The 268,746-nt window shown below is 47.6% G+C and overlaps 94 protein-coding genes, 3 non-coding genes and 2 pseudogenes across 97 annotated transcripts, besides 157 other annotated features; 47 read left to right on the forward strand and 52 right to left on the reverse strand.

Moving 5' to 3' along the window:
• Positions 1-41,804: part of a sequence feature (sequence corresponds to BAC RPCI93-26J7) that runs on past the window's edge.
• On the forward strand, positions 432-512 carry Tb927.3.4393. Its single transcript has one exon. It is a non-coding gene; the product is annotated as a tRNA-Ser (tRNA).
• Tb927.3.4396 lies at positions 718-799 on the reverse strand. The gene has a single exon. It is a non-coding gene; the product is annotated as a tRNA-Leu (tRNA).
• Positions 859-939, reverse strand: Tb927.3.4399. The gene has a single exon. It is a non-coding gene; the product is annotated as a tRNA-Ser (tRNA).
• Positions 6,384-7,466, reverse strand: Tb927.3.4400 (hypothetical protein, conserved; the record flags this gene model as incomplete). The annotated part of the gene is made up of 1 exon (XM_838939.1): positions 6,384-7,466. One exon carries the CDS (start codon positions 7,464-7,466, stop codon positions 6,384-6,386), a length of 1,083 nt encoding a protein of 360 aa, XP_844032.1.
• Positions 7,675-7,697: a microsatellite.
• Positions 7,733-8,395, reverse strand: Tb927.3.4410 (hypothetical protein, conserved; the record flags this gene model as incomplete). Its single annotated transcript, XM_838940.1, has 1 exon — positions 7,733-8,395. One exon carries the CDS (start codon positions 8,393-8,395, stop codon positions 7,733-7,735), a length of 663 nt encoding a protein of 220 aa, XP_844033.1.
• On the reverse strand, positions 8,753-10,084 carry Tb927.3.4420 (hypothetical protein, conserved; the record flags this gene model as incomplete). The annotated part of the gene is made up of 1 exon (XM_838941.1): positions 8,753-10,084. One exon carries the CDS (start codon positions 10,082-10,084, stop codon positions 8,753-8,755), a length of 1,332 nt encoding a protein of 443 aa, XP_844034.1.
• On the reverse strand, positions 10,363-12,189 carry Tb927.3.4430 (hypothetical protein, conserved; the record flags this gene model as incomplete). The annotated part of the gene is made up of 1 exon (XM_838942.1): positions 10,363-12,189. The coding sequence occupies one exon, from the start codon at positions 12,187-12,189 to the stop codon at positions 10,363-10,365; it is 1,827 nt and encodes a 608-aa protein (XP_844035.1).
• Positions 12,737-13,777, reverse strand: Tb927.3.4440 (hypothetical protein, conserved; the record flags this gene model as incomplete). The annotated part of the gene is made up of 1 exon (XM_838943.1): positions 12,737-13,777. One exon carries the CDS (start codon positions 13,775-13,777, stop codon positions 12,737-12,739), a length of 1,041 nt encoding a protein of 346 aa, XP_844036.1.
• Positions 14,661-15,269, reverse strand: Tb927.3.4450 (hypothetical protein, conserved; the record flags this gene model as incomplete). The annotated part of the gene is made up of 1 exon (XM_838944.1): positions 14,661-15,269. The coding sequence occupies one exon, from the start codon at positions 15,267-15,269 to the stop codon at positions 14,661-14,663; it is 609 nt and encodes a 202-aa protein (XP_844037.1).
• Positions 15,348-15,400: a microsatellite.
• On the reverse strand, positions 15,739-16,905 carry Tb927.3.4460 (hypothetical protein, conserved; the record flags this gene model as incomplete). Its single annotated transcript, XM_838945.1, has 1 exon — positions 15,739-16,905. The coding sequence occupies one exon, from the start codon at positions 16,903-16,905 to the stop codon at positions 15,739-15,741; it is 1,167 nt and encodes a 388-aa protein (XP_844038.1).
• Positions 17,129-17,162: a microsatellite.
• Positions 18,061-19,539, reverse strand: Tb927.3.4470 (hypothetical protein, conserved; the record flags this gene model as incomplete). Its single annotated transcript, XM_838946.1, has 1 exon — positions 18,061-19,539. One exon carries the CDS (start codon positions 19,537-19,539, stop codon positions 18,061-18,063), a length of 1,479 nt encoding a protein of 492 aa, XP_844039.1.
• Positions 19,933-20,379, reverse strand: Tb927.3.4480 (hypothetical protein, conserved; the record flags this gene model as incomplete). The annotated part of the gene is made up of 1 exon (XM_838947.1): positions 19,933-20,379. The coding sequence occupies one exon, from the start codon at positions 20,377-20,379 to the stop codon at positions 19,933-19,935; it is 447 nt and encodes a 148-aa protein (XP_844040.1).
• Positions 21,302-23,140, reverse strand: Tb927.3.4490 (protein farnesyltransferase alpha subunit, putative; the record flags this gene model as incomplete). The annotated part of the gene is made up of 1 exon (XM_838948.1): positions 21,302-23,140. One exon carries the CDS (start codon positions 23,138-23,140, stop codon positions 21,302-21,304), a length of 1,839 nt encoding a protein of 612 aa, XP_844041.1.
• Tb927.3.4500 (fumarate hydratase, putative) lies at positions 24,907-26,604 on the reverse strand (the record flags this gene model as incomplete). The annotated part of the gene is made up of 1 exon (XM_838949.1): positions 24,907-26,604. The coding sequence occupies one exon, from the start codon at positions 26,602-26,604 to the stop codon at positions 24,907-24,909; it is 1,698 nt and encodes a 565-aa protein (XP_844042.1).
• Positions 27,365-31,360, reverse strand: Tb927.3.4510 (hypothetical protein, conserved; the record flags this gene model as incomplete). Its single annotated transcript, XM_838950.1, has 1 exon — positions 27,365-31,360. The coding sequence occupies one exon, from the start codon at positions 31,358-31,360 to the stop codon at positions 27,365-27,367; it is 3,996 nt and encodes a 1,331-aa protein (XP_844043.1).
• Positions 31,614-31,652: a microsatellite.
• Positions 32,072-32,926, reverse strand: Tb927.3.4520 (hypothetical protein, conserved; the record flags this gene model as incomplete). Its single annotated transcript, XM_838951.1, has 1 exon — positions 32,072-32,926. One exon carries the CDS (start codon positions 32,924-32,926, stop codon positions 32,072-32,074), a length of 855 nt encoding a protein of 284 aa, XP_844044.1.
• Tb927.3.4530 (hypothetical protein, conserved) lies at positions 33,185-33,952 on the reverse strand (the record flags this gene model as incomplete). Its single annotated transcript, XM_838952.1, has 1 exon — positions 33,185-33,952. One exon carries the CDS (start codon positions 33,950-33,952, stop codon positions 33,185-33,187), a length of 768 nt encoding a protein of 255 aa, XP_844045.1.
• Positions 34,166-35,656, reverse strand: Tb927.3.4540 (hypothetical protein, conserved; the record flags this gene model as incomplete). Its single annotated transcript, XM_838953.1, has 1 exon — positions 34,166-35,656. The coding sequence occupies one exon, from the start codon at positions 35,654-35,656 to the stop codon at positions 34,166-34,168; it is 1,491 nt and encodes a 496-aa protein (XP_844046.1).
• Tb927.3.4550 (hypothetical protein, conserved) lies at positions 35,981-38,008 on the reverse strand (the record flags this gene model as incomplete). The annotated part of the gene is made up of 1 exon (XM_838954.1): positions 35,981-38,008. The coding sequence occupies one exon, from the start codon at positions 38,006-38,008 to the stop codon at positions 35,981-35,983; it is 2,028 nt and encodes a 675-aa protein (XP_844047.1).
• Positions 38,029-38,056: a microsatellite.
• Positions 38,605-38,654: a sequence feature (CT-rich).
• Positions 38,739-38,771: a microsatellite.
• Positions 39,062-39,126: a sequence feature (A-rich).
• Positions 39,372-39,398: a microsatellite.
• Positions 39,440-39,590: a sequence feature (A-rich).
• Positions 39,814-39,846: a microsatellite.
• Positions 40,482-40,538: a sequence feature (GA-rich).
• Positions 40,768-42,663, reverse strand: Tb927.3.4560 (serine/threonine protein kinase, putative; the record flags this gene model as incomplete). Its single annotated transcript, XM_024642676.1, has 1 exon — positions 40,768-42,663. One exon carries the CDS (start codon positions 42,661-42,663, stop codon positions 40,768-40,770), a length of 1,896 nt encoding a protein of 631 aa, XP_024498418.1.
• Positions 41,805-196,586: a sequence feature (sequence corresponds to BAC RPCI93-48K5).
• Positions 43,020-43,043: a microsatellite.
• Tb927.3.4570 (N-acetylglucosaminyltransferase, putative) lies at positions 43,868-46,030 on the reverse strand (the record flags this gene model as incomplete). The annotated part of the gene is made up of 1 exon (XM_838956.1): positions 43,868-46,030. One exon carries the CDS (start codon positions 46,028-46,030, stop codon positions 43,868-43,870), a length of 2,163 nt encoding a protein of 720 aa, XP_844049.1.
• Positions 47,031-49,616, reverse strand: Tb927.3.4580 (hypothetical protein, conserved; the record flags this gene model as incomplete). Its single annotated transcript, XM_838957.1, has 1 exon — positions 47,031-49,616. The coding sequence occupies one exon, from the start codon at positions 49,614-49,616 to the stop codon at positions 47,031-47,033; it is 2,586 nt and encodes an 861-aa protein (XP_844050.1).
• Positions 47,047-47,229: a sequence feature (C-rich).
• Positions 49,663-49,684: a sequence feature (AT_rich).
• Positions 49,932-49,999: a microsatellite.
• Positions 50,779-50,807: a microsatellite.
• Positions 51,298-51,353: a microsatellite.
• Positions 51,508-51,547: a microsatellite.
• Positions 51,727-51,876: a sequence feature (T-rich).
• Positions 51,995-52,016: a microsatellite.
• Positions 52,042-52,079: a microsatellite.
• Positions 52,352-52,384: a microsatellite.
• Positions 52,532-52,556: a sequence feature (AT_rich).
• Positions 52,647-52,683: a microsatellite.
• Positions 52,713-52,734: a sequence feature (AT_rich).
• Positions 52,761-52,790: a microsatellite.
• Positions 52,983-53,014: a microsatellite.
• Positions 53,591-53,618: a microsatellite.
• Positions 53,630-53,690: a microsatellite.
• Positions 54,133-54,156: a microsatellite.
• Tb927.3.4590 (hypothetical protein, conserved) lies at positions 54,259-55,176 on the reverse strand (the record flags this gene model as incomplete). Its single annotated transcript, XM_838958.1, has 1 exon — positions 54,259-55,176. The coding sequence occupies one exon, from the start codon at positions 55,174-55,176 to the stop codon at positions 54,259-54,261; it is 918 nt and encodes a 305-aa protein (XP_844051.1).
• Positions 55,358-55,380: a microsatellite.
• Positions 55,540-55,582: a microsatellite.
• Tb927.3.4600 (hypothetical protein, conserved) lies at positions 56,684-59,923 on the reverse strand (the record flags this gene model as incomplete). Its single annotated transcript, XM_838959.1, has 1 exon — positions 56,684-59,923. The coding sequence occupies one exon, from the start codon at positions 59,921-59,923 to the stop codon at positions 56,684-56,686; it is 3,240 nt and encodes a 1,079-aa protein (XP_844052.1).
• Tb927.3.4610 (hypothetical protein, conserved) lies at positions 60,439-69,744 on the reverse strand (the record flags this gene model as incomplete). Its single annotated transcript, XM_838960.1, has 1 exon — positions 60,439-69,744. One exon carries the CDS (start codon positions 69,742-69,744, stop codon positions 60,439-60,441), a length of 9,306 nt encoding a protein of 3,101 aa, XP_844053.1.
• On the reverse strand, positions 70,303-74,547 carry Tb927.3.4620 (hypothetical protein, conserved; the record flags this gene model as incomplete). The annotated part of the gene is made up of 1 exon (XM_838961.1): positions 70,303-74,547. One exon carries the CDS (start codon positions 74,545-74,547, stop codon positions 70,303-70,305), a length of 4,245 nt encoding a protein of 1,414 aa, XP_844054.1.
• Positions 75,003-75,031: a microsatellite.
• Positions 75,211-75,252: a microsatellite.
• Positions 75,453-80,480, reverse strand: Tb927.3.4630 (UDP-glucose:glycoprotein glucosyltransferase, putative; the record flags this gene model as incomplete). Its single annotated transcript, XM_838962.1, has 1 exon — positions 75,453-80,480. The coding sequence occupies one exon, from the start codon at positions 80,478-80,480 to the stop codon at positions 75,453-75,455; it is 5,028 nt and encodes a 1,675-aa protein (XP_844055.1).
• Positions 80,855-80,992: a sequence feature (GA-rich).
• Positions 81,497-81,525: a microsatellite.
• Positions 81,597-81,633: a sequence feature (AT_rich).
• Positions 81,685-81,728: a sequence feature (T-rich).
• On the reverse strand, positions 82,184-83,020 carry Tb927.3.4640 (hypothetical protein, conserved; the record flags this gene model as incomplete). Its single annotated transcript, XM_838963.1, has 1 exon — positions 82,184-83,020. One exon carries the CDS (start codon positions 83,018-83,020, stop codon positions 82,184-82,186), a length of 837 nt encoding a protein of 278 aa, XP_844056.1.
• Positions 83,178-83,210: a microsatellite.
• Positions 83,701-83,721: a sequence feature (AT_rich).
• On the reverse strand, positions 84,147-84,812 carry Tb927.3.4650 (C-8 sterol isomerase, putative; the record flags this gene model as incomplete). The annotated part of the gene is made up of 1 exon (XM_838964.1): positions 84,147-84,812. The coding sequence occupies one exon, from the start codon at positions 84,810-84,812 to the stop codon at positions 84,147-84,149; it is 666 nt and encodes a 221-aa protein (XP_844057.1).
• Positions 85,374-85,416: a microsatellite.
• Positions 85,433-87,223, reverse strand: Tb927.3.4660 (hypothetical protein, conserved; the record flags this gene model as incomplete). The annotated part of the gene is made up of 1 exon (XM_838965.1): positions 85,433-87,223. The coding sequence occupies one exon, from the start codon at positions 87,221-87,223 to the stop codon at positions 85,433-85,435; it is 1,791 nt and encodes a 596-aa protein (XP_844058.1).
• Positions 88,239-88,288: a microsatellite.
• Positions 88,603-89,889, reverse strand: Tb927.3.4670 (cell division control protein, putative; the record flags this gene model as incomplete). The annotated part of the gene is made up of 1 exon (XM_838966.1): positions 88,603-89,889. The coding sequence occupies one exon, from the start codon at positions 89,887-89,889 to the stop codon at positions 88,603-88,605; it is 1,287 nt and encodes a 428-aa protein (XP_844059.1).
• Positions 90,795-90,828: a microsatellite.
• Tb927.3.4680 (RAB GDP dissociation inhibitor alpha, putative) lies at positions 90,884-92,221 on the reverse strand (the record flags this gene model as incomplete). Its single annotated transcript, XM_838967.1, has 1 exon — positions 90,884-92,221. The coding sequence occupies one exon, from the start codon at positions 92,219-92,221 to the stop codon at positions 90,884-90,886; it is 1,338 nt and encodes a 445-aa protein (XP_844060.1).
• Positions 92,854-94,347, reverse strand: Tb927.3.4690 (hypothetical protein, conserved; the record flags this gene model as incomplete). The annotated part of the gene is made up of 1 exon (XM_838968.1): positions 92,854-94,347. One exon carries the CDS (start codon positions 94,345-94,347, stop codon positions 92,854-92,856), a length of 1,494 nt encoding a protein of 497 aa, XP_844061.1.
• On the reverse strand, positions 94,494-95,681 carry Tb927.3.4700 (hypothetical protein, conserved; the record flags this gene model as incomplete). Its single annotated transcript, XM_838969.1, has 1 exon — positions 94,494-95,681. The coding sequence occupies one exon, from the start codon at positions 95,679-95,681 to the stop codon at positions 94,494-94,496; it is 1,188 nt and encodes a 395-aa protein (XP_844062.1).
• Positions 95,927-95,957: a microsatellite.
• Positions 96,707-96,737: a microsatellite.
• Positions 96,911-96,952: a microsatellite.
• Positions 96,961-97,018: a sequence feature (T-rich).
• Positions 97,062-97,082: a sequence feature (AT_rich).
• Positions 97,234-97,276: a microsatellite.
• Positions 97,524-97,547: a sequence feature (AT_rich).
• Positions 97,556-97,697: a sequence feature (A-rich).
• Positions 97,899-99,533, reverse strand: Tb927.3.4710 (hypothetical protein, conserved; the record flags this gene model as incomplete). Its single annotated transcript, XM_838970.1, has 1 exon — positions 97,899-99,533. One exon carries the CDS (start codon positions 99,531-99,533, stop codon positions 97,899-97,901), a length of 1,635 nt encoding a protein of 544 aa, XP_844063.1.
• Positions 101,394-103,376, reverse strand: Tb927.3.4720 (dynamin, putative; the record flags this gene model as incomplete). The annotated part of the gene is made up of 1 exon (XM_838971.1): positions 101,394-103,376. One exon carries the CDS (start codon positions 103,374-103,376, stop codon positions 101,394-101,396), a length of 1,983 nt encoding a protein of 660 aa, XP_844064.1.
• Tb927.3.4730 (hypothetical protein, conserved) lies at positions 103,645-104,796 on the reverse strand (the record flags this gene model as incomplete). The annotated part of the gene is made up of 1 exon (XM_838972.1): positions 103,645-104,796. One exon carries the CDS (start codon positions 104,794-104,796, stop codon positions 103,645-103,647), a length of 1,152 nt encoding a protein of 383 aa, XP_844065.1.
• Positions 105,004-106,278, reverse strand: Tb927.3.4740 (hypothetical protein, conserved; the record flags this gene model as incomplete). Its single annotated transcript, XM_838973.1, has 1 exon — positions 105,004-106,278. One exon carries the CDS (start codon positions 106,276-106,278, stop codon positions 105,004-105,006), a length of 1,275 nt encoding a protein of 424 aa, XP_844066.1.
• Tb927.3.4750 (aminopeptidase, putative) lies at positions 106,649-109,264 on the reverse strand (the record flags this gene model as incomplete). The annotated part of the gene is made up of 1 exon (XM_838974.1): positions 106,649-109,264. One exon carries the CDS (start codon positions 109,262-109,264, stop codon positions 106,649-106,651), a length of 2,616 nt encoding a protein of 871 aa, XP_844067.1.
• Positions 111,200-111,229: a sequence feature (AT_rich).
• Positions 111,418-113,400, reverse strand: Tb927.3.4760 (dynamin, putative; the record flags this gene model as incomplete). The annotated part of the gene is made up of 1 exon (XM_838975.1): positions 111,418-113,400. One exon carries the CDS (start codon positions 113,398-113,400, stop codon positions 111,418-111,420), a length of 1,983 nt encoding a protein of 660 aa, XP_844068.1.
• Positions 113,669-114,820, reverse strand: Tb927.3.4770 (hypothetical protein, conserved; the record flags this gene model as incomplete). Its single annotated transcript, XM_838976.1, has 1 exon — positions 113,669-114,820. One exon carries the CDS (start codon positions 114,818-114,820, stop codon positions 113,669-113,671), a length of 1,152 nt encoding a protein of 383 aa, XP_844069.1.
• Positions 115,028-116,302, reverse strand: Tb927.3.4780 (hypothetical protein, conserved; the record flags this gene model as incomplete). Its single annotated transcript, XM_838977.1, has 1 exon — positions 115,028-116,302. One exon carries the CDS (start codon positions 116,300-116,302, stop codon positions 115,028-115,030), a length of 1,275 nt encoding a protein of 424 aa, XP_844070.1.
• Positions 116,673-119,288, reverse strand: Tb927.3.4790 (aminopeptidase, putative; the record flags this gene model as incomplete). Its single annotated transcript, XM_838978.1, has 1 exon — positions 116,673-119,288. One exon carries the CDS (start codon positions 119,286-119,288, stop codon positions 116,673-116,675), a length of 2,616 nt encoding a protein of 871 aa, XP_844071.1.
• Tb927.3.4800 (hypothetical protein, conserved) lies at positions 119,547-121,406 on the reverse strand (the record flags this gene model as incomplete). The annotated part of the gene is made up of 1 exon (XM_838979.1): positions 119,547-121,406. The coding sequence occupies one exon, from the start codon at positions 121,404-121,406 to the stop codon at positions 119,547-119,549; it is 1,860 nt and encodes a 619-aa protein (XP_844072.1).
• Tb927.3.4810 (hypothetical protein, conserved) lies at positions 121,858-122,709 on the reverse strand (the record flags this gene model as incomplete). Its single annotated transcript, XM_838980.1, has 1 exon — positions 121,858-122,709. The coding sequence occupies one exon, from the start codon at positions 122,707-122,709 to the stop codon at positions 121,858-121,860; it is 852 nt and encodes a 283-aa protein (XP_844073.1).
• On the reverse strand, positions 124,291-125,208 carry Tb927.3.4820 (acyltransferase, putative; the record flags this gene model as incomplete). Its single annotated transcript, XM_838981.1, has 1 exon — positions 124,291-125,208. One exon carries the CDS (start codon positions 125,206-125,208, stop codon positions 124,291-124,293), a length of 918 nt encoding a protein of 305 aa, XP_844074.1.
• Positions 125,763-125,783: a sequence feature (GC_rich).
• Positions 126,940-127,001: a sequence feature (T-rich).
• Positions 127,481-128,155, reverse strand: Tb927.3.4830 (hypothetical protein; the record flags this gene model as incomplete). Its single annotated transcript, XM_838982.1, has 1 exon — positions 127,481-128,155. One exon carries the CDS (start codon positions 128,153-128,155, stop codon positions 127,481-127,483), a length of 675 nt encoding a protein of 224 aa, XP_844075.1.
• Tb927.3.4840 (ubiquitin hydrolase, putative) lies at positions 128,911-131,106 on the reverse strand (the record flags this gene model as incomplete). The annotated part of the gene is made up of 1 exon (XM_838983.1): positions 128,911-131,106. One exon carries the CDS (start codon positions 131,104-131,106, stop codon positions 128,911-128,913), a length of 2,196 nt encoding a protein of 731 aa, XP_844076.1.
• Positions 132,480-133,283, reverse strand: Tb927.3.4850 (enoyl-CoA hydratase, mitochondrial precursor, putative; the record flags this gene model as incomplete). The annotated part of the gene is made up of 1 exon (XM_838984.1): positions 132,480-133,283. One exon carries the CDS (start codon positions 133,281-133,283, stop codon positions 132,480-132,482), a length of 804 nt encoding a protein of 267 aa, XP_844077.1.
• Tb927.3.4860 (protein kinase, putative) lies at positions 135,197-136,315 on the reverse strand (the record flags this gene model as incomplete). The annotated part of the gene is made up of 1 exon (XM_838985.1): positions 135,197-136,315. The coding sequence occupies one exon, from the start codon at positions 136,313-136,315 to the stop codon at positions 135,197-135,199; it is 1,119 nt and encodes a 372-aa protein (XP_844078.1).
• Tb927.3.4870 (hypothetical protein, conserved) lies at positions 136,632-137,672 on the reverse strand (the record flags this gene model as incomplete). Its single annotated transcript, XM_838986.1, has 1 exon — positions 136,632-137,672. One exon carries the CDS (start codon positions 137,670-137,672, stop codon positions 136,632-136,634), a length of 1,041 nt encoding a protein of 346 aa, XP_844079.1.
• Tb927.3.4880 (hypothetical protein, conserved) lies at positions 139,099-139,647 on the reverse strand (the record flags this gene model as incomplete). The annotated part of the gene is made up of 1 exon (XM_838987.1): positions 139,099-139,647. One exon carries the CDS (start codon positions 139,645-139,647, stop codon positions 139,099-139,101), a length of 549 nt encoding a protein of 182 aa, XP_844080.1.
• Tb927.3.4890 (ubiquinone biosynthesis protein COQ7 homolog, putative) lies at positions 139,855-140,469 on the reverse strand (the record flags this gene model as incomplete). Its single annotated transcript, XM_838988.1, has 1 exon — positions 139,855-140,469. The coding sequence occupies one exon, from the start codon at positions 140,467-140,469 to the stop codon at positions 139,855-139,857; it is 615 nt and encodes a 204-aa protein (XP_844081.1).
• On the forward strand, positions 142,968-144,344 carry Tb927.3.4900 (tRNA isopentenyltransferase, putative; the record flags this gene model as incomplete). The annotated part of the gene is made up of 1 exon (XM_838989.1): positions 142,968-144,344. One exon carries the CDS (start codon positions 142,968-142,970, stop codon positions 144,342-144,344), a length of 1,377 nt encoding a protein of 458 aa, XP_844082.1.
• On the forward strand, positions 144,570-145,628 carry Tb927.3.4910 (signal peptide peptidase, putative; the record flags this gene model as incomplete). The annotated part of the gene is made up of 1 exon (XM_838990.1): positions 144,570-145,628. One exon carries the CDS (start codon positions 144,570-144,572, stop codon positions 145,626-145,628), a length of 1,059 nt encoding a protein of 352 aa, XP_844083.1.
• Positions 146,038-147,483, forward strand: Tb927.3.4920 (annotated as a pseudogene).
• Positions 148,625-148,647: a microsatellite.
• Positions 149,367-149,993, forward strand: Tb927.3.4930 (hypothetical protein, conserved; the record flags this gene model as incomplete). The annotated part of the gene is made up of 1 exon (XM_838991.1): positions 149,367-149,993. One exon carries the CDS (start codon positions 149,367-149,369, stop codon positions 149,991-149,993), a length of 627 nt encoding a protein of 208 aa, XP_844084.1.
• Tb927.3.4940 (hypothetical protein, conserved) lies at positions 150,220-152,469 on the forward strand (the record flags this gene model as incomplete). The annotated part of the gene is made up of 1 exon (XM_838992.1): positions 150,220-152,469. The coding sequence occupies one exon, from the start codon at positions 150,220-150,222 to the stop codon at positions 152,467-152,469; it is 2,250 nt and encodes a 749-aa protein (XP_844085.1).
• Positions 153,986-155,410, forward strand: Tb927.3.4950 (hypothetical protein, conserved; the record flags this gene model as incomplete). Its single annotated transcript, XM_838993.1, has 1 exon — positions 153,986-155,410. One exon carries the CDS (start codon positions 153,986-153,988, stop codon positions 155,408-155,410), a length of 1,425 nt encoding a protein of 474 aa, XP_844086.1.
• Tb927.3.4960 (kinesin, putative) lies at positions 155,980-160,764 on the forward strand (the record flags this gene model as incomplete). The annotated part of the gene is made up of 1 exon (XM_838994.1): positions 155,980-160,764. The coding sequence occupies one exon, from the start codon at positions 155,980-155,982 to the stop codon at positions 160,762-160,764; it is 4,785 nt and encodes a 1,594-aa protein (XP_844087.1).
• Positions 161,120-161,145: a microsatellite.
• Tb927.3.4970 (hypothetical protein, conserved) lies at positions 162,290-165,481 on the forward strand (the record flags this gene model as incomplete). Its single annotated transcript, XM_838995.1, has 1 exon — positions 162,290-165,481. One exon carries the CDS (start codon positions 162,290-162,292, stop codon positions 165,479-165,481), a length of 3,192 nt encoding a protein of 1,063 aa, XP_844088.1.
• On the forward strand, positions 166,218-167,870 carry Tb927.3.4980 (annotated as a pseudogene).
• Positions 169,164-170,183, forward strand: Tb927.3.4990 (oxidoreductase, putative; the record flags this gene model as incomplete). The annotated part of the gene is made up of 1 exon (XM_838996.1): positions 169,164-170,183. One exon carries the CDS (start codon positions 169,164-169,166, stop codon positions 170,181-170,183), a length of 1,020 nt encoding a protein of 339 aa, XP_844089.1.
• Tb927.3.5000 (hypothetical protein, conserved) lies at positions 170,930-172,630 on the forward strand (the record flags this gene model as incomplete). The annotated part of the gene is made up of 1 exon (XM_838997.1): positions 170,930-172,630. The coding sequence occupies one exon, from the start codon at positions 170,930-170,932 to the stop codon at positions 172,628-172,630; it is 1,701 nt and encodes a 566-aa protein (XP_844090.1).
• Tb927.3.5010 (hypothetical protein, conserved) lies at positions 173,200-173,781 on the forward strand (the record flags this gene model as incomplete). The annotated part of the gene is made up of 1 exon (XM_838998.1): positions 173,200-173,781. One exon carries the CDS (start codon positions 173,200-173,202, stop codon positions 173,779-173,781), a length of 582 nt encoding a protein of 193 aa, XP_844091.1.
• Positions 174,367-174,406: a microsatellite.
• Positions 174,452-174,485: a microsatellite.
• Positions 175,032-179,273, forward strand: Tb927.3.5020 (hypothetical protein, conserved; the record flags this gene model as incomplete). Its single annotated transcript, XM_838999.1, has 1 exon — positions 175,032-179,273. The coding sequence occupies one exon, from the start codon at positions 175,032-175,034 to the stop codon at positions 179,271-179,273; it is 4,242 nt and encodes a 1,413-aa protein (XP_844092.1).
• Positions 179,894-182,107, forward strand: Tb927.3.5030 (KU70 protein; the record flags this gene model as incomplete). The annotated part of the gene is made up of 1 exon (XM_839000.1): positions 179,894-182,107. The coding sequence occupies one exon, from the start codon at positions 179,894-179,896 to the stop codon at positions 182,105-182,107; it is 2,214 nt and encodes a 737-aa protein (XP_844093.1).
• Tb927.3.5040 (hypothetical protein, conserved) lies at positions 182,687-184,381 on the forward strand (the record flags this gene model as incomplete). The annotated part of the gene is made up of 1 exon (XM_839001.1): positions 182,687-184,381. The coding sequence occupies one exon, from the start codon at positions 182,687-182,689 to the stop codon at positions 184,379-184,381; it is 1,695 nt and encodes a 564-aa protein (XP_844094.1).
• Tb927.3.5050 (60S ribosomal protein L4) lies at positions 184,625-185,749 on the forward strand (the record flags this gene model as incomplete). The annotated part of the gene is made up of 1 exon (XM_839002.1): positions 184,625-185,749. One exon carries the CDS (start codon positions 184,625-184,627, stop codon positions 185,747-185,749), a length of 1,125 nt encoding a protein of 374 aa, XP_844095.1.
• Positions 186,053-187,096, forward strand: Tb927.3.5060 (hypothetical protein, conserved; the record flags this gene model as incomplete). Its single annotated transcript, XM_839003.1, has 1 exon — positions 186,053-187,096. One exon carries the CDS (start codon positions 186,053-186,055, stop codon positions 187,094-187,096), a length of 1,044 nt encoding a protein of 347 aa, XP_844096.1.
• Positions 187,955-187,977: a microsatellite.
• Positions 187,977-187,997: a microsatellite.
• Positions 188,258-190,084, forward strand: Tb927.3.5070 (hypothetical protein, conserved; the record flags this gene model as incomplete). The annotated part of the gene is made up of 1 exon (XM_839004.1): positions 188,258-190,084. The coding sequence occupies one exon, from the start codon at positions 188,258-188,260 to the stop codon at positions 190,082-190,084; it is 1,827 nt and encodes a 608-aa protein (XP_844097.1).
• Positions 191,278-192,873, forward strand: Tb927.3.5080 (hypothetical protein, conserved; the record flags this gene model as incomplete). The annotated part of the gene is made up of 1 exon (XM_839005.1): positions 191,278-192,873. One exon carries the CDS (start codon positions 191,278-191,280, stop codon positions 192,871-192,873), a length of 1,596 nt encoding a protein of 531 aa, XP_844098.1.
• Positions 193,376-193,419: a sequence feature (AT_rich).
• Positions 193,766-193,817: a microsatellite.
• Positions 194,250-194,280: a sequence feature (AT_rich).
• Positions 194,509-194,552: a sequence feature (AT_rich).
• Positions 194,883-194,918: a microsatellite.
• Positions 194,959-194,987: a sequence feature (AT_rich).
• Positions 195,090-195,112: a microsatellite.
• Positions 195,328-195,366: a microsatellite.
• Positions 195,478-195,511: a sequence feature (AT_rich).
• Positions 195,621-195,649: a sequence feature (AT_rich).
• Positions 195,698-195,721: a microsatellite.
• Positions 195,813-195,850: a microsatellite.
• Positions 195,952-196,548, forward strand: Tb927.3.5090 (tryparedoxin, putative; the record flags this gene model as incomplete). Its single annotated transcript, XM_839006.1, has 1 exon — positions 195,952-196,548. One exon carries the CDS (start codon positions 195,952-195,954, stop codon positions 196,546-196,548), a length of 597 nt encoding a protein of 198 aa, XP_844099.1.
• Positions 196,587-268,746: part of a sequence feature (sequence corresponds to BAC RPCI93-5L5) that runs on past the window's edge.
• Positions 197,413-197,444: a sequence feature (CT-rich).
• Positions 197,517-200,333, forward strand: Tb927.3.5100 (DNA repair helicase and transcription factor protein, putative; the record flags this gene model as incomplete). Its single annotated transcript, XM_839007.1, has 1 exon — positions 197,517-200,333. The coding sequence occupies one exon, from the start codon at positions 197,517-197,519 to the stop codon at positions 200,331-200,333; it is 2,817 nt and encodes a 938-aa protein (XP_844100.1).
• Positions 200,743-202,200, forward strand: Tb927.3.5110 (hypothetical protein, conserved; the record flags this gene model as incomplete). Its single annotated transcript, XM_839008.1, has 1 exon — positions 200,743-202,200. The coding sequence occupies one exon, from the start codon at positions 200,743-200,745 to the stop codon at positions 202,198-202,200; it is 1,458 nt and encodes a 485-aa protein (XP_844101.1).
• Positions 202,419-202,443: a microsatellite.
• On the forward strand, positions 202,592-204,712 carry Tb927.3.5120 (hypothetical protein, conserved; the record flags this gene model as incomplete). Its single annotated transcript, XM_839009.1, has 1 exon — positions 202,592-204,712. One exon carries the CDS (start codon positions 202,592-202,594, stop codon positions 204,710-204,712), a length of 2,121 nt encoding a protein of 706 aa, XP_844102.1.
• On the forward strand, positions 205,050-206,408 carry Tb927.3.5130 (hypothetical protein, conserved; the record flags this gene model as incomplete). The annotated part of the gene is made up of 1 exon (XM_839010.1): positions 205,050-206,408. The coding sequence occupies one exon, from the start codon at positions 205,050-205,052 to the stop codon at positions 206,406-206,408; it is 1,359 nt and encodes a 452-aa protein (XP_844103.1).
• Positions 205,212-205,245: a sequence feature (AT_rich).
• Positions 206,672-206,695: a sequence feature (AT_rich).
• Positions 207,658-207,689: a sequence feature (AT_rich).
• Positions 208,167-210,455, forward strand: Tb927.3.5140 (hypothetical protein, conserved; the record flags this gene model as incomplete). Its single annotated transcript, XM_839011.1, has 1 exon — positions 208,167-210,455. One exon carries the CDS (start codon positions 208,167-208,169, stop codon positions 210,453-210,455), a length of 2,289 nt encoding a protein of 762 aa, XP_844104.1.
• Positions 210,664-210,700: a microsatellite.
• Positions 211,204-211,258: a sequence feature (GA-rich).
• Positions 211,366-211,418: a microsatellite.
• Positions 211,396-211,450: a microsatellite.
• Positions 211,810-211,917: a sequence feature (CT-rich).
• Positions 211,967-212,024: a microsatellite.
• Positions 212,911-213,786, forward strand: Tb927.3.5150 (exonuclease, putative; the record flags this gene model as incomplete). The annotated part of the gene is made up of 1 exon (XM_839012.1): positions 212,911-213,786. The coding sequence occupies one exon, from the start codon at positions 212,911-212,913 to the stop codon at positions 213,784-213,786; it is 876 nt and encodes a 291-aa protein (XP_844105.1).
• On the forward strand, positions 214,760-218,458 carry Tb927.3.5160 (hypothetical protein, conserved; the record flags this gene model as incomplete). Its single annotated transcript, XM_839013.1, has 1 exon — positions 214,760-218,458. One exon carries the CDS (start codon positions 214,760-214,762, stop codon positions 218,456-218,458), a length of 3,699 nt encoding a protein of 1,232 aa, XP_844106.1.
• Positions 216,863-216,909: a microsatellite.
• Positions 218,487-218,507: a microsatellite.
• On the forward strand, positions 219,014-220,297 carry Tb927.3.5170 (hypothetical protein, conserved; the record flags this gene model as incomplete). Its single annotated transcript, XM_839014.1, has 1 exon — positions 219,014-220,297. One exon carries the CDS (start codon positions 219,014-219,016, stop codon positions 220,295-220,297), a length of 1,284 nt encoding a protein of 427 aa, XP_844107.1.
• On the forward strand, positions 220,814-221,224 carry Tb927.3.5180 (cofilin/actin depolymerizing factor, putative; the record flags this gene model as incomplete). Its single annotated transcript, XM_839015.1, has 1 exon — positions 220,814-221,224. The coding sequence occupies one exon, from the start codon at positions 220,814-220,816 to the stop codon at positions 221,222-221,224; it is 411 nt and encodes a 136-aa protein (XP_844108.1).
• Positions 221,322-221,457: a sequence feature (A-rich).
• Positions 221,521-221,565: a sequence feature (CT-rich).
• Positions 221,622-221,677: a sequence feature (T-rich).
• Positions 221,896-221,938: a microsatellite.
• Positions 221,970-222,023: a sequence feature (A-rich).
• Positions 222,091-222,134: a sequence feature (T-rich).
• Positions 222,590-222,616: a microsatellite.
• Positions 222,836-222,863: a microsatellite.
• Positions 223,023-223,047: a microsatellite.
• Positions 223,048-223,068: a sequence feature (AT_rich).
• Positions 223,223-223,250: a sequence feature (AT_rich).
• Positions 223,347-223,400: a microsatellite.
• Positions 223,575-223,604: a microsatellite.
• Positions 223,753-223,790: a microsatellite.
• Positions 223,808-223,843: a microsatellite.
• Tb927.3.5190 (hypothetical protein, conserved) lies at positions 223,885-224,961 on the forward strand (the record flags this gene model as incomplete). Its single annotated transcript, XM_839016.1, has 1 exon — positions 223,885-224,961. The coding sequence occupies one exon, from the start codon at positions 223,885-223,887 to the stop codon at positions 224,959-224,961; it is 1,077 nt and encodes a 358-aa protein (XP_844109.1).
• Positions 225,110-225,143: a microsatellite.
• Positions 225,355-225,413: a sequence feature (A-rich).
• Positions 225,417-225,455: a microsatellite.
• Positions 226,280-226,337: a sequence feature (GA-rich).
• On the forward strand, positions 226,397-227,107 carry Tb927.3.5200 (hypothetical protein, conserved; the record flags this gene model as incomplete). Its single annotated transcript, XM_839017.1, has 1 exon — positions 226,397-227,107. One exon carries the CDS (start codon positions 226,397-226,399, stop codon positions 227,105-227,107), a length of 711 nt encoding a protein of 236 aa, XP_844110.1.
• Positions 227,754-227,790: a sequence feature (T-rich).
• Positions 227,892-227,947: a microsatellite.
• On the forward strand, positions 228,002-228,958 carry Tb927.3.5210 (hypothetical protein, conserved; the record flags this gene model as incomplete). The annotated part of the gene is made up of 1 exon (XM_839018.1): positions 228,002-228,958. The coding sequence occupies one exon, from the start codon at positions 228,002-228,004 to the stop codon at positions 228,956-228,958; it is 957 nt and encodes a 318-aa protein (XP_844111.1).
• Positions 229,122-229,149: a microsatellite.
• Positions 229,515-229,562: a sequence feature (T-rich).
• Positions 229,945-229,964: a microsatellite.
• Positions 229,972-229,995: a sequence feature (AT_rich).
• Positions 230,346-230,380: a sequence feature (A-rich).
• Positions 230,466-230,493: a microsatellite.
• Positions 230,741-232,507, forward strand: Tb927.3.5220 (hypothetical protein, conserved; the record flags this gene model as incomplete). Its single annotated transcript, XM_839019.1, has 1 exon — positions 230,741-232,507. The coding sequence occupies one exon, from the start codon at positions 230,741-230,743 to the stop codon at positions 232,505-232,507; it is 1,767 nt and encodes a 588-aa protein (XP_844112.1).
• Positions 231,289-231,309: a microsatellite.
• Positions 232,596-232,633: a microsatellite.
• Positions 232,921-232,953: a sequence feature (T-rich).
• Positions 233,030-233,089: a microsatellite.
• Positions 233,130-233,162: a microsatellite.
• Positions 233,469-233,616: a sequence feature (T-rich).
• Positions 233,872-233,903: a microsatellite.
• Positions 233,971-233,999: a microsatellite.
• Positions 234,247-234,306: a sequence feature (T-rich).
• Positions 234,485-234,527: a microsatellite.
• Positions 234,546-234,574: a microsatellite.
• Positions 235,043-235,071: a microsatellite.
• Positions 235,410-235,441: a microsatellite.
• Tb927.3.5230 (DNA repair protein, putative) lies at positions 235,719-237,152 on the forward strand (the record flags this gene model as incomplete). The annotated part of the gene is made up of 1 exon (XM_839020.1): positions 235,719-237,152. The coding sequence occupies one exon, from the start codon at positions 235,719-235,721 to the stop codon at positions 237,150-237,152; it is 1,434 nt and encodes a 477-aa protein (XP_844113.1).
• Positions 237,625-237,671: a microsatellite.
• Tb927.3.5240 (hypothetical protein, conserved) lies at positions 237,856-239,601 on the forward strand (the record flags this gene model as incomplete). The annotated part of the gene is made up of 1 exon (XM_839021.1): positions 237,856-239,601. The coding sequence occupies one exon, from the start codon at positions 237,856-237,858 to the stop codon at positions 239,599-239,601; it is 1,746 nt and encodes a 581-aa protein (XP_844114.1).
• On the forward strand, positions 240,347-242,086 carry Tb927.3.5250 (hypothetical protein, conserved; the record flags this gene model as incomplete). The annotated part of the gene is made up of 1 exon (XM_839022.1): positions 240,347-242,086. One exon carries the CDS (start codon positions 240,347-240,349, stop codon positions 242,084-242,086), a length of 1,740 nt encoding a protein of 579 aa, XP_844115.1.
• Positions 241,007-241,079: a microsatellite.
• Positions 241,827-241,854: a microsatellite.
• Positions 242,102-242,163: a sequence feature (T-rich).
• Positions 242,652-242,715: a sequence feature (T-rich).
• Positions 243,019-243,065: a microsatellite.
• Positions 243,265-243,290: a sequence feature (AT_rich).
• Positions 243,413-243,508: a sequence feature (T-rich).
• Positions 243,509-243,529: a sequence feature (AT_rich).
• Positions 243,932-243,960: a microsatellite.
• Positions 244,088-244,115: a sequence feature (AT_rich).
• Positions 244,160-244,180: a sequence feature (AT_rich).
• Positions 244,464-244,534: a sequence feature (T-rich).
• Positions 244,720-244,782: a microsatellite.
• Positions 245,002-245,043: a sequence feature (A-rich).
• Positions 245,075-245,111: a microsatellite.
• Positions 245,160-245,339: a sequence feature (T-rich).
• Positions 245,430-245,501: a sequence feature (A-rich).
• Positions 245,511-245,549: a sequence feature (AT_rich).
• Positions 245,759-245,810: a sequence feature (GA-rich).
• Positions 245,873-245,912: a microsatellite.
• Positions 246,306-246,332: a microsatellite.
• Tb927.3.5260 (hypothetical protein, conserved) lies at positions 246,675-248,084 on the forward strand (the record flags this gene model as incomplete). Its single annotated transcript, XM_839023.1, has 1 exon — positions 246,675-248,084. The coding sequence occupies one exon, from the start codon at positions 246,675-246,677 to the stop codon at positions 248,082-248,084; it is 1,410 nt and encodes a 469-aa protein (XP_844116.1).
• Positions 248,269-248,358: a sequence feature (T-rich).
• Positions 248,620-248,650: a microsatellite.
• On the forward strand, positions 248,699-249,187 carry Tb927.3.5270 (hypothetical protein, conserved; the record flags this gene model as incomplete). Its single annotated transcript, XM_839024.1, has 1 exon — positions 248,699-249,187. One exon carries the CDS (start codon positions 248,699-248,701, stop codon positions 249,185-249,187), a length of 489 nt encoding a protein of 162 aa, XP_844117.1.
• Tb927.3.5280 (RNA-binding protein, putative) lies at positions 249,728-250,504 on the forward strand (the record flags this gene model as incomplete). Its single annotated transcript, XM_839025.1, has 1 exon — positions 249,728-250,504. The coding sequence occupies one exon, from the start codon at positions 249,728-249,730 to the stop codon at positions 250,502-250,504; it is 777 nt and encodes a 258-aa protein (XP_844118.1).
• On the forward strand, positions 251,094-253,928 carry Tb927.3.5290 (hypothetical protein, conserved; the record flags this gene model as incomplete). Its single annotated transcript, XM_839026.1, has 1 exon — positions 251,094-253,928. The coding sequence occupies one exon, from the start codon at positions 251,094-251,096 to the stop codon at positions 253,926-253,928; it is 2,835 nt and encodes a 944-aa protein (XP_844119.1).
• Positions 254,492-254,512: a microsatellite.
• On the forward strand, positions 254,591-255,109 carry Tb927.3.5300 (hypothetical protein, conserved; the record flags this gene model as incomplete). Its single annotated transcript, XM_839027.1, has 1 exon — positions 254,591-255,109. One exon carries the CDS (start codon positions 254,591-254,593, stop codon positions 255,107-255,109), a length of 519 nt encoding a protein of 172 aa, XP_844120.1.
• Positions 255,575-261,961, forward strand: Tb927.3.5310 (hypothetical protein, conserved; the record flags this gene model as incomplete). The annotated part of the gene is made up of 1 exon (XM_839028.1): positions 255,575-261,961. One exon carries the CDS (start codon positions 255,575-255,577, stop codon positions 261,959-261,961), a length of 6,387 nt encoding a protein of 2,128 aa, XP_844121.1.
• On the forward strand, positions 263,024-264,208 carry Tb927.3.5320 (hypothetical protein, conserved; the record flags this gene model as incomplete). The annotated part of the gene is made up of 1 exon (XM_839029.1): positions 263,024-264,208. One exon carries the CDS (start codon positions 263,024-263,026, stop codon positions 264,206-264,208), a length of 1,185 nt encoding a protein of 394 aa, XP_844122.1.
• Tb927.3.5330 (ADP-ribosylation factor GTPase activating protein, putative) lies at positions 264,711-265,538 on the forward strand (the record flags this gene model as incomplete). Its single annotated transcript, XM_839030.1, has 1 exon — positions 264,711-265,538. The coding sequence occupies one exon, from the start codon at positions 264,711-264,713 to the stop codon at positions 265,536-265,538; it is 828 nt and encodes a 275-aa protein (XP_844123.1).
• Positions 266,044-267,198, forward strand: Tb927.3.5340 (Hsc70-interacting protein (Hip), putative; the record flags this gene model as incomplete). The annotated part of the gene is made up of 1 exon (XM_839031.1): positions 266,044-267,198. The coding sequence occupies one exon, from the start codon at positions 266,044-266,046 to the stop codon at positions 267,196-267,198; it is 1,155 nt and encodes a 384-aa protein (XP_844124.1).
• Positions 267,488-267,514: a sequence feature (AT_rich).
• Positions 267,623-267,643: a sequence feature (AT_rich).
• Positions 267,723-268,040, forward strand: Tb927.3.5350 (hypothetical protein, conserved; the record flags this gene model as incomplete). Its single annotated transcript, XM_839032.1, has 1 exon — positions 267,723-268,040. One exon carries the CDS (start codon positions 267,723-267,725, stop codon positions 268,038-268,040), a length of 318 nt encoding a protein of 105 aa, XP_844125.1.
• Positions 268,327-268,368: a microsatellite.

The raw sequence follows: 268,746 nt of genomic DNA on the forward strand, positions 1-268,746 counted from the left end.
CCAGTGCGCCAAAAACGAAACTTACGCGGAAACGCCTCCACGCGCAAACCTCTTCTCGCGGCGCCAGCTGTTGGGGAGACGGCAACGTCAACTAAGTAAAGGCCTCAAACCCGACGGCAGCGGAACGAAAACAGGAACCGACGCCACGCATTCGGACGCCAGCCCCGGCGCTGCTGACCCGTCTCTTTTGAAGCAACACAAATCAAAAATTTAAATAACAAGAACTTTGTCACGAGGTTAATTTTTCTCTCCGGAGCGGTTGTTGATTTAGAGCAGTTGCCTGAAGTCATGGTTAAGGGGTTCGGTTCCCCGGTCATCTGTCGTTTTTTCCATAAAGCGCTTTTCTCAGAGCCTTCGGCCGGCGTCGTGTAGCATACATAAATATAAGTACGTCAAATTTTAGTAAATTTAGTAAAGAGGTCGGCGCACGTGTCACCATACCCAAGTGGTTACGGGGACTGACTAGAAATCAGTTGCGATCTCGCGCGCAGGTTCGAATCCTGCTGGTGACGTTTTTTCGTCAATTCCCCGTGTTCCGCTGCTTTTGTCCAGTCAACTTTTTTCCGTAACAACAGCGATTGGGAATTGGGAAACGGTACGCGCACCACAGGCCAGTTGTGACCACCAAGCAACACAGAGACGCCGCGGAGGACGGACAGCGTTGGGCAACACCGCTCCGAAGGGTGAAAACAATCAGCCGATTTGGGTGCGAAAAAGTGACAAGAGTGGGGTTTGAACCCACGCCTACGAATAGAAGAGAACTTGAGTCTCCCGCCTTAGACCACTCGGCCATCTTGCCATCGACGGCCACAACAGATTTGTTTTAGACACTTTTTTTATTTATGCAATGCCAAAAACCGTCACCAGCAGGATTCGAACCTGCGCGCGAGATCGCAACTGATTTCGAGTCAGTCCCCGTAACCACTTGGGTATGGTGACACCGCCTCGCCACCACCTCTCAAATGCGTTACCCTTGCACAAGCGATCGATGCCGTGATTTTTTTGTGCGTTTCTGTGCGATGCGGAGTGTGAAGCGGTTGGTGGTGGTTTGCCGTCCTCCAACGGACGGCCGCCAGTCACTTGTCGTATGAGCCGATAAAGCTGCGCCGGAGTTTTCCTGGAAGTCCTCTCTGAACAATATAACTGTGGGATGTGGACGCAGAAATTTGTAGGGCTTAAAGTCACGGCGTCAAGTTGCAGTGCCAGTCGTTGATGGGCGGGCCACCATCGGATAAGAAGGGTGGGGGACACTACGCGCCACAGAACAGCACTATGAGACTATAAAAATGAGGTAAAGCCGCACATGAGCTTGTTGTAGTCACTCAGTTATGTGGTGGAGCGTCTCACGAGTCGGCGCGGTGGCCATGGCAAATGGAAAGGACATTGGATCATCACAGTACCATTACAAGTGCACATCTTTCGGTGCTTTGTTTTGGAGTTAAAGAAGATGGAAGAGTCGGAAAATTTTCTTCAATTTAACACCACTAACTCAGTGCTCTTGAGCTTCACTATCAACAGTTTCCGTTTGTGGCTCGTGTGTCCCAAGTGTCCACAAGGTTTGTACGCCTCGGGCCTCTCGGAACAGTAACGTGCCTGCGGATTGTGGAGAAAAAGTGGATAGTAAAATTAATGAATGTAGGGAGAACACGCCCTATGTACTGATTTTTTGTGAGCTTTTTTCTCGTGTTAGAGACTCACCCGCTCAAGTTACTGCATTCTTCAGGCTATGGGGAAGGCCATATTCAAGAAAATTGGCTGTGTGAACAGCAGCTGCCTCTGAATAGAGCAGGTGAATCACCGATTGGGCCTCCATGACTTTCCCACGGTGGGGAACATAAGAATTCCACATATTAATGTCCACGGAGCCGTGCAGATAGGCGTTTTTATGTTCCTAAAAACCTACTAGCGTCAACCGTGTTGGCACAACAGCGTTGAAGCCGTCTCTAGAGTCTCCGCTGTGGGGAGTAATCGGCGTTTACTTTCCTGTGAGATGCCCGTTCACCTCCATTATTTCACGACATCAAAAAAAAAAACGTTCCAAACTTGGTTATGTGGATACTTAATGTTCAAGGGGTCAAGTACACGGGTCGAAAGTTTCATCGTTTCAAAAAATTTATTACCAGCAATGTTAGGTGTGTATTGAACTGTTTTTTCCGGGAAAAGTTGGTAAATGAATCTGTCATAGGGAAACTTGCCACCTTCACCAGCCCATTCTGAACAACAGCCCCCAGCATGTAGATTTTGAAATACGCATTGTTTTCCACGGGATTCGCACCGGTTTCTTCTGCGCGCCTTTGTGTTTTCGCTTATCGCTCTGAAAGTCACATTTTTTTGTGGAAACATCTGCATGGTTCCCCTCGATTATTTCTTCGGTCCGGGCGCCGCATGTGCGTGAATTTCTGTCGATGTGTGTCCCAACAGTTGGATTGCCTCTTCAGTCTTTACTGAACCTTGTTGACTTCTACGTGCGCTGCGTGGGTTGCCTGCAGCGTGCTTAGGGTCATTTTACCTTGGGATGCTCTCTGTTCCCGTGCCGAAGTGACGGCTGTAGTTGAACCGTTGTAATGAGCTTAAATGATCCTTTGCTGCGTGTCCAAAATGCTCAAGTACTATGGACGCCCCACCCCCTGGGATGAAGTTGCCACACCAAGAGCACCGGCCACGATTACTCGTGCGGATGAAGCCGCGGACTTCCCACCGATTTGAATGTCACCGTACTTATGGTCGTGTTGGGCGCCGTTGGCGTCTTACAAGCCACCAGCACTTTGACTCATGATGTTCCAGCGTCTTGTGTTTCATTTCCCGGAGTACTGGTTTTATCTGCTCTACTATACCAAATGTATGCGGTTGCTGCGATCCACGTGAGAAAATACGAACTGCGGTGCGCACTGCGTAAGTCTGTCTAGTCAAAGCTTTTATTTGGCCCTTTTCGCCGCATTTTCCGCTTGTAAAAAAAGTTGATCTCGGCACACTTTGTTTTACTTTCTCTAAATATTGCTCCAGTCAATATGTTTGGAGTCTTCTGCAGCCTCTTTCCCTATTTTTGGTGCCTTTGAATATTCTCGTCCAGCTAGTTTTTCTCTTTTTTTATTTTCTCTGGCTAGTCTCGCCTTTTCTCCTTCATAAATTAACTTATATAATTGGCGTTCTGCAGTTGCAAGTTTGTTGGTACTCTCGTTTATTCCGCTGCTTTTCTGGAGTATATCTTCCCTCCATCCTCATTTTTCCTACGTTCTCGTTTTTGCTGGACCACTGTAGTTGAACGCCGTTGTAATTTTCCTAACATCTGTTGAAACCCATTGAAACTTCATTGTGATCTCCACTCTCATATAGGTTGTGAAATTTGACAAGTCTTCTAAACATCGACTCACTGCCTTCGTTCGTGTCGGTTTCACGGGTATTGTGTCGCTTCAGTGGTGCAACCTGGCACTTGTGCGTGCGTGTCTGCTAAAAAATTTGTTTTCTCAACACAGAGAAGTGCTGGCATGGACTAGGTGCGTGGTGAAACTACTAACCTACGTTGTTTTATTTTTTTTTGTTAAGTTATAAAAGGAAATCTGGAAAATTTGAAAGGTTATAAGATTCTGGCACAGTTGCCTCCTTTGTGTCTCCGATGTGCTGGTCAAGTCCTCCATGACTGTGCTCAACTGAATCAAGTATCATCTCTAAGTTTAGAAACGTCGCTACGATTCAAGAAAATGGCTTTCCCCCAGTTTGATTGCTTTTGCCGCTTCGGAAATGAAGTTGGTGGTGGCCGTCCATGGTCGAAACCTTTACTGGCGTATGCGTTTCTGCCCTTCCAAGCAGTCAAGTCGCTGAGCTACCACTCACCCCCTATTACGTTGCACACTCCATAGTAATGTCAGGGCCCATATTCCAGATGAGAGGGAAAACCGAGCGTGTTCATCAATTCTGTTCCTTAGTGATTGGGGCCGGCAGATGATTGTCGGCCTCCGGGGGGAGCAGGCATCAAAGTCATCGGTTCTCGGGGATGAAAAGGAACATCACCTTACCCTTCTGCAATCGTGAGGGCACCTTTTCGGTGGTCTGTAGGCCAGCACAGTCATCAAGCACGCTCTACAAAAATAACCCGGACACAATCCCACATGGATCGCAATGGGGAGCTAGGGAGCTCCCACAGCCGAAAAGATTCGCTTTGGCAAAGCAACTTCACAGTTACGACGTCAATTTCTGAATTTTGCGAGGATTACGTGTGCCCAAAGAAGCGGAATACAAAAATGAAATATTAACAGAAGACCATAGAAATTGCACGGCCCTGAAAATGAAGACAGAACCAATACTTGAAACGGGTAGCGACGGTATGCTTTGGGCCCCGCGATGTACAGGGAGGTATGAAAGAGCATCGGCTAAATCGATGCCGGGCAGGGGCTATAAGTCACATTTCTGCCAACATATCCCTAAAAAGCGGAAGCGGCCACAAGGCGAGCGCCGGATTCGCTCCGCCCAACAGTTAGCGCATTGATGACCGGTGCCGATATGAACTGGAGCAGTCGGGAGTTAGCTCCATACACACAGCCAGGCGAAGCAGGCTGCCTCGTCCAGGGGCATTTGGAAGGGAAACTGAGGAGAGCCAACTCTGGGAAGGCCGCAATAAAGCCTCGAAGGCGTAACTGGTCCTCACAGCTGGGCGTGGCCACATACGGAGGGTGCTGGGTATTAAACTGGAACTCGAAATTGAACTGAATTAGCGACAGCAATAGAATCATATTCTAAGTAGGGATGTGCATGAATGCTGATAAAGTCATTTTTTTTGTACTTTCACCACACACTACTCGCAGAATAAGAACGATTGAATAGCTTGCCAACAAACACAGGTGCACGGGGTAAAGAATGGCTCGAGCGTGACCCAAAGAAAATAGGAATATAAAGGAGGTTACGCTATTGTCTCCGGTAAGAATGGAAACACAGACGACAACACCAAAAACAGATACACTGGCGCAACACTTCTTGAGCAAAGAGCTGAAAATCTTCTAAATGGAATGACGTTATGTGACAATGTAAGCGGAAAAGTAGCGGAGAAACATAAGGTGAAAAGTCTAATCAAAGGAAAGACACAGAGTGATGGAGAGGAAAAACATTTAAGGCAAGAAACACAGAAACAGCAGCCATCAACTCAACCAATCAGGAATTCCCACCGAGGTTACAAAACACGCAAGAAATAATTGTCACCAGGCCATTGCCGATAAAGGGACGGCTGCAGCTGTAATATCACCGGGGGCTGAGGAAGTAAGGACATATTATTTCCATGGAACAAGCAAACTAACGCGCAGTTGCTGAGCAAAAGGTGTGGCAACGGAAGGAGGACCCAGAGCATTTATTGGCATTTGGGGAAACGGTTAAAGAGCGGAAGGACATTGGCGGCACTCGCCAACTTACTGTCCCCACGATTAACTCTAAAAATAGGTCCTGCGAAAGTAAAGGAAGGGATGCTATGATGGACGTGGAAACACAGGGCGAAATTAACCAAAGGCGTAGAACCAACCATCAGGTCAACGTTTTCACACTGTCGGACAAAGAAAAATTATGAAATGGAGCGAAAACCCAACGAGGGCAACCTCACTTCAAAACAGTGCTCGGCGTGGTAGACGGGGATTGCCACCGCAGTGGCGGAAAAGTTGAAAAGGAATGGCGAAGGGAAGCGGTACCCAATGTCTATGGCCAAAAAAAATATGAGAGGTCCTTGCCAAAGCGTGCCTCCCTCCGGGTAGTTCCGGCGAACTCACTGGAAAGCCAACAGCACGGTCGCGAATAGGGGCGCCCCGCACGTAACCGGGGGCTGTGTAGTGGGACTGAGAATTTTGTGGCAACTCCTCCTCCTCCTCCTACCTTTTACTGAGGTTCAAGTAACTTTTCCCTTTCCCCAGGAAATTGCAGGTCGAATTTTTGGCATTTCAGATGATGCGAATTATCGCTGTGAGTCGCTTGTGGCATCAGCAGTAAGAGCCTGGAAACGCCTCCGGGTCGCGTTTAAACCGCCCGGCTTCGAACTAGCAGTGTGCGACGCACTGGGCCGGTGCCGTTGCGCACACAAAGAGGGCGGCTGCATTGTCAGCGGCTTATTCCAATATTGCGTGAGGGGCATTTCAGAAACTGCTGAACTTGTGGCGTTTGAGCATTTTTTCATTTAGAAAGGGAGAAAAGATGAGATATCTGCCATGCTACTTTTCGGATGAAGTAAGTTTGAGCGTTGCCGCAGCCCTGATAATGCGGCGGTGGGAGTGGTAGTGGCTAGATGATTTTAAATGTTACAGTGATTGGGTGGATGCTGTGGGTGAATTTTAAGTAGGAAAATGCGACCACTCAGAGGCTGCCTCTCCATTTGAGTTGCTGGTGTTTCGCGTTCGCGCAGGATATCCAATGGGTCATACGTCCTTCACTGCCCCTACCTCCGTCCTGAGTGATTGATGTCGCAAAGCGACATCCTCCACCTTGTAGAACTCCTTCTGCACAAGGTTGTCAAGCGCGTCGGCCACCAGGGCTTTCTGCGACAACTGGGACCTGAGTTTCTTGCATTCCATGTCCGCCTGGCAGCTTATACGACTGATGCGTGCGCTAAGGTCGGCCCGACCATTATGTAGTTGCTCGACATCTGAAGATATTACCTCCACGTGTTGTTTTACACGCTGAAGGTTTCGAGTAACCCACTGTCTTGTCGTTTCTATTTCTTCCATGAGCAATGCCCGCGCCTGCTTCGCCTCGTTACCTAAAGTCACCACGGTGCCCGCAGTCTTGTCAACCTTTTGCTCCAGCGAACTGAGCGACTGGGTAATACCGTCAATTTTTTCTTGAAGCGGTGGAACCCGTGAATAATCCCGTCCTACTGACATCTCCAAATCCCTTAAAGAGCTTTCCACGAGCCGTAATTTTTCACGAAGGGTATCTTGCGCCTCTTGCCTTGACAAGTCCTTCTGCTCCGCCTCGCCCCACAGGGATGCGATCCGCTCCTCCACATCTCTTCTCACGTCACTCACTGTGTTTTCTATGCGTTGTTTCGTTCGTGCCGCTTGCTCTTCTCCGTCGGCTCGGATCTTCGCCAGATCACTCAAAAATGCTTGGTGGGCATCTTCTAATGTTTCCTGTACCTTGGAAATGATGAATTGTTTGAATGTTTCCATATCCTCTAACCTTGCACAGGCCTGCTCTAACCGTTTTAACCGCGACAGCAGCTCCTGCTGCTGAAACCTGATGTCGGCCTCCTTTTCCTCTTGGATTCCTTGGGCTAGTTTCACCAACTTCGTAAGGTTCACCATTTTTTCATCGAACATACACACGCGGGCGGAGAGCTCCTCTACTCGATCAAGCAACTGCTGAACAGAGAAGGCGCCCTTCAACATCCACTCCACTCGTGACTCGGCGGCTGAGTCCACCTGTGCCGACCTTAAGGGCTCTTGAGGAGATACACTTTCCTTCTTTCGTGGCCGCAAATATATGTCAGTGTAGTCCATCGCTCGCACTGCGTCGGACAATCGTCTTGTTATGCTTTCCAAAAATAACAAAAGTAATGTAAAAGAGATGTGGGAGAGCATGAGGTGAAGAAAACACCAGCAAGTCGAGACGATATCAACTTTTTACACACCACCACTAGTAGAGTCACCATGGGAACTCTGCTTGTTGTCCGGTCCCTCCATCCTGCATCTATAATCCCGTCTATCCTTTTTATTTTTATTTTTATTTTTTCCACACCTCTCCCAGTGATAGAAATCATGTACACTCAAACCAGCCTATCGGAATCGTCCACGTAGAGACATGCTTCGAGTGTTTTGTTTTCCACATTCCACCTAACATATGCCTTGCCCGCAAACACCTTCTGTGGCAGTGCGGCGCGAAGAAAATACTTTGTAGAGGAAAGCCTAAATTCATATGGATCGACTTCAATAGCTACATCAGCAATACGGGCCTGTTTCGGCATCGTAACTTTCACAAGCAGGCCGGATGAACCCGTTCTGGTGAAATCCATGCCCAAATACAAGTCCTCCGCCGTGACCTTTTCTTGGTGAAGAATGGTGTATTCGGGTTCCTCAACACCATCCCTAGGTTTTGTTGTAGTATCCTTTCGGAACTGATGAACTTCGTTGAGTTCGTCATCTGTCCAGATTGCGTAACCCTTAGGCCTTCGAGCTTGATGCTGTTTTGCCTGAATTCTTTTTGCTTCCCGACTTTCTGAAGGGATTGGGAGGCATAACTGCTGATCGATTACCGTCGCGGGAAGGGGGATATTCGATGGGTTTGGAGCGGCGGCGCTGTCGCCATGGTTCACGACGGCCGTCGGCGCCGTTTCCTGCAAACTGTAGCCAACGGATTGGCCGTCAGGGCGTTTAAAACCGTGGTTTCTGTCTAGAAGCTGGGCGAGGCTCTGAATGTCACTATAAGACATTTCCGCTTCCCTTTCCTTTCTTTTCCACTAACCGACTGACTTCCACTCACTTTCTACCAACACTACATTATGGTGTCGTCATCCCCAAGGGGGGGGGGGAAAGCAAAAACGCAACACACAACACAGTGCCAATAAGGAGTGGGAGGTGATAGATAGTAACGGTCAACTTTTTTTTTCACCTCCTCGGCACGATAGGCGCTGCTGAGGAGGTTAGTGGAGGTGAGTGAGATGGAAAACACGTGAAGGGGGAGGTTTAGCTGTCAACTGTAACATAAGGCCCGCATGTACGTCTGTTGTTGCGTCCTGTGCCATTCGCACCGCCCCCTCCACCACCTCGCAAGGCTGAATCAATTCGTATCACATTTTGCTCGCATTTTCCAGGAGGGGATCCAAAAGCAGTCTGTCGAGTACTTGGCGGATCTCGGGCTTGAAAACAACAAGAGAAATATACTGTTTGGCCTGGAACGCAGTAAGAACGGAAGTGCGCATACAGCCGTCTTCTATGATTATGGTATTGAGCACCTTGTGATCCATCTCTGTAAATGGCATACGTGCCAGCTTTGAGGGGGATTCCCTCGACCACAATCGGAGCAACTTAAGTGCATCTTTGCTGAGATACCTTAGCGGCAGACTATTCTTCGGATGCTCCACTACAACGTACATGGTGCGGATCAACGACTCATACGCAGCTACGAGGTTTTGCTGCGTGTTCTCACGAACCTCCAAAACCTTTTTTGCGTTGTAAAACTCCATGAACTGCAGTGCGTTTTCTGGCCAACGCAGCACCGCGTACGCTAATGGTTCTTCATTCTCTTTAAAGTGCCTGAGGACTGAGCTCATGGAGTGCGCTTGCTGCGTGTGTTCCACCATCTCCCGTATGAGTGGTTCAATTTTTCCCAGATAGTGCTGAATGTCAGGTATTCCCGCTGCCCGTTGAAACAATCCACGTACAGCCTCCTGAGCATTAAATATGGCCGCCAAACGCGGTTTGGATGCCACCGCCGCTCCCGCCTGCGCCGCGACTGCATCGTCTTGAATGGGATGCAGTTGCACAATGTAGCCACAATGCGGCCGAAGCGTGTTGATCGGGTTTGGCTCCCGGAGGTAGGTTATGATGTCCCCGTCATCAGCCTTATGCTGGTACAGGGTATTTTCAATGAATAGTTTGCACCCCGGTGACTCAAACGTGATGGCAGGCGCTCGGTCTTCTACCGCACGACATGCGGCAAGTACGGCACCGAGGCTATGACCGGTATAACTAATGAACCACTCCCCTTCACCTTCCCCCTTTGTAGCACTCAAATGGATCCGCACCTGCTTGGAAAATTGTTGGGCCAGGCTAAACAAGATAGTCCTTTCGTTGAAGTAATACCAAACCCCCGAGCGCAAGCTCAACGCATCAGCCGTTCCACGGTGAGCGATGATACAGTGACGCAGTTCTTCATTTATATATGAAGCAGCGAAGTAGCCATCTTTGTCTAGCCCCAATTCCGCGGCCGTCAGGTGGAGGTTCCAGGGTTTAGGCAGCGGAGGCGCGTCAGCGATGCCGTAGACATGTAATGAAAGGAGCGCGTACACGTAATGCGAGACAAGCGGAAGCGAGGGAACTTCGTCTGGCGTCAGCTTCGATAGTGAACTTGGGGACGTCGTTTCTGGCTTAGCGGGGAGGAAGTTGTAAAAGATACTCATCTCGCCGCCTCAGCGAGTGATGACTGTAAACAAACGAGGGGGGAACGGAAAAAGCTATTTTCCTCACCCATGCCGTCGAAACAAACGAGCCAGGGAAAAAGAGAAACCAAATTAGATAAAAAGGACGGATAGAGTGACCCGTGGTGAAGGTGTGTGCCATTGGGTTTGCAGAGGGTGTGAAACTACAGATTAGAATGAAATGGATTGAGTATGCGTTGGCATGTGCTCCGGTGAGCAACACATTCCTTTCGGCTGACTGGAGGTGACGTGGTAACTAACTAGCGCTGAACACGTTCCCTCCATTCCCGTTGTGCGAGGGCCTCGAGGGTGCGCCTCACCTGCCAAAGTTCCCTTTGCCTCGGGGGTTTGACTGCCTCTATCCATGGCGGTTGGGACCGGGGAAGGCGGTGGCGCTGCCGTGTGAAGCGCATGATTGGCGCAACCACAGTAGCCTCATCCACGAGCCCACGGGGTGCTTCCTTCCCCTGCAACTGATGGATGGCAGCAAGACGGGAGGTAATCTTCGAGTTTAGCGAGTATCCGACTAGTGGCGGACCTGCACCAGTTGTTTTGCCATCGTTGAGGAGTGCGCGCGCCTCCATCATGAGAGTTTCGTAGTCGCTGTTTTTCAGTGTGGGTTGCGTCAGAACCCATTTAAGCGCAATAGATAACCACTGAGCTCTCGCGTAGTCGGACGCGTCGGCTTGAAGTTCCCTTTTCAACACCATGTAATATTTAAAGAAGCTGACGTGCTCCATTTCCTGCACGATACGAAGGAACAATGTCGCATTTCTTACGGAGAAACCGGCGCGGCTTAGACATCCGTCGACATGGGTAAGATGTTTTTCCACACGTTGGACAAGTTCTTCCCCAAGGAACAAATTGTGCCGGCTATACAACAAATCAAGATACAAATACTCCTCTCCTGTCTGTTTCACGTGACCAGACTCCTCTAGCGTGCGGAGCACCTTTTTGAAGTCCTTCACTCGACACTTTGCCAGGGCCACAAGACACGGGAAGATACTATGTGGTGATGGCGAAGAGGGCTGGCGTTCACTAAGAAGCGCTTGCAGGCACCACACGGCAAGTTCCCCATCCCCCGCGTCACCAGCAAGTCTTGCTGCACTGTGTATTACCATCGCCGAGGGAATATACCCCACCAACGCTTCGCGGATGCGCCCAAACCATACAACCCCCGCCTTACTAAACGACGATGAACTGAAGTACGTTAGACAATGCTGCAAAAGGGTGTCATCAGGATGGTTCGCTCTGGAAAGTAGGCAGTCACGGGAAACATTCACATAGCGGCCCGCCAAGTCCCAGCGTTCACCCTTCACACACGAGCGCAGCATCGCCACTAGGCAGGGTGGCTCTACCCACTTCAGAAATTCCTCGCCATGGTAATTCTCCCAACAGGAAAAGAACTGCTCGTAAACCGCAGCTTCCCCCTTGTCTTTCTGGTGGTACAACACGAGCCGTTTGACCCTTGCCCACCAATCGCTAAACAGAACGTCATCTGGGAGCTTAAGGAGGCGAAATGCTTCCTCCGAAACCGCACGGTAGCGCCCGAGAACTGTCTCGCGCTGCTTTGCCGCACCTCGTTCCCCCCTGTCCTCACTCCATTCCTTACGGCTACGTTCGATGCACACGAAACACCTTGTACTCTGCCAGAATATACGAAGAACGATGACTGCTTCATGGGATGCCAGGCCCCGAGTGAGAGATGTACCGTCACTATTAGATAGGCACTTTTGTAAGTACTCCGGATCCAACGTGCATGCGGCAGCATTAATAACAAGGTCATTTAGAGTGACAGGGCCCATCTTGCGGCAGCTAAAAAACATTTCCGCACACTCCGCATGCAACCCCGCAGCGTGGGCCATTCGACAGGCTTCTTTGCAAAGTCGTGCCTTGCGAGAGTCAGAGCACTGAATGAGTTTTCTCATCAACTTTCCCAACTGTTTAATGTCGATGAGGCCGCTGGATTTTGACAACGAGCGCAAGCTGGCTTCCAAAGTGTCGACTCCCTCCGTTGCTGTCGGCACAAGTGTTGTCACTGCTCGCCCTTGAATACACCGGGAGAGTGCACTAACTAACCGTTGCATTTTAAATAAGCATCGGCGGCGGAACTGCGTTACCCTTTCCCGAAAAACAGACAAACAGATATAGACGTGAAGCGGTGTGTGTGTGTGTGATCCCAGTCTAACGAAGGTTCATATGAATTTCCGTGCAACACTGCTCTGCAGATTGTAGCTCACTAAGCACCCATATTCCAGAATAACAAAAACGTCATTTTTTCTTTAAATAGTCTGATTTAATTTAAAAAATTTTCTATTAATGTGTTCGAGCCAGTCCACATGTAAAAACCATTGCGGACTATTTTCACCCGATGCATTACCTTCATACACAACAATTGTGTTATACTTTTGTTGCGATGTTGTCGTCGACGCCTTGGCATTGTCGCTGTGGAAACTGAAATGAGGCTGCAAATTAGAAAAATCAAAGTAAAGGGGGGAGGGGAAACAACCGTGGGTCAACAGCAACACCAACAACTCCAATAATAACGGATTCCGAAGTGACGGATATTGAAATGCGATAAGTGGTGCCACTGAACCTGCCAACTGCCGTGGCGTTTGTAACCGTGCGCGGACGTTACCGTTTGGCCCTTCCTCTTTTCTGCGGTCCAGTTTTCTTTGGAGATGTTTTTTTCTTAGATGTGCTATGGTGTTCCAAAATTGCCTTGACGCAATTCGTCCTGTTCAGCCCCTTCTTAAGACCCAACTCTCCCTTGGCGAACGCAACAAGTTCAGACGCGAGGTAGTGGTTTCGCAGTTCGAACTCGGTAATTTCCGGATCGTACAACTTCCGCCGTAATTCCCGCACGATCGCTTTGGGGATGACAGATGGATTTTCAAGCATAAACGTAGCGACGTTCTCGCTTGTTAGCAGTACCTCCTCGTTGTTTTCATTTTCTTGATCTCTCTCAGTATCCTCTTCTTCTTCAGCGTTGACTGCCTCGCAGCACTGCTCATATGAAGCTATGAGCCAATCCACCATGTCACTCTCTTTTGCTTCATTACCATATGAAGGTGGAAAAACAACATCGATGATGAAATCCTCTACTGCATTGGGGAGCTCAGCAGCCCTACCGCGTGCCGCCTCCAGCACCTCAGGTTTAACACCGCACGCCACCACGAGGGCGTCATTTTCTTTATGGCTTCTGCCATTCATCCATCCATCGATGGCGTCGATAAGAAACTGCTCGGATATTTTCACACTGCCGCTGCTAACCTTTTCGTTGCCATCCGTGTTGAGTGCGACGGCCTCCTGCAAACGCAACCGAGCCCACACCGGTAAAGCGCTGTCAACAACTTCGTCAAATTCCTGCAGTGACGGAGGCTTTAGAACCCCTTCACCAAATACGGTGGGAGTTTCATTGGGATCCCCCACCAATAGAAGCAACTGCTCCCGCTCCTTTTCATCAGCGAAGAGACGTGTGATGTTGGCGCGTAATGCGTGGAGGCCGCTGCGCAGGATGTTGTGCATCACAGTCCCGGCACCAACCGTCCGATCGGGGTTTATGAAGGTGCCGTCACTTTTTAAGTCATTTGCGTGGGAAAAACGCTGAAGGCCAACGACATCCAGAAAAGCAAGTAGTCGAAAGAGTGGGTTATCCTTCCATTTCTCTATCATTTACTTTTCCACCTCCACCTCCAGTTCAGAATCAATCCTACGAGTGTTTGAGTGTACAGCTCCAAAAAGGAAAGCGATATCAGGACAACAAATTGCTTCCTTTTACCTACTACTGGAGGGTTGGGTTTATGACGAACCCTCCCTCCCAATAGTTTTTTTAAAAAAAAGGTGGAGGCAAAAAAAAAAAAACCAGTAACAAAACCAACAAAAGTAATAAGGAGAAACAGAAGCACTTCGAAAGTCCCGGTTCTTTCTTTTCTTTTTCACACTACTTACACTATCAATGGGTGACGTTTACCAGTTGTGGTGCGTATGCGCAGAAGTTTCTCGGATAAAGGGGCGATGTTTCAAACTTTCTATTTGTTTTTTTTTACCTGTTTGTGTCGGAAAATGACCCTCACAAACACCTGTTCATTTAAACGCACTTAACGTGAACGGCAACGTCCTTGAATGGACACAAAACCAAAAACGAAAAGAAAGTAGAAGAGACCTTTAGCCATGTTTATAGAACACCAACAACTTTTGTCGTGGAACTCCCTTACTTCTCACTGAGGATACAGTATCATCCAAGGCTTCTTCTGTCTCACGGTCTTCTTTTATCTTTTTCTTTTATATTTGTTTCACCATAATAATGTGTATATTTCCTCAGTCCTCCTAACACAGCCTTTTCTTCACTCCACTTCACCTTTTTTTCATATATATATATATTTGTACGCATCTTTCCCCCCTTTTTCCAGTCACCACATGTGTTTAGTAATCTCACCCAAACGTATGTCTTGCCCATCCTGTGATTAGACAAAAACAAAAACAAAAAGAGAAGAGAAAAAAGACACCACCACCGCCAGCTGCTGCTACCATCCCAACAACAGCACGGAAGAAGATATTACGAATTGCGACTTATTTCTTCCGTTCTCAACGCAACCAATTGATAACGGTGCAGCGGATTGTGAAGCACAACTATTCGTCTAGACCGTGACGTCTCAGAACACATGTTAGCACTACCGTCGTTACAACCATCATTTGCTTTATCATTCCGAGAGACGCCTTCACGCTCTCGACATCGTTTCCGCTGCGTGACGAGCGGCTGGGTTGGGAACAACACCCCCGTCTTTTTGTCCCTCAGCATCGCGTTGCCTTGTGTGCATATCCTTGCCAAATCTACAAACCACTGCTTCGCTGCCACTTCCTTTCCATTGGGGCCCGTGTATATTCCACACACAGCGCCATAAAAGAGTGGAACCTCCATGTCATCACTTACACGTGTCTCCACCTTAATAGTTTTCCGAGGGCGTGAATGCAGGAGATCCGGAAGCAGAAGTGAATCGGGCGATACATTTGTCACCACACATTTCATGCGGAGCAGAACCGGTGACATGGGGATCGCCTGGCAGTTAACGATTGTTTCGGTAAGCTCAACCGGTGTATATTTTAAGCGGGTTAGCTGGGAAGTTGGTGGTGGGTTCGCTTCGTTATATTGGGGAGAGCACCGCATTCGTTAAACGTCTTCACATTAAATATGCGTTTCCCTAAAACGGACGAAACTAACAAACTTGGCGTCTTTAGTTTTATATTATTGTTGCTTTTGTTGTTGTTATTATTATTATTACTGTTGTTGCTGTGGTTCGACCCCCTCCCCCCGAAAAAAAAACAAAAAAGAGGTTAAAACACTTATTCAATTCCGTGAGTGGTACAACGGGCGTGCGTGAAGAAGGGGAGCGAAGGGAGATGGAGGGCGATGCGGTGATGAGTTCCACTGCAACACGGTACGGCTCTAAAGTGAGAAGAAGGAGAGAATTTGCATATTTAAAGTAACGCAAAAACACCAGCAACATATGTGAAGCAACAAGTTACAATGAGACATCCATGCGGAGATCAATACACTCAACAACAACACGTTATGAGGGGCTGGGAAGAGAAACTAAGCGGTACCAAACCACTTCCGACTGTAGGACTCACACATATTACCAAAAGGGAACACTTTCATATCCCTCCGCTCCTGCTAAGTGTTTCATGCTGAAGAGAGCTGCCAGGAACGTCTTGCGCTGCACCTTGCCATTCACATAACCAAAGAAGTAACTCACAATATCCCCAATTGTCACCTTATCCAAGTTACGTATTTGACGCAGCAGCGCATCGTCGGTTGCGCTCATGGGAATGACTGCTCCCACTTCGTCAAGGTCCCCCGACTCACTACAGCGCCGGCGCTTTTCAGCGTTAAGCATCGCCGTGGTTCCACAAAGTGCTGACCACACACTATCATACCGCTGTTGCGCGTTTGGATGATCGGCAACTTCCGATACCGCCAAAACCACGCGCAGCACTTCACGCAGTTGCATGTATTCACGAGCTACAGCAGCGGCTCTCTGCCAACACCGCTTCAAGAGTTTGTACTTTCCGTTGAGGGACTCGATATTGTCTGACTGCATGCGTGCCGTAAAGGAGGTTAAGAACCGCCTCGGGATTGTTCTGTTCGCTATTGTTTGCAGCACAACCCACCCTTGATCATGTTCCTCTTCCACGACAGTTGCCCGCAGTAAATCTCGCACGCTTTCAAGATCTGCGACCTCAGTGCACCACATGCGCTTCTTAACAGCCTGCAACGCCACTAAAAGACCCGTAAGTGCAAATCGTGAGTCCGCATTTTCTACGATGTCTGCGAACAAACGCAAATCCTGAATTACCTCTTCACATCGGTCTGTCACCCACTGGTATAGTTTTTCTTGTGAAATTACTTGGCTCGAGATGGCAGCTGTGTTCAACACATCATACTCATCCGAGACCCCAGCTCTCGCTGAAGAAAGAGGGACCGGTATGGAGTTTATGGCAGCGTACATTCGCAGTAGTGAGTCGTTGAAAAGGGTTTGCCTCAAAGTGTAAGGGTGCTGCAAATAAACACGCTCAGTGAAGTGTCTCCACAACACAATGTTTTCTGATGTGGTAAAGGCATGAAAGAAACAGTTGATTGTTCCTAGCGAGAGCACCTCGCGCACGGACATGAACTCCGCACAACGTAAAAGAACATCATACGGCAGGTCCTGAAAGCGGTGTCGCGTGGCCGAACTGCAAGACGACGATGGCCCCGGTTCATCAGGACATTCCTTTCCCTGGTTCTGTTGTTCAGCTATCATCGCATGCCCCTCCTCGTACGATAAGAACGGCACAACAACAATTAGAACAAATCTTTCAATAATAACAGGGAGAAACGGAGAAAGACAAAGGGAAGAAGGGATGCAATGGCGACCGCTGGCAAATGGACGATGCAACAGGCCTCTGTGAAGAAAATATTATAAGAAGTATATGCACACGTATGCGCACTTTCATTCGCTTGAAAAAGTACATACGCGACATAAGCACACACACACACACACACACACACACACACACATATTACGTATTCTCTTACTCGACAAACCTCTCATAACCCAAAGGAGGTGGCATAATAACGCAGCCTCTATCTCAGGCATTGTCAATGTGCTACGCGTATTAGTGTAACGCAAGAAAAGCACCAGAATCAAGGCCTTCCAACGTGTAATTCCCGTGTACCTTGTCCAGCTGTTCGCTCCGTATATAAGTTTTTATGAACTGCACATCCTTTTCCATCCAGATAGGTGTGGAAGGCGGTGAATTACAGCGCGGGAACACTTTTGCGGTATTCCCTCCGCACATGTTCCTTAACAATGCCTACACACACATACATGCACACACACGCTAAGACGTGAACCGAACTAAAGCAAGCAAACACATGGGGGAGAGGGAAAGACAAAAAAAGAAACGAATGTAAATGCGTACATGAAGTGCGGTTGAACAAGGTCGCATGTAGAAAGGGATACGTATACATACGCCGTCACGTATTTTAGGGCTTGTTACAAACACTTTGCCCCACCGCATTAACGCTGTCGGTAGCAGCACATTCACGAACGCCGTGTTAGTGTGTGTGTGTGTGTGTGGGAAGGGAAGCCTAAAAAGCAGTTGAGAGAGCATGCTGGTAGCAGATTTGATGTACCTTGTAATAATACGTACACATAAGCCAGCTGCGTATTCGTACAAGACAAAAAAAACGGAAGGGAAACCGCGTGCAAGGTGTTGATAACACATTCCTTCCTTTACCCGCCGTCACACCATGGACACATGGCAAGGCAAAGTGCTCGATCACAGCATATGAAGGATACTAATGTTGTTGTTGCTGTCGTTGGTGTTCGTGAACGAATGATGCCTAAACAGACAAATAAAGAAATATACAAACTCATTTATTAGAGGTTTCTACAACTACAAGGTGTTCTTGCCTACCGCTGCTCGCGATTTTCGTATGCCCAAAATGAAAGACAGTCAATCAAAAGAGCTACGAAAAGCCCCGCCTGTGGGGCCTTAACAAACTCTTCCCGCGTGATGCGTAGGGGCTCTGCGGTTGGAATGAGATCAAACACCTCCTGCACGACCGTCTCCCGCGATGGCATCTCCAGCCCGGCTTCAACCAGTTTGGAATGAGTTTCCCTAAAAAAAGAGTTGACGTGAACAGGTCTCAGGACGCCGCAACCCTCAATGTCTAGTATATTCCAGAAGAAAAGCGGTCGCTGACAGGCGGGGAGAAATTCCACGGCTATAACAAAGTCAACAAACTTCCTAAAATCTAACTCAGAACACGCCATCATTACGCTTGTTTCGAAGAATCTGTCAATGAAAAGAGAAGAAAGCGGGCCGACGCCGCGAGGGAGACCGTCATCTCTTACGGTGGGGAGGCCCTTTTTGTAAAGCTTCATGTTCGCAGCATTGAGAGTGCCTTGGTTGCGCGTGTCGAGGAGCAGAAACTTGTCATACAAGTGTGAGGTAATGGCTGCACTAAACCAATTGCGTGGCAGGTCTTCACGCATCAACTGTAAACTCACCCATTCATCCATTAGAGGGCTCTGCAAAAGTGCGTCAATGCGTATGGTGCCTCTCATACCAGGATCTAGAGCCCAAAATATGCGCCGACTCACTGCACAACAGTAAAAAGGTAAAATGTCGTTGCTGATGTCGCGGAGTGCATCAACTCGCGACACCAAATCCCGTACATAGCTCTCGAGCTCATCTTCCGTGAGGCGCCCATCATTGTTGGTATCCCACATGAGGAGCTCAGCCTCACATTTGACGAGTGACACCTGCTTTGCGAACCGTTGGTAAATATGTGCCACTTCCACGCCACCCGCATGAGAACGTGGACATGAAAGAAACAACTGCAACGACGGACGGGGCCTCTTTGCCACACCAACGTACATCACTTCATCCAACGGAGTGGTGTCGACGGGGCACTCCTGCTGGGCTGAGCGAACCGATATTTCCCGACACGGTGAAGTCTTGGGAGTTGGTTCGAAACGCTGCCCTTGCCAAACCTTAAGTTTGTTCATGATTTCTGTGAATTCCGAGATAGTAACCGTTTGCTTCGATTTATCTGCGGTGAGCAGTGACCACAGTTTTACCTGCATCTCGTCCAGTTGCTCAATATCTCTAAAGCGGAGATTGAGCTCAAACGCTTTGCTGGTGACTCTCAAGTGCTGCAACACATCCTCGGCGGAGGGATCACGTGTGCGGAGGTAAATTGCAGGGATGAATGATTTTTCTTCCGCCCTCCACGCCTTCTGCGCCTCCTTATTGATTCGTGCAACCTCCTGCCTCCGTGAATCGTCATCCACATCGCCAGACGTCGACGCATTGTTTGCCGCCCGCTTAAATGCCTTCACTAGCGCGGGATCCACCGTTGGTAACCCCTGTGATAGTGCCAACATCACCCACCTGCACTAATACAACTCAGCTACTTCACACGTCTCCACCCCGCTGATAAGGCAGGGGGGGGGGAAAGTAATATCGACACACCAAAACCAAAATGGCGTCAAGTGAACGCTGTCCGTCAAAAGGCTAACGGTAAGGATGAAGTGGTAGAGAAAGGGACCGGTTTTGTCATTGCCATTCACAGTGTTACTTTTAGAGATAGGTGAAAATGTTTCCTCCGAAAAAGAAAAAAAAAGAAGATCCCACACACTACCGCACAACCCTGGGAGAGGCGAATACCAAAACGCACCCGCCTTGTCATCCACATGAAATAACCAACATCACCCCTAGGAGGGGTTCCATTCACCCACATTTCAGCCCACGCTCCAGAGGTTATCGCACACATTCCATCAAATCGCGATCCACTTCAATGAGCATCGCTCTTCGGCGTGTTTCCTCAGAAACTCATGCGTTCGCTCAGCACAGATTCGATCCACGTATTCTCGTAGGAAGAATGGCGCCACCGCTGTAATGGGTATGAACAACAGTAACTGCCTTCGGAACAGATATTTCGTCCTCTCACGCTCCGCAGCAAGTCGTTGGAGTTGTTTTTGTGTTGCCACAACTGCTTCATCTGAGGCCCTACACCACGCCTGCAGTTCACTCACGTATTGATTAACATACGCGCCATACGGTGTGCCTACAACAGCGGTAGGAGCTATGCATCTAAGCGGTACGATGTTTGATGGCTGGTAGTACATTGTCTGTGCTGCAGCTGTTCTTTGAACCCGCAACAATTTGTTTGCTCTCGCCCATATATCTTTTCGCAACGCGAGGAGTGAACCCCCTAATGCCATCCTACAGTACGCAAACGATGAATGGATATCAAAGAGAGAGGGGAGAAAAAGGAGAGAGGAAAAAAACAACAACAACAGAAAATTCCCCTCTCCCCAAACAAAGCAAACCCACACTGCAGTGTTTACACGTAACTACATGTGTAATATGTTCGTCACAGAGGTGACATAAAGATCGCTCATCATAAAGTCGTAGAAGTTACAATGCATTTCCCATCAGTTGCACGAACTTGGGTGTGTACTAAGCCGATACCAAGAAAGGGGAAATGGACGGGTAGAGGAGGTGTGTGTGTGTGTGTGGAGGGAGGCAATCAGAGTTGTGTTAAGCTTTGATTCATCGTTTCACATCAGAAAAATAGATGCGTAAAATTTGGCATTTGGACATCATAGAAGCTTTGGAACTACTACGGAGCATATTTTTTCCTTTTTTTTTCTCGTGCAGGAAGTGAGCTTTGGTATTCAGCAGCTAAACTAACATGTGACAACCAATGAGCAGCCGAAAGGAGCAAGGTTCTCGTGCTACATTGTAAGATGTTACCGTGCCCCGCGTTCATTTCCCCATCGAGTTTCACGACGGCTTGCATATTCGCTTCGAACACATCAAAGAGTGAAGACCTCCCGCCCTAAAAACGATAAGAGGAAAGAGAGACCAAGCAATAGAAACAAAAAAAATAGGGCAAAGATAGCTTACGCACGCATGTGCCTCTAGGAACAGGAAATAACAGGTGGGGACGTGCTAAGACCGCGTAACATTTCGTTCCGCTTCTTACTTACAGTGAGTGCAGCTGTTCCCGGAATGGGGAGTCACGAGAAAAGGTAACAAAGCGACTACGGAGAACGCGTTTGGAGAAACAAACTTCGGGGTTGCGCAACCCCGCAAAACTGTAACCGAAACGCGCTTTTAGGTATCCGCACGGGTTCGCTTTCAAACATAGTCCCGGTTCATAACGATATTCATCTCATGCTTCCAATATTTCCTTCTTATGTCATCTTCAACGAATAGACGCCGTGCCAGCCGCAGTGCCTGGAGCTCAGCTTCCAGGAAGAACTTTACACAGTCGTCCGATTGCTGTTGCGCAAGTGCAGCGGCCTCCGCATCCCCCCCAGCGTAAACTTCTGGTGGAAGAGCGGCGGCCACATTCTCCCTATCACTCACTGTAAAGTAACAACGCCACATGTACTCAAGTATCGTAAACAAACAACGGTAACGTGCCGTGTACACTTGATGTGTATTGTCCAGCAAAAACTGAGAGCGACGTTTGCGAATAACGGAGATTGTCGCATCGTCGCGTCCCTCCCCGCCACTGCGGAACTCTTCTGCACGTGGCGTTATGACGTCGCTCAATACATTCACTTGACATAAGAGGAGGCGGAAGGTTTCAAGGAATGCTCCCCACCGGAGTTTGTCCCGTAAATTCATGTGACGAAGAGATGAGGAGCCCGCAACTTGGATGATCTCATCATCACGGAGGAAAACGTGTGGTGCATCTTCGTGTGAGGATAGACATAGATGAATTGCAACAGCTTGGTGCAAAACAGCAACGCAGCGTGCATGCACAAATGACGATTCGTTGCAGGGCTCGTAGGCACACCATTGAAGGGCGTAAAACATTTCACATTCGCACAGCCGTTTCAGTATCAACTTCGCCTCTTCCGTCTGTTGTGGCGGGATCACACGAATTAGTGGCACGATGAGGTCATGTTCAAATACGTAAAAACGATGGCACCATGCTGAGTTGTTCATGCAATCATGCAAAATGCGTTTCGCTGTACTCGTGAGCTCATCACTCAAGGGGCATTCCGGGATGATGGGCTGCAAGCACTTGTGTAGCCAATCTTCTTCTACCGTAAACGACCGAAAGGGTGCGGCGTGCAGTTCACTGTGTTTATCTTCAGTACCCTGATCTCCGCCTAATAATGAGTCCCACGAAGGTGGGTGGAGTAGGAAGGGAAACGAATGCACGAACCACGACCGGTACAACCATGCGTGATAGTTTTTGCTATCATCGTCCAATGCGGCGTCGCAAAATACCCGCTCATCGATGTCAGAAAACTGCATGTTATGACAAGTAAGAAGGTAACCGTCGAAAGCGCTTCGTGACCCCGTTACTGCGGAGTTTGCATGCATTAGAGCCTCTCGCAGCATTTCCCCCCGATGATGCCACGCTTGGAAGTTTTTGGGATTCATCAACGCAAAGCGCTCCATTGCCTTCAGCTCCCAACGTATCGCCCTCCACACGCTGTACTCCCCCGTTGGGCCCTGCACGTCGCATTGCGCCGGCAGCCACTCCTGAATGACCTTCGCAAGACTGTCACTCTTGTCGCCACAACATTGCTGGCCATTTTCCGCCATAAATGCATCTCGTGTGGATGTGAGAAGTCTCGAGGGCTGAAGAAAAACGTCGCGCCGGTCCTTCCATGCGGAATAGTGCGATGCGTTTTGCTGAATCACAAATGATGTCAGAAGCAGCCACTGCGGCGTGGAGGGACCAACGCGGGTACCCTTGAAGGTTACGCCAACGGCTCTATAAATTCCCATCACGTAATCGAACTTCTTCGAGAAGACGGCGGGAGTCATGTTGGGGTGTTTTATCAAAGGGGTCTCCTCTTTTGGGGTAACGCCTGGGAAGAGGGCCTGCAGCGCATTAATATCGGAAAGCAGCGCCAACCTCTCATCTTCTGAGTTCAATGATGACGACGAGTAAGTGGATGGTAGCGATGATGATTGGCGGCTTTCTTCACTACGCACCGCGCTCTTATTCATTTTGTGGCTGCACCTGTAGGTCCCAGAGGGAGTCCAGCGTCCCTCTTCTGCAAGTTTCTTTCCCTAAATAAATAAAGTACCAGCAACAAAAGAAAGGATTGGGGAGAGGGGGGGGGGGAGGAGGGTTAAAAAAAAAAAAAAGAGAAACGAACCAAAATGGTAACCCTCAGAAGTGAGGAGGGGAACAGCACAATAAGAATTCTAGATTTTCTTCGATATAAAAATAAAGACCGCAAACAACACACCAGCGGCAAAAAAAGAGGAAATCAAAAAAAAAAAAAGATCAAAAAAGTCAAATTACTCAAACCTGCACCGATTCCTTTCTTCGAGATATGAAAAAATGAGAAAGATAAAAGAAAGAAAAAATTGAATGCCGGGCAGTTGAGGGTGTGGGTCTCCCCAGCGCCCCTCAAGAAAAAAAAATAATGATCAAGCGAATACATTGACAGGGTCACTTTTCATAGTTCCACACAGGTCTTCTTTTTTTTCTTTTTTTCCTATTTTCCTCCCCGTTGAAAAGGAAGAAAAAAAAATGTACATGTATGTGTTGCATTCTTCTTCTTTTTTTTCCTCTCCATTTTTCTTTGGTTTCACTTCAAATTATTAATGTCGGTAGGTTTCGCGATCGAGCACCACGAGATGAGTGCAGACAGACAGGATCAAAGCCAGAAAAAAAAATGTTTAATCAAAGTTAAGGCTGTAATGAAAATGATAAAAATAGGAATAATAAAAAATGATCTTAATAAGTGGTAATGATTATCACCAACACAAATAGAAAATTAAAAATAAAAGAAAAGACACGGTGGCTCCGATATGTATCAAACGGAACTCCCGCTCGAAACGTGAGTTGTCTCCGGGAGGCAAAACAAAAAAAAAAAGAACACGGATGTCATTCCATGTGATATCAAATGAAAATAGGACTCCTTCTCTCATGCATATTTGTCTGAGACCTTTTATAATAACGTTTACACTGTAAAAAGCACATATACACACACATATATATATTTATATATTTGAAACGAAAGAAAAAAGCGGAAAGTAAACTAAACATAATTATACAAATATCACCCATGCTATTGCATCACATAAACCACACGTGGGAGTGACACGCCACCCATCTTCTCTTTTCTTCCTTCTTCAATCACATTCCTTCACTTTTTTTATTTTTTTTTCTCCCTAACAAGTGCTAATAGGCGGTTATTTCGCGTTCAGAAGAGTGCAATAACAAATAGTATTAAATATAGTTGTATTGGCAATTATCATCACTTTCTATTTATCTGCTTCCACTCCCCTCCTTATTTTACTTATTCCTTTACTTAATTTAATGTGGCTTCACACCGACTCACCGCTAATATCTATTTTAAACTATGCAGTACCCCCTTCTCCCCATTTCTTCTTCTTATTTTTGTTTTCTCGTTCCATACCTTTTGCAGCTGCCCCTTTCACCGCTTTCATATTACTTCAATTTTTCTTAAATTCATATTTGTGAAACCCATTGAGTTCTTAACTACACCTTCACAACCTTTCATCATTTTGTTTGTTTGTTTCACGCGGCACCCGCCAGCGTTCCCCCTGTTCATTTATATGATACGGTAAAGATAAAAATCCCTTGAATGAGGGTTTACGTTGTGCACATATATTTATATTTATATATGCCGTTGTGCCATTTCCCGACACCTGCGCGAAGGCACGGCTGTACATCTGCCAGCAGCAGTAATAATAATGCACAATGCGGGAAGGAATGATTAATGACGCTCCAACGGGCACTAGACGAGTTTAGCATAGAAGTCATTACCCTTGTCGTCCACAATAATGAATGCGGGGAAGTTCACAACCTCAATGCGCCATACGGCTTCCATACCCAGCTCTGGATATTCCACAACTTCAACCTTCTTGATGTTGTCCCTCGCAAGGATGGCCGCGGGGCCGCCAATACTTCCAAGGTAAAATCCACCGTACTTCTTGCAAGCGTCGGTAACGACTTTAGAGCGGTTCCCTTTTGCAAGGGTGACGAAACTGCCGCCCGCAGCCATGAATGGTGCCACGTAGGAATCCATTCGACCAGCGGTGGTAGGTCCAAAGGAACCGGACGCCATTCCCTTGGGAGTCTTTGCAGGCCCCGCGTAGTAAATCGGGTGATCCTTCATGTACTGCGGTAGTGGCTCATCGGCATTAAGTCGTTCCATGATCTTTGCGTGTGCGATGTCACGCGCCACGATAAGGGGACCAGTGAGGCTCAGCCGCGTTGTCACGGGGTATTGAGTAAGTAACTCACGAATCTTACTCATTGGCTGGTGGAGGTCCACTTCAACAGTGCCGTTCCCGAGGGACGTGAGTGGCACATCGGGAAGGTATTTGGCCGGGTCCCGCACGAGTTTCTCCAGGAACACACCTTCAGATGTTATCTTTCCTAGAATTTGACGGTCTGCACTGCAGGAGACGCCCAAACCAACAGGGCATGAAGCACCATGGCGCGGTAGTCGAATGACACGGATCTGATGGGCGAAGTATTTTCCACCAAACTGCGCACCAATACCAAGATTACGCGTCATCTCCAGTATGATTTCTTCCCATTCAATGTCGCGGAAGGCCCTGCCGCTTTTGTTTCCAGTTGTCGGCAGGGAGTCGTAGTAGCGACAGGAGGCAAGTTTTACCGTTTTCATCGTCATTTCCGCGCTGGTGCCCCCGATGACAAGTGCAATGTGATAAGGAGGGCAAGCTGAAGTGCCGAGAGTTTTCAGTTTTTCTTCAACAAAGGCGCGGAGAGACTTCGGGTTTAGGAGAGCTTTCGTTTGCTGGTAGAGAAACGCCTTGTTGGCACTGCCACCGCCCTTTGCGACGAAGAGGAAATGATACTCATTTCCGGGCACGGCCATCAGATCCATTTGCGCCGGCAGATTGTCGCCTGTATTTGCTTCCTTGAACATATCCAAGGCAGCAGTCTGGCTGTAGCGGAGGTTGCGACTCACGTAGCATTTCCAGATGCCATGGGACAGATATTTCTCGTCTTCACCCCCCGTCCAACACAGCTCACCGCGCTTCCCCAATACAATGGCAGTACCCGTATCTTGACAGGCGGGAAGGATGCGGCCAGCAGCGACGCAGGCATTTTGCAGTAGCGTTGTAGCGACGAAGCGGTCATTATCAGTTGCCTCAGGGTCGTCAAGAACACGGCGCCAGCCGGAGAGATGATCTTCGCGGAAGTAGTGATGCACGTCGGTGAAAGCGTGTTGCGCAAGTACGGTTAAGGCGGTGGGATCGACGCTCAACACTTTACGGCCCATTACCTCGATTTCCTTTACGTAATCTCCGGGAATATTGTAGTATTCTGTCTTGTCATGGTGTGGATCGGAGGGTTGAAAGATGGGTTCGTAATGGAACTCTGTGGTAATGGGAAGAGTTTCCTCGATATCGTCAACACCATGGCAGTTCTCGCCAAGCTCACAGTTTTCGCAGAGACTCATCACTTACTTAATCCTCACCCTATCTTGCACGTACACGTATGTACTCGCGATATGTTTATTCCTTTTTTTTAAAAAAAAACTCTTTCCTACCTTGTACCTATGGCTTTCGTTCGGGTGAATCTCAGCCCCCTTCTCTTACTTTTTCTCTAAGTCTTTGCCCCTTACCTCTTTTTTTGAAAAAGTTTTCTTTGTCAGGTGGCGGGTTGTAATATTACTTTCAATTTTTGTTTTTCTTGATAAATTAACTCCTTCCAACCCGTCGCACGTGGGGTGTGCCGTGGCCAAAACAGCGACAGCAGAAGTGTTGGAGGCGGGGTGATAAAAAGAAGTGAGAGAAGAGAAGGCAACAAAAATGAGGCAAAGCAAACGGAAAGAGTTGCAGCCACCACGCCGCAAGAGGGATTCTCTTGTCTTTTAGTTCTCAATATGTATTTCTCATTCTCGTGCAGTTGTTTTCTTTTTTTCTTTTTAAGCCACACAGATGCGGAGCTGATGGTTCAAGCGCTGTTCCTTTCACCTACATCGCACCTTACCGTCCGTTCCCCGGCAGTGGGGAAGCAACACCAAGCAAACCAATGGAAAAAAAGTAAAGGAAAAACGCACACTTTATTATCTAACATGACTCACATATCCTTTTCCATTAAAATACTAAACATGGTACAAAAAAAAAAAAGAAGAAAGACACGCATTCTCCACCAAGAACGGAGATCAGCTAATGTAAGCGTCAGCAACTTCCAATACGGGTTGGAATGGCGGTGCGTTAGTCAATGTACGGGACGCGGAGCAGCTCTGGCAGTCGCTCCACGATCTCGTGTCGCACCTCCTGCAAGTTTTGTAAATCCGCCAGGCAGGCCTCAGCCACTTGAAGGAAATCACGGCGCGCCGCCGGATGGGCGTTGCAAATGGCTTCCAGTGATACCGCCGTGCGGTTGTACAACTCCGCTGTGAGTTCTGCCACTTCCGCAATGGACCCCACCGAATCCTTTCCCGCGATTGCGTTGATGGTCTCGACCGCCAACCGCTTTGCGCTTGAAACCATCACTCTCTCGGCCCTTTCCTGATCGTGCCAGTGCGTGTTGGCCGCGACAACCGAGCGATGGTAGTCGTCTTTCTTGCCTTCGCCAATCGTTGTGCTGCTATCATTGTCTGTAAGTATGCAACTTAATTGGATATTCCTATTCTCACGCTCTAGCTTAATAATTCGTTCATCCCTAGTGGCAATTACTCGTTGCAACTCCAGCAACTCCTGGAGTAGTTTAGTATTATTCCTTTTGAGCTCCCTATTTTTGCGTGAAAGCGTCTCTGTGCCCAATACCTGATTCCTAAGGGCCTCATTGTTCATACTCCTCTGTTCATTTACGAAAGCAACTGCTGTGTGGATGCCATCTGACACCTCATGAAGAAGTCCCCCAAGTTGCGTCTTCCACGAGCCCGTCATCGCTTCTCTAAGCGACCACGCCTCCTCCTTTAACGCAGCCGCATCACGCAGAAGTTCCTTAAGAGACCGTCTCCACACTGCCACTGCGCCCAGCCTCCGTTGGACTAGCTCATCCAGGCAATCATGATTTTCAGTCCGAATGAGGTGAAGCAACAGAAGCTCAGTGACAGGTGCCTCGGATTCAAGGGAACTGGTGCTTGGCAGTGAATTGAGCACAACCGCCAGCATTCTAAGAATCAAATTCTGCTGATGCTGTTTTCTTGCTACTTGCAGCGAATTCGTTTCCTCAGCCTCTCTCGCATCGTACACTGCTTGTTTTCGGCGCTCACAGACGTACTTCATCCACAAAACGAGGCACCCCCCGAGGCGCACCCTGGGTACTACTCTTTCCAACAATCGCGCTATATGCACCGCGCGCCGTCTTGCAAGACGCTCCTCGATCCCCTTTTGCTCACTGAGTTTCTCTGTGCCGTCGAGGAGCTTCTGGTTGACCTGGTTTAGCCGATCCACCTCTTTCGTGAGTTTTTTAATCAGAGAGGAGTGCCGGTCGGTGCAGCGCGCCACCTCATCCCTAAGCGTTTCTTTTTCACTCTGCAGTAGCGCCACCTTCGCGGTTAACATCACCAACCGATCGCTGACGCTACCCTTCCAGCTGCTCTTATCGCTTGTTTCAGCTGCATGACGGTTGAGCACTTTCTTCAACTCCTTTGTGTGTCTTGCGAGCGATTGTATCATGTCCCTGTCGCACGGCGGTGTGTGTAAATGGGTGGGGCCAACATGTGTGCCGTCAAGGACGGTTAATAGTTCCGCACACGCGCCATGTAGCCCCAGAAATTCTTCGGCGGTCCGACGTACACCGCGCAGGAGAGTGCGTAAGATTTCGCTGCATCGCATGGCGTCATCATCATTACCTCCGACCGGTATGTTTTCGTGACGGGAAGCTACTACTTTCGATGTCTGCTCATCCACAACACCCACCTTCTGTTCCACCGTTGTTAGTTCCCACCGTCGCAACATAGCGGCCACGCTTGAGCGACCCTCGGTCTCCACGCCATTATCGTACAGTGTGCTAACGTGATTCAAGCCCTTCATGAGTGACACACACTCGGCTTCTACCATCTGCAATCCCTTAAGCTTATTTTGCAGCTGAACAACCATGTCATGCATACAAAACTTGCCGGTATCATTTGCTTTCATCGCCGTCTTTGCTTCCATAACGGCCCTGCCGAGCTCCTCACACATCGTCAAGAGGCGGGTTCCCTCAGGGAAGCGCGCCACAGACGAGTTAATGCCATTATTCTCGCCCAAAAATTCCTCACCATCGTAAGTGCCGCCGCTGAGTGCAACTACAGAGCGTCGGATAACGCTTCGAAGTTCCTTCAACTCAATGTCTTTGAGGTTGATACAATCACGTACCGCGTTTATAATCGGCTCAGCCCGTTTCATCGGGTAATGTAAGTAGTCGCTGGTGTTTCGCGATATTGACAGTTGCGGCCTCTCTAAGGAATTCAACCTGCTGTCATTACAACTTTCACTGCTTACGCTGGCACAGCTTTCCCTTCCACTGCCTATTGCAGACAAATCAAAAATTAGCTGCTGCAACTCGTTGTACACCGTCTCATAGGCGTCAACTGCCTCCTTTTGCTGCTCATGTAGACCCTGCACCATCTTCACGAGGCCACTGTACGACACAAATCGCGATGTTTCAGTAGATGCATCACCAGTGGAGGGTACTTTGCTTTGCACGTCCTGCGCTGACATTTTGGGTGGCGGCCTGGTGCTAAGGAGGATATGACGTATCTTCGAGAGGGCGTCAGAGGCTACCTCGCTCTCATACCGCAACAATGCTGCCAGTTCACACACCTTTACACCTGTCAGTTCCTCTTTGGCATCTATGGTGGTGGTGTCCCGCTGATGTTGGGCAGTCATTGAACACCAGCTCTGGATCAGCCCCACGGCTTGCTCCGCTGCTTCAGCGAGAACATGCACTTGCTCCCTTGTGCAGTTGGCAGTCTTCTGCTGGTTACTCATATATTCATCAGCCTCTTGCTGTCTCTCGTACAAACATTTTAGAGCATCATCCACGTTCTCGAGAACGGCGACAGTTGAGGGCACTCCGTTCATCAGTGTGTCCCCATGTGACAGCTGATCCTTTAGAAGTTCAAGTGTTTCCCAGTCCACAAAGGAGCCCCCCGTCACGTTATGGCGATGAGGTTCACGACTCTGCTCCGGTGTTGGCGTTTGGTTGAAATTGTTCACCCTCCCACGGAATAAGTTAGGTGGGGAACACTTTTGAGATATCGCTAAAATATTTTCCCCAGTGCTCTGCAGAACGTTTCGCATGTACTTTGTCAGGGTCGAGCTGCTGTGCAACTCATCCATCAACTCATCGAATGTACCATCCAATTTAGAGATGTGCTGACAGACGGACTGAACAACGTCACTTAAAGTTCCCGAACCTTCGTTTTCCATTGGAAGTACACTTCGCAATTCGCTCACGGCTTTGTGTACATCCGTGGCCGCGGCCCGCAACAACTGCAGCGATTCTTCATCCCCAACACTATCCGATAAAACATTTTGCCCCTTCTCTGCCTGTGGTGCCACTCCTTGAGAGTTGGTTTCTGCCCAGGATGATACATGTAGCAAACTAACAGCTTCTCTAACGGCCTGACGATAGTTCTCCAGCTCACGAAATTGGCGGTTGCGGTGCGCCTCCATATTCGTTAAGAGCGATTTAAAGGCCTCCTCACGCTCCTGTTGTCCTTCGCAATGCTGTTCCATCATTTCAATATCAGTGAGTAACTTCTCATTCTGTTGGGTAAGCTCGTACAACCTCCGTGCAAGTCTTTCCTCCCGTTGCTGATGGACGAAACATCGCCATTGGTGGAAGCTGCAGAGGAGTTGCCTTTCCCTCGTCTTATTCTTCAATAGTTCCGTGTTAGTGCAACGACGCTGGCGAATCCGCCTAAGCCACTCGCGCCACTGTTGGAAGTAGCGGACGCCCAAGTTAACGAAGTCTTGGTTAGTGGGAAATACAACAATGCGTGGTAGTCCTTCGAACCCTAACGAACCGGCTAAATGGCGCCGCGTATTGTAAAACCAACGCAAAAAATGCGTCACGACTAGCCTCCTAACAGCGTTGTGCTTTAACAAAGTGGCACATCGTCCTAGGTGTTTTTTTCGTTTACCCTTTTCCACATGCCGCTGAAGTTTGACGAAGTACCTGCTCATGAGGAGCAGGTCAGCCTGCTTGCGGACACCGCTCAGCACAATCATACTATCTTCTTGTTTTTCTCGCAAAATCATTACTTCACCCATTATATACAGCTTCTATATATCTATATATTCAGTCGCTCTCCTACAATTCCCTCTTTTGCTTGTTCCTCAACCGCCTAAAAAAAAAACGGATGCGCCTCCTAGTGCGAATACTTTGCACACGCATACAAACACTGTGACAGTACAGATACACCTTGGCGGCTGTTTCACCAGTTATGCACAAAACAAGGTGGACAAACCCTTTCTTGCGCCTGACCAGAGGGATTGGACATAGGTAAAAAGATAAGGAAAAAAGTATATATATATATATATATATATATATATATATATATATGAAAGTGGACAATGATGACACAAACATATTCGGGTGAAGTGAAGACGTAAGGGAAGTAATGGGCCAAATGCAACCCATTCCCCTTCCCTTGATGGACAGCTGCTCCTTCTTTCCTCTTTTCCCACTTGTACTTCAGGGTTAAAGCAGAGAGCTGCAGCATGTGGTCGGTTAAGACGCCCACGCACACATACATAAGTACGTATGAAAGCACAGAAGGAAACCTAGCCCCATGCACAAAGAAAAATAGAACAATACGGCAGCTGATCGTTAACGACAACAACAACAACCACTCCGTAATTAAATGTGAAGAGAAAATAAATGCCATGAAACAAAAGAAAAAAAAAACTGTGCCACCACCCACGCTAACAACGGTGCATGTCTTGCAAAACGAGTAACAATGATCCATCATACGGCATTACTCAAATAATGGCGGTGAGAGTTGTAGCGATATGTGTTGGTAATCCACCGGCCGTGTCGCACATGCGGTTCAAGTGCCGCAGCCGCTCTTCACTGTTTATCCATCCATCTGATGAAAACTTCTGGCAACGGCGGATGAGGAAACACATCGGAATGAGCAATAACTCGGGCTCCTCACCAACGATAAGTATTTTGTCCAACGCTGCCCGAAGGAAAAATGATGAGAAGTGCTCAAACGTCAGAAGTCCCGACTCCTGTAAATCATACACGGAACGTTGAAGCACCTCAGCAGCGCTCCAACCATCAGCAGTAAAAACACACACGTTACTCCTTTGACCCTTTTCTGAATCTGCTGCATGGCTGACTGTCTTTGCATTCAGCAACAGCTTAGCGACGCGCAGTAGAAACCCAGCAGCGACAGATGGGGTTAACTGGTGGGATCCGACCAAGTGAACCACAGCGGACGGAAGCAGGCACAATGGTGCGGGGGTTCCACCACTAAACCAATCCGCCACAATGCCTGCCCGCTCGTACCAATCTGTAATGTGCACAATTTTAGAATGAAGTACAAGCTGGAGGAGTGTACCGTGAATAGGACTTGAGTGAAGGTACTCTGTGACTGAATGGGCGGTGAGATCACCTTTCTTCAAGGCTCTGTATCTCCTTACAGCTTCCGCTTCCCAATCGCTGAGCGGAAAGTTCGCAGCTGCGTGTCCGCCGCACGTGCTTCCAGGAGAAGTGGCACCTCGCAACACTTCACCACCCTGCACGTTTCTCATAGCGTGAGTGCCATCTGATCGTGGGCCACCCTTCTCGGGCAGTAATTGGTTCCAACTCGGCACGGTTGCGATTTGCATCCTGCGGCCTTGCGTGGGCTGGCGACCGCAGAAAATAAAGAGAACTTTATGGTCCCCGGTGATATTATCTTTGGTTACCCCCCCTTTTCTACGAATGCGCCCTGAGAGGGAAAAGAGGAGTGATATTAGGGTTACAAAACCGAATTATTTTCGAAGACAGTCACAGCAAAGGAAACACCTTCGTGTGCGCCATATGACCAAGGATATGGAGAGCAAATGTGGCTTGAAGAGAGCAGTGAAGGAGGTACCTCCTCCATGTCAACCAGATATAACGACGGTAACGTCGATGGGAGGTGCCGGCCGCGCTGTCAAATTCTTTTGTGCTATGGAAGCGCTGCGAAGCGCAGATGCCTCACTTTGTGCATAGACAAACAAGTTTAAGGGTCCTACAACACCTTCTTCTCGTCGCATTACAGCCACAGACGATAAATTGCGCCAGCACTCTGCGCATGGGAACGCTACCCCACTGCAAGATGCATCAGCATCACTGACTTCACCACTGCCCTTGTGCACTTCACCGCTGCAGACGTGGCCGCATGCAGCAGACACGTCTCCTTCCGAAGGTGTGGAACAAGTCACAGCACACAAGTACACGTCGTTGATGGAGGTGTAGCAATGCCCGCTCGCGGCTGCCACCCCGAGCGCATTTTGCTCGGCACATCCTCTAAGAATCCCCTTCAGTGTCTTTCCAGCGTTAAACGAGCGATGAAGGGCGTAATTCACACCTGTAGCACAAAGTTCATTTCCTGAATTCAACCCCAGTGAGGGTGAACAACGGGTTTGGCTTCGACCCCCAACAACAGAACATGCGACAAACGTCCCCTTGCCACTGAGAGATTCCGTAACCCCTGTCACCAGCTGGCACAACCTCCATAAGTGATGCTGTTGATGGGGACGGAGTGAAGAAAGACGCCGTATGTGTATGTTATCAGTGGTTAAGGCGTGCGGCGCTGCGTGCCGCTGTTGCACAGAGGTACACGAATGTGGTGTCCATATCCTCGCCATGGCATCAACGACGCGACACATCAACAATAGCTAAACATGCAGCACAACATGTGGCGTTAAATGAAGAAGCACACATATTCACCAAGGTTGTTCATGAACACGGTATTTGTGAGAGAAGTGATTCAGCATGTGGTGATTATGTGTAGAGAAAGATATTGGCTCGTGACACGAATACACACGCAAGGAACAAAGCTCATTAACATTCCTCACCCTCGTTATTCCACATTATGTGGCTTATGTCAGTGGTTTCTTCCATACTTTACTTATGAACTGGAAACTGGTGCTGAAAATATGGGGCCAGAACCTAACTCCTACTTCTTCAGCACCTTCTCTCGCTAAACCGGTAGTTACTCCATATGGGTCACCCGCAGCCGCCAGCCGCTGCTTCAGCAGCCCTACCTGCGTGCCGCTAAGTATCACTATTGGAGACACCTGCGCTTCTAACCCCACCTCGTGCTCGTAACAAAATGGCGAGCATAAAACTGCCTCACCCCCGTATCGTTCCATTGTTTCTGCGTCTGCATTAACGGAGTGCATCATTTCCTGGACGATCCCTTCATTTTGTTGATAAGTGAAGGAACAAGTGCAATACACCAGGGTTCCACCGGGGTTTAGCTGAGCATAACCGTTTGTGAGGAGTTGAAGCTGAAGCTGTTGTAGGGGAGACACCTTCCTCACCTCTGCGTTCGCAAATTCGTTACCATCTGGGAGACTCAAGTTTAGTCGCTGCATGCGCTGTTCATTGTTGATTGCCTGAGACGCAACATCCGCATCGCCGTCATGTCCTGCAAATGGCCTCTTTGTGCCACCTCCCAGAAACATGTGGGCAAGTGAGCCGTCGTGAGAACACTCGGCATCAACAAGCACGCGGTCAAACCCATAGTGTTTCTGATTGGCACTTTCACCACTCTGAACAAGGCGCTTTCTGGCTTCGTCACATGTGAAAACAAGTGCTACCTGGTCGTCTTCGTCCCGCGTGACCGTGCCATCTGATGAGTCAGCAGCTCCACCGGCCCGCCGCTTCTTCATATACCGCAGCCGCCGCTCTTCTAAGGCCGTCAGTCCGTCGGTGTTGGATTTTCCACGATAAAGTTTAGCTGCCTGTGCCACTGCGACTGCAGTACGGAGCGCGAACGACGTTCCGTCCGCGACAAACAAGCACACGTTGTTGGCCCTGTGTTTCTTCATCACAGAGCGAGCAGCGAACAACCGGTCCAGGTTGATATCCGTACCGACAGCACTCCCTTCTTCCCCGATGGCGTCTGCTATGAAACTCAACTTCATTCCAGGCGAGCAACACACGTCCCAAACAGTTTCGCCTCGTCTTGGACGGAGCGCCACCACTGCTGCAATGGAGGCTGCATCCATCGCAGAAACGACTCCACTCCGGTAAAGCTCGAGTTGGCTCACCGCAGTGTCGCGTGGAAGGGCCAAACAATACGGCCGGGGGAGCCACTCCACCTCGTAGACACAACCCGTAGGACCACCGACAGCAGTTGAGAGCTCGTGTATAACATCGCTCGGCACCCGAGAGCCTTGATCACATGAACAAGGTAATATTCTCTGTTGTGCATCACTTGGTCGTATCCGTACATAGCGTGGCATGCGCGGCAGCAGTTCCCTTAGGTCATGAAATAGCTGCGGGGGCAACCGATGAGCACGACAGTAGTTGATGAACTCTTCCGTGAAGGAGCTGGGGTAGTTTTGAGACGCATCATCACTCATAAGCAATCCGTACTACGCACCCTGACTCTTGCAAAGAACAAAAGCGTGGAGGCGAAAGAGCATACGAAAGAAAGGATAAGCAGTAAAGTCGCATGAGCTGAACCAATGGACAGTGAGAAGGAGGCAACGCCTATGGTACCGCGCGCATGAGTGATATGGTTAACGGTTAGGCGCATCCCACGACCTTCCGTACGCTCAACTCCAATAAACTCACTTTGCAAACGCGTGGTTTTTTTTTCTTCCCGCCACACATCACATACACAGATAGCAACAGGCGAAACGATAATGCGAGCTAACTATTACCTGCGGCGGTCGATCCTATCATCAAGACGGTACAAAGAGTCGCTTCATGTGTAGACCCCCGGGTTGGCCGGGCTTTGGTCCGTCTGTCTCATGCCGCAACCCACTGGAAACGGCACCAGCGGGATGTTTTGGCTGCTTCCGCTGTTCCCCCGGCGCCTTCAGTTCCACTTCGTCAGGGTAGCGAACTGCTGTCAACCCGGTGAAGGGTCGTAACTTGTTCCAATTTTCCACCACCTGCAACTGCAAACTTGTCGTTGAGAGAACATGGACGCTTGTGTCCGGATTCAGCGATTTAAGCATCGCCGCTACGGCGAGCACCCGCTCGGGAGCTGTGATGCGGTCCGGATACTTCAAGAGACGCGGTTCATTGTTATGTAGTGCAACCTCGCCACGCATGGCGGCTACCTCCATTCCTTTTTTTGGAGAAAAATCCTGTAGGGTCTCCAAGGTGTTGGGGAAATCTCCCCTCTTGCGGATTACCAAAGGAAATGCCGCGCCGTGAGCCCCTTCCTTCGGCTCCGACACCGTCTTCCGAAGCAGCTCAACTGATTCTGGTGTGATGGGACCATCCACAATGTATGTATGCGCGTTCAGTTGGTGGGTCAGAGGCAGCACACGTACAGCCGGGTGATCTTCCAACAGCTTCTGCAAGCGCTTCAACATATGTTTTGTGTAGCTGCCCTTGACCGTTCCACTCTCCTCTTTCACCCGGCGCACAAGCAGCCGAATAGAGGAAAGGGGCACAAGAAGCGAGTCGTAGTGGCTGAGAAGCGACTCAAAGCGTGGGTTAAGGATGATGTTGTGATCCAATACTGCGACGCGACCTTGAACAATCCAACGCTGCGACCGCAAACCGACAGTCCCGAGGCCACGGGTGGAAACGCTAACAATGTTACCGAGTTGGGATTCAAACACGTTAAAGAAAAGCATCGCGTCTTTCGGGCGACTGTGAGCCAACAACATGTCAAGAATGGCCAATCCTAGGGCAAGTGTTGAGTTCACTGGATTTCCGGGATCCTCAGTACTTCTACTGTACTCCCGCGCGGCGAAGCGCACCGCTTCATGATCGAGCTTAAGTCTCGTCAGGTTTGTGAGGACAGCACGATACATACTGTCGGTTACAGGCATGCCCAAGAGGTGTGCCTCGGTAACACATCGGACAACGTGCGAGGTGTTGTTTGGGTTGAGAGATACCAACGTAGCGAGTGTGTCTTTGCTTGGTTGCACATTGTTCTCCTTCATTGCCTGAAACACCTCTACACCCTTTTCCCACAAAGCCCCTGCCATCGTCGATATTGTCGCGTTGTACAAACCGGCTGTTACGTCAACGGTCCCACCAAGTGACTGAAGAACGGAGAGACTCATTTCCCACCTATTGGGCGAACGTGTCTGCTGCATGCACCTCAGAAGTTCCAAGTACACCGTGCTATTAGGTGCCGCTTCGTTTTGTACTGCCTTAGAGAAGACTGCGAGCCCAACGTCGACAGCACCAGCCCTGCGACACGCGTTCATTACCGTGTGCAGTGCGTAAGGATCGCACCCCATTTTGTCATCTATCATTGCTGCATAATGTCGTACGGCATCTTTCCACAGCCCGGATGATCGGTAAGTCGCGAGTAATGCGCCGTGTAGCTTCGAGTTGGCCTTCTTTTCTCGGCATGCCCGTTCCCAATACCGCAGCGCATTTTTGCTGTCCCTGTTATCATTTGCGTGTGCCATGAGTGTGCAGTAGTGCGAGGAGGTCAGCTTCAGTTTGGCTTCGTCAACCGCTTCTACTACTATCTCTGACCGGTCAAATCGATTTAACGCGCGGCACTTCCGCAGTACCTCAGAGATAGCCTCGTTTGAGAGTTCATTCATCCCAGTCGCTCTCCGGGTGGCGCTATGCAACTCTGCAATCGGAACCTGCAGTAACATTCCCACGACAGTTGGTTTTGCTTTACTGGCCCCATGGAGGGCATTTTTGCGCTTTCCGTACAACAGTTTCGCGATGTTGGGACGCTCGTTACGTCGTGAGGGTGCGCGTGGTATGTAACAGCGGTTTAACATGATAACAGACACCTTAACTAATATATATATATATATATATATTTATATGTCCGTGTGTTTTCTGTGAGGATATGCGTTTCCCAATACGCTTTTGCGTGGCCGCTTCACGTTGCGCTCCCGTTAGAGATGTGTGTGAACCGCGCTGAGGCGAAAAATTGCCGAAGAAGAATGAGAAAGAAAAAAAAAAAGAGAAAGTTGTTGGATAGTCCAGGTGTTAATGGGTAGCATTTCTTAGCAGCCTTGAGCAGAGGTGGTGAACTGTTTTTTTTCTTGTATTTCCCTTTTTTCTTTTTTTTTCCCCAGTGACAACACCCTTATTTTCCTACGGGACCGGTAAACAAATATTGTGTTGAAGAAGCTACTTTCCCCCTTTTCTAGATTTGCATACATGGCGGCGGATGTGTGCGGTAAAAAATAAAAAAAGGTTTGAGTAAATCTTTAAGACATCTTCTCCCTCTTTTTCATTTTCATTTTCTTTTGCCCCAAGTTCAGTGTTTTCATCTGTACACGTTTTTTTTTTGTTCCTGCCTGTAACGCAAATACACAAATGGTGATATCAATATATAAGTATATAAATAGACAAATCCCTTTTGCTGTCTCTCTCTCTCTCTTTTTTTTTTCTTTCTTTCTTTCTTTTTTCTTTTTTAAACGCTCCGTTCCATATATGTGAAGGTAAAAGGGGAAGGCGTCTGTGTATGTGGTCAATCAGTCATGTTGGCATGGGGCTCTTTTCTCTTTTCTCTTTTTTCCTTTTCTTTTCTTTAATTATTCATCATATTCTCCCTTCAATGCATCTCTCCTTTTGCTTCCTTTATTGCTATATGATCCACTTTGCATTATCAGCCACTAACTCAGCGCTGATCCGTTACTTCTTTTTTTCCTTTTCCTTTTCCTTTTCTTCCTTCAAGGAGTTCTTCGTGTACATTTTATCACGATTTTGCGGTTGGGAACCGCTACACTCGTCTCCCGCCCTCATGCCTCATTTTTCCTCCTCCCCCAACCTTTAACTCATTCGCACTTTTCCTGCCATACACAAAAAAACAGACGGTGCCCAAAGAAAAAAAAGAGAAAAAAAAAGATGAAACAAAACAAAACATAAAAGATAACATAAAAGATAACACGACAACGAGTAGAGTGGAAAAGTGACGTGTAAGTCGGCATTAAAGCGGTGAAAAGTACCAACTGGTGGCTATCGTTACTAACGGTAAAGCAAAAATACACTACAGAGCTCATGAACGCACATTGAGGCTGCAATGTTGACCATACAAATTCCTTCTCTTAACCTTTTTTTTCTTTGCTCTTAACCCCCTTTGTGTTTCCCTTTCCTTGCTCTCCTCTTATTTCATCGTTTCAATTCATTCGATTATTTTATTTTATTTTTTTTTATTTTTCCGATTCCCTCTTCCCATCGTTCATATATTACTGAGTTGAAAAGGACAGGAAAAGGACAGGGGAAAATGAGACGTAAAAGAAGTTAAGGGGAACAGAAAGAACTAAAATGAAAAGAAAAGAAAGGTTCGAATAAATAAATACACGAAAAGGAAAATAAAAGGGGGGGGGGAGATGAAAAAAAAAAAAAGAAGCAAATGCACCCACATCTTTTATGCTCATTGTCCACTTCATTTCCTATCGAACAAACCACCACCATCAACAACAGCGAAGACGACAAACAAACTCCGACAAACGTAATAAAAAAAAGCGAAATAGGACACTTTATAGATTGACCGACACTTGTAAATCGAAATCCAACTAGCGTACACACGCCGCGCTTCGGTTAAAAAATTTTTTACTTTCTCTCTGACTGGAAAACAAAAAGAAAAAAAAAACAAAAAAAAAAAGGGCCCGCAAAAACCAGGAGTTCACACCGCAATGAGTCCGAGAAGGGGATAAGAGTAAACACCGGCTCAGCGACAAGTGCCAGTGGGGGAACAGTAACAATAACCGGCCATCCGCGCCCCATACCTTTCACTAAGGTATTTGCAACAAATGGGCGGGCTTTAACTTTTAAACCAACAATAATGGGGGAAATGAAAAACAAAAAACAAAAAAAAACAAAACAACAGTAAAAGCGGTAACAATAGAAGGCAAACCGAAGCAATAACGTATACAAATATATCAGATAGTAGTAGAAGCCACCGCCATCAGCATAAAGGTATAACAGAATGGAGGGGGAAATATAAAGATAAGAAAAACAAACTAACAACACTCTGATAGCCGTATAGCGGGAGCCAACAATACAAATAAAGAGGAAGAAAAGCAGGGGAAAACAATAATAATAACAACAACAAATGGAACCGTACCGTGTAGGAGAGGTGCTCAAAACGAGAGAGCCACTAGAGACAATACCACCCATTCGTCCATTCATACATCAATCCAAACACAAACATGCACATGTATGTACGTGTAAGCATATAGCTATTTACTCCACACCCCTTCACAACCAGTACACAAAACTCACGGATCCAAAACGTGTAAACAAAAAAAGAAAAAAAGAAAGAAAGAAAGAGGGAAGTGAAAGAAAAAGAGAGAGGGGAAAAAGAAGAGGGATGACCGTGCGGTGCTTTACTTTCATATCTACTGGTCCCGCCACCGCCCACAATTTTTCTTTCCCTCTTGTTCACACACTTTGTTATTTTTCTGCTGGTTCCTCCCCAAAAGAGGGTGTGAGCGCACTCGCACATAAAGAGCATGTGCACATACAAGCACTTATACTCTTTGGTCACGCGGCATTAAAACACAACTGCTAACACCGCCTGTGCTCACGCCAATTTCTGGACAAGAGTGCAAAACAAGCAGCGTACGATGTCCAGTGCAATCACTGAGCCTTTTAAAACACTAAAGTCCAATATATACCCGTCGTCATGGCTTTCACGAATGCGGAAGAGATGAATAAGTATAACAACCTGCAGCACTCTGTCCGCACGTTTCTGTTGTGTGTGTTGCAGTCCTTCATCCTCTGCTGAGTCCCAAGAGCTTGTCTCCCTCAAGGGGTTGTATATCCGTTCAAACGTCACCGCTGTTGGACGGACGAGCAGTTCAAACGAAGTGGGGCTCTTCCACTCCATAGCATACCGCTTAAGCACCTCGTATACGACGCGCATCACCCCAGAGGAAGTGAGGTCAGCCATGAGACCGATTCGCCAGCCCACATTATTCTTCACTATGAACTCGCGCTCTTCCCTTGTGTAGATCACGTCTGACTTTGCTACGGACCCCACACGCTGGCGCTCAGTGTTTCCACTACTTAGCCTGCTCTTGGAGTCTCTGGAGCATCCCGGCCGAGCCTCGTCAATTGGGTTAGTGCTTCCACAATCCTCACGGTAAGATGAGTCCAAGGTGCCGCTCGTCTCGGCGTAGGAGTCGGCGCGTTTCCCAATAAAAAACACACCACCCGGGTTAGGCGGTGTAGCCGCCGCCGTGGCAGCTCCGTGATGTGTCTCCCGCATGGATGCGGGAACGAAGTTACTCCCATTGTAGGCGTGTTTGTTGGATGAGACATCGCCGTTACCGAGCAGTGACTCCATCACAGGACTTTGCGTCAACAACAGACCGAGGTGCAGTTCCCGCTCCGTTGCCCTAGGCACATGCGTCAGCTCCGTCCCGTATGTCGTACACCCCATCTCGGTGGTCTCTTTGTTAAGAATTTCATCCGCCCCGTTTCTGAGTATTTTCCGCTGTTCTGCGTCGAATATGATGCTGTAAGCCACAAATGCCTCACCACGGCCCTCCCTGATGGCAGCGCGGACTTCACGGTCACTCCTGTTAAGGTATTTCGCAGTAGCCGCCGCAGCGGTTGTTGATATGCGTTTCTGCTCGTCCACGCGTCTGGGGTCGGCAGGCCAAAGCCGAGCAGGAAGATTTGTGACGAACCATTGGTGATTGTAGATCTGTGGGATTGTTAGCCGGTGAACTGGATCGACAACTAATATCTTTTCAATGAGATCCCGCGCACCACTGCTGACGTGTGCGGGGATTTTGTAACTACCGCTTTTGATCTTCCTGAAAAGCGATGGTGTGTCACTCTCGTCGAAGGGCAGGGACCCGCAGAGTAGGGCATAGAGTATAACGCCGCATGACCATATATCTGTATTGGATCCCACGTAGTATCGGCCATCAATTACCTCCGGCGCAGCATAATTTGGTGACCCGCATGAGGTTTGTAGGAACTCTCCATCCTTTGCTATGTTGGAGAGACCAAAGTCGATTAGTTTTACCTGCAGACCCGGACCCAGTAATATATTCTCCGGTTTAAGATCTCGGTGGGCAACCAAGAAGTTGTGACAGTAGTTCACCGCACATATAATCTGCTGAAATATGTAACGGGCTTCGTTTTCCCGAAGTTTTCCCTGATTCACAATGTGTTGAAACAACTCCCCACATTCGACATACTCCATGATGAGGAATATTTCTGTGGTGGTGTAGATGACTTCATACAGACGGCAGATATTAGGGTGGGAAAACAACTGCAGTATCTTAATCTCACGGGCCACCTTTTCATCCATTTTTGCATGTTCCAACCTATCCCGATTAATCATCTTCACTGCTACTGTATGCCCTGTGGGAATATGCGTTGCCTCCTTCACTTTACCAAAGCTTCCCTTTCCTATGGTTTTACCAATGACATAGTTGCCAATAGCCTGTTCACCTTCCGGCATCCTGTACGTATCTGACTTGCGGTGATTCCCTGTTTTCGCTTACTTTACCAACGACTTAACTCCACCCCGCTTTCGCGTCTGTACGCCGCCCCTTCAATGCGCTTCGCTATTTACACCGAATAGTGCGCTTATTTGTATTTGCAAGTGTGCTACCACGCGCCTCCTTGTGCCAAATTTCCCCTTTCCCTTTCCCCAGCTGCGTACGAGTGATTTACTGGAGTGGGAAAAAAAGGAGAGGAAAAGCCTCGAAGTGAGTGGCGTGTCACCAACCTATTCCGCTTCCTCCTTCCTTCCTCTGCTGTACGCTCAGCTTGAAGTGGGGGCGACCGCGTAACGTGAGGAGAAAAAAAAATCCAATATATATATATATAAATATATATCCTGTCCTTATTCAGATATATTGAAAAGTACCCCACCGCGTACCCCCCCCCAAAAAAAAATGAAAATGACAAAAACAGAAACGCAGCCTGATACCTGTCGTACCTGGCCTTTACTTCGCTCCTTGGTCACTTTCCAGTTGTTATTTTTTGTGCCTTTCGGGTTTTTTTTTCCTTAAACAAAAAACCAACCGGCCCTACCCCCTCCCACGTGTAGAGGGGCCTTCACCTCGCTTCCTCTCTCCTTATAATGATAACAACAACGATAATAAGCTATTGTTAATATCGTTTTTATGTTGCTTTGATTAAAGTACATCAGTCGGAGATGGAGAGCAGGCAGCGCGCGGGCGTGGGTGAGGGAGAGGGAAAAATGAGAACAAGAGATTGAAAAGGAAGGAATATTATTGCTGATGACGCAAAGGGCTAAAAACGCACTGTGCCGAAAACACTCCGTACACGTGGATGGATGTGTGCCAAATGGGTAATCCCCATGTAAATAATTTAAGCGAGTTAACCCGTCGCTCCGGGATAGGACCTGTCGACCCACAAACGGTATTAAGCAAAAAAAAAAAGAAGTGGTGAGGAATGGTGAAAATGATAAGCGAGCAGCACTGGCGACTTAAACACCATAAATCACAGCTGCAATCGCCGACAAGCATGGAGTCTATAATGCATGCTCCACACACTCTATGCTGTGCATGCATATTGTACCTAATCAGCAAATTAGCGACACCTGACACTTATTTGCAGCGCATACGTGTACTTGCCGTTGCTTTCCGTTCACCACTGCCACCGCTACGACCGCTTTTAACGTTAAAACCACTATGTTACGCAACGGCCGTCTTTGGTAGTGTCATTCCCGTCAAAGGCATAATGTCAGCTGGCAATGGTGGGACGAGGCACTTTCCCGGATTTGTGCGTTCCCAGCGCCTCACTTTGAAGACAGCAACTATCATATCAAATGGGTGAAGTCTTCCCACAACATGCGCAACCAGCAGGAAATCAGCCAGCAGCACCCTCAGCTCCAGCGGTTTCGATACAACACCAAACTCCACGGTCAACGAGCCCCGCGCAAACGGGTTCAACGCTCGTGAATGCTGCGGTGTGCTTAGCACCTTCGGTCCCGTTAATGCCACCCCACCAGGCCACTGCCGCCGGTACAGTGCCCAGTAGAAGAGAGGATAAAGTGGAAGGTAAAGTGTGAGGTGGGCAGCTACCAGCAATGCTCCCTGTAACAACCATACGGCAATACATATGAGAGCAAAATACACATGGTAAACAGCCAATGTGGGGAGGAGGAAGACAATAATGGTGAAGATCACGGTTGCCACGAGGGTCTGCTCAACGGGAAAGTCATATGTATCGGTGCGGTGTCGCAGGGGGTTATGCTTCTTGCCTTGGAACTGGAGGAACAGGTTCCGGAGCATGAAACGTGCAAACCGATACGGCAAGGAGACGCTGTGGAATACCAAATATAAGTGGAGGGAGGCAATTAAGCACAGGTCCGCAACGAAGGCGAATGCACAGCTAGCACCTAACGGCGCAACGAAAATCAGCAACTTGTAGAATAAGCCTACATTGCTAAGATCCTCAACGGAGGCCCAGCTCGCCTCAAGTACAGCCTTAGCGATGCAAGATAACGTCATACTGAGGTCTCCGTTCATCTTAAGACCTGCGGGCCATCCTTCAAACCAGTCCATGTATTCCATGTGAAGGTCGTACAGGAGCCACCGGCACCAAGACACAGCCTTTGTCACCAATAAGCCGCTCCCGTGTGATAACAGCAAACTCAGAAGCATCCCACATATTGTGTCCACCGCAAAACGAACAAGGAAATCAACGACGCAGAAACGCCGCAGTGCAGGATCGTTGTGTTGAATGTGAGGTAACACAGGATGAAGACAACAGACTCTTGTATCCCCTCTTAGTAACAAAAGCCAATGGATCACCATACGGAGGCGAAATTCTAACAGAGCTGCAGTGTACGAGACGTTCCCAGGCCACTTGAGCACGAGGTGGAACACCACAAGTATTTTTGTGAGAAAACCGGTAAATCTGTTGCCGCAGTTTTTCCAGTAAGCACACAGACGTGCCGTCGCAGCGGTGCCATCTGTGGCGTTGCTAACCTTATTCTCACACAATTCTCGCAGTATCTTGCCGTATGCACTGGCCCGTAGTAACGAGCTAAGCTCCCCATAGTCAGTACTTGTGGGGAAATCAAGCCGCGGATGCAACTCCCCCCCAAATCTAGGGGTTTCCGAACCTCTAACACTTTGTGACTCAGTGCTTCCTTCGCCCGAACCTGAGCTCCCCACAGACACGCGGTCGTCCTCTGTTCTTTGCTTTGCCCCTTCCTGTTTTTCCTCCTCGTCTTGTGTCAGTGGGTCGCTGCCCACCATCCGCCTCATTTTGGTACGCGGTCCTGCTGAATGGACCATGTGCGACGGCAACAACACACCTTCTAATGTGGAATTTGCACCTTCCACGCAAATAGGCTGCATTTTGCCTTCTACCAACTTCACTAAGTCGCCGCGATCGTGCCTGGCCACCGCACTGAAGGCAGTTGACGTAACGGCATAAGATACAGTGGGATCACTTCGCAAGACGTGAAGGTGGCATGGCTGCACGGGGGACCCGCAGCAGTACAGTTGATGTAGTAGTGGACCCTCATTCAGTTCCAGCCATAACTCTGCACGGCTATGCTGTGAACGAACCCACGCGTCTGCATATTCACTCTTGTCCAGTGTTGCTTGTTTGCTGTGCATCCAGCCCAGTATTAGCAGCGATGTTGCACTGGGGACGTCCTTGTGCTGCTTCCGATGGGCAGTAGCGCGAATGTCTCCTTCGCTTTCCTTTAACTTGTTGAGAGCCGCTGTCGCGTTCTCAACACGCGGATCGTGCACAACTGCGACCACAATGACGAGTAGTCCATGCGGGTTCCACCCAATCAACCACCCACCACGTTCCTGCTCCTTGCGAAACGGCCACATTATTATGCATGTGTTGGTTACCATCATCAGAAAGCCGCACCAGAGTCGGGATCGAATTTTATAGCAGCTTCCACTCGCGTCCTTTGCACTCCCGTGCCCACTGCAGCGCTTTCCCTCGGTTGTCCTTATCCAACAAACTCTCCTGCACGTCCTTTTACTGACGGCAGCCCCTCCACTGCGTTGGACTTAGGGCGAAGGCCTCGCGTTGTGCCCTTTCCCGCGGCTTTGGGGCTCAACGTTCTATTGGATAAACACCACTTCGGTTATCTAAACCTTCGGATGCAGAGAAAAAAGAAAATTAGGATCACTGAACAGAAACAGAAACACCAAAGCCGTTAAGAGTGAAAATTCCAAAAATGTTTCAGCTCTATAGCTTTCGTGTTCATTATATGCTGCACAAGAGGTACTCCCCTTCTCGTGCCTGGCGATTCGACGCAAACGAAATTTGCGACATGCTCTGGCAACAGCCAAAACATCTGTTACCGACATTCTGCTCGACGATCTCTCTCCTAAACCAGAGGGCTTGTCACGACATTCCCCTTCTTTGTTTCGTGATGTATTTCAATCGTATGACCTTCTCCGTAAGAGCGCCTAAGGAGGTTTGTGCGTGGGAGAGTGCAGTTCCATTGCTTGCTATTTCACGGCACTATACTTGACGCATTGAAAGGATATTGCATATCTGTCCACAGGCTGGTGCGAGCCACCTGACCGCTTGCTTACGGCCATCGACGCGCCATCGGTACCCCGCGAAGTTGTAATTTAGGATATTTAACTCACTTACAAGTACCCCCAACGGCTAAAGCGGCATACGCACCGAAGCGTACAAAAAGGTAAGAGAAATGCCGACCAGTGCGCCTGCGGAGAGGTGGCGACAAGATGTGGTCAACGGAGGCTTACCGCTCCGGAAAGGTGTGCCGGTTCACGACACCAGCTTCATCACCAAACGCAACGGCACACATTCCTTTCCCTCACCGTGCACTCCGCACATCCTAAATAACGCTTAGGGTACAACTTCATCTCCATCCCTTCCATCTCCTCCGTCCCCGTTACCTCTTTCTTCCATCTCCCCATGGTTCTCTTCCCGCTGCTCCCCCACTTCATATTCTTCTGCCAACCCTTGTCCTTCCTCCACCTCCTCTTCCTCCCCTTCCTCCACCTTCTCAGCCTCTTGCCCTTCCTCCACTTCCTCTTCCTCCGCTATTCCCCCGTTTTCTTCACAGACATCCTCCTGTGCGTCCACAACTTCGTCATCTTCGAGACACTGCAATTGGTGCTCGGCGAGGTCGACTTCCTCCTGCAACTTTTCTAATTGCTGCCGAAGTTGAGCAAGTTGTTCCCCTGCTTTTTGTGTCTCCAGCTCCAGAGGTGTGGGATCATGTCCCTGCTTTGTTATAGTTTCTAATGAAACCCTCAGCTTTTGAAGTTCTTTCCGCGCGACTACCAGCTGACCACCGGCCATCTCTGGACTCTGTTGTTTACACCATTCAAGATCTTCCAACAGCTGGGCACGAACCGCTTCGGCCGCTGTGTGCTCCTTCAGTAGCTGCTCTGCGTGACTTGCAGACTGTGATTGCAAAGACTCACAAAGAGTACGGAGTGAGGGAAGCTGCCGTACCGAGCGCTTTGTGTCCACCAGGCGCAGCCGCGCTTCTTCAAGCAGAATCGTAATGTCTTCCGCATACCCACTCATCAGGGGTACACCCACCTTTCCGTGAAGAAGGCGCTCGCCCGCCACCGTGAGGCGGACGAGAAATGCAACGTCCCTTTGCAGTTGCCTCTCATCCTTGTACAAGTTTGAGAGATCCCAGAGGCGTGTGTTGATTGATTTCACGAGTTCCTCTGTGCTCCTAGCGAAGACATCGACAAAGTGCCCCAATATATCCGGTTCTTCCACTTCGATATTGTTTGCAGCACTTTCGACCTCTTCCCCCTCTTCTCTGACTGCTTCTTCATTCACACGGACGTTCCCCTCTTGGTGGGTTGTATGTTTTCCCACAACACTTGTTGTTGTTGATCGCAATTTCCCAGCTATAGAAGCAAACTTTCCATTTCCAGAAGTGGCCAAGAGCTGCACCAGAGAAACACCTTTGATGCGCTGCTGGAGGCGCGCGTTTTCAGCAATGAGGGTCACGATTGAGGCATGTTGTGTAGCGGACTTCACTTCGTATTGCAGAAGTTTCTCTTCTTGCTCTGGTGACGGTGGGCAAGCCATGGAACCCCTTAGTACTTCTGTGACAAGATGTTTGTTGAGTTCGGCGGATCTCTGACAAAGCGCAGCGCAGGAGTGTTGCAGTAGGCATCTGCGCCCCTCCTCCGCGGCTCGCGCGCCAAGAAAGAAGCATTCGCCCCCCACCACAGAGTGCGTTGAGAGGAGCAACTTCTCCTTCAGTAGTTTTCGCAACGAGACCAACTCCCGGTACAAAGCACTTCTCAGTTTCTGCAAGTCCTCATAGCGTTGCATGGCACTCCGCAGGAAGCCTTGCGACACCTTCGGCACCTTAACATCCGAAGCGGACGCAAGTAAAGTTGCGACAGCGATCTCCGCTTGATGCAAACGTTTTTGCTGGCGTTGCTGTTGGGAAAGGAGTTGTTCCTCTGCTGCTGTAGGGTTTTGCGCGGCTAAGTGGTCAATCATCTGCTCCTCTGCGATGAGAAGAGAACGCTCCGCCCCCCAGAGGGAATATTGGTTCCATCTCGCCATGAGCTCCGGCACACACCTTTCGATTTCGTGTTGTCTACTGCACAATGCATCACTTGTTTCACACACTTGCTGCAACTTGTTACTCAGCGCTGACAGAGCCGGTGCCGCTGGGCCGATCAGCTCTGGGGGGACCTTTTGCAGTGCCTTCTCCATCTCTTCGAATCGGCGCCTCCCTTTATCTACAAATTGTTTGGTGGGTACTGTGCCGCCTGAGGTCTCGGTTGCCAGTGGTGGGGTCCAGCTACATCCTTCCGGATTCATCGCCCTTGTCCTCGCTCCTGCACACTTCAGCCAATGAGACCGGGTTCCGAGGCGTGCAAGACGTTCCGCGTTGCCGTACAGCTCCATCATTTGGGCACACTGACTTGGCTGCAGAGGGCAGTATGGAGGATTTGTTGCTGTTGTTGTTGGTGATGAGGATGGCGCAGCTGCAGCTGCAGCTGTTGTTGGTTTTGTTCGTTTCCCCTGAAGTCCCGCCAGAAGTGCACGGAGGTGACTCATGCAACCACGGAGGGCCTCCCGTTCTGCAGTCTTCAGAGTCATTTGGAACCGTTGTGCACAAGCGGAATTCCTTCGCCCGGACTCCAGTGCCGCCACACGGTTGAGAAGTTCTCCATATGTTTCATCCGCTTCATCCACATCATCGACCGCTTCCACGGAGTAGCCGATGAACGGTTCCCCTTCTGTGCATCCCTCCGCATCTTCCTCGAGGCGCGGTTGCTTTTCTGGTGGTTCATGAGTTGCTACTTCATGCTTAGAGTCTGGTTCCTGTAAGTTGTCTTCCCGCGGGCGCTTTTTCTGAGCATTTGTCACTTCGCTACTGAGGCCTTGCAACTCGCCCTCACGCTCCTCCACTAGCGGGTTGTCATCAAATTGAGAGAGCATGGTACTGAAGTGCTCCTTCTCTCAACTAAAAGTTCTGTACCTTTGGAAAAAAAATTAAAATAAAATAAGAAAAAGACATCACCACGACAACACCAGTAGCAAAAGGAAGGAAGGGGGAAAAAGGCAAAGATGAGGGGTTGTTCCACTCCATCCTTCTCCTCCCTTCTCCCCCCCCCCACACACACACAGGAGATATTTTTATGTGTATCTCTGTGCTGACGAGAGCAAGTGAGCAGCCGGTGGCAGCATCGGTCAAGGATCAAGGAAGAAGGATTGCGACTGGAAAAAGATGGCGGGTTTGGCTGATTGGTTGGTTGTGTGTGTGTGCGTGCGTGCGTGCGTGCGTGCGTTGTGCGTTGTGTGTTGTGTATGTATTTGTGTGTAGTTGCTGCACAAAAAGGAAGGAGGAGGGGAGGGGGAAAAGAGGTAGAAAAACACAAAACAAAACAATAAGGTAGAAGCAAGTTATGCTTCACAACACACACACCGACCCCTACCTCCCGGGAGGATTTTCTGTTTTCCTCCATTTCAACTTCCACACCCCATTGATTCAATGCTTGCAAATGCGACGACACGCACATGCACAAGTCTGCGGGTAACACAAGTGTGCGTGTGCATGTGCATGTGTGTGTATATATGGGGTTCAGATACAAACAAGGGGGGATCAAAGTAAAGTAAAGAAAATAATAATAACAATAATAACAAAAAGAAAGAAACCGAGCGTGGGCATGTATTTTTTTTTCCCTTTGCGGAGTGTGCGCGTGCATAGGGAAGAGGGGATGGAGGTGGTAATACATTGATGTGCTGGGTGGCACATTTACTGAATTATGCGGTTACAAATATTTTCTTCACATATATACATATTTATTTAATAGTCCACCTTCCTATTCCTTTTCTTTCTCCTCGTTTTCTTTTTTTCTTTTCTTAATTTTCGAGGAAAGAAGCCATTTGTTTCACGTTGTACACATTCTCGTCATTTAAAAACAAACACGCACGTCAATATATGTAAATATAAATGTATTTGAAGCTTGTGCGTGTGTGAGGAAGAGAGAGCAGTGGTGACACATACGTAATGGTAAAGGGCAATCACGCACTCCATTAACATATACATTGAAGAGTAACAAAACAAAAAAAAAAGGAAAAAATGGAGTGTGGGAAAATGTTTTATTTTTATTTTTAATTTATTTTTATGTTCCTCCCCCCTAATTCATTTCGATATTTCTCCCTCTTCTTTTTCACTGGCGCTGATGGTAGTCAGGCACCTTTATCACGTACCACCCCCATAAGAGCACACGCGCACACACAAAAAAAAAGGGAGAAGAAAAGAAGCCGCTTCCCCCAATAACACACAACAGGAAAAAAAGAGGGGATAATTAAAGAAGAAGAAGAAAAAAAAGGAGTTGTTGAAGCGGAAACAGTAACAACCGGCAGTCAATCGTACGGAATAAAACAAGAAGGGGGGAAAAAAAACTTCAGAAGAAGTGATGTTTGCCTTTGGGTCTAAGAGCGGTAGCTATAACCCCATTTTCTAAGAGAAAATACCAACTTGCTTCCGCGGATTCTTGCAGAAGTATATGAACAACATATCAACGCAAATACATGTAAACATATAAACAAACGTGTCTGAGATGTGAAGCAACCCATCAAAATAGAGGAACAAACAAGCAGAATACCTGGAGACAACAATAACAATAACATTAATAATAATAATAGTAGCGATGATGATGATGATGATAAAGGGGAATATAGCGTACAGCTCGAAGCATTTTTTTAAAAAAAAACCGCAAGCAAACGAAAAAGGGTACGCAATAAACCAAACGACGACCGCGGAAGTCACAGATCAGTCAACAAGAAAATGATTAAGAAATCGGAGGAAAAAAACAAGAAGACGAAAAACAAAAACAAAAACAAAAAACAACAAACAAAAACAAGTAAGAAGTTTGAGGAATACCGGGATTCCACAGAGCCGCACTACACACAAACACAAACACGAACACACAAAATATTGACCAAACGCCTGTTGGAGGGAGACGAAGAAAAATAATAGCGGGGAAAACAGATTTCGTCGCAGTCATGTTTAGCGGCGGGTCCGGGCCCTCCATCGACCGCATTTATCTTTTTTTAATTTTTATTTTTAACTTCACTTCATTTCATCTCCGTTTTGTTTTTATCGTCTCCTTCCCTATGTACTTTCCTTTTTCCCCAACTTATTATTATTATCATCCTTTTTTTTTACTTATTATTAATATTATTCTCTATTGGCACAATTTCACAAACACATACACCAAAAAGAAAGTGAAACATTACATTTTACATCACCAAATAAAACTCGGAAAAGGGAGACGAGATGATAATAAAACAGAGTAAAAAACATAAAAAACAACAACAACAACAACAACATGGGAAGGAGGAGGAAAGGCAATCAAACACAACACAAACACAACACAACACAACACACACACACACACGAAGAAAAAAACAAAAAAGTGACAAGGAAAAATTATGAGTTAGGCTCCAACACCAAATCAAATAAAGTCAAAAGTCAAGTCAAAAGCATGAAAGCAACAGCGATAACTGCAATAATGCTGTGCAAGAAAAGGAAGAGAACGAAAAGAAGGGGAGCACAATCAACATACTCATAAAGGCGAAATCGCTGGTTGCTGCTTTTTGTTATTATTGCCTTTGCTTGGATGAAAGAAAGTAAGAAAGAAAAACCAAAACAAAACCAACCACAGAAAAGAAAAAAGAAAAAAAAAAGGAAAAAAAAAGCGTACACGCAAGGGAAGGAGAAGGAAGAAAAACCCAATCCAAATTTCGAAAAAAAAAGATATCACCTGGAAAGATATAATATCGTGGCGACCACTTGCACTTACGGAACACAGGGGGAGGGTGAAGCAGATGTGATTCGATATACGTTAATATATATATATATATAAATATGCGTGTTTTCCCTCCGACCATTCTGTCTCCTCTCCCTTCGAAACCCCAATCGATGCCAGATGCATGCATACTTATTTAAGATGAATAGTCATAATAACAATAGTAATGACAACAACAACAACAATAAATATTTAAGTATACCCTAACTATATAGTGATTATATATATATATATATATTCAAACGTGCATACTCTCTCTCTCCCTCACACACAAACACACACACACGCACACGCATTTATAACCGTGAACAAATAGAAGATAGAAGGGAAGGAAAGTGCTGGAAGGAATACGTGATGCGGCTGAACATAAATACTTTACTTAACTTCCCTTTCCCTTTCACCTTCCGTGCAGCGTTACATTCCATGTGCGTGATAAAGTTGAAAAATAAACCGAAAGCAAACGCAAACACACACTACAGCCACTTGCATATATATATATATATATATATATATATATATGCAAGTGTGCGTATGGTTGCTTCCCATTTATTCACATTATTCATACGTATTCCCTCTTATTTTCACCTTCCCACATTGCACGGTTGGGGTTCCAACTGAGTAACGCATGTGAAGTGACAACAGCAGTGAGAACAAATGAATATAGAGAACGAAAACGGAACCAACAACAAGAAAAAAAAAAGAAGCGAGGAAAGTGTTCGGTGGAGGAGTCTCTCACCCCAACATCATTAGTAATAATAGTAATAAAAACAATAAATGGACTAAATCTGGGGAAAGTTACAAAAAAGGACAAGTTGCCACCTGACCAATGACCGACACCACCACAGCATTTAAGAAAAAAAAAAGAAAACAACTCTACACGAGGATGAAAAGAAACACAAAACACGAAAGCAACACGAAAATGACTGTCAAAGATACGGGCGCACGCCTGTACACAACATAGAGCAAGGTAACGGAACGTAATGCCACTTCCACAGGGTTCAAATGTGACGACCGTTGCAACGAAAAAAAAAGCGGAAAAAGACTAAAAAGAAACAACAACTATACATTGGAAACATAACACGAATAAACCGCAAAACACACACACACACACACACACACACACTTAAAAGGGAAATATCATCTCATCTTATTTCATTTCACTCACTTACCTTTCATTTAACTTTTCACTCCGTTTTGCGACTGTATTGACGATGATAACACGAGCCCTTCAAAGATACGGACGTAGGGGCTCACAGATAGTGTTTGAAATACATTCTTTTTATTTTAATAAGTGCCCTCTTCCCCCTTATCTCTTCGCTCCCCTTTCCCTTTTATCTTTTGTTGGTTTCCTCCATTTTATATAACGTTTCGTCCTATTTTCCCCTTTTCTAATCACTCACTCAACCACACACTCACCCTCTCCCTATCCTTCATTCTTTCATCCGCACCTTTCATCTTTCCACTCCCTTCTACCACCGGCGAGCGCCACATCATATATATATATATATAAAGTAAGAAAAGAAACAGCGGCCGCAACAGCGATTTAGACTGACCACCATTCGCTCGCTTGCTTTCAACATCAATATTTCGTTTTCCTCACTCCTCACTTATTATTGCATTGCCATTTCGGTTCATTGTATGCATATGTATATGTATATGTAAATATAAATATAAATTTCTTCTTTTTTTTGCTTTTAGTCTGTTAAGCATACGAAACACACAGAACACACGCACACAAACACACACCTAACGCAACTGCCGTATCAAAACTTTGGAAAGCGTGTGGAGGCAAAAATTGCGTTGTCTTCAAGCGCCTTCTTTGCTAATTGTTTCCGATGGGGAATCTTTCCTAAAAGGATGGGCCTATGACGCGGCCGCTCTGGCTTTTCCGCTGGTTTCGGCTCGTCTCCCTCCGTCGTACCGGCATCTGCTTCCGCCCCTACTTCCCCATCCGCATTGGCAGGTGCCACCGCCCTTGTAGCACCAGTTTCTGTCTCCCCCGTTTTATTATCCTCCTTGTCGCTTGCATCACTTATAGCAATTTCCTCTTCTTCATTCCAACTGATGCTCGGCGGCCGCTCCCGCCTCTTGACGAGCCCCCGGTTCCGGTTCGCGTTAAACCACGGGAGGCTGCGCATTCCGGGGAAGTCAATGCTATACGTGAAGGTTTCCGACCCGCTGCTCGCATCACTGGCATCCGCCGCTCCCGGTGAATCATCGCAAGATACCCATTGCCCATTTGCCATGGCCTTCGGTGAACTCTTCCGTATGGCGTCCTCACCATCTACAGCGCCGAGACGCTTTCCACTAAGCGACTCTGCCAGTTGACCGCTGTTCTTCCTCAGAGGTTTTATATCGTCGCAACCGACACCCGCCAGATCGGCTTTCTTAGGCAGCGCCTGTGGGATATATTTGGAGGGGAGGAGACAACCAGTCTTCGGCTGGGGCAAAGGTTTAAGCACCACTGGTGCCTTTCTAACAAACATCTCAAATCCAGTCTGAAGTGTCGCGTCGTTGCCGCCATTTGATGATGTTTGGGTATTGTCCTTTACTCCCGCAGAATTTTGGACCCGCCCCGGCGTATTACCTTTGCTCGAATTCGAACTTTTGCGGGAAGGCGTCCCTTGCGATCCTCTACTATGATCCTTTTTATCATAGTTTTTGACGACAGCCCCTCCCATTGTGCAGCACCCTGTAAAAGGGGATACAGTATCCTTTTACAAATTGCAGCAGGTGCGTAACGGTCTATATCAATGCCACTACGGCGAGGCAAATAGTAATACAGTACTTGTGCTAGAAGCCCGCTCACCTAAGGGCTTTTTCTCTTTTCCCCCCTTTCTTACAGTGTACTTTCACCCACAACTTCCTTCCTTCCTTCCTTCCTTTTTTATTTTTTATTTTCTCTTTTTGCTGCGTGTGCGCGTGCTAACTGTTTTGCTCTTCTTTCCTTATCTCCCCTTTCCACTATTCCGTCGCTTACTTTGCCCAAACACGGTTAGGCAGTTACCCACACTGGCGCAACGCCTTTTCCGTACGTGTACGCCTATGTATATATACGTATATATATATATTTATATATGTATATATGTGCGTGTGAGCCCTTCCTCAACCGAGTGAATAGTTCCCCAGGACGTTGAGGAAGGCTGGAGGTGCCACGGCGTTAACCAACCAAACAACCCCCCAAAAAAACAATAGCAAAAAGCGCCTCAAAACGCGGAAGGAAAGAAAGTCGGCACCCCAAACCAATCGGTATGCCTCCGTTCTTCTCACCGCACACACACACACACAAACACTATTCCTTTGTTATTTCCCTCCCTTTTGTTTTCCTTATATATATATATATATTTCTTTTTGTCTTTTACGGTTACTTTAGACTCGCGAGTGAACGCCAGCTGCTGTTGTTTTTGTTTGCTTGTGACTAGAGACTGTCGATGTGCACGTTTTAAAAAATTTACCACTGGTCCTATACGGAGGGGGTTTCAACAGTCCTTCCACAATGCTCTTTTCCTATTCCCTCCCGTCGTTGCTCTTGTTACAATGGCAACAATGCTAACCAGTACTCCACAGCTGGAGGGCGTCAAACAACTGAGGATTGTGACAGAAAAGAAGGAGAGGGGGAAAACAACAAAGAAGACATAGGAACAGAAAGGTAGAGGTTAATCAGGGAGACACATACACACACAGAGATTCATACAAACTTGCGTTGGAATAAAATTGGAAAGAGCACAGAGAGACATTCACTTAAAATGGGGCAACAACTTTAATCCCGTAGCAATGGGATGTGGATTTGCAGACGCGTAAGGGGGGGGGCACAACAGGGAGGTTACGTGTTCAATCGCCCCCTAATTTGCGTGGAGTTAGCCGTTTAATCGGGAAAGATACACCCTCTCTGACGCACAGGAACGAGGGGAAATCAAATTTAGAAAAACATTCAGCGTAAAACAAACAAACAGCATCTGCACATAACCTTCTTAAGTTCTTGCACCGTATTTAGACATGATCTCCGCTTACACCACCGCTATACGAGGATACTCCACCTTGACAGTTTAGTCCACACTTGAACTCCATCTACAGGGCATGTGCCCCCAGAAGTTGGTTGTCTCTGTTGCTTAAACGTGCCATACTCTTCAATCCTGATTCACTTCATTTCATTACATTACCTTCGTTCCTTCCGTCCCCAGATTCATGCTACTGAGTTTGCGCTGCAGCTGCCGAGCGAACTTTGTAGTCTTCCTCCATTGCACTATTCAGCTCACGCACAAGCTCACGGTAACGGCGGGCTGTTGCCTCAGCAGCGGTATATTCCTCCATCGTTTTCAGAGGAACGCTGCGCCCAAGCTGTTGCGTGAATTCATCTCCAAGAGCCTGCTGTGCATGAACCATCCACTGTATAAAGAGCGTAACCTCGCATACGTCGTCGATAGGACTCATATAGTTGTCACCTTCATCTACACCTCCCTCAACATCCTCATCTTCATCATCGCTATCAAGAGTGCAGTCATCAACATTCGAACCACCGTCACTGAAGTCATCTATTCCAAGCACATCTTCATCCTCCACATCGATTTCTTCCGCTTCCTCGGACTCAACTCCGAGGCGTATGTTTGTTATTTTCTCCTCGCTTATGCGACATCGAGGTACGAGTTGTGTGTGATTGGCGAAAATGCAGTGCTGAATCAACGCCACCGTTTGTCGAAGATATGGTTGGAACGAGGTTAAATTAATGCTACTCTGGAAGGTTACACAAGAGGTCGATGTAAGGTATTGTAGAAGGGAAATGAGCCCTAATGCAAGAACCTTGCGCGTGAGGAGCGATAGATTCTCAACAACTTCTTCATCCGCATTCTTTCCACCGCTCCCGCGTTTCTTCTTCCCCTTCGTTTTCTGAGGTGGATTTATCGCTGCGCGGAAGAAGTTGAACAAGGAGTCGAAGAACTGAGAGTAGGCACTATTCTCCATAATGATGTGAAGTGTGGCCGCGGCGTTATAGTAGAAGGCGTCCATCACTGCCACCACGATCCAAACGCGCAGTCGCACCTCCCCCTCGTGAGCGTTTTTGTCCGCCAGGGCACGAAGTAGCAGCAAAACAAAGCGAGGCAAGTAGGCATCAAACAAGCCGGGTACCGCCTCACAGTGTTTTGACTGATGGAGCAGCGCCTCAACAAGTTGTGGCACACCCACTTTGTCGCTCACACCACACACGGCTTGAAAAAGAATTTTTTCGCACGCCCCAAACGTTGCCTCCATCAGGGCAGTATTCTGAACGTACTCTGCTGCTTCGTTCGATATGTAGTTGTCCAATACTTCTTCAATTAATCCAAAAAAGTCTACCCCGATGCCTGAGTCGATGGACTTGAATAGCAACGGAAGCAAGTCCCAACACTCGCGTGTGATGGGCTTCGCATTGTTGACCACGATCAGCCATATTCCAAGTGTCTTCTCCATGAATTCATAGTTATCTGGTCTTTCCATTACTGCCCTTATCAACCGCACAACATCAGGCATTATACTCTTGAATACCTGTGAATCGTTGGCAGAAGCCTCCAACACATTTTGCAGCGCGTCGAGCAACGCGCAGGCGCTCATATCTGCGCTCCAATAGTCTTGTAGAGCATTTTCATCCATTGCTTCTTCTTGGTGCGCCATATCGAATGCAGTTGCTAGAAAAACATTCACAAGCGCTGCGCCGAGTTTGTGAAGCACCGGTTTCAGCTCTGGTGAGAAGTTTTCAACGAGGAACAACAACATCGTGGGCACAAGGGTTGTATGGACTCGGTTAAGGAAACCCAAGCACTCTTCAACGAGCGGGACAAGGACGTTCTTTATATACGGCCAGACCCGCTTCATTTCAACCAAGGAACACATGACGTCGATTACACCCAACCGAATACGGGCATCAGGATCCTGCAGAAGGGAGGAAAGAAGTTGGAAGAATGAATCAAAATCCTCGGTTCGCATTGGCGCCCTGACGTAGCGCTGATAAGTCGTTGTGGCCTTAAACCGCAAAGGAATGCAGAAGGCGGTGGGAAGCATACGCGGTGCAACAAACGAAACAAGAAACTGAGCAACTTGCGTGTTCCACACCTCACGGTCACTTCGAAGATACTTCCGAAGCGCCGAGAAGAGATGTAGAAACCCAAAGGTCTGAGCGAACGTCTCCGATGTGTCTCCTCTGGAAAGACCAACGGTAATCACGTTCAACATTTGTGGCAGCAGGTTCTCCTGGTAGTCCTTATTCCCCTTAATGAAAGCTACTATTGTATTAGATGCTGTGACGCGCGTGGACACCTCACCGTCCTCGAAGGTCCCCTCCAACATGTACTGAGCAAAGTCAGAGATATCGTCAGCGTTTGCGAAGACAGCCTCATCCTCTTCATTGCAGCAAAGATAAGGAAATAACGAGGATTCCACCACCTGCAATAGTCGGGGAAGGAGACACTTTCGATAGAGATTCTCATCAAATGTGCACAGCTTCAAATAACGCATGGCGGCGATGTCGGTGCTTTGGTGCTGACTTCGCGCCTTTGACGTCGCCGAGTACTCTAACCAGCGTGGCCAAACCTCGAGAAATGCCTGTGCATGTGTTTCTAGAAAGTGCTTGGCCACAGGTTGGGGGCTCTTCTTTTTCGTTGCATCATTCATTATGGAGTAGGATATCATGGCAATTCGCTTGACGCAACGAACATAGGATTCGTAAACCTTCTGCGAGCCCCCCGCTGCGGCGTCGTTAGCAGCCGCAAAATGACGTTCAGGGTAAGTGACCATGGTGCTGAACCAATCGTCAAAAACATTGGCCGGAATGTTATGATCACGCTTCACTTGTAACACTGCCTCGACGACGCATTCCATAATTTTTAATACCATATGGTCCACTTGAAAATCCCCGTAGGACAGGAAGGGGGTCAATGCAGTGATGAGGGCGCTGCAGACCTCCAACTTGTCCCCCATGGGCACAAGGTTGGGTGTCTTGTAGCGCTTCACAAACACATACAACAGTCTCAAGGAGGCAATTGAACGGTCTGCGGTAATCCCGTCTCTGCTGCATATAATTTCCGGCATCAGCTTATGTACGTAATTCCACTGAAATAGACTAATAAGCGTGCTGATGCACGTGCAAATAACCTTCTGGTGGGTTTGCGGTACTCGGAAGATGCCATCATACAACAACAGCTGTATGTCGGCAACAGCTTGAGCGACGTCACCGTCCGCTTTGTCATCAATTTTATTAACAATATAGTTCTTCGCGTAAATAAGGGCTGATAGACTTTGTTCCGCCGGTAATGCCGGGTCCGTCCCAGCGCGGATCAAAGTCACCAAATGGAACGGAGCTTGCGGGGACTCCAAGGCTTGCTCCAACTGGTCCGTGGCCGCCGTGCGCTCCTCCTTTGCACCACCGTATGCAACCGATAAGAGTTGTAGGATATTCATTTGGCGGACCTTTACAAACGCAAACACACCTACTGCTCGAAGTGGTGGGAAAAATAAATAGGAAGGAGGAGGTGAAAGGCATGTGAGGTCACGAAGCAAAAGACGAGGTAACTGCGGAGTTCTTTGGGGCGTCCGCTGCCTTACTTCTTACCATTTTTTGTTTGTTTTTGTGACTACATTACAGCCCCAGTGAAGGGTACAGATCGGTGCATTACGGCTCGTTGCCTCCTCACGCCTTTTATGTGCTAGGCAAATCAATTACGTTGCCTGTTCTTTTTTTTGTTCGTGTCTGAGACCGTGAAGACATCGCCAGTAACGAAGAGCTAAACAATCAAAAGGATAGTAATAGTAGTACAGGTAACAACAAAGAGGCGAAGGAATTGAGCGGCTGTATGCGCATACGACCTCAAACACCACCAGTGATGGGATGCAGCGAAAAAAAAAAAGGAAGCACATGCGCACCTGATAGGTAAAAAAAAAAATGACAAGAGTCTATTTTCTGTGTTGCTTCGTGCCTACAGGATAACGTTTGGTGTACCGGCAGTAATGAAAGTAGCTACTTTCCCAGCGTTGATGAACGGAGAAGTTCCTTTTGGATCGGCAGGGTTGAAAGGTACAAGTGTTCGGTTCGCGTCTTTCGGAATGGCCGCAGCAAATCGGCGCCTCCCAAAACCACTAGACGCAGTCACTTGTTGTTTGCTTGCCGTGTAAGCTGTTCGTGCTGATTTCACACCCTTTTCTTCCGATTCCACGTTGGGACGCCAGCCGAGGCAGCTGTGCGAACTCTCCAACGTGGCGAAATGCCCGACGCTCGCACCGGGGCTGTTGGGTGGGCTCTGACGCGGGTAGCCGGTAGAGAGTGACGACATATTCGCACTGACAGGGTGTGGGGGGCTGCTACCCCTGGGTGTTTCTTCGATTTTCTTCACTAAGGAAGGCAGTGCTACACAGGTATTAATCCTCACGACGTTGACTTTTTCTTCCTGCTTTGGTGATGCAACTGGTGATGGTTTTACCATGCATGGGGGTAAGATGTGGGTGTTCCTCACTACTTCGATTTCTATTTTCTGGTTAGGTTTCAGGAGTGGCACAACAACTACTTGATCGGCTGTCTTGGGAAGACGGACCATTACCGTTGGGCCTCCTGCAGCTGAATTCTCACAGAAAAAGAACGGCACCGCTGATGTTTCCTTCATGCAGTCCACTGCACGACTAAATCCTTCGCGAGTCATGAGCTTCCGTTGCCTCATGTCAGCCAGCCATCGAAGCAGTGCGATGACATCTTCAACACTTGCCTCTAGCTCACCCGCCTCACTGGAACTGCCGCACGGCTCTCCGGCTTGTGTCTCCGTGCGAGCCGTCGTTGGAGTCGCGAGAGAGAACACCTCAGTTTCTTTGGGTCCGGTTACATCTCCCCATGGGGGGTCGAAAACATTGGCTTCACCCGCGAACACCTCGTTTTGAAGTGCTCCAAGCATCGCCCTGCCATTTTCAGAAAGCTGACCCACAGGTTTCCAAAACGTTGCGCCGCTTTCCCACCCTTGACTTTCCCCAGATCGTGAGAGAATATCCCCTGGAGGGTACAGAGGGTAGCCTTTCCCCTCTCCACAAGTTTGGTTTCTTAACTTCCCCGCCTGCTTCAGCTTTAGCGGCTCAGCAGCATCATGCGGCACATGCTCGCGGTTGGCTTTTGGATACGTAGCCGATGGGGCGTCCGCTTCACGGCGGGAAGGCGTGCTGCGTTCCTTGTCCTTTAGTACCCCAATCGAGAGCTGCGGAACAGTAACATTCTTATTTCCACGAGCAAAGTCCTGTGACCTCTCATTCGGTGAAGCGAAGGATCCCTTCTCGCCACTGAATGGAATCGTTCGCGACTCCTTCACAAGGTGGTCTTTAGCTCTGTCAGCGGACGGTGACAGCCCACCCTTACCCTCGCCCTCTCGCGTAACTGCGCGACTTGACATTGCGTGGCCCATCCGATTCAGCAGTAATGAGCCATCAGCAGCCCCAGCACAAGTCGTATTTCCAACGGCACGCCCCGAAGCACCTGTGCGGAGTCCCTCGCGACTGCCCACCGACAGACCGCACGTATAACTCTCGGATGCGGCCGTGCTCGTCCAACCGCTAAGCCCATCATGCGGAACTTCCACGCCAGGCTCCGTTGGTCTCTTCGTGATTCCAAGCAACGAAACCTTGCTGGGCTGTCCGCTAGCATTGGCATGCAGTTGCTTCTCACCTAATGCTGGACGACTTGTCGACGCCCGTGTTGGTGGACCCTCGGCGATCGTCGTACTCCCGCCTTTGGGTGCTCCTCCATCACCCACAGTAGCTGAAATTTCCGCAGTTTTTTCGGATAGCATGCTTTCATTTTCTTTCCCACCCTCCCTGCGTGAAATTTTATTGAAGGTCTGTGTCTCCTCAGCGCTGTAGTTATTGTCTTTTCTACCCCGACGTGCCGTTCCGGATACGGGGTACACCTTCTTCTTGACGAACTTCTTCTCGGCTCGCCCCTTCTTTGAAATCCTCTTTGTTTGCTGTGCTGCTCCTGAATGCACCACAAACTGATCTACTGAGCACCTTGGAGCACCTTCGCGCCCGGTTCTGCCACTTGGCGCTGTACGAGCCCCCATTGCTTCCCCTGCTGAGTCTGCAGGAAGTAACTGACGCTTGGTTTCGCTCTCTCGCACCGCACGGGGCCTGGTTGAGTCAAGTTGTTTCTTCATATCCCCGCTCTGATCCATCATCATAGCCCTTAGCCCCACGTGTTCCTTGGGTCCCTTTTGGTAGCTGCCTGTTCCAAGGGCACCTTTGCTGTCGTTTTTCGCCAAATCAACTGGCGCGCTCCTGGCCACATTTTTGTTGGGCTTGCCGTCGAAGCGGTGATCATCTGCGCCAAGAAATTCACCACACGGCAACGGTGAAGGATTTCTGTTGGAGTTCCGGCTAAAGGACAGCTGTCCAAGAAGGCTAAAATTCAGGGTTACATTTTTCAGTAGGTCCCGATCCGGCCGCGATCCTGATGTTATACGCTCACCTTGGCTTTCACAGGATCCGTTGAATTCCGGCATCCCCCTTCTCGTAGACGCGCTCTCTACTCCAAATTCAGTCAGATATATATCGTTCCCCAGCGTGGTACCACTAAGTTCTTCTGCATCTCCATTATAGTGAGATAGATGTGACGGATCGAAAGAAGGCGCAGAACAGCTATCTCCTTCAATCCCCATGAATCCTCCTGAGGGTGTTGGGTATCTCGGGCGTTCGCTGCCAGCCGGCGTGGTGCCCTCTTCCTTTCCTTTCCCACCTGGCACCGGACTGCGTCCAACATTGATGGCTGCGAGACTTTTCCTACGTGTCCTCCGTCTCTTCTTTGATTGCATGGCAACACTACTTCTTCTCCTCAAATCCGCCTCTCGATTCCTCCTCGCTACTGTGCTCAAACCCATTGTGCGAACAAACGTTTCCGGTGGGCCGCGCCTTGGGGGCCCGCGCTGCTGCACTTCCACATTGGTACTGTATAGCGGTGGGGAAGGACGTCTAGGTGCCCTTTCCAAACCTTTTTCTACATGCCTCGCCGATAGTTGTGGGTCCTCGGTCACGGCTTCCAAGTGCTCCTCGAGAGGTATTTGGAGCATTGTCTCATCTTCGCTCTTGGAAGCGCCCAAGTCTGCACTGGGATCGGGGCCAGGTCCCCAACCACTAGCAGTGTCCTGATGCTTATCCAATGGATCACGAACTCTTTCTGAAGAACCCACCACGCTCGTAACGTGAGAATTACTCATCCATGTGCCTTGGTCCTCTTCGCGATCACTGGTTAGCTGATGGCTCTCTTTTTTGTCAGATTGCAGTTTCTTCATTTGAGATATACCCTCATCGACACCAAGCAACATGTTACTGTTATACGTTTGGCTAGCTGCGCTACCGGTGGTGGGACGATTCTCCTCTTCAACTATCAGCGTGATGTTGCTCCCCTCTAACCACGACTGTAGCTCATTCACAATATCTTCCGGGGCACGGGATATATCGTTGTCGGGGGTGAACTCATAAGGTGGTATCTTCCTTCTCCTTCCGGCCCCCCTCCCGACTACCGGGGCTCGTTTCTGCTTCACATCGGCCTGTGCCCCCTCACCTCCCGGCGTTTTTTCATCTGTACCCCTGTTGGCCCTTGACATCTGTGGCTGAACCCCGCCTTGTTCCCCGCCCTCGGCCTGATCTCCCTCTTTCTCATCGTCTTCCACTGTGTTCAAACTCTCTCGTATAACTGGGGGAAGGGTTGCTGCGCTTGGCATCCCCCTCAAATCATTTCTTGTCCAAGCCGGTGCTGCCCGCAACCACTTCGCGAGGGTGGTTAGAAACCTTTCCTCCACAGCGGCGTGATTCCCCACCCTCTTGCCCGACTTCTCCCCGATGGAAGTAGCCTCAATATGTTTGGAATTCTCTATAACCACATTATTTGCACCGGCAAGAATACCACCATTTTCGATTGGTTGCACAAAGGCATTTTCTCTCATAACGCCACCCGCGTGGCTCATAATTTTCACAGCCGCCTTATCATGCGAGTCAAAAGTGTTTCCATCCATCGTCGGTGCACATTCAGCGAGCAGTACGACCCCATAAATACCCCGTAGGAATTTGTTCCCACTAAGTTTTGTACTGCATTCGGAACCCAGTGACACGGAGGTATTCCCCGAACTAAATAGACACTCTTCTACAACGCCGTTCCCAACGGAGCACAACAGCGGAGATGAGCTCTTATCCGTACCAATGATTTCGCAGTGCGAGAAGACTGGTTCGGCGTGCTTGTTCAGCGTTACCATCCCCGGTTGAGCACTTGAACGGGCGAAGAAGAAGCAGTCGTGAAAGGCGGTTTTTGCGTGCTGGCACGCCTCTACTGCCCTGAGGCAGCGCAAGAAGATGCAGTTCACAATACGGCCTCCAGCACGCTCACCGGCAAAGAGGCCAAGGCTTAGCCCACTAAAATACGATTCACACACCATCGACTGGGACACGCCCTCCAAGGCCACCCCTCTTCCCTTAGATCCAATGAACAGCGACCTGTAAATAATGACAGCGGCTTGCTCACCCAACGTGACTGCGGTACCGGCTTCCGAGCAGAAGCAGTTATACGCCAATATGCATTGACCTCGGGCTATTTGTTGGGACGCGCAGACATCAGCAGTACCACTGTTAAGGAACAGACAGGTCACGACATGCGCCGTGGTCTCTTTCCCTATCTGCACACCAACATCGTTTCCGTCAAATGTATTCTTATTAACTATAACCACACTCCCCGTGGATTCTAGGAACACACCGCACACATTCTTGATAAACCGGTTGCTCGCGAAATGTCCTATTCCACCGTCGCACACAGACACTGCTCTGCTGTTACTGCTATCCTGTTGCTTGAAGATGTTTTCTACCACAACAGGATGTGCCCCCGTTGTTACCATTATGCCACATTTCTTGTTACCACTGAACTCATTTCGCCACACTTTGGTTTTGGCTTCAGTCTCACAGAGGCACCCACATGTATTCTCCTCGAGGATGTTACCCGCAACGACGCCACAACACCCTGGGCTACGCATCGTAACTGCCGTTCCACATTTGCGGAAGACGTTGTTGTAAACGTAGACTCTAGGCGACTCTTCCATGACAATCCCGCTTGTAGCCTGCTCAAAAATATTATTCTGCACACAAGTGAGCACATTCTCAGTGGATATGTGAACACTTTTTTTTGAACTATCCTTGAAGCAGTTGTCGCGTATTTGAACCTCACCCCTATCTCCCCCAACCGTGATTCCACAGTTTCCATCACGAAGAAAACGGGACCTATGCACCTCCACGTATTGCGGACTTGTTATAATCACTCCTTGCAGGTTGCCTATGAAAACGCAACCCTCGGCGTCCACCCTTCCATATTCCTCCACGCAAATCGCCTTTCTTGAGGTTTCAAATGTGGTCGCCACTATGTGCACCAGCGGGCCTTGTCCCACCTCCACACTCGCCTTAGTGCTATTGTCAAACATGCAGTTTTCTACAAGTATTCTGCTTTCATCAGATGCAGGTGCATTCCAGTGACACGAGAGACCTATTCCGTTGTCTTTAAGCACGCATCGTGAAAGATGGGAATCAATGAAGCCACTGTCACTAGGAGAAGATTCAGGATGCGTAAACATGGCAGCGACGCCCATATATCGTAGAATGCATTTCACCATACTGACAGCCGATTCCACACGCACACCAACGCCTGCACCCTCTAAAACGCAGCTGTGCAACTCAGGTATACAGCCTCCCGCAGCGATGACATTCGCCTCTTTGTTGTTTTCTAGCTGACAGAGCGAGATATGTGGACGGAGGTTCCCTTGGTAATCGTTCCCACTGCAGAGTATTCCGCTGCACTCGTTACCGCTGATGCAACAGCTTTCCAATGTTACACTGGATTGAAGCACAATTCCGCTGCCTTTATTATCGAATATTTCGCAGTTTTTAACTTTCACGAGCGCCACATCATCACTATCATCGCCCGCTTCGTCTGCAGTAATCTCCACACCGTGGCTCTCCGAGTTTTGTATGGTGATGAACGTGACTTCTGCTTCCTTTGAAAGTCTTGCGGGAAGAAGAACGCCACGGCCCCTCGATCCACTTACTTGTACCGCCTGCAGGATCGTTCGGCTGCCATGCTCTGCCACAATCCCTGTTGTGCACTCCTGAACGGTTGACTTCGTGATTTCACCAACACTCTGGGACATGTACCATACCCCTGCGTTCTCACAACGACTAATTGTGAGATCTCTAAAAGTCGCCCACCTGAGTATGCTGCCACCGAGTTCAACATCAATAATCCTATTGCTGCCTCCACTCGTGTGAGTTTCTGTTGGACACTCTTCAACTAACGCCTGCGCCTCACTGTCCAATTCCTGTATTGCCATTGTCTCTTCGTCAGCTGGTGACGCAAACAGCACTCCAATTGCGCACTTCTCCACGGTTACCCGTTCCGCCAAAAGCCGTGCAGCCGTAGAAGCGAGAAATCCAGCTCTCGAACATTTTGTGATGTCACACCTATTCATGCGCACCACAGCACCGCTTTTCACGACAACACCAACACCTTTCTCCGCAATGCCCGCACCGATCCTGCACTTTTCGAAGTACAGCGTGGTATCACAATCACCGGCCACAACGCCCTCCTCGCATTCGTCTCCTCCAATGGTACAGCTGAGGAACAGCGCACTCCCTTCTCTCACCGATCTGGAGAAAGAAGTTTCCCTGATGCGTTCACCCTCCCCGGGAATCGCCACAACACCCTGACGCTGCTGTGCAATAAAGCAGTCCTTGAAGCTAACATTGTCCGGCTGCCTGAGCAGCACGCCCTTTCCATTACGGTTAATGACACACTGCTCTAATGAACAAGCACCGTTTTCTAATATAGCGACTCCAGCCACGCCACACTTCTCAACAGTGGCCTGAACAACTGTAGCATTGGGAGAGGGGCCTGCAACAACAATACCGTACTTTTGGCAGGCATTAACTTTTACAGTGTCGAGTGACACCATTGTCCCCCGCGTAAATGTAATCCCTATGCTGCAATTCAACACCTGGATATCGTTGACTTTGTCGGAAGCCCCGAACTTGGCAAGCACTCCCGTCTTGCACCCACTGATAATGAGTCGACTCAAAGTACCCTCTGCACAAAGATTCAAACCGACTGCCGAATCAGATATCGTGTTCTTTCGTACTACTACGGGTGTATGCGACTCACAAGAAACGCCAAAATCTCTACATGAGTTAATGCTATTTTCTTCGACAACGCCCTTGGCCGCTCCTGTATACTGGATGCCGTGGCCAACCCGATTCATGTGGCACTTTACAACCCTGCAATGCGTTTCGGCTCCGTCAGCATTGACAACACCACTCCTACAATCCGTAAACGTGCACCCCTCGATGAGTGCCTCAGCGCCTGTCCCTGCCTGAATACAAGTAGCGGAACAGTCGCGCATATGGTTACTGCTTATGGTAGCGGTGCCCATTTCGAAGGCGTATACTCCTGGTCCCGTCAAGCCACGGAAGTTATTACCAACAACCGTACATTCGCTTCCCGGACCCGCCACGACAACGCCGTAGCGAGAAATTGCTACATCATTTCCCCGCACATGAGCTGTACTTTGTTTCTTCACGTAAATGACCTCCCGCATGGAACCTAAGTTGTTTTTTTCAATAGTTGCCCTCGAGCCTTCTTCTACAAGTACACCTTCCTTTTGGCTAATCAGCAGGGAGTTACCAACGAGATGGCAGTTGCTGCGGCCCGTTACCACAACGGAGGCGCCGCCGCTTCCTTTCAATGTATTTCTGCTAAGTGTTGCCTGACTTGACTCTTCAATAACAATGTGATGCACGGACACATCCTTAATGGAACTGTTCTCCAGGACGAGCCGGCTTCCTCCCGACATTGTAATCGCTGTCGCCATCCTCGACACTTTCACCCCTCGGATGACTACATTTGAGTTATCTTGTATAAAAATACCGTACATACTTTCATTGAACCCAGAGACAAGGTTGTCGTCGATAACCACCGAACCATGATTGCAGATAGAGAATCCGGTGACGCTATTTCTGGAGAGCACATTTTGTGTAACAACACTTCCCGTACAGTCTCCGACAAAAGCCATACCTGTTGATGACTCTGCTACATTACATTCGTTAACCTTAACCGCTGAACGATCAATGACAAACCCATAATAAGAGTTCCACTGCAAATTACATCTACATATTGAGACACATGGACCAATGGCATCCTCACCATCGCCACCGCTGCTCTCTTCACGTACATGGGTGGTGCGTGCGTAAATTCCAGCACCACAGCCCTGAACATCATTTCCATCGACTGTAACTGTAGAGTCCCCGCCCACAACAATACCCCAGGCACTACAGTTGCCTATGCGGTTGCCACAAAAGCACTCGGGGGAGAGTCTGCAGTCGTTAATACGGAACCCTGTTACACCATTAGACAACATATTGGACACCATAACAGGGTGGGCATTGTGAACCACACGCACCAGAGCCGCACCTTCGGGTGCGACCCTCTTCAGCAAAACTTGAAGTGAGTGCGTGGGTACTTGATCCACCTGAGAATTACTGGCCGCCTCCCCACCGCCAGTAATAATGTTGTCATGAAATAACACCTCCGTCGTCCCAGAGAGACGCCCACTCATGTGCACAACCACGCCGCTCCGCCCTTTGGTTTCACTAATACGATTGTGGCGTACGATCGGCTTTCCTGCCGTGTCGAAATAGAGGCTCTCACCCTCGTGGTCAAAGATGTGATTATGCTCATAAATCCCGCTGCCGTTTCCAATGACAGAAATTCCAACCCCATGGCGCGAGCTGTGAATACGGCAGTGCGATACATGCGGTTTGGAGTCATTTTTTACATACAGAGAAGTCATATCGCATTCTTCAATGCGCGGGTTGCCCCGTTTAACTACAACAGCTTGATTTTCCGAAGCACGATTTCCCTTCGCTGTGATATTCAGGCCGTGCAAAATGATCGGCCCATCCACGTCAACTACCAAGCAAGGGCCCACAGAAACAATGGTGGGAGGCTCCGCATCCTTTGCACCGCACAATTCTAGTGGATGCTTTATGGTGATGTTTTCGAAGTACGTGCCACTTTCCACCACAATGCGGTCATATGGGCGGGAAGCAAGAATTGCGTCAGTGATCTGGTGGAACGCCGCCGTGACGGTTTTACCCACACGAATTTGTCGTGTCTCAAGGCCGTGAAGCGCACTTATAACGCGTGGATAATCGGAATCTGCGACAAGAGTCATTGTGTGGTGAGCGAAGGAAGAAAAAACCAAAGCAAATTACGACCGCACAGTCTTTTCCCCCCTTTTCCTTCCCCTCCGTCGTCAGGGTTAGGGGGCGCACGTGGAGGTGGAGCTCTCTTTTTTTTTCTTTCCGTGCTTCCCTTCCCGCCTGCCACGGGGACTATCTGACAACTAGTTTAAGACTTTCCGTACTTTTAGTTAGTTGAATGAATTGAATAGCAAAAACGAAGACAAGAAACCAAATAACAAAAAAAAGGGGGGGAACACGGTAGAAACGAAGCTGCGAAGACACGAAAAGAGGGGAAGGGAGTCACATGTACACTTTTTCTTTGTCAAAGATGAGAAAACGAATCGCATGCGCCGATTCACGAGCCAACTGGGGACAACAACAACGGCAACTAAGATGACATAGCGGGTGGAGTTTTCGTTTGTATGAAAAGAGTGCGGAAGAAAAGAGGACGCGGCAGGGGTTCCCTTCCTGTGGTGTCACCGCGATATTTAAAGGAGTCACACCCACACGTTTTTGAGCAACGACTCCTCTCTTTCTTTTGGCTCCTACTAATCTGCGCTCATCATGACCTCTTCCCCAGGGGATAAAAAGCGTGTAACTGGAAGCTTATCACCAACACACTGGTCATCTCGCAGCGTGTCAAGCACCTGCTTCCAATGTGTGGACTGCTCAAGAAGGCCGTCATTTCCAATCATCACCATTGCGAAACGGGCTCTGCTGCAGCACACGATCATGCGGTTGCGCATTTTTAAGAACTCCGTCAACCGTTCTGTACGCACCAAAGAAAGTATCACAACATCGTTCTCATCACCCTGAAAAAGATCCACCGTGCTCACGCAGACATCACTGAAGGCGTGCAGTCGGAGGGTCGTACGTAGCAACCTCAATTGTGCTAAATAAGGCGTAATGACCGTAATGGATTTCTGGTGTACCCCCTCGGTGGTGAGGTGAGCGACAAGTTTCAGAACCATTTCAGCCTCCAACAAATTCACCTTGCTTCGGCTTCCTGGGGCCTCCGACTCCGGCTGACTGTGACGCCAGAAAAATACACGGCGTGCCAGACCGGGGACAGCGTCAGTATGCAATACACCTTTAGTACAAACAAACGGCCGTTTGTAGAGGTCTTTGTTATCCAACAGCATATTAGGACCGTAAAACGGCCGGACCAAGCGGGAGATGAGAGGATGCATGCGGCGTTGCTCTCTCAAACAGATCGGCCGCATACGCGAAGAAAGGCGCTCAAAGAGCGACATATTTAATCGATTAAATTTTTCGTATAAAAACGTCTCTACCTTTGGTCGAAGCTGGAAGTGGTCACCGATGAGCACCACCTGTTGGAGGGAGTCTGTCATGCACGCAAGTAACTGTGACTCAAGCACTTCTGCTGCTTCTTCAACTATCAAAATAGTCGGCCGGAGGGATCGGAGAAGGTTTTGATTGCTGGCGCAACCAGTTGTTGTGAGGCCAACTACATCCGCCCCCTGTAGAAGCTCAAGCTTCAGCTCACTCACAACGTGATCACGTATTGTCACGACGTTACTAATTGCATCCATAATTAATAGACAGTCCCTTGCCTTAACGGAAATACACTTCCGAATGAGGTAGGCATAGTACTCATGGCGTAGAACAGGATCAAGACTCCACAGTGACAGCAACTCCTCTGGGACACCTTCAGGACAGGTGGGAGGATTTTTCGCAAGCTCCATGGCCTCAGATGAAAGATATGTCGTATGTAGCGAGTCGTTGAACTTTCGGTTCTCCTCCTGGCGTCGCATTTCCTGAAACACACTTAGCTGTGCTGCACCGTCTTCCTCACCCTCCTTTTCGTCTTCAGGTTTACCCTCGGTCCTCTCACGTGGCGACCGCTGTGCTTCCTCCAAAGCTGATTCCACGCGAGTTTTGAGAAGCTGCAAGTACAGCGTTCTATTTGCTGTTCTTTCCGACTTCCCCACATATTGCTTTCCTTGCAACCATTCATCGCGATCCTCGTATTTAATGTGTTTCCGCTGTTCCTCCGTCAGCCAGCGCTCGAAAAGTGACTTGGGCACACGACCCGATTCCAAATAGTGAATCTCCTTGATTAGGCGCTCTAGTCTTTGATTCATTAGATATATGCGCTCCTTAAGGCTATTAAGCATTGCCTTGTCCGTTTTGGTTCGCAATAATGCGTTAAGGTTGTAAGCATCGAGTGCCGCCTCCTTGGATTGGCCACCAATGCGAACAACGCGCTTTCCACAGGGGAAGAGATCGGCCTTGGTGGCACCCATTTCGTTGACCAAATGCTGTGCAATACGAGGCCGCTCGTCATCCCATAGCCCACTCTGGAGTAGATCTATGAGAAACTCATCAAGTGCATGATTTTTATACGTGATGACAACAACAGGACCGACTATGCTTGGAAGCATGTGCTGTGGCGAAGTGGAGTGTAGCTGTTCCACGTCGATAGTACTAAGTATATCACCCGATGAAACAAGCTGTTTGTACCGGACATACACCTCAACCAGTCGGCAACCAATGAACGACTTGCCTGTTCCGGGTGGGCCTTGCACAAGAAGAATATCGGAGCTGGGGAACAGGCGAAGGGCTTCCTCCTGTCCCTTGTCCAACGTAAAGCGGTCGCAGACATCTGCAATCAAACTCTGGAACGCAAACTCACAGTGGGGTGGGATGTACGCGACGAGCTCGCCAGGTTTTTTTGCTTTACAAGTTATTCCATTCGCGGAGGCATGGGCGGCCGCCTCGGGACTCACCAGAGAGGACAGCATAGGCAGTGGCATGGCAAGTGGCCCAACAAACGCATGAAGAGCCTTCATGATGCTTTTATAACCCATCATGAACACCTCTGTTACCAACATTAATGAACAGTCCATCTTGTTCAGGGATTCGTTACGATGCAGTTTTTCAGCGAGAAGTTCAAAACTTGCACTGCTGTCACAAGGTGAGACGACGACCATGTTTCCGCTCAGTAGTGGTTTGTTGAGGGAGGTCACGGAACACCAAAAGATCTCGTCGTCTTCCATGACGGTACGGTTGAGCCCAGTTGTGATGCAAAGAGTGGTACCCACCGGAATGTTCACCGGCGCTTGGGCTTTAGGGCTCTTCGGCTGCACCTGGAGAATGTAACTGGTACAACAGGCAATGTCCCTGTCTTTGGTGACGACGCGGCCCATAAACCTTACACTGTGGTACAAACGTGCGTGTTGGACATCGGATACCGTTTCCTCTGTAGGTTTGTAATCAGGGAAATTGAAGCATGCTGCAGGAAGAATTCTGCTCACTGCTTCGAAAGTATCCGCTTGCAGCATTCTGCAGTGATCCGTGATGAACGACTCTGTGGTGTCGTAAACCTTGCTACCGTTCACGGGAAGATTGCATGGAGAGAACGGAGACAACTCGTGCGGTGGGGGAATGGAGAAGTCAGACGCTGATGGAATGAGGATGTCTGTGCTTCTGCTACCTTCCATGTTCTGCATGCGCCCTAACGTGGCATCCACCTTTCTTTTTCTTACTGCCAAAACTGAGCCCGGTAACTCTCCAGCAGATCCTCTTGTAGCCTTCACACCCTCGTTCAGCAATGAAATGAGAGTGGTTTGCACCGATGCAACCCCGTCTCCCGCTACCGGTGCATGCTGCCGCAAAAGCACAATAAGATTCGCCACCTCAAGCCAACGTTCAACTGCTGTCGCCATGTCACCCTCATTCAAAATTTCCCGACCAATCTCAAGTGCACTTTGCACCATTGATGGGAAGAACGCCGGAATAGTTCCATCCTTCGATTCACGTTGCAATAACACGAGAAACGACTGCAGAAGTGGAATGTGGATAGGTTCACGGTTCCCAACAAAAGTGGTCAACTCCACAAGGGTGTGCACACCATCAACGAATGCGGCGGGTGGCATATCTCTCAACAGACGCAGCATATCTGGCCATTCAAACGTATGAGTCATAACGGCCTTAATCACTGTAATTGGCTGCGTTGCGTTTTTGCATCGCCTAATAAACTTGTAAACATCCTCCGACGTTACATGTGGCGTCTCCAGCCGGATGTCTACGGCTATTGGGTAGTCCCTGCTAACGTCAATTTTAAGTGTAACAGCATCCCCAACAGCAACTTCCCTCACACCGTAATCGACGCGGTCTACAAAGAATTTAACTTCACCCATGTCGGGCACCCGAACGAAGCCAATGTTATGCTCTGTGTCCACACGTCCAATGGTACCGCGCCGTCGTTCCTCCACGAATGGTTCCAGATCCCTTCGCTCATTATTATTTTGCACCCACACGTGTGGTCCACCAACCTTCACATCACGCGTGCCCCCTCGCCCATCCCTCACTTGAGCGCCACCTTTTTTGATTGCGAGCAGAGTAACGGGATCATTTTCCCACTGCCTTTCTTGCATCAGTCGGTAGCGCTCAATCTCCGCACGGTGAGCCGCAAACTTTTCCAAAACACCTCCCCCTTTTGGTACCTTAGCTTCCGTGCATTGCCGTTTGGTGTGGCCCTCTTTCCTGCACTCCCTACACCACCGTTTCTCCCGAAGCGTCAGCAGGCCATTCTGCAACCAAAACTGTAGTGCCTCCTTCTGCTCATCTGTTCGCGCCGGATTCGTAAATATTGCCTTCCAGTGCTCTTTGTCTTCCAAGTGCGTGGTGGCGTACTGAGCCAATAGTGGATGGAAATCCACAATTCTCAGGAATGTCCAGTGGTTGCACAGAACATCATCCGGATCCTTCCAATCGATGCTCGCACTCTTTTCGTCATTCCACTGCCGCTCCACCTCCATGTCGCGCATAAGGACTGTCACTCCGCTAGCTCTGCGTATGTGTGCGTGTGTGCGTTTACACTCTAGGGAACTCTTATTATTTGATTTAGTCCGCACAGCCACAGCCAACTCCACAGAAGACCTGCAATCGTGGAGTGAGCGAGATGGTGGGGCAGGGGAAATGCGATAGATGTGTGCGCTGTGCCAGCGCCTACAGCCACTTTTGCGAAAAAAAAAGAAGAAAACATTCACCAGAAGCAACAACAGAACAACGATAAGAGATGAAGGTAATGGCTAGAAGAACAGTAGTAAATAATGTAAAACAGAAAATCCCCCATCAGCTTGGGCACATCAGGCTGGAGATTTGTCAGTTGCCTCTCGAACACGGTTCTTGTTGGTATTGCCGCAATACTTCCCCAGCTTTCCCCCCTCGGATTCACAACATTTGAATTAATACGTTAATAATTCCCCATACTTCTGTTGAAGTGTGTGTGTGTGTGTGTGTGTGTGTGTGGTTTATGTGTAGAAACTTCGTCTTAACTAGTCAAGTACGTCCAAGAAGCAAAAACTAAGCACGAATAGTGGTGCAGAATGCCCGGCAAGCATTGCTAATTTTAAAGAAAAATCATGCCCACCACCTTATACGCGCATGCCACTGTGAATCACTTGCATGGCAGATTACATTCATGATGGAAAAGAAAAAAGAAAAAAGAAAAAAGAAAAAAAAAAGAAAAACGCTAACGCCAACGCCAACGCCATAAAATAAACGGAGTAAGAAGGTTTATCAAGTCACATAGCCCGTTACTACCGCAAGTGGTTGTAAGACAGGAGAAGGTGGGGGAGGGAGGAACAAATCATCCCAAAACACTCATTTGGGGCCCCAAGTGACACATCTCAATATATTTCACTTGCCTGCAACATTCCCCAAGCTCGCATTACATCATCCCACTTGAATCCATCGGATCCATTAACTTTCCTTGTCCTTTTTTTTTTTCTGCACCATCTCTGAGCTCTGCATTACGTTTCTCAAGAAGCTGCTTAGAAAGGTCTTCCAACTCCCGATCCATCTCGTCCCAACCGTCAACGATACGCCGCACATTTTCTAGTTTGGGTATCTTTGTCAGAGGGTTGTTGCAGAGGTCTATGGTCTTGGCACGTGCCTTACTCTCTCCTGCGCACCAGGTCTCACACCAGAGCCATTCCTCCGGCAGTGAAAATATGGGCATCTCATCCTGCATGAAGTTTGGTAAATCCTGATCCAGATTGGCGAGGCTTCCGGGATCTTCGCTAAGCCTGGCGTACGTTGCGCGGTACTTGTCGCCGCCTAGCGCAGCCCGCAGTCGCTGCACGTTGACTAAATAAAGTGCACTGATATGATATGGTTTTCCTCGTAAGTGACTCAACCAAAACCCTTGGTCCCAGAACCGAAAGTTTGTTGTGGCATCGTTAGGGTACTCTCTGCAGAAGGGCGTGTAGGCCATTGCGGCAGCGCCAATATTCATATTGTACAGTTCATGCAAGTCCGCTTGCACGATCTGATCCGCATCAACAAATATGACGCGGTCTACGTTAAGTGGGAAAAGAACGTCAAGGAAGAGAATCTTGTAGGCCCAAATGGTGCGTTGCTTCTCCGTTTGCTTGTTTAGCCACCACGGCCAGCGGTAAGTAACGAATCCTACATCGAAACCGTAGTGCTCTGCCAACAGGGGCACGAGCTCCTTGAACTGCGGTGATAAGAAGTTCTCTATGAGCCAGAACTTAATCCGCGTTGTGTTAGCTCCGTGTACATCTGAGGAGGTGCGCATTACGGTGTGCATCATGATGCGGAGGAACCTCTCATACAAATGTCCAGAGGCAACTGTAAAAATATTAAGCGTTGGAAATTTGGGACGCTCACTCCGCGGCCCCTTTGGTGGCCACTCGGCATTACTCGCCTCGACAGCCGCGGCGGCGATGCTTTCGATGCTGGCTTCCTCAAAACCTGCCGTCCTCGATATACCGAGTCGAATGAAGGATCCCGTAAAGGAAGAAACAACAACAGGAATGCTTTGTCCAGCGGTGTAGTTGAAGTGACGCCCTACAGAACCGACTGCTACGTCAAGCACTGGGTCGTCGTTGTGATGAGAAATATAAAACGCTCGCGCGATGGCCCCCGGTTGCACGCCCAAGTACCAGAGACCTGGTGTGCTCTGAAGTTGGAAGTAGCCTTTGATCGTCATGACGATCGTGTCGCGCGTCGTATTGGTATAACTGCCGCTTGTATGGTTATACAGTGATGAGCGAATTTGCAACGGAAGTCCGCTGGAGGGACCTCCTGTGCTGTCGTCTTCGGCACTCCCGGAAATGAGGATGGAGTTAATACGGTACGTTGCATAGAGATACTTCGATGAAGGTGGGAGCCTCGACAGAATAATATTATCGAGATCATATTCTGCCTCCATGGGGAAAACTGTCCAATACTCTGCCTCTTCTATGCCTAGCGTCAACAGATGTTTATCCGGCAGATGACTGAACACGGCCTTAGGAGCTACCACACGTCCCTCAGCATCGAAACGCAGTTGTAGTTCGCCAACAAACTTGTAGTAATTACGTATCGTGTTCCCAACCGTTAACGAAGGGTTCAAATACACTGTGCAGACGGCTCCAATGGACAACTGAGAGATATAGTTGCATAAGGAGACAAGCTGCTGCGACGCGCGGGCCACGGGGTCTACCACAACCGTAAGCCGATGCCTTGGCACCCTCTTTTCGGTCGCGCCCACAACAAATGAGAGTGGGCCTGGGCTCACGGGAAGCCGAGTTTTTTGCTCCTCACGACGGTCATTGTTGGCCGCATCACGTCTCAACGCCGCTACAACAGCGGCAATTCTGGAGGCATAAAAATTTTGGTCACTACCGGGTATTTCCAGACCAGGGTCCATACCGACAAAAGTGGCTTCCTCAAGCACATTCCATACTTTCTTTGGGGTATGGCCACCTTCCAGGGTTGCTACTTCGAAGTCCTCTTCAGTAAAGTTGTCATACACAAAAAGGCGACCGTTTACGTAATAATGAACACTCCCCGGGGCTATTTCGTGCACCGCCGAAACACTACCAGTCATCTCCCTGCAGAACTCAGATGCGAGTAAAAACAACTGATTAAGCTTCCCTGCTTGGTCCCTGGTGCTGCCTTCAGCAGATGCTCTGAAAAGTGCTTGTAGTTGGTCGGAGAACTTAACACCTTTCAACACGTGCTCGTACTTTTTCGGATCGTCCAGTTGCCATCCTGGGTGGCTGTGCTCAAAGGTTGAGAGAAGAAACTCTTGCAACAAGTTTAAACACTCCGACTTGTCCGCCACCCCACAGTGCTGCAACAGCAGGTGCAAATCGTCGACAACGGTGCGGGAGTTTGTTTTCAGTGAAGTACCGCACACAGCAAACGTCAGTCGTGTTCGGCCACACGTCTCGTCAGCACCTTTGCAAAGAAGAAGGGACCGTACGGCATTGAGGGTTGCCTGTAAACTTTGTGCAGTTACGGGCACGTGTAGGGTTAACACACCACTGACCAATGATACTTCGTTCATGCCACTTGTTGACGGGTATATAAACGGGTACTTGTGGAGGAAGCTCAACACCGAGTTGTGGCTCCAGTCGGCAAACGTTTTGTTCTCAAAAAGAGCCGCAACATAGCGAGTCCTCGCACCGCTCAACTCCAGAACGGATTCATAGAGGTTATCATCGTCGTCGCTTAAGGCGCCCATCTCCACCAGTTTCTGTAAATGTGCAAACTCCTCCCAAATACCGTGTTGAAGAACGATCGAAATATCGGTATGGACTCGGCCATTGAGAAGCACTACTGGAAACTTACTAAACCCCAACGTACGCACCATCTTTTGCGTTTTCTCATAGTGAGTAATGAACGCAGGGTCAAGCACCACGTCGTCGACTGCACGCTTCCTTGCTTGCATCAGGACGGACTGCGTGATCATCTTTACGCTCAGTTCTGTGATGGTTTGCTTTGCCATCATCTCCCTGGTCATGGCCATAAGAAAATCGGAAACCGCAGCAGGGTCCGCCTCTCCTTGCATTAGCTCCCAAACCGTGGCCGCGACCAGTAGTGTAGCTTTCGATGAATCTGAGACGGCAACCTTGTCGAATTTCTTACCCACCAAGGTCACCTCCGGACTCCAATGTTTGTCAACGAATACAACGCCAAAGCGTATGGGCTGCTGAGCTCTCCGCGCCACCTCAAAGATGGTACCCATTCCTTCATACGTAGTAGGGTCCGCAATACATACAACATGGAGAACATTCCGCCTTGGCAGCGTCGGAGCTGCCGCACCATTCCTTAGCATCGAACGGAGCGTCGTGGGAAGACGGTACAAGTAGGCATTATTTTCTACGTCGTTGAACCAAGTTACGGCGTCTTGTGGTAGCCACACACGGGCGGTAGTATCTCCACTACCACCACTCAGCGATTCCCCTTGAAATTGGATGCGGGCCAACCCATTTACTACATCCGTCACGTCTGTATTACCGTTCCGAGTGGCGTCGTTGGAAGAATGAAGTTCGGAACGACTAACCAAGATCGTGCTGAGGGTATCAAGTAACCTCTCATACTCTTCTATTTTTTCCATCATGTAAAAGAGGTTAATGTTTTCGGTGGTCACCGCGCATCCGTTAAGGAAAACATGCGAGGAGCTGTGATACATGCTCCTTCCAATGGCATCCAATTCTCGAACAAATTTTGGGTCCTTTCTGGCAGCTGCAACAAAACTCATCCGAGAAAGAAGCGACGCATAATTAGGAAAATTCGTCAATACGTCCAAGAGCGCATGGAGCGGTTCTCTGCTCGGATCCATAACATATTGCGCAGCAGCAATACCGATATGAGCCTTTTCCCACGAATGAAGGTCTACCTTAACTCCTTGCTCGATATTCTTACCTACAGCATCCTCAAAGTGACTCAGTTGCAAACTTTGGTCGGGATATCGCTTCTGTAACAAAGATATGTTAAATCCACCTAGAAGATGTTCTTCTCCACTCCCCATGGCACCTAAAACATCCCTTCGTCCCAGTTTGTGCTGCAAGTTCGCGGTAGATTCCCCAGCTATTCGATCATCCACCGCTCTGTACTCAGTGCTCTTTATGTCAACGGAGACACCGTACCCCTGAACTGCCAGCATGTCGTTCCACTGATTTCCTGAGACGGGCAAGTGCCGAAACACCAACTTGGTTGTTTGCTTGTGACGTTTCACAGCCTGAAGGAGTCGCATGGTTTGCCCTTCCCCAACGATACCATACATGATGACAAGGTTGGGACCGTTTAAATGTGGATGAACGTGATCCAGATTGGCAATCACACCCATTGCGTTATCCGCGTTTAGTTCAGTCTCGCGGTCAGCATTACATCCAGTGGCATCGCTGCCACTAGGTCCCTTCAATTCGAGCTCCTTCGCAAGTTTATGCTCGTCGCAAAACGCCTTGTTTCCAATCAGCGCAAAAGGCCTTCCCTCAGCAGCACATCCACCCGTGCGATTTATTGCCCTCCCCGCCAGCTGCCGATGCGCCTCCACCGTGGGGGAATGCATCCTGACAGCTAGTTTGGTTGTTAAGAAGGCCACGTGGTGTGGCGGGTGTTTGTTGCTCTGCATTATATCCATCAGCACGTCGTACTGTTCCTTCTGAGTCATGGTACGGGCGCCACCACTCCTATTCGTTGCTTCTGCTCGGAGCCAAACATCTTCCAAGCATTTGTAAAACCCGGAGGGCGCATCATCATGTGTTTGAGTCCCTACCGGCACGGTAAGTGAAGCTACCGCCTCACATCCCTCCTGAAGTAACGGAGTTTCGGTCCATGGTGCCACCACCTTCACATATACGCCTTTGCCTTCCACTGTTAACACGTGACAATGTATGGATGCAACAAAAATGAAGACAATCAATTGCCTAATTTCATTGCTCCTGAGCGTGCAGCAGCTCATTGGTTCTTTGTGTAACTTACTTAGTTCAATTCCTTTTTATTTATTTTCCTTCTGCAGAAATGGGATTAATGGCGCCCGGCAGTGATACAGAAGAGAAGCCATACGTCAGCGCATCGTCACTCATGTGTGTACAACCCGTGTGGTACATTTATTTTGTATTTATTGGGATGGAATAGGGGGAGCAAAGCAGAATATACAACAAGCCAGTGTTCTAACGTGCGCAGTTGTGGTAAAAATAAAAGGAAAAGCAAAGAAAAAAAAACCAACTACAACACATACCCACAAATATACACACATGTAGAAGTACTTATTTGATGGTCGCGAGTGAAAGACAACCCACGCAATCGGACATGAAAGGTGTCGTCACCATCCACAAGAAAAGTAGTAAAGAGCAGGGAGAGAAACAACGAAAAGAAAAAAAAAAGAGAAAGAGAGAGATAAATAGATAGGTAGATAGAGAGCTTTGTACAACACGACGGGAGAAAAGAAAGAAAAAAGAAAGGTTGAAGGAATGGCTTATTCCGTGCTTATGTAGAGAGGAACACACTACGTTACGACATTTGAAGCAACTGTTGCAGAAGTAATGGAGGGAAAGGATGAATGGGATGAAGAAAAACAAAAACAAACAAGTGAAAGGAGTGGAAAAAGAAAGGGGAGATGCGTGGATGTGTGAGAGGGAAAATGTAAAATCAATAACAAAAAAAAACTTTTACGCACATTGAGAAGAGGAGGAGGAGAAGAGAGAGAGAGAGGGGGGATCCTCCAAATTCAAAAAGAAAAAAACAATGACGTAAAATTTTATTTTGTATTTTCTTTTTATTTTTTCCCTCTCACTGTCAAAAAATTTTTTTTTAGCTACAGAAGACGGAAGCAAAAAAAGAAAAAAAAAGAGAAAAAAGACCGATTCCTTCACTTTACCGCATTTCCTTTTTTTCTTACCCACTTCTGCCTTGGTGCTGCAATAGAGAAGATGGTTAGCATAACACATTAACCAGCAGGCCAACCGGAAGAGTAAAAAAACAAAACAAAACAAATCAAAAGAAAAGACAAAAAAGCGAGGGAAAAGGAAATCCACAACCGATCACCCACATGTCGTTTTATTTCATGTCATATAACATTTTAAAAGATAATAATAATAATAATATTTTTAATACCTATACCCATGCCTCGTTTCGTCTCGGCATTTAAGTTACGTCTTAAGTCATTTTTTCTTTTTTTTTTTTGGTCCTTTCTTTTTTCTTTTCTTTTAGTAGTGTATGTAAGCAATCCACTCTGCTTCCCCCGCTGATAATGATATCGTAATGCAAGTGAAAAAAGGATTGGGATTGACATAAGAGATACAGCGGTGGCTGAACGAACCCAAGTAATGAGAGGGTGACGACTGTGGAAACACACAGGTCCATAAAAAGGAATTCTCTACCCTCTTTTTGGTTCGCTTGTTTCAGCCACATTCTTCTTCCTTTCCCCTTTGCCCTCTCCGAAAAAGTAAAAAAAAAAATGAAAAAAAATTTCTGTTGTCCAGGCCAGCGTCACCACAAGTACTCAGCCTCTCACTTCTCCACACGATCGGTATCTTCTTTGTTACCACTCGTCTTTACTAACTTGAAAATGATTATTCCTCCTGACTTCTTTTTTATCATATTTATTGCCTCCTTCCCCTCAATAATTTTTTTTTTTGCCCCCACCTTCCCCCTCGTGTTTCTTCACACACCGCTACGACAAGCCATGAAACGCGTGGCACCGTATGTGAGACCCGCAGCTGATAAATTCCATACGGTCGCTCCCACCGCCTTCCACACGTTGGCATAACTCCCAAAGAAGACCTCCGACTGCCCGACGCTTACAACAAAAATCCCCGCCGCTAAAGTGCACAGGGCAACGAGTTCACTGCGCGCTGAACTAAGTTCAGAACCCATAAAAGGCAAAAGTGGAAGAACCCACCCCAACGTATATCCAATAGAGGAGGGAATAGCAGCATCCACTACCGCTTCCCACCCCGCTGGTGGCTCGAGGCGGGAATACCCAAGTTCTTCAACCATCATTAGATTTGCAAAGGCTTCTCGATGCTTCGCGAAAATGCGCGTGATCATATGCGCTTCCTCCTCCAGGAGCCCTTGCGCTCTGTAAATTGCAACCATCTCTTGTATTTCTCCAGCGATATGGTTGTCAATTTCCCAAAGTTCACGCTGAAGTTCCACTTCGTACACCGCTCTTTCAAATAGCAGGGAGCGGCATACCGTAAAGGCGATACCCACGCCGCCCGAAAAGGCATGTGCAATTAGCAGCGGAGCGAAACGCTTATCCTGTGAAGTGGATCCCAAACTTGAGCGGTACATGCCAGCCAAAGCACCGATGGCACCGGCCGCGCACGTGAATCCCGTAAGACAGCCACAAACAAGCGACCGATTCCTAAGGGCACTGTTCTTTCGTATATCAACGTTAAAATGTTCCATTCTATTATCGTGGGCATCTCGGGAACGTTTGGGGTCACCAAAGGAACATCGCGCCTCGTCTTTTTCCGTGAGGCGAAAGCTGTCCATCTCAAGACACCTGCTATAAACCAAAGCAACGGAGAGATAAAATGCCTAATGTTTTTGAATGCTTTCCGAAGCAAACAGAAGGCCAAGTTTCAACTCTTGAAATATGCTCCGTGTCCGTTCGAGTTCCAACTGGAGGATGGATGCAGCCGGTAAAACAATATATATATATATATATATATGTATGTGTATAACTTAATTAGAAACTAAATAGAACAGAAACAATCCAACAACCCACACAAATTCCGATAATCTAGGTCATGTGTGCAGGTTAGAGGGGCCAATAAAAAAGGAACAAGAAGAAAATTAATGATTTAAAGGGGAGTGCACAAACGTCCAACCATAAATAGAACAATGAGGGATACAATGAGAATACACATGCCGATGCATGCATAGTTAATGTCGTGCGCGGAAGATTACTGAACATAAACACATATTTATATATCAGTGCAGTTGGTTCTTTTGCACCACCATTATGCGCAGCAGGAGCGTGTTAGAACGATTAAGTCCGTTGGAGCGAAGACACCACCCTCCACAGGCAACACCAACGACAACTGCGCATAGTGACGGTGAATGGGGAAAGAGAAGTGTTATAAACATCTGAAACAAGTAAACATTCAGAAAGGTGAGGCGGCTGCCTTCCTGCATTCTCACTTCTCTACCACCAAAAGCGTGTGATCAACTAAAAAATTAAATAAATAAAAGACGTCCGTGAGGGTGTTGACATGTGTGCAGATAAGTTGGTGTATCTGAGCGCCGCAACTTTAACGCCTAAACGAGTCCGTAATTCACCTTCCCTTCCCTCACCCATCATCACACCATGTATAGGGAGTATTCTTCTTTTTGGCCCGCCATACGCACCTACAGAAAAGCTAAAAGTGCCAACCGCTGATGTTGCCCCACACCCTTTGAATTTTTGATTAAAACAAACTTATTTATTGGTCACGATAAGTACGTGTGTCTTTAAATGTTCATCGAAGCCACGGGATTTAACTGACTACACCTCATCCACACAACAAATACATACACGCACATATATGTATACGCATATTATTAAGTGAATGGGTAAGTTCGATTCATTGTAGTGTTGACACATTCACCCTCCAAACGCACTACCAATTTCTTGTGCTTATATCTTTCCTCGAAGGGCATTAGGTATCATTTGCTTTGTGGACTCCACAACCGTGTGATACAAGGTTACCATGTCCAACGTTGATGAAAACATGTCTGCGAAGCCAAAGAAGAACATGGAAGGAATGACACCGCGGGCGTACTCCAATGCAAAGCATGGACCAGGCATTTTATACTGCTTTGCCGTGTGCTTTGGAAGGTAATGCTGGTCGCCAGGTTTGTATACTTCCGGCACTGTGGAATTCGGTAGCGCCGCCCATTGTTCCCCATGAATAATAGTGAAGAAGTCTTCTGCCAAGTGGTAACGACCGGTGTGGCCTTCCGTCCCCACAGCAGTGCCAAATATAATGATGTACTCGGAAAAGGACGCGTGAAGAAGCTTCATGGAACCCATTGCCCCGCCTGCATTGTTCCACATCCATCGACTACTATTTGTTGTGTGTGCGGGGTACGTTGCAAGAACTCCTTCGATCACCTCGGCAATGACCGCGTCGGCGGAGGGATTATCCCCATATTTACTTCGAGCGTTTGAAATGCTCTGTTTGACGATGGTCTGAAGTTCCTTGGGATCAAACACCCAATTCTCTGGGCGGTTTACCAGGTGGACAAAACCCGCTAGGGTGACCGTGAGCAGGAAAACAAAAAGTGTTTTGCAGAGACCCATTGTTGTCCCGCTGACCGCTTTAAGTCAATTTTCTCTTATGAGCCTACCAATTTGGGGTTCCTAATGGAATAAAAAAGTTTCCGCTCTTCCTGTCACTTCCCTTTTCGACTATATATATATATATATAGGCTTATACACTATTTAAAATGAAGTAGGAACACACATGCCGAGGTGTCATACAGAGTTATGCATCAACCCCCGACAACGGAAAAGAGTCGAAACAACGTCGGTTCGACAAGGCAAAAAAAAAAAAAAACGCTCTGGAGTGTCGAGCGGACACCAAGCGGATAAAGAAGCAAAACATTACTCTCTCCACTTCCCATTGTTATTACATCCAGGCTCTCGCATCGATACAGTGGCAGCTACCCAGATGCAACGTTACGCAGCGTAGTGGCCAAAGTTAGGAGGAAGACAATGTTGGAAACAAGGCGTCTTTCACAGAATTAAGAGAAAGAGAAAAAAAAAGCAAGAAATACTACGGTTGTGTAAAGGCTATCTTGCGCAGCAAGGATACGTAGCGTACAGGTGTGTGGAAAGCCAAAAAAAAAAGCAAGAAACAGTTATACATATATATATATATATATATATAATATGTATGTATATACGTGCTTTCCCCCTCTCTAGTTGTTTGACTTCCATAACCGTATGCATCCATCGCTACCACCCGATATCAAAGTTCCATCCGCGGCGCCGAAGACGGCCGACACACCGCCTCGGTGGGCTGCATCCTCCATTCTCCGCGTTTTTGCCTCAAGATCCCACAAAATGAGCGAGGCATCCATGCTTCCAGAGAACAGACGGGTGTTACTGTTGTAAGCAAAGGACAGCGAAGTCACCCGGAGTGTATGGAAAACCAAGTCTTTGTGAAGTACGCTACCATCTGCCCACGACCACACAAATATATTCCTGTTTGCGTCACCTGAGGCAACCACTTGACCATCGTGAGAGAAGGCGAGGCACGCCACTGCACCCGTGTGGTGACCCGCGAACTGCACTTTCGCCTCCGGTGGAGCGCTCTCAGTTATTTGATAACCTTTTACCAGTTTTTCTCCACCCACAATAATCATTTGACCTCGGGCAGCGGCGCTGCAGCCGTCAAACCTATCGAGCTTTTCTTCAGCAATCTTAGAGCCTGCAGAGTTAATAACGATGAAGCTGTTCCGTAACAGCAGTACTGCAGTGCCATCCTCGGTTACAGTTAACGCCGTAACAGCAGTGACATCTTGCGAAACAACGGCCGGGGTACTGTCATTGGGGTCATAGCGGAGTAACTCACTCCCAGCTACAATGTACAACTTACCACCGCTAAATGCCGCTGCGGTAATGAGATCGGCTGACAGGGGCACCTCACTTGCCTCACCGGCTGCGGCTGCCGCCGTGTCACGCCAAATAAGTGCGCGGTCAACACTGACTGATACCATCAGCTCATCCGATTCCTTGTGTAGCAGGAAAATCCGTCCTTGATGCCCCAAGAAAGTTCGTGTCATTTCACCCTTCTCATTTATTAATGTGAGCTTACCACCGAATGAAACCGAAACCACACCCCGCGCTGTATATGCAACCCCCTGCTGCATATCTAGAACCCGATTCCCAGTAGAGCATGTTGCGATGTTCGACGCTGAGGTTACATCGAAAACCTTCACGGTCTTATCAGCGCTAGCTGTCGCAATTAGTTTACCGTCTGGGCTCCATGCAAGGGAGAAGATGCTACCCTTGTGGTCTACGCTAATGCTTCCCTTCTTATCGCCCGTCCTTCCATCAAGTAGAATGATATTACCTGTGCGGGCAACCGTTGCGATAGTTTCCATATCCGGACTGTAACGCACACACATAACCTTCTCGTTGTGTTCTTTTACGTTGCAGGTGAACTTAAAGGGAACACCCTCATAGAAACCCACCATATTATCCGCACTTCCGGTTACCGCGCGAAATGGTCGATCCCCCCGCACATCACACGAAAGGATACTCTGTGTGTGGCCATTAATGCTTCCGATTGTATTTCCTGACACGGTTACCGCGGCCGCGAAGTTGTTCCGTCCGTCACCCACCACCACAAGCCGTTCCTCATCTCGTGTCCACGCCACGTCCCGGACTGGTCCTTCCAGTAGCTGCCCGTTGTATTTCTCTTGTGTGCCGTTACGCCGCTCCCACAAGCGCACATTTCCCTTTTGATCTCCGGATGCCACGAATTTGCTGGAAGGACTTATGCGCACTGCAGTTACTGGCGACGTGTGGTGCCAACAACAGAGGATGGAATCCGCCCCTGTGGTTGAGATGTCACGCACCACCACATTGTTACCACTACCGTATGCCACAAGCGTGTCATGAGCCGAAATTGACGTCGGTGTTGCTCGTGTTGTGGAGGGCGCACTAGGAATAATACCCTCAAGTTGCAGTTGATGAACTGACATGAACAAAGGGTGCAACCCCTAAAGGTTTTTTTGTCTTCCCTTTAGTTGTTTCGGTTTGAGGTATCGTGCTTTCTCTCTAACGTTGTTATCCCTCCAGTTCCCTTCCAAATTCTTGTTTATTGTTTACAAATGGTACCCCCTTTCCGCTTTTCTTTTTTTTTTTAAACAAAAAATATGACTTCACTCCCCGTGTCCACGGCAGAAAACATGGAGGACAGATGATCGACACATCGATACTGCACGTACGCGTGTGAGTGTGAGTTCACATGCAAATGCAAGTGTAAGAGAAAGTACTGGGGGCGCCTCATTGGAATATATAACTGCGCTTTTCCTTTTTTTTTTTTGCAAACTATGAGTAGGAAAGTATTTTTTTATATTTGTCGCGAAAGCCCGCCAATAACATTTATTCTTTCCGTTTTCCCTCTCTTACGGTATCCCACCAGGATGTCCTTAAGGGGACATTTCGCCAAACAGTTCGGTAGTTGGTGCCGAGTAAAGAAAAAAAGGAAAGAGTTAGGGGTGATGCCAAAGCCGCGGGGATGAAAAAAGGCAGCAAAAATTAAAAAAAAACATCAAAATGTTCTAAACAAAACTGCCTGCAATGGAATAAAAAGAAAAGAAAGATGGAAAACTGTAAAGTAAAACGCAACGCAACTTCTGCTTAAAAGTTTTGAACCAATTCAACAATGTTTCCGGTTCCTTCCCTTAGTGGTTGAGGGAGAACAGGGAACAAAAATACAAAAATAACGAGGAAATAAAGAGACTGCACGAAAAATATATGGCAGAGTTAGTGTGTTCTTTTTCTTTTTGTGTTTTCCATGGGGCATCCCGAAAGTAGACGCGATAAAAAGAGGAATCGGAGTGCGAAGTAGCAATAGCGGAGGCTCGCTTCATAGGTGCCAGTAGTTCTCCTTGGTGAATATAAGTTAAATGAAAGCAATGTTATAAAATTAACCCCTCTTCCCTTCTTGGGCCCTTTCCACCAAACCTCTCTCTTGCCTGTTTGGTAATACGCATATATACATACTTATGTATACATTTAATAATATATATATATATATATATTCACGTTTTCATACCTCTGTGCAGAGATTTGGACATGTGTTCATGCCAATCTGTTTCTTTACATGAAGACGTGGGGGGGGGGGGAGGGGAGGAAAAGCATTCCCGGGCTCATGGTTAACCATCTCCCTTTTCCCCCCTATTCATTGCGATTGTCTTCCCTCTGTTAATTAACACGTAGGTGCTGCTCCCCCTTCCCTCCATAGCTAGCTAGCGTCAAAAACTCAATACAACCGTAGTGGTATACCATCAAACTTCAAGCTTTTTCATTACATTTAGAGATCCGTCGTCGCCCGCTCCGATAAGTTTTGCAGAAGCTACGAATCTTTTGTGTCTTTCTCAGCTTCTTCTGTGGTCCCTTCCGCGTCAATGCTGTTGGCATGCGGTACGTGTGAGGGGATGAATGTGAAAAATGGGTGCTGCAGCGCCTCCTCTGCTGTAAGCCGATGTTGCGGTTCGTAGGCCAGGAGACGGACAAGGAGATCTACGCCATTCTCACCAATGATATCCAACGCCTTATGCCTAATGAAGTACCTGGTTAAGTTTATCCTTGCCAAGTCGCTTGTATTGCCACATTGTACCCGACTATATTTCTTTTGCAGATCCTCAAGAAAACTACTCAGCGCAGGCGCGTGCTTTCCATAGTGTGCGTATAGATTCATGCTGGGAAAGGTAGAAGATGTGGGTGGGCCTAAGCGGCTAAATATGCACATCAGCTGTTCCACCTCACTACGCCCACGAAAGAGCGTGCTGCCGCTTGCAGCTTCAGCAACGATGCAAGCCACACTCCACATATCCGCAGTGAAGCGGTAATTTATGTTTCCCAGAATAACATCGGGGCTGCGATACCATAACGTAATAGCTTCATGTTGGTATTTTTTAACGGGAATTCCATCCATACGGCTAAGACCAAAGTCTGTTACCTTTAGGATGTACGATGGTGTTGGGGTTTCCTCTTTCCCATCGCTACTAGGCCCCTCATTACCTTGTTGTCTCGACCCTTTTCGTACACTCTTTAGTAGAATATTCTGCGGTTTCAGATCCCTATGAGAAATTTCTTTTCGGTGAAGATAGCACACACCCCGCAGTAAATCCCTCATCATTTGGCGATATATTTTTGGATCAGTGAAGTGGCGACCCGGTTGGCGCTTCAAATATGACGCTAAATCTCCCCCATCACAGAATTCGGTGATTATATATACACAATTCCTATCGACAACAACATCGTACAACTTGACGAGGTTACTTCCACCGACCAGAGCGACCTCATCATCACCAGGTGGATCCTCGAGTGACCGACTAATCTCTTTGAGAACCATCACCTCCCGGAGCGCAGATGCGGGCAACCCTTCCTTGTCATCACCACAACGTGTCCGCTTTAAAGCAACCACATCTCCACCACCGTCTTCCTCTTCCTTCTCATGCCGCGTTGAATCGTTCCCGTTGGGCTTTACTTCTCGATCCTTATTTGCTTGTGTGCTACGTGTTGCTTTAAACACGTCACCGTACATCCCACTACCAAGAAAGTCTGTTCCCGTATGGAACGTGTAGTCGTGAACTCTTCTGAGTTTGCCACCAGCTACCGAACGATCAGCGTCTGTCATTTTATGTATCAAGTGAAGCCACGAAACAAAGTGGGAATACCTGTGGTAAAAAACTGCAGTGAAGTGAAATGTTTAATAGATATATATTGTGCGTGTACGGAAGGAAGTGCCCGTTGTTGAAACCTGCTTGCACTACCTTTATATAGAGAAGATATGCATACGCATAAGAAGAGCAATAACACGAAGCCGTCTACCAATGCACAGATGTGAAGAAAAGAGGAAGAGCTGCAGAAGAGGGGGAAATGGATAAAGGCGATGGTCGGAGTAATGAGAACCACCGTCGTAGCCGTCCTGGTCCACCGTGGAAGGCGGTTGAGCCAACAGCAGGAATGCCATCCTTTGTTAACACTATTTTAGCGCCAATAACCACGCAAGGGGCGATATAAAAGCAAGGTAGTGGAAATGACTACTAAAGCACGACGAGAATAAATCGAAAAAAAATATTCCCGTACGGCTTCAAAAATAAAAAAAGATGCTACCACGACTCTTCAACACAGAAACCTTGCGTAAAACCCTTCCACTTCTCTCATACTCTTCATAAGCAGTTCAACTCTTTTGCACATTTCTTCAGTGTTTATCTCATTTTATTTATTTTTCCACAAATTCTTCTCCTTCCCTCACTTTTCCCCCTTTTTCTTCGGTTTATTTCCCACACACACACAGACTTCTACTTTTTGTTTACTCGCGGGTGTATTCTCCTCCCCTCCATTGCATTCCTTCACGGGCGCAAAATGCGCTGCATCATTAAACCACAACGACCAAGATGTGCAACGGATGGGGAAGCTAAGTGCAAGCGCAAGTAAACAAACGTATGCGGACTGACGAAGAGGATAGCAGGCAAGGAAGGCAAGTCCAAAACAAAAGAATTGCAATAGCAAAACAAACGTACAAAATGAAGCAGTTGCATATACATATATATATATATATATATACGTATATGAGTGTATACATAACCTTGTATATACGTACGCGTCTCCTCTTTGAAACCTTTCAACTACCTATCCTCGTTGGAAGCAGTGCTTTTCATACACTCAAAGTCAAACGGCTTCCCATGGATGCGTTTGAAGAGGTCGAGAATGTTACCGGCGGCGCTCTCAAAGTGTGTTGCAGGATCAAAACTGTTGCTGATGAAACACTTGCTCGCCGTACCGTCATCGAGGGGTTCATAGAGGTCTGACACTGAAACAAATGTCTCGATGGTGCTACCAATGACCTTTAAGCCAGGTTGAATGTCCATCATGGGGTCCGCCACATTCTCCACAGTTGTGCCGATGATGGCTATATAGTAACCTGGGGGGCACACCTTGTTGTTAGCACCAAGTTGCAGTATGTACACGTCATTCTTGCGCTTCAGCTCCTTTTGTGGAATGATAATTTGGCACGAAGCGCACTCTGGTTTCAGGTTTGGGATCGGGTGATTCATAATGGCTATGCACCGAACTACTTTGCCCGACACCTTCACTCGATCAGGGAAGTAGGAGGGATCACCAACCACAAGCTTGGCGAATGCCTTTTTCCCCTCGCTTTCAATGGACTCAAAGACGCCCGCCTCGTTAAAGTTCACCTTTGTGACGGGTGTTTGAAGCATGTAGGTCCCACCGTAAACAGCGCAAAGACGAGAGAATGCCTGAGGCAACTCACCGTTCCCATACAGGGGGTAAACATATGGCGACTGGTTATACATGTTGAAGGACTCTTCGTACAGCTTGCAGCGCATGACAGTTTCGATTGCTGGACGCTGAAGGTAGTCATCGTTCGTGTGCAGGGCAACGGCGTGGCCAACGAAGTCAATAGTATCGTTTCCAATACCGAATTCTTTGTATAGATCCGCCATGGTCATTGTGCGAAGGTTATGTCCCTTGTGTGTTTTTGGAACATTCGGGTCGTAGGCACCAATAAACTCAAACAACTTCGCCCCTCTCCGCTTTTCGAAGAACCCCATCAAAGGAGAGACTAGCGCCTCCGCCTCCGTTGCCGGAACCTTTGATATCTTCCCGTTTTTCATAACGAAGGAGTTGTCAATGAGCATAAACTCCATATTATACCTCTCAATTACGGTAGCCCGGAGGATCTTCACGAGTTCGCCAGCGCACATGAGCACCTTTGGAATGAGGTCCACACTGTACAGGTGACTGCGGCCTAATGCCTCAGGGGGCGTGCCCTTGCCAAACTTTTTATACAACTGCTCAAGGTTGAGGCTAGCAGCCTCGCCACCATAGTATGAGTTACGGTCGACGTGCAGCACCTTGTAGCCATTTACCGACAAGAGGCCGCTGAGAACACACTCCGTCAACCCTGTGCCGCACACAATTGCATCGTACGTTTCCTCCATATTTTTTTTCTCTGGATTCGCAGATTTCCCTCTTCACAACGCCAATACTAACAGAAATAATAATCACTGTGATTCCCCTTTCAACCCCGACACTCGCCTATTCTTTTTCTTTCTTTCTCTTCTTGGTGATGTAAACACAAGTTAGATGTGTTAAACTGCTTGTTTTGTTCATAAATTATAAAGATGAGTGAGGGAGGCATTTAGGTACCGAAAGGAAGACAGAGGGCCAACGGCATTCAGCCCATTATTTGGGGAAGATGGGTTCAAGTTATCAGAAGCCTGTGAAGATTAGTGAGCTGGTGCATGGCGACTTTTATCAGCCGCATGATGCAACACAACAGAAAACAAAAATACACGGTAACTGAAGAACAACCACATCCTCAACAGCCCAACTTGGATACAGGCACACAACTTTGTCATGCACACCAACCGCATGCACCCACCAATGAAATAAAGCAAACTGCGAAGTCGCTTGGAATGGATCCATCCGCTTGTATCAAATTCTCTGTAGTGCCACCAGCGCGCTCCGTGAGGGATCCACCGCAGCGACGACCTCAGCAAGTTAAAAAAAAAAAAGAGGATAATTCAGGAGGATACACGAGGAGGGGGGGGGCGGCGGACACCAGCACCCCCTAATGTTCCCCTGATTCCTTGTAGTGTCCACGCAAACTTCCTTTCACATTCCGCGAGGTTTCACTTGGAGTACAGAGCGGATTCATCCCTAACGCTTGCATATGAGCCCGCCCCATGACATGTTCCGTCATGCGAGACCACCCCACAAACACGTCGCAGGCATAGCAGTAGTTGAGCACGGGTGGGTTCAAAAGATCCTGTGCCTCGACATCATTCATGACTCTCTGCTTTACCAGTCGAAGGCGGTTAATTGCCTCGTCGCGGCGGTTGGCATTACGTCGTTCAATAATGTCTGCCACAACCTCCGATTCCTTGACGAAGCACGCGCCCCGATGGCTTAACAAACATTTAACGTCCACAAATTCCTTCATGGCCGATGTCATTATATCACCTGCGACCACAGGGTCGTCCCCACCCGGACAGAGGGCACCATAGCACTGTTGTAAAGCCATGGTGGTTGCCTCAAACGTCGAGACACCACTTTGCCTAGTCCTCTTACGCAGCGCTTTAAAGAGGGAAGCGTAGGATTCGTCGATACGCAGCGCTACGCGGGGGATATGACGTGGAATGTGGCGGTTGAGTGCGTTTGCCTGGCTCCACGTCGCGTCCATAAGTAATAAATGAACTCTGTGAGTGCTACCTATGTTCTTAACGAAATCTTCCAGAAGGAATGCATCCTTCTCGGGGTAGAGTGAAACAGTGTGGATGGCATCGTCGGAGGGGAAATCGTAGTTTCCTTCTTCCGTGCGTACGGCAGGCAAGTCATTCAGATAGGCATCATCCTCCGGAACACCCCAAATGCGTATCGGTGCACCTAAAATAAATGCGGCTATATGACCAGAGTTTGTCCCTCGCATAAACTCCTCCGGATGCAACACAATTGTGACTTCGACAGCGGAGTGCTGTCCGATTTCAAGCATCCGCTGTCTATATTGTTCCAGTCTGTTACAAAAACATAGACTCTTTGAGAACCAACACCATAGGCAAACGTCTTTCCTCATCGCAGCCAACATTTGAGTTGATAAACGTCGCTTCACGGAGGCCTCATGGCGTTTCTCCAGCGGGAGGGATGCCACATACGCCCGCCACTCAGGACTTTCAGTTTCGTGGAAGAAAAGAGCCCCCGTCCCACTTCTCGGCGGAGAAACCGTAGCTCCCTCGCTATCATCATCACTCTGAAGGCCAACGTACTCAACTAGCCGGAGTAAACTCTCCTTGTACGGGTTAACCGCAATTTTCATCCCTGTAGACTCGTCGGTAGCCAAATGACAGCGCAGCGTCCAGCTTTTACGTGCCCTTTTTTGTTCCTTAATCGTTGCCCCAGTTACCGCACCTGCACTGAAGCACACTCGCAATGCGGCGACAACACAGAGGCGAATCAAGAAGTAGTGGTAAGGAGATATAATGTATGGCACAAAAACTCTTTTGCCTTGATTGGTCTGGCAGATTTGACGTAGTAAACTGACCTCATGCGATGAATGCAAAACACCCATATTCACACTCTATGAGTCTTAAACCACCGAGAAAGTCGACAGCACAATGTAACCTAATCAACATTGTAACGAGTAGTGCAAATCTGTGAAGAGAAAGTAAAACTGCAAGCGAATAGCAGTAACCTTTACCGAAAACAAAAAATAACTCAGGACTTCCCTTTTCCGTGGCATACGGGGCAGTCCTTTCCTTTTGTCCGCCTAGACTTGCTTAGTCGCGCAGCAAGTGTTGCCTCCCATTCATGACCACATGCCATGCATAGCCACCACAACTTTGTTTGATCCGTTGGCTCCACCTGACCGGGTTGCAAGTCACCATTTTTAAGGGGATGCCACTCCTGCAACAGCCCATTCTCATACTTGCTAAAGTCAGCATCGAGGTTCAACATCGAGCATGACGGACACTTCGCCTTGTCGGAGACCATGTCCTTGATTCGTGCCTTAAAGCTTGTGTTGCAGTTGGAGCAGCGCCAATAGGCGGATTTGTTGCTGCTCGCCGCAACTGTCTTTGGGTCCACACACGGATCATTGAGGGATTGATCCCAGAGCTGAACAAAACGTGCGGTCAGACGAGGATTTCGGATCTGCTCGCACTGAGGACACTTCGTTCGAAGACATGTACGCACAAATACGCCACTCTTCCACTTGAACCCACATTCCACGCACTTCCACGACACCACTCGGGCGCTGTCTACTAAAACCTCACCAGCAGGCTCCTCATTCGTATCTTCATCGTATTCCGCCACCAAATCTGGAAAGCGGTCTTTTAAATATCTACTTTCCCCATCAGTGGGTGCAATCTCATCTACTCCGTCGGCGGCGGTTTCCCCTGCAGATGCGGCTACTTCATCATCTTCAGGTTCCTCAGCGGCATCATATTCATCTGCTACAACCGATTCAACCACCCGCCGGCGGCCTCGTGGTGAAATGCCATCCGCCCCGTTGAGGACATCGTCGGCTTCCACCAATGGGAAACCTTCCTCCTCCTCTTCTTCCCATGGTTTTGCGCTGTCCCCTCTAATATCATCTGCATCGAACCCATCCCCTTTGTTCTCATCATTTCCCACTGCTTTCGATGCCGCCCCGCCTCGGCGGGTTTTGCGCTTACCTTCGACGGAGGTATTCCTCGTGCTTTCAGATCCCACCGCATCGGATTTCTTCTTCCGACGCTGCTGCTTAACCTCAGCTGCTCCCGCACCTGTTGTAGCGAAGCGTACAGATGTGAAAAGAACTATAGTTGCATGGGGACGAGTAACTACGCCTACATTCATGACGCATCTTAGCGCTAAAGCGGGCCACATCACAAAACGCGGTTGGTGGAGGAGTTGTCTCAACATGTTGGGGGTAAACTAACTGCAATATGGCAGGCTTAACTGTTTAATGCAACCCCACTCATTTATTGAAACACCGGGGAACATCATGTGAGATCGCCACAAAACCCAGCCGTTGCACATATGTTACACAGTAAAAAGAAGGAAAAAAAAGGGTGAGGGAGGGAGAAAGTGGAGATATATGTGTCTTACTGTATGCAGAACCACGTGTGGAACTACTCGCCAACGCACAATAGCAGTTCCGAGACGGCATATGTATATATATATATATATATATATATAAGGTTCACAGGTAGTGAAATCGATCTATCCCTCGTATCCTTCAGTGTGTTTGCGCACCTGATTCAAGAAAGGGAAGACAACAAATGAATACAAAAAAAAAAACAACACTCACTGCAGCGCTCATTATTGATATCAGGGTTGCTGTTGTTGTTGTTGTGTGTGCGTGTGTGTTTGAGTTTGTTAGGTTTCAACTGTTTCGCAGAAATATCATGACCATCCCATTACCTCACTTCTTATCTTTGGCTTTTTATTTTCCTCCCTTCCCATTCGTTGAAAATAACCGCCATCCCTATTCTTTTTTCTTTTTTTTTTTTCCATTATGGTGTCACAACCCCCCTCCTCTTTTTTTCTCTCTACCATCCTCACGTACCTTTTTTACTCACCAAGACGCATAAACAAGAGCGGTAAAAGTAAGGTATTCACACATACGTTCCCCCCTTCTCTGTTCCCTCCTTCCTCATACACGCTAAGAAGTTTCTTGTGATAAATGTTATCACAACTTCAAAAGCAGAGCAATCAAAGATAATTAAAAAAAAAATGAGGATAAAGCCAAAAGAGGTAAAAAAAAAGTAATCACATCTCCAGGCTGTTCACGGTGGAAGCAGCCGAATCAACCACAACCACCATCCATATACATTTTTTTTTTTTACAGAAAAAAGAGGGGGAACTTGAAAATAGCAATAAACGTAGCGAAGTGAGACGAAATAAGAAAAAGGAAGAGTAACACGCAAAAAAGGCATTTAGAAAAAAACAACAACAACAACAACAACGAAACAACAAAAAAGGGGAGGGGTGACCGGGTACAAACAGAAGCACATCACACATCAACACACATTTAAATATATAAACATTTTTGAGACCGCACGCAGAAAGTTGGATAAAAAGAAGAAAAGGCTACAGTGGCAAGAAAAAGTAGGAAAATAATAAAGACGAAAATAGGGTGAGGGGGAGAAAACAATAATATAAACAATAATAACAATAATTATGATGATGATTGGTGCCATTTTTCTTTTTCACTGCTTTTTTCTTTTTTTTTTTTAAGTTTTTATTGTCTTTTCCTTGATCTACTGCCTCAAAATGCGCAACAAAAATTAAACTCTATGGATTTTTTTATATAATTTTATTCTCCTTTCTCCTTACGGAAAAATGCATCACTTCATAAATGACAAATAGCAAAAAACAGAAATGCGAAAAAACAAAAAAAAAAACATGTCCAGCACATTCCCCTCCAAGTATTGCTTCTTTTTTTTTTTTTGTCCATCTGTTTGTATCCAGCATAATAATAGTAATAGTGGTAATAACAAAAATAATAATAACAAAACAATGAAGAAAATTTCTTTTTCACGCCCCGTTATTTTTGGTAAGCATTCACCTCTTCTTTTTTTTTTTTGGTCCTCCTGCACCCTTCATTCTTCATTTCTATCCCAAAATTTCTCAACATATAATTAGAAGCGGTCATTAAACTACCCATTCGCTCATTCATTCATTAAGGAAAAGGAAAAAAAAAAACAACATCAAAAATACCAAAAAGAGAAGGAGACGCACACCCGCGGAAACGCGTATATGAATATATAAATATATATTTATATACGGAAGGTAAAACAAAAACGAAGAAAGAAAAAAAAGAAAAAAAGAGAGATGAAGCGTTAGAAGGGGTTCAAGGAATAAAATAAGGTAGCAAAAAAGAAAAAAAAAGAAATCAAAACATATATTGGAAAAAAAAACAAGCAGAAAAGAAAACTTAGCCGTATCAATCAAGTAACGCCCCCTAAGTGCACTTTGAAGAAAAAATTTCAGGAACATGGACAGGTACTTAGCTTTAAAGGAAGCAAAAAGAAAAAAAAAGGAAATATTGAAAGGTAAAATGCACATCACGACTTGTGTTGGTTCATGCGGGTGGAGTGGAACCTTGCAAACCGCGATAGATTTTCTTTTTTGTTTTTAGATCCTGGCGGTATCGCAGAGAGTAACCCTCACCTCGTTCCAGTGCCGGTCAAGACTCCTCCATGAATGCAGTACATTCAGGAATAGGTCAGGAGCTAAACTGGTCTTCCCCATCAGTTGTTTACAATCATTATGAATGCTTCTGTTCTTTCCATCAAACGCAGTGACCACATTCCGCACGGCATCCATGATCTCGTCCCTTTGCTTTACATCTTCCACATTAGATAAGTCATACGCTCCGCGTTGTTCCCTCAACTTCTCCACTTCTTCATGCTGAAGGTTGATACGGATCAAAAGCTCTTTGAGTGCTTGTCCATTCTCTGACGAACCTTTGCTCACTGGCGCCTCAGGCCGGAACCCTTTACAGTTTGCCATGCCGAAGCCACCACTTCTTGACGTGCAACCACTCTCAACGTTGGAGCTGTGGGACCGCTTCCTTGGAACCCGCGAATTATACAGTTCCGATGTTGTCCGCGCGGCATCCGGTTCTTCCGCAGAAACCGCAGCACTTGCCTTCCCGAATGTGCTGGTGTTGTTGTCATTGGCATCGGTAGCAACGACAGAATTATCGTTTCCAGACGTAAGCTCACTTTCTATGGTGTAGGTGATATCTCTTTCCTGTGAGATGGTGGGGGGACTGCGTGCTTGCGGCTCTGGGAGTCCGGTAGACGATTGTGTCAAGGGAACATCTGCGCTGGTTTGTATTTTTGGGGGTGTCACTGCGTCTGACTCAGGTTTCTTTTCACACAGTGTAGAATTGAGGGAAAGGCGACGAGATGCCGCCACGGAACTGCTTGATGTTTCTGACAGCCGAATTCTCCGTGGGGGGAGGTCCAGTGAGAACTGCTCGTCAGCCCTTTTATCGCCACTATTTTTTTCCAAGAACATGTTCATAACAACTGCCAGTACATGCGCGGGGTGCTCTTCCGGATAGTCAGGACCACTTGGTAGTGGTAGCGGGTTATGCTCCAGAGCCGTTTCCCTCACGTGGCGCGTAATGTCCCCACGGCGAAGTAGCTTCCCGCAAAGAAGGGGGCAGAACAATTTCTTTTCTTGACACATCCTCTTATGCTGCACGGGGTCATCAGGATCGGTGAGGTATCTTCTGCACAGTGAACACTGTCGTGGTCCTGATGAGGGGGCTGGAGTTGACTCCACTTCCAGACAACCGGTCATCGCCACGGATGTGTTCCAATCATTTGTTTTTTGTGCATTGTCGTTTTCAATTAGCAGCGGTTGTGCCGCACAGTGCTCTTTCGGGGTATCCTTGACAATTAGACGTTTACACACAGTGCTTCCGTTGGTGGCAACGGCACTGAGTTCCGCCACACTCAGAGAGGGTGCGGCACATCCCTCTTTGGTAGCATACGAGGGTCGTTGATTCTGATATCCAATTGCCCCATTTGAAAGAGTTGTTACTTCGTTGGAATTATCAGTCAGCAGACCTTGGGCTTGATTCACCATTGCTTGTCTTACACATACTGTAGTAAGCTGGCTGGCACTTAGCTGAACGGAGCGGCTTGACGACACGCCATAGCTTTGTTTGGAGGAAACACTAGACGAGTGCGTTTTGAGTGCTAATTCGTTTACACCACGCCGTTGGGGTTCACACTCCGAGAGGGTGTGTTGCATGCTCATTCAAAAAAAAAAAAATTGCGACAATAATAACAACTATTATTATTACTACCACTACTAAAACCTCGTTGACACTGCTTTCAGCGCGGCTCGCCAACTGACGAAATGCTCTTGTCCCAAGACTGCGGTTATGCGGCGACCAAACAACAAAAAAGGAAAAAGAAAAAAATTCTCTACTAATAACAAAGTAAGCCGCCGGTGTCTCTAATGGAAAAAGAAGGATATGAGGACCATGGGAAAGGGAGAGCGAATAGGCTTCTACAGAGCAAATACAAAGGCAGTAATGATCACACCAACCCGATAAATGCACACACACACACACATATATATATATATAATCGCAAAACGGATGACCAACAGCACGTCAAAATGACACTTGATCATTACCTCTTCCGAATCCGATTCCTGTGCGCACCGTCCAGCACCCGAACTAACGAAGACACCATTCATCTGCGTGTGTTCTTACAAGTGAATGGGGCCTTCGTTTGGAATTTCCGCATAAACGCGGCACATTTGGCGGTTTCTCACAAAAAACCACATCGTCCCCAAAATATCCCCGCTATCATGTTAACGGACAATCAAATTAACTTTTCCACATTGTCAACAATGGTGAAACAAAATCAAAGGAGTTCGACGGGGGGATACATGGTTCGTCCGGTACTCATTTCCTTCTTTGGGATTCCAACTTAATGCATAAAATATAATCACGACACAAGGTCGAAACAAATTCAGTCCTGCCTCACAAGATGTCTCTCTCATAGAGGTTTGGTTATGACATTGGATTGAGGTTACGAAATAGTGAATGGGGAAACGCAAAAGTAATGAGCAAACGGTCAACCACAAGATTTTATCACGTTCTGTTCATTTCGTAATAACCGACAGCAAATACGGTGGACATTATCCTAAACATTTTTTTCTTATCTGGCTGAAAATACTCACAAGACCAGAGACATTGAGACAAGGCAACAGAAAATATGGAAGAGAGGGAAAATACAAACACGAAGTGAGTAAACGGAAGAACGTCACCGCACCACAGATATGTGGTTATGGCAAAAGTACACACAGCGGCAGATTGCAACAGATACATTACTCACAATCAGGTAATTAAAAAAACATAAGGTTTGCACAGTAAAAGTAGTGAAGAAGAAGCAAAAGGCAAAAAGTATTTTTAAAAAAAAAGCATTGAGAAATGCGCGCTTGACACGCGGCCATTCGGAGTCGCACGAGGTAGAGCCAGAAAAAAAAAAGGACGAAAACGCCCGTCCACGTAAGGAGTAGTGTACCAGCACGCTCCTTCAACTTTGTTTTTTTTTTCCTCTCCAACCACACCAAGCCGCAAACAGATACAAAGACACAATAATTCCCGTCTCCGAGTTAACCCACATGCGACCTACCTGATCAAAGAGTGGAAGGTGAAGGCAAACAAAAAAAAGCAAAGACCAAAGCAAAACAGGTTACAACGAAGAGTTGTAAGGATATAAACACCCGAAAATCCCATTATTCAAAGATTCCGTTCTTACAAAGAAGGGTCAATACGAAAAACATGTCAGGATTCGTAGCAACAAAGTGATGTCAGAGAATAGACATCAAGGAAAATCATGTTTGAGTAACCAAACAAGGTACCTACATTTTTTAGAGTGTATTCCCATCTTTTCTTCATTACACACTTCGTTACATACAAGTACTTCCTTCATACACAAAAGATCTGTCCGCAAACATTCCCGCATATTCCATCACAATGTAAAGACCCATTCGTACAATCCAATTTTTTCGTGTTGCAGTCTCGCACGTCTCAGCAACACTGCATATCCCTTCAGCTCATAATCCCAACAGACACACGCATATAAACCGCAAAGCCTAAATAAGAGCAAACTCTCGAACACTGTCAAGGGCGGTACGCGCCTTCGTTAAAGCAGTCATCATCGCCGTGGTGGCGCTTCGTTGCTGAGCAATTTGTGGTGGCTCCGCAAGCAATTCCTCAACGGACCTTTCAGAATACAGTTTTCGCACCAACCTGGCATACACATCCTCACGCAACTTAGTTATCATGAGAAGAGTGATCGCTTTCGGTACCTGATCAGCAACATTACTCTTCACAACAGCAAAGTAGCCCTCCACCATCTCACGAACCGCATCGTTGATATACTGTTCATGCGTTGACATTTTTTCATTTAGTTTGATGGAAGATGGTACAGCACCCATGTTGGATTTCTCCCCTTGAGAGACAATTGATTCTATCAGTCCCTTTCCACTTTTATCCTTGCTCACCTTCGCCTTACCCTTATCTTTATCATTTTCATTACCACCTTCCTCCTTTGACTCTTGGGCATTGCCACCAAATATTTTGATGAACGATCGCTGCACAAGATCCTCCATCAGTGGATGTTTCACATTGATGAAACCACGTTCAGCAGCAATGATTGTTTTGACATGCTCTACCGTGGGCGCACGGAATTCATTCAGCGCCTCACGGCATATATCCACAACAGCCTGCTTCAGTTTGGGGAAGCGCTCCAACTTGATTGAGCAGGCGTCGACGATCTTTATGAGTTCCTCGTACGTAAACTGCACGCACTTGAGTGACGGATCCTCCAAGCGCCCGATCTGCTGTTTTGCAAGTGCAACAAACACGTGATCTGATGGAAACAGGGACGCGTGCATACCAGCCATGTTCCGCGCATTAATGCGAATATACTCGTCGGTAAGGTCATTCTTCGCACTGATGCCGTTAACATATGTAGAGAAACATTCATGGAATATATAGTCAAGGCGGGCGCCACCAAGCAGTTCCTTAGAAGCATCCGATGCACCGCCATCAATTGTGTGGTTGATTGCGTCGCAAAACACTTTGATTAATGCCAGCATGCTAGCACCAGGATCCACTCTGTCATGCTCACGCATACCAAGCCTTTCCATCTGTTTCCTTGTATCATCCAAGAGCTTGTCTACATGACTCTTTAACTCTGGAATAACCATCTTGATGTGCTCGAGCAAGAGACCATTTAACTTCTGTGTCAGGTACTCTGTGCCCTGTGTGTCAGCAATGGACGCATATGCCGGGTGGTTGCGAAAAAATTCCTTTTCATCGTCACGAGCCGCTTGCATCCCCTTTGATGTATTTATATCATGTTGGCTGCGGTTAACGACACCAACGAAGCCGTGTCGAAGAGACAAAACCTTCCCAGTAAGGATGTCGTACGCATCAGTGCCGCGATCCATAAGGTCCAGTTTCGTTAACACGGCAATTGTTCTCTCCCCCTCGGGATCCAACTGCTTGGCTATCTGGAGCGAAGAGCTCGTGGCCAAGTCAGCGTTTGCAGGAGATATCGCAAGAATAATTGTGTTTGAAGGAGAGATGTAACGCGTTACCATACTCTTGATCTGCCGATCGATATCTTTTGGTTGGTCACCAACGGCGTTCATCACGAGCCCGGGAAGATCGACAAGTGTCAGGTTAAGCACATGGGATGAGTAAATCTTGAGATTAATAGGCTTATCCGTAATAGCGGAGTGCCCAGCAACTTCCGTTGTACGGTTCTGAATCTCCTCATTGATCTCAGAAAAATCAAAAAACTTCTTATTGGGTCTGTGGAGAAACTCACCCCATTCATCCTTGTTTGACCTTGGTAACTGTACCAGCTGCAAAACCAGTGGGCACCGTGTCACAATGCCTGAACCACGAGGAAGGAAATCCTTACCGACAATAGCCTCCAGCACACTGCTTTTGCCGGCACTCTGACTTCCCACAACAGCAATCTGTGGGAGGTTAAGCTTGATGTTCATCTTGACATTTGCAAAGGCATCGTGTAGGTCATTGACGACCGAGATGAGTCGCTCCATAGGATCAAAAGTATCTAATAAAGGTGTAAGATATTAGTGTGCATGTGTGTGTGAAGAGGGGGAGATATAAACATCAACAAGGAAAGAACCACATGCAAGAACAATGATAACGAACATAAGGTGGGAATTCGGAAGACACTGTCACACATTTATCGTCACAGAGGTAGATTTTGCCTCATAGAAGAAGAGGGAAATATGATCTATTTTACAGGGTATGAGGTTGTGCGGCCCCCCTTACCTAGTCACAGCAGTATGGATCAGTAATCTTTCACCCGGTTCCATCCTCATTTTTATCGTCACTCAGAAGACCAAGCAACCGCTGTCGCCGCCGCCTCGCCTCAGAAACCTCCTGCAAAACGTGTGGTGCGTACGGTATCCTAATTCGCAGTTCACCATTCACCGAGCTGCGTTGTACATTAACACCCGAGGGAGCAACCTCTTGGCTTAACGGAACCTGGATGAGTTTCTCCTTAACAAACACTCGTATGTAGTTCACTTCCACTTGTACGTCAATTAGCGTTGTGGAGAGGAATCTCGGTACCTTCACTGTCAACACAACTGCTTCACCATCATCCGCTTCCTCGTCAAGAGTGAAGGGGAGTTTGGGTTCGTTTCTCAGCAGAAGCCGCCCGTGCTTCGCTATCTCCTCCTCCGCAGTGAGACGCTGCGGCTTCCTTTCCAACTCTTCACGTATCGCGCCGAACTGACTAGACCGCTCACGTTCCCGTTGCTCTTCCCTTTTGCGCCTCTCCTCCTCCTCCTTCTCGCGCAGCATCTGGAGCCGCTCCTCTGGAGTATGGCCATATAAACGCTCACCCTTCTCGTTGTATCGTGGCGGAAAGGGGTCAACGCCTCGTGCAACCATCTCTGACTTGATACGCTCCGCTTCCTGCAGTCGCAGTGCCTCCTCATTCACAGCGACTGAAATGTCGTCTTTGCTTTGACGCGCCTCCAGCCGCTCTGTCTTAATTACCTCTTCTCCATCGAGCTCACGCAGCTGCGGCAGCGCGTGCACAACGTAGGCACGGTACCCGGCCACCTTCGTGCATGGGTTTCCAGTAAGATGCAACTGGTCCAGGAAAGCGTTCGCCCGCAGGCGCTCCACGCATGTCACGTCCGCCACAAAGTTCAGCGTCAGATCCAGACGCTCCAGGGCCTCACATCCCTCGAGACCTTCGATGTAAGTAATATTGTTCACAGCAAGGTTCAAATATTTGAGATACTTGAGATGCTGTAGGCCCTCGATGCGGGAAATGTAGTTGTTGCACAAGTATAGGATCTCCAGCTCACGACACGCGTCCCCAATGAGCTCGATCCTTTCAATGTCCTGCTGATGCAGTGCCACCTCCTTCAGGTTGCTTAGGCAACCTTCATTGTGCTCCGCGCGACGCCGAAGAAGGTCGGTAGTGATGCGGCCCATTGCTTGTATGAACAATTAAAACAAAGGTCCGCTGCTTATGCCGCCCGCCCTATAAGCAACAGGATACTCTATACCTTGAAGAAGGAACGGAAAGAAGTGATGAAATAGGGAGAACGCGGCAATACCGGAATGCTGATGCACTAATGGGACCGCATAGCACCGCTACGGAATTCTCGATAGAAACTACACCCGAGACCATTACGTACCTCAGAGTGGCGGCATGGTGGGGGCTCCACAGCTACTATCCCCAAATGCCATCTGCAGTGCCCGCCGCGCGTCGTCAAAACGCTGGTGATCCCCAGACAACATCGCCTCGTCCACCACCTCAGTGTGGCGCAGCAGCACCGTGTCTTCGTCGCGCAGTTTGTGTCTGTACTCATAGTGTCCCAGCCGCACCAACTCACGCCCCGCAACGGACGCGCGCATAAGCGTCAGGAAGGTGTCCATCAACACCTCGTAGAACGGTGACGACATGGCATGCCGCCGCAGCAGCATGTGCAAGCCTGACACCGTTGAGTCCAGCGCCTCGTGCGAGCCTGCGGGAAAGACGGCGCGGATAGCATCACGGTGGCGGAAGTGGTAGTCAAGGCGGCGTCCGAACACGAACTCACGCGCCGCATGATTTGTGCATGCCATCGCTATGGTTGCTACAGCGCATGAGGGCAACGGAGATCCCAGTGGAAGTCCCAGCACACCATTCACCAGCTGCTCTGTTGCACTAGTCGCGTGCTGCAGATAAGACATCGTCGCTGACACGGACCCAGGGTACTCACTACTTACCAACCCGGCACCCATGCTACACAGTGGTACACACCCGTTCACGAGCGAAAGAATTTCCGCTGCCAATGGTCCATCTAACCACGTAACACTCTCTCGTCGCCAGAGCCGCTCCGTCAGCGACTGCAATGAACGGGAAAGCTCAACGTCAGCCTTACCACCCAAAGCGAACGAAAGCGTGACACCGCTATTCCTATTGGCATCACCTCCATCACACGCAGCCGCAGACGTCACGGCCCATTCCCTTGCAAAAAGAGGCCCGGACACAACAACTAACTTCGATGGCAGATCCTGAGACACCCGCCCAAGCTGCTCCAGTGGCGTCAAGCCTTCTCTAGTAAAACCACGTGTGAACAGGAGCATCGGCGCGTCAGCGTGATTCTGCGCGCACCTAACCATCGGGGGCGTATGAGCGCCGTCATTTTCCAGGCACGTCGCTGGGACGCATGAAAGTACAGCATCCACACCTACGTCATCCTTTATGGGCTCCGCATCTACAGCGCGCACTGTCAACCCCGATGGCGCTCGTATGCGTCGGTCAGCCAGGCGGAAAGTGCGTGAGCCATACTGCACATCATGAAGGTAGTCACGGTCACGCCCTACCATCGTCACCTCACAAGACGCGGCCGCCCCATTCGCTAGCAGAGAGAGGGCACATGCAGTCCCCAGCTCCCCACTACCAAGCACAAGTAGTCGGGTGCGCATGACAAATTCACAGATCTGCCCCGTACCTCACCGCTCCAAACATCAAACCTTGGAGAGGCAACATCAAAGGAGGATAGGGAACAACAAAGACATATGGAGGAGTAGCAACCGCAGGCTGCAACACTGTAGTGACGGGGAACCAACAAAAAATATGCAAACGCCATGTCCACCACTCACAAGCAAGCTGGTGGGAAGTCTCCCGATGAATGGTAAAATAAATGTTACCCACTCATGCGCTAGCAATAAACTTTACCAATACTACCTCCTTCATGTTTCTCATTTCTCCCTCCCCAACCCTAAAAATAAAATTCACCTGTGTTTCCTGCACACACAGTCATGCGTAGTGGAGCCATGCACAAAATATACTGGCTCACCGCGGAAAGAACAGGTAGGAGAGCTTTTGTCCACATCCCCACCGGCTCTGTAACCAGCCGCTCATCCTTATGCGCTCCACAGCTCGGTGCACGGCCAGTCGCGCATGAGGAAGCGGATTCAATCGGAAGAATTCGTCGAACTCCTTAGCATATGCTTCACCCGTGAGTGAAGAGCCAACAGCTTCCACGATGGCCTGAATCCGAAACGTTCCGCTTCCCCACTGCTTCTCGATTCCCTGGAAGTGCTTCTTGAACAGCGACCAGACATAGCCATTTGGAAGAGAGGGGCTTCCCGCCATCGCAGAAAATATCACACCACCATACTGTGACCGGATACCGTCGTTATAGATACAGCGCTTCGCAATACCCTCGACAAATTCGGCATCCTCGGCATAGCAGACGGCTCGCAGCAACGAGCGGCATAACTCTACGTTGTCATGAGCCTCCGCAAACCGATTCCACACAGTCTGCGCACGTGCCGAAGTTTCCCCGGGTCCTAAGCGTATATACGCTGCCAGGGACATGGTAAGCGTGTCGGCGGTATACGTTGACCCTCCCAGATAAGCATCTGCTTCCTTCAGTGCCCACTCAACTGCTGGCAGCGCGAGTGCCTCCTTTGCAGACAGGCAATGAAGTGCCGTGGAAATGCATGCGTTGATAAAGAAGGCACGCTGCAGGCGCTCCTCTGCCGTACACGGTTCTGTCGAAACAAGCTTCGTCGCCACAACCATAATCTGGTACATTAGATTGTGTCGCAGCTCCCGCCGCACGTTGCCATCTTCCACGAATCCAAGGAAGTCATTCATATCGTGGTAGTACTCCTGCCACACTCCCGCATTCAACTCTCGCTCTGTGAGGACGCACCGGAGGATAGACAAACGCTCCACGTCATTATTTCCCATGTACACGGACGCCAGTGTGTCTGCAATCAAACCACAACGGTCAGGGATGGTAAGAGACTTGTATGCCCCCAACAATGACGAGAAGCTTGCTTCATCGTATCTGCAACGAAAGAAGCCTCGCCTCCGCGGGTTTGCGTTAATCCAGGGCGACTGAGCGAGCTCTTTAGGGAGATCCACACGCTGTTCCCCGCTCCCCCGCAAGGCGACACGGTGGCTGGTCCCATTGGCGCCTTCCAACACCACAGGCACACACCATAGAGTACTCCTCCGCTCAGTCGCAGAGGCAAATTGACAAGGCTCTTGGCGCAGTATAACTACGCCAGACGATGGGCGGCTGACGTGGACAAGAGGGAAACCCATCTGTGTTGTGAAAGAATCCATCGCCTCCGTCAGTGGGACCCCAGAGGACTCTTCCAGTGCCTCCCACAGTTGTTTCGTCGTTGTTGCGCCATAGCGATGCTTTTTGATGTAATGGGCCACCGAAGATGCCCACTTCTCGCCTAGGAACGCCTCTAGCATGTGCACCAGACCCATCCCCTTGTCGTAGCTAATCGCGTCGAATATCTGAGTAATCTCCGCGGGATCGCGGATGGGAACTTCCACAGGATGACTGTGCTCGTACATGTCACTTATCAGTGCGCTCGCCACACTTGCGTTGGCGTCCTCGTTGGCCCTCCATGCCGGCTGTAATTGGTGGGCAGCGTCATAGCCACACCACGAGGCAAATCCCTCCTTCAGCCATAGTCCTTCCCACCAGTTGACGGTCACCAGGTTGCCAAACCAGTTGTGCGACACCTCGTGGCAGATCAACTCCGCGGCACCCTTCAGTGCTGCAACACTGGACGTTTCTTCATCCACCAAAATGGCCTCCACGCAGGCAATGCAACCCCAGTTTTCCATCCCCCCGATTGGAAAGTCCGGTACGGCGACGACATCTAACTTGGGTAGGGGGTACTTGCAATCAAAGAACTTCTCGAAGTACTCCAATGCAAAGGCGGTAGTGCGGAGTGCGAATGCTGCGCGCTGCAGCTTTCCAGGTACTGTGTAGACCCTTATCGGTATGCCACAGGTTGTGGTACCAATGTGTTCCAGTTCCCCCACGAAACACGCGGTGAGATATGGAGGCACTGCGGGCACCATCTCAAAATCATAGGTCACGACATTGGACTCCACCTTCTTCGCACGGAGCGGACCGTTCGACAGCACCGTGTAGTTTTCCATGTCGCACGGAAGGGACACACGGAGCTTGAAGTCTGCACGGGCTGCCGGCTCGTCCTGACAGATGTAAAAGCAGCGCGCTGCTGTCGGCTCAAAATGCGTAGCAGCCATGCGGTGCTCCGTGCCGTCACCAGTTTTGAAGCACACACGGTAAAAGCCCCTCATTTCCTCTCGAATTTCTTGCGTGTAGCTGAACGTCACCGTGTGCTCCTCCGCAGTTTCACCACTCAGCTGCAACTGCAAGGTGCTGGCCTCTTGGTTGTGCCCCACAATTGTCGCCCCACACACCTCGTGAATAGCCATCGTTGAGTTGTAATGCAACTGCAGCTCCTTTGATCCTTCCACATCAGCCGCCCTTCGCAGTACAATTGTTTCCTTCCCATCGTACTTCCAACCTGCGAGGTCTACGCTGACGTGCAAGTCGTAGGACACAGGGACGAAGGGGTTGCGTAACTTCACCGTATTCGCGGCATCTGAGGGGAGAGTTGGCATGTTAAACCCTTGATTGATAACTTGTTAACTTGTCTGAAAAGTGAGAAAGCGCAAGGTTGCAATCAGTGAGGACAACACGCGGCAGGAGGGGGGAGGGTTCGAGTTGCGAAAGAGGTGTGACAGGGCACAGAACGACCTCCTACAGCACGCAGTACAATCAAAGCGAAAAGGGATTTACACGGTGTAGAGCAATAGAGTTGAACTCGTTTTGGAGTGGTGCTTGGGTTTATTAATACTTTTTTTTTTTTTTGATTAACTGCCGATGTAAATAATTTTTTATTTGATGTTCATAGGTTGATTGTATTTCTTGACGGTTTGACTGCTCTGATTTGCACTTTAGTTATCTGTTGAAGCTGCATTATTGTTAACGCACGGTTTTGATTCCGTTGTTTTCCCACACCATGAAGGAGAAATATCTTTGAAGTTTGCTGTTGTGTTTTTGTCCTCATCATTTCTTTTCTGAGAAAATCTGAAAATAGATGGCCGTTCATTTATACCAGGTTGGTATATGGACCACTGTCATTTTTCTTCAAACCTTTGTTGCCATATCCCACAGATTTATCAAAACGGTATGCACACTGCAACAGAACAAACACTGTTCCCTTTTTTCCAGCACATTCGTCTGGCTGAGATGCCTGGTCACGTTGTTACCCTTTCAAACAGAGCGGTTAACTTTTCTTCGCCTAACAGAAAAAAATGCCTCACTCCATAGTTTAAAAGCTTCCGTTGGTCACATAATCGAATGTTTTGTCCCTCCGCAGGACAACGCTGTCTCTACCTTCAGTGTCAGCGTTAACCGTTCGTTTTCCCCCATTAAACATGAATTGCGAGTGGTCTGGCTTGGCTCCGTGCGAACACGCATACTTTAAAGAACACGTCCCCGTAACCTCACGTTTCTAACGGAGTGAAAAGGTCCGACAGTATTCGAAACACGTGCAATTCAACACAACGTGTGTGAAGGAAGAAAGAGCGGAAAAACAACACAAGTTATTGCGAAGGCAAGCAAGGAGTCAAACGCCACATACTCTTTCATTGCAAACTTTCACTTGCATAGCGGGGCAGCAGACTCTAAGGCGCGCGGCGGTTAATAACATTGCGCTCCTACGGCTCAAAACCGGCGCTAACTTTGTTCCGTGCAAGCAGGACTATGATGCAAGCAAAACCACACAGCAAAGAGACCTAGCCTACAATCGAGCCTTGACTCCAAGCAAACAGAAGGAGAAAGATTCGAATATATAAATCAGGAATAGAGAACAACAGCGCCGCCGGCTTGCAAACGAAAAACAGCAGATGACAAAAGGAATACAAATTTTCTCCGCTGCTCTCTCGGCGTATTTCTTTATGGGCAGAAGTTACAACACAACTCACTACAGTCAAAAATTGGAATTCTCTTCTGTATTTAGCACCTTTCTCAGTGATGGTGGCCTCTGATCTTGCTAACACCTCTCCGCACATCCCGGATACGGTGGCGACTTTCACAGGCCAGAGGAAAAGAAAAAAGAAACGGGGGAAAAACACTACCACCAATACTGAAAGAGAAGGTCCCTTTATATATTTTTGCTTCTTCGCACCATATTTCTTGCCCCTCTATCAGCAGCGACATGCAGGAGCAGCGTGACAAGAAGGCGATAGGAAACCAGAAGGCATGACATTTAGGTGCCACACCCGTCGCACCCCGTTAAGTGAGTAACAGCGATATAAATTAAAAACAAAAAAAGAAAAATAACGTCAGAACCAGAAGAAATACAAAACAACGCCAGCCAAAAACAGAAAATAAAAATGATGCAGAGCACAAACGTCGATATGGGGAGCAGGAGCCACACCTGCCACACTGCCCTAAACGGATAAACAATAAAAGGGCTCGCGTTACTAAACACAAGCAATATAGAACAATAACAAAACTTACCCAGCTCTTTATACTACCTCTACAACAACAAAATAATAAAGATATATATATATATATATCAGCGATACTACTGTTCCTTTGGACATATATCATCGATCGAAAAAACACGAAAAGAGGCCTTCCCCCAAATGTAAAGACCCATTCGTACAATCCAATTTTTTCGTGTTGCAGTCTCGCACGTCTCAGCAACACTGCATATCCCTTCAGCCCATAATCCCAACAGACACACGCATATAAACCGCAAAGCCTAAATAAGAGCAAACTCTCGAACACTGTCAAGGACGGTACGCGCCTTCGTTAAAGCAGTCATCATCGCCGTGGTGGCGCTTCGTTGCTGAGCAATTTGTGGTGGCTCCGCAAGCAACTCTCCAACGGTCCTTTCAGAATACAGTTTTCGCACCAACCTGGCATACACATCCTCACGCAACTTAGTTATCATGAGAAGAGTGATCGCTTTCGGTACCTGATCAGCAACATTACTCTTCACAACAGCAAAGTAGCCCTCCACCATCTCACGAATTGCATCGTTGATATACTGTTCATGCGTTGACATTTTACCGTTCAACTTAATGGAAGATGGTACAGCACCCATGTTGGATTTCTCCCCTTGAGAGACGGCAGATTCTATCAGTCCTTTGACACCTTTATCCTTGCTCACCTTCGCCTTACCCTTATCTTTATCATTTTCATTACCACCTTCCTCCTTTGACTCTTGGGCATTGCCACCAAATATTTTGATGAACGATCGCTGCACAAGATCCTCCATCAGTGGATGTTTCACATTGATGAAACCACGTTCAGCAGCAATGATTGTTTTAACATGCTCTACCGTGGGCGCACGGAATTCATTCAGCGCCTCACGGCATATATCCACAACAGCCTGCTTCAGTTTGGGGAAGCGCTCCAACTTGATTGAGCAGGCGTCGACGATCTTTATGAGTTCCTCGTACGTAAATTGCACGCACTTGAGTGACGGATCCTCCAAGCGCCCGATCTGCTGTTTTGCAAGTGCAACAAACACGTGATCTGATGGAAACAGGGACGCGTGCATACCAGCCATGTTCCGTGCATTAATGCGAATATACTCGTCGGTAAGGTCATTCTTCGCACTGATGCCGTTAACATATGTAGAGAAACATTCATGGAATATATAGTCAAGGCGGGCGCCACCAAGCAGTTCCTTAGAAGCATCCGATGCACCGCCATCAATTGTGTGGCTGAGTGTGTCGCAAAACACTTTGATTAATGCCAGCATGCTAGCACCAGGATCGATATTGTCTTGCTCACGCATACCAAGCCTTTCCATCTGTTTCCTTGTATCATCCAAGAGCTTGTCTACATGACTCTTTAACTCTGGAATAACCATCTTGATGTGCTCGAGCAAGAGACCATTTAACTTCTGTGTCAGGTACTCTGTGCCCTGTGTGTCAGCAATGGACGCATATGCCGGGTGGTTGCGAAAAAATTCCTTTTCATCGTCACGAGCCGCTTGCATCCCCTTTGATGTATTTATATCATGTTGGCTGCGGTTAACGACACCAACGAAGCCGTGTCGAAGAGGCAAAACCTTCCCAGTAAGGATGTCGTACGCATTAGTGCCGCGATCCATAAGGTCCAGTTTCGTTAACACCCCAAGGGTCCTCAGACCTTCGGGATCCAACTGCTTGGCTATCTGGAGCGAAGAGCTCGTGGCCAAGTCAGCGTTTGCAGGAGATATCGCAAGAATAATTGTGTTTGAAGGAGAGATGTAACGCGTTACCATACTCTTGATCTGCCGATCGATATCTTTTGGTTGGTCACCAACGGCGTTCATCACGAGCCCGGGAAGATCGACAAGTGTCAGGTTAAGCACATGGGATGAGTAAATCTTGAGATTAATAGGCTTATCCGTAATAGCGGAGTGCCCAGCAACTTCCGTTGTACGGTTCTGAATCTCCTCATTGATCTCAGAAAAATCAAAAAACTTCTTATTGGGTCTGTGGAGAAACTCACCCCATTCATCCTTGTTTGACCTTGGTAACTGTACCAGCTGCAAAACCAGTGGGCACCGTGTCACAATGCCTGAACCACGAGGAAGGAAATCCTTACCGACAATAGCCTCCAGCACACTGCTTTTGCCGGCACTCTGACTTCCCACAACAGCAATCTGTGGGAGGTTAAGCTTGATGTTCATCTTGACATTTGCAAAGGCATCGTGTAGGTCATTGACGACCGAGATGAGTCGCTCCATAGGATCAAAAGTATCTAATAAAGGTGTAAGATATTAGTGTGCATGTGTGTGTGAAGAGGGGGAGATATAAACATCAACAAGGAAAGAACCACATGCAAGAACAATGATAACGAACATAAGGTGGGAATTCGGAAGACACTGTCACACATTTATCGTCACAGAGGTAGATTTTGCCTCATAGAAGAAGAGGGAAATATGATCTATTTTACAGGGTATGAGGTTGTGCGGCCCCCCTTACCTAGTCACAGCAGTATGGATCAGTAATCTTTCACCCGGTTCCATCCTCATTTTTATCGTCACTCAGAAGACCAAGCAACCGCTGTCGCCGCCGCCTCGCCTCAGAAACCTCCTGCAAAACGTGTGGTGCGTACGGTATCCTAATTCGCAGTTCACCATTCACCGAGCTGCGTTGTACATTAACACCCGAGGGAGCAACCTCTTGGCTTAACGGAACCTGGATGAGTTTCTCCTTAACAAACACTCGTATGTAGTTCACTTCCACTTGTACGTCAATTAGCGTTGTGGAGAGGAATCTCGGTACCTTCACTGTCAACACAACTGCTTCACCATCATCCGCTTCCTCGTCAAGAGTGAAGGGGAGTTTGGGTTCGTTTCTCAGCAGAAGCCGCCCGTGCTTCGCTATCTCCTCCTCCGCAGTGAGACGCTGCGGCTTCCTTTCCAACTCTTCACGTATCGCGCCGAACTGACTAGACCGCTCACGTTCCCGTTGCTCTTCCCTTTTGCGCCTCTCCTCCTCCTCCTTCTCGCGCAGCATCTGGAGCCGCTCCTCTGGAGTATGGCCATATAAACGCTCACCCTTCTCGTTGTATCGTGGCGGAAAGGGGTCAACGCCTCGTGCAACCATCTCTGACTTGATACGCTCCGCTTCCTGCAGTCGCAGTGCCTCCTCATTCACAGCGACTGAAATGTCGTCTTTGCTTTGACGCGCCTCCAGCCGCTCTGTCTTAATTACCTCTTCTCCATCGAGCTCACGCAGCTGCGGCAGCGCGTGCACAACGTAGGCACGGTACCCGGCCACCTTCGTGCATGGGTTTCCAGTAAGATGCAACTGGTCCAGGAAAGCGTTCGCCCGCAGGCGCTCCACGCATGTCACGTCCGCCACAAAGTTCAGCGTCAGATCCAGACGCTCCAGGGCCTCACATCCCTCGAGACCTTCGATGTAAGTAATATTGTTCACAGCAAGGTTCAAATATTTGAGATACTTGAGATGCTGTAGGCCCTCGATGCGGGAAATGTAGTTGTTGCACAAGTATAGGATCTCCAGCTCACGACACGCGTCCCCAATGAGCTCGATCCTTTCAATGTCCTGCTGATGCAGTGCCACCTCCTTCAGGTTGCTTAGGCAACCTTCATTGTGCTCCGCGCGACGCCGAAGAAGGTCGGTAGTGATGCGGCCCATTGCTTGTATGAACAATTAAAACAAAGGTCCGCTGCTTATGCCGCCCGCCCTATAAGCAACAGGATACTCTATACCTTGAAGAAGGAACGGAAAGAAGTGATGAAATAGGGAGAACGCGGCAATACCGGAATGCTGATGCACTAATGGGACCGCATAGCACCGCTACGGAATTCTCGATAGAAACTACACCCGAGACCATTACGTACCTCAGAGTGGCGGCATGGTGGGGGCTCCACAGCTACTATCCCCAAATGCCATCTGCAGTGCCCGCCGCGCGTCGTCAAAACGCTGGTGATCCCCAGACAACATCGCCTCGTCCACCACCTCAGTGTGGCGCAGCAGCACCGTGTCTTCGTCGCGCAGTTTGTGTCTGTACTCATAGTGTCCCAGCCGCACCAACTCACGCCCCGCAACGGACGCGCGCATAAGCGTCAGGAAGGTGTCCATCAACACCTCGTAGAACGGTGACGACATGGCATGCCGCCGCAGCAGCATGTGCAAGCCTGACACCGTTGAGTCCAGCGCCTCGTGCGAGCCTGCGGGAAAGACGGCGCGGATAGCATCACGGTGGCGGAAGTGGTAGTCAAGGCGGCGTCCGAACACGAACTCACGCGCCGCATGATTTGTGCATGCCATCGCTATGGTTGCTACAGCGCATGAGGGCAACGGAGATCCCAGTGGAAGTCCCAGCACACCATTCACCAGCTGCTCTGTTGCACTAGTCGCGTGCTGCAGATAAGACATCGTCGCTGACACGGACCCAGGGTACTCACTACTTACCAACCCGGCACCCATGCTACACAGTGGTACACACCCGTTCACGAGCGAAAGAATTTCCGCTGCCAATGGTCCATCTAACCACGTAACACTCTCTCGTCGCCAGAGCCGCTCCGTCAGCGACTGCAATGAACGGGAAAGCTCAACGTCAGCCTTACCACCCAAAGCGAACGAAAGCGTGACACCGCTATTCCTATTGGCATCACCTCCATCACACGCAGCCGCAGACGTCACGGCCCATTCCCTTGCAAAAAGAGGCCCGGACACAACAACTAACTTCGATGGCAGATCCTGAGACACCCGCCCAAGCTGCTCCAGTGGCGTCAAGCCTTCTCTAGTAAAACCACGTGTGAACAGGAGCATCGGCGCGTCAGCGTGATTCTGCGCGCACCTAACCATCGGGGGCGTATGAGCGCCGTCATTTTCCAGGCACGTCGCTGGGACGCATGAAAGTACAGCATCCACACCTACGTCATCCTTTATGGGCTCCGCATCTACAGCGCGCACTGTCAACCCCGATGGCGCTCGTATGCGTCGGTCAGCCAGGCGGAAAGTGCGTGAGCCATACTGCACATCATGAAGGTAGTCACGGTCACGCCCTACCATCGTCACCTCACAAGACGCGGCCGCCCCATTCGCTAGCAGAGAGAGGGCACATGCAGTCCCCAGCTCCCCACTACCAAGCACAAGTAGTCGGGTGCGCATGACAAATTCACAGATCTGCCCCGTACCTCACCGCTCCAAACATCAAACCTTGGAGAGGCAACATCAAAGGAGGATAGGGAACAACAAAGACATATGGAGGAGTAGCAACCGCAGGCTGCAACACTGTAGTGACGGGGAACCAACAAAAAATATGCAAACGCCATGTCCACCACTCACAAGCAAGCTGGTGGGAAGTCTCCCGATGAATGGTAAAATAAATGTTACCCACTCATGCGCTAGCAATAAACTTTACCAATACTACCTCCTTCATGTTTCTCATTTCTCCCTCCCCAACCCTAAAAATAAAATTCACCTGTGTTTCCTGCACACACAGTCATGCGTAGTGGAGCCATGCACAAAATATACTGGCTCACCGCGGAAAGAACAGGTAGGAGAGCTTTTGTCCACATCCCCACCGGCTCTGTAACCAGCCGCTCATCCTTATGCGCTCCACAGCTCGGTGCACGGCCAGTCGCGCATGAGGAAGCGGATTCAATCGGAAGAATTCGTCGAACTCCTTAGCATATGCTTCACCCGTGAGTGAAGAGCCAACAGCTTCCACGATGGCCTGAATCCGAAACGTTCCGCTTCCCCACTGCTTCTCGATTCCCTGGAAGTGCTTCTTGAACAGCGACCAGACATAGCCATTTGGAAGAGAGGGGCTTCCCGCCATCGCAGAAAATATCACACCACCATACTGTGACCGGATACCGTCGTTATAGATACAGCGCTTCGCAATACCCTCGACAAATTCGGCATCCTCGGCATAGCAGACGGCTCGCAGCAACGAGCGGCATAACTCTACGTTGTCATGAGCCTCCGCAAACCGATTCCACACAGTCTGCGCACGTGCCGAAGTTTCCCCGGGTCCTAAGCGTATATACGCTGCCAGGGACATGGTAAGCGTGTCGGCGGTATACGTTGACCCTCCCAGATAAGCATCTGCTTCCTTCAGTGCCCACTCAACTGCTGGCAGCGCGAGTGCCTCCTTTGCAGACAGGCAATGAAGTGCCGTGGAAATGCATGCGTTGATAAAGAAGGCACGCTGCAGGCGCTCCTCTGCCGTACACGGTTCTGTCGAAACAAGCTTCGTCGCCACAACCATAATCTGGTACATTAGATTGTGTCGCAGCTCCCGCCGCACGTTGCCATCTTCCACGAATCCAAGGAAGTCATTCATATCGTGGTAGTACTCCTGCCACACTCCCGCATTCAACTCTCGCTCTGTGAGGACGCACCGGAGGATAGACAAACGCTCCACGTCATTATTTCCCATGTACACGGACGCCAGTGTGTCTGCAATCAAACCACAACGGTCAGGGATGGTAAGAGACTTGTATGCCCCCAACAATGACGAGAAGCTTGCTTCATCGTATCTGCAACGAAAGAAGCCTCGCCTCCGCGGGTTTGCGTTAATCCAGGGCGACTGAGCGAGCTCTTTAGGGAGATCCACACGCTGTTCCCCGCTCCCCCGCAAGGCGACACGGTGGCTGGTCCCATTGGCGCCTTCCAACACCACAGGCACACACCATAGAGTACTCCTCCGCTCAGTCGCAGAGGCAAATTGACAAGGCTCTTGGCGCAGTATAACTACGCCAGACGATGGGCGGCTGACGTGGACAAGAGGGAAACCCATCTGTGTTGTGAAAGAATCCATCGCCTCCGTCAGTGGGACCCCAGAGGACTCTTCCAGTGCCTCCCACAGTTGTTTCGTCGTTGTTGCGCCATAGCGATGCTTTTTGATGTAATGGGCCACCGAAGATGCCCACTTCTCGCCTAGGAACGCCTCTAGCATGTGCACCAGACCCATCCCCTTGTCGTAGCTAATCGCGTCGAATATCTGAGTAATCTCCGCGGGATCGCGGATGGGAACTTCCACAGGATGACTGTGCTCGTACATGTCACTTATCAGTGCGCTCGCCACACTTGCGTTGGCGTCCTCGTTGGCCCTCCATGCCGGCTGTAATTGGTGGGCAGCGTCATAGCCACACCACGAGGCAAATCCCTCCTTCAGCCATAGTCCTTCCCACCAGTTGACGGTCACCAGGTTGCCAAACCAGTTGTGCGACACCTCGTGGCAGATCAACTCCGCGGCACCCTTCAGTGCTGCAACACTGGACGTTTCTTCATCCACCAAAATGGCCTCCACGCAGGCAATGCAACCCCAGTTTTCCATCCCCCCGATTGGAAAGTCCGGTACGGCGACGACATCTAACTTGGGTAGGGGGTACTTGCAATCAAAGAACTTCTCGAAGTACTCCAATGCAAAGGCGGTAGTGCGGAGTGCGAATGCTGCGCGCTGCAGCTTTCCAGGTACTGTGTAGACCCTTATCGGTATGCCACAGGTTGTGGTACCAATGTGTTCCAGTTCCCCCACGAAACACGCGGTGAGATATGGAGGCACTGCGGGCACCATCTCAAAATCATAGGTCACGACATTGGACTCCACCTTCTTCGCACGGAGCGGACCGTTCGACAGCACCGTGTAGTTTTCCATGTCGCACGGAAGGGACACACGGAGCTTGAAGTCTGCACGGGCTGCCGGCTCGTCCTGACAGATGTAAAAGCAGCGCGCTGCTGTCGGCTCAAAATGCGTAGCAGCCATGCGGTGCTCCGTGCCGTCACCAGTTTTGAAGCACACACGGTAAAAGCCCCTCATTTCCTCTCGAATTTCTTGCGTGTAGCTGAACGTCACCGTGTGCTCCTCCGCAGTTTCACCACTCAGCTGCAACTGCAAGGTGCTGGCCTCTTGGTTGTGCCCCACAATTGTCGCCCCACACACCTCGTGAATAGCCATCGTTGAGTTGTAATGCAACTGCAGCTCCTTTGATCCTTCCACATCAGCCGCCCTTCGCAGTACAATTGTTTCCTTCCCATCGTACTTCCAACCTGCGAGGTCTACGCTGACGTGCAAGTCGTAGGACACAGGGACGAAGGGGTTGCGTAACTTCACCGTATTCGCGGCATCTGAGGGGAGAGTTGGCATGTTAAACCCTTGATTGATAACTTGTTAACTTGTCTGAAAAGTGAGAAAGCGCAAGGTTGCAATCAGTGAGGACAACACGCGGCAGGAGGGGGGAGGGTTCGAGTTGCGAAAGAGGTGTGACAGGGCACAGAACGACCTCCTACAGCACGCAGTACAATCAAAGCGAAAAGGGATTTACACGGTGTAGAGCAATAGAGTTGAACTCGTTTTGGAGTGGTGTTGTTGAAGATTTGTAGCTGTTGTTAACAAAATGTGGGCCTACAAAGGCTTTTCGTTGTTTGTGTATTCGACTAGTTTTTCTGAAAGAAGCCTTATCTGGCTCTGAAATGCGTTACGCATTCTCTCTGTTTCGTCGTGTTGCTGTTGTTGAATAGCTTCTAATCGGTGTATTTTCTTTTGTGAGCTCTCTATAATCGAACATTTATTTGCTAATTCAAGAAGTACGCAGTTCATTTGTGTGTGGTAGCATATGGCAGATAGATCCGTGGAGTAAAGTGCCTGCAAAACTTCGTTTTCATCTAATATTGTTGGGGTTGCTGTAACTATATTTTGTTGAATCTCTTCCCGTGGCTGTGCATACGACATGTTGGGCAACCCCATCCCTTTGTGCGTATGATTATCTGAGACATATGCTGAGGCAGTATTGCAATTCTGTACCCTTTTTGCGAATGATTCAGTGAATTCAGCAATGTGTTGTAGGACCGTTCGCAAGGGGCTTGGAAGGATGCTACTTGTTAGTTCCCTCAGCAACTCTGCAAGCTTCCCCATTGCCTCTTGCAGATGGTCTGAAGCCCCACAGCCTTGCCACCAAAACCTTTCAAGTGCTATCATCCACTCAACTGAATCGTAGCTCTCTTGACTCATAACCGTGTGAGAGTCCGAACATATGAATCGGACCGAATTGACTACACCACGTACGGCGGCTAGGGCCTCCATGATAGAATGTGTCATCGTTTCCACTAGAGTAGGCTTGCCAGCATTCGCATTTCCATTTTGATTACCACCACCCATCATGAAACAGGCATCGACAAGAAGTCGAGCATGCTCTAACAAAAGTGTTAGCCACCGTTCAACGCTGGATAGAATTTGGTTTTGCGTGATCAATACCTCTGTCATTGTCTCGTCGGAGGGAGTGGGATTGGCCAACGCAACCTCCAACTTCTCAGCGTGCCCCAAGAGGGAGGTTTTCTGCTCAATGTGTACACCCAGTAGTGTAATAAGCCGATCCTTGTAGCAGCGTATGTTGCCGGACGTGGTCGACGCCAGGTGTGAGCCGAATGAATCGCGGAGGGAGGTGACAAGGACGGATATCGCCTCCATCAGCGTTTTAAAGGAACTGATGACCGCCCTAACCGTGCCTCTCGCGAGGTTTCCACTAACTTCGTGCGGTAGGGTCGTTTGATACTCCTTTCTCAGCGAAGGCACAACGGTAAGGGAAGTCCCACTTTGGCGGTTACGGCACTGCACTGGCTGCCGCGACAGGGTGAAAAAGTGATGGCAAAAATTAACTAGCGCCTTCTGAGTGACATAATCCACATTGAGTTGCTCATGTGCCTGCTTCATTGCGTCCGCCAGGCTGCGCAGTTCCATGATCTCTGCTTGCAGCACCTGTAGTTCGGCCTTCTGTTGGCTGCATTGCGTTTCCCATTCCCGTTTGTGGGTTTCATAGTTTGACTGCAATTCAAAGAGCTGCTTGTGAACATTTTCATTCTCCAAGACGATTTTCTCTTGATCCTCAGGGGACAAGTTAATTCCAGTTGACGCAGCACTGGTGGACGACACCTTCTTCGCGTTTAACAAGCCATCAGTTCCATCTGCGCCTGAGACGAGCGACGAGAGGCCCTTCCACGACGTTTTGCTGGTTGCAACAGCTTGTTTGAGCTTGCGTTCTGCTTCAAGTTCCACTGTCTTTAGTTTCCGTTGTAGATTTTTATTTTCCTCCTGCACCCGAGCGAGCTCTTCCCCGATGCTCGTCATCTGCTGCCGCAGCTGTTCGTTTTGTTGCTCCAAAACTTGCTTCTGTTTCGTCACCGTAACAACTGCCTTCTTGAGAAGCGATATTTTTGTTTCGGCATCACTGTTGGCCATCATGGCCGCAACTTCCTCCTTCGTAGACATCCTATCGAAGGAAGTTAATTTGATAATGCAAGGTGCACGAACAAAGCAAGGATAAACAAAGAAAATACAAGACAGACCTTAACAATATACTTACCTCCGTAAAATAAAGAGAAGAAAAAGTGAAGATATGAAAATATGGGAATGGGAGAAACGCAAGCAAAACCTCAAGAAAAATTGTGAACGTGCATGGGTAGGGGGCAGGCATACGTCGCTAAAGATGGACGCGTGCCGGAGCGATGAAAACGGAGGCAACAACGACAAGGATGATACAACCCACGCTTAAAACTACGTGGAGGCGTGACAAACATGCCTACCAACCCCGGTTATACACCAGCTTCCACCTTCTCTCCGCAGTAAGGTCACAAAAGCGCCGTCCTTTACTTTGCTTCGGTGATGTGTTTTCAAGACTGTCGCACCCGATAGGTGAAAGCGGTGCGTGCAGATATGTAAGTCAAACCAACCTCACGCGTCCCTCCAAGATATACGGCCTGAATGTGCGGTAAGGGACGATAAAAACCTCACCGGCATGAACCGTCTGCTCGGCGTCGTCGCCAAGCCTCACTACCCCTAAATCATCCAGCACGACGCAAAATACGTAGTGGTCAATATCTGGAATTGGCAGCACCTCGTTACCCTCGGCGTATGGTGCGTTGGGCACCAACTGCTGTAGCTCAGAGGGTGCCGACTGCAGCCCCGCTTGTCTCACACATTTGCTTATCAATTCAGCAAGCCGGTCAGCCACAACGATCTCGTTATGCGAAAGGTGCTCCCGCAACTGTGTGTGTGCTTCAGCACCGGATTGAGACTCGTAATTAATTGTAAGGGCAAGGGCCTCAATCTTCCGTAATCGACACCGCAGCAATTCACACAGAAAGAATTGTGCACGCTGCACCTCTAGCGCCATGATGTCCGAAGGTTTAAAAGGAAGAAGGGAAACGCCAGAGTCGCTTCCGGCTGCCTTTTGTCTTTCGTCCGTGCCGAGTAACCTAATTTGCTCGTTTTGAGCGACAATCTGCGCCACAACACTATCAACGATGGCCTCGGGATAGGGTAGAATATCCGGAGCACACCGCTCATTTTCCGTCGCTTGTATGAGAGACTTGAGGAGATGGCCCGGGGCGGCATGAGACGGGAACGGAAAGGTTTCGTCGTTAGCTGCCCCGGCAGCCACCAAATCCGCGCCTCCAACAGTATTGCTAGTCGAGAGGCGAGGGCTGCCTTCCCTGCTGAGAGCCTCGTCGAGTTGATCCTCAAAAAACATACGTCTCCTAGAAATTGGAGGTACAAAATGGGAAAATGACATTCTTGAAAATAAATCACCAATTAACGATAACCTACACTAAGTGAGCACCGCCAGCTGATGCACACAACTCTTTGTGCAAGGTTCGGTGGATGCACAACGGGAGGATGACCCATCCCGGTGTTTTTATGCTTAACAACTGCCTGCCGCCCCGCCCCCGAAAAGACAGCACATCTCCCACTAAATTACCAACTCCAAAACATTCTTGTCCACTGGAAAAAAAAAAAGAATGCAAATCGTACTGGCTGATTGACATAAAATTCCATAAGGTAGAAAGGAGTGCAAAAGATGGCCGCACAGTATCTGCACGCGCGTACGCGAGCAAAAGTGTGACCCCGCACCGTCAGCCAATACGATCAAATGATTGCTCCAACACCACATCGCTTGCGCCCCACACTGGGATTCTGAACCCCTACAAAAAAAGGGGGGGACGTCCACATAATTCGGTGCTGGCTGAGCCGGCACCGTTCTTTTTCTATTTTTTTCGTCTACACTCGCTGGATGTTTACTTCCCCCCCTCTCCATCCCTCCCTCCCTCGAAAGGCCTCATAAGGGATTGCATATGATCTCACACCGCTTCCGTGGACCGGGTAAGGAGTATGGTATGGGAGCACAAATTCAATACTTTTCCTTGCAGTCTCACACTACTGCTAGAAGATAAATCAATAATTTGTGTTTGAGGAGTCATGTCAACAATGAAATCGATGCATCCATGAACTTGAGGGAATATAAGGGAGAAAATAAGGGGGAGAAGAAAAAACACTAACAAACACGATCGCTTCGATCTGTGCGTGGTTAGAGACATGGACACGACCGGAGTAAAAAAAAAAAAGCAACGTAAACACGACTCAAAATGTCTGCTTAGACGAGTACCTGATTACACAAACTGGTGAGTGCACGCCCTCTCTCCACATTCCTAGCTTCTAACCATCCTGCGTAACCGGTTGCTTTACCATCACCTCAATGTGATAAATAGTCCGTCGTGGCGGCCCCGCTTTCCCCTTGGGTTCATACAAAGAAGCAAACAAACAGCGGCATGTGCAGGGGAACATGTGCAACACGAAGCGCCCAGCGAAACTAAATTACAAAGAGCGGTACCGACCTGCGGTTTCGGCGAGATAACCCCCACTCTTTAGCTGTGGCGTACGCTTCTGTACGAAAGGCGACGCAGTCATAACGATACTGTAGGATTAAGCGAACAATGAATAAGAGCACACAAGATCTACTCGAAGAATAGAGTTCCCAACAAATAAAAATTAAAAAAAGAGGAACAGCCCTTCAACCGGAGTTTTGCTTTGCCCTCTCCCCACCTCCTCGACCCCAACAATTTCCTTTAATCTGTTTTCATCGCTTTCTTTTTTGTTTTCATTTTTACTTTGTAGATATAACGGTGAAGCTACTCTACCATTCAGACCACCAGTTGACTCTACCCAGCTTTCAGCAGCAGACGAAATCTTATAGCAGTGCAGCAGCGCTTTCATTTCTGACGCCCACCATGTTTTGTTTCGTGCCAACCATGTTGTTTCACTACCCTTCTGCGGGAGTTGAAACAGACCGCGGCAGGATGATGGTTGGCGTTATTTATTAGGTAGCTTTTTCCGTGGAGGCATTCCTCGCCTGCTGCCGAAGCAACAAAATCCTGTTCACATGCTTCTGCATAACCTCACGCAGCCCCTGAGAGATATCCTCCGCTGTTGAATCCTCGTTGTACTTGTACTCGCCGAAACATACGTACACGTCCGCGGGGAATCCCGGGATTTCATTCATCGCAGGTGGCCAAACTTCATGGCAGCCGTTGTGCACCATATAATAAAGTCGTGACCGGTGCTTCGTTATCATTGCGAACGTACCGAGGCGGAAGTCCTTTAGTGTCTCTGGTGTTCGGTTTAGGGCACCCTCTGGAAATACGCAAAGGTTTCCCCCTGCGTTTACGAACTCGTCAGCCTCTTCTGCTACCAACGCCTGCTTCTCCTTGTCCACAGCGAAGCTGCCCCCGGTTGAGGTAAAGTAAACGGGCAGGTGTCCACACGTATCGATAACTTTGCCCATGAACGGCAAACTCCACAGCGACCTTTTTGCAAACGCTTTCACATTCCTCATATAGCTCAAAGGGATGAGCTGTGTAAACAGAATTGTATCGAAGAAGGATGTGTGGCAAGAGCACATCACACCACTGTGGTGAATGCCGTGAGGATCGAGGGAACCTTCCATGATCTTGATGTGGATGTGAGGCGAAAGAAACCACAGCACTTTCCCCATAAGGAGACAAGAAAGCCAACAAGCTATGTTTGCGCCTTGTTGCCTGCTTACCCACTTATTGTAGCGCGCAATACGAATGGGTAGGCACAGAAGGTAGAGTACTATCACTACAGTTACGAGACAAGACACGAACCACAACCGCATGACTATCACCGGACAGCGCCGCTCGCGCAGGAGGTACCAGAACCCCATAAAAAGAGCTGCAGCTAAAAGTAGCCCCAGTATCGTCACGACGATCGCCATATTTGAAGAAATGAAAAAGAAAGTACAGCCACCAGGCAACTTAGTCACAAAAGAACCAACCAGTCAAACTATATAATGTAGCTTTTTTCTTGAAAAATGGGGAAGAGAAAAGAACGTGAGCCAGAGATGGGTAAGAGCAGTAGGTCCCCCTTTCCAACAGTACATGTAAATATTTCCGTACAAGCATGTACGGGATGTGGAAACACAAAAAAAATTCGAACAATATTAGTGGGTATAAGAATCCAGCGACAAATAAACGTAACAAAACATATGAAGGTCAGTAGCATAAAGGGGGGGGGGAAGGAAAAAAGGAGCGGAACAGGTCCCGTGCGCAATAACAGTCCCAAACAAATCGACCCCCGCCACGCCAGCTACTTTTCTTTCGCTTTCATCTTTTTTTCTTCCACTTTCCCCACCTTTCTCAATACACGGGATCTCACAGGTAGATACGTAAATACATATATTTGTGTGTATGAGAATATGCGGAGAAGGAGATCAGTAGTGTTAGCTCTGAAGAGAAAATACAATACGAAAGGAAAAAAAAAGGAGAGATTGGGGGGGGGGGGGGCGGGGGGTGGGAGCTATGTTGCGCAGAATCACTTTCTTTTTTTTTTTTGCCGCCGGAACCCTGTTTGGTGCTACCAAATTATGAAAGAGATAAACAGACAAACTACAAATCATTAGTGGGAATGGGTGGGGGAAACAAAGAAAAGAAATTGAGAAATCCGCTGGGGTTATATGAGGAGAACGCCCTTCCTTGTTCTCCCGCACACACATACACAGGCACGCACGTGTATGGATACAAACAAGCATATAAATATGAAAGTATATCTACGCCTATTTTCCTTTCCATTGACAATATTATTATTATTATGCTGTGATATACTTACAACAGCATACGTGCAAGTGTAAGCTGATTTGGGTCCGGTGTTACATTAATATATATATGAGCTTGTTTGTATCCGTGTACGTGTGTGTACTTCTCTCTCCCCTCTTAGTCTTTAGTTTTGACTTCTGTTTCACTTTGTTTTAACCAAAGGCAGAACGGAGATGAATATCATAATAAATGACGACTACTTGTTGGCGTGCGCACGCAAGTTGCAAAGAAGTTGTGGATCCTTCACTTTTCTTTTGTCTCACCCGTTCCTATTCCCTCATTTCATCCCCGTATTTATGAATATACATAAATGTATTTCTCATTATAATTATCATTTATTAAGCAATATTAAGCATGAAAGAGAAAAGGAAGGAAAACAAGGGACACCTGGACCTTTGTGTTTTCCTCCCTTCTTTCGCTGCACCTATATACCACCGTGTCATTGACAAGGCCTTCCCGACGCCGCGCTACACACTCCCTTCGCATATCGTCTCTACTTCTCATTTTCATATTTCATTTCATCGCGATTGCGTGGACAATTATCGTTTCGGCCTGAGCTTAATTGCTTTTGGCCCCTCGCATTTATTGCATTTGGCGTTTGTTTTCCCTTTCCTGTTTCATTATTCATCTCTTCTTTTGTATCTCCGGCGGTAGTATCGTCGTCACTCTCCCTCCTTCCATTTCTCTCACTTTTCGCTTTAACAACAATCATAACAATAACAGTAATGATAGCTAAATGGAGGGAACTGCCAACAGCAGTGCAAACGAACAGACAAGTAACACTGTTTAGGAATCGGCAGAATGAAATGCACTACCTCTACCAACCGTTGCCAAAGCAACGAAAGGGTAAATACTTCCTCTTCTAGTTTTGGTTCATTTCGTTTCGCTTCTTTTGTCCTGTTTTCTTTTCTTTTTTCGTCGTTGCTGACGGTTATTATATTAAACAAAATCAATAAATGAAATGAAGCAAGGTGCCTGTTCACGAACAATGTCCGTGTGCGTGTGTGTGGGGAGGGGGAGGAGTAAAAATACGTAAACGCGCGCGACCTTTTTTCCTTTTGAATACACTCGATGGTGTGCGCGTGGAGGGGGAATATCAGACAAAACAAAACCATATGTCATAGAGGCTACAGAAAAAAAAAAAGAGTGGCCACATTACTTGACATTGTCAAGTAACCCCCCCAAAAAATGGCGGAAGGCTTACGAAAGGCAAGCCTTTATCACAATAGTAACAGTTTCGTGTAAAGGGGAGGGTGGAAAAGCAAAAAAACAAAAACAAACTTAAAGGAAGAGAGAGGGGGAGAGGTCTCATTCTTTCCCCCTCGCCCTCCGTTGCTCCTGGGTAATTAAAATATATCGTTGGGTAGCTCCCTCATCGTGGAGGTAGCGGCTGACTCAGCACGCCGAAGCCATCCCGACCATAGCGGTTTTGGTAGTAAAACATGAATTAGAGGTTGCCGAGGACAAAAGATGCCGGGGAATATGGCAGGGTCGGGGCCGCGTCTGTGCAAGGGGTGGAATAGCCGTGTCACCCACCACGTCCTTTTCGTGGCTGGAACCAAGAATGCAGCTGAAGTTGCGAACACTCACTACGCGATCACCCTTGGAAATCACATTCCCACTGGGAGCGCACTGTCCCGTGGAGTACGAGCAATGCTCTCCCCGCAGGAAGGCTGAGAATTCTCTCGACACTGCCCCAAAGTTGTCCCCGGTAGGAACAACACCGTAGACAGGTTGCACCGGTGGGGTGGTAAACTCCCTGGCCATCACAGTCTCGGGGAAGGAGGTATCAAACGTCCCCTGCGTTGGACTTACCAACATTACGCACTGAGGGAAGGTGGCGCTCAGGGGAGTTATCAGTTCTGAGGTTGAGCCAATATGGGCACTGGGCAGGAGCGCCACAGCAGCCGGGGCTGCTGCTGGTGGCCACACAGCCATTTGCTGCTGCAGTAACGCAAATGGCGCAGCCTGAGCCGTGGGCATTGCCGCGACCAGTGGTTGTGGGTTGCCGTAGATCGGGCTGCTGTACTCCCAGCGTGGTATGTCTGAAAATACACCGGGAATCTCCATTCTTGCTACCCCTTTTCTTCTCGCTGTAAGCTCCACCCCTTCGTGTATTAAGGTGCCCTGTTCTTCAACGAAAACCCACGCTGTAGCTCTCCCGCTTTCACCTCCGGTTGGTTGTATTCTTTTCTCCTGAGTTGCCCTTAATATCAATGAGCTGTCGGCCACGGATATTGTCCCTGCCGAACCAACAGCACCGCAAGACAAAAAACAAACAGGACCACGATAACCACACACACAAAAATAAAGGTAAACGAAGAGAAAATAAAGAAAAATGAGGAAATACAAATGGTGCTATGCGGTAAGGAACAATTCAAATTTTTTAAAAATAAGGGAACCAGAACCAAAGGCTGGAAGCACCCCCCTCCACAACGAGTCCGGTTACCGGACCTTTGCGCGGCATGCGGTAAAAAGGCATGTTCCCTAGCCGAAGCACTTAAAATTAGGAAAGGGCGGCAAGTGAAGGTAACCCCGAAAACCCAAGCGGCATGCCGAAATCTGAGGCTTTGACAATCAATTAACATCGGCTAAAGCTAATAAATAATGGAAAATAATAGTGGTACCAAACAAACCCAACCGTACCGCTCAAACTGGTTGCCGCTCCACAATCTTCAAACATTTTCTTTTCTTTGACACACTCCCCTTCCACGCACTGTCCCTTACTACTGGTCTGAGGGATGAGGCTCGAGGTGCCTGCAACGTGGCTTATGCTTTAGAGACGCCAAAACGGTCATCAAGCGAATCTGTTACTTCCTTGTAGACTAATTAGAAACCCTTTTTCTCTTGTAAAAGTAAAGAGATGCCAAGGCAAAGGGTGGCTGCTTTGACTCCGCCACCTTTTCGTCATTAAACAACAACCATTTCCCTGTTTCTTCATCCCGTATATGGCATACATAGTGTCCCGTCTTGGCACTGGCTCCCATGTGACTTATCATGGCGTGCAATCGGTAGCTTGCCGGTCCATCAACCTCGGGTGCAGTGACATTCCCGCGGGAAACCAATTGACCTTCAGAGCCCTCGGCCCTTGCGATTTCCCCCTCAATGTCGTTGCGGCTGAACACGTAATCAAGTGCCCTCTCCACGTTCATGCCTGTCTGCTGCAGCGCGTATTTTGCAATTTTTTCATCAACACCCATGCTAAGCAGTGTAGCGAGCGCCATCTCGTCCACCGGCGTGAGCGCTGCGGAAACCGGCTTGTGTCGCAGTTCCCGCTCATTGGAAGGCATCTCCACTTCACCGCTCTGTAGTCCCTTTCCACGAAGATACTCCAAGTCAACTTCCTCCGGTACCTCTACAAACACATCCCGCTTCGTCACTGTCATTGTCTCCGCGTCGAAGTGTGCCCGACGGAGGTAAACTGCGAGAACATCCGGAAACGTCGCCACGCGTACAGTTTCGTTGTAGGTGACCTGGTTCCCGCACGCACTACAGCTGCAGTCTACTTCAATGGTTTTCATCAAAGATGTTATACAGGCTTCCAGCGAGGTCCGAGGACGACTTGCCTCAATTTCTTCTTCCGTGAGTTTGCGGTTACAAGCAGACCTCCGCTCTGCGGTACCCAGGGGGATGGGGAGCGAAAGACAACAGTCTGACTCATACGTGTAACGTACCTTGCGGCAAGAGCTACACTCAACACGATTCTCCAACTTCATCTTAAAAATATCAACCGGGTGCCGGTTTTGCTTCGCGTCGACACATGAGGGTTTGACGTAGCGGCGCATTTCCTCCAATAGATATAAAAAGTACTCCTGGGCGTCCTGCTGCTCACTGGTGCTGAATTCGGGATGCCCCTCCGCGAAAACTTGCTTAAACTCACGTGCCGTTATACCGTTGGGCTCATCATTGTCACTTATGGAAAATTCACCGGAAAGCAGGCCGCTGGCAACGCGCTCCACCTGGCAACTACGACACTTGTAGGGGTTTTCTCTACAGGCATTCTGGTGCCGTGTGTCGCGGCCGGCGTAGAACGCCTCTTTAAAGACCTCTAGCGACATTAGACACTGTAAAACGCAGTTCATGTAGCACGTGTTGCCGAAGTTTCGCATCCCGGTTCTTCCAGGGCCGAAAACTGGAACAAGAGTTTCCCCACTTTCCGTAATCCGGTTGAAGTCAAATTGCGACCAATAATCGTACTGTATCTCTCCGAAAGTTTTTGCAGTTTTTTTTGATGTTTTCACATCTATGCCGAAGTGCTTCATATGGGCCTCAAAGTGCACATCGGATACTTCATCATCGCAAGAATAACAGTAGAAGTCTGCGCCTGACGGAGTTATCGTGCCAAGTTTGACCACAACAGGATGCTGCGTGGTGTTGTGGTGTTCCAGTGCATGGCCCCTGCCACCTACTTCAGGTCGCGGGCAACCAACTGCCCCACATGTCACGCACATCCAATTATCCGTCTGACAACCACAACCCGCAACAACACAAGTCTCCATGTGGCTCGGCGCCGGTGAGAATGGGCTAGGTTGCTGCTCGAGACATACCAAATGTGGACACTGAGGCCGAGTAAACTGCTCTTCATTTGCGTCTATGGCTCCCTGCGCTCCTGTGGAGGTGGCATTCAAGATACTCTGGTAGCATCCCTCAAGCAACTCGGGGGGCGACGAGAACGTGAGTGAGCACAGGGCGCAGCAGATGGCGCTCTCATATTCTTTTGGGAGTACAACGCCAAGTTTGTTCACATCCCTCGGTGCATCATCCTCCTTCTGGGGACACTCCTTCAGCCATACGTACATCGCATGGTTCGAGCGCAGTGAAACGTGCTTCCTCACGTGCACTTCACAGAGGGCGATATGGCAACACATGCACACCAAAACACCTCCATTGTGCATGCATGTCCGGCAGCAGTAAGCGCACTCCTCCTTGTGAACGGCGGACTGATGATGCGGAGTTGTAACAGCCGATTCATCCCAGCAATGGGCACATGCCTCCTGAGTTATAGAAAAGGGAGGCGGCATTACCGCTTTGCGCGAGTTACTTTCAATACTTCACCCCACTCACCCCTGTTCTACTGGCTTCTCCTAGCCACACCTTTTCCTTGCACAAAACTTACTGTATCTCAAGAGAATGAGGGCGGTATCGCAGATATTACGCAGGATACACATGTTAGTTGATATAGCTCATTTGGCAAAATCAGGACCAATGGCGAACGTAACATGCATGCGTTGCCTTTCACAGATAAACCAGCAGCACACCCGATGCGGCACAACCATACAGGGATCTAGAAGCTGGAAAAATTAGAACCTAACGCCGGTTGGGCGAACAGCTCACATCTACACAGGTATGCGTACCCGAAGGCTTATGGCCCTCACCCCTATACAGAGTAATAATAAAACGGCAAGAAATATCGTACAACGCTGCACGTCATGTCACCGCTGGTAGGTTGGAAGAGGCCCAGACACACCACTGGGGCGGTGGTGAGGGAGAGAGAACCTGTACCGTTCCCGTGGTTAGTAAACATTTTCGGTCTTGTGTGACGCATGGTGCGGAAGAAAAAAAGGAGAGGACCGATGGTGTTCGCCGCAGCTGAGCCGCTCCACCGCCCATGCGGATGCATGGGACACACAACTGGAACAGAAATGTCAGCTTAAGTCAGACTCTTGAATAACTGCAATTAAGACACACCATCGTGCGTCTTAAAATAGAGGCCACTGGCTCCTCAGACAGTTCGACATGAGAACACTTCAAGACTGACATCAGACGCGCACGACCCTCTTCTACCGGCGTCTGTGTCCATATTAATGGCCAAACCATCCGCGGCCGTTGCAGTGACACGGACGAGGTGATCATGCACCCACTTGCATCCACGCGCGAAAACCCAACTATATGATCTTCCACGCGATCCCGCCTCAAATTTTTCTACAGCACTCCTTTCCATGGATATCTCCCGATTTGCTTATCATGAGAGTTAGGTGCTTTTTCTCCAGTAGATATGCTGCGGATTCCCCGCGTGGTGGTCTCAGACACGCATCGTACGCCACTTGCCAGCCGTTTAAGCTGTTGTTTAAACAAGTGGTGCACCCAAATACCAAAAAAAAAAAAAAGAGAGGAACTAATAAAGTTCGAGCGACAAGAATTGAGCACTTTGGGATGGGATGGTGACAATCGCATCAGGTGTAAAGCATACGGTCCTGTGTCCGCAGTTTTCATCGTTACGCCTACTAAAACTCAAAAGAGAAGAGGCGTTTCTCTAGCGCTAAACCACTGATGGGGGAAAACACAGCTCGTGCCCTCATTGCTCGTTTTAGCGCTGAAGCCCCTCTCCAATATTATACGTCCCTTGTTCCATAACCAAATAGCTACGGTTTAGGACACCGCCAAACCTACTAGCCTACGAATTGGTGAAGAACGGTTTCCTTTTCTCCAGGAAGGCACGCATACCTTCCTTTTGGTCAGCTGTGGCAAATGTAGCCTGGAATATCCGTCGCTCGTAATTTAGGCCCTCGCTCAGTGTTGCTTCAAACCCCCTATTGACACAATCTTTCGCAAGGGAAGTTATTAAGCAGCTGTTCAACGTAATTTTTTCAGCGACTGACATAGTTGCCGTGGTAAGTTCCTCATGCTTCACAACACGGGAAACCAAACCAGCGCGCTCCGCCTCTTCTGCAGTATACTGTTGTCCCGTCAGCACCCATTCCATCGCTTTACTTTTACCAATTAGCCGCGCAAGCCGTTGTGTACCGCCAGCGCCCGGAATTGTTCCAATTTTAACTTCGGGTTGTCCGAAGGTCGCCTTTTCGCTGGCTACAACGATATCGCAAGACATGACAAGTTCACATCCACCGCCCAAAGCGAAACCGTTGACTGCGGCAATAACTGGTTTCTTAGCATTAGCTACAGTGTCGATACCGCGAAGCATGTCGTCCTTATAAAAGTCAACAAAACTTTTACTTGACATTGCCTTCACATCAGCACCGGCACAGAAGGCTTTACCCTCACCGGTAATGATGATGACCGACACCGACGGATCCGCATCGTACTTCGACACGCTTTCAGCTAGCGCGCATAACAAATCCTTGTTAAGTGCATTAAGTTGAGCAGGTCTGTTAAGTGTCAGCGTCAACACAGCTCCTCTCTGAGAGCACTTAACGACAGCCTCCGTTGCAGAACGTAAAAGTGCACAGGAGCGTAACATTTAATCCATACAGATACACACCTAAACACTTTTAGTAGGTAGCAGGGCAACTTCAAAGAGTTAAGCACAAATAATATCCTATTTTATCGCAAGTAAGCGCATGTTCACGGCGGACCGGCTCTTGCCACACATGTGATGCAAAGCCTCTTCAACATAGGGAACAAAGACATTTCCCCTACCGCTACGTCCCCACCGCACTCAAATTGTCACAGAAACTGGCAAATACATAGGCAATAGTCAAAGGGGGGAAAGATGGTGCCTATCGTAGGTCCCACGCAGCTATGCTTTCATGGGACCATTGGAAAAGGGGCTGACCGTTGTCACCATCCACAAATCATGTGAAAGGAGGCGACAGACTATGTTGATATACCACAGTGCAAAGGGGGACTTGGCTCCGCCTTGTGCGGCAGCCGATAAAGAGTGGGAGCGCTTCTCCACAGATAGCGAACCACGAGAGCGCATATTCACCTCGTGAACTAAATCTTTCGTCTCGTAAGCTCCCCTTCTTTGTTACCCTGTGCGGCTCGGATAAGAGTTGTTACTGCCCTCCACTTACGTTTCCCTCCCGCACTGTGATACAGGTTGGAAAAAATTGACTCTGCCACAAGTGCGGTCAAAAAAACTGGCTTGAGGAACCCACATGCAGATATCGATCCACTAAAGGACCGTGCAGCCCCCCTGCGTTAAAGCCACGGTCTGCACGTCTCCACTGGACCGGCCTATGGCGCATGACCCAACTACGGAAAAGCAAAAGAAAAAATTGGCCAACTATCGAGAAACGAGCTCTTCCACATGCCCGCAGCGGGTCTACAACTCCACTACTTGTGGAAGGATCCTTTCCAGAGTGGAATCACATGCATATTGCCTAGTTGTTGCGGAAGCGCCGCGTCAGTACTCCAATCCCAACTCGTCAAAAACAAAGCGTACGCACACCCACGAGCCCTTCGCCCCCATGAAGGCAAAATGGGCAAAACCACTATCGTTAGTTAGGTACCTGTGGTCCGTTTTCACCGTGCATCAACCTGTCAAACAATTGCAATGGGGCGAATTCCTGAAACCACCTTATGCTGAACAGTAGGTGACAGAGTTTTTTTGTCTGCAGCATCAAGTCGACGACAGGATACCAGCGGCCGTACAAAGTAGACATACTGCCGCTCTGAGTAAACACAGGCAAGCTTCTTTGACAGGGACACATCCAACAACCAATGGCATAGGGAAAAACGTACCTCAATTCTCCCCATCTCTACGGCATTTTACGGTGATCCAACCAATCTAAGGTGTCGGGGAGAAGCTTAGAAGGCGCGAATAATAGTTTAGTAGTGAAGCCGTCGATGTTCACGTTGCGTCGCCAAACTGGAACAGCCGTCCACCAACACCGTAACAATTAAAAAAAAAGCAGTGAAAGTAGGCGTTTCGTCCTAATTTCCCACTACCTTACAGCAGTGCAAGAAGGGAAAAGGTGCCAGCACTGGCACAGAGTGGCACTTAGAAAATGTCCGCTGGCCCTTCCCTATGGCCGTTCACCTCTAACCTGATACGCTGCCAAGAACTAAAACATACAACCGCAAACCAAATTCTCTTATGGTACAGACAGTTGCTCGGGCCAACCACGTTGCCCTGGTTTTATGTGTGCCCAGACATTTGCTATTGAAGTCAACGCAGAAGTGAAGCAAAGGAGCTTTGTAAGCTACAAAAGTGTGACACCTTACGGTCGATTATCTACGGTTCCATCAAAGTATGTAGCATATATAAGCATGGAAAGAAATAGGGTAATAGGCGTGCTTTGTGCCTGTCACCCATCCGTACGTCTTTGTGTGCGTAAGTATATATTTTAAAAAAAATTGTGCCAGTACAAAAATAACAGGACAGCACACCCTTTAATATAAAGTGTACAAACATACAAACTTCATATACTACAGAACACCTAGCATTTCCAATTTTATGTTCACTTCCTTTGCGACGTCTTCTTGGCTGCGCTTCAGGTCCTCTGTTTTCTTTGCATCATTGTTGATAAGGTGAGTCATATGCTCTACGGCCATTTTGACATTTTTAACGGCCAGTTCTTCAGTACAGCCTTCAAAGAAGGGGTGTTTCAATAACTCGGCGGCTGATGGTCGTTCCTGTGGATCCCGAACGAGACATTTCTTGATGAAATCTCGGGCTTCTTCAGAGTACACCGGCTTTTCCGGTAAGGATGGGGTAGTTTCACCCGCTATTTTCCCTAGCAGCTGGAACAAGTTCATCTCATCTGGGGGAGCCCACGGGTTCTTCCCCGTCACCGTGGCGATCACTGTAAGACCCAGAGACCATATATCACTACTGAAGCTGTAAACGGTTTGCTCCAGGCGTTCGGGGGCCATAAAATACATTGTCCCTACGTAGGTTGAAGATACATCAAGCGTTTGCACCAGCTTCGAAACCCCAAAGTCACTAATCTTAACATATCCGTCGTCACGAATAAGCAGATTGCTTGGTTTTAGATCCCTATGAATAACGCGCTTTGTGTCATGGAGGTATACGAGACCAGATACAACCTGAAAAAAAATATCTCGCAATATGGTTTCCTCTATGCCCTCCCAGAAGTAGCTCATATCCTTTAGGGTGTAAGCCATCCACTCCATGGGTATCACAATGGCACCTTCCTCCGAATCCCAAAACGCCCCCAGATTCTTCATGACAAAGGGGGAGTTGGACTGTGAACTGAAGAAGGATAATTCCCGATCTACTTCATCTCGGTGTAACTTTGATGTTATTGGTATGTGCTTCAGCGCAACGGGGGTTCCGTCTTTAAGCCTCGCGAATCGAACGGTGCCGCTTGCGCCCCGGCCAATAATTCTGCGTGATGTGCAATCGATATCTTCTTTCGTCACACTCCCAAGTATTTTCCTCCCATCTGTAGTAAACATACCCGACTCATTAAGCAAGAATGCCCGCAACTGAAGGCAGTTATTATTCTTTATTTGATACGATTGCAAGTCATGCTGGGTTTTTTCCACTGCCACAAGATCTAACGCAATCCCCTTCCTTTTCATTTGGATTGGAATCCGTTCAGAGACACGCGCTGCGTAGTACGAGTTGGGCGCGCCAAGAGCAATCAACAGAGGGTTATTTTTACGACCTTACACTAGTTTTTTTTGTTCAGAAAGAAAGTGGGTATGCCAGTTATGTAAGTCCGAAGTCTCTGAATATACAAAAAAAAACAGTATGTGCATAGATAAGGTGGAGATTTTATTCATTTCACAATTACAAAAAAAACCATTAGAACTATGAAGAACTTAATGTGTGTAGACAGAACAGAAAAGTCGAGGGGGTGTGTAACAATATGTATACGTTAGGTAGGAAATTCTCCTACCATTGATCTTTAGGCGAAGGTATGGTATCGACGTGACCCTCGCCACTGCTGTAACCACCGTCCAACCCGAGGAAAACACTATCTCCCTGCGTGCCAGCGGTTGAAGCACACACCGCTGGATGCTTGTCTGACCTTTCGGTGGCTGAAGATCTTTTGTGAGTCTCGTTCACAGGTGCGGCCCAGTGCAGATGCTTGGACCGGCCACAAGTGGCACAAAGAGGCCTCCCCCATTGAGGTCTGAAACTACCACACACAACACCAATGTTATTTCTCTTTGGTGTCGCTTTCATTTTTTCTGCTTCCTGCCTAAAGCGGGAGACGGCGCTGTTCACAGCATCGAACGGTACACGTTGTTGACAGGAGGTCCGCGCGGCAAGCGCTGACGATGCGGACTCCACCGGGTTGTTGCGATGGCTACGTTCTCTTACCTGCTTCTTGGGCGTCCCGTCCCGAGATCCAGGGGCAGAATGGGGTCCGACACAATGGTCCACGTGATCTCGGCTGCCACGACGAGCCATCGACGATCTGTTCTGCACTCCGCTGTACGAAACCGCCCGCCTCAAACTTTTTACAGGCGGTGCAGCCTTCTCTCCAAACTTGATAACTTTGGGAGAAGGTAATGGACAGACCGTATGATGTAAGGAAGGCGTGATATCATTTACTCGATTTTTACATCGTGCAGTAAATGGCAGACCTTTGTTGCTAGTTTGTAAGGCCATAGGTCGTGGCCGAATGACCAAAGTGCCTTCATTTTTTCCTTGAAAAACGTTATGAAGTAGGAACCTGTTGGAGAGTACAGCGTCTTGATATTCTGCTTGAATCTCCGAAGGTTTCAAATTTCGCACTCGCAAAAATTCGGGTACTTTTAAAAGGACATCAGATACGTCGGATGTTTCGTCCACTACAAGTTTAACCGCTTCATCATCGGTATGATGTGGTTCTCGCAACCACACTTTGACTACTCCCATTGTCGGTGTCGAAACTGCGAAGAAGGGGAAAAGGCGCGCCACAATAAATTTGAGTTGACTGAGCAGCATGCAACTACTCCCCCCCCCCCCCAAGATGCGGGGGTATGCTCATCAAGAGGAGAGGTGGTGCAACAAGGCTATAAATGAAGGTGGATGACAATGATTTTTCTCCACGGCGAAGAGAAAGCTTGTATTAAAGAAAAATTCTTTTGAAATTACAGACCCCTTCAATAAAACATTAATTTGCCGACTCCAGACACTCTTACAAAGGGGGGGGGACACGTGTAATGCTAAGGGATCAGATATCGTGGGTACCTTACAGACGCACAGCCTCTTCATCCAATAAACCAATAACCATCCTCAACCACCTCAACACACAGTGCGACCGGAGTAGTGTTCCTCAGAAGCGTCGACACTTCACATATTTCTCCGCACAGCCACCCCAATATTAGGACTTCATTCTGTGTTTACTGCGGCAGTTCATCGCATGCCAGACGGGAATACCACCACATATTCACATACTGTTACAACAAATCATTGATCCGTGCCCATGCTACATAATAATATATAAGAAAACTAGTTTGCTTCCCGTTAGTACGCACCTCCAAGCAAACGTTCAAAAAGAACGAAAACATTGGTCCATCTCCAACGCATTAGAGGAACAGATGAGGGCTTCGTATTGCCCTTCTGATTTCACAACCTTCTCATGGGAGAAATGCCGCGAGCTGTTGCCGGTCTCCTCAGATAAAAATACACAGATGTCGTTGATACTCCCCTCCTCAGCCCGAATTGTACGTTATAATATGATTACCTATATAAGTGCCTAATGGTTACCGTAATTTGGGTGACAAACGCCATGAATCCTGTTACCGATGGACGCGTTGTAGTTAAACTCGAAAAAAAAAAACACTCACCAGAAGTATCCAAAATATTAAACACGATCACCATCGACATGTGGATCGCATCTTCATCCTTGTCAGGTCCCCCCAAACAAGCTCACAGATCCTGCGGTACTATAATTGTCTGAGTCGCGCTGATTTCTGCTGTTTTGGTATTACCGCGGTGAGGCCATCTCATAGTGTATCGCGCTTACAAGAGCGTTCCTTTGACACCCCGCTACTTTTTAAGCTGCCCCACGTGCCATCATGTCAAACTGTTTGACCGACGAGATTGTGCAGGCATTAGGACAAAAGAAATATAAAATGAACACAGGAACGGTGATTGTCGTTGCCAGCAGTAGTCTATCAAAAATAATAAAAGGCACGAGGAGACGTAGACAATCAGCGAAGAAATTGCAGGTGTATTTGAACTGAAACTCTGCTGAGGACTCATATGACTCCCTATCTTTCACGCAAGACATTAGCGGCCAAAGAGTTTCGCATGTTTTCTTATATTTACTCCTTACGTTTTAGTATCACTCGTTCCCTCACCAAATAAGACTCAATGGAGTTTACCCGCTTCAACTATGCTAGTGTTTCATTCAGCCTTCACCATCTTATTCAAAGGCTAGAAGAGGGTTTTGGAACAGTTCATCAAATTCTGTCAGCGCGCGCTCGAGGAACTCTATGTCCTTGCACTCCGGAGAAAAAAACCTGAAGAGAGAATCGGTTCGAGCCTTCTCGGTTCCAGGTTTCCATAGTATGGGTTGCAGAGAAAGTGTATTTACACTGGGATCAAGCTCACGGGAGAAGGTTCCCTCTTTCACAAACATGTTCGGGCGAAAAGTCACCGACACGCAACGGCAGATAGACCCGTCCCTAACACTTGTCTTCACTCTAAAGTCTGTCAGAGCCCGTACAATTTTTGGATCAATTGTACCATTTAGTAACCCCATAAGGGGAGATTCCACTGCCACAAATGCACTGCCCCAAAACCCTTCTATTTTTTCCAGCTCGAGGTGCCGTTTATCGAAAAGTGGTTCAATCTTTGACCGGAAATCAATGCGCACTTGATTTGTAAATTCTTCGATTTCCTTTTCCACAGCTGTCACTTTCTCATTGCATTGAGTAACCGCATTAAGAACGTCCACCGGTATGGAGCTCATCTTCACTTGTTGTGTTCTATATGACGCAATTGAGTTTCAAACGCAGAAGTCCACCAGGACGAAGAACAGGAAACAGCGAAGTAGAAGGAAGACAAAAAGTAATACGTCAAGTAGCAAAAGAAAATAATAAATTGACCACCACAAGTTCAGTAACCCTGAACCTGCTCCAAAGGGGGGGGATCCGAGTGCAAAGATGTTACAAGCATTTCAAATCCTTTTCGCTAAAGCCACACCCAGAGAACACATTATACGAATGCCATTGTACAAAAGTGGGTACGCTGGTGCATTTTCTGCGCCATTTTGCTCCCCGAGCTCCTGGTGATGCAGTTCTTCATCCCTGAACCGAGCAACATACTCCATGACTTCTGCCCAGTCCTTTTCATCCTTGCCTTTCGAAGCACCTTCCGACTCCTCGAGGGATTGTAGCTCCCTAAGCTGATCATTATAGTGCTGTGCTATTGTGACTTCAACAGCAGCATGGCAACACATTACTGCATCCTTTCCCAGAAGAGCGGTGCAACTACCCATCACAAAGGCGCCCACGTGAAACAGTGGATCTAGTAACGTCAAGCGCACCGAATGCTTACGAGCTAGGTGACCCATAACCTCTTCGTGAACGAGCTCATCCCTCAGTATCTCCTTGACAACTGGCACGCCACTATCGAGGGGGGACATCCATAGCAACTGATACTTGCATATGCGCACCGCAGCCACTTCCCCAGCCTGGTCAACGCGCACAGCTTCATCGAGCTTTTGCCGCTTCGCCGCGCTTCTGAAAACACGAGCTGGGTTCTGAAGGTTAACCACCGATCTGCGTAACATACCTAACTAGCTTCAAGGGAAGGCATTTAGCAAACAAACAAACATACAAAAGGATATATTGCCTAAAATGGTCGCGCAGCGAATGAATTGCTGAGACAAAGACTCCCAAACTATACCCCCTCTGGGATCAAGTAGGAAATGAACATACTGTGGGATACTCGCGTTGGATCCGCCTCCTGTGAACCAGTATTTTCCATACGAGATGGCTGCTTTAGCGAAAAACCGACGAAGCAGTTCACATGCGTACACGGAGATGCGCACGCCGAGGTCAACCCTGGCTGGCCCGCTCCAGAACCGACTCCCAGTGCTGCCGCTGCAGAGAAGAGGGGAGAACGGCGATGAATTCAGCGTGAGAACCCAGTTTACAATACCGTGGTGGGGCTCCTCCTACGCTACTTTGCCCACAAAAGCAGCCACACTCAACGCCTCCAGGCACGTGGAGGAAAATAAAGAAAGGTAAGAATCTCTTCTAACCCGAGACGGTGGCTCCACAGACCCTCAGCCTACTTCTAGCAACCAACGCAGTCGAGGACGGTAATGAGAGGGAGGAAGCAGCCCGTTCACAATCAGCTCCAGGAAGCAAGAAAGACCTCGTAACCGCTGCTCCGAGTCGGGTGCCCACACGGGCAAAACTCCGCGCACCCTTTCGGGCCTCGGCACAGACCCAGTGCGATTCCCCATCCCACCTCTCCCAAAAAGTCCACCAGTGCGCTGTGCTTTCCACCTGACCACAGTCGTCCTGTTGCCAATATAACCCATTTCTTAAGGGAAGCCCCGTCGTCCACAGTTAAAAAGACGGCGTGTGGTCGTAGCGCCATGGGACTCTCCATATCTGTGCCTGCTGCTGAAATGCTCGCCCCGGCGATTGCCGTCCCTACAGCAGGCTCGTCTATTCAGTGAAAAAGAGAGGGGAGTTGGCATGTTGCGTGTGTGTGTCGGGGCTCAGTGCCTTCGTTGCTCCTTTGGGATTTCAGTATCAGTTTTTTACTCTCAGCACGCGCGTCGGCCACGCATAGGCCGCCTTTCCCGTTGGGGCGGCGTTCGCGCCCTTCTTTGAACGGGGTCGGCTTTACCCCTTTATCGTTTCCGTTTTTTTTTTTTCGAGGCTTCCTCCAGCCATATGTTCTGAGGATGGGTGTTGGGTACAAACTTCGTTGAAGTACCTGCTTAAGGTTCCTATTTTTTAGTTGTTTATCCCCCAAGTGGGGGTTACCTCGTCTGCGCCTTTGCCTGTGTGGGGCGCGGAAGACGGGACGGCTTACGACGGAGAGAGGTGCTCCTTTACAGGGGTAGAACGTTGCCAAACTTTTACTGTTTAGCCAAATCTTTTTGGTATATATTTTGAGTATTAATTACCCTTTGGAGTGTGCACGTGTTGTTTTCCTTCACTTATACGCGTGTTCCCCGACTTCCAACTGTTGTGCAAGTCTCTTCCTTGGTTATTAAAAAAACACTAGTGGTTACAAGTTGCTTTACCATATCCTTACCGGTTGTTTTATTAAGGTGGTTCCGTTCAATTATGCGCGTAAGATGACGTGATGTATTTATGTAATACGCATAGGCTTGTGTAAATGTGGTTTTCCACAATTCCCACAAATGTGTTACTGTGGATAGTTGTTTTTGTTCCGTTACGCTTCTTTGTTTTTAGACTATCGCGCACGTCACGGTTTAGGTCGCTTCCACTGCTCTTGTTGTTGTTGCAACGTCCTCGGCTATCTTCTTTGTATTGATAAGTGCGCCCGTCCGTCATAGCTAACCTGGTTGTTGTTAAGGGTTGTCAAATCTACCTATGCTTAGTACTTTATGCATTTAGGATATGCGCAGAACTGAACTTACTTCGTTTTTGCTGCCTCATTTGCCGATTCAGCACAGATGGGATGCTTTGCGTCTGCTTCATGGGGTGTGGAGGTGACGGTTTTTAGGTAACAGCCGACCTGCGTTTCTTTGTACCACTCTTTGGAGGACGACACTCCCTTTTTTGTGTCGCTGGGAGAAAGCGAGTAGTCGGAAAAACGAATGGTTCGCATCAGCGGTTGTTTACTTCTTCAGTTTTGTTGTTTGTCACCCCCGTTTATGTGGCTGTTCGTGCAGATTTGTGCTTGTGGTAACCTGTGGAATGGTGGGCAAATCAGTAAAATCGTAGCGGTTGAGCCGTTTTAGCGCACATTTGGTGATTTCTTATGAGCAGTTTATAATAGGGGGTAAAGAGTGTTTCTGCCCCTTACGTCATAGGGTGGTTGTGCCTGTGGCGATGGTGCAGGACGGAATATTCTAGGTAACTTCTGGTTGTTCCGTGCTGCTAACCATATGGGGGAAATGCATGTTTGATTCTCTTGTTGGTTGTATTTAACAGCAAGTGATAACTTTGTCTGTTTCTTGTCATCATTTTCGAAGGTGACTGTTCCACTGAAATGTGATATTTTGCCGCCGACTTCGCCCCTCTCGACACTTGCAAGCAGCAACAGCAGCAAAGAGTGATGTGAAGTGACCAGGAAGCTATGAGGTCTATTTACTTTGTCATAGGCGCGACCGGCAGTGGTAAGTCACTAGCAGCAGTTCGAGTTGCTAAGACCCTTCAGCTCAGGTGTGGCTGTAACAATGTGGTAATATTGAACTGTGACGTTATGCAGTTTTACGCCGGTCTTCCCATTGTGACGAACAAGATATCATCGGAGGAAATGGATGGGATTCCTCACTGCTTTATGAGTTTCCTTTCTCCCGAGGGCAATAAAATTCGCGACCCAACGTTGGCATTCGGAGGTTGTGACCGTGAAGCATTTTCTGAACAGGGTTGTAAGTCTGCAAATGATGCGTATAATATTCATTCATTCGTTCGCGATGCTGTAAGTTATATCGAAAGCTTTTTGTCAACTCATTCTCCTGCAGCGGTGGTCGTTTGCGGTGGAACGTGCTATTACGTCCAGTCACTGCTTTTCGACAATCTTTTAACTGTAGAAGATACTCATGTGTCGGGGTGTCTGGACACAACTGGCGGGTGCGCAGAACACACCGAATTGAATGATGGGAATTCTCTTTGGGACCAACTGAAGGATATTGACCCGGACATTGCTGCTCGATACCATCCCAACGACATCAGACGGATTCGGCGCCTCGTCGACATATACAAAAGGACCAATAGGATACCATCCGATGTTTATAACTCCAGGGAGAAGCCGCGACTTCGATTTTGTCCCAGTACGTGCTTCATATTGTGGACACACATTGAACTTGAAAAGCTTAGGCCAAAACTCAACGCACGTATAGATGTGATGGTCGAAAAAGGGATCATTGAGGAATGCCGCAAATTTGCTCAGCGGCATAAAGAGGACGTTTTTACGCTACCCCTAGGGAAAGCCATAGGTTTTAAAGAAATTGTTTCGTCCTTTGACATGTCGGGAAGTGAAGTTCAACTAAAGGGCGAACGCGAAGTTTCAGAGTCGCTGGATCTTCTGAAAGTGAACACCAACCGATACGCACGGCAGCAGTGCCAGTGGATAAAAAACCGCTTTCTTGGTCGTCTTCGCGAGCTGTTTGCTACTGTAAATCTGGAGGAAAACTTTGTTGCAGTTGACGCCTCTGCGAGTCCTTCCGATTTTCTTCGGCAAGTTGAAGTTGCCGTTTTGTTTTTCACCAAACGGACGTGCGACAATGTCGCTGGGTTGTTTTTTCCATTGAAAAAAGATGTGTCAATACCATCCCCGGTTCGGCACGAGTGGTGTGGCGTCTGCAACGTCTTTTATACCGATGGGAGGGGGAGAATCTCACATCTGCATTCGAAACGACACAGGGGTGCCCTAAGGCACGAGGCGTTGGTGAAGGAGCAAGCTGAGAAGTTTGGTCGGATAATTCCTTCTAAGAGAGTTAAGCGGTCGTAAGGTCTCATTTTGAACATTGATTAATAGTTTCCTGCGTCACCGGAATTTTGTTTTAAACATATTTTGATTTTTGTATTGGCCCCTTTAAGCTGAGGAGAACTTGTATCAGTGTTTGTCCCTTTTTTTTTTTACCACTCTAATTAGCTAAACGTGAGTAAGGAAACCGAGTCGAATCTACACTAGCCATTTATTAAAGATAAAAAAGGAAACTTTAATAACGGAAAGATGCCGAGTCCATCTGAAACAATACAGTTAAGTATAGCTCTTGCCTATCTTATGGCTAGTGCTGTGACGATTGTCTACATGGGCAGCCAGAGACTTCTTAGAGAGACAATCAAAATGAAGAAACGAAGTGGCAACCAAAGTGAAGTAATGAAAACAGGGGATGCTATGATGATGCCTTTAATGGGGTCAGTCGTGTTGTTCAGCGTGTATGTTATACTGAGATTTGTTCCTAGGGAGTATTTCAACTCCATAGTTTCATTCTACCTGAGTATCTTTGGTGTATTCTCTCTTGGCTCATTTGTTAAGACGTACACTCGTCCCAATGTTTTAACTGGCTGCTTTTGCTGCGTGGCAGGAGGGTTATATTACATAACCGGGAATTGGCTGGTGAATAACATATTAGCCACAGGTATAGCTGTTTCGGCGATCAGTTCGATACATTTGGGTTCTTTTAAGAGCTCTTTTGTTCTTCTCCTGGGCTTATTTTTCTATGATATATTTTGGGTGTTCGGATCTGATGTTATGCTCATGGTCGCAAGCGGTGTAGATGGACCAATCAAACTGGTTTTCCCAAGGGATATCTTCGGTGGTTGTAAGTCGATGAGCCTTTTGGGTCTTGGTGACCTTATCATTCCGGGGTTCTTTATCGGCCAGACACTGGTATTTTCCTCTCAGTATGTAAAGAAGGGCAGTCTTTACTTCAATGTTGCCCTCACTGCATATGGTTTGAGTTTAGTGAACACGATGGCGGTAATGGTGATATTTGATCACGGTCAGCCAGCGCTTCTTTTTATTGTTCCTTGGCTTCTAGTTTCCTTTTCCATTACTGCCGTTATTCAAGGCGATTACAAGGCTGCATGGGAATATACATCCGATGCCGTGACGGAGCCGGACAACTCATCGACTGATAAGGTGAAGTCTGAAGAGGGGGATCAACGGGACGCAGGGGACGAGATGGGGCTGGGCGACTTTTTAGTGAAGCAAATGAAGGGACTTTTTGTCTGGGACGGCGAAGAAGAAGAGGAGGAGGTATGTGAGGGAACAAAAAAGAATGACTAGAAGATATGTATTGTTCCCTTTTCACTTCTCTTGCATCAGGAAAGTCGTTCTAGAATCAATGAGACCACTTCGGTTTCATTCACTTAGCAGCCACAGAGGCGCGGTTGGAAACCTCTTTGATAGTTTGCAATCATTAAGTTGCTTATACACCACACCCCGACTTCTGTATGTTTGTGGGTGTGTACACGGAACCACTGCAGCCCTCATTTTCTTGAACCAGTTGAAATACTCTATTTGAAAGCATTCATTTTTCCTGTTTTTGTTTTACTGCTTAGCAGAGAAAAAAGGGGGAATTCTATAAGAAGGGGTCACGATCGGAAAGTTTTTAAAAGGTGTCTTAACAAAAGTAGCAGATTATCGGGGTGTTGCGGCGGTTAGTCATTGAAGAACGGACGCATTTTTCCCCCCCGATGTTGGCAGCAACGGGGTTCCGTCTCCATACCTCAAGCTCATCAAAAATAACGAAACAGTCCAAGGCAGGGTATACCTCACGCAGCCCGGGAAGGACTTCGTCACGTGTATCACGGATTTAATCTTTTCTTCTTGAATACGCGTCTGGCTTGGAAATACCTCCCGGCAGCTCAATGCAGGAGTTGCCTTAACTCGGCGGGAGCGGTTACTTCTGGAAAGCGCAACTAAAGATCTTCTTCGACTCGTCCCCTTTAGTTTCTTCATCCTCGTTCCGTTTGCCGAGCTCCTGCTACCTGTTGCACTGAAGATGTTTCCGGACCTGATTCCCTCAACATTTGAGAGTGAAAATCAGGGACGCAACAAGGCCTTTACGACTCTTATGGGAACGGTGCGTGCCCGACGCCGGTTGGCGGAATACCTGTCGTCCACTGCTTTTGTAAGCTTTACGAAAGAACAACAAGAAGTGGTGCGTTTCTCGGCAATGGGGGAGGCGGTGACCGCGAACCAGATACGTTTAATTGCACCTCATTTTGGTCGGGAAGGGCCGTTTAATGTCTACCAGATCCCCAATGGTATTGCAGTAGCTCTGGCAAGGACTGTGGGAGTATACAAAGCATACCATGGTCTTGTTCCTAACAAAATTATGGCTCCTTACATGCGTCGTAAGATCTTGCGGCAGTATCATAAAACCCGCGAGGATGACCGTATGCTACGTTTGGAGGGGCTTGACGATTTAACGGATGAGGAGCTGATAAAGGCGAACCTTGTTCGGGGTATGCGCTGGACAGAGGATGCGGAGACACTACGTATCCAACTTGAATGGTGGATATCTCTAGGACGTGACCCGGATGTCCCTTACAACACCCTTTTCTGGGTCAAGCCTACCCGATACAGCTTGAAAGAGTCAATGAAACGCTTGCCTGTGGAACAGCGCCGGCAGCTATTGGGCATTCAACATCTTCCCGAGAGCATTCGTGGAAATCTCGAGACACTCTGCGAAACGGTCGACACAGCTCCATCCATGAGTGAGGGTAAACCTGAGGACGCTGATCAGCTAGTGGAGAAACTTGCAGAGTTAAATGCTAAAACGAAAATCAGTGATAAGGATATTGCAATTCAGAATATTCAAATATCGCTGGGCGCTTATCTAACGGAACCAAATGTGAAACGTATGTTTGAAGACATTCGCAAAAGTAAAACAGTGAACGAATATATAACAGTTACGGATGTCATAGATTTCATTGGAAGTGAAACCCATAATTCTTCCCATGTAGTTTCTACTGTGTTTGATGCGTTCGATCAGAGTAGCGGAGTGAAGGCAATTACCGAATCTACACTCATATCTATCGGGGCCCGCTGCAGGGAGGCGTCAAAGGCACATGTCGACGTATCGTCTCAGTCTTCCCCAGGCAAACAGCCTTCAGAGGTGATTGCAAAAAATTAGGTTGTACCGGTGTTTTTTCCCCGTATCATCACCAACGTTTACCGACTGTTCGCCATGGAGGAAGCACCATGACTGTAGGTTCATCGAGGGGGGGGGGTAGCAACCCCGAAGAACATATACATTACTTCCGCCTTGTGCTCAGGGACATTGAACTACCATTTGCTCCAGTGAACGATGTTTCATGACAAAGACTGGTGCGAAATTGGTATGTATTACGTTTATGTATGTGCGGATTAATGTTTTGGCTCCCGTTTTCTCTGTTCAGGGCTGCGGCGTTACTAGCGCGATTAAAGAACGTTGGGTGGGGAGGGGGTATAAGGCATGTTTACCCTTGTACCCGGGTGTAGCACAAATTTATGCGGCAGCAGGGAAGTATATGAACATAACTGTAGGGGTCCTGCGCGAAGAGCGGGTGACGTGCAATTATATCATAGATCTGAAACTTGAATGAAAGCATTCTACTTCGTTTTTAAATTCCCCCTTTCTACAACTTTGAGGAAAGATATACATCAAGTGATCCATGTAGCCGCACATGAAACCCAGTTCGACTGGCTGTTGTTACCGTGCATTCGATATTGGGAAGAGGACGGCACCCCTTCCCGCTATTTCACCCACGGGTGCGCTGCGAACGTTAAACGCTTCAACGACGTCGGGTTTCTTTCGACAGTTTGGTGTCGCTGGTAATGGAGTGCAGAGTTTTCCGAAGCAAGCTCAAGAAAGGGCATGTTCCCACCCGACTGCTAAATTTCTTTCAGGCAAATATAAGCGGTGGATACACCCGGTGGATTTCGAGTCTTTGAACGAACCCACCCTGTCAATTTGATTGTGATGAGTTATGTGATATTTTTCTATCATGTTTTGGCGCGTCATAATGACATAGTCACTTCTTTGTGTTTTACCCGAGTCGGAGGCGCCACTTAATACTATGTAGGTGAGTTTTTGGTGGGATTCGGCTCAGCAGTTGCACTATTGTGACTCCGTTGATACACAGCGTGTCGAAGGCATGCACCTTATTTCGATAACCACATCAATGAAAAGCGTTGTGTTTCATGCGAACTTTGGTGTTTCACACATTCTACTTTACCTCTTTTCATACTGGAGCGGTAGTTGGGATCATGTTTACGACGGTATCTTTTTAAAAATATATATATATATATATATATACCATCTGTTAACCCAGTTATCTGTTTTTCGTTGTTTGTGGCGTCGGTTTTGTTGTTAAAGGCACATTTTAGCGCCATCATTACCTATTAGTGCCCCGATTTGTTGTCGTTGTTATCACTGGAAGTTTCTTTGTACTGTAGCCACTCGTTACCGTGAGTGGTTGAATCGTTTTTCGACTGGTCAACTATTTTGACTTGAAGGACCCGTCGTATCCTCTGGCATGTGGTGTTCGTGGTTGATACAAACGTGTTTGTGCGTGGTTTGCTGGGGTTTCGACTGCAGCGCTTGTGTTATTTGGCAGTGACCACAAGTACAAACTGTCTGTCGCACAAACCACCTAGCTAGCAAAAAATTTTGCCACATGCACGTCTTGAATAAACGGACGTGGCGACGTTCATGCTAATTTCATCGGTTACGTTGCTTGGGGGAAGTGCTGTAGCATTATTCGCGATAGGGGAGGGATTTTTTTTTTTGGAGTGTTTATTTGTTTCTTCCCTTTAATGGTGCAGAGGAATGGGCTTGATACAGCTCGGGGATGTCGCTGTACTTTGATCGGGGGAAACGACTAAAGGGTATCTGTGAAGATGTTTTTGTTGGTGGGGAGATGCTTAGAGGTGAGTTATCTACATGGAAGTGGGTCTGCATTGCCGCTGCCTGCATTCCCTTATTTTGAACGGTAGTCGCTCAACGATGCTTCTTCCCACATATTTTGAGAGCGAATGAGAGAAACTGCTATTATGAACAACAGATTAGTACTACCTGCTTCAGCTTCCACAGATGCAGAGAACGGCAGTGTACACGTTCGTGGCGGCACCCGGTGCTGCGGGCCCTGTTGTCACTCAGACCAAAAGCGAGGACGGTCAGTGTGGACGAAGCCCACGTTAGAAGCAGACGACACTGCTGACAGCGACGCGTGTGAAGATGTCGTGAAGCGCAGTGAGCGGCTCTTGGAACTCTTGCGCGTGCGCAAGATTCAGTGTGATTCAGCTGTTGATACTTCTAGCATGATTTATGATGTGGAAGCAGAGATGTCACCATTGGCTGCTTCTGGCACGCGGATGTGTAGGGCCGTTTTTTCCCAATCCTCTGCTCTTGTGCCTTTGTCCTCCATCGCTGGGGATAAGGATCTCGTGGAGTTTGATGTATCTGGGGAAGAGAAAACTAACCCGGTGCCGGTGAGCTCTCGTTCGCTACTGAAAGTTGCTATTACTTGTACGGACGCAGAGACACAAACACTTCCCGCTCCGGTGGGCTATCGGGTGGAAAACCCAATAATGACAAAACCTGATTGGTTCGTTCTTCGGTTATGTGAATTGGACGCTTTACTTCACATATTTTTTTCCTGAGATTGTTTATTCGTTTATTTGATTCTTTTTTTTTTCCCGCACCACGTCTATTTTTATACTTTTTGCAGATGGGACTGCATGTTTTCCCCTCCTGACTGCTCGGCTCAGTGTTGCCCATCTTCCTCCGCCGTGGTTGCCGGTTTCCCAGTAGTTGCGTTCGTGAGGTGATCCTATTTCTCTGACCCCTCCGGCTGCTTTATAGAATAAGAAGCTAAGTAATCAAAAAATGACCTCACTCGTCCTAAATCACTATTCGCAGGAGGAAGTCAGCCGACTTTTCAATCTTTCGTCTCCACGAGACCTATTTCACCAGCGCACGCCGGCGCTGGCCGACGGAGACGTGAAACAGAAGGTGGAGGAGATACGCTCTTACGTGCATAGCACTATGGAACTGTATGAGAGGGTTTTTGAATGCCTCTCGTCGGAGGAAGCGTTTTTCGTTCAACCGATCCACAAGCTTCGCCACCCCTTAATTTTTTACTACGGCCACACTGCCTGCTTCTACATAAATAAGTTGTGCGCCGCTGGACTCTCCATGCGAATTCGCCCACACCTTGAGGAGGCGTTTGCAGTTGGTGTGGATGAGATGAGCTGGGATGATCTTAACGAAGAGCACTATAACTGGCCAACAGTGGAGGAAGTTGTAGAGTACCGCCGTGCTGTCCGTAAGCACGTGGATGGCATGATGACAAGTGGCAAATTTGAACTGACCCTTCCCTTGACATTTGCTGGAAGCACAGAGAACGCTGACAGTTCATTTTGGTGGTTAATGTTGATGTGTGCTGAGCACGAGCGCATCCACGTCGAAACCGCCTCCGTTCACGTGCGAGAACTTCCCATGCGTTATGTGAGGCCGTCTATGGATCAGTTCTGGAAGCCGTGTGGGGAGGCAGGTTGCGAAGCCCCGGCAAACGAGCTGGTGGATGTAGCCGGGGGACGGGTAGCCGTCGGACGTGCGCCTAACTCTGAGCTATACGGTTGGGATTGCGACTACTCTGACGGAAATTATGTGCTTAATGTTGCACCGTTCAAGGCGAGTAAGTACTTAGTGTCTAACGCGGAGTTCTTTACCTTTGTTGTTGCAGGTGGTTACGCTACGCAACGCTACTGGGATGAGGAAGGGTGGAACTGGGTCCAGTGGAGGAAACCTGAGTGTCCCTGGTTCTGGGTTCGCGATGAGAACCGACCCAAGGGTTATGCGCTTCGACTTCAAACGACGCTTATTGACTTGCCGTGGAGCTGGCCATGTGAGATTAACAATCTTGAGGCTCGGGCGTTTTGTAACTTTAAAAGTGAGCAAACTGGGAAGAAAATTCGTATGCCTACAGAAGCTGAATGGCTGATTCTTTGGGACCGGTACGTCGGCAAAGATCAAATGTTGTGGGATGTAGCGCCGGGGAATGTTAACATGGAACACTTCCAAAGTAGTTGCCCTGTCGATAAGTTTGCTCACGGTCCATTTTTCGATATAGTTGGAAACGTGTGGCAGCACTGTGAAACACCAGTATACCCGTATCCTGGTTACCAGGTGCATCCATTCTACGATGATTTTTCTATGCCTACCTTTGATGGTCGCCATGCGTGTATGAAAGGCGGGGCATGGGTTAGTACGGGGAACGAGGCTACACGCGATGCTCGCTTCGCCTTTCGCCGCCATTTCTTCCAATACATCGGACTTCGATACGTGGAAGGTGAACCGGTGCAAGAGGGGTTTCTCAACTTGAATTCGTTGGGGCTTGATCCCATGGTGGATGCCATTACGGATGCCAACTACCGTCCTTCGTTTAATGACATCCCTAATGGTTTCGTACAGATAGCAGAATTTGTTATGAACCAGTTCAGGTGTTGTGCTAGGACAGGGCCGAAGCGTGCCCTTGATTTTGCGTGTGGGGCTGGACGGATAGCATTTGAGCTGACGTCAATGTTTGATCAAGTGGTTGGGTCGGATTTTTCTGCCCGATTGCTCATTCCCGCCTACGCTATCAGTGAGCGCGGAAGCTACACATATAGTATTGTGAACTCTTCTACGTCGAGACGTGTAGAACAAACCTTCAAGTCGCTGGGGTACCCGTGGGATGCAACCCGAGGGCGCGCTGTTTTTTTTCAAGCAGATCCTACGAACCTACACTCCCACATGAAAGATTTCTCGTTGATCTTGTGCTGGAACACGCTGGATAGGAGCTACAACCCCACCGCTGTTCCGTCGCATATGGTTGACAGGCTTGTGGTGGGTGGTTTGATTGTCTTCGGGCTTGATGGAGTGACTGATGAAGTCAACGAAGGAAAGAGGGAGCAGGGGGGTGAGGAAACACCCAAGCAGGTCGTCTTCTCAGAAAACGAGATCTATCATCTGTTGGGCGGAGAAAACGTGGTGGACCGCGTCGGAGACCCAACACAACTGACGGTTGCGTTTCCTGCGTCAGACTCTACAGCAACTTTCAGAAAAGTTCGGCTGTCCGTCTACCGAAAGAAATAAGTGATGGACAAAGCTCTACCTCCTCTCCAGTTTGTATGAAGTCACAGTCGCGCCTCGAGTCTTCTTCCAATGAGGCTTTAACATGATGGTAGGGCGTTTAGTTTTTCGGTTATTTTCCATAATTTTCTTTCTTATTTGGTTTTTCGGCTTAACAAAAGGCCGGTTTCCGGCCCTCCCCACCGCGGGCGCTTTGCTACGGGCCACCGTCTATGCACTGGCCCGCCTCATAGCATTTGAATACGTACATATACTTGTATTCGAATAGTTTGTGCAGCTCTAATGAAAAAAGTATGTTTTCAGGGTTTATGAGATATACCATTTGTGTTTAATTTTTTGTACCCTCGTATTCACATTGTTTACTCATTTATCAAAAGAGGAAGTGGTAGCGTGGAGGCAGGTAAACGCCGCCGGCTACGAGCGAACGGGTGTCGGGAAACGACGATGTGTTAGCGATTTCGTTTGGGATACCATAATTGAGGAGAGAGATCGTTGGCATTCGGTGATGGAAGAGGGATGCATTCTGCTAGTTTTGTCAGTGAAGTAAAATGGACTGTGCCCACTTTTTTTTTCTTCGTATTGCTAAGCGGCGAGAAATGTGCATGATATCCCCGCCTCAGTGCCCTGACTACCCCTCCCACTCATGGCGGTTGTTGAGTTGTTTTGATGGTCCCTATGGGTCGTTTCTTTGTGTTCTCAGGTGCTTCCGCTTGAGCGTGTGTCCGTTATTCAGAACATATTGAGGGCCAACTTATGTAAGGCACTTGTGTAACTATGGGATTGGAGGTGTGGCTTTGTTGTGGTAGGGTCGAAGTTCAGCGTATTGTGGCAGATCAACCCCATTTCCTGTTTGCTCGCGTCAGGAGGACACTGTTTCTTTTTTTTTTTTAAAGGCACAAGGGAATACGCCTGGGTTAGTGCGCTGCATTTGACCTTATATCCGGTTCCTATTGATGAGGCTGGCTTCGTTTTGGCGGCGGTATATTCAACCAAGCGCGATCCTTGAATCGACTATGCCCTCCACTACGCTATGTCGGCTTACTGACTTTAGGATCCACCTCGTTGACCTCTGTCCTTTTACTTGGGGTGTTTAAACTGGGTTCGGGCTCTGTGGGTGCTCGTCAGCGACCGTCGTTTACATCGGACATCTTTAATTATTTTTATTCCATAATCCGTTTGTGTTTTTGTACCCCTCACTCCAATATACGAGGGTGTAAGGGCCTGAGAGTTATGTGCATGTGGGAGGAACTCTTCGTATTAATGCAGTTTCTTGTTTTTTGTTTGCATACGCCAGCCGAGTACCACGCACCTTCTCGTTTCCCATATGTGTGTGTATCTCCTTCCGTAGGTCTGCGCGCTGTTTGTCTTCTTTTACGGTCATTTGTCATTATTTCGTTAATTTCTTTTGCCCCTTGTAGATACGCGGTGCGGCCAGTAAGTTGGGATGCGGCGTGCATTGTACCGTGGGGTGACCGAGTCAGGAGCTGAAATAAGAAATTTTGCTGTTCACGCTGGATGCATGCGACGCTGGTGCAGCGCTGCGAGTGGTTCTTCGCGTGGTGATAGGCCCACTGATTATGATGTACCTCCACCGCGCCCCGCCTTTTATGTGCCCCCGGAGGAACGAGCATCAGACGATGCCTCGCTACAGTTTCTTCGGAAAGACAGTGGAGTGCGCTCAGGTCTGATGAAGGGATGTGGGGATGCGACTGGTGAGGTTAAACTAGAGCCTGGCCAACTCTTCGCCCCCGAGCCTCCCGTCCGCCCGGCGGAATCACCCAGTTACATCAATGAAAAAGCAGCGCGATTGTCATCTACAAGTGTCCGCGCAGGGGCCTCCTTGTTAACGGGGGACATCGGAGCAGAGGTCAGTCGTCTAGCGGTGGTGAAAAATTCCACATCTACGCGGAACCGAAGCGAGAAAACAGATGCATCTCCACCCCTCACGTATGGGGGGAGTAAAGGATCGATATTTGAGTCGAGGGACGTAGCCGATGGAGTGCCGGAAGGGAAAAAGATCAGACAACATGAAGGAACTGTTGGCAGAGGTGAGGAAGGCGGAGAAACCACTGGAGGAAATCCCACTGGCGATGAATTGCCGCTCTTACAACAAATGCAGGTTGATCTTCGCCGTCTGGAATACTACCAGGGGACCCCCCAATATCCAGAGATGCTGAAGGAGTTCCGCGCAAAATACTTATCTGACGGCGGTAGCGAGGGTGAAGGGGACGGACGTCTGGAGGACCTTCGGTCTTACACCCAGGAAGAGCTGGCGCGCGGACTGGAGTCACAGCCAATTGATTATCTTCGGGCTAGCAGTAAGTTGAAGGTGGAGCTTACCAGCGGCCCCAGAGCGTACGACCCGGTACTTGTCATGCAGCAGATGGGTGTGATGCGGTTTCAAGGGTATGCTTTCCCTCCCACGACGGAATTAGGTAGGCTATGCGACAGTGATGGAAAACTGCCGGACTCGAGCGAAGGTGCCCATAGATTTGCCAAGTATGTAGCTCAGACGGCTCCAACAGCCATCAAAGATCAATTGAAAGGCAATGAGGACAGGCACATTCTCTATCGAACAATGGGCCTAGACGTCGTACAACGCCGACAAGTGAAGGCTATGTTGAGTGACTTTGACCACGGTGATCGCCATACGTCATACCATGTGATGATGTCGTATCCCTACGCTGACTGGTTACATGTGTTCTACATGGTTTTGGTGGGGGTGGCGATATATGAGATGCAGGTTCGATTTTGTGCGTATGACTTTTATGATGAGTATTTGGGATTGGACCTGCGCCAAGTTCCCAAATTGAAGAAGCCCTTCCTTGTCACTGTTACTGTTGTGGTGATGGTAGTCGCACTGTTTCACCCACTGCTTCTAGTTAGCATTGCAACCACGCGTCTTTATCGCATCGCGATGAAGCGCCCTGTTGGACCTCCATAACGTCTTTCACATCTCAGGTCTATCGACGAAGGCTCAAGGCTTGCATTCTATGCAACAGGGGCTGATGGCGGTGGTGCCTGCTTTTGCGAGTACCTTTCACTGTTTTGATTTTATTTTGCACTACAGCACTCCGAATGTTCTTTCTTTTTGTGATGCTGCCCACTTCTAATAGCTAAGCAACTACCTTCTTTTTTTCACTGCTTCCAATTTGGCAAGAAGACTACTGAGGAAGAGGGGGTGATAGGCAGCGCATTGAGAAAGGTGCGTTTAAACCCTAGGAATATCCGCAGAGTAGGTGTATCCACCACACCACCAATACCGCAAAACGAACCAAAAGTAGAGGAATAACGTACAAAGTATCGAAGGAGAGCATCAAGCGGCCTTTCGCACGGGTAAGTTATCAGTTTCTGTGAGTGGGAGTGCGACCAAGTTTAGATTATTTTTCATTTTATATATTGTTAGAAGGAGAGAGTATCTTTTTAGCATACGTCGAAAGGTGATATTCATAGAGTTGTTTACTAGATAGAGTGCATATACACGTGTATCGTAAGCTGTAGTATCGCTTATTCATGTCTATGCACCGTGACTTACTTCGAATAAGGCGGCAGACGTCGAACCTTGTCTCGTCACCCTCGCCTCCTTCCTCACGTGCCAGCCCTCGTGCAAGGGTGAGTTCGGCTAGAGGGGAACAACGACAAGGTGCTAGTGAAGCCGTGCATGTAGCAGTTCGTGTGCGGCCTTTGTCTGTCAATGAGGCGGGACAAGATGTCATCGTTTCGATGGATCCGTCAGCGAAGAAGATATTCGTGAGGAACCGAGGCGAGGAGCAACAAGAGTTTCCTTTTGAGTTGCCCGTATGGTCTTGCGGTGGAAATGCGCTAAACGGCTCGCCGCCGGTAAGTCAGGCAGCACTGTACAAAATGGTTGGGCAACCCCTTTTGGACCACGCATTTGAGGGCTTTAACAGCACACTTATGGTATACGGTAGCACAGGCAGCGGAAAAACTTACACAATGATGGGTGACATGGATGGCGGCTTTCTGGGTGAGGACGAGGATGTGCTCAACGATGGTGAGGAGGGCATTGTCCCACGCCTATGCCGTGAGATGTTTCAGAAGATCAGAGATCGCTCGGTCAGCTTGTCTGACGGGGGAACGCTGACGTGGGATGTGCATGCCTCCTATGTGGAGGTTTATTGTGAGAAGATTAGCGATTTACTGAATAACGGTGCCCCTGTCACTATTCGTGAGGTGATCACGGATAACGAAGCGCACTTTGCGCTCAATGGTGCGCAGCGGGTTAACGTCCGTAATTCAGCGGAAATACTGCATCTCCTAAAAATTGGTAACAGACACAGGAAAACAGCCTCTACGGCCATGAATGAGCGCAGTAGTCGTAGTCATGCTATATTTGTTGTGGAGCTCACCGAGATGCTTGTAGTGAGGGGACCCGATGGTGAGTGTGTCGGTGCCCCAGGCAAGTTCCTTACCGTTCGCCTCGTTGATTTGGCGGGTAGTGAACGCGTTGGGGAAGCGGGCATGTCGGGACAGCTATTCAAGGAGGGTGTTGATATTAACTGCAGCCTCTTCACCCTGGGTATGGTAATTGAGGCTCTTTCGGATCCTAGTCGACGCCATATGAGGCCACCATACCGTGACAGTACGTTGACGAAGATTCTAAAGGACGCATTTGGTGGAAACAGCAAAACCACGATGATTTGTACCATTGCCCCCACGGAGGCCCAACGTGTGCACACGGTTCAAACACTTCAGTACGGGCTTAAGGCGCGACGAATTGTGAACAAGCCATGTGCGAAGAGAGGACCGTCAGCTAAAGAGCTTCGTAAGGCCAGTGAGGAGATGCTTAGTTTACGCCAGAAGCGCAGGGAAAGGCAACCACAAGGCACTGGCTTGGAGGAATCGTATGCTGATCTAAGGCGTGCTGGCGACGGAGGCTTACATAATGGGGGTGCTTTACGTCATTCTGAGAGCTCGTCGGAAGGCAAGGAGACTTCTCTTGGCGGCTCCAATTTCGCTACAGATGAGGAGAGGGACCGTTACAGGAGGAAGATGGAAGAGCTGGAAGAAGAAATTGAGCGTGCGAGGGCGAGATACAGAGAGCAGGGGCGGGAGCTGCAAAACATAAGGAGAGAGAGTGCGGCTGAGGCTGAGGTGCGTTTAAGGGCGTTAGAAGCCCAATTCAATGAGAAGGAAAATCATTTGAAGCGGAAAGGTCACGAAATTCAAAGGAAGCACCGTGATGCGGAGAGCCGATTGAAAGAGTTTAAAAATTTTTCGGAGGAGCGCATTTCTGACCTCCTTCGTGCACAGGGGGAGCTGAAAGATAAGTTACACGAGAAGGAACTTGCAGTCGGGCAGCGTGAGCGGGAGCTGCAGGAGGCCCAGAGTCGTGCCGAGGAGGAGGTTTCCCGTTTGCATCAGCGCATGATGCAGCAGGAACGAAAATGGCTTGAGCGCCATAAGGCTTTGGAAGCTGAAATTTGCGCACAGGAAGACAAAATGAGGGACCGATTGCGTGATGCTATGGAGAGAATGCGTAATGTGGAAGAAGTTGCAGCACGTCGCGAGAGTGAGCTTCACCGCAAGTGGTTAGATGCCCAGCAAGCGACCCGAGAGCTTCACCACAAGTTAGCTGAGAGCGAGGCAGAAAAGGCGCGACAAATATCTCAGGATCGCCGGGAAACAACCAAACGCGAGTCTGAACTTGCCCATAAATTGGAAGAAACTGAGCGCGGCCGAAAGGCCCTCGAACGTGAGGCGGTATCGCTAAAGACTGAATTGGATGTGTTGAAGGAAGACTACGAGATGCTCGCTAAAAACAGCAGGGAGGGTTGTGATGCGGAGGCGCGGCTTCTCCCCCTTGAGGAGGAACTAAAGAGGCGAGAGGAGCGGCTGCAGCAACGCGAGGAACAGGCCCAGGCATCACTCGATGAAGTTCTAAAGAAGCAAGAGGAACTGGACCGCTTACACCTCGCAGTCATTGCCAAAGCAGATGCTATTGAGAAGGATGCGGTTGCCGCACTTCGGGAAAGGGAGAGTCGCCTTCAGAAGCGTGAAGATGAGCTTAAGAGCTTGGAGCATGAGTTGGAGGCACGCTCCGCGGTTTTGGATGTGGAGGCCAAGTATAAATCAATGGAGTACGATACGAAGGAGAGTGGGGCAGAGGCTTTAGCTTCCCGCGAACGCCGCGCCACAGAACTGCTTCAAGATGAACTTCAGGAAGCATTGCAACGTGTTCATCTCGACATGAAACAGAGGGAAGAGAAGTTTGATCGAATGGAAGATGATATCAAGCGATGTCGTGAGCAGTTGGAGAATCTCTACAACGAGCGGGATGAGATGCTTAGGCGTGCATCCACATCCTCCGCTGGACGCAGCTGCGTGTTTGACTCGCCGCTTCCCGTTCCTCCACGGGGTTGCCGAAGATGCAGGTCGGGTACATCGTGGCCGTCCAACTGTAGCACGATGGGGACCGGGGAGGAAAATGATGCGTCTCTCAGTGGGCGGCAGTTCTCTCCTAACCAAAGCAGCGCGTCGCAGCAAGAACCGCGCTGCTCAGAGAACGGGGTTGAGGGGGGGAGGTCGTCTGAACTGCGTCCGATAAGTGCTCTTGCGGGGGAGTCGGTTTGCTTATGGCTCAAGAATATGCTGATCACTATGGAGGAAAGGAGCCGCGGCTTACTTGAGGATTTGTGCTATCATGAATACAGTGTCCTCGAGCGGATGACGTCCATCGGCTCTCTTTTTTCGTTTGGCGAAAATGCTCCCAACACGAGGAGCCCTGAGGTGGCCGCCAGGGTGGTTGACCGTACTTCGGTGTCTGCATGTAGTGACCATTTGCGCGGTGGTTTTCGACTTGGATCAATATGTGGTGTCGTGCCCCATGATGCTCCTTGCGTGCCTAGCCTCATGCATACTGAAGCGGACTGCGGTTTAAGAGATGCAGCATCGGAACATGAACAACTTGCCCAGCGTATAGTCGCGTTTGAACGGCTGCAGCATCAACGTGAGGTCGAGTTTCAGCAGAAGGATGAGCAAATCAGGGAATACCTAGTTGAAGTGGAGGCGATGGATCGTGAAAGGATGGCGATGTATCGCTTAAAGGAGGAGGAACACGAGGCTGCGGCTGCACAGTTGCAGATGGCAAAACGTGAGTTTGACCACCGTGTTAATTGCATGCAGCAAACCCTTTTTTGCCGCGGCGCGCAGCAACACGCTGAGTCCATAGTCTTGCAGGAGGCCGCTGAACGTGAGAACATTTTTCGGCTATTCAACATTCAACTTCACAAGATTTTCGCCCATGAGAGAAACATGGCGCACCATACGAACTGTGTGGACTTGTTGCGCCAGAGAGAGGAGGTGATCACGCTTGAGGAGGCACAACTCCAGAAACGTATAAGTCAGCTAAAGGACGAGGAGGATGAGTGGAAAAGACGTCGTTCCACCGAGGAGACGCAGATACTCACGTACCTATTGGAGCTACAAAACGAAGATATGCTGCGCAAGCAAGCCATTGGGGAGAAGGGAAGCAGAGAGGACACCGCGAAATACTGCGAAGACGCCGAACTCGGGGTTGCGGGTTTGTGTAATGTGATGCATCGAGTAAGGGATCACACGCAGAAGTGTGAACTTGCGGTACAAAAGATGGAGAGTGAACTGGAACAGCAGGCAGATGCGGAGAAGGTCTTGGAGGAACGTGAAGCTGCTGTTGAACGGCGCCGTCGTGAACTTTCCACCAGCATGGAGTCTCGGGAGCGTTCCCTTTTGGACAGGGAAATGGAACTGGAGGAGTTGACTCGTCGGCTTAAAGGTGACATACAAAAACGTGAACTTGCGATACAAAAGATGGAGAGTGAACTGGAACAGCAGGCAGATGCGGAGAAGGTCTTGGAGGAACGTGAAGCTGCTGTTGAACGGCGCCGTCGTGAACTTTCCACCAGCATGGAGTCTCGGGAGCGTTCCCTCTTGGAACAGGAAGTGGACCTACGGAAACTGTCCACTAAAGCAGGGGATAATTGTCGTAAACGTCCGGGTTCTCGTGTGGCACATAATCAGGAAGGTTCCTACTACGTTGACATCAAGAAACTTCTGGAGGTCTGTGGATTTCAACTGCCGGGTGGAAAAGTTGAATTCCCGGACGGCGCTGACACACCGATTGAACTGACCGATAACCTTATCGACGTTATCGAATCACTACGACGCCAGCTAAAGGTATGGATTCAAAAGTATCGTGTGCTGAAGTCAGATGAGAAACTGGAGTGTGAACGCTGTTTGTGGCAGAATAACCGTGGTGCCACTGTGTGCCGATGCTGCGGCAATGCTCAACTTGTGTAATTTATCTACTGCGAAGGGAGCAGGAAGAGCACAATACTAGCGTACATTAACGTCTGCGGAACTCCCCCTTTTCAAGGACGTGACACATAGCGTGCAGAAAATAATGGCGGGAGTTCTGTAAACTCGTGTCACTTATGGTGCGCGTAGGCGTTGCGTGCGCTTTATTTTAACCTTAGACACTTTTTTTTTTCCCGCTATATGTTTGGCACGTGGGTGTAGGCCGTAACTTCCCTCAGGTAGCACTGCTGCCGTCCAGTGTTGGAGTACCGTTTGGCAGGTGTCGATCAATAGTTCTCTTTTCGAGCGCTGTAGGCCGTATGGTAAGTGGAGGAATCGATGGTGAGTGAAAAGACTAATATATATATATATATATATATACATTTTTTTGAGCACCTCAGCACGTGTGAGGAACAAAAGTGAATGTAACGGTGATGATGATAAATGCAAGATGTGAGCTCAAATGACACTAACGCGATTTTTTTTGTTGGAGCGATGCGTCGTTGCCCTCGTTTCGTTTCAGTGTTCGTTTGCTCGCGATTGGTTTACCCTTTTAACGTGGATGCGCGTCAGTTTTTAGATTCATGAATGACCGATGTCTTGTGGTGACTTGTGCACTCATCTTACAAACGGTTGCAGTGCGTAGATTTCGCCGCGCGTTCTTCTTCCTTTGGGGGCAGAAGAAAAAAAATTAACGTCAACTTGCACGCACGAACTTAGCTAACACCGCAGGTATAATAAAGAGTTATGGGAAGTGAAGTGGTGAGAGTGGGTTGATGGCGCCACTTTGGGATGATTGTCCTCCCTTTCCCTCCTTTTCTTTCCTTCTTTATCGTTTTCTCTATTCCTATCACCGTTTTTAGTACCTCTATTTGTCGTATTTGTCAACTCCTTAGTGCCATTTGTTTACTTCACTTTCCCAATCCATTCTTCTACCTTACCTTGCCTTTCTTCTATTATTACAGCGAGGACGTTTATTAGGTGGTAAATGATATGTGACGGCAGGGAACCGCTGTATTTTGGGGTTGGAAGATTATTGTTCATGATGTGTTTGTTTGTGTACACAACAAACGTAGAGAGTGACAGCCAGAGATGGAGACCGCTGTTTTAATGACCCACCAGCGAACCCTCTTATATTGGGAGTAGACATTTTAACATTCCCCCAGCTCCAAGCGTTCTGTTGTTTTCCTTGAGTATCTTTTTTTTACTCTTTTCTGACCTGGCGAAAGGGGGGGGGGGTAGTGTTCCTCTGCCTTATGAACTTTTGCGTGCGAAAAGGGGGAACAAATGAGCTATGTAGATGTGTCGGAACATTTCTTTTTGTTCAGATGTGTGTATACTACCCCTGTCCATGACTGATCTCGCTTGCACTTCCGTTTCAATCAACTCTCGTTATTCTTCTAAGTTTTATCTGCGTGCCTTCTTCTAAGATTCAGTATTTGTTCGCTAGGGTAAACGCTTCCCAGTTAAGGTGCAGCGAAAGAGTGTAGAGACTGTGGAGCGTCATTTGCGGCGCTACACGTAAGGAATGGGAACAATAGAAGGCACAACTGTGGATTTTGATCCTAACCCACTTCAATGCCCCACTAAAACCATTCTTGTAGGGAATGAGGACGCTACTGCCGGTGTATTACCGCGCACAAGCCGGCACATTGACTTTACTGACGACGGTAAACTATTCGAGGGTCATTTTACACTCCAAGCTAGCAGTCTCAAATCAATCATTCAAGTTCTTGCAGACCAGCAAGCGGAGCAGCGGGTAATCATCAACGACCTACAGGATCAGGTGAATAATCTTCGGCAACAAACATCGAAAATGCGTAAGTCGGTACCCACACTGCAGCTTCCTGCCTCAGTAGGGGGGAGCGCTAAGTCATTTTCCAAGGAATATGAATCCCTTGAACAACGGGTAAAGTCGTTGGAAGGGTTCAGATCACTATGGGGGGCCCGCACTGAGGATGTGGATGGACTGATAAGTATATACGGGGATCCCGTTGTTACTCCTGACGAGTACACCACTTACATTATGAACCTCCAACCCTTTCGTGTGGTACGAAGTGAAGCGCGTCACTTTGTTACTTCTCAGGCGGAGCAGCAGAAACAGGCCGTTCGTACTGTGGGCGGTGAAAGAAATGAGAGAACACGCGGTGCGCGAAGTGCTCGCCTTGCTGATCCTGGGGATGCGGCTGATGATGGTTCGCGGACTCCGCGTGAAGGCGGGTCTCGCGCTCCTCGTGATGGGAGTCAGTCTGGTCGTGATGACTCACGTGGGTCTCGCCGGTTCCGCAAACGCCAGTCCGCTGATGATGACTCCAAGCCCGCTCGTGAAGATGATTCCGGTGCTCCTCGCGATGATAGCCAGTCTGGTCGTGATGGCTCGCGTGGACCTCGATCGGCTCGTAATCGGCAGGCTCATGATGCTGAGAGGAAGTCTTCCCGCGATGACGACTCTCGTACAGTTCGTGATGACAATAATTTTGCTAACGATGACAATCGTTCTGGCCGTGATGAAACCCGAGGGCGTCGGCGGGTTCGCGAACCCCAGTCTAATGACGATGGCACCCGGTCTCCAATCGAAGAGTCCCATGCCAACCGCGACGACACCCGGCCTGGCCGTGACGATTCGCGCGGGTCCCGGCGGCAGCGCAACCGTCAGTCGCACGAGGACGACCTCAAGTCCTTCCATGAGGAGGATGCTCGAACCCACCGTGGCGGGCCCCGTGGGGCTCGCGACCGCGTCACTTATGGTGAGCATCTGGATTCTCGTGACGGGCTGCGGCAGGACAATATTGGGGATGGGGACACGATATCCGACTTGTCTAAGCGCCTCCAGTTGCTAGAGCAGAGGGTTCGGTCCGTACACGGCGGCCACAAAAATAATGCTCAGGGATCAGCATCTGAGCAACTGTCGCCAACTTCTGATGCCACCGGCGCAAAGGATTTACAGGCACGAGAGGACATTGAGGAGTTGAGTCGGTTCGTAGCAAAGCGCTTCAAGGAACTCGAGCGTTCTATTGCGAAGGTTCAAGGTGGAGACTTAAATGTCACAGCACCCAAAGCCGGTATGGGTGCAAGGAAATCTGAAACCCCTCCCAAACGGAGGGAGAGATCCCCAACAGTAATGTCCAAAGGTCAGACCGGTGCTGGGGGCAGCGGGCCCGGTCCGAGTGGCGCCGTTGAAAGTGATCTTCTTCAGAAGGCCGGTAAACCGAGGGAGATTGCCCCTAGTTATACTCCGGTTGTGGATGAGGTTGCCCGTGATGACGCTGCCGCTGCATTGGAGCAGGTGGAGCTACTCGAGAAGTATGTGGTGAGGAAGCTAAAGGAACTCACGCCGAGCCTAAGCAAAGGAGTATCAGACACACACATCTCATCACCCCCAATAGGTTCCACTTCCACTCAGCCTCCTGAACGGCCTTCCGGGGAGAGCCACGTCCCCCGCGGTGCTGACCGTTCCGCTTCCGAGAAGGTTGCAGTGGACCAGGCTGCTCGAGAAGATACCTCTCGCTTATTTGAACTTGTACATGACCTAGAGGATGATTGGGGGAAGCGGTGGGCTTCGTTGGAAGAGCGCCTTCGTATCATTGGGCGCGCAGCCGTGAACAAAGGCTCAGTTAACGCGGCCGCACCCGGTACGATCGACAGAAGAGCGCGGGAGGACGCTTCCATATCACTCATGAGAGTTCAGCAGTTGGAACGAGAAATTTCTAGCTTCCGAAGACTTCTCATGAAACGAAACGGGGCACCCATGGAAGTTGGATTGTTTGAAGGCCGTATGCAAAGCGGTGGCGCATCCAAGTTAGTAGTCGATGCGCGGGACCAGAAGGAACCAAATGACAATGGTTGCGCTGGTCTGGGGGCTGTCTTAGAGGGTGCAGATTCCCAGTCACGCGTCCTTGCCCTAGAAAAGGAGGTAGAATCACGGATGGAGGAAGTTAACCGAGCGCTTGCCACCCTACGTACAGCGCAAGTTGGTCAAGACTTTCCCGATCTTAGCTTTCTGGGAGATGACACAGGAACAAGAAAGTCTACAGCGCCGAGCCAAATAGTAATCAGCACCCGGGAGATGGATCTTGCTGCGGCCGGAAATTTTCGGCGCCCGACCCCTGATACGAAGACGTACGCGGCAATGCTTGTCATGTCGTCTTACGACCCTGCACAACCGTTTCATGGCAGTTACTCAAACTACGATCAGGGGAACCCTATCGTGCTTCGCCCGCCTCAGATGGAGACGTTTGCAACACCACTAGTCAGGCGTGAGCCGCAGGATAATCTTACACCCCGGACACGCGGCGAAGCCGGGGTAGCAGTTGGTACACCTCAACATGAAAAATCACCCGTGAACAAGGCAGCGACTCAGAGCGGTGAGGCGGGCCTATCACCTTCAGGAACGGGTAGCTGTCCCATTAGGATGTCTGGACCAGCGCCGCACCCACCCGACGGGTCTGCAATCTGCCCCGTTGCTCCGCACAAACAGAGTGTGATGCAGCACTTGGGTGATATGAGGTCTGTATCTTCTAGAGTGCGCGGGAGGGAGTCCACTAGGATGGGGTCGCAGAACATCTTAGGACGAGAAACTGTGCTAGGGACGAAGGGTAGGGCAGGATTAGGTCTTGTTGCAGAATCAAGTGCTTTGGGGCACCGGACGCCGTGTGTTGTTCCTAATTGCGCGTGGTGCGCAGTTCAAAATGTAAAGGCAACAGTAAAAACGGCACGCTGACCAAACAGCGCGTGACCAGTTTCAGTTATTCCATTTATATGCGATCTATGTGCTTAGGAAGTGTGTATGCGTATGAAGTAACGGTTTGTTCGCTGCTCCCCTCTTCCGAAAATAAGGGACATGTTTCTTTTTACGTGTGCTCCTTTATGTATCTTTTACGCTGTAACGAATGTTAAGAGCCTTTTTTTTAAATATCCCGCGTAGTTTTTTTTTTTTTTTGGGGGGGGCAATGTGGGGCTAAACCCAAAGAAAAAGGAGGGAAGGGATTCAGACGGCCAATGCTATCCAATTGTTGAATTCTTTTTACGCCTCAGATGCTTGCGGAGAATCGGGAGAGGGAAAATGGAGAAGGGATGTAAACAGATTGAGCGGAGGAAGAACATGACTTCGACAGGATCTCACTCTTGATGTTGCATTCCTCATATTTTTTTTGCTCTGCATGTTGAAATTACCGTCCGTTTTTTTTTTTCGATGCCCATTGTTTGGGGCCCGTTAATTCTTACTGTGCGCCGAGCGTATTTTCTTCACCCAAACGTCTTCTTTTGTCTCTTCCCTTTTCTCTTTTTGTTTTATCGTCCATTCGTACTTACCACATCCACAGCCATCGTGTTAGAACGGTACAGTTTTTCGATAACCATACGTACAGTGAGAGACGCTTAGAGCAACTATCAATACAGTAGGGGAATAAAACTCCAGTAAAACAAGACCGCCCACTCACCCACCCACTAAGGAGATAATGACAGTAATGGACGTGGATGCCACCGCCATCCCGGATATGATCGAGGCGCAGCTGACTCTTAGCTACAGCCGCCTCACACAACTAATTCGTCTGATTGTTGACCAGGGCAACGGCCATGATATGGACATTGGGAAGATTATGAATCGTCTAGATGCGCTTGCAAAGGAAAACGCAGAGCTTCGGAAGCGTGTGGACGAGCTCACAGAGACGACGATGCGCTGTGGAGGCGTCAACGAGGAGGTAGCAGTGTTGAAACGGGAAGTCGCCATTGTGCAGGAGCTCTGTACCGAGAATACGAAGAGGCTCACCAGCAGTGAAGGCATAAATGAGAGACGATTCGTTAAGTTGGAGGAAGCGGTAAGTACAGTATCGGACACAGGGACAACTGAAACCCAACGCTTGGACGGATGTATCACCGAGCTTCGATCGGAGAACTTGGAGATGAAGAAGGATGTTGGGTGCTTGAACGACTTCGTAGCCCTTTGGGACGGTCATGTAGAGAAGATTCGAGCGCTGACCACACGTGACTCAGAGGGTAATTTGCAGCACGCAGCACATGAGAGGGCGAGATACCTTCACTCCCTTCCCCCATTCACTAAACTGTTTGAGGAGTTGGAGGTGATGCGGCAGCTGAATCGACATCAGACTACGGACTCACTCGCCGCAAAGGGTGTCGTAGGTGTGTTGAGGCGCTCAAGCGTCGGCGATATTGCGGGGAATACGGATCCCGCACCCAAATCACCATGCGTGGCGACCCCCGCTGCCGAAACAGAGTCGTGGAGAGAATCAATGCCACCATCGCTCAGTTGGACAAACGGCTAAAGGCCCTGGAGACTGAGCGAGCGGAACGAGGTAATGAGGCGCATGGCGCGGCTGCATACAGTTCACAGTTCTTCATGGAAAAGGACTCACGCAACGCTGTGCCTCCATTGGTGGAGGGTTTCATTCCCTCGAGGGCTGTTCTAACCGACATCGAAGATCGACTGTGTTACCTTGAAGCTGCACTCAAAACCGGTAATACCTTGCCATCCTCCCGACGTGTACCACGGTTGCCTGAGAGGGATCTTCCACCAATCGTGGGAGCACCACACCCCCCCGGTGCAGCACCATTGCAGGGTGAAGCTGGGGGAGAACCTTCAACTTCCACAAGCAAAGAACGTCAGGCATCCGAGCGGGCTGCAAGCAACGGCACATCGAATGGGATACCTCCACCTATTCAAGGACATCGAGGGTGCGACGTCAGCAATCCCTCTGCAGGAAACTCATCAAGTGCTGGCGTAAGTCAAGGACGGCACGCGGTGGATGACGGCAGTGTGTTGCGACAACGCGTCGACAAACTTGAAGAGAGGGCGTCTGTGCTGGAGAAAAAGAAAGCTGATCGGCGGGAGGTGCAGCAACTGGAGGAATTTGTAGAGGAATTAGCCAGGCGTTCGTTGGGGCCACTCCAAACTGGTCCAGTGCCTTCCAACATGCAAGAAAATGCGCAATTGGGTTACTCAGATGACGTTCTCGGGATGGGGAGAGGCTCGCGAAAAGTGGGCACTGCTCCACTCATGCGCTCCGTATTTGTTGTTGGCATGGGTACACAGTTGAACGATTCGACGGGCAGCAAAACTTCCGCCACAGTCGCCAACCCCAGGCAACTTTAGCTCTATGGGGAGCCGCACAATAGTATGTACGATGTTTTTTTTTTTTTCTCTCTTCTTCTGCACCCGTTTGTCTGGTACGGAGGAAGTAGGTATGTATTTTTCGTTTCATTCTCTTCTGTGGGTTTGCCGCCTTGTCATGTCTTTCGCATAACAATAAACCAAGAAAGAAAAGTTAACAAATACACGAGACTAGAAGAGTAAACAAACCAAAAAAAATAAATAATAGTTGACGCTTCCCCCATGGTATTGTTACTAAAAGACGTAGGGATGAGAGAAGAGTGAGTGGGTATTGGGAAAGGGGGAACACTTGGAGGAAGAAAAAAATAAAAACATGAGAAATAAAAACGGGTTCGATCTAGTGTTAAATGAGTGAGGTTGTTTACTTGTTGTTTGTAAGCGTAGTGATAGCACTTTAGGACAAAGATTGCGCGTGCGTATCTGTATGTGAAGGGTTAGTGGGGTACAGTGAAGTGTTAATGGTTGTGGAAAAAAATGTATCACATCCATGTATATATGTGTAAGCGAATGCATTTGCCTCTATTTGTCAGGTGTGGAAAGTGCCGCGTTCCGAAACAAGGCATTATATTTGTTCTTCCTCACACACCTTTATGTTGTTTTTTTTTCTATTGTTGTCAATCGTTGAAGCGACCGACCACATAAGTATGGGGAGGAACCGCGACTGCTTTGTTGAGAAGCCTAAGTTCTTGTGTTTCAGTGGGAAGAGGAAAATATATAGAGGAGATGCGACAGCATCAGGGTCGTCTCGTATGAACGGCAAAAGAGGATGGGGACAGCCCTTTGCTCTTTAAATTTTAATCCATATCTTGAACTAGGGCGGCAGTGGAACGAGATAAGCCGGAGGCCTCGACCTAAATAGTTTCGTTCTGCTGGTCGTCTGCATTTCACCGTTTCCCCCCTTTCGGAAGCAGCTTATTTGCCCTTACGTCAACAACCTTACTTTTGCTTGGTGCAATTGACAGCCGTGTTTACCGCCACACCGCTGCTTTGTGATGTACTTTTACTTACCCCACTTTGACACTGTTATTGCCTTGTGCGGGGGCACTTTGTTGAGGTCGTGTGGGTCGGCGTAACTTTTCTTACCCTGTTTTAATTCGTTACAACATATAGTGCCATTCACTGGTTAAATCGTTTCCTCTTGCCGCTTGTATGGGGATAAGAAATAAAATTTATAAACTATTCCATTTTTTATTGCATTCCTTCAGATTGCTTATCGGGATAAGGGAACACAAACAACTTGCACACAATAGGGGGGGGGTGCTTTAACGAGGACATCATGAAAACTATGCGTGCGGTTACGCTGAAGGCGTATGGCGCAGTCAACATGCTGGGAATTGGGCAGGTTCCCGAGCCAGCTTTCTCACGTCCAAACGATGTGCTGATCAAAGTCGTAGCTGCTGGTGTTAACCGTGCGGACATTTCGCAGCGTCGGGGCCATTACCCACCACCTCCAGGCGTTAGTGAGCTTTTGGGACTCGAAGTGTCTGGCGTGGTGCTGAGGGTTGGTAGCAACGTCAAGCGCTTCGGTGAAGGCGACCGTGTGATGGCGCTGCTGGCTGGCGGAGGGTATGCCGATCTCGTCGTTGCCCACGAGGGCTCAGTTATGAAAATACCGGATGAGTACTCGTTTGTCGAGGCTGCTGCAATTCCTGAAGGATTCCTTACTGCTTGGCAGCTGTTGAGACGTCACGGATCGCTAAAAAAGGGACAGTGTGTGCTTGTCCATGCTGGTGCCAGTGGCGTTGGTACCTCTCTCATGCAGTTGGCGGGTAAGTACTTCGGCGCGAAGGTCGTCGCTACCTGTTCCGAGGGTAAGGTGGACTTTTGCAAGAAATTTGCGGATATCGTGGTTGACAGGTCTCCCGATGAAATGGGGAGGTGTTTTTGCCACAAAGTAAAAAGTGCTGTAGGAGACGACGCGGTGAATCTTGTCGTGGACCCGGTGGTGGGAGGTTCATACCTCAACGAGGATGGCATAGTGTTGGCCCAGGATGGCAAAATTGTAGTCATTGCCCTTATGGGTGGCTCCAAGGTTGAGTTGAACATCTCTACTCTGCTCCGAAAGCGGGGAACGATTGTTTTTTCAAAGCTTCGTGATCAGACAGATGAGTACAAAGCATCCCTGGTGGAGGAGTTTGAGAGGGAAGTGATTCCATACTTGAAGGACCGCATCATCACACCTATTGTGCAGCGGACCTTTGCGATGGAGGATGTAGCAGAAGCTCATGTTTTCATGGAGGGTAATATGACGAATGGAAAAGTTATATTGACAATGTGCGACTCTACAGGTGAGTGAGCCCAGGAGCGGAGTGAAAATCTTATTACCATGGTCGTGAACGAAGTGGGCTGTGGCTTCACCTGACATCGCTTCTGGGTGGTGCATCCCATTTTGGTTGAATGCAACTCTTTCTCTTTCTCTCTCTTTCTTGTGCATTTCCCCCCCCCCTCTGTGGTGTGTGTGTACTGAGCATTAGTGGGTTGACCACTCACATACCACCGACGGCTGTTGGGCGTTAACGCACTTTTGTTAGTCATTTTAACCGGCTTCACTTTCATCTCAGTATGTCAGTGCGTGCCATAGGAGGCCAGAGTATGCTTTTTTTTGTTTCGGATTTCACAACAAGAAGCTGGTGTGTATTTGAAAATGTAACGGTGACCACATACTGGATCATGCGCTATAAACACACGTACATTTTTTTATGTGTATTGGTGCTATTTTTTTCCGATTGTTTCAAGCTTATCGACATTTAAATTAGTGTTTGACATCGTCTTTCAACCCCCTACGATTTCGCGCGAACCCCCTCTCCCTCTGGTTGCAGTCGGAATGCTTCGTTTGGGCCAACGCGGATGCCGGCCAATGGTCTGCGCCCCGCAAGAGGGGGAAAAAAAATGATACTGTGCATCCCCTGTTTTTTGATATCGTCATGTCTCTATCTTTATCTTTCCCTGTTGTTTATTTCTTTATTGTTACTTACTATGTGATAACCATCGTTATGGGGAAGGAAGTGTAATGGTGGAGCCGTAGGAACTGTTTGCAGAGAAATGTTCATTTATGTCCGCTGCTTACTCCGCATGGCCACATCAGGTGAACTAAAGTCACACTTATCGCGTCTTCGGGCTGCAGGTCGAGCTGGGGAGAGCCAAATTCGCCAGCGACGCGCTTTGCTTCGGGGGACGAGGCAGCGGCGACATCAGCAGGTCAGAGATGCCGGTTTGTCTTCTCGTCGTTCCACCTCCTCCACTGGGGCGGATTGTTCCAGTAAACTCCGTGACATGCTTCCGCGGAATGACTTGCTGGAGAGCGCCATTGCCTTGACCATAAGTGAAAACCGTGATGCGCGTACCGAGCTTGAATTCATGCGTCATTTTATGGTTGGTTCGCTCTTGTCGCTTGCGTCACCCGTTGGTATTTGGGATCCGTACGACGTACAACCACAGGTGTTTGCGTTAGATAAGTACATTGCACTTCCTGTGTTTACATCGGTCGACTACCTGCGCCTGTTCTGCAGGCGCTTTCGATTTACTGTACGCGACCCCAGCGGAGTGCTGTGGGCTGATGGTCCCGCCGAAGCGGCAGAGGAGGAGCAGAACGGTGGGGCCGCCTGCACTTTGCCTCTTCCCGATGTCATGGCGAGCGAATGGTGGGCTCGGCACGTTCGGCGCCAGTCGTCAAATACGCTGTCTGGTGCAACCGAGATGTGTGCGACTCGGAGAGGGCCGTTATTGGCAGCGGCAGCTGTTCCTGTTGCCGAGGAGATTACGGCTGTTAACGAGCACAACCATCGTACTTGTTGTATGGGAGCTGATGAACTTTTTAACTATTTGGAGTCCCAACCGGTGGAGACGGACGGGAAGGCACAAAATATGGGAAAGCGGCGCAAGAAAGGGAAAAAAGTATGTAGGGTGGGTATGCGCGGAAGAAAGGGAACGTTGGAGAGAAGGGATGTTCCAGGGGGCGAAGAAGCCACAGGAAACCGTTGCCGTGAGAACGAGGAGGCGATTGCAGCGTTTTGGGCGAAGGTGCGCAGCACGGCCCCCTTTCAGATCAAGCAGGCAACACCACTTCCTACATTTGGTCCTTTGCTCCACTCCTTCTTTGTTGGCTACTTTGCTGACACGGAAACTCTATTGCATAATGCCTCTATTGTTCCTGAGAAGGTGGACATTGTCCTTAACCCAGCGTCTCCCATTGAGTTTGTACTTGCGCGGGAGGCAACGGACCGTGTACTGCAGAAGGATCAGCTTCTGCTGCTGGCTTATCGCCGGGTGGAACGGGAACTCTGCGGAGAGTTCCACCGTTTTTTCTGCCTTTTCGCACCAGAAGTGTTGTGGGCCCGGAGTGCCTGCGTCCCGTCCCCCGTTCCCGGGACTGATAAGGAAGTGGGGTATGAGGTGGTCATTTTAGTTCAAAGCGAGGACCCTGAATTTACGCTTTCATCGCTCCGCGCTGCGAAGGCGCGTTGTCTACTTATGGGCCATGCCGACTTGCATATATTGCCCTGGGCTGCCGCTGCCCCACACGTTCAGGAGGCCTCCGTGGTATTTTACGAGCGCGCCGCATGCTCGAAGGGCGCCGGCTCCAGTAACCGCGGAGAGCTTGGAGTCTTTGAGCAACGGGGCCCTGTACAAACAATCAACGTGGCTCGACCAGCCGACAACTTCTTCCATGACCCAAGTGCCGCTTACACGGAAAGTCATGCCGTATTCACAGAGGAGTTGAAGGTGAGACGACGTATGCTCTAGCAAGAGGGTAATGTTTTGTTCCAAAGCATTGGCTGACGGTCGTTTACTGTCGGTCTTATATGAGAGATGCGACATCTGGAAATGCGTTTGGATGTTTCTGCACTTTCCTCTTCAATCACATAATTAATTTTTACGTGTTCTATCTAAGAGGTGGAAGGGGGGTTTGGTGAGTTGCTATTTATTGTGTTATTGCAACTGCCTGTTCATGGAATGCTTCTTTTTCCTTTTTTGATGTATTCGCTTTCTGCCTGCGTTCATAAGTGTTTTTGGGTAGTTGGTGCCGTTATTGTTTATTTAGAGGAAGGCGCGTGAACTTACACATAATTGTACCCGTTAGTGAAGCCTTTTTTTTTCTTTTGCACAATTGGAGAAACCAAGAGGGAACGTTGGTAGTGATAGAAGGGAGTCGAAAAGAAGGGGACGAATAACTGTGAAATAGGAGAGTGCAGGCTCGTGTTGTGTCAACTACTCGCCGTTAATTAAGCTATAGGGGTCTTGCTGTGGTTACAAGCAATTATATATTGCGTTGCATTGGTCTACTTTCACTACAGATCGCAGAGGCGAGACAAATGGCGGATAATGAAGAAGTGCCCCCTTCCGGTCCCCGGATGACTCGTGAGGAGACGGATGAACTCGTGCGGCGTCTGTACGACCAACAGATGGAACGCGCCGCCAGGCGTGAGGAGGAACGGCAGCGCCAACTCGCCAGGCCATTCTGCTCCAGTCGCCGGATAAAGAAGGATGAGGAGGAAAACCTTGTGCGCCGCATTTATGACGTGCAACGGGAGCGCTTTCAGCAGAGCAAGGAGGAGCGCGAACGACGATTGACACTCGAACTTCAAAGTAAGGACAAGAAGCTCCCCGAGTCGGAGATACAGGATCAGGTGGATCGCATCTACAATCAGGAGGTTGCTAAGAGTAAGGCACGCCGTGAGGAGCTACAAAAGCGGTACCTACCAGAGGTGCCTCCAAAGACAATAGGCAAGAAGCAGCTAAAGGAGAGCGTTGAACGACTCTTTCGTGTTGACTACGTGAAACGGGATGAGGAACTCTTTAAGAAGCACGTGTACCCATACGACCCACCAACGACGAAGATTTCCCGGACGGATGTGGAGGCGATGGCCAACCGTCTGTCGAGGAGGGGGTCATAATGAACGGAGGAACAAAACATCCCATCCCTTTCTTCCGGTCCGAGACATTTTAACAGCGCGGTTCCAAGGAGGGGAGAATGCTAGAGCAAACAACACAGCCGTTAACCAATAACAAATGTTGTGAATGTTTTTGTACCATATGAGGTGCAATCCCCAGTTTGGATGCGACACCATTATTTAAATTCTCCTTTTTTTGTTTTGTATCTTTCCCCACTTTTCCCTTCCTTCTCTTGTTTGTCGGCTTGCCGCTCGAGTCTACGTGTGGTGACGGACGGGTATACGTTGAGAAAACATATTTTTCAGGAGAGGAGGAGGGGAGAAGGGGGCTTGCGTGTTCTTTCTTTCTGAGTGTGTGTGGAATATGCACGCGTATAAAGAAGGCTTATGAGAGAAGAATTACGTGTGAATCTAGAGAGTAGAGTTGTAACAATGGGCAAGTGAGTGCATGGCAAAGTACATTCCGACACCTTAAGGAGTCAGAAGGTCAGTGTTGGCAAAGTTTTATTTGAGTTTTGTCCATTTTCATCTCAAACCCATCACACTCTCCCCCTTTTTACTTTTATTGTTTCACCAACATGAAAAACAATATATATATATATATATATATATATATATATATATATATGTTACACGATGTATATGGCACTAGGTGGGGTCTTGGTTTTGTCCCTTTGTTTGTTTGTTTGTTTGTTTGTGTGTGTGTTGTTGTTGTGCGGTTGGACTGTTTGATGTGGGACGTCGTCGCCATAGAGGTTTTCCCTCCGAAACTTTTTTGTCTTGAATGTGTTTCATGTAGTCCACCTGTCTGTTGTTCCCGATCTGCACGAGCACGGTTGTGGGTACGGATTGTGTAGGGTGTGCCAAGGGGAATTGAAAAAAGAAAAGGATAATAAAATTTTATGTGGTGTGTATTTATGCGCTTTGCGTCGCATGCACGCAGACTTAGTGCCAGCATAACCGTTCTTCTGTTTTTGTTTTCCCCCCTGTTTCTGATTTCATACACATTTTTTTTTGTGCGGTACATGCAGTGTGGGTGTCGCGAGTAGAAAACCGAAGACGTGAAGTTACTCCTGCACGGCTGTACACGAAGTGTGTGATAGAAAGATAATTAGGGATACGTGGGTGACGCCTTTTTGTTTAGGTGCCCCAGTAGAAGCACATTAGGCGCTGCACGACGCATTTGGGGTGTTTAGGAGAGCATTTGTTACAGTGACGTCTTTGGAAGTGACAGAACACTCGAGTGCTCATCTATGGGAATACAAGGTGATTTGGCTCTTGCGGTAGAGGGAGCGCGTAATGGTACCGCTTCTTTTGACGACAGCCTTCGGGCAACTACGGATGAGCGTGGCTCATGTAGTATTGAAGCAGATAGGCTGCTATTTGTAAATACAGCGCTCCGTGCTATTCCTGGTCGGACGCTCTGCACCTTCTTCGCCCCTATCATGGGTGTCAAGCGCAATCTCCTCAATCGGAGACGACTCACGGAGCAACACATGTTATCTGACCCAGTGAAAGCGGAGAGGTTGTACAAGGACGCTATTCGTATTCTTACTAAGACTCTTGTAGACGCATCGGCAGAGGTATTTGACTCGGCGGCGCCGATCGACGAGAAGGAGCTGGCTGCCGCCTTGAGGGGAAAATTGGTCCCGCAGTGTTACGAACCAGGAGCAGTTCTCGCGTATCCCGGGGAATTCCCCGAGGTTATGTTTGTGCATGTTGTGTTGAGTGGAAGCGTGCAGGTTGTGCACTATCAGCTGCAGAGCCGGAGAATGGGCTTCTCTGAGGGTAGTAGAAGGCAATATTTTGTGTCTAATGAAGTACTGAGGTTGAGTGGGGCCCTGGGACTTCAACCGGAACTTTTCAAATTGATCAACGCGGCACCGGAGCCGCTCAGTGACGGTGCGAGTGATATGGCTTCTCTTTCCAACGTTTCGACCACTGCTACCCGCACAATGCGGCGCGTCTCGCGTATGATGGGACAACCCACACTCCAAGCAATTCGAACGGAGTTGAACCGGGCCCCATATGTTCTTAGTGCACAGGAAGCACTTGGATTTGAGCCTTTTCGGCTCACCACAGTTACCGCTGAGGCAACGGGTCCATCTGGAAGGGGGGGCGAGTCGTCCCCGGATTCACGCATAATTCAGACAATGAGGATCCGTGCGAGGGACCTCCACAAAGCTCTTGTCCAGATGGCACTTTCTCATGCGGGAAAGCAGCGAACTGCCACATCACCAACGGCATCGAGTCGGCACACCTCTGCATTGATGGAATGCATTTCTGTGGCTCGAGTGAAATGTATATGCCGTCATTACCCACTTAACGAGATTCTCATGCGTCAGAGCTGGTTGTTGCAGGACACTCCAGCCTACACAATAAGGGCTCTGGTGACGCAGCTAGCCCCTCGTTCGTACTTTCCAGGGGAGGTCATTCTTTGTCCCCACTCAACAAACAGACACCTGAGCTTCTTGCGGCGTGGCATAATGACTATTGAAGAGGTGCCGCCACCGGACCCTTCTAGGCCTAATGCATGCCAATGCGGTTCTCTTTCTGGAGGGAATGTTCTGCAGGAGGTTCCTCAGGGTGCGTCGTTTGGCGAGTTGTCGGTGCTGTTCGGCGAACCTAGACAGTTTGTGCTTCGTGCAAAGACACCGTGTGATGTTTGGTCCCTCTCACGACAGAGTTTTGCGGCAACTATCAGGCGTGATGATGCCCTCCGGGCAAGTCTGCTTTCGAAAGCCGCTGCCCTCCGTATGCGGTGGTTGGGAGAACAGCGGTACACTACGGTACTGGCGGACAAACTACGCGAATGTTGCGAACTCTTCCGCCACGCATCCGATAGTTTTATCCGTCTCATACAAGAGCGAGTGGAGCCTGTTGTGTATCCACCGGGGAGATTGCTAACGTCAACCTCTGCGCGCTGCATGGAGATGCTGATCATTACTCATGGTAAGGTTTCATCAATTGTTGATGGTGTGGCAGAATATGGCCCGGGGAGTGTCATTGGGGAACCAACTATAATCCTGCACCGCTGGCCCCTTGGACTCGTCTCGAAGTCCATGGTGGAAGGATGGAAACTTACCCGACATCAGTTGCGGGATGCACTTGAGCGTGTGGAGGTGCTGCGTCAGCACTCTGGTGAGGTTGCAGGTCACGTCCAACAGCTCATGCAGAGTATATTTGCTCCCCCCGTCCCTCCATGCGGCGTGGATGCCGTTGGGCGGTCGCGGATGCCCTTGGTGGGACCACCTCCTTATGGGAACACATATTTCGAATACGCGGAATGGCTCGCAGAGGGTCAACTGAAGGCTCTTTGCTTTAAGCATCGCGAATACGTAAACTGGAAGGACATTTCTTACTCTACACTGTCTGGACAAGGTAAGAAGAAGCGGGGCAAAGTTTTTAAACTTTCAGAGACGTTTGACGTTCCTACGGTTGGTGATCACCGTAGCTCGCTTCCGGCATTAAGGCCCGTGACTAAACCACATGCACCGAAGCATAAGAGGAAGGAGCAGCCACGCAAAATTCGCTTTGCTTCCGCAGGGAGCACTTTTCCGTTTCACATTAATCCTGTTATTGGAAGGCAGCTTGTTGCACACCCGAATTCTGCAAAGCAACCTGTAGCCGTCCCCTTCGAAGCCGATCCATTCTTGGCGAAGCAGCGAGCCCTGACATCCGCCTTTGTGGAGAAAACTTTTAATGGTCCTCTGCCTCAGCTGCAGCAGATGACAAATCTTCTAGAGAATCGTGACAAGTTGATGAAGGTGGAAGCGAAGCAGCACAAGCTAAATGACTCTAAGCAGGAGCGTATGAATGTAATTGACTTAACTGAGTCAGGTGGACTCGCGCCCGTTCACATCTTTCTGCACGGGAGCAATCCCCGCGTGCACATTACAGTGGAAGAAGCGGTGGCCGTGGGGTACGTACTACAGTTCCCGGACACCAAACGCATTCAATCGTGCGTCTCAAACATCGATTCGGACGTGACGCTTGGATTGCCGCAGCACCGGCAACGCCGGAGAGATATGGCGTTTATTCCAAATGATCGACATCCTCGTTACTGTTTTCTCTTTGCCGCCTCTCAGCTCGGAGAGAGGAGTGCGGAAGAAGTTCTGCTTTACGAGGCCGCTGTACAGGAGGCGGAGAGCAAAGAACGAGCGCAGCATCTCACTGCACTTTTGGTGGCGCAGCTGCCAGAGAAGCACCGACCGTCAGCGGAGCAACATGCTGTAATTCCCGACGCAGAAAATACCGCAACGGGGGAGTGGAGGGGGGTTTCGATGCCTGTCACCTCTCTGAATCCTACCGTACCGGGAAATGCGGTCTCATCGCGCCGAAGGTCTTCCTCGCCTCAAGTGAAAGATGCAACTGGTGAAACATTCCTACAGCATCTCCGCGACAGCCCCGAGCAGGCAATGAGTAAGATGCGCATGAAGTTTCAAGTTTCCGCTAATGCCGTTGAAGAAGTTGATGGAAGCAAAATTATTGCCACTCGGGCGAGCGGTGATGTCACGCCCCTGGCCGTTAGTGGCGCTGAGGGTTCCGACCAAAAGTTTGACCTGCTCGACCGTCTGCGCAGTGCGACAGCGCCAGTAGAGGGCATCAACGAGGGCGGTGCCGGCGAACTCCCTCCGCGAAGACCCAATGCGGATCCTGATGAGAAATCAGATAGTGGAACACACAGTGAAGGTGAACACACTATGGAGAAGTTCTTTAAGAAGGAAGAAACCCCAGTCTTTGTTGACGGTTATGGGGAGCTCAGTACGGTACAAAGCAAATCCACTGTCGAGGTTGCAGCTACTCAACCCACAGTTCCTCCAACCGCGCGCGGGGAACCGAGTGAGAATTGGTTCACGGATTCACCACCAATACCTGGCGCCAGCAACACTACATGCGCATGGATGCCGCAGAACTTCACCATGCCTACTGTTAGTGAGGCAACGGCGACTATGCGTCTGATCCAAAGTGATGTGGACGGCCTCAATGCCGTTGCGCAGGAGCAAAGGCGCGAGCGCTTGCAGCGGCGCAATATTCCCGGTGCTGGTGTCTTCGATCCTACCGCTTCTAATGTGACATCTCTTGAGTCACAGCGGTTGGTGGACGAGTGGGTTGCTGAATATCGTGGGCACTCACGTGACCCTATGTGTCCTGCCCAGATTCCGCCACTACTGCTCGCAGAGGCTGGCACTGATTATCTTGCTGAAGAGTTCCGTCACACTCGGCGCCAACATGTGGTTGCTGTGAAGGAAGCGCAGGGTGTTGAAATATGGCGTGGTGAGGTGGATGCACGTGCGCGTCGGGAAGGGAAGAATCGCCAGGATTCCAATTCCCCCGGCGGCGGCAAAAGTGTTTTGGCAGTTATAGGAGGTACTAAACTTGGGTTTCCCGCGAAGCCGCTACGCAATCCAACAGCAAATATGAGCGCGGAGGAGTACGAGCGGTGGGTCAGTGAGCGCGACGCACTGTTTGCTTCAGCTGATGGTCGCCAATAAACGTGCGGGGAGAGGGGCTTCGAGAACGGGGAAGTGTACGGCTAAATAAATATGTATCATCGGTTGTTTTTTCCCTTTTCTCCTTTTGTTCCCGTGAGTTTGTTTTTATTTTAGTTTTATGTTAGAAGGGTTCACGATCAGTGGGGTTTCCGTGTTTCATTTCTTCTTTTCTCCGCGAAGAGTTAGATTAGAATTATCCCTTTATTTTTTTTTCGACCGCCCCCTTTTTCTTGTTCCTCTGCTACGTGCTTTTCTATTTCATTGTAGGAACGACGTCTGGCGGTAAGCCGAGTATGTATATGTTTCTGTTGGGGAGGCGGGGTTCAACATGAAGCAAAGAGACCCGCACTTCGATGTACTGCCAATAACCGCAACAGCGCACACAACCAAAGCACGTATTCACTGCCCTATTTATTGACTAATGTTTGCTGACTTCCTTCCTTCTATTGTTCGCGGCATGCCTTCGTTTATCATTTTGAACAATCGAAAAGTTATTTTTACCGTTTTTCTTCCCTTCACTTTTTTGTTCGTTCATTCATCCAATCATTTGTATTACTTACTAAGCTTGTGAAGGAGGGGTGCGCCGGGTTGGACCCATGGCGCACTATGATGAGTGGCTCATGTCAGTTGACGGGCTCGATTTCCACGACGAGGATGACAGCTATTTTAATGAAACTTATGCAACGGAGGATGAGCCTTCTCTCCGGACGGGTAGTGTCTCTTCTCTAGACCAGTTCGATGTGGTGCTGTGCCTCGTCGACTTTCAACAACGCATGTTCCAAGGTGTTGTTGCGCATGATTGCAAGAACCCATTTGCCGGTGGAGCAGAACAGGTATACGACGATATCGCCGAGGTGAAAGTGAAAGAAACCCCCACAGTGTTCGAAAAGGCAATCTGCTGCGTTCAGCAACTGTACAAGGACAAGGGGATATCTGACAGCAACGATATGGTTGCGTTGGTGCTGTACAATACAAGGGAATGCACACATCCTGATTACCCTGGTGTATACGTCTTTCATACTTTTTGCTCAGCGGAAATACAATCTGTACTGGATTTGGAGGAACTTGTAGCTGCGGGGAGGGTACCGTCAGCGGGATATGAAAATATTGTGACGAAGATTGGCCATTCAACTGAAGCCAAGTCTCATCTCGGGGATGCGCTGCGGGCAGCCCGGCATTTGTTTTCCCAGCTGCCTTCCGAGGTCAAACATCGTCGAATTTTTCTCTTCACAAACGACGTGAACCCACATCGCGGTGACGAGGAGCTTTTGCAGAAATGTGCTATCCAAATCGAGAGCTTGTCCTCTGGGGGAGTGGGCTTGGTGTGCTATGATATGAGCCCCACTGCCCTTCCGTCACCGGCGGCTTCAACGCAATCGGGAGAAGCGGCTGCAATGAGTGAGCGTTGGGCAACACAGTTCGGCGGTGTGGACGAGTTTTGGAGTGCTCTTACGGGTGCGGTACCGAAGGCAACAAACAGTTCACGGGTTGGCACTATTGATATTGTTCACCTGAATAGCGACGATAGCGTTATGCTCGGAGCGCTCTCAACGGCAGTCCGCTGGCGCACACACCCACGGGGAGCCTCTCAAACGACAACACTAACTATTGGTGTAGGCGCAAAGGGCTCGGCACTACCAAGACTGACAGTGGGTATGTATTTCCCGATGACAAATGCGCAGCGCCGATTATCGAAGTGGTTGGATGGACGCGCAGGTGAAATGGTAATGCTTCGGCAGCGTGCGGTGGGAGTGGGGGCCCCTATTTTGCTGCCTTGCCACGCGGGGAAGAGTGGTGCGCCACCTGCACATATCAGTACGGGGCAGTTGGGCAAGTCACGTCCAAGCACGGGACCGGGGACGTGCCCAAACGTTCCTCTAAGTTGTAAAAAGCATATCGCCGAGGTCGTTGGGGCGGGATTAACTCTCGGCTTTTCCATCATATGCTTCAAAAACGCTGATGACGTTCTGCACCCTCAGTACGTCCTGGGGAAGTCGTGCGTCCTCCACCCAGATCCGCAAGACGGTAGCGATGGCTCGCTTCGACTTTTCATTCGGTTGGCTCGAGCGCTGAAGGAGCAGCGGAAGGTTGCGATGGCGCAGCACATTACGCGCTACGCCACTCCTCCTCGTCTTGTCGCACTTGTGCCGCCCGGGCTCAACGGTGATCATATGGACACGGCTAGTTTCCCTGTGATGCACGGTCTTGGTTTGTACGTCGTGCCTCTCTCGTATGCTGACGACGTTCGTACCACCCCTCGATCCCCTCTCTTCGGCGATGCAACGAAACCTATGGAACGTGATATTGCTCTTGCACAGCGACTGCTGGCCACGCTGCCGTCTAAGTACAATGTGAACGTAGTTCCCAACCCTGCTTTGGAGCTACGCTATAAAGCTATTGAGAGTATTGTGCAACAGACACAGCAGCAGAGTGGGTTGTCAAAGGAAATTCCAGGGGTAGCTCCGTTCTCGCAACTGTCAAAGGCAGTTGATCGGACGTGGGGTGATCGTGGGGCTATGGCAAAATACGGCTCTGTGTTTGATGAGTTTAAGGCGGTATTGCTCCCTTCGTACAACCGAGACGAAACGTGTGGTCCTAAGACGAAAGCGGCGCGGAATGTGAAGGCGCGAGCAGAGTTGGCTGACGAGGACATCAAAGGTGTTGAAAGAATAATATCTGCCGTCGAGTCGGCGTTTCGGTTCCAGTCTATGGGGATGCTGACTGAACCGCAGTTGAAGGAGTATTTGCGCGTGATGGAGGGCGGTGCCTTTGGAGTCCGGAGAAATCCGGATATCATTCAAGCTGTGATATCTCAATTGCAAGGCGACATTTAGGTGTGGTGGGGCTTCACCTTTTTTCTCGTTTGCCTATATTTTCGCTTTGGTTTCCTCCTCGGTTGCGCTCTTCCGCCGTCGCTCGGCGGGGAAGGGGGCGTATATAACCATTGCGAGTGCGCGTTGGCAACGGGGTTGGAGGTCTCTTTATGACACTGTGCGGGGATTCTTCGCTGAGGAAGATACCAAAGAGATAAGAAGGAAAACAAAACAAATACGAGTTAAACATTGTACTAACAATGTGCAGTTCTGATGTTGCATGTGTCCATTCCATGGACTCACTACGACATTACCCCTTCTTCCTTTCTCCCTTTTTACCAGAATATTTAAGGGATTATTATTAAGGTTTGTGCTGTTTGGCTCGGTTGAGGGTGCGGTGTCAGTGCGACGTTTGCCGCCACCTCTTGTTTTATGTGCAGGAGCGCCAGCGAAAGGAGAGTGGTAGTTGGTGTCAAGTGACGGCACAAAGGAAATAAAGTAGAGAATCCCACTGCAAGGGGGTTGTTGCGGATATACATAAAAATAACTAAGGTAGCATTTATTTTCCACGGCAAGGTTTCTGTTACATTAGGTAAAGCAATGACACAACCTGCCCACCTTCCACCTCGCCCGAGTCACACGTTTAGCATGCGTACAGTTGAGAAGTTACACCAGCGTTTTCTTGGGAGAAGCGGTACAACTGCACCAGCGCAAAATATGTCGAACATTGTTGAGGCCATGCGCCAAAACCTTTTGCGCATTGAAGGTGTTCTTAGTTATCGCTTGGATCACCCCAGCACGGCACTGACCGACACGAGCGAGCACCACCCTCCAATGTCGGCATTTGAGCGCATTCGCGTTGGTCATATTCTAGCAGATATTGTGCTCGACCTTTTCACTATCTCAACTTCCAGCAGCAACGCGACGTATGACGCCTTGGTTGGGAATAAAGGTGCTTTCGCCGGCTCGATGAGTCAAAGCTGCGGGGTTGCTTCACTTCCCTGCGGTGGCCTGCCCCTGATGCAACGGACACGGCCAGGAGTTTGGACGCCGGAGGGTTTGGATGGGGTTGAGGGACGTTTGACGCCTCCTGAGGGTGTGAACGCAAGTCTGATTCCCCTACATACGAAGGCAGAAGTGGGTCATCAGTCGTCTTATCAACCCTTTGTGGATGGGTTGAAGAAAGGGGGAGGAGATGAGGTGCTCACAACGCTTTTGCAGACCCAACAAAACCATCAGCAGAAACGTGGGCTACAGGATGGTGTGGAGAGCGATGGCTGTAGTACTGTCTTTTCTCATTCTGGTCAGAGGTCGACCATGAACACCCCACAGCACCATCAACGCGCCATAAAGGACACGTCTGCTGGTCATGAGGGTCCACCGGCTGGTTATCACCGGCACAGCGCACACGTGCCCGTCTCCGGGACAGAGAACCAAATGAACCTTAATCCTTCAAGAAGGATGCGACCGCATGAGTCTCCTCTATGTGTGGCAGGGTGCCAAGGAGCTTTAACTCACAATGAATCACCGATATCACCTACTTCAATGCGCTTCAAGTCAGTACAGTCACTCCATTCCGGTGGGGACAGCACGACGGGGCAATCACAGCACGCTGCCAATCCTAAGAAATACTATGAAATTGATTTCCAGAGATTAAATGACTTCCAGCGCTGCCTCCGTGTTATTCAGCGACTATCATTAACTGATGACGCATTTGAGAAATTCGGCTTACGGTACGCTATCCCTGGGATACGGGAACTGCACCCCGACGAGGTTCACTCAGCGAAGATTCGTATGGACCGGCATAATGATTGCTTGATTGATTCGTTTAATCCTTCGGAGTCCCAAGAATCTGCTCAGAAAAGTGATACGCCACAGGAACAATTTCTAGCTCACAAGAGATTGCAAGCGCACGTATCCCCTTGTCTTTCCAAAGATGGTAATAACGTGATTCTACACACTGTGGCTGATGTTCCGGTTACAGAACACGATACGCCCTTTGACATTCAACAATCCCCTTCCAAGTCACCACTTGCAACACAGAGATCGGAAAAACAGCTGTGCAACAACCCTACTAGAGAACCCCCAACGCCCTCAGCCCCATGTGACAAACAATGTCTGCCATTATTTCATGGGGGGAGAGATATCATTGTACAAAAAAAGGATATGAATATTTTCATCGCAATGGTGGATGCAACATTGAGGCAGGTAGATCAAGATATTGTTGGACGACTTCATATTGCTAGTGCGGACTTTGGATCGAGCAGTGGTGAAGATGAAGTGGCGTACATGTGATGGGGGTACCACTTGAGTTCCAACATGACGGCCGGTGCATGTAACCGCATTGTCACCGACTACAATTCGTGGTGTATGGAGGCTTCATTCACCGTAGTGAGTTTTGTTATTTGTCTGACTTTTTAACTCTCCTGTTTGTTTTGTTTGTTTGTTTGTTCACATCCAGTACGTGTTTACAATTTCCCTCCTATTTTTCGCTGAACAACTACTGTAGGTCTTTCCTCTCGCTTTACAAGGCATTCGATGACTGCGCGCCCATCTGTGAGTGTGTACTCTGCGTCGGAGGATAAAGTGGTTGGCACCTGTTCGCTACCCGCTGTGTTCACTGCGCCCATCCGTCATGATGTTGTGCAGTTTGTGCACACGAACATGGCAAAGAACTCCCGCCAACCTTATGCGGTGAACCGTCTTTCCGGCATGAAGCACTCCGCGGAGTCTTGGGGTACTGGCCGCGCTGTCGCCCGTATTCCCCGTATTCACGGTGGTGGTACGAGTATGTCGGGTGCTGGTGCATTCGGTAACATGTGCCGGGGTGGTCGTATGTTCGCACCCACAAAGATCTTCCGCCGCTGGCACCGTAAGATTAATCTGCACCAGAAACGTTTCGCTGTGGTGTCCGCCCTCGCCGCCTCGTCACTGCCAGCACTTGTAATGTCACGAGGACACAAGATCGAGAATGTCGCTGAGGTGCCGCTCGTGGTGGAAGATGGTGTACGAGCCTATGAAAAGACTAAAGAGGCAATGACATTCCTTAAGACTGTTGGTGCCATCGACGACGTGAACCGTGTGAATGACTCCCGTCAGATACGTGCTGGCCGTGGTAAGATGCGTAACCGTCGCTACGTTGCGCGACGGGGCCCGATGCTGGTGATGCCAGACAACAAGGGCACACGTGCCTTCCGCAACATCTTTGGGCTCGACCTTGCGAATGTAAACTCACTGAACCTTCTGCACCTTGCACCTGGTGGTCACGTCGGGCGCTTCATCATCTGGACGAAGAGTGCATTCGAGAAGCTGGACAAAATCTTCGGTACCTTCACAGAACCCTCCACCGTTAAGTCGGGCTTCATGTTGCCCGCACCGATGTTGACGAGTACTGATGTGACGCGCATCATGCAGTCCGAAGAGGTGCGTCGCGTTCTGAAACCCAAGAAACTGCAACCCAAGAGGCCAAGCCGCTATAGGCAGCCGACGAACGGTATTCGCAACCGTCGCCTGCGCCTGCGTTTGAACCCGTTCCAGAAGAAGGAGAAGGCAATGGCTAAGGGCATGCAGAACAAGAAGAACCGTGAGGCTCGCCACGCCGCCAAGGTCGTTCGGTTGGCGAAAGCGAGGAAAAATGTCGCGAAAGCACTCAAGAAGAAGTAAGCGTTAAGAGAGGAGAAAACCAATAATGCCCATTATGTGGTGAAGGAATAATTTTATTTTACTTTATTTTTCTTTTCATAAATCATTGTGAACCCTGGGTAGTGACTACCCTGGGCTCACCATTGCATCCCGTTTTTTTTGTACGTATATTCGTTGCTCTTTTTCTCTCTGTCTTCATCTATTCTGTTATGATGTTACTATTCTTTTCCTTTGACTTTATTTCTTTTGTATTTTGTTTCCCGGTTCCTGTATTTTTTTTTCTAGGTTTGTTGGAAAGGTAATATCTGGTATTTGCAATAAAAAATGAGCGACTTCCCCAAACTGATGCGCTTGAGAGTGGATGATGAGAACATGGAGAAGATTCATTCCGTAGCGCGTAAAGGCCAAACAGATGAAGTGAAACGGTTTGTAGAACAAGGCATTGATCCTTCCATCCAAAATAAGTTTGGTTGCACTGCCTTACATCTTGCGTGTAAGTTTGGTCAAGTTGAGACTGCGAAGTATTTATCAACCTTATGTGATTCTCATATATCATGGCACGGCCAGAAGCCACTTCACCTCGCGGTGCTTTCCAAAAAGGAGGATCTTGTGGAAGCCCTCGTTGCAGGGGCACGGGATCGCGGTCGTAATGTGGAGGCCATGTTAAACGAACATGATGAATTTCAGGTAACGGAAATCGGGGAACATGATATCCACTCGGATGGGCAAACGGCGTTACACTGGTGTGTGGCCCTCGGAAGTGAGTATTTGCCCATGTTAAAGTTATTACTGAAGCTGGGTGCCTCACCGACCGCCAAAAGCAAGGAAAGTATGACGAGCCTAATGTATGCGATCATCACTAAGAATGAGGAGGCAATGGAATGTATGTTAGATGGGGCTAAAAGTGGACAACTCCGACTGGATTACCAAGACAAAGATGGGAGGACGCATTTGCATCACGCCATCTTGAGCAACCGTGAGGACTATGCCATGCGCTTTATTGAGTTGGGCCACGGTTTAGATCAGGAAGATGATAACCACGAGCCACCGCTGTTTCATGCACTCCGCGCTGCGATGCCTAAACTGCTGGCGTATCTGTTGGAGAACGTGGACACGTTTTCCGTTCAGCAAGCTCCCTTTCATAACGGCTCCACTGTCATGCCCGAGCGCATTCAATGGTTGCCTTTTGCAACTAATGAGCAGGAGCAGAATGAGTGCATAGCGTTGTTTCAAAAGCGTCTATCTGAAGTCTGCGCACCACAAGAAGCTGTTGTGAAGAAAAAGAAGGCCAATATCAAGAAGATGCACTTGGCGCCGTCTGCGCCTGTGCGCAAGCGCAGTGTCGGACGCCCTAAAGCCTCCAAATAGTAATATGACCTTACGGTGAACTCCGCGAGGGGAGAGAGAATGTATCAAATTTGGTTGTCTATAAGCACCACACTGCTAGCAACTGAACTGGGGGAAAAAGTGGTGCGGACTAAGGGCATATAACGTTAGATTAATGTTCTGGCGGCTACGCGAAATCTGTTTTGCTAGAGGGCTTCGTGGATACAGGATTGTATTAGGTGTAGTCGATACCACTCTATAATATTATTATATCCTTTTTTTCTTCTCGTACCCCATCTCTTTCCACTTCGTTGCCAGCGCTTCTCATTGGTTACGTTACTCCCAGGTCCAAAAGTTCACTGTTTTTCCTTTTCAGTGACGCTCCGTGGAGGAGGGTGAAAGGGGAATATGGCCTTATTATGTGGGACGTGTGGGGAGACGTGGGGTGTGGTAGACAAAAGAAATACGTGCCAGAGAGGTGGATTTGGCTCCTCCGGATTTCTGTTTTTCCCTCTTTTGTTTCTCTAACAGCTTGTTGGTGGACTCGCAGGTGGACGGGCCTATCTGAGACCGTAGCATCAGATTTTTTTTTTGTATATAGTGCTCCCTTATTATCAGCCCAATTCCGGTTCAGATCCTGTTGCCCGGTTGTGGTGCTGTTGGGATCGTTTTCGTTTGAATGACGTCAAATCCCTTTGACGGTCGAACCGATAAATTATTTTTCCATTTTTTTTTTTGCGTTTCTTTATAGCTGACCCGCTCTTAGGGAATTAGAGCCGCTTTTTTGAGGCCAGCGATATCTCTTTCACTTAGCGGCTGCAGGGACGGGGTATTTATTGCTATCTCACTTATAATCTTCCTGCACTGTTACAAACCGTGTATTTGGGTCTACATATCCAAACACACACATACACACACACACATATATATATATATATATATACGTTTACATTTAAAGATTGTTTGGTCGTTTGCACGCGGAGCTCTTCTTCGTTCGGTGGCTGTTCTTCGGCGAAGTGAGGGTGAAAGGGAGCAAAAGGTCGTAACGTTTTAAATAGAAGGTTTAAAGTTAGCTGTGTGCTGAGGTTATACATGTCCTCTCTCCCTTACCGCGCAGAAGGTGGCAGGGAGGGTTCAACCAACTCGGCGCTTCAGCGGGCTACCGACGCGTGTGGTGACGGAGATGTGGAAGGTAGGGGGTCTATGACTTCAGTTCTCAGGGCCCCAACCGTCCGTTTGGAGATGTCATACGGAGAATTCATCCGAGCCTGTACGAGGGGATATTGCTTCGACTGTTCGTGGAATATTGCTCCTCCCACTGTTCCCAATGCACCGATTTTGTACAATCTACTGCCGATGGTCGAGTTCTTGAAAAGCACAGAACCCCTCGGCGTAATGGGGGCCGAGTTGGATGCCATGGCCATTGGTGTTTTGAATAGTATTCCATTGTCTTACCATCTGCTGCGCCCGCAGGTTGTGGAGGAGGCTCGTCAGTTGTCAATGGAGAGCGAGCGACGTGTGGAGAATGCGAAACAAAGGGCCATCGCTGAGGGTTTGTCCGACCAAACGACATGGAGCCCTGGAAGTGTGAACGAAAACCTTGATCCAAAGGATGCAGAATTGTTGGACACGGATATTGACGTCAGTATGATGCTAGAGCGTGACAAGCCCTCACTTACACATCTGCAACGCCCTCTGTATACAGATATGGGCCTGGTGTCACCAGAGCAGCGGCACTTGGAGCGCATCTCCCGCATTGTGCCTGATGAATTACGGAGCATAGTTTCGTTACCTCTGTCTCTGATGTCACAGACGCAGCCGGGCGGGCCTCCCCAACATGGGGGATATTTGTTGTCGTCTGCCTCACTCGCGGGTGCAGCTCGGGGCTCGGGGGAAACGTCGGAGAATACGGCTGTGCAATGGAAAGATGGTGTTATCGCGTCATTCAAGGCCGCTCGTTCGCTAGACGTTTCTCATGAGAAGATGCTTAAGGCCATCGCGCGGACAAAGCTCGGACTTGGTGGTGAGAACTGCCGAACACTCGCATTTGTCCAGCGACTGTGGAAGCTGCTTTTCGAGGGTACAAATGAAAGACAGCAATGTGGGATGTGGAGTTGTTTGTGTCACTTCTCCGCTAACTACGGTTCTCATGACGAATCTGAGGAGGTGCTGGAGCATGCGGTAGAAGCTCTTGAGTTACCAGACCGTGGATTGTGGTGTAGTGTGACTCGGGAGTATGTCAAGTTACTGAGGGAGTACACGGCGTCTTTGCCTGGTGGCGTGGAAGAACGAAGGGCTGCTTTGCAAATTAGTGAGAGCGAGCTGAACCCCCCAAAAGGGGGAGCTTTTGGAGCAGACATATCGGTTGATAACCGGCTGCGGAGGGAACGGGGTGAACTTGGGCCGAACCGGCAACCGGTGCCCATCTACCCTGTAGAAGTGGTGCCATTATACCCTGCAGGGTTCCAAGAGTACGCTGAAGTGTACGGCACCTCAGGCAATGAAGCTGCCAATGAAGTGAAGTTGGGTGAAGTTGAAACAGCGCTTCATCACGTTGTACTTCCAGGCGCTGTCGTCGGCCCGGAGTCCAGAAGCGGAGGGCCACATGTATTGGTGGCCAACACCAACCTTCTGGTGGCTGATAAGCAAAGCGATTTGCAGGCTGCTGATGGGGTTACTCTTACCTACCACGCATCACGGGAGAACACGTTTGAACGACTGGTGCTGGATGCTAACAACACAAGTAGCTACTTATTCCAATTGTGTTCGGTACCTGAGACTAGTGGCGACGTGCCCACGGGCCTTGCCAGTGCAGCTGGGCATTATGCTGTTTACCGTCGTCTTGCACTTCGGGATTTGTACGTAAAAGCGCCCGATGCTAAAGATCCCCCATTGGAACGTTATGTAGTGGTCTTTGGAGAAAAAGAAAATCCACGCACAGAATCACGGAAACGGAGCCGTGAAGATTTAGGAGCAGGTGAAGGCTCGGCGTTTTACGGGACGGAGGGGGGGGGGAAATATGTTGAGTGACAGTCGAGGTGGGGTGGGGGCGTCTAATGACTAAGACTCAAATGGAGAAAGTGGCGGGAAATTGGGAGTGGGAGGGAGAGATGAGGAATCGTTTGAGGTGTTTACCAGCGCTCCGAAGTCAGGATATACGCTTGGTATTTTTTGCGCTTTTATTTTTGTAACGATGTTGTGTCTGAGGGGTTGCGATATGGAGCACTTGGAAGCGAGTGACCAAATAGCGAAGAGTGGCCAACAGAAGGGAATGTGGGCTCAGTTTGATTAGGTATTTGGGTGAAGGATGGGTTTAATCGTAAAACAAGGATGAGTAAATTCAAAGTGTTAAACAACAGTGTATTGGCTGCGGGGACTATCCGGATGTTGTATCGAGGATTTGATTTGGTGCATAAATAACTGTAGGTGGAAATGTGTTTTTGTTCCGAATCACGCATCTCCGCACTTTTTTCCTCCATATTTCGCCGTAATTTTCTTTCTCTTTTTTTTCGCGGTCTCTCATCGGCCTCTTCCTTCTTCTTTCCGTTTTAGTTTATTATAAAAAAATTTTCCGTACCTAATTGCCTCCCCCGTTGGGGGTCAAGTGTGGAAGTAAGACATATACTTCCGTCTTACTACGCCCTTGCCTTAAGCACTGCATTTCTGATTTTTGCGTGCTCCCTCAGTCGTTAAATCTTTTTTTTCGCCTTCTCTCTTCTTTTTATCACAAACATTAAGTTTCATCCTTATAGAGGCCGGTCGCATTTGTGTAGCCATCGCTCTTCTTTATTTTTTTTTCTTTGGTTGCTGCTGAGGGAAGAAATTGTTCCGTCCGTTACCTTCACAATTAGTAAGTGAAGACAGTAACGTACATTAGTGTGATAAAAAAGCAACGGGAAGGAGGGGGAAAAAAAAGAAGAAGAGTTGATACAACTACTGCAGGTACTACAAGAGTTGGAACGAAGGGAGTGAGTGGCATTTACTAAAACATCAGCCCCAAACGAAGGCGAACTTGATAGAAGAAGAACAAAAAAAAAATAACGGAAACGGAGCTAAGGGAAAAACCGTTGTGAAAAAAAAACGTCTTTTTGATTTGGAATAAGGCCACATTGACTGATTGAAAGTAGTTGGGCCGAATAACAGGCGTAAGGTGGAAGAGAACATAGAAAAGCTTAGACGACGGAAGGTGACAGGACTGAAGGGTGAGAAACAACGATCGAATCATGCCTGTAGTGTCGACTGTCGCCGGCGCATCACTGGAGACGGAGTGGAAGAAATGTATGAAACGTGACGAAACCAGTTATAACATTTCTTATTCCCACGACAGCAAGCAGAAGTGGGTTCATACGGATATAGTGGCAAATATCCCATCATCAATGTGTGGCGGCGTTAACACGAACAATCATGGACCAACGAAACCTTCTTCTCGGACTTCAGTAGAGGAGAAACACGTGTCGAAGGAGGAACCCTCTTCTGCTGTACGACGTGCACCGTTTCGGTCACTAAACGGGAGGGCTTACGCTGTTCCCTTAAGCATGCTGAAGGAATTCGACGCCATCTATCAGCACGTGCAGAAGGCTCAGCATCCACCCAGGCGAGACGACCCCCTCTTTTCACCTTTAAGCTCTCCCGGTGTGCTTTGGCGCCACGACCCCTACAGCGCAAAGGTACTCAATACAACTTTTTCGTCTTCCGGGAGTCACCTTTCTTCCACTGAAGAGGATGAGGAATGTGGAACATCAAAAAGGGTTGTAGAAGGCATCGTTACACGGTCGATTGGTGTCGTAAACGCGGCGCAGATGCAGCGGCTACCGATACGCCCACCACCAATTCCCAGTTGGATGCCGCAGAACCTTCGGACATCGAACTCTGCAGTTTTGACAATGCCAGTTGAGATAACCCCCCGCACTATTCAACCCTCAACACGTCCAGTGCCACCTCCCAGCGGTTGTTGTTTTGTTGTTCACTCCATAACTCCCACACGGCAGCCTCCTGCGCGTTCTGAATGCCAAAGCGCATTAGGAGTGGCAGAAATGGAGGACTCGCTGAATGCTTGCGGCGATTTTGTTCCGCAATTATGCCGAAAGCGTCCGTTAAGGCGCCTGAGCGAGGACTGTAAGAGGGACGAGTTCCCCATGTTGCTGCCGTCTTTTCGCGCTCTGCCTCCGCTCTTTCAAGACCTCACGGTCCACATGAGTCGGCGCCCTCCTCCACTGAGCAAACGGCCAAGGAATGTTTCGGATGAGAACCAATCGCGACCTGAAGGGGTACGTTATGTATATCTTGTTGATCACCGTTGCAGGCGCAGTGTTTGCGCGGCTGGCGTCCTCTATAAATTAAGCGAGATGGTTGTCCTTGAGGGTGACATGGGAATTGACATGGGAACTGTGCACGCCGTCCTCCCTGTAGAGGAATTTGACCAGTTGCATGGTGACGAATTGATAAGTCGGGGCTTTCCTGCGGCTGAGTGGCATGTGATGGCATCTGCTCTCATTTTGCGTTCAGCCACTACAGCGGAGATACATCATTACGACGGGGCGCTTTACAGCTTCTCAAAGGATCTCCTATCATTCTTGCGTAATCGCCTTGTCCCCGCGAGATTTTCGGATTGCCGCGTGGAGAACATGGAATTCCTTGGTTGTGAATTCCAGGCGGACTGCAAAAAAGTGTATGTTTACTACAGGGCGAGGCGACGCGTATTGTTCCGCGAGTTAGCACAATACCTTCATTCTTTTTACCGGTGCCGTATTTGGCTTCATGAGGTGGGCCGCGACAGTCCCAACAGCTCAGGTGCCACAACTCCTGATTTAAGTAATTGAGCATCTCTGACGCTCATTTCTCCCTTTTGAATTGTGGAGCGAGGGAGATGGTTGCGGCGATGTGCAAACGGTGAATGCACAAGAGAGAAAAAAGCGAAAAAATAATAATAATTCTAAAGTGTCTGTAGACATGACTAAGGAGAGAAAACCTCTCCCTCTACATTTCACCTTATTGTATTCCATTTTATTTCTTTACTTAACAAAAAAAGAAAATAACTGTAAGTGACTTAACTATATTCCCTTCCCTTTAAACCTGTTTTCATCCCCTTTCATTCCCTTTCCTTATTTTTCTCGTTATTTTTAAAAAAAAAGCTGTGTGTGCTGCTGGGTGTGTTTTTATACATTAATTTATTTTCATGTTGCAATATTTCCTCCCTCTCATCTCTTTTCTGCATTCCACGGATTCACGTGCGTTGGGGTAATGAAAGAAGAAAATCTCAATTTCTGATGGTGGAGTCAAATCCTCCACTTTTTTATGTTTTATGGTATGTTTTATGGTATGTTTTATTGTTTTTTTTAATTGTTTTATTATTTATTATTTTTTTTCCCCCATTTCAAAATTCGTTCGACCCACATTTGTGTTGATGCTTCGTTTCATTGAACCCTTTTCTCCCTACTCTCACTCTCACTCTCACACGCACACGCACACGCACATGCACGATTATACGAAAATATGTGAAAGTTATATATTTATTTATGAATGTGCTTATTTTTTGGTTAATGCAACTTCTCAACCCCCCTTTTCCCCGTTATTATTTCACATGTACCGTTTTTTAAGCGATGCGACGCACTTACACTCTCTGCATGATGAAACGGAGTTTCGCGACACCCCATTTTAAAATTTTTATTGTTTATCTTTTTTCTTTTTTTTGCTCCTATAAATGTAGTTTTTACACAATATCACATAATATAATTTAATATGACTTCACATTATTTAATACAATCTCATTATTTTTCTTTTTTTTTTTGTGTGTGTGTGTATGTGCGGTTAAACGACCCTCTATGAGGCAGTTGCTTGTTGTCAATATCGTTATTTGTATTTTAAAACGAAAACAATAAGGGAACTGCAAAGGAACAGACAAAAAGGAAAAAAATAAAATAAACAACAAGAGGACACTCACAGAATAAACCGAATAAAATCCAGCATTCAATAATAAAACAATGACAACATCAACAGAAAACAGAACACAGAAGGAAACACGAACAGAAAATAGGAGGAAAACAGAACCCGTTGACAAAAAATAAAAACAGAAGAAAAAAAACACAGAGAGAAAAAGAATTAGTCAATATACCTCAGTATAAAATGAAATATTAACGGAAAGAATATGTTATGATTTTGCCCGTTTGTTCTTTCTTCGATGCCGTTGCAATAATGGTAAAAATGATAATAATAATAATTAAAAAAAACGTTTTCCCCTCCGATATTTTTATTTTATATCCTTCCTCTTTTTTTTTTTTGCTTTGCATTTTGGTTTGCACATAACTTTGTGCAGTTCACGTTCACACGATGGCGCTGCTGCTCACAGGCACTCAACGCATCCACTTCAAGAAGTGAGAAGATAAAAAAAGAAAATAAAAATGAAGCTATCAAATCTGCTCCACCCATACAATCCACGACTATTCTTACATACTTACATTTTTTTCTTTTAAATAAATAAATAAATATATATATATATATTCTTTTCTTGTTGTTGTTTTTGTTCACATAAATATCAAATAACAAATAATAAATACATTCGTTTTACTATTTATCCAATCACTTCCGATTTTCACAAATGACTTTGTTTCGCTTCGATACCCTTCAAAACACCGCTGCGTGGGACGGATTCAAAAGAATAACTTGCAGACGACTAGCGGCAATGGGAGGAGGAAAAAAAAAAGACAAAAAGAACTGACGCACACGAGTTAGAAGTTGATAACTGTTGTGAGAAGGAAGAAGAAGAAGCAAAGGGGCGGAAAAAAAAAAGGAGACAAACAGAGCAACAACAACAACAACAGCTAATTTTCTCATTATTATTATTATTGCTATTATCACTATTGTTATTTTTGTTTTGCCGGTCACTAGAAGAATATACACCCGTATTGAAATAAATAAAATAAGTAAATTTTAATTTGTTTTGTAACTATTATTTCCCATATTTTAAGCGACCAAATATTTACATCAAGGCAGAACACTTTGGATGATATGATCTCCAAAAGAAGGAAGATAATGCAATTGTATATGTATATGCATATGTATGAGTGTGTGGGTTTTATAAAAGAAAGCACGTGACACAATTAATGGCAGAAAAGAGGGAGAAAATGCATAAAACGAAAGTCGCTCCAATGAACAATAATGAAATATAGGACACAAAATATTAAAGATGGGGGATCAAATCGAAGGGCAGAGGGGCGGGGAGGGAGGGCGGAGGAAAGAAAAAAAAAAGATAATAGCCTGATAAAAAGAAAATACGAATATATATATATATATATAACTATTTATATTTTATATGTTTTTTTTTCTTTTTATAACGTTATCGCGTGATGACATGAATTATTGGGAGGGTGTGGGTTTTTATCGTTTCCTTATTTTCTTTTAATTTCAGAAAAAAGAAGTTGTTTTTGTTTTTTTATTTTTTAATTTTACTTTTTAAATTATCAGGTATGTTCTCATTACCTCTCCTGCGATGTGACTACACGCCTTTATGTTTCACTGAATCCAAATTCTTTCGTGTCTTTACTTCCATTTTTTTTTCTCTTATCCCCCCATATATTTACTTTAATTTTTATTATTTATCGGAACATGACTTAAGCGATTACCTGACTTGGATATCAGTCAACTAAGCACGCACACACACACACACACACATAATCAAGTGAATTAGAAAGAAGAACAAAAAAAATCAAAGAAAGCAAATTTAAGGATACGATAAGGGCAGATCAAAGTGAAGAAGAAAAAAAACAACAATAACAACAACAATAATAATAATAACAGCAAAAAAATAAAAATAAAAAGGAAAGAGTATAAATTATTCACTCAAATTGCCCACTGTTTTTTTTTAATTTTGCTTACTTGTTACTACTTGAACGCAATCACATATGCCCTCCGCTGAAACACTACTGAAGGATTTGTTCGGTTCTCATACCGTTGAGTTGCTTCGGCAGGATGGCAAAATGGTACCCGCAACAACTGCTCTTGAAGGTAAGAAATATTTGCTTGTATATTTCTCCGCCTCATGGTGCCCTCCGTGTCGTGTTTTCACACCACAACTCGCCACATTTCATGAGCTTTTCAGCGCAAAACACAATTTTGATGTGATATTTGTTTCACGAGACAAGGATGAGTCCTCCATGTCTGCTTATTTCTACAATCCAAAGTACAGCAGTTTATCCGTAAGTGGTGGCGAATGTTCTCATGGGGACTGGCTTGCATTGCCCTTCACACAAGCGCAGACTGTAGGAAAGGAAATAATGAGCCGATATGGTTTAAACACGATTCCTAATATTCTTTTGTTTGACCTCAGCACGGAGGAGTTGGTGACAAGTGAGGCACGTCAATTGATTGGATCCAACTGCCGGTCGGCTGAAGGTTTCCCGTGGCGTGGCGCCTCGGCTCCGGTAATTTCGTTTCAAGGATTGGCAACTGTATTTGTTGTGTTTTTGATGTTGTATCAATTTTGGCAGTCGTGGAGTTGAGTGAACTGCCTAATTGGGGTAATAAACTGATTTTATTTCCTCTTGCCCATATTTGTGTGGTATCCCTTTAGTAGTTATGCGCGTGGGAAATCAGCATGAATGGTTGAAAGGGAATTGTGTGGGGATTTTTTTTTGGGGGGAGGGGGAGATGACCAGTGATTACGCTGGAAGTATTTTTTTAAAATTTTCTTTTCTGCTATTTCGTGTGTGTGTGTGGGCGGGCACATTGTTATTTGTGTTTGATATAAGTCAAAGGAATAATGAATGAATGAATGGGATGCGTGAGAGCTAATTGTGTATTGTGGTGTGTTCTACTCTGTTTTATTTTTGTCTTCGTATCTTCATCCATCGTATTTGCCATTGGGTCTGTTCTCCTTCCCATCATTACTCGTACTGTCTTTGAAGACTTGCGCCCCTTATCTTGAACTTTAAATCTTTTTTCTTTGTTGCTGTCATCACCTTGCGTGCGATGTTCGTGCAGGAAGCGCCGTGAAAAGCAACAACAACAACACCAGTAAACTTCAGCGAGAGGGAGGCAGGGATATGTGCATGAGCGATGTGTGAGTGTGAAAAAGTGTAGGGCGGGTTGCAGTCACAACATTGTTGTTTAAATCTCCTTTCAGTATATGTCTTACTTCTTCTTTTCCAACTCTGCTGAAGCTCCTTTTGTTTGTTGCTTTTGCATTTGAATTTCATTCGTAACCCCTTCTTTTTTGCGTCATTATTGCTCATCCTTTCTTTCCTTCTTTTTACCATAACTTGGGTAAAAGAGGTTGCAGAGTTGTTCTCCCTTCCTTGCTCCTCTTTCGAACACCTGTCGAGAATAAGGGAAAGGGAAAAAAAAGAGAAAGAGTGTGTGCCTACCTCTCTTTCTTTCTTTCTTATTTTTTTTTTTTTGCGTGGGCAACTCATTTCGTTGGGTTGGAACTACTCACACGCTTTCTCAATAAACACACAGTCATTGGGTGATGATTCTTGGCCCTGGTGGGCGCATTTTCATCAACCATGGTCATCCAGCGTATCCGCATCTCATGGACTTTCTTACTGCCTGCTGTGAGCCAGTCTGCCGGACTCTGTACGTGAGTGAATATACCATTTCACCTTCGTCCCTCTCGGCTGCCACTGCGGAAGGGACGTATTCCATGGAAATGGTACGGAACGTCATTCGTTACTTTCGGCTGGATGAGCAGCAGCAAATTCCAGTGGATGTAGAGCGATATGCGGCATTGGAGCGGAGGGTGCGCGACAGCGTTCAAGATACTTCATTGGATTTGCCGATGGAGGTGGGAGAAGCGAAAGTCAGCGCCAATGGCGACGTGAAAGCGGAAGAGGGGTGCGAAGAAGCGACGGATGAATTGAGCCCGTTGGCGGGGCAGGTGAAAAAGGAAGAGACGAAGGAAGTTGCGGCGGAGCCTCGGCGTCGGTTCCTCTCACTTAGTAAAAGAATTTCGGCAAAATCAGAGCCTTTAGTGACTCGGGCAGTGGTTAACACCGGCGCTCTCCAACCCCTTCCAGCCGATCTCGAGCAGATGTTGCGAGAAGAGGAGAACTCATCGAGGGTTCGAATTGTGTTGCAGCCTTGTCTGCGACCTGTTAAACGACGTGCTGTCGGTGGGGACAAACAGCACTCGGATGAACAGCAATGTCAGCGTGCAGAGGAAACCAAATTAGCATACTTTTTGACGAGTCCCGATCGCAATCACATGGAGCATCTGGTGAGTCGTCTTCAGGACTTTCTCGTTCCCGTACTTTTGCACGGTACACGCCGCTGGGTTGTATCGGATGTGGATCGTGGAGTGGAGGAGAGAAGCACCGCTGAAAGTGGTCGGGCAAAGACACTTCGGAGGCTGTTCGAGGCACCATCATCGGCATCGGGTCGGTCAGTTGCTTCTAAATCTTTAACGAATGAGGGAGCTAACGGTGACGGCCTTGGAGGTGGCGTGGGAAGGAGATGTACTCGCATTGTCTACAAGAGTCAGGTGATGGACGGAAAGATGCGTAATGTGCGCGAACGACTTTACAAGGAGCTCAGTGTTCGCGCTGACTTGTTTTATGATTATGTTCAGGATCACTCGCTTCATGTATGTGACCTTGAGCTTTCCGAGAATGTCCGACTGCGACCATATCAGGTTGCATCGCTGGAACGCTTTAGAAGTGGTAACAAAGCTCACCAGGGTGTCATTGTTTTGCCCTGTGGTGCTGGAAAAACCCTTACTGGCATTGGTGCAGCAGCCACTGTTAAGAAGCGGACCATAGTGATGTGCATTAACGTTATGTCAGTTTTGCAGTGGCAGCGCGAGTTTATTCGCTGGACGAACTTATCAGAAGACCAGGTGACGGTGTGTATAGCGGATAAGAAGCAAATGCCTGGCGATGTTTTTATAACGACGTATAGTATGCTTATTGCGCGGCGTTCTAACGTTCCTGAGATGGAACAGAGTGCGGATGCCAAATTGACCGCAAAGATACTTGCCAGTGTTGGGGAGCAACCATGGGGTTTACTTCTCTTGGATGAAGTACACACGGCTCTCGCTCACAACTTTCAGGAGGTGCTTAACAAGGTGAAGTACAAATGCGTAATTGGGTTGAGTGCTACGCTGCTGCGAGAGGACGACAAAATCGGCGACTTGCGCCATCTTGTAGGGCCGAAGCTGTACGAAGCGAACTGGTTGGATCTTACAAGGGCGGGTTTCCTTGCTCGAGTGGAGTGCGCAGAGATTCAGTGCCCGCTGCCAAAGGCCTTTCTGACGGAGTACTTGGAGAGCCAGTCGGATGGGGACCCTTTTGCTCGCCGTGGTACAACGCGGATGGCGCACTCAGTGGTTTGTTTAAATCCGTATAAGTTATGGTGCACCCAGGCGTTGCTAGAGTTCCATCGTAACAGATCGCCACCTGATAAGGTCATTATTTTCTGTGACCAAATAGATGGAATTCAGTACTACGCCCAGCACCTGCACGTACCGTTCATGGATGGCAAGACGAGTGACATGGAGCGGGAAAATCTTCTTCAGTACTTTCAGCACTCCGACAACATAAACGCCATCATCCTCTCCCGTGTGGGTGATGTTGCTCTCGATATCCCATGTGCTTCTGTTGTCATTCAAATTTCAGGTCTGGGAGCTTCGCGGCGTCAGGAGGCACAAAGGCTAGGTCGGATTCTGAGGCCAAAACCCGCTTCCTTGGATAACGTCTGTTCATACTTCTACACCCTTGTGTCGCAGGACACACACGAAATTTCACAGAGTTATGAGCGGCAGAGCTGGTTACGTGACCAGGGATTTTCTTATCGTGTACTGCAGTCGGACATGGTCCTTCAGCACTTTTTGCGGACGGGTGGAAAACTTTGTTGTGTTGGGCCGCCGCGTTGGTGGTACGAGTGTGCGGGCCCGTCGTGTGATAGTGCCGTTGCGGCAAAGGGGACTTACTGGATACCCTTTTCTCAGGAGGCTGCGCTTCGCATGCAAAGCCGATTTGTTGCTGGTGTGAGGGGATGCGATTTGACAGCTACCGTACTTCGTGACACGCCGCGGCCGCCGGAGCTGAAAAACATGGGTGTGGAAGAGAAGTGGACCGTATGCTTCAGTGATTCTTGTGCTCCGGAAACATTCGGTACAGTTCAGTTGGTGGAGGGCAATCCGCTGCTGGTGCGCCGTATCTGTTGTGGACCGCTTGCTGTCGAGCATGATTGCCTTCACGGGGGAGAGGAGTGTCTGCAGTACGCCGTGCAGCAGATGAAGGTTATGGTGGCGAAGAATTCTAAAAACCGAATTCCGCTGACTACCTAGTCGCAGGTATTAGAATGTTTTGTTTTGGTGCGCTTGTGTGCGCGAAGGAATTCATGACACATGGGTGGAGTGCATTGAATTACTTCGTTCCCGGCACAAACGCAGTGTCACCGTTCAACTACTGCAGTCTTTATTCTTTCTCAACAGTTTTCTGCGGCTCCGGTACGTTACGACGTTACGCTTCGTGGATTGCTGCTACGTGCACCACTCCTTCTCTCCCAAGCTTGTCGTTTTTCTTCTTTTTAGTTTCTTAAAGGGATACCTCTCCTTGTTTTTACTTATTTTCCCATCTTTTCAATGTCGCTTTTCCCCCTTCTTGTTTCTCTTGTTAAAGTTTCTAACACTTGTTGAGTATTCGTGCCTCTTTGTGCAACGAGGATCGGAAATCGAGGTCACAATATTTAGCAACATGTCGATACAAGGGGACCCAAAGCACAAGCAGGCAAGGCGTAGAGTGGCCGCCGAAATCGGCCGCATCAGGCGTGAAATGGAAGATATGGCTGATGAGGCTCAAACTGGACATTCCCTCGGCCAACTGCTCCGCCGCCGTGTGGAGCTTCAGCATCGCATCCAGCAACTTCGCGACGAGGAGGAAAGGCTGCGACGTGAGTCGTTTATAAATATGCTCATGGAGCGGCGTCGGTCGGATAAAGAAAGACGGTCGCGGTCACCTCTGCATCATTCAGTGAAGCGTGAGACACCGAGTCCAACCATACCGGAGGAGGAGGAAAGCAAGGATGTTGGATCTGCGGCAGAAGTTGTGGAGGCTGTGGTTGACAAAAGATGCGAGAGCCCCCCAGTAGCTGAGGTTCACATGAAGCCTGCTCGCGTTTCGGTGTGTGCCACAGACACATCCGAGAGTGAAAGTACCCCCGAAAGGAAAAGCGAGAGCGCGAAGATAGAAAGTATAGTGGTGACCCCTCCACGACCCATAACAAAACCAACTACGGTAGCCGAATCAGAGGTAAGTAAACCAGAGGAGGCTTCTTTTATTGCAGCGGGGTTGGATAAGGCCCTACTTCAGATGATTCAGTCATCAGAGAGGCGAGTCACTGCGGTGGAGGCGCAAGCAGAGGCGGCCAGACGCGCAAAGGACGCGAAACTAAGGGAGACTAACCTTCTTCGCGAGCAGTCAAAGCGCCGGTTTGAGCTTGTTGACGATATGTATACAAAAGCAATAGAGCGTCGAATGCGCGCAATGAGGCGAATCGCCGCCGACCCACCAGCCGATCGTCTCATTGGACAGAACGCGGCGCAGCACGTTCCCCTAAGCATGCTCACGAAGGAAACCCGGAAGTTGGGAATGTGTCTTATGCCGGGGGCACAGAAAAGCCAGAATGCCAAAGGAGGGACTGGCGTTAGCGGCCTTTTGGAGATGCACCGCAGTAACTTCTTCTTAACTGGGGTTGATGCTAGCAGGAGCGGTGTCTTTATAAAGGGACACCCCGAGAATTCGGTAGAGGCGGAGATAAATGAGCATCTCCATGGACAATCTGAAGAAACACCGTCAGACGGCAGGGGCGGGAGGTTACTACGACCCTCTGGTGCTGAAGATTTGGAAAGGGAGGCGCATGAAGAGCTGCTTCGTCAATGGCGGGAGTTGGGTTACACCGCTGTGTACCTCCCCGCATCCCGGCGTCTGGCCTTTCCATTTAGTGAAGGCCGTGAAGGCACCAGAAGGCGTCGTGATCCCTACGCATGGATGCACTTGGATCCGCTGCCAGTTGTGCATTTAATACAGCGGCGACTCCCAGAGCAGCCATTAACTCGGCCTGTAGTGGGACTACCGGCGTCAGCACGTGCCGGTTGTCCAACTGTTAGAGGCGCCAGTAAAAATGTGGGGCAATCAAAGGCGCGTGTGAGGTAAAATTTTGAGTAGATAGCAGAAGGTTGGTTGTGGGGGATCAACAGTGCATTGTTTGTATATATTTCAGCATTTCTTTTCCCTGTTACTATGTCTGTATCGAAAACCATGGTTGTATATTGATCTATTTGCGGCGTTTGGAATTGTTCGAAATGTTTTTACCCGTCACATGAACTGTATTAACAGTAATTTCCATTATTCCTCTCAGTTCACAACTTTCGTATATATATATATATATATATATATTCTTTTTTGTAGCCCTCTCAGTGTTTTCTAACTGTTGCTATGTCCGATCTCTCTTTCGTCTTGTGTTGTTGTTGCTGTTTTTCCACTTCGTTTTCACGCTCTGTTTGTCTTCCAAAATTTCCTTGCGTACGGTCCCCTTGAAGGAATCATGTGGAAAACTAAGGGGCGTGGTGTTTCCACTTCCCCCGAATTGCGTGCACTCGTGCAAGTAATACGGGCTGCAGACAAGAAGGACTTTCCCGAACTCGTCCATCCCGGGCAGCGCCACCCGCCCATCGCCGCGCTGCAGCAAATGGTGAAAGAAATTACGGGCCGAGTGCTCACCTCGGAGGAACTTCAGTTGTTCAGCGTCATGTATATGAGTGTTGAGTACCGTCTGTGTGGTGTGGATCCCATGACACTGCCAGAATCGCTCGTGGGTGACGCTTTGAGTCTTACATTCCGTCTCGAATCGGCCTGTATTAAGGCGGGTATATCGCTGCTGAACGTCTTTCCTTGTATTAGCGCCGCGCACAATTATTTTCTTGAAATTAGAGGGTTCAAATTTTCCGTGAAGCTTGTACCTGTGTTCTACCGACTCTCTGATGCTATATGCGGTTTACTGCACCGTGCGCTGGATAAGGTAAATGAGTACAAAGCTAGAGGCGATTGGAGGCCGGCTTCGCCCCTTTCAAGGGCCGCCAAATCCAGTTTAAACCAGTTTTCAGAAGGAGAACTGTGTGATGACATCGTTTTATGGGAGAAGGTGACTGGAAATGTGCCAGAAGATATTCTTGATGTACTCACAGACATTGACGGGGATGTGGACGAACTACTGGCACATTTAAAATGGTACGTAGAGGCTTGTAGAGAAACTATTTATATTGACACAGCCAACTTCACAGACGATATCTATGTAAGGAGGCTTTGGAATTCGTATGTTGGAAAAGGGATGCCGGCGTGCTTCGCTGAGAGTTGCTCCCCAGCACTAAGTTTGTTGCCCAAGTGCCTTCATGAGCCGGTTATGGACGTGTTAAATTATAGGGATTGTGGTGTTATCTCCTTGTATTCACTGAAGCGTCTGTTGGACATTTGGGGCCCGTTTCTGCTTCTTGGTCGAAACATGAAGGATGATGTCGCTATGGGTGTGTTTGACTTCGGACACTCGTTGGAATATCGGTGCAAAACGTTTGCGCGACGGGAGGATGCGCGGGAGGGGGACTACGTGTTGATGCTTAGTAATGTCCCTTCTGAGGTACTTGCGTTAGTGCTCGTCCAGCGACGGGGTGCTATTGAGCAACAGGACCCGGGTGAGTGTAAAAGGAGGAATAGAACTCTTGCAGTTAAAAGGATTCGTTTCACGCAGAGTTCAGGTGCCTGGGTTCCGGATGGGCTGACGGTGGAGGAATTCGACAGCATCGGGGCGGCTTGCCGCGCGTTTCCCGAGGTTTTCCAGCGGCCCTGCGGTACACAATATGATGTGGAGCAGTGCAGCGATGCTCGCGCCTTGGTGGATAGCGGAATAGACAACGACATGGCACATAATGTCTCGAGTTTGCATCGTGCTTGCTTCCGAAATAATGTGCGGTACGTGAAGACGTTACTTTCACGCGGTGTTGCGGTTATTGTGAATACCAGTATAATAGATCCTGTTGTATCATCACGGTACTGCTGGACACCACTCCTTTGTGCTGTGAACAACCCCAACAGTGACCCTAGTGAAGTGGTGCAGATGTTGCTGAATGAGGGTGCCGATGCATATATATGTGATAATGCAAAATGCACGGCATTGTACTATGCCATAGCCAATGGCTACGCTGAGGCTGCCCGTATTCTGTTGAAGCACTTCCCCGATCTGCGTCCGTCTCCCTGGACGGAGTCTCTTCTCGTCGCTCTCGGTGCACATCACTTTCATGCGCACGAGGGTGATATCCGCCGTCTTGCGGATTTGATTCCTTCAGCAGCGATGATGCGTGTGCTTTTACCGAGGGAAAATAATCTTCGATTTGTTCAGCTTTGCGTGGACATCATCGCGGGAAAACTTTGCGGTGTGGACCGACTACCGCGGCCGGAGGACGACATCACCCTGTGGCATCCCGATGGTGATGTCGAGCTGCGCACCGTTGAAGAAGAGGAATATTTAACGAAGATTGTCTTTTACCATGGTGTGCATTGCCGAGAAAACGTTGATGAGGTTTCCGTCGCTGCTCAGCTCCTTTATCATCGTTGTTATTATCTTTCGTGCAGGGAACACTTTGGTCTGGCTGTGGAGACGCCGCAAAATTCATAAGGGTCAATCACTCACGTGAGTCTGAGTGCACTGAGCTGCAGAGACATTTCCCCAGAAGTGACCCTGAAACCTGTTGGACACAATTACTGCCGGTGTCTGAGTGCGGTGTGGGCATACTTGGGTTCTGTATCTGATCCTTGTTGTTTTCTCCCTTCTTATCTTTGTCTTTTTGTTTCCCTAGTTTGCTCTGCATTCGAGATGAGTACTGTATATTCTTTAATTGATTCCCTCCAAGCCCTCCTCTTTTCTTGACTATATTGCGTTGTTGAATGTAGATGTGCATGGTTGTATTTGGTTATGATACCCCGTTGCTTGCGGGCGCGTTGCACGAGATTGCATGGAGGGCGCGTGTGAGGCTTCTTTTCCTCCAGAGTTCCTTCATTTTCCTCCTGTTTCAATCCTCATCTGCATTTGTTTTCTTTTCTCTCTTTTTTTTCTTCGCAAACTACAAATACATTTGGTTATGTTCCTCTCTATGTTTTTTTTTAAATCTGTCATCAATAATAATAATAATAATTATTATTATTATTATTGCGTTACGTATAGCGCTTACAGAAACATGTCGCCCCACAACAAGCGCTCCATGGAACAAAAGAAGAGGAATAAAGACCGTATCGCCGCCTACCACGGGCAAAGGGTCAACTCGCATGGAGGTCACCGAAATTCGCATTCGCATTCGGGCCACCGGCACCGCGGCGGGCATACTGTTAGGAGAAACCGCATTTACGACCCGGGAAATCCGTTTGATAGGCAACTCTTCGACTATTTGATTGTCGTGGACGTGGAAGCGACATGCGAGTATAAAAATGACAATTATCCCCACGAAATTATTGAATTACCCGGTGTATTAGTTGACGTGAGGCGTGGCGTTGTAGACAAGGAACGTTCGTTTCGTTCATATGTGCGACCGCAACGTAATCCTCTTCTCACCCCTTTCTGTAAAGCACTCACAGGAATAACGCAGGAGGATGTTGACAGCGCACCAACCCTCCAGGAAGTTGTGAAGTTATTTGAGCAGTGGTACACCGAAACGATTCCACGCGGTGCAAAAGTTGCCTTGGCTACGGACGGGCCTTGGGATTTGAAAAACTTTGTGCACGAGCACTCCATCTTGCGTGATCATATTAGTTTCCCCACCATCTTTTACGAATATCTGGACATCCGCACGACCTTTGCACACTTCTTCAATCGTGGTACGCCTTTAAAACTAGTTCCCATGCTTGAACGGTTGCAGCTAACATTTGAGGGACGTGAGCACTGCGGTTTTGACGATGCGGTGAATATTGCCCGCCTCGCGGTGTCTATGATGCGTGCGGGATGTGTGTTCAACTACCTCGTGGCAATCCCATTAACTGATGAATTTCACTACGACATGCCAAATACTGCGTTGTACCGCCGAAAGGAGGGGAGCGGTTATCTTGACCCTGATGTTGTTGATGACATTGCGAAGAAATGCTTTGGAGTAGATTACTTTACATTCGGTGAGAGACATATGGCAGAGGTGATGGAACACCGGCGCCGCTACCCTCAAAACTTCAACCAACGCAACCAACTGTGGAAACAAACGAAAATGAAGAATCGCGGCCGCAGGTTGTACGGCGTTCGCTTCAGAATGGTAGCCGTTGCCGTCTTGGCTCTGCTTGGATTAGTTTTGTTTTTGTTGCTCATTTACCGGAAAGTGATGACGCTGCTCTAACTGCTATTTTTTTCTTTTTCTTTTGTTGTTCTTATACTGCTTTAGATGTGAAGCAAAGTGCTTGGGTGGTTAAGCAACACTGTTTGTGTTTGCGTATGTGTGGGGAGTTAGCTGAGAGTTTGGTTGCCAACGTTGATGTTTGTTGTGCGCGTTGTCTTCCGCGTGTCCCCTTATCGTGTTGAAGGGGTAGTGATGTAGCCGATCCTAACGAAGGGGGAGGGAGTGGAGTCATCGAACTGAAATAACTCAATTAGTGAAAAAACAAAAAAAAATTAATAATAATAATACAACAACAACAACAACCTCCAATTGTCGTGTAATGGTGGAATAAAAGGGGGAACCACGACTATAAACACATTAAAAGGGATTAGGGTTGATGTGGACGTGAAGGATGGAAATTTGATACACGCCGCCTCTTTACTCGTCCTCATTTTAACTTCTTTACGTCTGTCCCAACTAATCTCATCGCCATGTGTTGTTGTGTTGTCCGGGTTTAGAGGCATATGCGCGACCCCCCTTTTTTTGTTATATGCAAATATTTTGAACCTCACGTACAAAGTGCTTGCTTCTTCTTTAGCTATTTTTTGTATATATTTTTTTAAATCCATTAGGGGAAAAGGCATAAGAAAAGGGATATGAGGGAAGTTGGCTCATCATCAATACAAACACAAGGAGCAAGGCGAAACATTAAAGGGAGACTTCTTCATGGCGGTTCAGTGGTTTCCGCCACTTTCTTTTTTTCTTTTTTAAGTTGCTGATGTTGTGCTTGCTGGTAGACATAACTTCTTTTTCATTTCCACCCACTCTTTACTTTATGGCAGCGCAGTTCAAGCAATCATTGGGTATCAAAGAGGGCAAATCTGGTGTAGGGGTTAAAAGAATTTAACTATGAAGGAGAATGTGTTTTCGGAGGGTCAGTAAAAGAAAGAAAAGGAAACTAAAGTTGAAGAGGGAGGTAAACATACGTCACGTAGCATAAAGTTGGTGTAACAATGAAGATTACTTGTTTCGTTGTGTTTTTTTTGCTTTTTCACGTACTGGTTCTCCATATGTTTTTCTTCATTATGTCTTGGCTGTGTTATTTATCAGGTGAAATTCCTTCATTCTCATGGTTACGCACGCATATTTTTCCATGCCGCTTGTTTTCAGGGTTCCCCCTTTGGGGTTTGTTTGTTTGTTTTCTTGTTGTTCACTATTATCGTCATACATTACATTACTTCATCTTTTCATCCACTTATTCTCTCTTTTCTTTTTATTCTTTTTATTTTTTTTAAAAAAAAACGCTCTTCTTCGGTTTAAGCCGCCACAACAGCGCGCATTAACTTGGAGGCGTACGGTAACCGCATCCACAGGCCGATTTCATCATCTCTCAGGCGTTTGCATAAGGGGTGTTTGAAAGACAAGTGTTGGATACGGGGGAATTCGCTTCGTCAAGGGTGTGCTGTTGAGGGGCAAGTTTTGTTTTTTTTTTTTGCACAAAAAAAACAACAACAACAATAAAAAGGTATACATTTTCATTTCTGTGGAGGTCAAAGACTTGCATAGTGGACAAAGAAAAGGAACACACGTAGGGAGAGGTAAAGTGAAGTGAAGAGGGAGGAAGGGAACTGGAGCCCCCCCTAAAAAAAAAAAAAATAATAGGAAGTGTGTGTTGTCAGTTGAAAACATTGCTGACCTACAAAGTTCCCATATTCTTTTTTTTGTTCTTGAGGAGTTTTATTGTTTATTGTTTTGTTCTGCTTGCAGACTGGATTGGAAATGGATTTGAAGGAGAACCGTAGAAGTTGCACGTTTCATGGTGAGCCAACAGACACGGGTGACGGAAATGCCTATTCCGATACGCAGTGCTGCAGCACTTCATCATGCATAGATAACGTGCAGTATATTGGTTCTAAAGCAAGTGGTGTGGAACCAACCTTTGGTGATGGGTTAAAGTTACACGACACAACACACTCAGGGCGTGAGGGTCATCGCTTTCAATCCAATAGAGCTCCCGCTATTTCTAACCAGGAAAAGTGCCGTACGGTAAGGTTCATTGCTGCGCAGTGGCTTTCGTTGTTGATGAACGAGTCACCCAACGTGGCGATACCGCCTTCTCTCCGAGGTCGTAGGAACCAAACGCGTCGCCGTCGCCGTCAACAACAACAACATCAGCAGCAGGTCACCAGGCGGGATGAGGAGTTATCCGGACCTGATGGGAGGGACAATGTGATGGCGGAGGAGGTCGATAGTGATGAGAGTTACTCGCAAAAGAGGATTCTTCCTATTGGCGTCACCAAAAAAGGTGCATCACCAACCCTCACTGGAAATGACAACAGGCAAGTGGAGGAACCCCGCACCATGACTGGGAATGATACGCCCACATCTTCGTTTGAGTTAGTGCCACGGGAAGAAACACTCCCGCAGCTTATGGCCGTGTTGAGGGAAGTTGCCCTGGCGGGTGCTTCTTTATCTGATCTCTCGCCAGTAGGAGATGAGGGGGAGATGAGTACTTCACAATCGGTAAGCGAGAAAGCGGAGGCGAGTGTGGCTGATGTAGTTACAGGTTCGAGTAACAGTGGTTGCACACCCGCACAAACCCAAGACGAATTGTTATGGAAGGATATTCGTAAGCAGTTGAACCAAGTGTGTAAACTGGTTCACAATCGCAGCGAGCTAGCGGCAGAACTAAACAGCACCCTCGGTAACGACTGGTATTTGAGTGATGATGAACTTCGCAAGGATGAAACGCCCCTCAAGGATTATTGTTTCCAGCTTCCTCCACCACAGGTAAGTTGCGTTGACACCCACTCAGCCGCTGCTGCATCATCTGAGAGGGAGGCTTCAGAACCAATGGAACAACAGCAGCAATTTCAAAAGCAGGAGTGCACCGATCGTACCCGCACTGTGGCTGTCGCCTCTGCCGGGTCTCGATTAAATCGGGACGCACCTCCGTTTCACTCCCGGTTGTACGTGCCAACACACCTTAGTTCTTCCTCTACAATTTGGGCGGATGCGCCTGTTTACTATCCGGGGGGTACATCATCACCCGGTAAACAGAAAGAATTGTCTTCACCTTCAGTTGCACATCAGCGTCCTTCTTTCACACAGACTGCGGAAAGCAGTTCCTTAGGTGGTGCGTCGGTTGGTTCACCCACGGTGCCTCTCACCACCTCTGCAGGGGCATCAGCAGCGTCAAATGTGGGCTCCTCCACAACTTCGCCGAGCATAACGTTTAATTTAGAGTCGCGTGAAGGTATGATTCGCAGGAGGACGGCTGCAGCAGCAGCAGCGGCTGTGGCCGCAAATCATTATGTTCACAACTCGGGAGGTAATTTTTATAGCGGTGGTCGTTCCCGGGGTGGTTGGGGTAACTCCCATTCACCGGTGGTGACTTATATGAACTGTGCACTGTCCCTCTCGCAGTGTCCTTTTGACTATTTACTTGTTGTAGATTTTGAGGCGACGTGTGAAGAATACGCGCCACCATCGTACTTACACGAAATAATTGAGTTTCCTGTGGTTGTGGTTGACGCCAAGCTGCAGCGCGTCATAACGGAGTTTCACCGCTACGTGAAACCTAAGGTGAAACCGCAGCTGAGTGAATTCTGCCGCCAACTTACCGGCATCCGGCAGGAGGACATTGATAGCGCCGCTCCACTGGAAGATGTAATCAAGCAATTTGAACGCTGGTACGCGCAAACGATACCACCGGGTAGCCGTACCGTATTAGTAACAGACGGACCTGCGGACCTTCGTGAATTTATGTACGTGCATAGTGTGACACGGCAAGGGATCCGCTTCCCCAGCATGTTTTACCAGTGGATTGATGTGAAGCAGGTCTTTGCCCACTTTTTCCAGTGTCAGCAGGGGAAAATAAAGGCCATGCTGGAGGTCCTTCAGTGTCCTTTTGAGGGGCGACTCCACAGTGGCATCGACGACGCGAGAAATATTGCAAAAATTGTTATTCGAATGCTGGAGGTTGGGTGCTCTTTTTGCGAGATTCCGCTTTGCCGGCTTCCATATGGTACCACAACCACTGCTGCTGCAGGCCCAGCTCAGGAATGAGAAATGGATGCTGCCAACACTCTGCTGTGCGTACCCGCGGTGCTGATGTTGCTTAGTATTGTTTACAGTTCTTCTTTTGGCTGAGGAGCAGCTCCGTGTGGAGTAACGATGCCTCTGTGTGGGTGCGTTTGTGTATGTATGTGTGGGAGGTGAAATATGAGAGAAGGAATTGGAATTGACAACCAAGAGCAAAGGAAGGAAAAAGGGAATATACATAAATAAATAAATATATATATATATATATACAGTGAAATTTTACCACAGTGAGCTTGTGAGGGAGGAGAGGGAGGAGGACGTGAGACGGAATGGAACGGAGGGATTCAAAAAAAAAAACGAAGAGATATTTGGGGGGGGGTGGGGGAGAGGAGGGGTTTACAAAACAGAAACAGTTACAATATTTTGGTTGGGTTGGAGTTGCTGTTGTGTTTTTCTAGAGGATGAGGGGATGGAGCGGGTTGCCAGTGGTGAAATGTGCGCTTGGGGAGTGCGCAGAAGACAATGACAGCGCGGCGAGTGAAAATCGACGTGAAGAGTTGCGAAGGCAAGTACGAGTTAGAACGAGTCGAAGATATTTCTTTGTTGGGGTAAGTTTATTACCGCTTTTACAATTAGTAAGGCTTCAATATGTATGTGCCCTTTCTCTTTTATCTCATTTACTTCCAGATCCCCCATGTGGTAACACTAGTTTTTTTTTCCACGTGAGCGTGGTGTTGAAGTGGTGATGTTATTTCGTTTGAAATGTCGACTTAAGGAGAGGAAGGGAGGGAAGGGGGGGGGGGAAAAAATAAGGAAAGAAAAAGGAAAAACAATTGCAGTTGTGTAGGCCGGAGCGCACCTGGATTCCGCCTATCAATTTATTTCACCGTTTATCTGAGTGTCATATATGGTTAAGTGATCATGCTATACGACCTATATTTGAATGAGTATAAATAAGTATAAATATATATTTATATATTTATATATTTTTGTGTTTTTTTGTTTTTTTGTTTTTTTGTCAAATCAACTAGTTTGGCGAAGGAGCCCAGTTTTTATGTGCATGAGTTATGTACATGTGTGTGAGCTTGGTGCCAGAGAAGACAAACTTCAGCACCTTCCTATGTTTTTTGAAAGAAAAAAAATTCTTCTTATTCTGCTGTTTTGTTTTACTGCGCTTGCCACTCATATATTTATATTTATATACGCACATTTTTTTTTGTTTCCTTCTCACTCGTGACGGTTAGTGTTTTTTCATCCAAATACGGGTACGTGTGTGTTTGTGTTTGTGTATATTTGCACGGGAGGAAGGAGGGAAAAGAGGTAAGTGCAACACTGATGATTGTGTGAAGTTTCTTCTTCATGTCAAAGTATATTTGCGCTTCTTTCTCTTTTTTTTTTTTATGTTCCCCCTTATTCTCCTTTTTGTTCTTTTTGTTCTTTTATTTCCCCCTCTTTCTTTTGATTCTTATTTTTCCCTTCTTTCTTCACTCGTTTCGAAAAAAAAAACTGAGAAAATCCAACGGTTGGTGGTGATGGTTGTTGTTGTTGTTGTTGTTGTTTTTATTGTTGGTGTTGTTGTTGTTTTTATTGTTGGTGATATCTGTGATGCCGTAAGAAGTTTGCTTTTTCATTACCGTTGTTTTTACTGTACCCCTTTCCCTCATGAAAGGAGAGAAAGGATCTATTTCCTTGTGTGTTAATTCGTTACTTTTTTTCTCCCATTTTTTTTTTCCCATCGTCTTTTCTCAATTTCCTCGACCCCTCCTTTCTTTTGTTTTACCCTCCGTTTGTGTGTGTTTTTATTCTTGATTTTTTCTTGCTCCCCGTTTGCTTGTTACCGGCTTCAGCCGCATGCGCAATACTTTTTTTTTCTTTTAGTTGTATTGATGAGGAAATGAAGTGGATGAATGGTTCAGAAAGGAAAATAACAGAGCAGCCGTATTCGGTCGCAGTGTTTCGTACTGGCCATTGAAGATATCCTTTCATTGAATTTCTGCTTTCTGTCCGGCCTGTTGCTTTTACACACCACCCGTAGATTGCTGTTGCTCGCTAATCCTCTTGTAAATATCATTTGCTTCGCGTTATCTCTTCTCTTCTTTTTTTTTTCTCCCCCTCTTAATTACCTTCGTTACACTTATTTGTTCTGAAAAATATACGACTCTATGTGTACAATACAGTTGTGTTCCCGTAACGTGATTCAGGGAGTGAAGGAAGTGAAGTATAGATATCACCCCCTCCCCAATTTCTTCCCTAAAGGAAGCATACAGCAACAACAACAACATCCAAAAAGAGAGGCGTGTAAAGAAGCTGTGGGTATTATTAAGAGGAAAGGCGACGCCGTGCAAAGCGAAACTACGCCATACTTATGGTTTCTTGCAAGGCAATACCGGAAAGAGCCAGTGCCAGCAGTAACGGCGTGCAACCTCAAGCGTTTCATACTGACAAATGTTATGACGCTGGAGATATAACTTGCAAGAAGATGACTAAGAATGAAGGCGATGGAGGTCTATCACAAAGAAAGAATAAACCGCGTGGTCGTCCGCAACCTTTTTCACATTTACTTGTGTGTGACTTCGAGGCGACGTGTGACGCTGATAGTGCCGGACTGTACCCACACGAGATCATTGAGTTTCCGGTAGTGTGCATTGACACCGCACAACTTGCTGTTGTAGCTGAGTTTCACTCTTATGTTCACCCAGTGCGCCGTCCGAAACTCACCGCTTTTTGTAAGGAGCTGACTGGCATCACCCAATCGGTAGTTGATGACGCACCAACTCTGCCGGAGGTGATTCAAAAATTTGGTCAATGGGTTCGTGAAGTGGTGTATCCTCTTTGTAAAATGTGGAAACAACAGTATCCTCCTTCTCAGCTGGCAAGCAACTGTCTGGGTGATTTGGGAAAAAAATTCAAATATGACGAGAAAGACAATAAAGAGTGGGTGGGTTGCGAACGCATGGTTTGCTTCGCCACCGACGGTCCGTGGGATATGCGTAAATTCATGCATGAATGCAGCGTGGTCCGCGATGGCCACATTTTTCCGCCGCTTTTCTACCGCTGGGTGGACGTGCGTAAGTGCTTCAAACAACACTTCAACAAGTGGCCGCGGAAACTGGTCGACATGTTGCGGACGTTGCGTCTCGATTTCGAGGGCAAACAACACAGTGGAATTGACGACTCCCGAAACATTGCGCGTATCCTCATCGAGTTGATGCGCCGCGGTTTCTTTGTGAAACGCGTTAGTACGATCGAATACAAATGTCCAATGGATGTTGGTGGAGTGATCCTTACACAAGAAATGCGGGAACTCTGTGATGAGGAAAATGCAAAAGCAAAGCAACGACACCTTCGCGAGTAACGTGAAAAGAAGGGGAAGACACGGGGAAATGCATGAGATTGACCCTTCAGAAACAACAGACAGCAACAGATGACAACAGATGAAGGCGCCGGCAGCGAATGCAACGATCCCTACTCGTGCGTTACTGTGGCGTAGGGGCTGGCGGGGGTAGGGTTCCTAACATTGGGTATTTGTTAATTGTGTTCAGATATCACTGGTTTTCTTTTTTGTTTACACCAGAACCTTTTGCTGTTCATCATCGTTACAGTTCATTCGTTTCAGTTGCAAGTTACTCCAAACGGATAATAATAACAATTTTTCTTTTTGATGAACGTTTATGACTGTGTTACACGTCTTCCTTCCTCTTTGATTGCATGTTTAGTACAATTACCTCACCTTTTTTGCGTTCGCTCGGTAACTACCGGGTGGGTGAGGAACGTAGCAAGGCATTGTGTCAACATACATTAGAGAGGCGCAAAGAAAACTCATCGTCCCAAGGTGACGATTGCAGAAGAGGTACAAAGAAAACAGAAAAGAAAAGGCTTACTCACGCGGGCGCACACACAGAGAAAGAGAGAGGGAAAGGGTGAAAGAGTGAAAGGAACATAACAAAAGAGGAATCAAGATAAAGGTAGGTAACGGTAGATAGAAAAAAAAACAACAACATCAGAACCCCATATATCACTGGACTGAGGTGTACAGTGACCCATATATAGAAACGAGCGTAAAAAGGTACTTCAGTAACGAAGAAGCTAGTGTGCGCAGTGAATATTGTTTGTATTTTTATTTTTAATCCTTTTCTTTTAGTCCGTACAACCCCACGTACCAGCCCGTGGGGGAGGATCTTATTATTATCTTCTTTTTTTTAAAAAAAAAAAGAATATCGCCATATTGTTCCCATAGAATCTGTAACTTTCTCACGTATTATTGAAGCACCAACGCAAGAGAGGACGACAACTCAGACTGACTCACCAGCCAACTTGTCATCGCAATAATGAGTGACCGTCCCCGACCACCTTTTGGCGTGAAGCTTTCGTTTGGGAAAGTCGTGCAGGGGCTCGGGTCGGACGGGCGCAGCGCCTTCTTGACACCTCGGGATGTGTCAGCGACTCCCGATTCTAATGTGACGAGGGGTTCAGCGGAAGCAACTGGGAGAGAACAACAACTAGACACAACTTCAGAACTGCAAAGGAGTTTTCAGTACCTCACCCCTCGCCAACAGCAGAGCATTCTTTCTTTTTGCAGGCCTTTTACTCCCTCCATGTCGGTTCCCCGTGGAGAGCTTCATTCGTCTATTGGCTCCCGTTCCACTTCACCGGTGGTGGTGCGACCGACCAAAGATCTGCCCCCAACAAAGGATGCCGTAGATGCCCCTCGGATGCCACCAACAGCGGTGAAAAGGGAAGAAAGTGTATTTCATGACGGAGACGGGCAAACTCCAGTGACTTCTGTACATTCGAGTGTCGTGGCCACCCAATCAGCGTCTGAGGCCGTAAAGCTCAGACCCCCTAAAATTCCCGCTTCTTCTCCTTCCCCTTCCCCCTCCCCAAAAGCTGCTGTTGCTAATGCATCCGCAACCAGTGCCACGACTACCACCGCGGGACTTGCCACTACTGCGACTGGTGCGGATGTAAGTGCTGAAGCGGCTGGAAGCGATGCCGCACCGCAGGGTACTGTGTACAATGTCTGTTCACTCTGTGGCCTCACCGTGCTACTTGGCGGGAGCTTTGCAGAGCAGCAGCAACAGTGGCAGGACCACATTAATTCTTGGATGCATCAACGTTGCTTGAAGATGCACGCAAATGCGCGTAACGAGAACGTGTACATTGGTGACACCACAACCGTTTCTATAGGCTCGCCCGTGTCACCTTCGATGTTGAAGGCATTGGAAGAATTTTCATCATCCATTGCTTCATCGGATGCGGGGCAGTCTGCGGGACGGGCCATCCGATTGTCCCCTGCTCCCTTGAAGTTGCCAGTTTCGGATGATGTGGTCACGGCGCGAGAACTAGAAGCCAGGCGAATCACTTTCTCGTCAGAGGACATCACGCCACGCATTCTTGCTGATAGCAGTGAGCACCTATCGCTTGTTGAGAAGAAACTCTTTACTTCCGTTAAGAAGCCACATGTATCAGGTGATGATGCTGAGGTTGTTGGCATACTGACAGACGAAAGGGAGGCAGCCACCGCTGGTAAAGCGACGTGCGAGGGAGGGGCACCGCCAATATGCCAGAAGCGAAAGTTGTTGAAATCAGTCAAAGAATCCGGAGAAACACCGATTCGAGGAGGGTTCCGGAAGTTTGATGTCAATGCTGACCAAGTAAACACGTCGAGCGGTGCTGAGATGGACGATGCTGGTCAGAGTAATAGCAGCAAGCGGCACTTAAAGCGGAGGCTAGATAAATACTTGGTTGTCAAAGAAAGGCGACTGTTACTTGCTTGCATGCGTCACTGGTTTAACAGTATGTTTGTGCGCGTAACGGACAATTTTTTCTCCGTTCGATCGCGTTCAAGCAAGGAGACACCCGATGCTATGGTGGCAGCATCTCCTACAGTGAGGTGCAGTCGAACGGATACGCCATTGGATGCGTATGTTCCTGGTGTTGGGCAACAAAAGGCGTCACCGGTGGTACGTAAGGGATCCAAGAAGCAACCGGAGCTTGTTGCTGTGGAGGCTGCTGCTGGCGGTGGTGATAATGAGAAGGGAGAGTTGTTGTTTATGGCTTCACGTGTAAAAGATTTTGCGCACATCAAGAAGGACTCTTCCGCGGATAGTTTAGAGATGGAAGTGGGGAAGACGGACGTAAAGTGGTATGTCTCTCGCCCCGCAGGGAATTCGCGGAAGCGGGGGAAAGTCTCATCCTGTAAACATAAAAAAGATGACTCATCCACCCCGTCACTTGAAGACGACAGTAGCATTGAGGAGCTGCTCTCCTCACTAGCACCTCCACTGCAGGAACGTGTGCGAATGGCAATCCGTGGGAAGCCCGTAAGCAAGTCGAAGTTTCCCATGACATCCGAGGTTATTAGCATGATGCGGGATTCTGTGCAGCAAGAGGTACAACAGTATAGGGATCAACAGTTGTTTCACCAGTTCCAACACCAACAGCAGCAGCAGCAACATCAGCACCACGAGCAGTACCATGACAACTACCAGCACCATCCTGTGGCATCCCGTTCCTCCCCAGATGCTGTGGGGATCCCGCAGCAACCGTTTCTTGAACGTCGGGAGTTTGGCACTAATACCAAGGAGCTCGTGAACGAGTCGCTACGCATTAGGGAAGGTGAGGTGGGATCTACCAGTTTCAGAAGGGAGCAAGCCATAGATACCTCCGTACCATATGGTTACCTTTCACAAATTTTATCAGAAGAGACCCCCATGAGGACTACCGGCTTAACAGAGGGTGTTGTACCCAACAAAGAAGACGAAAGGGGCGGGAAAATACTCGCGAACGCGATGGAAGAAGCCAGCGGGGTTGTGGGACGACAGCTACCCCGTCCGTTTCTACTAGTGGAGGGGCGTAGACAACTGAGTGGCGGATCATCAGGGAGTTCAGAATGCGGGTCCGCCATCGAAGAAAGGGGCGACGAAGCACCGCGTCCGCGTTCCAACGGCTCCCCAGATGATTGTATGCGGTATTTGAATGCTGAAGCGAGTTTTAGCGGAAGTCGGGGCAACTCCCGAGACCGAAAGCACCGGCGAAGACGGTCGCGCGCCGTGGAGGCTGCTGAATCGGAAATTCGCGAACCGAGGCAAATTTCTCAATCGCATATAACGAATCATGCACGTAGAGGAGCGAGCCGCAAGGGGAGGCAACCCCTTTCCATATCCTCGATTCACTCCACTTTGCGCGCAGGAGGTAATAGCGAACGTCCAACTTCCCCACAAACAACGCCACGAGTACGAGGGACCTCCGGTTCCAGGGCCTCCTTTACTGTTCGAAAGGGGTCTATGGAAGAATGGGATACCTCAAGCTGTACGTTTAGAGGCGTACCAGGCGAGTATTACTGTTATGATGGTGAAGCCTACCAGCATGTGGAAGACCCTACAGCCGGTGCATTATGTGATAAGTTAGGTCGGCGGCTCCCGCTGTATTTTGTACGCCGCTGTTCAAGCCCTTCGATGTCCCCTACACGGTTCAGTTGCATGCCAGTGACGAGGTCTCGTAGTCCCCTCGGACCTGGACGTTTGAACCCGTACTGTAGTGTTTGTGTTGAGCGCTACAACATTGTTATGGTTGACGAAAACATGCGGGTCCTCTCCCCTGTAGTTAACAGAAGAGGAGGTGGGACCGGTAACTGCGCCTGCACATTTGCAAACAGGGGAAACTCGGCCAGCGGGCGCGGCAGGGGGAAGCGAAGATGTTCATCGGCGTCAAACACATTTTCCCCTCACAGAGGAATAAGTCCTGGTGGTTGCGTTGAGACGACTGATATCGGCAAACGGAAACGAGGGTCCATCGCCCTACCTACAGGGAAACATCACCGTATTGTGGACCTTGAGGCTCTCTCCAGTGAGCAGGTTTGGCTTCTGCAGCAGGAGCGTCGTGTTCGCTCAATGATAAAGGCACTGTTACGACATGAGTTTCCTGTTAATGAGAAGTGCCGTCAGTGGGTAGCTTACCTCAACTCGTTGAATGACGCCGCGGAAGCGCTGAAGACGCTGCAAGTTGTGGACCTGACGGACAAATAAATGCAAAAGCGAGTGAGTTGCGAGGACTTGTGTGTGTGTGTGTGTGTGTTGTTGTTGTTGCGTTTGTTCGGCGCTTTTTAATTGTGTTGTGACCTGTGTAACGGGGAGGGGAATGGGGAACACGCACGCACCTATATGTGGCAGTGCCTAGAAGTTCCTCGTTTGCAGTCTTGTTTTCTCAACCATAGAGCAACCCGTACAAACGGGACTGAACACCCTAAATTGTTGTTGAACTCACCGTTCTCGGTTTTTTCCTTTCTTTTTCCTTTATTATTCTTTACCCTTTCTTGTGGCATATAATAATTACTTACCGCGTCCACCCAAGCGGGCGCCGTTGTATTGCATGAGAGTAGATGTGTGGATCGATGCGATAACCTCTTCGAGCAATGTTCATGAACATCGCCCCTTTGTCATCCATTTCGATTTTCTCATCTTTTGATGGTCCTTTGGCCACAATGTTTGAGAACAAGTGCTGTGGCTGAAAGCATCTGCAAACTACAAGGGAGTCTTAGCTGTGTCGTCCCTTTTCTCCCTACACCTATACAACTTCCTTGCATGTTTTCCTTTCTACTCTTTCCTTGTCTGCTAGACGCATCAATGGGGAGGGAGGTTTCTTGGGCAGAGCTTCCACTTGTCGTGGATTTATCCGACGAACTGACACCGTCGAGTCTCCGTCAAGCGCATTGGTACGTTGACCTGCTTACCAATCCACCTCCGGCTCCGCACCCCTTCCGTACATTTCTTAGTGAAGTGGAAGCTATACGCTTTGCTGCGACCAAGCTGTCTTCCAAACACAGCGTTGACCCCAGTTTGGTAGATGTTGCTGAAACACCAGTGCAACAAATGTATCAGCAGCAACTCCCACCTTTGCATAGTAACGAGATTGCTGGCACCATATCGTCTGCTGGGGAAGATATCACCGCAAGGGCGCTCCTGGAGGGTCTGCGTGAACGTCAAGGTCACTCGTTGGGGACCGCATTGCATCGGAGGTGGGTGCGCCTTCCGCAGGCATATCTTTCGTGGATGTCGCAACGGATTGCAGATGTCGTGTTGAGGTGCGTCATGCCACTTGTTGGGGGCGGCGAAGAGTACAGAATGGGCAGTGATAAAGGAAACAAGGTGAGCGAGAGATATGACGTCCACGTGAGGTACTTCCCCTCCGTAACACATGACAGTGACTCACAAAACTTGTTCTGTGCGGAGATTGTGGTGCGGGATGTTGAACAATTGCAGCGTATAAATGACTCCGTGTCACTTCTGAGGGCGAAATATACCGCCGTGCGTGCCGAGGGCCAAACCCTGCAGAGTTCACTTGCCTTTTGGCGCAGTGTGGCCCTCGATGGGAGTACCGATGAACTCGAGGGAGTCAAAGGGGAATCTTATGGATGGGCAGGTGATGGAATTAGCGGTCACGCGGCGTTGAAACCTCCAGGTGGATTGTTTGGTGTTGAGGGTCATGGGGGTTGGCTGCAGCCCACAAGACGCCAGATGGGGCGAGGTGCCAATTCACAGCAAGGACGGGGAGCTGGTATTAGTAATTCACACGAGTCACCCGCACAAAGTGCTGCGGGACTTGTGGCAGTGTTTTATCTGTCTTTTAGTGGTGTGGCTTATGCAGGGGTTGTCTGTGGTGGTGCGGCTAGAAGAATATGCGCAACCGCGTCAATGACGGGTGCTGCTGGTGCTGAAGGACATCCATCTGAGACGGCACCAGATCGAACTGGTGAGACTGATGTTACTACTGTTAGTCACAAGGGGGAAGCGGGAGATGTGGAGCCTGTTTTCTTTCTTCCTTGCTCTTCCGGTTCCAGTTTTGTGAGAGGGTTACTCGGTCTATAGGTGTATGGCGAGAGGTTTTCAGCACCGATTTTTCTGCTGTTAGCTCATCATTTACGGCATGTGGTTGCTACTTTCCACCCATTTCCTTTTGACTTCTAGCACCTTCTTCAGGCAACAAAATGTTGTAAAGCGGCGTTGGGTACACAGGTGATGAAATTTTACTGTTTGTGAGGGTCTTTCATACATTTCCAGTTATTGGTTACCTCAAACACCTGACGCTCGTGTCAATGTTACACCCTCAATCTTTTAGTGTTTCCACCCGTGTGCAACTGTGCATGATGTGTGGTTGATCCAATTGAACCGCCAATATTCTTTCGTTCCCCCCTTTGCCTCCCGCATATAAATATATATTCCTTTAACCATTTTCCTTTCCCTTTGTCTCATTATATGAAAAGAAAGCAACACAAACAACAAACGGAACGCACTCTTATACCTTAGAAGGGGGAAAACTGTGTTTGACCGCTAAAGGTAACAAGACTAACACCACACTTCTCTTCTTTATTTTTCTCCGCAACCATGGCCATGTCTGGTGTTTCTGTTGCGGACGAGTGCGTCACGGCGCTCAATGATCTCCGCCACAAGAAGTCCCGCTACGTGATTATGCACATCGTTGATCAAAAGTCCATTGCCGTGAAAACTATTGGCGAGCGAGGCGCCAACTTTGATCAGTTCATTGAGGCCATTGACAAAAATGTGCCATGTTACGCTGCTTTTGACTTTGAGTATACCACCAATGACGGCCCTCGTGACAAATTAATTCTCATCAGTTGGAATCCCGATTCCGGAGCCCCACGCACGAAGATGTTGTACAGCAGCAGCCGCGACGCTCTCGTGCCCCTCACGCAGGGTTTCCAGGGAATTCAGGCAAATGATGCATCGGGACTTGACTTTGAGGAAATCTCCCGCAAAGTGAAGTCGAACCGGTAATAATAAAAAAGAAAAATGTACGGCAGAAGGATGATGGGAGAAAAGGAGAAAAGGAGCGGTGTGGAGTGAGGGAATGAACAAGGAGTGTGCAAATGAGAAAGAAAAAAAAATAAGCGACGGGCAAAGGAAGACCAAAAAAAATAAAAAAGAAAAAGAGAAGGAAAAAGAAGAGAGGAAATCGGCAAAAACAGGGAAGGAATGGTGCGAAAATGAGAATAGGAAGGAAAAGAAAAATAGGAGAGGGATCGAAAGTTCAAAGGAAATAGTAAAGGACTAAAATTCAGAAAACGGATATGTTTCCTTCTTTTTTTCTTTTTCTTTTTCTTTTTTGGTTTGTCTCTCGTTTATTTTTATATCATTTGTTACATCAGTGATACCAGTCTTCACTACTGGACCATTTTCTCTCTTATTTTTGGTTTTGCAGTTTTTTTCTTTTCTTTTCTTCCTTTCTTTACCGCACTGCTTTTTCTTTTTGTCCCTATTCACGCTTTGTTTGCTAAATTAAGTTACATCACGCAGGCGTAAACTATGGCCACTGCTACCGTTACTTCTCTCGTCGTTTATTCGTTTATTTAAATTATGTTGCAAAAAAAAAAATTTTAATGAAAGAAACAAATACAAGAGAAAGAAGAGGTGAAAAAGAAGAGTGCAGGAAGGCCACCAGTTTTACGTGTCTGTCTGTCTGTCTGTCTGTCTGTGTGTGTGTGTGTTTGTTTTGCGCGTGTGAAATGGACCAGAATTCAGGAAAAGGAGGAAAGTAAGAGAAAAAAAAAGAAAAAAACAAAAATACAAAACAAAACTGAAATCGAATGAATTTTTAGGCTTGCATTTGAAGCTCTTAAGCACCTCCAGCTTACTGCTATGGCTTCTTTATTTATTTATTTACTTTTTTACTTTTTTTTTTTTTTTTACCTACCCGCCCCTCCACACAACCACTCATTTCTTTCGTTTCTCCTCTCATTCTGTGCATGAATATATACAAATATAAATAGTTGTATGTGTTTCTCATCTATTTGTATTTACTTGTCTTGTCTTTTTACAGTTGTTAAAATGTGTTCCCTTCTTTTTCTTTCTTTTTGTATTGTTAATGTTCTGTGTTTTGTCTTATTTTATATCAAAGTGGGAAGGCTCACTTCACCGACAGGTTTATTTGTGCATATATTTGGAATATATAAAAGGATAAACCTGCCAAAGGGAAGTGAGAGTAGTGTGTAGAAGCGAAAATAGCAAAGACAGAATAGGAGATATCCATTTGGAAAACACGAGTAAATTTAGGTAAAAGGGCTTTTGTGCGCGTTTTGTTCCCTCCATCTTGTTTTTTTTTTCAAAGAAAAAGGAAGACAAAAAAGGGAAAAAGAAAGGAGGGTTGTTGTTGTTGTTGCTGTCGTTGTTTCCTTTGCTCATTGGATTTTAGGAACGAAGCAATAGGAAGCAAAAAGATACAAGTACCAGCACAGTGCGAGTGTGTTTTTATAAAACACATAATATTCCCGTCATCTCCTTCGCTGTAGTCCACTTTGCCAACAGTAAACGGCATTAATTTTATTACTGCTGAAGTTATTGTTATTATTAGCAGGCGTATTTCCGGTGTTGCAAGTTTCATTGCGCCACTCAATCAATCAATCAATCAAACAAACAAAAAGTAGCGACCTTTGTTTTTTTTTTCGTCTACCTCTTCTTTTTTTTTTCCTCTTTGTGTTTGTGCGTGCGTTTTGTGAGATCAAAAGAGTGCTTTGATCAAACGAATCGAAGTCCATTTAGGCAAAGTTAGTCAAGGAAGAAAAAGCGCAGCATTTAGTACATATATATATATATATATATATTAATTTAATTTTTTTTATAAAGAAGGAATATTTTTGTATCTTCTTTTTTTTGTGTTTCTCCTCATTTCGGATTCCATTTTTTTTTCTTTTGGGGGCCGTAGCAGAGTTTAGGTAAGTTAGTTAGTACGTATATTAAACAGTAAGTGAGTAAAAAAGGGGAGAAAATAGACTTCGGTAAATTTATATATTTATACATTTATATAGGGACAACAAAACAGAACCTGAACATAGTAATATCTTTTTTTTTCTTTTTGAGCAAGAGGAACGAAAGGAAGAAATAAAGAGAAAAAGTAAGGTCTTTATTATTGTTGTTGTTGCTATCATCATTAGTAGTATTAATAGTAAAATTACTAGGGAATTGTAAGCTATTTGTTAAACGCCCGTTTGATCAATCGTTTTATACCTCATTTCCCTTCTTTGTAGAGTTTGACAGACTAGTTTCTTTGAAACCTGTTCTGTTTAATCTTTCGTGGGCTTTATTACTTTACTTTACTTTTTTTTTTAGTTTCTCAACTTAGAAATCAAAGATATATATATTTATATATATATATATATATCTTTGGGTCACCCGTTTTAAAGGGTGCTGTTGTTATTATTGTTATTATTAAGCTATTATTTTCGTTTCCGCTGTCACCGGTTTACAAAGTTACGGAGCGCCACGTGACACCGTCTCTTCATTTTTGTTTTCTGTTACTGTGATAATATTTATTATAATTATTGTTGTTGTTTTTTTGTTGTTGTTGGCGTGCCACTAACCAACTGAGTAAGTGAGTGAGTGAGTGTGAGTGTGTGCGTGTGCGTGTTTTGAGTTTGTTTTTGTGTGATTGACGGGTCGTAATGTTCGTTCGGAAATTTCAGGGAGAAATCCTCAAAAAGGAGGGGCATGAACCACCAAAAGGGGATAAAGCACAGGGATCTCACTCAATGAGTTTAACAACTTCTTTTGTGGATCCGGAAAACGCGAAGCGCGAGCGACCGGTTGTGGATGTCTCAGCTCCGTATAATCCACTGGATGAGACGCATCAAATACGAAAATTGGGAGTACAAAAACTCGCTATTGGGTTCCTTTCCCTCAACGGTTTCACAGGTGCACACGAGGAGGTACCTTACACGGATTCCATGAGTACATACGAATGCGTGAGGTACGGTATGATAGGCCTCAATGTGTGGTTCGCAAACTTTTTCTTGGTTCGCGCGGGTAATTCCGGTTCACCTGTAGGACATCCACGGACACGGTTTGCGTGGAACATAGCGTTTTTAATGGGAATTATACGAGTGAACTTGGCGGGTATTGTTGGAATTGGTGGGTACTTTTACTCGTATGAATGGCTCTATACCCATGGGCCGGCGATGTTCCGTATTAAAGATCCCTCCCCAAATGCGTATAAGCGGGCATGGGATGAGGGTCAAAGTTGTTACTTGTCTCGTGCAGCCGCTTGCATTTTCCCGCCACTCGGCTACGCCATCTTTATGGGGCGCTGGAAGAAAACCGCTTTTTGGTTTGTCTTCACACTGGCGATGAGTATGCAGTATGAATATGCGCGGCATTACATTCTTCCTGGTATGCGGTTGTTTTATAGCTTTCAGGCGAACCGAGAGACGCAGCGGCAGGCAAATTGGGGTTCACTCGCTCCCGTATTGGAACATCGTGTGGATCCTGATACCAATCGTAATGCAAGCGTGGCAGCGTCGCGGTATATGCGTATTACTCAAGGTCCACTTCAGGATACTATTTGGGCTAATGCAACGCATGAGAATTTACCTTTCCACCGCTACGGTATGAAGCTGCCAAACCCGTATTATAACTGGCAGAAGGCACCGCAGGGGTACAATAGCAAGCCATATCGTTTCAAGAATGATTTATGGGACCTGCCAAATGTATTGAACACATCTAAAGCAAATTTTCGTATCTAAAAAAGAACATTTTGGTGGGAGGATATATTTGGTGTGCAGGTGTGTGTATATGTGTGTGTTTATGTGGGTAAATATAGCGGTTTCTTTCCTCATCCTTCCCTTTTGTACCTTTTCCTCCTTTCATTTTTTGTTTTGCAACCTCTCATTGTTTTTTTTTGTTTTTCTTTCTTTTTTTTTTTTTTGCCTTCGGAGAGGCGAGACGGATGCGCACAAAGGGGAGGAAAGGATCTACTTGTTCTGGTTGAAGCTGTGGAAGTTTTCTTTTACTTCGTATATTATTATTATTGTTATTATTTCATCGAGCTTGGCTCCTTTATGCTCCTTGGTTTGTATATTTTTCGTTTCGTGGAAGGTGGGTTGTAAATGTATGATGAAGGAACGATCGTAAGCAACAAAATAAATAAAAAAAAGAAAAAAAAAGGTGAAGGACAGAAAAGAAAGGCGGGGAGAAGGGTTGGTGGTGGTGGTGGTGGTGGTGGTGGTGGTGGTGGTGGAAACTGTAGATGACGTTTATTTGAACGCCATGTTGCTGTAAATGTAGAATGGCAACAGAAGTTTCTTCCCAGTTTCACAATCCCAATCTTTAACTTCTTCTTTCCTGTTTATTTATTTATTTTGCTGCTTGCTTGAATCTACTTTATATATACACACTTTTTTTAAAAGTGATGTGAAGGGGGAATGCAAAAGGTGATGGGAGGATGGAGGAAGGGGGATAACTGCAATAATAAGACTGCAGCGTCATAGGCCTGTGGTGATGTGAAGTAGGAAATTCGTGCGAGTGGAAGAAAGGAAAAACTAAATCAAACGAGAAAAAAAAAAGACAAAAAATATGACGTGAGGGTGCCTGGGGGTGGGATGGGGGAAGCAGATCGATTTTTTTTCTTTCGTGCGTGTTTATGTGTTTGTGTGTGTTAATGTGCCTACGGTGCAGCAGAGCCATCTTTAAAGCGTTTTGAATCTGCGGCGGCTGGTTCCTGAATTATGTGCGTAACAGTAACTATAGATGCATTTTGTAGTGTCGCGTGCAATTTTCGATGTGCTGTGTGGTGAACTGTTCGTGTGTTCTCGTTTGATTTTTTTATTAGCTGTCCTTGCGGCACTGGAATGTTATTGCCGCATATATTTGTATGTTTATTTATTGAGTTGTTGCTTGCTTTTTCTACTTTTATTAATTTTATTATTTCCCCGGGGGCCACAACTGGTGTAGCAGTCAAGGGAATTACATACCAAGTACTTACAGGAGAGTAACTGTACCGATAGATATTCATATTTGCAGATAGATAAGAGTTAGGACACGTAGGTATTGGATATATAACATAGAAGAGGAGCAAGAAAAGGGGGGAAAAAAGAAAAAAAAGGGAAGAGAAGAGAAGGGAGATTACTGTTCATCCCGTTACGAGTCTCATTTCGGTGGTTTCTATTACCAACCGGTTTAATGGCATGTGATGATTCGACGAAGCGCAATGCCGCAGCCGTCAATCGTCTTCTCCAAAAGACTCGAGCTGCAACGGCCCCTAATAGTCAGTGGTTAAATTCCATAACACGGAGGGAAGATGGAACACTGTCGAATGAGTTGCACCTCAGCAACCAACAGCGCCTCGCCTGCGAAATGGGCGTATTTCCTAAAGGCCACTTCGGTGATGTAGAAATAGAAGAGGAGAATCCCCAGCGCTCATGTCATGCGTTAGCTCAGAGGCGTGCGCGACATGAGTGGAAAACTGATGAGGAGGCAAAACGGCGGCTGCAAATTGGCCGCGGCGAAGTGTGCAATAAACGGGAACTTCGTGCGGCAGCGCGGCGGGAGGCGGCGATTCTTCGTTATGAAATGACTCTTCCCAGGCGGCGTGTGGTTGGACATCTTTCGCATTTAATGCCAGCACAAGCGGATGCGTCACTTGCTGTTCCAACTGAAGGCGCTGCTGATGCTCTCGTGGAAAAGGGATGTGGCCGCTGGGTTTTACATAATTCCTACCGACAGCAGCTTCTGCATGGAGAGCCCGTCATGACGAGGATTATGCGTGGAGAGTTTTATGAAACCAAACCTCCTCCACAGAGGAAAAAGAAGGTTTGGGCTGCAGGAAAGCGGCACGTCCGTATGACCAGCGAAGTAAACCGTTTAATGAACACAGGAGGGTGGTGTCGATAAACGAAAAAAAAAAGAGGATGGATAAGGTTATGGAGGGAAAAAAACCAATCCTCTAAGGGATTGCATATGGTGGTTAGTATTACATTCTTGTGCAGTCCTTTCCTCGCTATTTTGCTTAATATATATATATTTCTTTCCCTGCGTGCGCTCTCCTAGTTCTTCTTCATTTCCTATCATGAAAATGAGAAATGTTCATAGATGCAAATTGCGCCCTGTTGAATTTCACCGCTAAGGCATTTTTTTTTCTTTTGCGGCCCAGTGTTTTTGGTTCCTTCTTCTTTTTTATTCATCAGCATGCCATGGTAACTCACTTGCCGCTAGATTTGGTGTACGTTTGCGACATGATTTTAATTAATTTTCCCCTTAATTTTTATTGTTTTTTTTTCATTTTCGTCACTTGCACGGAGTCGTCACCAACAGGCCCCCTCTTTTTTTCTTTCCATTACCCCTCTTTTCGGTAAAATACCATCCCACTTCAGGTTCGGATGGTGGCACGTAGATTCATCCCTAACCTTTTTTTTTTCACGAGTGAGTGTCGCTAATTCTTGCCTTTTCACTTTTTTTTATAAAAAAATCTCTTTAAAAAAATTTGTTATCTCCCATGGTCATGATTGTCATTACTGTTGTTTCATAATTTTACATCCCATTTTTTCTTTATTTTTCCTTTTATTTTTTATTTTTTTATGCTGATTTACTTTAGATTTCTTTGCTTGTTATAACAGTCTGGAAGTGAACCCTGGGAAGTGAGAAGCAGGGAAGTGTTGACGCACATCCTCTTACACACATATATATTTGTACAATATAAATAAATAAATATATATATATATATATATATATATAACAGTGTAGAGCAAGGTTAGTGTAAAGTAGGTATATATATATTTTTGTAGTGGCATGTTGAGGCTTATCAACAGAGGAAACAAGCGGTGTGATGAGCCATGGTCACCTCTCTTTTATCCACTTCAACCATGCCTTATTGTAATACGTGTTGGCCGTGCCGCCATCTCATCAGTTGCATCCAGGAAACTTTGCGTGGCGCTCTCACCACGTCTCTTAGGTGAAGGTATCGCTTCCAATGTTTCCCTTAGCAGCCGTGTGCAGCGGGAGGCTTTTTATTATGTAGTTTCATACCTTTCGCTTCGTCGCCCTGTACTCATTGCATGGCCAGTGGAAAAAGTGCTGTGGATTATTGGGCGAAATGCTTCAGGTTCAGTAAGTGGTACTACCACAAATATAATGTCACGTTTAGCAGGGCAACCCCTCGTGCGGCAGGTGACGGCAGTGGCACTTCATGGCGGAATCGCCTCCACCGCCGCTGCCGTTGTTGTGCAAATTGGCGGTCGAAGTTTTGTGTTGTTGCGGCGAGCCATCACGGACTCGAGTTTTTCAAAGTTGTCTCTCCAACAATATTGTCATGATGTTGTTACGATTCTCGCATCCGCTGGCGTGTCTGTAGCGGGTGGAGGTGTCGGGGCAGTTGTTGGTGGTTTTATTCTTCCGGGTATTGGAACCGTAATTGGATGTATTGTTGGATCTTTTGGTGGTGGACTTGTGCCTTACGCTTTGCGAGACGAGGGACCCGAGAAGAAGCAACAACAAATGGCGCAACATTGTTACAATCCAACTCGGCCACTTAAAATATTGGAGGAAGATGATGGTTGGCTCTATATTACAGACTGTACTGGGGATTCGCAGTATATGTTTTACGACCAAATGGGAGGTGGGGAAACAAAATCTATTTTAGAGGAGGATGGCGCTGTCAATGGTGTAAAGGTCGAGAATTGTGATGTTGACGGAAGCGACGATAGTGTTGGAAGTGAGTGGGAAGATGTAAAGGACGCAGATTCGTAGTAGTTGAGCAAACGGTTTTTCTTTTTTCGAAGTTTATGTTGTTCGTGTTTATATGGAAGGATGCGGACGCTGCCGGAGTTTTCCCTTCTTTTTCTTGCAATAGTTCCGACTTTTAATGATAACAATAGTTATTGTTTTCATTCAGTTTTCCATCTCACCTAAGCACATAGACACACACACACACACACACATATATATATATGCAAATGCACGAGGGAACGTATTATTTTATTAACTTTATTGCTTAGCAGGTGTTGCCATTGCGGAGAGGGGGAACAACGAATACGGGTATAAAGCAAAGAAATGCATGAAGGGAGATGAGGTTGGGAACTTTTTACTTTTTTTTTTTCACTTTTTCAGCATTTAACTGCGTATCCATGACGGCATTTCTTGATGACGCTATGGTTTGTCCCTCTTTATTTAATTCAGTTTGCTTTAGTCCTTCACTCTCCACTTTCTTTTTCCCTTCTTTTTTTTAAAAAAAATGTTTCATAGGTATCACCATATCCCTTCTGCGTACCCGCAATTGTTGTGCGTATTTTCCTAATTTATTCCCTTTTTCTTTTTTTTTTCTCTTTTTCCCCTTTTCTTTATCTTTTTTTTTACTTACGTCAACTCGTTGAAATTATGTATTGTTCCTTCCTTTTCGTATGGCGTTAAATAAATATAGAAATATATATGCACCCGTGTTTATGTGGATATGTGTAAAGTGTTGGTCTTCTTTCATGTTACAATTTTTTTTTCTTTTTCTCTTTCCTCCGTTTTGTTGCTTTTCTCATTGCTTATGATGCTTAATTGCATCTTAAATTATATAACTTAATTGCCCGTACATTTGCAGCATGTTGGGAAGCGGAAGAGGTGTGGGGAAGGGAAGGGGAAAAATATGATGCGGATGCTGAGAATTTTGGTTATGGTGGTGATATAAATATGGAAGAGGTCACATCAGTTGCTGTTTTTGTGTTATATCGTATCATATAATATCGTATTTTGTTTGTTTGTTTGTTTGATTTACCTATTTATTATTATTATTTTTTTTTCTTTTGAAAAAAAGGAAATTTTAATTATGCACAGTTTTGTCGACTTCTCTCCTGTTCCTTTTCTCTCTCTCCTTCCCATACGCAGGCACATTTCTTATATATTTTTTGCAAAAAAAAAAGCTCATTTATTTGAGCATTCAGACTTTTCATTTTCCCTCCTATTTGTCGCATACGAGAAACTGTGTTTGTATGTGTCGTCTTTTACTTTTATGTGTTTCCTAATTGTTGTTGTTTGCTTAAAACCCTCTTCATTAATTCATTCATCATGTTTTAACACATCCTATTTTTCCCCCTTGTTTTTTTTGTTCTTTACATGTGGAATGAGTAAGTTCACCATCACCCCCTTTTTTAGAAAAGACAAAAAAAAAGAAAAGAAGAAAAGAAATTACACCTTATAATATAAAACATCCGTGTGCACAAATACCTAAATATATACTAATTTTGTTAGAAAGCTAACAAAAACGAAGGAGAAACGAACGAACAAACAAACAAACAAACCAAAAAGAAGAGTGTACACGGGGAAGGGAATAAATAATATTCACTTGGAAAAGGAGGAGTTTGCAACGCACCTTCCCTTTTCCCTCGCGTTGTTACGCAAAAACAAAACAAAAAAAAGCAAATAAAAAAGAACCAGTGGATCAGGTGACCACGTCATCATTAAATTTCATCAACCATATAAACTCCATTGCATATATAGAGTGAAATTACACTTCACAACTATTTACCTCAGTTGTGTTTTCACCTCATGTCCTCCGCTAATTCCATCCACTCAGAGGATGTGTCCCTTAGAGTCTCTGATGACAAATGTTCCCCCGCAGAAGCTGTGCGCGAATATATCAACGGCCTTCCCAAAGTTTTTGAAGAAGACTCGATGGCGCGAGGTGCGGACGGTGTGGTACATATCAGCGAGGAGCTGTCGCGACTTAATCGTGCAGATCTGAAACAATTTGCTTTGAGACAATTCCTTCGTTGCGAAGAATTACTTCATGAACTGCTTGATCAGGAAGTGGTACTTGGGGAAACGGTGGATGATCTGCAATCTGTTAGAGAAATGATGGAGGAGCGTGAGGAGGAGGCTGAGGCACTGCGGGCACAACTGCAGCGTGCGGATGAATCTAAGGAGACGCTCCTCCGTGAGAAGGCAAGTGCATTGCGTCGCCTCATGGAAACAAAGAATGAGTTAGCGAGCCTTAGCGCAACGAAAGCAAACCTGCAGCGCATGCTTGACTTGCACAACAAAAAACAAGGCGAGGAGGCACCCGCTCCACAAGGGACTCCAGCTGCCACTACCAATGCTGCTGCTGCTGCTGCTGCGGAAATGAGGAGGTGCAGTATGCCAAATGCCAACGCGCAAGCGGGGCTGCTTAACCGTAACTTCATGCGTGCCAATTCATACGCCCCCGTCATGACGTCATTCTCCACGGCGTGCTCATTGGCGGTTCCTCAACGTGTTGGACTTAGCCGCCGTAGTAGTTGTAGCAGCAATGCCACCTCATCGACGAAACTATGGTCAGGAGGTGCTAATCCCGTGGTTGAACGCAGCAAAAGTCCAGGAGACAGTAAATGGCGGCAACTATTCTTTGAGACGCGTCGGCAGAATGAACTGCTGCAAAGCGAGCTCAGTAAAGTTCGTGCTGACCGCTGTTGCGTCGATACGGATGCTGGAAACGGGGAAGTATCGCAGACGGCACATGTTAACTCATCGTCATCGCAGTTGGCGGCTTCTTTGGCTGAGGTGGAGCGGATGCGGGAGGAACTCAACAAGGAACGGGAAAAGAACCGGACAAGGAACCGCCTGGGAGCCCAATTGCTGCGCGACGTAGCATTTCTTGCGAGAAAAGTTCGCATGTACGAACAGGCGGAGTCTGCGTCGCTCCTCCATCGGTACAAGGATCTAAGTCTAACGAAGGATCAGCTAATGCAGGAGCTGTTCGAATCCCGCAAAGCCATTGCTGTGTTAAATATGAAACTGAAGGAGTCAACAACAAGGGTGGGAAAGAAACACAACGGATCACAGTGTGAGGCCACAAGCCAACCGGTCATAGTCGAGGGTCTCGCCAATGCCCTCGAGGAGGCACTTCGTGATAATGAAATACTTCGCGAGGAGCGGGGGTGTTTGATTTCTGAGAAGCGGTTTCGAGAGGAGTCGTATCAGGCGGAATTGAAGAGCCGTGTGGTGGAAATGGAGAAATTAACTGCCGCACTGGACGAACTGAGAGGCCAAATGGCACAGTTGTGGAAGGGCAAACGTGGCACTAATTCCAACAGTACCGCAACTCCCGCTACGAAATTTCGCTCACCGTCGCGTAGCCTCCCACAAAATGGTGCACCAGCGGGGTTTCGCCTATCAGTAGAGGATGGTGTTGTGAAGGTAATAGACGGAAGTGGCTGTAGTCCATGCACCAGTTGTTCCATAACGCAAAACAGCAACACCACTCCCATGAGCAATTGCAATAATGCAAAGGTAAAGCCGAAGCTGTCTCCAATGCGAAGCGCAGTGCCGGTGCTTTAAGGAGGAAGGGGGCCTACATTAGTATTGATTAGAATGAGATGAAATAACGTAGCTATATCCAGTGGGATTAACTGCTATATTATTGTTATTATTAATTTCATTTATTTATTTATTTTTCATTTGTTTCCACATTTAGTAGACGTAGATGTAGACGACGTGAATACTTTTTGATCCGTCCATTCATTTACCTTTTTGATTGGGGTTTTCTTCTTGTTTGTGCTCACTTGTTTTTTTTTAACCCTTCCACCCTTTTCACCGTTGTTCCTTCCGTTCTTTGGTGATGGAATAACCGGAAGGGCGATGTTTCTTCATTTTTTTTCTTCCCTCTCTCTCTATCTTCTTGTGTTGTTTTCCTTAACACACAGGTGCAGCATTTTCCCCCTTAATGCAGTGCTGCTTTCATGCGGTTTCGATTTTCTTCTTTTTCTTTTTCTGTTTTTTTTTTTGTGTGTGTGAGGTGTGCTGGGATGAGGGATAATAACGTTTGGGGGGAGGGTGGGAGGGTTGCAGAAATTATTATAGAAGGAAAGTGAGAGTGAACAGCAAGGCAAAAGGAAAGGCAAAAGGAAAGGGAAAGGAAAGTTTTAAAGATTATAAAAGAGAGATGGGGGAAAAAGGCAGGATATATATATATATATTTTATATATATAATATAAATTTAGTTGTGTGTGCCCGTATTTACGATCTGATACGATCATACATTATCCATTGTTTTTTTTTGTTTTTTTGTCACCTACCAGTTTTATGACATGAAAGGGAAAGAAGAAAAAATAGAGAAGATGAATGTCACAATAAATCATTTAAGTAAAGAAAATATATTATTAACGGAGGGGAGAAACAAAAGGGAGAGGAGGAAGAGGAGGACTTAAAAACTTTGTTGAGTTGCGGTGATGATCAGCGGTTTCTTTTTTTTGTTTTGTTGATGATGAGGAACACTCGTGCAAGCATAGGAGACAGGGAATTGTTTCTTTTGTTTTAACTTTTTTTTTACTTTTTGAATTTCATTTTTAGATCTTATTGTTTTAACACCCGTTCTTTTCTTTTCTTTTTTTTTTTGTGTGCTCGTTGTCGTTTCTTCTTTGATACTGTTTAACTTTTTTTTCTTTTTTGCTAGTAACTTTTGTTACTTTGAGAAGACACACACTTGAGGTCATATATATATATATATTTGTTTGTTTGTCTATTTGTCATATTTTTCCCTCATTTTTATATGTTTTAGATCAAGAAGAGAAGAGTACGCCTCATAAATCACGAAATATGAAAATAATGGTGGCGCAACATATGTTTTAATTTTGCGAAAGCCAGAGATTGTCAAATAATATAAATGTAAACAAATATATCAAATAAAACGCATATGTCAACCCATATATATATATATATATATATATATATATATGTGTGTGTGTGTGTGTGTTTGGGCAGAAATGAAATAATGTTTTCGTTTGATTTGTGATGTTGTGGTTAAAAAAAAAAAAGAAAAAAAAGAAATAAATGCAACACGGGAGTAAAGTTACATTAGACAAATATCTACACAAAACGTCTTGAGTCTTGAAGTGGGAGAATGAATAGCGAATCGAAATATTTTGTAAGAGGAGAAACCACACGAAATGGTGTCGAAAGTGAAGTGAAACATGATTTGATATTAGCAAAAGAATTGGAGTGACGGTGCGAAGGTCATTTCATTGATGGAATTGTTTGGACCTCGTGAGTTGAGGCACGGGAGTGCCGCAGCACTGCAATCTTCTTTTTTTTTCCTTTTTTAATTATTTCTCCTCTATTTTTTATTTTGCTTTTTTTTTAAAAAAATGTTCCGTCGATGCCTTTCGTTACTTTGTTTCTTATCTTCTTCTTAGCTTCCGCCACATGAATTCTCCATCATGGCTTTGAGTTTCAAATGTTTTTACACACATGTTTTCCAGCACTGTTGTGTTCCCCACTGATTAATCACCCGAAGACGTGTAGATGTTTCCTACTTCTTTTATATATTTATTTATTGATACATATTCATTCATATATTTATGTTAAGACGTACATATATACAAACAAACAAGCAAACAAATAAAAAAAAGTATTTGTACATGTTTGACTCTTCGTTATTGTGCGATACATATTTTCCATGAGTGAATTGTTGGCAGTCTCACATTAACTCGGAATCAACTACGCGGGAGCGAGTTATTATGGGCATCTGCTTTTTTTTAAAAAAATCCCTCCTTGTTGTTGTTGTTGTCTTTATGAGTGTTTTGTGGTGAAGACTATTTCCCCCCTTTTATTGCTTTTGTTTCCTCATCTCCGCAACATCCCGCAACTCCTCAATTACTTCGATAAAACAAAAACAAAAAAAGAAGGAAGAAAACACTTAAGTTTTTCTTTTCTTTTTTTTATTTGTTTAATGACTTTCCCTTTTCGTTTCGCACGATCCTGTTATGCTCACGTGCTGACATCTGTGGTCGGTGCAACATAATTCTGAACCCCTTTGGTCATATGAGAAATTCCGTATCTTAGCGCAGCTGCTGTCATCTATTTTTTTGTTCCAATTTCCTTCCTTCCTTCCTTCCTTGCTTCCTCTTTTTTTTCCCTTTTTTTTTACCCTCCTCCCCCCCTTTTTCAACCTTTTTAATGAAACAAAATGAACTGCGGCTCGCAAAGGTGAATGAATTGAAATATAATGTATTGATGTGTGTTTGCTTCTTATGTTGCCGTGCACATCTTTTTTTTAAAAAAATTTGTTTGCTCATTTTGTTCCCGTTCTTACTTCTCTTTTCACCTTGGAGCACTTGTAGACGGAAAAAGCATACCTCTCTTTATTTACTCCGCGTCCTCAACTCTTCGTGGTGGAGCCGTTGTTGCGAAGAAGGAGAACCAGGAGAGGCGTTACATAGAAAACAAGGTTGCCTCGCTGTGCGAAATAAAGAAAAGAAAAAAGAAAGAAAGAAAAAGAAGAGACGCCTTTTGTGAATGCATATTGCAGCGGACGCGTCGCTGAAGGAGCCCGCGCTTTAGTGAATTTAACCTTCCCTTTTTTCTCTTTCGCTCTATTGCGCGGGAGGTGCCCAAATCACGAGTAGGGGGAGGGGCGACAGTTACGTATACGGTTTATTGCGTCTTTTCTACGCGTGTTTGGTGGAGTAGGTGGGGTATTCAACTTTTAAGATCACAGAATTGACCTGAAAAGGGACGCGAATTTTGGCTACATTTTTGAAAAGCGTGTTAAATGGCTAGCGTGAATGCTCCCACAACTCTCACCAGTGAGCTCTTCCATGCGCTTCCATGCCTGCGGGAGAATCCAACCGATAGTGTGCTCACCGCCGCACTGCTGCAATATTGTCAGGATGAAGATCTGGTATCCGCTGCAGATTTACTACTGCGGTTGATGGTGGATCAACCTCATGTGCAGCGGCGTATGACACGTTCTGTCGAGAATACACATCGACATGTGCCGTTGCCTCAACCTGGAGATTTGCAGAACTTCACAGATAAGGTGCTAGAAGCGCTATGCGATCGACATGTGTCACAACTATCTGAAAACTCAGGTGCTGCTGGGAGGAGTGTGAGGGCTCGCGGTAGCGGTTTTTCTTCGGTATCAGTGAGTGTGTCGGACATGCTGGCAACTGCAGCTGCATGGGGAAATGATTCCGTGAAATTGGAGGGGCTGGCACCTTTGCAGCCAACTAACCGGAAAGTTCACTTCTTCCCAACAGGCTGCTCACTGGTGGACCGCCTGCTCGCAGGAACCCCGTCAAATGCCACGGGTGGTGCTCTTGAAGGCGGGTTTTGCGCTGGACTTCTCACGGAGGTGCATGGTGAAGCAGGAAGCGGAAAGACACAACTTGTATTACAGTGCTTATTCCAATGCGTTGCTAGGCAACAGTGTGCTCTGTATGCTGTGAATCACTTACCCGAGCTGTTGATCAGCTCAGGCGATGGTGTTGGTGACAACACGTTTATTGATAGTTTGCGTGGCTTTGCAACTGAAAAGGTGGCGGCTCTTTATATTGTGTCTGAGGGCGTTCCTGCCAGCCGACTTGGGCCACTCGCAACAGGGGCGCTTCATAGAGCAAAAGCGATGGTCCTTTCCGCGGCTTCCCGTCAACCGTCTATTGACGTGGAGCTTTTGAAGGCTCGTCTTGATGAATTCGTGACGGAACGAACTGTCGTTGCCGGTGTGGGGATTCGACCAGTTGATGGAGTTGGGGCGTTGTTACGACTGCTATCGGATGGTACGCTGTCTAGTGCCTTCTCATCTTTAGGCAATACTGGGGTGGTGGTTGTAGATTCCATTGCAGATGTAGTGGCTGGTGGATCTTCGGGCGAGGAGATGAACCGTTGGGAAATTTCCACTACCGTAGCATCTGTGGGGAGTTTGTTGAAGTCATTCGCAGTTAAGGAAGGGGCTGCCGTGGTAGTAACGAATCAAGTTCGCACGTCGCTATCTGTTTCCGGTGAGGGGATGATACGCCGCCACACACCAGTACCCGCGTTGGGGATGCAATGGGCCGTTGCTCCTCATGTCCGTGTAAATCTGCGGCGACCGCAAAATACGGCAAACGCATCGCGTCGGCAATTCACGATAATATGCGGCCCTGCTCACCAACCCGCATATTGCTCTTATTTGATTTGTAACGAAGGTATATGCAACGACGAATGAATCGTGTTGTGCTGTTCCTTCGCTTAAGGTGTGGATGAATCGTTGGTGGTAAGTTACTGAGGCGTGTGGCTGAGCCCTATCGGTGGCGTCACTACCCGTTTTGTCGTTATTGATTTGGTTCAACTCCCTCGCACCCCACATTTCCGTCGCTCCGTGTGGAGTGCCGCGGGGTGGGGATCGGTTAAGTGATGTGCAGTGGGTTGTTAGAATTTAAGGAAATCACAGGTGTGAAAATTTGTACTTGCTTGCATTTATTTGGCTGAGGATGCGACGTGGGCGCCTGACAAATCGATTTTGGCAACGAGTGAAGGACATCTGTAGTCAGGAGGCGGAAAGCTCATAGTGATCATAAGGCTTAACTCCGCAGCAGTGCATGGAGGGAGGTTCCCTTGTCTCGCAACTTCCAGAAGAGGTTCACTTTTTTCCTGAGGATCGGTCGGAGCTGAGAAAACTTTATGGGAAATGGGGGGTCTGTGTCTGTGTCTGTGTGTGTGTGTGTGTGTGTGTGTGTGTGTGTGTTTAAAAGGTTCCACACGTGGGGCAAGAGTAAGTTTGTGTGTGTTTAACCGTTCCTCTATGCCAGTGTTTCTACAAATAAATTTTCGATATCTCCTTGTTTTGTTACCTTTTCACTCTTTCTGTGTATACACGTAATATATATATGCACATGTATTAACACGCAGTTTCTGTTTGTCAGGTCGGGATGCTTTCTCAGAATGTGGCCAAAACGACGGTTCCGTCGTACTACATGATTCGGACGAATCTTCCGCATCGGAAGCCGCAGAATCAGTGGGAAGGGGTGTACTACTACAGCGGCATAACGAAACGTCAGCGCCACCTCATTTTGCTGCATCGCAAACGTGAACGGGAGGCACATATGCGATCATTTAACATCTCACGGGCTTCTGTGCTGCAACGCTTGGAGCAACTCTCAGGGGACCGGAAGCAAGAGTCCCTACCACCACACGTTCGACTGGATTTGGCGGTTCGTTTGGCGCAACATGGGCTCTATCAGCAGGCGACACCTATTGTTGATGAACTGCATCACCAGAAAGCGCTCCACGCAGGTCATTACGCACTTCTCATCAACGCACTAGCGTGTCCTCGTTTGGGCCAGCGGATTCTCCACTGTGACGCACAATGTGACCCGGCACTGACTTACAAACTACTTGGTGACGAGAACGGAGAGGAGCGAGCACAAGAGGCGTACCGTTGGTTTGATTTAGCACTTACTTCTCTTGCGGTGGATTGTGGAGGACGCACACAACCGAGCCAGTTTGTTCGTTACTTGCCGCAGGGGACAGCTGCAGCTAGCCACATTACTAATGCGCTTATGCGAACGCTTCTCACCTGTGGTTACACGCACGTGGCTGCCATCCCCGACTCGGTGTACGACAGGATGGGTTCGATGGGTATCTCACCGACAATTAGCACCTACGAACTTGTTATGCTCGCTCTTTCACTTCAGGGAAACATGGTGGAGGCAGAGAGTATTCTCTCCTTTCTTCGTAGCCACCACAGTGAACACATAACAGTTGAAAGCTTTAACGCCCTTTTGTTGGGGCACCGTGAAGCGCGACAGTTCGACTGCTGTGACGCCATTTGGCAGGAACTTGTAGATCGCCGTTGGCCTCGAGCGAGCCCGCTGACCGCTGAACTGTACTTGCGTAGCATCATGGACCACGCCAATACCCCCACGAGTGAACCGCTTCAGAGTTTTGCCAACATTAACGTAGTGGAAAAGAAAAAAGTCCCCCTCGTTTTAGCACAAATGGATGAGTTAGGTGTCCCGCGTACGCACCTGTCGCGTGTATTGATGGATGAAGTGGAGGACTCGTTACGTAAGTTCCAAACATATAGGTCGCGCTTTTATGAATGGGGTCGTGCGGTAAAACAATTTGACTTCATTGAGTTCCGACGACGTAACGGATGGTTATACGACCTTCACCTGATGAAGTGCACAACGAAACAAGTGGGGCCGCTGCGTGACTTCAACGATCCCGACGCCGTGCAGGGTGCCGTGGCGACAGCTGAAATTCCCGCATTCTTCAATGAAAGGCCAGCGTGGGAGCGGCCTCCCTTGGAAGAAACGCTTTACGTAACGACAAATAAGGAGCGGTATGACGACGTCCGTGGGGGTGACATTTACTATGACGATACGCGTAGTTTACATGACCGCTCGCCCACGTGGATGAATGAAGTGCCAGAAACACGGTACGATCGACTGTACGGCGTGAACCATCCAGACATCGCGAAGATTGGCATCCGCCGCCACCTGAATGTTGAATATGTGAACCGAAAGGAGGTTGTAGAGCGCGATGCGGCGCTTATGAAGAAAACATTAAGTAGTGGACGTCGCCTGCGGCACCGCGTGGAATCATCGCGTACGCATCGCAATGCTGGTTCACTTTCCGGGATCTCTTCCACAGCAGGTGGTGGGTCACGGTAGGGTTACCGCCGTGTTTTGCGGGATTTTTTTTTTGCCTCTTGTGTTTGACTTATCGGTTTTGTTGGGGATTGTGTCTGAAATATCCTGTCGCCCATGTCTGTCTCCTGTAAATAATGGTCTTGGTACATCCGACGTGTGTCCCTTATTCGTTATCTTTTTTCTTTTTTTCCCCCCGGTGTTTCCCGTTGTCATTCTTGCTTGTCACTGACTTGCAGTGAAAGTGGAAAGAAAGAGGAATTTTAAGAGATGAAATCCCATGTTATGGTGGACTGCGTTTCTTCCTCTTGTTGTTGGTGTTGTTGGCACCTGTTCGGCTTGGTTATGAGGAGTTTTTGTTCGTTCTTAATTTACCCGTTTCTTTTTTTTTTTACCACTCAGTGGCATCTGGGGGCTGTTTGGCGTGCTGCTGCATTTTTTCGCTTTTAGATGCCTTTGCTCCTTATTATTTATTCTTCTTTCATTCCGCTACACACTTTTACATCTCCTGCTTCCCTTCTTCACAATAGGGTAAGACGTTTTTACGGCATAAGAAAGGTTCAGAAGTACACACAAACGCGAAGCGAAGTGGTGGGCATAGAAAGCGGTAGCGAAGGAGGGAACATCCAAAATAAAGGTATTAGTAGAAGCGAGGAAGAACTTAGCTTATCCTTCCTCTTTTTTTTTCTTTTCAATATTGTCTAATTTGTTTCCATTTTGCTTCCGTTGAAACTTATTATTCGCACCACAAAACATACCTTCTCACGCAATGGGGCGTGGAAAGGGGCGTGGGAAGAACATTGACATTACCAAGAGTTTCTTCCAGCAAGCGGGATCGTTGGGTCGTGTTTCAGTCCAGCTCTCTCCAACTCGGGTTATTTCGGTAGGTGAGGACGAGATCAGCCCAACGAATGGTAGCAGGGCGGCTTTACAGCTGTGGCGAGATGACGGGACGGAGGTGGCGTTGAAATTGTGTCAGAATTGGAGGCAGGGTACATGTAATAGTCAAGGAGCTTGTAGTAATGCCCATGTGCTTGCATATCACAGCCAGATGCCTATGCCCAATATGGTGGGTGTGATGAATGCTTTTACACCCATTCCAATGCCTTCAACCGGCCCACGTGACAATTCCGAGAAATCGGTCTCACCTAAATGTTTACACCGGCCCCAGCTGCCACACCAACAACCACAAGGTGCCGTGGTTGATCCCGGCCGTGCAGCAGAACATAAGGTTAACAGTAACACCACAAACACAACAAGCCACGGTACACTCATTCCTGCACCTAGGAGTCAACAGAACAATCGGCAACTTTACGCGGCAAACAATAGTTCTGCACCTTCAGGGGTACGTGCTACCAACACAACCTGGGGGCGTGAGGCCCTTGGACCTGAAAACCACTACGGAAGCCAACAGCAGACTCATAATCCTCAACCGCAACCGCAACATCAACCGCAACAACAACAACAACAACAACAACAACAACAGCAACAGCAGCAGCAGCTTGCGACTCAACCCCGAGGTGCGTGGAATGTGTTGCAGCCTAACGATGATGGTAGACGACAGGCGGCGGGTGTTGTTTTAAGTGCTGCATATCTTGACAAATTGAATCAGAGACCAAAGGACAAGTGCGAGCTCGTGAAGCAGAAGGCTGCAAACAGTCAAAATAGCAGTAGTTTCAGCGGTAACAATAGTTTGAACAGGGGGAGCGCTCCGCGCCACCAACCATCCCGAAGCCCAACAGGGCCCCGAAGGGAAGACACGTGGGCAAGTGTTGCGGCGTTAAACCATTCAAACGGAGCTTCCGTCATTTGGGGCGATGGTGGTGTACAAATGTGGGATTTGATGTTGAATAATACCGCCGCCTCGCCAACCCCATCGCAGACCAGTGGTGTTAATCAACCGGCTTTGGGTCGTGATTTAAATTCTGCTGCACTGAGACCAAATTCGGGCCAGTTGTGGTCATCCCTTGCTTCCAATGGTCGGCAACGGAGTGTCAACAACAATGCGGTCCCCAGCGCCACTATTAACAACAACAACAACAGCAGCATCAACAGTGGTGGTTTCATCAGCGTAAACACCAGCCCCAACATCGGGAATAACAACAGCCCTCAGCAATGCTCCAGCAATAACGGTAATGGTGGTATAACTGGTGGAAGCAGAACCTCAAGTGCCACTGCGTCTTCTGAAGCTCTGAAAAACCAACTGTTGCGAGCGTTGGTGGGTGGAGGAGCGGAAGCTGATGAACTCACTTCTCCTCCTCCTCCTCCTCCTCTTCCCCGAGCAGAAGTTGCGCACAGTCGAGTGAGCAGCGGTATCGTTAGCATAAACACGGGTGCACCATCGGTTGGTTGTGCTGCTGAAGGCATGAAATCGGGTGTATTGTTAAGTTTATTAGGGAATGATGGAGATGGCGGAGTAATGCATGGGATGATGCCACCACAACCGCCTCCCCTTCAGGACGGTACTCACAAGATCCAACATTTGATGGCGCTGCTAACCACAGAATAGACTCATGTGAAACAGTTTCTTTTTTCTTTTTTTTACTTCACTTTTTTTATTTTTATTTTGCCTACTTTAATTTTATTACGTAATTTTCGTCTACCAGTTTTGGTTGATGTGAAATTTGACGATGCTTGTTTGTGTGCGTGCGCATGCGCATGTGCGTTGACGGAAGGGGAGGAGGAAAAGAGTGTTGGTAAAACAAAGTTTAGGGAGGTGATGATGTTGGTGAAATTTGTTTCTTCAAAGGAGGTAAAGAAAAGCAAGGAAGAAGTAGAAAAAGGTGGTGGAGGAAAAATGAAGGGTATGATGTGGGATGGAGTGAAGGAAAAGACTGAAGAAATAAAAAAAACGGAAGGGGTTGGGAAAACTCCTCCTCCCCTCCCCCCAAAAAAAAAACAACAACCACAAAAAAAAAACAATACAAGCGAAATCAGGTTGCCATATGGTGGTTTTGTCAGTGCATTCTAATGTTTTGCCTTGGCACTTTTTCCCATCTGATGTCTTTAGTTTTGGGGAGATTTATTTTGGTTACTGCCGTTTGCGTCGGCTGTTTAGTCCGGTTGATTTCACCTTTTTTTTCTTTTTCTTTTTCTTTTTCGTGTATTTCTTTTTTCTTTTTTTTTTTCTCTCTCTTTCCTCTTTCCTCTTTCATCTTCTTCTTCGCGTGTGTGGCCTTTGCAATTTAAGAGATGTACTAATACTAATTTTTGTTATTACTACACAGCCTCTTTTGTGTGTGTGTGTTTCTTTCCCGTTGGTTGTCCCCGAGACGTTAGTTGTTGCTGCGGTGTTTTTTTTTTGTTTTCCCCCTCTTTCTTCTTTCGTTTTGTTGTGCGCGTGTAGAGGAATGAGAAAAAGTAGAAATAACGTGACTTAAAGAAAAACAACAACAACAACAACTTCTTTTGTTGTTTATTTGTTTCAGTGTTGTGGCTACTTTATTATTATTATTATTACCATTATTATTATTATTGTTGTTATTATTGTAGCCGAAATTCCGTTGTTGATAGGTACGTATGTGTGCGTATTTGTGTTTGTTTTTTTTTTGATTATTTTTCCTTCATTGTGTGACTTTCTGTGCTGCAGTTGCCTTCTTTATGTGTTCATTGTGCTTATTACTCATTTCTCTGCTCGTCAGCTTTGCTATGAATATGCTTGTACACATATGCATGCACCAACTTAGGTATATTAAATATATATATTAATATTTGTGTTTATGTATGTTTTGTTTGACTGATGCTCCTGCAATGTTTAATGTGGAAAAATGATATTTGGGCGATGAAGTGAAGCGTATGGTGAGAGGTTGTATAGTTGAAATATAAGAATATTTCAGTTCTTTTTTCTTCTTTTTAATTCCGTTGTGTTGTGTTGGGTTGTGTTTTTGAAAATTTTGTGTTCTCTTCTCTTCTCTTCTGTTTCGTTTTGTTTATATTTATATATATATTTATACGAAAAAAAAAATGTGGTTAAGGGAAGGAATGTAAAGGAATAAGAAGATTTCAAACAAAATAAAAAAAAAGAGTGAATGGTGGCGCGGCCGCTTTTTCCACCTTTGTGCGTATCTGTGTGTGTCTTTTTTTTTATTTCTTTTCTCGTTATGAGTAAAAGAAAATATAAAATAACTGTTCGTTAAGTAATTAATTAGGCGATTGAGTATTGGAGGTGAGGGGAAAGGTGTGGCGACGAGGTTCACAGAAAAAAAAAAAACGGAAAAAAAGGAAGAGGTGAAGGAGGTTTTGTTTGCAAAGAACTTCTGAAGTGAGGTTCTTCCTCTTTTTTACTTTTTTTTTTTTAAATATCCTGTTTTGTGTGCTTCTCCATTCATTTTAGTTGAACAGATGAGCATATAGAATATATATATATATATATGTATACATGTAACTGCGTAAACGAAGTTACATTTATTTGTTAGGGGCAAGGCGTTTTTTTTTCTTTTGCAGCCATGCAACAAGTTGGAGTGCGAAACTGTTGCGTGAAGTTATTGTTGTGTTGTCGTTGTTTCTTTACTTTTTTTTTTTATAATTTAAATTATATTGGAGGAGGCGTTAAGGAAAGGAGGAGGGAAAGAGGTGGAGGGGGAAAAAATATATATATATTTATGTTTGATTGCGATGGTAATTGATTGGGGTCGCCGCCATTTAATTGGTTTGTTTTTAATAGTTGCTTTGAGTTTATGTGTTGTTCTTATGAAAAAAAATTTTTTTTTGATCATTTGTCGTACTCCTCTCTGTTGTTTACTTTTACTTTTACTTTTACTTTTACTCATTCAACTTTTCACCGCTTGTGTTAGCGACAGAGCGATGGGTCACGAGGCGTTGACCTTCATTTTTTTTTTTTTGGTCCTTTTCCCCCCTCCCCATTCTTTTTTGTTTTAAAAAAAAAATTATCTTTTTACCTTTATTTCCTTTTTCCTTCTTCCCTTTTTTTTCACTTCTTTTTTATGTTTTTTTTTTTACAAAAAAAAAAATTAAAATGTATTGGTTATATTTTTGTCGCTGCTGTTTGTCTCGTGGCGCTTCAGAAAGTAAATAGTGTGTGTGCGAAATATAGTGGATTCTGTTGTTTTTTTTTTTTGAGTAGGGAGAAGGGGCTGAGAGGCGGGGATTATTTAGTGACGACAATGAAGTGCAGCGATGTGCTTATTAATAATATTATTATTATTATTGTTGCGAGTGTTGTTGTTGTCATTATTGTTATTATTAGATTTTTACGCAATGCACAACTGAGTGATTACAATCATAATCATTATTGTTGTTGTGATTGGTACTATTCCTTTTAACATTTTTTTATTTTGCGTTTCTTACGACTTTATAACGTCTTCAATTCAATTCACCTTTTTTTTTTATTTTGCGTGTGTGTGCGTTTGATTGTGATACCAACCGGTGGCAGTTTTCGCTGTGTCAAATATAATTCATTTGATCAATGAAGAGAAAATAAAAGGAAAAAAAGAAAGAAAGAAAAGACTTAATTCCTCCTATTTTCTTCTTTTTTTTTTGTGCGTGTGTGTGTGTGTGTGTGTGTGTGTGTGTGTTCTTATTACAGTACCCCTCTTTTTGATGTGTTATGGTTCCGTTGCGTCTTTCTTTTTTTTTTTTTCGTATTTATTTACCCCCATCCTCTCTTTATTTATTTATTTATCTCTCTTTCTTTCTTTCTCTTTCCTTCCATTATGCCTTTTACTAAATTTTATTTTAATTTATTCTCCTCCGTTTTTCTACTTCCTTCCCTTTTCTTCGTTTTTTCCCCCTCTTTTTTTTTTATTACTTTGCTACTCTCCACTTTTAGTTCCTATTTGCCTTTATGTGCGTCTGTGTTTGCTTTGTTCATATGCCACTTCCCCTCTTTTTGCAAAATAAAATAAAAATAAGAAAAAAAAAATAAAGTAGAAGGAAAGAAGGAGGAGAAAAAAAAGAGGGAAAAAGGATTATAGTATTATAGTATTATAAATATTATATATATATATATATTTGTTTTTTCTTTTCTCTTTCTTTTTCAATATGTTTTGCTTGTTTTATACTGCGATGAGAAGCGGTGATTGGGCTTCATTTCAAACCAAATAGGGGAATTGTGGTGTGTGCATTTCTATTGTGTAAGTCTCAAGAATATTAAAGGTGATGTCTTTCTTTCTTTTTTTTCTCTCTTTTATATGTAGGAAAAGTGGGGTAAATAAAGTAAAGGGAAAGAAAAGAAAGAAAGAAGAAAAAAAGGAAAAAGTCAAGAAAGAAAGGAAATGGGAGAGTGAAGGGATTATTATTATTACTAATGCAGTTAAGAGAGGAAATCCTAGATGGCATATATTTATACATCTACATCTACATATATATATATATATTGCTTCATTTATTTATTTTTGTTTATGTGCGTGTCTTTTTTTGTGTTGATGTATTGCAACAGGAGCGTGAAGAGAGCAACAAACGAACGTACAGAGAAAGGGGGAAAAAAACAGATAAATGATACGGAATAGGGAATGGGGGAAATCCTTCTCCGAAAATTCTTTGCAGATGTTTGTTTCTCACGGTTGTCATAGAAATATTTGGTTTACGACTTCGTATCAGTGGATGTTTGTGTTCCGTTTATTGTTATTATTTGTCACATATTTCTCCAAAAGGAGATACACTTTGCAAGAGGGAGGAGAGAGAGGAGTGAAGAAAATGAAGAAAATAAGATGTATATGGTTACTGTACTGCATGCGGTACACATAACCATGAAAAAAATAAAAAAGAGAGTGGTGGTGGTGGTGGTGGTGGTGGTGATCCACTTGCACTTTCTTTTTGGTGGAGCGTGTCAATATGTTTTTTTTGTTATTAATGTTTTTATGGTTGTTGGCGTTTTTCCCTCCCCTTCTTCTGTCATGTAGCAATTACCTTTACATGGCTACACTTTGCCTACTTGTCAAACTGTTCTCATCTGTACCGAAACATCTTTTTATTCTTAACTTCTCTTTCTTCCTTTCTTTCTTTTTTCCCCCACCGCTTACTCTTTATCTATACCACTGCTACGCATGTATGTGTGGTGTGGGAATTACAGGATACGTGCTGTATCCTGCTTTCCTTCTTAGTGTCGCATTTTATTTGCCATTACCATCAAAGAAGCGATGTTAAGTTTTTTGATTGACTGCAGCGAAGACAAAACTGATCTCACATCGCTTCTTCTACTGTCACGGTTGCTGAATGATGAACAAAAGGAAAGGGAGGCACCAAGTGAGGGTCCGGCTGGAAATGTTTTAGAGGCATCCATTAAAGACAAGGAGAAAGGAAGTGGTGCATCTTTAGATGAAGGAACCGCGACACAAAAAGAAAGCGGTGTTGAGGGAGGAGTGTCGACGGCAAAGAAAAGATCAAATGTTGCCGCTCAGCGCGGTTCTAAGGACAAGACACAACATCAGACACAAGCGGCGAATGCTTCCGTTACCGTTTCCAAACCGAATGTTGGTGGGCCCGTGCCACCACTTGCACTGACGAGCACGTTGGCTTTTATGATGAACGGTTGTGGTAGCTCCCGCAGCGAGTTTCCAAATCTCTCTCTTCTTTGTGAAATCAGCGGCAGCGAGGAGGCCCCTCCCCAAGCCCCGATGCAAAAAGTCAACTCAAACTCTGAAAAGCGTGTAGAAGCAAAAACTCAGGGTCGAAAACCCATTCAACGGCGCCCCCGAACCCCTCCACCAGGCACACAAGCCGTACAAAGGAAAGGAAGAAGGGCTTCAGCGGAACCATCATTGGTTCCCCATACGCCTCCCAAACTGGAAGAGGCGGTGATCCCGATATCAAAGTTTCGTGCGCCATCTTCCGTTGGAGATGATGACATGGCCCCCACTTATTCGCGAAACGGAGGTCATACGGTAGCGAAACGTGTTATTCAATACACTGAGAATATACCGTTGACAATTACTTCGTGCACTCCTGACAGCAAGCGTCGGTCATATGCGCGACGTTACGTTTCCCGGTTACTTAGTAGTCCCATTGACGCCGCACACTCAAGGTACCGTGGAAAGTTTGAGAATGCAATCACTCACGCTCGTGGTTTTTACTCAGGAGTAACGAACAGCAATGTAAGTTACCATCTTGATCCCCCATCACTCCGAAGACAAGGTCCAGAAACCCCTAGTGTGAGTGTTTATAAAGCGGAAAGCAATACAAGTGAATTTGGTGGGTCAACAGCCAATTTATTTCATAGAATCAACAGCGACTGCAAAGGAAGGATGTCGAAAAGTTTACATCATTTGGAACAAGGAAAGTTGTACGGAGCAACGCGATCCTCCTCTCTGGGCTCAAATATAGCGCCGTCACCGATGGGTGGAAATGCATCGAGGTGTTTGTTGAGCTTACGCCGCTTGGGGGATGTGAAGAGACGTCAGAGCGGACTTGTGTTGGTGGAAGATCAACTTGAGAGGCAGCAGTCTCGCTTTCTAGATTTAATGATAGAAGGGAAGTCCATGCAATTTACCGTCCGAGCTCCACAGAAGAAGAGGAAATTTCGCTCAGGGGGGAAGGCTCATGTGACATAATGAACAGTTGTGAAGTTAGGACGGGGCGTATGTTGCCTTCCTTTTGAATCGTTCCTGTGGGTCGTGGTGAATCTTTTCCTCCTCGCTACCTTTCATCCAACATACTTCCGTCAATTAGAAGAGGGAATATGTTCGCAGCCTTGACTAAAATGGACATGTGTTTTGGAAGAGTGTTTATATTATATTTTTCTTGTACTTTTGTTCTTTCCTTTTTGATCTTCTTTGCTTTTTTTTCTTCGTATCTTTTTTCATCCTTTTTATTTATTTCCCTTTTAGCAGCTCTGAAACTTTCAACACTTTTTTTTGTTTGTGCTCACCCGTAACTAAGTTAACATCCCTTTTCTTTTTCCCTTTTGTTTAGGTGTCACTTGTATTTCCACCTGATTTTCTACCGTAGTTGTTGTGCGGTTGACGTATTACATTTACTGGATTGTTTTGCACGTTTATTCGTTTAAACCTCAGCTGCCACACGGGGGCGAGCCGATTTGGGTGGTATTTTTTCCTCCCTTCGGTAGCTCCCAGAAGAAAATAAGCAATATATATATATATATATATTTACATTTATAAAACACCCAGGAGAGAAGTGAAGTCACGTGTGAGGGGAAAACTGCGGAATGAGTAGTGAGAGATATGTGGATGGTGACCTCGGTGAGCCTTTTAACAGTGCAGAGCCGCTTACGTTACCAGTTGTTGTTCAACTCCTTCGCGGCCGGCGGGACACGTCACTCGATCATCCCGCCTCACGTCTTATTGAAAAGACATGCAGGCAAGTGGAACTCATGCAGGAAACATGTGCAGATGAGTGCCGGGTGCAACGAGTAATGGAGACGAGGTTGCGACTAGTTAACAAAAATAATCGCCAGCAAATGAATGCCCACCTGGGGAATTTTGTAGTGGGAGAGGATGGATTTGCCACTCTTCCACCGGAATCAGATGATTTCCTCGACACAGCGGAGGAGGAGGCTATGAAAATGTTTGAGGTGGTAGCACTTGGCACGCTTCAGCCAAAGACGGCGGACGAAGCTCGTGAGTTAATCCCTTCACTGGGAAGGTTTGAACCGGCGGATTTAAATAAGGTTTTAGAAATGCTCGACTCTTTATGAAGTGGGCTAACAAACACGGTAGTCGCAACGATAATAACATCGAGCTCGAGAAGGGCACATCACCTTTGGATTTGTGGGGGTTCACAAGTGGTGGATGCTTGCTTTTTGTATTCGTTGTTATACGTTAGGGCGTTGCGAGAGGCACGTCAATGGTCGGTCTCGTCCATTCGCTCGTTCTTTTTTTCCCCCCTTTGAATAAAGAAATGATATTTACTAAATTCTCTGTTTTTGAGTTGGTTCGACTGTTTCCTTGTGTTGAGCCCAACTTTTTTCTCAATTTTTTTTCTTCTGTGGATCTTTCTATTTTTCTTTCAAAGGTTGTAACCCATTTACAGCACTCTCCCGCCTCTCTCCTATTAGCAGAAGTGAAGCTTAGGCAGCGGAGACAACAGTGTGCTCTGTTGACACTGTTGGTGTAATTAATCTATTTCAAATAAGTTAACCTTTTTTTTGCATTCTACTTTGACGTTATAAATTAATTATCCGTTTTTTTTGTTGAAGTTGGGCACTCTAGTTGCTGCTGAGGTTAATTAGTAAACCATGACCACGTTCAAGCGGGAAGACCTCCGTCGTGTCTTTTTTAGTGATCTCTCTGATCAGTGCAATGAAGATATCATACATGAACTTTGCACGCAGTTTGGGCCTGTTGCCAACATTGTTTGGCCAACGTCAAGTAATCTCGGTGGTACGCAGCAGATGACATTTTGTTTTGCGGATTTCTACAACGCAGAGGATGCCAAATATTGCTTTGAGGCTCTACATCGCAGTCGAACAAAATTGTTTGGAAAGGAACTGCGCGTTTCCCACGCAAGTACGGATGTGCACCAGAAGGAAATCGGTTCGCGTTCGAGTAACCGGCATGTTGTTCACGAACTGCACGAGATTGGCGCAAAAGTTGTTGTCCGTGGCGTTGATCTTAGCGTAACTGAGTACGAACTGACTTCATTCTTCGCGCAGTTCGGGAATTTCGCCGTCCCCCCACGGATGGTACGCGACTTTGACGGAAACTTCCGAGGTGTTGTCATTCTCTCTTACGATGATTTTGCCTCTAGCGACCGTGTCATTGAAGAAATGCATCAAAAGATATATCGGGATCGTCCTATATCTGTTACCTACGCTGAGCTGCCCGACGGAAGCGGAAGATTGCATGGTACAGCGGAAGAACGGGCGAATGCGGCACTGTTCCGCGAAGAGGCGAGAAAACATGAGGAGCGCATCGCTCGTGAGCAGCAGGAGCACGAACGGGAACGCACACGCAAACGGCAGCAAAACACATCGTGGGCTGCAGGTATCGACCCCTACGCTCGCGTACGTTAGTTGGTGTGGGAGAGAATGATTCTAAATGACAAGGGCTGATCATGTGCACTATTGTTAGATTTTTCTGCGGTGCAGTTTCATTGATCTGGTTTCATCTTCTCTCCTCTTTTTTTTTCACCCTCTTTTTTTTTTTGTTGAACATGCGTTGCGTTATCCATGCGCTTCAGAAGAGCCGGTTGTTATTAAAATCTTATCCTTTGGTTTCCCTTAATCTTAATATTAACCTTGATATTTTTGTCTGTATTTTGTTCTATTTTCACTTTCTTGTTTGTTTATTGGAGCACGTTCCCGGACTTTACTGTTTCGAGGAACAGGCGGTAAAGGCTGTAGGGTGGAGAAATTTCTTCTCCACTGAGGGGAGAGCCTATCACGCGTGCTGAGGGATAGTGGGAAACTGGTTGATTTTCCCACAAGTTGTGGAAGTTGTTTCCATAGAGCAGTGCTGAATAAGCAGCCGTGTCCACAAAACGAGAAGGAGGCCGGTGGCTACGTGTCGCGTCTCCAATTGAATAGAATAGAAAACCTCAGCACAAAAACTTGGAAGAGGTTGAAGGTAGAGAGGTGTCGAGAGAGGTTGTGAACCACTGTAATGGGTCGGGCAACAGAGGCACAACGTGCCGAAATGGCAAAGGAGGAAAAACTACAGCGGGCGCTGCATGAAAACCGGCAACTCAAACAAGAGGTTCTGGGATTGCGCGATAAGTTGAAGATATTGCAAGTAAAGTTTAATAAGGTAACTAATGACCTGAAGCGTGTTTCACCTGACATGTTAAAACATCTTAACGAGGTTGCTTCATCCGCTGCAACATCACCGCCCCTCTCGTCAATGCGGACCGCCACAAGCGTTGGCGGTGCTTATGCTACCCGGCAATCAACACCGGGTAAAAGATCATTTTCTCTTCAGCCGCATGCGGGAACCGGTGAGGGGGCTGCTCTATCATTGGGAGAGGCGGTGGACCCTGCAGAGTTGCAACAGTGCCGTGAAGCACTTCATCGCGCCCAATTAGAGATCGTAGCGTTACGTGCTAATACCGCCGCAACTGTGGGGGGTACAACAGCTGGTCCCTCGCCACCATCTCCGGCTATGGTCACTGTAATAGAAAAACTTAGACAGGATCTTGCTAGCGCTGTGGTGGAGCGAGACCAACGCGCTGCTGAGGTTAGTGTACTTCGTGACGAGTTAACACGGACTCGCACCCAACTGGAAGATGTGCAATTCACTCAACAGCAGCAACTTGCTGTGGAGAGGCACACTTGTGGCATGCTTAACGGGCGTGCCCAAGCGGCCGAGAGTGGAAAACAGCAGCTGGAAGCCGAATTTCGTCGTTCCGTTGAAATTCTCACACGGGAACGGGATGAACTTGCACTTAAGCTTCGCCTGTTACAAGAGGAGATGGACAGCGAAAAACGGTACGGGGCGGGCACCGTTGATCCCACACAGCTTGTTCAAGTTCAGGCAGATTTGCAGGATAAGTCAAGGCAAATCACTATTTTGACTAGTCGTATGCAAGGGTCGCAGCAGCAGGTGGAGACTCTTAAGAACGAATGCAGTCGCCTTTTGGATGAACTCCAGAAGTTTCACGCGATGCATACAGAAACGAAGCGGCAGCTACTGGAACTGGAAGGTGAGCGAAATTTGTTGCAAGTACGCTGTGCACGTGTCGAGGAGTTAGAACGGACCGTGAAGCACAAAAGCGAGGAACTTATTCGTACCGAGCAGGAACTTTTGCGCACAGCAAGTACCCTGCAGAGTTGCAATAGAGAAACTGAAGAGGCTGTTCGACGTGAATTCTCCTCCCGCCTGGCAGATGTTCAGGGAATGCGGGACTCTGCTGAGGCACAACGGCGTGAAAAGGAACGACAGCTCCTCGAGGCGCAACGTGAGTTGGGGGAGCTGCGTCGTCAGTTAGAACTCACTCGCGAAAACGCCACTATGTTCCAAGCGCAGTTGGAGAAATCGGAGGAGGAACGACAAAAGTTATCAGCAATGGCCTCCGTGGCGGGGTATACTGTGAAAGAGTTCGGTGATGAAAAGGTTAGACGTGCCCTGGCGGTAGTGGCCATGCGAGGTGACTCTGGTATTGACCGTAACGGTGGGACCGGAGGCGTGACAAATGGGTTTAGTGATAAGGTTCCGGTCAATGCGTCAGACGGCGCGGCGGGGGAGGCGCTTGAAATGTGGGATGCACTTCGGTGGGATGAGGGATGGGAGGCACAACAGTTGCGTGAAGCACTTGCAAGCGCCGCCCTCGACATGGAACTGGCCGAATCCCGCTGTACTCAAATGAACGAACAACTTGAACGAAATCGTCACCTAATGCAGCAGCTGTCGCATGAACGCGACGCACTGTTAGAAGAGAACATAGAGATGCGGCGGCGGCTCACGCATGTTCAAACTGCGTTTGCCAAACAGCAACTGGAGTCATACAATGCGGCGAAGACGCGTGGCACCACAAATGGAGGAAAGGGATCAAGCGATGGTATTATCAACTTTTGCATACATGATTTGGAGTGTAACGATGCAATGCTGCGTGCTTTGGGTGCTTCCCAAGTCGCCGGTGCGGCTGTCACTCTGTTCTTCTCGCTCGATGGTCTACGGTCGTACGATACGATGATGTCGCCCATGTTCTACTCACTTGATAGCCCTCTTGACATACGCTTCTGCTACGATCGTCTTGACCGTGATGAAGCTACTGTTGCGGAGATACGTGCAACAACGTTCGTGTTTCAACTTCACCAGGTATGTGGCACGGGAACAAACATTGTCGCTATGGGGGAACTTCCGGGTGTTGCGCTTCTGCAGGCACGAGAATCAGCCGTTCTGGAACGCGTTAAGCTAGTAAGCGGTAGCGGGGAGGAAGTTGGGGTTGTCGCCGTTGAGATGTGTGCTCTCAACCTGTTGTTACCTATTCTGCTGGATCGTCCACTCTCAGGCGTTGGAAAGGATGGCGACTTTTGTCTCAGCTCAGACGCAGTGCGTGCAGCACTGGTGGCCATGCGCAGTGTCGTTGCACTCCGTGTGCAAGTTTTCCGTGCTGATGGCCTGCAGAATTCACCCACACCGCAACCGTATGTTTTCTACACCGCGGCGATGCCATCTACGACACACGGTGGGATTAGTTGTATCCGTGATACAGTTGTTCACACGTCCACGAAAGCCTTAACATCCGATCCTGTGTTTGACGAGGAACCTATCGACCATCGTGTGGTAGTGGACAGTGAGTTGATTTCATTTGTGTCTGAGAGCTCGGTGGTATTTGTTGTGTTTGACGCGCAGGCGCGAGATGTGCGTTCGAATTTGGGCGTTGCGGAGGTTCCATTAAGGCCATTACTTGCATCACCACAGGCGGTAATACGCAAGACGGAGGTGTTACATCCACAGGGAACGCTGAGCATCGGACTATCGTGGGTGTGTAGAAGTTAAATGCGTTGAAGAAGGAGAAGCGAATTTTAAGTTTCATGAGTGTGGTTGTGCGGAAAATTCTGAAACCCCTTGCTCCAGGTGGTTTTCATTTTTCCTTCCCAACCGGTGAGGTTTTTTGTCTTTATTATTTCCGAACGCACGCTGGTATTTTCACGTGTGCGTGGAAATCCGTGCACACGCAACCATTCAATATGAGTGTTTTTATAGGGCGCCAACTCGCATTTCTGACAGGCGATCCACTTAACCACCAGTGATTACGACCAAGCGAAGTGAGTGATCTGTGTGGCTTGCACATCCGTACGGCTTTAGTGCGACAACCAATGGTGGATTTCGTTTTGTGTGTTTTCTGTCCTCCCCGCTCCTGTTTCGGTATCTTTTCCTTATCCTTTTTCATTTCTCCACACTCTTCATCCACCTGCTTTGGCGTCTTGTCCACGATAATTTTTTTTGTTGTTGTTGTGGGACGCCTTTAATCCTTCTCCACAGTAGTGCAGAGTCGGCCGCGTAGGCAAAAAGGATAGCACAGGTCCTCCCCCCTTTTTTCTTGGGCAGTACTCTTAAAAAACAACAACAACAACAACAACTCATTTTGCGCCCCGGAAGTGAATCGCATCACATCGCGGCCTTCAAATTAGGGAACTCCAATACCCGGCGGAGGGATCATGTTATTCACCCGCTGTCTGCTAGCGGTCACGACAATCAACAGTAGCACGGCATCGGCAGCCGGCCGCCTTATTCGCATCAGGAAGAAGTCAAAATGGATTGACAGGAGAAGCAAGCGGATTCCGCATAACGGAAAGGATGTGTGGCAGTTTGGCGAACAACCCAGTTGCGCGCTATGCCACGTGCGGTTCAGGTTTAAGCAAGACTACGAGGCACATAAGGAAAGTGAACTTCATCAAAACCGTCTGCGGTGGGTGGAGACTATGAAATGGTGGGAGGAAATCGGGGAACCCCACCATCAGCAGCACGCGGCATCGGAGTGGGAATGGTTCCGGCAGCGCGTTTTACCCGCTAAAGCCGCAGCAATGGGATTGTCAGAAGAGGATGCGGCGAGGGAATTGCGGCGTGCTGTTATGCATGAGACACCTCGTTGGTACTCCCGCATCCAGCCCCCGAATGCCCGATCGGAGATAAAGGAACCGAGGGACCAGCGTTGGCCATCATCGCCGAAATGGTAGTGCTATTGGTAGCATTTTCGTTGTTTCATTTCGTAACCTCCTTGAGGGGTGGTGTTGTACGCTCTAACTCGAGGGTGCTGGCCAGCGCTTTTGCATACCTTCTCTTGAGTGGAGGAAACAACCTCTTCAGCACTGCTGTGCTCAACAACCGTACGATCTACTGGCAATGTTTGCTTTTCTGTTCTTTTTTTCTTTTGCAGCATTCACCAAATTCACTTACTCCTTCCTATTCAACGATTTCCCTATTGACGCCGGATTTCCCCCATTTGAAGGTCAGGTGGAAGTAGCGAAGGAACAAAAAGGAAAAATAAAGGAAGAAGAAAACAAGAAAAGACACCTCGAAGTGGCGGGACTTGTTTATTTCTTTGCCAGTTGTGCTGCCTCTACGAGTTACTGACACAGCTTTCTTTTTCTAGTTTTTATTGTGTTTGTCGGCACTGTTGACGACCGAGGTGCAGCGCAGGGATGGACGGTTATCTTCCTAACCTTACCAGGGAGAGTTTAAACATCCCTACGAGAGGGATTTCCGGTCAAAACCAATGGCGGACGGTGCGTCGTGTTTGCAACACTGCGAGCTCTCACGATGGTTATAAAAAAATGCTTGAGGGTGTTCGAAGGCAATTCCTTGAACCAGCATATCAGGTGCCGGTATCACGACTACCTGATGTTCCGGTACCATGCCGCCCGCCGCCCTCCTCTTCCTCTCCCGGTCGTTTCTCGCGGAACCTTCAGTACACTGTGAAGGATCGAAAAATTGTGAAGAAGGAGGAGGAAGATATATGCAGCCCCTCACTGGAAGCACTGGAGGAAAATGGACGGCAGCACATCATTGTGAATGAAGTTTGGGAGCGGCAGGTTTTGAAGCAGATGATGATTGTCCGTTATGTTACATTTGTGCTCCGGGATGAGATACGCGACTTGGAGCTTGTTGAACGAGAGCAGCGTGGCACCATCGCCTTTGAGGAGGAGAAGGAGCGCTATTGGTTGCAACATGAATCTGATGCGAGCGTTCAACTCCGTGAATACAAGTTGGCACTTTCAGCTAAGAGGGAAAAGCAGAAGAGACTACAAGAGAACGAGGCGTTGTATCGTGCTCGATCGTCAAGTTCTCCGTTTCCCATGAATGAATTCAAGATGGAACCTGATGCCCAGAAAATCCTTCAGGAGTATCTAAAGATGAAACATCTTGCAGACGACGGTGAAGGCCAGCCTCAAGAATGCCCCCATCCCCCACTCCGGAGGTCGCCGCAGCAGCAGCGATCAGCTGAGCGCTACAGGCGATTGATAGGTAAAGTTTCCAGTCACAATAACCCACCAGTGGTTCGTGTGCAACCACTCAGTAACGTATGCAATACCTTGGGTATTGCAGCTTATATGGGTCTTCTGGAGAAAGACTCGGAGAGCCGTAAAATGATTGAGGAGCGTGAGGAGGAGGAGTACAAACGCATCATGGAGCATTTTGAGGAGCAGTCCTCTCTACTGCTGACGTGGAAGCACAAACGCCTGCACTTGGAGCGGCTTATTTATTGGAAAGCTCAGAGTGAGGAGCGCCGGCAAAAGGAGCAACTCAGGATTGAAATGGAGGTGCTGAGGCCTCGAAAGCAGATGGCAATGCCGCACGAGGAGTTGGCGGCGCAGGAGGAAGAATTCCGTAATATGCTCGGAGCTGAAGAAGGCACGCGGCGTGGGGATTTGTTGCAGCTGCACAACGAATACTTCATGCGCACAAAGGCAAAGGCATTAGGCAATGAGGAAATGAATCTGCGGGCCCATATTCTTCAAGAAGATATTGGGGTCCGAAAGCTTCTCGTCCAGGGCCTGGAAATTATATTGCGGCAGGGTATTTGCAAGGAATGGGAGCAGAATGTTGTGATGCTTGTGCCTGAGCAGATTCAGGCGCTGGCGAAACTAAATCGAGAATGGATTGAGCACGAGAAGCAGATTCTAACGATCCAGAGGGCAGTACGTAGCTTTCGCGCCGGTCGACTCGGGTGGCGTATCACCCATTCTGAAATCGGTCGCATTATACAAAAGAAGCGCGATATCGCAAAGATTGATCGCGGCAAAAAGTCACTTTGCGAGTACAAGAATTATCTTGCCTCGGAGTTCGCCGCCGTCGAAGAGGAAGTACGCACACTTCATGCTAATGAACGTAATAAATTGTTTGATGTAGAGTACAACAGCCGAACGATCGTGTATACTGAGGAGGAATGGAATCGGGGCGTGCTGCGGCGTACCGAGCGACAGGATCTATACGACAGCGTGATAGTTCCACTTGTAACAAACTGTTTCTCCGCTGAGTTAGACGCCCGCCGTGAAATTGATGTTGAAGAGGAATTCGTTCGCGGAAGGATGTGCAATTTTTTCAACCGCCTCAGTAACATCATCCGGACAAAGACGTACGTTCTGGGGCGTGAGGTGGAAGGACGTGCCGCCATCGAAAAGGATGAAAACAATTTTTTTTTTTCAATCCTCTGCATGGAGCTAGACGACCGCGATTTGGTTCGCATAATGATGAAAGAAATCCAAGCACAAAAGGAAGAAGAGCTGTTCGCGCAGGCGTTGGTTCTGCTTGAGTCGCGGAAAGAGGAGGAGATGTACATGTACGCACGCCTTACTAGACTTCATTATGAATTCAAACGTGAAAAACTGGAGATTGAAGCTTTGGACCCAAATCCTCGGGCATTAATTGCTCACACTTTTTTGAACACTGCACTCTGTTTTTTCTGTGACGAATCGGTTAAGTTTCTTGAAAACTATGGGTCGCTTCTGGTAGAGCAACATTCTGAAATTGTATATTTGTGCTGCGTTGCGATTACGGAGGAAAGGGAGGAGGAAGCTCGCCACCTCCTTGAGCGGTTGGAGAGTCGTGCATGGCCCGAAATAACTGATTGTGCTCACCGGGAAATGAGTTCAAAACTTAGAAAGGAACTCCGAAATATAGGAGCCGCTAGCCGAATAAAAATTTTCTATAGGAAATACCGGAATGGTGATGTAGGAAGGTCAGGCATGCGGAAGCACCTTCGCGAAGCCTTTCGCGTAATGCGAGAGAAGGCAGAGCTGAAGGAGGTTTTTGACAGGCAGCGCATTGACGTTCAGGAGTGCAGGCACAACCTCCGTGATGCGGTCGCGATACAATCCTACTACACATACAGACGTATTGCTCTTGAGCTTAGTGTAGTCGAGAATAGAGCAGAACCCCGCGGTCGCTCAGAGTTGGAGGGTCAGGAAGAGATGATGTTCAAAATGATTTTAAACTACTTTGAACCCCCTGCTGTCCCCATGGTAGATGCAGTAACAATATTGTTGCACAGTGAGTCGCATGGTCGTATACGAATCAAAAAAGAGTGGCAGAAGGCTATTGAAAACGATTTTACAAGAAGAAAAGAGTGGTTTGAGAAGGATGTGTTGGCGATCATAACGCTGAGGAAGTGGCAAAAGTTTGCTGCAGTGAAGCGCAAGAGGACTTTCATAAAGGCCGAGCTAGAAAAGCTGGTTCTATCTGAACTTACACAGCGTCATGAATTAGAGTTAAACGAGACGAATGAGCGATTTATCGATATCGTTAAACCCATGGAGTACACCACACATCACCAAGCGTATCTGGATCAAGATGTGCCGCGTTTCTTAAACGAGATGTGCTTCGATATTGGTTTCCACCTTGGAATAAAAGAGGAAGAGTGGCAAAACCGCATGCTTTTGCTATGGAGGATGCGTAACAGTTACCACGAGAAAGAGCTGGAAACTGAAGAATTTGCTACCCGCGCCGCCCTACAACAGAGCAGTTTCTACGACGGTGTTGACTTAATTGAGGTTGTTTGCGACGAAAGTATCTTGCGAGCAGCACTCTGTGATGAGCGTAGATACTTCTTGATGCGAATACTGGCAAGGTTGGAAAGAGCTTCACGTGGGGATATTATCCACAGCTACGACATCCACTCGCTATGGATGCACGAATATACATGCAGAAAGGAACTCTACGTTGAATACATATATTCTCTCCACCATATTGCCCCGGAAAAGAACACAATACAACATACAAAGTGTTTGCTCATCGATGCTGAAATATCACACACCACAGAAGCAGAAGAAAGCTACGAAAAGTCTACAAATCACCAACCGCTCAACGACAATGCAGAGGACAATAATATAACATCCTCAGCAAATATAGTTGATCAAACAAACGCCACCCCTCAGGGACCAATAGTTGACCAACCTGCAGAAGATCTCACCAAGGCTGAGGAGCTTGATGAACCTGTTGCTGATACTGAAGTAGCTGAGAAGGAGCCTACTGATTCTGAGGTGATCCCTGAAAAGGAAATTCCAGACACTGAAGCTGCGGCTGAGCAACCTGCAGAAGATCTCACCAAGGCTGAGGAGCTTGATGAACCTGTTGCTGACACTGAAGTAGCTGAGAAGGAACCTACTGATTCTGAGGTGATCCTTGAAAAGCAAATTCCAGACACTGAAGCTGCGGCTGAGCAACCTGCAGAAGATCTCACCAAGGCTGAGGAGCTTGATGAACCTGTTGCTGACACTGAAGTAGCTGAGAAGGAGCCTACTGATTCTGAGGTGATCCCTGAAAAGGAAATTCCAGACACTGAAGCTGCGGCTGAGCAACCTGCAGAAGATCTCACCAAGGCTGAGGAGCTTGATGAACCTGTTGCTGACACTGAAGTAGCTGAGAAGGAACCTACTGATTCTGAGGTGATCCCTGAAAAGCAAATTCCAGACACTGAAGCTGCGGCTGAGCAACCTGCAGAAGATCTCACCAAGGCTGAGGAGCTTGATGAACCTGTTGCTGACACTGAAGTAGCTGAGAAGGAACCTACTGATTCTGAGGTGATCCCTGAAAAGGAAATTCCAGACACTGAAGCTGCGGCTGAGCAACCTGCAGAAGATCTCACCAAGGCTGGGGAGCTTGATGAACCTGTTGCTGACACTGAAGTAGCTGAGAAGGAACCTACTGATTCTGAGGTGATCCCTGAAAAGGAAATTCCAGACACTGAAGCTGCGGCTGAGCAACCTGCAGAAGATCTCACCAAGGCTGAGGAGCTTGATGAACCTGTTGCTGACACTGAAGTAGCTGAGAAGGAGCCTACTGATTCTGAGGTGATCCTTGAAAAGGAAATTCCAGACGCTGAAGCTGCGGCTGAACAACCTGCAGAAGATCTCACCAAGGCTGAGGAGCTTGATGAACCTGTTGCTGACACTGAAGTAGCTGAGAAGGAACCTACTGATTCTGAGGTGATCCTTGAAAAGGAAATTCCAGACACTGAAGCTGCGGCTGAGCAACCTGCAGAAGATCTCACCAAGGCTGAGGAGCTTGATGAACCTGCTGCTGACACTGAAGTAGCTGAGAAGGAACCTACTGATTCTGAGGTGATCCCTGAAAAGCAAATTCCAGACACTGAAGCTGCGGCTGAGCAACCTGCAGAAGATCTCACCAAGGCTGAGGAGCTTGATGAACCTGTTGCTGACACTGAAGTAGCTGAGAAGGAGCCTACTGATTCTGAGGTGATCCCTGAAAAGGAAATTCCAGACACTGAAGCTGCGGCTGAGCAACCTGCAGAAGATCTCACCAAGGCTGAGGAGCTTGATGAACCTGTTGCTGACACTGAAGTAGCTGGGAAGGAACCTACTGATTCTGAGGTGATCCCTGAAAAGGAAATTCCAGACACTGAAGCTGCGGCTGAACAACCTGCAGAAGATCTCACCAAGGCTGAGGAGCTTGATGAACCTGTTGCTGACACTGAAGTAGCTGAGAAGGAACCTACTGATTCTGAGGTGATCCCTGAAAAGGAAATTCCAGACACTGAAGCTGCGGCTGAACAACCTGCAGAAGATCTCACCAAGGCTGAGGAGCTTGATGAACCTGTTGCTGACACTGAAGTAGCTGAGAAGGAGCCTACTGATTCTGAGGTGATCCCTGAAAAGCAAATTCCAGACACTGAAGCTGCGGCTGAGCAACCTGCAGAAGATCTCACCAAGGCTGAGGAGCTTGATGAACCTGTTGCTGACACTGAAGTAGCTGAGAAGGAGCCTACTGATTCTGAGGTGATCCCTGAAAAGGAAATTCCAGACACTGAAGCTGCGGCTGAACAACCTGCAGAAGATCTCACCAAGGCTGAGGAGCTTGATGAACCTGCTGCTGACACTGAAGTAGCTGGGAAGGAACCTACTGATTCTGAGGTGATCCCTGAAAAGGAAATTCCAGACACTGAAGCTGCGGCTGAACAACCTGCAGAAGATCTCACCAAGGCTGAGGAGCTTGATGAACCTGTTGCTGACACTGAAGTAGCTGAGAAGGAACCTACTGATTCTGAGGTGATCCCTGAAAAGGAAATTCCAGACACTGAAGCTGCGGCTGAGCAACCTGCAGAAGATCTCACCAAGGCTGAGGAGCTTGATGAACCTGTTGCTGACACTGAAGTAGCTGAGAAGGAGCCTACTGATTCTGAGGTGATCCTTGAAAAGGAAATTCCAGACACTGAAGCTGCGGCTGAACAACCTGCAGAAGATCTCACCAAGGCTGAGGAGCTTGATGAACCTGTTGCTGACACTGAAGTAGCTGAGAAGGAGCCTACTGATTCTGAGGTGATCCCTGAAAAGCAAATTCCAGACACTGAAGCTGCGGCTGAACAACCTGCAGAAGATCTCACCAAGGCTGAGGAGCTTGATGAACCTGTTGCTGACACTGAAGTAGCTGAGAAGGAACCTACTGATTCTGAGGTGATCCCTGAAAAGCAAATTCCAGACACTGAAGCTGCGGCTGAGCAACCTGCAGAAGATCTCACCAAGGCTGAGGAGCTTGATGAACCTGCTGCTGATGCTGAAGTAGCTGAAATGTAGTTGATTATCTTTAAAATTTTGATTGTTGGTAATATTTGTGACGTTGCTTGTCTTTTATTTTGATTTTTTTGCAAAATTTCTTATTGTTTTTTGTAGAAATTTGAATAATTTTGTATTTTGAATTCTGTTGTCCAGGTTTGTAAACCTTTTTTTAAAAGTTTTTACTTTCTGCTGTTATGTCTTTCTGGTTATATATGTATTTTGTATTCCCTTTACTTTGGTTATCTTTTGGTTGAAAGGGTAGAGGGTGGAGATATGTAAATATATGCGTGTGTGTGTGAATAGAATTTTTGTAGGTTTTTGTGGTCGAATTTGTTTCTTGATGAGTTTTTTTTTGTTAAAAAAGTGTTTCTGTAATGATATCATGTTTTTTTGTGTCTTTACTGAGGTGCTGTGAGAGTGTTGTGCTTTATGGTATTTAGGTTTTTTTGTGGTTGTGTGAATTGTGTGAATGTTTGTCTTTTCAGTTGGTCGGCGAATTGAGTTTCTAGTGGGTTTGTTCTCCACATTCTATGTAAATTATTTTCGGTGTTTCTTTCCAATCGGAAAATTATTCTTGTTTAATGTTTTATGTACTGCTTTGACTGTTAAATTTTTTTTGCAATGATTGCTCAATTTTTTGTCCTCCATTTTCTCCCCGATTAACATTAGATTTACTTTGAGGAGATATTAGTTTGTGCGCACTAATTTGGTTGGTAGTAGGCACATTTGTAGAGGGAAGGGATAAAGGGCTATTATTTTTTTTTGTTTTTTTGACAGGATCTCCGCGTGTGTGAGGGGACCAACCTAAAGTTGTAAGAGAGCAGTGAGTTAAGCAACCGAGAGGGAGATTAGGGACGCTATCACTAACCAGGATAGCCATATATATTATTAGTGTGATTTTGAAGGCTACGTTACCCCAGATACAACAAGCTGTGAGAAAGGAGGAAAGTTCTGCAAAGGGAGAAGTATATATACCCCTTCCTTCGTCCTTTACTATTTTCTTGTTTGTTTTTATACGCCTCTGAAGGTGAGGGCTAGGGACGTTGTGCTCCAATGGATGAAGATGTGGTGCAAATCTTTATGGCAATGTGTGATTGCAGTGAAACTGTGGCAATAAGCCTCTTATCAGAGGCTAACTTTGATGTGGATTATGCCTACCATCTCCATATGTCGCGTACCCAAGGGGCTGATGAAAGTGTTACTTCACTTCACGGCACTTCCCCACAAGGAGAAGCACCTCATTTACAGGAACCTGAATTACCGCATGCCTCTTACGTAGTGAACCGGCTTGATGGTGGTGGTGGCTACGTGGGTGGTAATTACCCTCACGAACGGGATTTTTTGCTTGATGAAGTGGAAAGTGAGCAGGATCTACTGGATTCAGTGTTCCCTATACCAGCTTTTGTCCACCGCAGTCCCGAACCCTTTGATACTTTTTGCACTGATTCCTTAAATAGAGACCAGTGGGTTATTTTGAGTTTTGTTTTGAATGATTTTACGGGGTTTTGTGTCAACAGAGACATTTGGCGGTCGGAAGATTTATTAGAGGTTCTTAGTATGTTTTCAATATATCAAACCACCGCCGATGTAGGTGAGGGACCCGGGCTTGCGCACGGCTATCGCCTCGACGTGGAAAAAGATATTCCAACTCTCCTTATAATCAATCCAATAACACGTGTAAAGGAGACGCGAATACCTATAAATGTCCATGAAGCGACCATTGAGAGTTATGAGGTTAAAAATGCTCTTCTCACCTTTGTTGGTGAGAAGGGCTCGCCAAATCAGTGGGAGGAATGCAGGCTGCGAGGAACATATGAAAACGCATCCCCCGTTTTGCATACAGAAAATTCGAGAGAGTACGTGGATGTTGAAGAAACGAGCATTCCATTTTCTGAACCAGAGGCAGGACGCCGTGATGAGGCAAATGAAGGGGTTGTAGCACAACCACCACAAATATTGGCTGTTGATATCAGTCCCTACGAAGTCCCTGCAGAAGTGGGAAGTGCCTTTACTTTGCGCTGCCGCTTGCCCAAGGAACAGTTAACGTTGCGCCTTAAACCTGAGATGCCCGTTCTACTTTTATTGAAATATCTTTCCACCCGGTTGTACTTTAGCCAGTCAACCGCCTTTCCCGGAGGTGTCCCAAATTGCTCACTAAGGGTTGGTTTCCCTCCGAAAGATCTTATTGTGGAAGACGGTGAGGTTCAGCTTGGAACTTGTCCGGGGTTAAGATCAGGAGATACAGTGGTTCTTCACATCCATTGATGTTAGCTGGAAGATGGCAATGCTAGTGTTAGCGATAGGCAACACAATTTTTGAGGTTAACCATCATTATTATTTCTATGTGGTAGCTGTTGCAAACGCTTATGTTTTTGTTTGAGAGGGGGGGGAGGCCCAACTCTCATTCATTTGAGCAACCTTCTTCTCTGTGCGTGGGTATTTTGCATCTGGAAGGTCGTGAGAATTTTTTTCCGCTCACGTTCACGGGTGGTTTCACATCGTGGCCAACACCCCTCCCCTCCCTCCCCTACGCGCGCTCACTGACTGTAATGTTATCATCTTTCCGTCGATCACTGTTATCATTATTATTTTGTACATCTTACCCTCTCTGCCGTATCGAGCGGCGTTTAATTACTAAACCCATTCTCCTTCGCCCCTTCCCCACCCTTATACCTTTTTTTTTTGTGAATCCCATGCAAATTGTGCTCCCTGAATTGAAGGGATATTTACTCAAGGTTGTGGACAAAATTGCTCCCTCCAACTTGTAATGACGGAAAAGGAAAATGGAAACAAAGATAAGAGGCGGAAGGAGAAGCATCGCAAACATCATCGTGACCGCCGCGAAAGTTGTAATGGTGTTGTTAACTCATCTGCAGCCAAAACTAGGCCCGAAACTGCTGTGGCAATAGAGGGTGCGGATGAGGAAGTGGAGAACTGGGATGAAAACCGTACACGGGTTGATCAACTCTGTCAAACCTACCCGAACAACATGTGCAACGACTGCAACAACGCTGGAACTCGCTGGGCCTCGGTTAATCACGGCGTGTTTTTATGCATTCGGTGCTCCGGCATCCATCGCTCACTGGGCGTCCACGTGTCGAAGGTGAAGTCAGCTAACATGGACAAGTGGAGTGCAGCAGAGGTTCATTTGATGGAACTCATAGGCAATCAACGGGCAAAGTTACTTTACGAGGCGCATCTTCCTAAAGATATGAAGCCCATGACGTTTGCAGAGTCTGATGCTACTCTACAAACTTTTATCCAGCGGAAGTATCAGGAAAAAGCATTTTCTGTGGAGGCCGTAGATGAGAAACTTCGCCAGTACCATAAAGAAGCGCGGTACGGGAAGAAACCGAAGCGGAATAGCAGCGCGAGTCGTAAAAAAAAAGCGAATGACGGAGCGAACGACAAAGCCGAGAGGAGTTTGAAGGGGGAGGACACAATCAAGGCGTTATATGGCTCCAATGCGGAGGTTATATCTAAAATGTCAAAGAGGACGGGACCCATTCGTGGGACTTTTGGAGTAGTGAATGTTGGACCGGAAGCGTACGATGAGCGGCGCAAGACACTTCTGGAGCAGTTTGGCTTTTCTTGAGCGCTTTTTTTTCTCTTTTGGACGAAAACACCCATTCCCTGCACTGTAAGTATGTGGTGGTGAAGAAGTTAGGGAGTACGTAACTGTTGAGGCGCAACTCCTGCTCAGATATGAAAGCCCATGGTGATGATGATGTCGACCATCGAGAAGTGTGAGTTGACAGTGGCGCAATCGCCTTTATGTTTTCTCTGTCTTGCAATGTTAACATGGGCGGTTGAAATTTTTCTCTCTTAGTTCACCGTTCAGTGTAAAATTACCATCTAGTTGTCTATGTGCATGCACTTGACCCTATTGTACCTATTGCTGTTTTCCTTATGATAAACAAAAAATCATTTCCCTCTTTCTCCTAAAAAAAAATAATAATAATCCAGCGACAACGTCAAACAAAGAAAATATAGCAAAAAATTGCTTTGGTGATACACGCGAGAGGGTAATTGTGTTATTACGTTTTCGAACTTGCCTGCTGTAGGGGGCAGCGTTTCACTGTGATTTTTCTTTCCTTCCAATGCATACTCTGTCCTCATGTGATTTTGAGGCGTTGAATCGTGTGTTGGACTTTTTGCGCCTCCACCCCAGTGAAATCCACAGGGACGAATTTAATGGACTTCGCGAATTCTTAACGTCACTGGGCGCCACTCTTTCTCCCAGAACATATGAACCCAACACGACTGCGGGACCAGAGGCAAATGAAGAGGACACAGCGAGTGAACCGGATGAAGAACTATGGAAGTTGGAAGACGTGGCGGATGATGGGATTCCAGCAGGCAGTGGAGATCCTTCACCTGAGCAGGAGGAGAAAGCGATGGAGCTCAAAGCAGCAGCGGCCGACTGCGCGGCTGATGGTCGACTTGACGAGGCTGTTGACTTACTCGCTCAGGCACTTCGCCTGGTGCCGGGAAAGGCAATGTATTGGTCACAGCGCGCAAGTTATTTGCTTGAGTGCAAGCGTCCCGGTGCTGCATTGCGTGACGCCAACAGGGCACTCTCTCTTAACCCTGAAAATGTACGTGCTTTGCGCGTCCGGGGAACAGTGAATCGCCACCTGGGAAAGTGGGAGGACGCACTCAAAGACCTGAGTGAGGCACAAACTGTCGATTACGACGAGAAGACGGATGCACTGCTTCGGCTGGTCCAGGAAAAGGCAAATGCACGGCGACAGTCACGTCGTCGGAAGGAGGAAGAGCGGGAGGCAAAGCGACAAGAGGCCCTCCGCCGCCAGCGCGAGATGGAAATGCAACGAGAGGAGGAGGAGGAGCGACGACAAAACCAGCGGCAGGCACCTCCATCAGGGGGATTCCCCGGAGGATTCCCAGGCGGAATGCCAGGCGGGTTCCCGGGTGGAATGGAGGAAATTATGAAGGACCCGGAAATCTTGGAAGCCATGCGGAATCCGGAGATTGCGTCTAAGTTCTCTACTCTCATGCAGAACCCTATGGCTGCTCTGGGGATGATGAGTGATCCCCAAATGGGTCCTCTGCTTCAGAAAGTTATGTCAAAAGTGATGGGTGGTGGATTCCCGGGTGCGGGAATGCCGGGTTCTGGTTTCCCGGGAGGAGGCATGTCAGGTCAGGGGTTTGCTTCTTCACCAGACGCAACACCCGGTACCACGAATTCGGCCCCACCTAAGGGACCACTTCATGACCCTGACGAGTTGGATTAAGTTAATGGCAATATTGTGGGAACCCCACCCCCTCATTGATTACCGGCATATTTAACGTTCAGAATGGTGAGTAGTTGTTCAGGTAAGTATAGCAACACACATACTAAAATATACTTTTTATTGTCATGAACAGCAGCTCCGTGGTTAGTAGCTCTTTATTATTTGATTGTCCACTCTATACAAAACAAAGTGTACGGTGTTAAAAACGAAATCTGTTCATATTCCTTCTTGGTCACGACTATCTGTTTGACGTATTCGCCCGATGGTTTCCTTTTGTAAATGGGGAATGATTATTATTATTATTATTTATTTTTTTGAATTCTTTTTTCAACTTTACTTCAAACAAATGATTTGGATATATGTCCCTAAGGACTTGTGAGTGCAAGAAGAAAAGAAGTCTGTAACAACACTGAGAGGAAAAAAGAATAATAAATAATATTAATTAGAGATTACAAAAGGAAAGTAAAATAAATACCGGAAGCGGCAAGTACAAAAGAACCAAAGGACAAGGGAAAAAGTATCGAATGCCCGCACGTGCATCCCAACGGACGCCACGAGGTACCACCTCTAAATCGGAGCGACAAGTGACAAACAAAGAAAACCCACAGGAACAAGCGACGACAGCTCCAAATGACTCCACACGGACCGACATCCCAGATGTTGTGGCGGAAGTACAGAAAGTGGAAGCTATTTTAGCAAGAAGGCGTGAGACAATGGGAGCTGGAAGTAATGGATTTACCTGTGGCACATGGGTTGCTCTTGTGGTTTTAGAGGTACTCGCATTTGTATGGCTCAGTTGGGCGATGGATGTGTACGCCATGTACCGTGGCGCTCGTCCTTAATCTAAGTGCAGTCCCGCAACTGTCATCTCGTTGTTGTTTTTTGTTTTTTCTTGTTCTCTCTCTAGTTTTCTTTGTGAGATTTGCTGTGCTATTCGCAAGTAAGGAGATAGGAGAATGAATATATTAGAAATGAGGTTTGTGCAAGAGATTGATGGGAGGTAAGCGATTTTCGGTGCTTTCTGCACATTGGTTGTGTGCTTTGGTGCCGTCGTTTCGTGTGTTTGAGGGCAACCAAACATACGGCGAAGAGATACGCCATTTAATTTAAGAATAGAAATACTGGAGAATATATATATATATATATATATATATATATATATATATATATGTGTGTGTGTGTTGTTGCAGTCGTGTATGGATGCTCGCATGTATGGATGTTATTTTTATTTCTTTTTTTTTCTCACTACTCCTTTTTCGCTTTTTTCATTTTTGTATTTGGGAAAAGGGAGGAGGTGTATATATGGTTTAGAGGGGGGGCCGCTGTCATGAAGGAGGGAGGCACGGAGGTTAGGGAATACCTTTGTAAAATATAAGACTGCGCTGAACGCAACGGGTCGGCAAGTATTTTTTTTTTATACCTCTTTTCTGTTATACGATACCGTACTGCATATCTCTCAACTTGTACGTTACGTGAAGGGGTGAAATATGCGCCAATAAGGCGTACTTCCCCTCACTTTTAGAATGCAATTAATAGAAATGCAGGTTA

Source organism: Trypanosoma brucei, chromosome 3 (genome assembly GCF_000002445.2).
Source record: "Trypanosoma brucei brucei TREU927 chromosome 3, complete sequence".
Lineage (NCBI taxonomy): Eukaryota > Euglenozoa > Kinetoplastea > Trypanosomatida > Trypanosomatidae > Trypanosoma > Trypanosoma brucei.